Genomic DNA, 256,093 nt, shown 5'->3' with positions numbered 1-256,093 from the left:
GTTATAAATTCTAAACTAAAAACTGGCACAAAAGCGTTCGCCATTGGTCCTTTCCCATAGATTCTAATCTAGATTGTATTGTGTGTACTCTATTGTTGTTGTTTTTTATCATGGTTTTTATCTTGATCTAGCTAGAATCTACTATCGATGTAAATGTAATCTATAGATCTATGTTTAGTGTGTGAGCCTATTATAACCTTGCAGTTTCGCCATTTTTCCTTCTATTTAATAATTAGCGGGACACATCATGATCATTGGACCTAAAAGAAACAGGCTAACATTTTTCGAATAATATTGCTTTCAGCTTTATTACAATGCATCAAAATCTAACGCACAATCTAGGCCTACACACACATAATAATTTAAATAATTGCAGGCTTTCTGATACGAGAGAGAATCTTTTTGACAGTCGCTTACATCTTTGGGGAGAAATCTTGGAAATCTCCTGAAATTACTAAAATCTCTTGAAAAATCATACAAATCTCCCGAAAAGTATACTAATATGTCATTTTGGGGTGTCATTCAATCTGGTAAACCCCAATTCTACGCACGTTTAAAAAAACGGCACTGTCAGCTTTCGTTTTAATAAAAATGTAAGCCAAAGATGAATTTATTTTCTAATACAAAATCTTAATTTTCACTTATTTTCTTTATCCCTACCCTGACTGGGCCCCGCGCAATCCATTTTGCATAGGCCCCGCAATTGTTAGGGCCGTCCCTGAGTGTGAGGCAGAGAGAAAGAAAGAGAGAGAGAGAGAGAGATTAATGGATGGAGCAAGAAATTAGATATTCTAAAAGTTCTGGGCCTTAAAGATATGTGCCTAACTGTCCAAATCTAACATCCATTGCTCAGCAATAGAAATCTGTATCATATCGTATAATTTAATTGGAAATTATTTTTTTTTAAAACTTCATAGTAACATTTCACAAGCTTCATTAAGGCTTCGCCCATAGACACATATACTTCGCCTCTGTACATTAGAATTGAAAAGAAAACAACAGAGAAAATATTTCGTAGAAAGAAACCAAATACTCTACGGCTCAAATATTTGGCACTCGACTTTCGAATGTCGATAAAAATTATCTTGTGGTTTGAGAGTCTCAATCTTCACGTCTGTCACTTGTTGTAGTCTACTGAAAATATGAGCCTCTTCTCGCTGCCAAACTATGAACTCTGCAGAATCGCCTTTTACTAATGTTTTTATGCAGGTCAGGTAATACACAAGTATTATCACCATATCCAGATTTACGACGGTGCTAGACTGCGCGGTAGCCCATGCATGAAACCCCCCCCCCCCCCCCGCATCGGAATTTAGTGACTGATTTTTTGCTTTGATTTTGTTTATTTTAGTTGAGATTTTAATACTAAACCATCACTTGCCCCAGCGCAGCCAAGGGGGTTTTGAGTTTAAAACCCCTACCAGGGGGTATTGCAGTCGAAACCCCCTCTTCTATATAATAAACCCCTCCAAAAAATATAATGCAAACGACAATCCCCAAATTCCAAGAGCATAGCTAAGGAAGATTTTGATTTTAAACCCCCCTCCGAAATCTACTATAAAACTCCCTCTTCAATATAAAAAAAAGCAAATTACACACTCAAAATTCTATGAGCGTAGCCAAAGGAATTCTTTAGTTTAAACCCCTCTTCAGCGGGATTTGAAGCTAAAAAATACTTCTTCAATATATATATATATATATATATATATATATATATATATATATATATATATATATAGGCCTATATATAAAAGAAAATTACTCAAAATGCTATGATCGTAGCCAAAGGGGTTTTGAGTTTAAACCCCCTCTAGCGGGGTTTGAAGCTTAAAAAATACCTCTTCTATATAAAAAAAAAGCAAATTACACCCTCAAACTTCTATTAGCGTAGCTAAAGGGATTTTGAGTTTAACCCCCCCCCCCCCATTAGCGGGGTTTAGAATCTAAAAAAATACCTCATCAATATAAAAAAAAGCGAATTACGCACTCAAAATTATATGAACGTAACCAAGCCAAGGGTGATTTTGAGTTTAAACCCCCCTTCTCCAGAGGGCTTTTTTTTAAAGTTTAAAACCCCTCCAGATGGTTTTATTTTAAATACCCCCATACAGAGAGTTTTAGGTTGAAAACCTACTCTTCAATTTTATTCTAAAGCAAACTACAGTCAACAAATTTTATGAACGTAGCTAAGGGGGTTATGAATTTGTTAAAAAAAAAAAAACTCCAGAGATTTTTTAGTTTAAGACCCTCAACAAATGATTAAAGTCACCTAATTCCAAGAGCGTAAGCCAAGAGAGGTTACTAATTTCTACCAGTGACTGGGCTCAATTAATAAAGTGCAGTGAATAGTCATCTGCCGAAAATGAAAAAGACTAATGTGGCTCAACAAAGATGGCTAAGACGGATTTTAGGAGTCAGTTATAGGGATCGGATCTCAATCAAGGAAATTCTATGCCGAACTGGGTGTCGACCCCTTATTAAGGTTGTGACAGAACGACGCATGAGGTTTGTGGGACATGTTTTCCGACAAAATGAATTACGCATAATAAGAGTTGTGATGACATTGAGGCCATAAGGAGAAAAGCGCAAACAGGGACATCCTAGTACAACATGGCGCCACACTTCCATGGAGGTCCCCAGAGCAGGTGGAAAGAGGCTTCAGACATTGCCAGTGACAGATTTTTGTGGAAGCAGCTTACCGCCCAATGCGCCGAACGACGCGGGAGGATCTAAGTCAGTAAGCATAGCACATAAGGTTTTTGAAATAAAACTTTTAATAGCAGGATAATGCACTGTAGATACCTCAGAATATGCATTTTGTAGCTTTCAATACCGGAAATAGTGTTTGGCGGCGGGGCTCTGCCTCGCGCTTGGATAGCTCACAGCGCTCCCCCTGGCCCCCTTGCTGGCAATGGCTGGGAGTCTACAATTTTTTTATTCTAGGCTGCAATAAACGTCTACCGAAAGAATGAAGGGTCAGAATGTAATAAAGATTAATTATGTACAAACACACATATACACTCAAACACACACACCTACATACATATATATATATATATATTTGCGGCCGGGGTGGGGGGGGGGGGAGAGAAAATTCCCCCCTCCCCCGAAAAAAAATCCTGGCTACGCCCATGCATGGCATCCCCTTAAAAATAACTCATTCCGTCTGTCTAGTACAAATTTTGTACGTTATTTCTCCCACTTCCCATACTCAGACCAAATTATTCATTGTCCCTAACAAAACATGAATCATTGTCATACAACTAGCCAATTGATTAATTAATTATAGAAAAACTTTAAGAATAGAGATAGTTTTGCATGCGGCGGGGCGGCCTACCCCCGATAACAGTGTTGGACCAAATCAGACAGGACGTCTAATGCCCGATACATGCGTGGCCCTTCAATGCAAAGAAGCCAACCTTAATCGGTATATTGAGCGTAAGAACCACGAACCGATGTGGTAAATTGGCCCAACTTTTAAAAGAGTTTGACTCCTACCGGCTGGACTTCAAGTGGGAAGAGGCTTCAGACGTAGCAAGTGACAGATCTTAATGGAAACAGCTTTCCGTCCATTGCGGCAAGCAGCGTGGGGAGATCTAAGTCTAAGTATGTAGACCTAAGTAAGATATAAAAAAGGGAAATACATTTTACATTATTGAGATATAAGACTGTAAATATGCAGCTCTTTAGGGAGGGGGTATATTTTGTTAAATAATGTAATAATTAGTCACGCGATCTTTACTGAAATTTAAATAAAACCTGTTGTCACTCAGCACGAGTTTAGGTTCAAAATTTCAGACCGATAGAACAATGAAAAGTTATAAAAATAAATTATTTTGATACTTTTTTTTATTTAAACCAAGCAAGACTGGACGGCTGGAAGAACTTATAAGTTTAAGTTTAAAGATCACTTGTTAATGGACTGCCAAACTTCTGCAAGTAGAACAGATTTGAGGTGTAAAATGAACTGGCTTCTTTCATTGTCAAAGCGCACTCTGCTTTCTCTCACGCACAGTAACAGGGAGTAGGTAAGTCCATTTCTTTACAAACGTTTAACACATAAGCTCCAACCAGCAGCAGACTTCAAAATAATAGGAATGTGGGAACGAACTTTTTGTTTTGGTAATATAGCATAGTTCATAGTTCAGGTTTTAAGTAGATCAATTATAAATTACTAGGTAAATTATCACATACCAGGTACTTTTTTTTTACACACTAAATAAATTATCACATACTTGGTAAATTATTAAATGGCGCAAAGAAAATCTTAATCAACCACCGGTAGACAATGGTTATGCTTGCCCTGGATGTGGCAAAATATGTAAGTCACAGCTGGGGATGCGTAGCCACGGGAAATACTGCATTCCTCATTAATCTTCGGACTCGAAGACAAGCATTGTTAGTAGTCAGACTACATAATCACATACTATGTAGGCCTAAATAATACAATATTTGAAAAAAAAATTATAAATCACATGCGATATAAATTCCCACATAGGCCTACTAGTTAAATTATCACATACTGCGTAATTGATCCATATTAGGTTATTTATAACATACTAGATAAATTAGCTAGATTAATTATCATTTAAATTAGACATGCAAGGTAAATTATCATATACGACAATAATACGAGTTAAATTATCATATACTAGATAAATTATCTCATGATTGATTATTACATTCATGGTAAATTATAATATAAACAAAGTACCTTGCAATGTAGGCTATGTTATTGTTTTTTAGAACCGCCGTGAAAAGACATTCTCATGTAGCCGACTTAGTTGAGTGAGATGTAGAATTCTATAAATAGTTTCTATTCACGCAGTTTGGTAGAAATACAATTCTTTGTGTGAACAAAACCAAGACATTGTGTAAGTTTTTTTTTTTAAATGTGTTTTTATAATTTTATAAATAACTTTGAGGCATTACTATTTATGCATGATGACAGTCATATAAAGCATAAATGTAAAAATATTTACAGAGACGGATTATCGCTAGGTAGTAGGTACCGTTACTTCCCAGGGGTTGAAGTTTTCGAGGGGAGGTGGCGGAAGCAAGTCCATGCAATAGAATAATTTTTTAAAATCAGAAACACAATTGTCAAACAAGATTGACAATGTAAACGTAAACTCATAATTATGTCGGTGGTAGGCCTACTCTTGTATTGCTTCAGACACAAAAGCTCACACACAAATCTCATTCACTATTAATTTATATAAGATAATTTTGACTTTCATGCATTTATTGATAAACAAGAAATAGGCCTACCATTTGAAAGCTTAATATCTTTTTTAAAGTCTGTAAATTTTGTTATACAATTTAACAGAAAGCAAATTTTGGATTGCAGTAATCGGAGGCCCTAGGCGAGGTGAATTTGTTCTGACCAAATGAAATAAAAAAAAAAAAGCGGAAATATGAAATTACGCAATTTAAAACATGCCTTGTCTATATCTACACCCTTAGAGCATAGAATGGGGACTTGGCAGAGTTTAACTCTTTCTCTCCTAATTAACGATACCATCGCTGATTTGACCTTATTAAATTAAATTAATTTCTGGTTTAATAAACAATTTGTGTTATATAAAACGAACATGCATTCCCCAATAATTCTTTACCAGAAGTAACGTTTTCTGATCACAAAAAAAAAAAAAGATGTTATTGAAGTTTGATGATAACAGGGTAGAATGTAAAGATGCGAACAATGAACAATTCTGTTAGAACGTGGAAAAATAATTACGGAGATAAAGAGTTAAGTCATTAACTAGGCCTAAGGCCGGCCGCCGGCCCTGATGAGGTTTGCGAAGTCTGTTAATAACACAATGGGGTCTACGATACTATCACTGTCCGTGTCTTTGATCTCAAAGCGTAGTCTCAAAGCGTAGGTTTTCATATTTGTCTTTTGTTATTTTCATTTGTTTTTGAACGTTAGGATTATTACTACTGGAAAAGCGGAACATTTGAGGGTCAAACGGGATCATAAATAAAATGCATGCTTACTCATTTCATGAATGACTGCATTCGGAGCTTGTTATTAACAGAGTCTCAGAATTGTCGACATGACATGAACTCTATTGATGATGAGTTATACTTTTAGTGAACAGTACTGGCCTGTATGCATAGATGTATGTGTCTTCATTTTTTTTATCATAAGATACTGATTTTATTTTAGGTGGACAAAAATAGTTTTACAATACTAATATAAAGCAAAAAAACAACAACAACAAAGAAAGATGAAACTCTCGCTAGTGCTGCTACTATCACTGCCTATTTTGATTAACTGTTTTTTTCTTTCGGAACATGAACGCCAACTGACCAGGTAAACCTATTTCTCTTGTCAATTAAAAAGATATTAGTTAATTCTATTTAAATCTTTTTTTCTTTAACTCTTTTTTCCAAGTAGCCGATGTTAGATAAAAAAAAAATCATTAAAACACATGCGATGTTTCCATCTCTCTTTCCTGGCAAGGCTGTGGAGGCACTTTGCCATGAGTTCATTTTATTAAAGATAAAGCTGCAGACAATGAGTTAATTAAATTAAGTTTAATTAATGTTTTAAAAAGCCGAAACCTTTTTTTTAAGCGATATAACTTTAACATGACTTAGTTAATAATGTCGCTTAAAGGAATGAACGCAATGTCAGATATAACAACTTATTACAGATTTTCATACTCAAGATTATTCACAGCAACCCACTCTTTGTTTACAGTTTTAACATTTGATTCCATGAGCTAACAAGAAAACACAAAATCCTTTTTTAAGACAAGGTTTATATTAAGTGTATCCAGTGCTTTTTTGTGACGCACCGGTACGGCTTACCGGCACCTTTTTCAATGTGGTGAAAAATTATTACTTTCCTTGTATTTTAAGTTTAATATTAATTTATTAGTAGTTAAAAGTTAGGCAAGCCATCACTGAATACCGGCACCTATTGTTTTTTTACAAAAAAAAACAACAACAGCACTGAGTGTATCCTATCACTTGTCTGGACTAGTTGGAAATGGGTAGGGAAAAAAATGTCTGGGTATCTGGGTGATCGCTTTTTAAATGAAGGCCTATTTATATATTTTTTAAAAAGGTGGAACGACCTGAATTCGAACTCTTTTTTTTTTCTTTTTAAAGGAAACCTCAGAATTTGCGCTATTCAGTTTTAGCTTTATCATCATAGGAATCCTTGGGCCTTAGGCCTCTTTTCTTTGCCTCTTTTTTGGGGCTTTATGTGCCTCTTTTTTGGGCCAACATTTATCTATTGTTTCTATTTTATGTTTGTGTTTACTAAGCCTAAGACGACAACCTATAAAGAGGACTAAATCAGTTTATACCACCACTTAAGTCAAGAACAATTTCTTTCCCTTGTTCGAGATACCAAACAAAATAATTAATTATTATTATAATTAAATTATTAATTAATTAATTATCAATAGTTAATTATCAATAGAGTTATCCGTTAAGCAGAGGCGTAGTGATGGGGGGCATCGTGCTCCGGGCGCGGGGTTTAAGGGAGCGCCAGTAATAACATTTTATGAAACACTGTTTCAATCCTGCGCTCTGTGAAATAGTGTGCTGAAGACATTAATCTTGATGTTGACGTGAGAAGAAGAACTATTGAGCTTTTCTAACTATGACTGAAAAGTACTAAAAAAAAGTACGTTGTAGATACCAGAATGTGGAATGGACCTCATTCACCAATCGTAAACAAACAACATTTAGCCACGTGGTTCTCTATCTCTTCTATACAAAGTACGTCTGTTATTACCTGACAACACAAGAATCAATTTTAAAAAATAACCAATAAGATAAATTAATCCGTTAATCTTCTGATAATGTGAGCAGCTCTGTAGCTAGTTTTACTGCAGACTCATTTTCTCTTTTCTGTACATATTCTCATCAATCCGCCACATTTTTTTAAAACAAATAAAACAATGGCTTATAATCGGTATCAATCCATCAAACAAAGGGAAAGCACTAACGTAAGGAAATATTTTTTTTTAATGAGGGCGTGTTTTTCTACATGTTGTGTTCACTGGCGGATCCAGAACTTTGGAGTGGGGGGGGGCGATTTTTTTCCAAACCCTAACCCTAACGCCCAGTAAACCCTAACCCTATGCATAAACGTGCGTACAGCATATATATATATATATATATTTATATATATATATATATATATATATATATATATATATATATATAAATATATATATATATTCGATATATGAGAATAAAATAAGACTGTTTCTCAATCTTCGGCGAAAAAAACAGAAAAAAAGAGTCTTTCTCTTGCAAGCTTGGGGGCCTGGGAGAGCGCTGTAAGCTTCTTTAGTGGGGTTCGGGGCGAAGCCCCGACGCCAAAAGCGTTTTCTTGCATTTTTCACGGCTGAAACGCATTCTCCTGACATCTACAGCTCATTACTTACTAGTGGTGTTCGGGGCGAAGCCCCGACGCCAAAAGTGTTTTCTTGCATTTTTCACTACAGAAACGCATTCTTCTGACAACTACAGCTCATTATTTATCAGTGGGGTTCGGGGCGAAGCCCCGACGCAAAAGCGTTTTCTTGCATTTTTCACTGCAGAAACGCATTCTTATGACATCTACAGCTCATTTTTTATCAGTGGGGCCCCGACACCAAAAGCGTTTTCTTGCATTTTTCACTGCAGAAACGCATTCTTCTGACATATACAGCTCATTTTTTATCAGTGGGGCCCCGACGCCTTAAGCGTTTTCTTGCATTTTTCACTGCTGAAACGCCTTCTCCTGACATCTACAGCTCATTACTTATTAGTGGTGTTCGGGGCGAAGCCCCGACGCCAAAAGCGTTTTCTTGCATTTCTCACTGCAGAAACGCATTCTCCTGACATCTACAGCTTATTATTCATCAGTGAGGTTCGGGGCGAAGCCTCGACGCTAAAAGCGGTTTCTGGCATTCTTCACTGCAGTAACGCATTCTCGTGCCCTACAGCTCATTATTCATTCTATTATAAAGTGCCTTTTGAAAAATGAGAAAAATATTCTAATATGAATTTTATAAAACCGATTTGTTCTTTGAAAAGATTAGATACCCCACATATTTAGATTAAGTTTTGAGGATCGCCGCCGAAAAAAAATATTCGATTAATAATATTCAATGAAATTCTAGTATACATTGTGAGTTATAGTCCTAAATTTATTTAACTAGAAAAATATGAGATAGAGTAAAGGTTGGAAAAAGTCGACTAGGAAAAGATTATCTGGCTTTTGAACTCATCTCAACCGTGACTGTTATATTGAAAAATTTCGTTTGAATTATAACTTTTCCAAAGCAAAGTCTTTCTTAAAATAGTTATGATAAATTCATGTCAAATTACACAAACTCTGTCTGGAAAGGGCAAGGGCGGTAAAATGAAAACTATTAATTCTTCTCGCTCCTTTTTATAATTTCTGCTATTGATTGTATTTTGCATTAAAGAATAGGGGTTGGGCGACTCGATATAAGAATTTACTTTATAGCATATATAAATTATATTAGTGACATTTTTTTAATTTTGTAATTTCTTACTATAATACAAAAAGAAAAAGTATTGATTTGTCCGATGGGGGGGAAGGGGATTGCATGTATCGCACTTCCACCTGTTTATATTATATAGATATTCGACTAATTTTGTTCACATACTATGATTTCTCCATAAAAGTGGGACCGCCCCCCCCCCACTCAAAGGGTTTAGATGGGAAGGGCGGTGGAGGTATTCGCTCTTCCCCTTCCAATCGGCCAACAGGTGAACGAAATTATATAAAGACCGGTTAAAATACCAATAAGTTTAAATCATATAGATATTTAATTGATTCTGTTAGCAAGCTGTGATTTCTACAAATAAATAGGACCGCCCCCCCCCACTCGAAAGTTTATGGTGGGGGGGGGGGGGAGGCGGATGGATGCCATCGCCCCCTACCGACCCTACCGAATCGGCCAAAATACTAGAAGGGGGGGGCGAAATAATCTAAAAATAGGTTGAAATATAAATAATTAGTATATATTATTAACATAAGTAATAAATTCGCATACAAATTGTGTGAATTATATACTATAATTCGTCCGCCCCGGGGGGGGGGGGTATCGTCCGAGTGGGGGGGGGCGATCGCCCCTACCGCCCCCCCCCTGGATCCGCCAGTGGTTGTGTTGTTGTTTCTTGAGCGGATAGAGCCACGTCGCGGGCCTGGTTTGGCCCGCGGGCCGTATTTGGGCATCGCTGCTTTAATATAATACAAATTATTGGCATATATCTTTTAATGGGGTTTTCAAAATTGTTTTTAAAAATTACTGAAAAGGGTCAATGCGTTGTAAAACACTTATTTCTAATTATTAGCTTCGATGAAGATGAACTAGGAAACAGAGCACTTCGCCATAAGAGAGGAGCCAGCTCTAGCAGCAGTGAAAGTGATAGTGATAGTGAGAGCTCGGAGGAACGTGGCTACTATCGTCGTAGGCCTTATACTGAGCGTTTCTACTGGCCCACTTACAGGCAGCATAGATGGCAACCAACCCATCCAAGAGCACCACCCACCACAAGAGCGCCAGAAACCACCAGAGCATCACCACCACCAACCACCAGTGATGCCCAGGAGCCTAGCCAAAACCTGGAAGAGACTGAGACACATGTGCATACTTTGTCCAACGGAGGCCTTGACGGAGCAGGCCAGGACATTAATTACAATGTTCAAACTATGTAATCTCTAACAATGTACAAACTATGTAATCTCTAACAATGTACAAACTATGTAATCTCTAACACTTGATGTCGTAGAGTAAGTAGTCTTAAGAATCGACCTTTTAAAGGTTAAAGGTATATATATATATATATATATATATATATATATATATATATAGGTCTATTAGAGCTTAATGCTTTTGACTAAAATTAAGAAAATTAAGATTAGGTTTACTAGGTTTATTAAGATTGTTTAAGGGTTAGTATTCTGGGACCAAATGAAGTTGATAAGAGTTAAATGTGGGCTTAGTATAACTTTTGAGGCCAGAGCAACAATCTTTTTTTTTTTTTGTTTTGTTTTATTTTATCAGAATGATGATACGTTTCATTTTAATATTATGTCATTATCCTACACATGGGGCTTTTGTCTCAGCCTACTAGCAACTTGGAAATAATCCTCTTTCTTTTGCTTTGCTTATTTTCTAATCAGAATAGGATTTAGGAAAGAAATGGTTTGTGGTGCATAGACTCTCAAACACACAATACATATAGATTTAAATTTGTATTTTATCCACCAACCACTTCTTTTAAATGTTTATAAAACTACTATAGCTCCAGTTCACTCCGCTACCCTCCCCCTTTCCAAATGTTTCTCACAAAATCCCTTCCACGATCCATAGTCATGACGTCCTCAACCGTATCAAATTTTGGTGATAAACGAATTTACTATGTAGCTTTAAATATCTATATATCTATATTATATATATATATATATATATATATATATATATATATATATATATATATATATATGACATATGTATATTCAGTCTAAAAACCTTGTGCTAATTAAAATTGTTAGTGTAAAATAAGAGTAAACTTTAATAAACTTGATCTTGAAAAAAAAAATTTAAGAGAAAATGCAAGAAAAATGTGTAAAATCAAACGGGCAGCCTCTTAAAGCTTTTGCAACAAGATGAAACAATACTTGCTTAGTGTTGTATAATGTATTTATGGTCCCACTCTGTACATTTTTATATTACAGTTTTGTTAGTTTAGTATAATACAGTATAGAGCAACAAACTGTTTGGATTGTTTCGATTAAATGTCATATTCTACGCTGATGTTTTTGTTGTGTTTATAAGCCACGAAATCTCCTTCAAATTCTTTTCTCACATAGGCCTACCAGTACAAGTGTCCAAAATATATTTTCCAAAGTCCCCCTTAAAGGTACTTATCCCAGACATCTTCGAATGTACCTTTCCAAAGTCAGCCTCAATGGTACCTATCCCAAACATCTTCCAAGATACCTTTCTTAAGTCCCCCTCATAGGTACCTATCCCTGACATCATCCAAGGTACCTTTCCAAAGTCCCCCTCTAAGGTACCTATCCCAGACATCTTCCAAAGTACCTTTCTTAAGTCCCCCTCAACAATGGTACCTATGAAAGACACCTTCCAAGATACCATTCGCAAATCCCACTAAAAATATCTAACCAGACATCATCAAAAAAAACCTTTTCCTTATCTTTTCAAAGGTATCAATCCAGACATCTTCTAAGATACCTTTCCGAAATCCCTTTTAAAGTTACTTACTCAGATACCTTCCAAGATACCTTTCCCAGAACCCTTCAATGATACCTGTTCCAGACACCCTTCAAGATAACTTTCCCAGAACCCTTCAATGATACCTGTTCCAGACACCCTTCGAGATAACTTTCGCAAAACCCCCTCAAAGGTACTTACTCAGACACCTTCCTAGATGCTTTTCTTAATTTCCCCTCAAAGATATTCAGGCACCTTTCAAGTTACCTTTCCCAGATGCCCTTTCCTTTGCATGCTCACAAAAAGAAACGAGTAGGAAATATTTTGCGGTGTAAAGTAAAGGGCTTTGATGTAAACCTAAATATTTAAAAAAAAAAAAAAAAAAAAAAAGCAATATTGAAGAAGTTAAAAGAAATGTGTGTTTTCAGCTGGACTTCTTGGAAAGAAAATGCATGACAGAAGTTACTCAGTATACAAAATTATATTTATGGTTTTTATGAAAGCACCAATTATTTGTATGCATAAAAGGTAATTTTAAAATGAAGATATATAAAAATCTTATTGATATAAAGTCTCGAAAATAAGTCATGGAGATAAAGTGTAGAAAATAATTCATGGAGATAAAAAAAAAGGACTTGGTGTTAAGTCATAGAGATAGGCCTACTGTTAAGAAAATAAGTCATGGAGTTTAAGATAAACCAAGCGAATAAGTTCGGAATAAGCATAAGTCATGGAAATAAAATAAATCGTGGAGTTTAAAATTATATGCACACAAACGAAAGGACATCTAAAAAAATAACATGTATATTGTTGTAATTGACTTTCAAAATTTGCAATAGTTCTAGATTCTAACATGTCAATTTTATGTGTTGTTGTTTTTTTGTGTGTTTTTTTGTTGTTATTTTTTTTTTTTTTTTGGTCAAAACTAAAAAAAAAGGCGGATTCTGACAATGACAAGCATGAATAATACGCAGATAATATTTGACACGACATCGCGTTCAACTAGAGCTAGCCATGTGACCAACAAATGTAACTGGAGCGAAGTTTGTATGATAAAGCGTATAGGGTGACTGACTACGTCGTCCTTGGGACACATCACTTCGCCTCGTCCAGATTATTCACTGACTTTCACTAACAACAAACGCACACAGAGATAGAAAACAAACACACACACACACACATTTTTTACAATTTGCTTTTGTATGGCTTAGCTCTCCGACTGTAACCTGCTAAGTGCAATATGGTCCAATCTCTTTATTGGACAAATGGAGGGGGGGGGGGCGGACAGGTTGATCTATTTTGGAGAACTTTCCTCGCGCCCAACATAACCTACTCAGTTCGAATAGGGAATCAAACTCGATGTCCCCTGATAGGTAGCCAAGCGATCTATACCACTTAGCCACTCATCTCATGCACTGGTAGATAGAAAGCGCACGCATTCCATATATAATAATACATTTGTAAATTGAATGTTTTGCTAGCTTTTAGTAAGAAAATATAAAAAAAGAAAGAAGCAATATATAAAAATGCTTTTAGAAATAAAGCTTACATAAGAGAAAAAACTGCAAATTTACGGCCATATTATCACAATGCTGTAAGATTTATTTCCGTTTCAGTACCAAGCGAAATTAATTAATTACCACTAATTAATTAATTAATTGGTTGTTGTTGTTTTTTTTTTTGCCTTGATTCATGCTTTGTTGGGGGACAATGAATAATTGTGCAAAGTTTTCAACTTGATCCGAAAAAAGGAAGTGGGAGGAAACAACGTGTACACAATTTGTACCAGACAGACGGAATAAGTTTGAATTAAGTTTGTACACATGATAACAAAGACTAAAAAAAGGTCATTCTTGCCTTTTCTATAGGTCAGGAGAGATCGGAAGCTAAGAATTGTTTTGAAAGTACAAATAGTACCAGGACAACTTGGTAGGCCTACTTCCTAACTATATATATATTAACGAGCCCACCGTTTCTAAAACGATAGTAAATTTATATATATTTACAATTATATTCTGTTGTATGCTTATAACGGTATCAATATAATTAATGACTTTTTAACAAAAAAAAAAAAACATCTGTTTTTTATTATTGTAAAATTTTATAATAAAGGAGATATAGGCCTGTCTAAAATGGCGCAACTTTAAAAAAAAAATATGCACAAGGGGAGACAGATAAGAGTTTAAAAGAAAACGAAAAGGTATGATGAATTATATACCCTGGTGTAACAAGTTTTCATGAATGCCAAAATACACGTTCTTCTCAATACACCTGAATGAAATTGTAAGTGTACGAACTTTATAGTCTTTCTTAAGAAGTTTTAGTTTTAAAACAAGAAAAACATTTTAAAAAATATATTTAAAAAAATAAAGAAAATACTTCCTTTGTACGACTATAGAGCGATTTTCTTTCGTAATTAGTAATGAAAATTAGACGAGCTAGTAATACTTTTCCCAACGATATACATGAACTGTCAAATTTCTAGAATTTAATAGAGGTATTGTAATAAGTAATAGAACCGAAAGAATGACTACATTTCCTTAAAAGAAAGATTGATTCAACTTGATGCCTGACTCTACTTTCTCTATGAAAGGTTTGTATGCTGGGTTTTTCTTCTCCTCAAACGCCAAACTACATGCTGTCACGATTTACCTTTACAAAACCTATTTCGGCTGTCTTTTTAATTATTTCATTTAGCCTATATAGAGTCATAAGCTAGCATATGTTTATTAAAAGCGAAATATAAATTAGATTATTATTATTATTAAAGCAAATCAATCTAAACTACCTCTTTTAGACCTTGCGATTTAAGCGCAGATTATGTAAATGCCACCTGTTACTATGGCCAACGGGTGTCATGAAGCCAGCACAACGACCAACCGCCTTTACTTTCCCCAACTTAAGTCAGGTACCCATTAGATTTGGGTAAACCCGAAATTCAAAATCCCAGCCTTCACCAATATTCGAACCCTGTACCTCTCTGTTCAGAAACCAAACGATTTACCTCTCAGCCACCAGGACCCAAGTTATTATTAAAGAATAATATTCCTACTCTGCCAGAATTAAGATTCGTTAGAGGGAAACAAAATTCATACAAGTCCCCTTAACAGTGTCTACTTAACAATTATCTGAAACTGTGGCAGCTCTGCAGCAGTTCTGTCCTCTGACAGTAAGAGTATTCAAAGTGCCTCAAAGATGTCTGTAGTGGTTGATATCATGGTTGGTTATATTGTTGTTTAAAACACACACACAAACACACATATTGACATCATATTATTTTTTTTTGGTCATGGGCCGTTGTTTTTTTATGTTATGTGACAGTGGTACTGCAATATCCTTGATAATTGCGTATTCTTAAAAAATCCAATGTATTGTTAGTCAAAATAGGTCTTTTCCACTACAGCAGCTAGTTTATTGACTCTAGATTATTCTAGAACCTCCAGTTGTGAGAATTCGCAGGTCATGTGCCATTATTGTAGTTTTTACTATTACTATAATTATCATATTAATATTAAAACAATAAGCACAAAATGGAACAAACACAGAAAGAAAAAAAAACATTTGCGAAAATGTAGGAAACAAAACTTTTTAAATAGTTTATTGACATTTAGTTTTACAATAATTTTTAAAAAAAGGGCAACACTTTGGATCAAGACAATGTTGAGAAAAAATATACCGAAGCAAGGATAAAAAATGAACAAAAGTTTCAGTCTAAATAATAGATTACATGCCTATATGTTTGTTCACTATGGTGGAGAAGTCTCAATTAAGAACCAAGTTTCCAACTGGAAATGAAGGAGAATACAAGTGCAGAATACAGTAATAAATGTCAATAATAAATTCAGTGGTACTGAAGGCTTCTCAAGAAAATTTGGGAACAGGCGGTTCCGGAAGCTTGTACTTTGCCTGGGCACTCATGACCTCCATCATAACGTCAGTGACGAAGATCTTGGAGGAGTCACCTGGGCAGTAGGAGGTCAGCTGGAGTAACGTAATGAGCAGTCTGCAATGACAATGACATCATCAGTGATTTACAGTCAAAGGTTAAATCTATGCTGACAAGAGCCCCCAAAATCTTCATGCATTTGCATTCATTTCTACAATCAAATGACAAATATAATTTTGTTTATATATACCTAGCCTAGGTATAGGTCAGTGTGTTTAATACGTATTTGGTTGATTGTATAGTTGTAAAGATTTAACTAGATGTATAAAAACATAAGTAAACTTTTGGATTGAAGGGATAAATTACCTTCTCGCCTTTTTATCTCTCTTTTACTCTTTTTTTTAACCCTACTCCCTCCAATGCTGAGTCCTTATGATTTTCCTCGCTACCCTTAGTGTGCCCTCCCTCCATTTTCTTGATCTCTCGTTTTTTTGTATGTTTAATTCTTTTTCGTTTGTCTTTCTCACTTCTCTGTCTCTCACTCTCTTTCCGTATGTTTTTCTCTATTCTTCTTCCCTCATTTTTCATCTTTTTCTCCCTCTCTTTTTTTCTGCCACCTTCCATATCTCCTTTTCTCCGCCACGGCCTCTCGTTCTCTCACTTTTTACTGCATTCTTTAATCTCTTCGTCTTCTTCATTCCATTTTCTGCTTCTTACGTCCCCCCCCCCTCACTGAACCATAATCTTCAAAACAAAAACAAAACTTAATAAAATACTCAGAAAGACACATTGATAAGGCACATTCCTTGTTCCAAATGCTAGGACCAATTTATACAAACATTCTTTCTTCCCTAGTGTTAATAGAGCATGGATTGGGTTGCCTGAGTCAGCCAGGAAAACCATTGACTTGGCGGAGTTTAAGTCATGGAATAACATGCATGTTCTATTGTTTATGTTCTATTGTTTATGTTCTATTGTCTCATGTTTATTGTTCTATATATTATGCAATCGTCTGCAAATAATCTGACTTTGGTAAATTAAAAATAGTAGTGGACCTAAGACTGTTCCTTGAGGTACACCTGAGTTTACTGTCATTATTGTTGATTTAGAGTAATTTATTATTACAGTTTGTTCTCTCCCTATCAAAAATCTTGAATCCATTGATGAAATGTACCATGAATGCCAAAATAGTTTAATTTTTTTAAGCAAACTATGGCGGTGAACTTAGTCTAAAGCCTTAGAAAAAATCTAATAAGATAGCATCTATTTGTTCACCATAGTCTAAACCTTTTGAAAAATCATCAATTAGTCCTTTACTCCTTTCATATTCTTTCCTCTCTCTCTCTCTCTCCATCTATCTTTCTCCGCCTCTCTCGCTCTCTCTTTCTCTCTCTCCATCTATCTTTCTCCGCCTCTCTCGCTCTCTCTTTCTCTCTCTCCATCTATCTTTCTCCGCCTCTCTCGCTCTCTCTTTCTCTCTCTCCATCTATCTTTCTCCGCCTCTCTCGCTCTCTCTTTCTCTCTCTCTCTCTCTCTCTCTATGTGTAAGCGCGTATGTATGACATTTGTAGGATACCTGGCTCGGTGTTATTTCTTCTCTAGATTAACAACTTAGCTACATAAGAACTCGGGAACTCTAACCAGACGCTTTGAATTTAAAAATCTATACTGGTCCTGCACGCTACTCGTGCACACAGACGGGATGGTTTCTTTACCCTTCGCCTAGTTGAGTCAACAAAGATTTGGTCATACCGATGCAGCGTCATTCAACATCTTCCTATTTATTTAGCATTAGGCCATGGCAATCTGGCAAGTAGATACATCGGGTCAACCGGATTACGGTGCCATATTTTGAAAAATCACCATTTTTTTTAATCGCGAAAGATAAACTTGTTATGCATTCAGTATTTGGTGTTAGGGAGTGGGTCAATGGTAGTCAATACGTTAAATGCTTTTACTTAATAAGAAGAAGAGCGCTGCATTGTTGAATGGTTTTTTCTTCACCTGACTTGTGACACAGCGTCAAACCAAGCGACTTAATAATTCTTCTTCTTTTTTTTTACTGGTCAAAACTAAACTATCAATCATAGGTAGGGCCTATATATTCGCTGTATATGTTCACAAGATAATTGCTACTAATAGCTCTTCGGATCTTGATAAGAATTATGTAATTTTCAATAGCTTTACTAGTCCAGCATTTATTTATTTTTTTATATATAAACTCCTAAAAACATGTAAACATATCTGCCAATTGTTATGATAAACATATTTACATTCATGTAGGTTATACAAACTCGAATCAACTGTGAATACAGCGGCCAGTCCTGTAAAATTTCTTACATAACGTAGATCTATACAGTGTCTAGTGGCCAGTCCTGTTGCAGTCCTGTATAACTTCTTACTTAACATAGATCTACAGTGTCTAGTGGCCAGTCCTGTTGCAGTTCTGTATAACTTCTTTGTTAATTTTTTATTATTTTTTATGTAAATGTAAAAAAAAAAACAAAGAAATGATAATCGATTTTCGTAGGGACAAGAAGGAAAATGATAGGCCTATTGTTTCTGTAGCTGGATAGACTATTGAAATTGTGCAAACCTTTAAATACCTTGGTACTATCCTAGACAATAAACTAAATTTTACTGCAAATACTGATTATATCAGCAAAAAGGGGCAGCAAAGATTACGATTAAAATGTTTGTAAAATGTTTTACATGTTTCGGATGTTCCTTCAGAGTTAAAGATAATTACTTCCTAGTCCAAACCTCCCGCAGGACGACGGGGGATGGGAGCGGGCAGGGTTTGAACCCGGGACCATCGATAAATCTGAACGACAGTCCAGCGTGCAAACCGCACGACCAGGCAGCCATCCTGATTACACAGTGTCTAGTGACCAGTTCTGTATAACTTCTCTGTTAAAGTAGATCTATATAGTGTCTAGAGTCAAGTGACCAGTTCTGTATAACTTCTTTGTTAACGTAGATCTATATAGTGTCTAGTTTTGACTAGGCTAACATGTGCCTACCTCATCATAAAGTCTTGGTCAGCTGAAGGCTCCGAGAACAACAGGGCCAGATCTCGTCGCGCGAAGGGGTCGTTGATGACGTCGCACACCTCTCCGCTCAGGTACAAGCAACTGGACTGGTTACTGTAAAGGAGGGCGTCGCTCAGCACCAAGGTGACGTCGTCGCAGGAGGGCGACTCGAGGATGGCGACCAGCTCCTCCTTGATACACTCGTCTAAGTTGGCGATGTAGGATTTCAGCTAGGACAGCGAGGAAACAATTGCATGAAGCGCCGTAACATCTTGTAGTTTGACCATCATGCAGTTTGACCCGCTAAGCAACCAGCTACACCTTTGAAGACCACCAATCCGGCAGCCAGCTACATAGTCCATAGTAAGCCAAACTACAACCACCTCTACCATTTTCATGCAAAGTTAGTTAACTCTCACTATTTGACTCTCGGAAAAGTCTTCTGAAATAATTAATACTCCTAACACCTTACGCCATTTGTATGTCCTCTGTCCTCTACATAATAACGATACTATTTATTGCTAAAGTTGGCAACATTAAAGTTAAGCATAAGGCAAAAATGTTTTTCTCTTTTGCTAAGTAGGACAATTTAAAACAAAACCCGAGAGACAGACAGACATATATATATATATATATATATATATATATATATATATATATATATATATATATATATATATATATATATATATAGAGAGAGAGAGAGAGAGAGAGAGAGAGAGTGAGAGAGAGAGAGATAGATAGATAGATAGATAGATAGATAGATAGATAGATAGATAGATAGATAGATAGATAGATAGATAGACAAACAGGCAGACAGACGGCAGACAGAGAGAGAAGAGAAGAGAGCGAGATAGATAGATAGATAGATAGATAGATAGATAGATAGATAGATAGATAGATAGATAGATAGATAGATAGATAGATATTATACAATGTTTTCTATAAGAACTTTAATATATTTGAAGATTATGTTGCCATTTCTTTGTATTCGAAAGGCTTGTTGCCAACTGATATTAAACAAGAAAGCATGCTTTCTAAATGATCCAAGAATCCCTCATGAGTACCACCAGTTCTTGTACTTACTGGCTCCGACTGTGTTGACCCTACAATCTTTTGAGCGGCCTGACACAACCTGTCCGCCTCGTCACCGATGTACGAGCCCCGAACCTGACAGCTTTCGACATTCTTTGCGAAACACTGGCGGTGGTACTCGCAAGGTGCAAACTGCTCCAAGGCTAAACAGTTCAAACCTGAATTAGACAAGTCTTGCTTATTATGCATGCATTACGAACCCAGCAATTACATCAAGGCCGCCACCTGCAAATGTTCTTTTTTTTTTTTTTTTACAAAGCTCATACCTATTCCCGCCATCTGCCTGTCTCGTACAAAACCTGTACATGTTAGTTCTCCTACCTTCCAGTCTCGGATCAAGTTTAAACTTTGCAAAATTATTCATTGTCCCTAACAAAACATGAATCCATGAAAAAAATCTACCCAATTAATAATTTATCATTGGTAATTAAATGCATTGTTTATATTGCATAAGGGAAATAAATCTGCTATATGGCTGTAAATGTGCAGTTCTCTCCTAAGATAAGCCGGGGAAAGGTCTCTCTCTCTCTCTTATTTTTTAAGTATTTTTTATTTACTTTGCTTTTTGTTTATGACAAGCTAAAATCTTTTTTTAATTTTGAAAAAAAAAATTACTTTAGCTCCAAATTTTGATTATTTCATCCATAGATCTATATTTAAGACAAATTTTATAAATAAGGTCGTCTTTTTATCCCTAATGTAACAAACAATGCAGTATTTGACATGGCTACACAGGTCCAGTTTTGACCTACACATTTTTGCCAAACTAGGTACAGACAAAGCCGTTGTCTTCATGGGGTCGATGTTAAGCTACGTTTAAAGTTGGACTATCATTGCAAATGATCATTTGAAACCATGGCAAAATGTCAAAACACACACTAAAAATTAAGCAGAAGAAATTAAATAAGCTCAACATTTTGGTTTGAAATAAAATAAAATTGCTTGAATACAATTAATATCAGTGTATGACAATTCATTAAGTTTTATGTTTTTTTATGGAAAATCAATGATGTCATATGAAATCATAAAACAAAATTGCATGTTTAATTTCACAATGCATCTCCCCAATATTGAGTAGGGCCTTCTAATGGAATAATCAGAGGGAAAACGTCTTCTCCTTTTTTTTTTCTAGTTTATTTTACAAAACATAAAAATATTGAAATTAAATTGTAAAATAATGTTTATAATAGGTGTAATAATATGCATAACTATGCTGAGGTTATATTATATAATATATTACTCTTTTTTTATTTAGTTTATATTTATTTTATTGATTCCTTTGTTAAAAAAGAAAATAAATTCTCTTTCGATTATTATATTTAAAAAATACTTAGGCCTATTTATTATATTGTAATAATTTAAGAAAATTATTTCTTTGCATTTGCATAAAACCATGTGAAATGATCTGTAATGATGTGTAAACGATCTTTTAAAAGCAAAACCCTACAACTTTGTATAAAAACATTGAATTTATTCTTTAAATAAAAAAGGAATTCGTATAAAATAATATTTCTCTCTTTGGTACAAATAAAGTTTACTAGCTATGCGAAACAAATAATCCTCAACGTTTCAAACTAGGATAAACCACTTGTTACTTCGGTGTGTGATTTAGGAGTCCATGACATTTTTACCCATAATGCCTACAACACGCGCTGATGCTTTCTAATTTTACCTCCTGTCGTCTGATGCGTTTCCGGTGCCTCTGTCTTGTTCTCTCTTATGTCTGTGTCTCTTTCAGCGGACCTCTTCCTTTGTTTATGGTCGAAGAAATCTTTGGGCACCCCGGTGAAGGGCTTGTCCTGGACCTCGACCTGGATCTCCTTTGTGTTGGGCGTAGGGCTCTCTTTGTTTGGTTGTGGGGTGCTCTTGGCGCTGTTGCTGTTGAAGATAAAAACGGCGTCATTGGTCACCAGGAGGGCGCCGTTGTTCTTTTTTGTGGTGGCGGTGGAGGAGGCACTGGTGACCTCAGTGGTTTCTGCTTCGTCGTATGAACGATACCTGGGGAGTGTATGTTAAAGATTAGTTTCTCATATAGACAACCTGGGGAGTGTATGTTAAAGATTAGTTTCTCATATAGACAACATGGGGAGTGTATGTTAAAGAATAGTTTCTCATATAGACGACCTGGGGAGTGTATGTTAAAGAATAGTTTCTCATATACCTGGGGAGTGTATGTTAAAGATTAGTTTCTCATATACCTGGGGAGTGTATGTTAAAGAAAAGTCTTTCAAATACTCGTGGAAATATGCTAAAGATTAGAAACGCATTTCATATATATTAAAAAGTATGTTAAATTAGTATTCACATGCCCGGGGAAGTATTTAAAAGTAAAGTAGCAATTATACATAAAACACTGAAACATAATCTTCAAATACAAAAACATAACAAAATAAAATACTCAGAAAGGCACAAAGATAAAGGCACATTCCTCGTCCCATATGCTAGGACAAATTTGTACAAATGCTCCTTCTTCCCTTATGCTATTACTGCATGGAATGGGTTGCCTGGAGTCAGCAAGGATAACCAATGACTTGGAAGAGTTTAAGTCATTGGTTAACATGCATGACTAGATTGACCTATGGACATGCGTAGGACGTAATTATCTTTTTTTTTGTGTGTTTTATAAGATAAGATGGCTGGGAAAGGTAGCATTATAAATCAGGTGTGCCAATGAGATGGTAGGCTACAGATGATACAATTCAAGTTGAAAGAAATGGAAGGGGAGCAGGATGTAAAAAGTAATAAAGGACCAGCCCAAAAAATATCATAGTGCCTATCAAATATAAAAAAACAACAACTGAAAATCGGAAGAAAGATCATAGAGTGTAAAGAACACTGTATGTTAAGGTGGAGAGTTGGGGGGGGGGGAGGGGGAACAGAGACAAAAACAAGTGAGGGAAGTCCATGGCAAAATAAACAATGCTAGTTATTTTTTATAAGCATTTTATTTGTTAGACTTGGATATCTTCAGCCCTCAGTTCCACCTGAAAGTTGTTATATTTCAACTGTGTAGCTACTAACAATGTCGTTAGGCCGACAGATTGAACAGTTAATTTTCTTCCAGATTGTGCAACCAGAAAATGGTAAGACTGGTGACACTATTATGGTAAAAATTCTTCACTTTTTTAATTAATAAGATTTGTTCGGAAATTAATTAATTTACTTGGTATTTTAGTTCTTTAGATCTACATATTTTGCCACATCCAACACCAACCAACAATGCCAGTGGTTGATTGAATTTCAAAAACATTGCCATTGTTATTAGAAAAGTAATATTGACATTGCAGAAACAACGGAGTTCCGCCTAAGTCTAGGACTTATTATTATTATTATTATTATTATTATCATAACTAAACGATATTATAACGAAAAAAAAATTAAAAGTTACTCTTATATTATAACAAACAAAGGATTAAAAGTTACTGTTATATTATAACGAATAAAGAAATAAAAGCTACTCTTATATTATCGAAAGTTCCAACATGGCAAACATTTTTACTGACTATACTTAGAGATAGTGATGGACAAACGTTTGCTGACATGCTACACTAGCTTTTAGTTTATTTGTTTAAAATATGTACGTCCGATATTTAAGTAAAAAATAAAGTTAGATAAAAATTAAAGTTTGGTTGTATTTTGTTTAGTTACAAACTAAAAAGTTTTATAAAAAATTTGTATAACTTTTTTCAACATTTGATAGTAATTGGATGGCTGCCTGGTCGTGCGGTTTGCGCACTGGACTGTCGTTCGGACTTATCGATGGTCCCGGGTTCAAACCCTGCCCGCTCCCACCCCCCGTCATCCTGCGGGAGGTTTGGACTAAGAAATAAATTATCTTTAACTTTAAAGGAACAACCGAAACATGGAAAACATTTTTACAAACATTTTAATAGCGGTAGAATTGCACATCATTATTTTCTGATCCTATAACCCTGCCTTGCGAACCGCCATCCAAATTAGTGCAGAAGGTGCGCTCTAGCTTCTACATGGTTATAATAAACAGATCTGCATTGTCGAGACGACTTCGATAAATGTTGACATTAGAGAGAAACAAAGGTTTTAGCTCATGTCTAGCACTTATGAAGAAGCTGTGCACAAAGCAGACATTGATATTGTATGTTTGTGATGTCTTGTTACTTATAGCAACATCAACGAATTCGATTATAGAGCGAAATTTTTTTTATTCGATAGATTGAATGCATTGATTTTGTTGCTGACTATGTGTTATCAAGCTGTTTGTCCTGGTTGAAAGTGTTACCAGCTTTTGTCAAGTGAGAAAGTCAGATTCAGTTTACAGCCTGTCAGCCTATCCAACAGATTCAGTCAACAGCCTATCAGCCTATCCAACAGATTCAGTCAACAGCCTATCAGCCTATCCAACAGATTCAGTCAACAGCCTATCAGCCTATCCAACGGATTCAGTCAACAGCCTATCAGCCTATCCAACGGATTCAGTCAACAGCCTATCAGCATATCCAACAGATTCAGTCAACAGCCTATCAGCCTATCCAACGGATTCAGTCAACAGCCTGTCAGCCTACCCAACAGATTCAGTCAACAGCCTATCAGCCTATCCAACAGATTCAGTCAACAGCCTATCAGCCTATCCAACAGATTCAGTCAACAGCCTATCAGCCTATCCAACAGATTCAGTCAACAGCCTATCAGCCTATCCAACAGATTCAGTCAACTGCCTATCAGCCTATCCAACAGATTCAGTCAACAGCCTATCAGCCTATCCAACAGATTCAGTCAACAGCCTATCAGCCTATCCAACAGATTCAGTCAACAGCCTATCAGCCTATCCAACAGATTCAGTCAACAGCCTATCAGCCTATCCAACAGATTCAGTCAACAGCCTATCAGCCTATCCAACAGATTCAGTCAACAGCATATCAGCCTATCCAACAGTTTTAATTCAACAGCCTATCAGCCTATCCAACAGATTCAGTCAACAGCCTATCAGCCTATCCAACAGATTCAGTCAACAGCCTATCAGCCTATCCAACGGATTCAGTCAACAGCCTATCAGCCTATCCAACGGATTCAGTCAACAGCCTATCAGCCTATCCAACAGATTCAGTCAACAGCCTATCAGCCTATCCAACAGATTCAGTCAACAGCCTATCAGCCTATCCAACAGATTCAGTCAACAGCCTGTCAGCCTACCCAACGGATTCAGTCAACAGCCTGTCAGCTTATTCAAGAGATTCAGTCACCAGTCTGTCAGCTTATTCAAGAGATTCTGTCAACAGCCTGTCAGCTTATTCAAGAGATTCAGTCAACAGCCTGTCAGCTTATTCAAGAGATTCAGTCAACAGCCTGTCAGCTATTCAAGAGATTCAGTCAACAGCCTGTCAGTTTATTCAAGAGATTCTGTCAACAGCCTGTCAGCTTATTCAAGAGATTCAGTCAACAGTCTGTCAGCTTATTCAAGAGATTTAGCCAACAGCCTGTCATCTTATTCAAGATATTCAGTCAACAGCCTGTCATCTTATTCAAGATATTCAGTCAACAGCCTGTCATCTTATTCAAGATATTCAGTCAACAGCCTGTCAGCTTATTCAAGAGATTCAGTCAACAGCCTGTCAGCTTATTCAAGAGATTCTGTGAACAGCCTGTCATCTTATTCAAGAGATTCAGTCAACAGCCTGTCAGCTTATTCAAGAGATTCAGTCAACAGCCTGTCAGCTTATTCAAGAGATTCAGTCAACAGCCTGTCAGCTTATTCAAGAGATTCAGTCAACAGCCTGTCAGCTTATTCAAGAGATTCAGTCAACAGCCTGTCAGTTTATTCAAGAGATTCTGTCAACAGCCTGTCAGCTTATTCAAGAGATTATGTCAACAGCCTGTCAGCTTATTCAAGAGATTCAGTCAACAGTCTGTCAGCTTATTCAAGAGATTCAGTTAACAGCCTGTCAGCTTATTCAAGAGATTCAGTCAACAGCCTATCAGCTTATTCAAGAGATTCAGCGATAAATAAGAAAATTAACCACTTCGTTAATCAATGATTCGTAAATAATTAATTTAGTTTTATATTCACTAATTATACTAAATTGTTTGCTTTACAAGCAGGAGTAGAAAGTTATATATCGTAAACCTATATAAGCAAAAACTTGTTGAAAATTTAGGTCACTATTTATAGAGAATCACTTCAATGCAGTGACCAATTTAAAGTAAGACAGTTTAAACTTTAAACAACATTTTAAAAAAAATTGAAGTATGGGAACCAATTCCATAACACACTTATGACACTTTATATTTTAAATTCAGTTTCCCTTTGCCTGGGCTGACAGTGATAACGATTGAAATAATTAGGCGTAACAATGAGAGTCTATAAGGGTAAGAGTTAGAAGACTTATAAATATCCTTCAGTTATGTCGTAAAAGATTATTGATTGACTCGTTGCTGGCTATTGACAACGATCTAATGTCGCTATAAAGGTCACTCGTCTTGAACCGAAGCAAAATACATTTGATCTCACACTTACTAATAGCGTCTGTGTCAAAGATATTTAGAGATGTGCACAGATCACATGACAAGACAAAGTTTAGATGTGCACAGATCACATAAGATAAAGTTTAGATGTGCACAGATCACACAAAAATTTTTTAGATATGCACATATCACATAACAAACAATAGAAAGTTTACATATGCACATATGACATAACAATAGAAAGTCGCACAAATGGGCGCAGAATGTTGCATTGCATGGATCACATAACAATAGAAGTTGAGATGCTTTCATATCACATAACAAAAGAAAGGTTACAAGTGCCACTTCATATCGCTATGAACAATTTTAGTGTTACCTCTTTTACGTTTGTTTTCGTGAGTGTATTGGATGATGACGAGCATGTGCCACGCTTTGGGATATTGTTTGTCTTTTTTTTGAGTTGAAGATAATTGACTTCCTAGTCCAAACTTCCAACAGGACGTCGGGTGATTGCAGCGGGTAGGGCATGAGCCCAGGACCATCGACAAGTCCGAATGACAGTCTAGCGCGCACACCGCACGACCAGGCAGCCACCTAAAAGCCTGTAGGTTGTTAAAATGATTGCTTAATTCTTTTCTATTTAGTTGGCTACAGTGCTGTTCCATTGATCGTTCTTCACTTGGTTTATGGTGAAAATCTCCAACAGACGTCTTGTCCTTATAAAAAGATCAGCTTTATACATAAATAAAACTTGTCAATGTGCTTGTCTGTGTGTTTTAAAGATCACCAGAATTTTTGGATTCCAATTCCAATCGCAGGTTAAGTCACTAAAAAAAGCGAATGCATGTAGTACGCATGTCTGACAATCGAATCACTTAGCGACTTGCTCTGTGCGGAGTTGGGCATCGGATAACGTTCTCAAGGGAGACAACACAAAGAGATACAAAGATACTTCCCTTAAGGAATTCGAACTAAACACCCCACGTGGTAAATTGATCGCTTGATCTCTACTCGTTATGTGTTAACGTTGAAAAAACAACAAAGTAATTAATAATAATTAATTTATAATTTTTATAACTTTTACAATACCTCTATTCAGTGGCGTAGAAAGGGGGAGAATTTGAAAATCCCACTGGCTCCCACTGGAGAGGGGCCCCCAAATGAGGGTTCAAAATTGTTTTTTTACATTAAATATTAAATATTACGCAAAAATGCAGGGGCCCCCAAGCAGGTCAAGCCACCCCCCCCCGGGCTCCCAAATGATGGCAAATTCCAGCTAGCCACTGCCTTTATTCAAGTCGCACTTACGGAATGGGCAAAACCTGGGTGGACACTGTTCTCGAAGACGACTAAAATATTATAATTTTTAGAGCCATTTTTTGAAATACCACCCCACTCCCACACCCATAAGTAAACGCAGTGTAAAATAATAATAGGAATTATTTTTTTTAAAGAATATTTTAGCTACTTACTGCGGTTTGATCGTCTGTGTTGGGAAACGTCTAAGAAGGATGTCTAACCAGCTGGGCGTATTGCCCTGGGCTCTATCCTGTGCTGGGGATCTAGTGGTTGTAGTTAAGAAGGAGGGTAGAAGTCCAGCTCTGTCTCTGTTTACGCTGCCGTCCCCGTTAAGGTAATTGTTGAGGTTTACAGACTTTGTGGTGGACGTCGTTGTGGATGTTGTGGTGGTGGTGGGCTCTGATGACACGCCCACTTTGTCATAGAACTGACCTTTAAAGATGAGCTGAAGGATGGATGCAATGTCCAGTGGATTACTCTGCTGGCTAGGACCTTGATATGAAATGTATTGCGCGAAAGCTGACTGTCCACATGCGATCAACAGAATCACTGCTGAGACAACGCTGTACTGGTATTGATATCTTCTGATATCCATTGCAGAATTATGAAAGGTTGTTGGTAATAAAGCCACAGTATAGAAACAGAACAACAGATTTATCTAAGTTTTGCAACTTAGAAAACCACAACCCAGCTTAAAGGGCTATAACAACAGAATGTAAAGTGCTCTTTATTCCCCTTTATCCTTTGAATTAAATGTCGCAAAAATCACAATTTAATCCAAAATATAACAATGCTTAAATCTGAAAATAGAGAGAAAAAAAGGAGAATAGTATTTAGTCTTTCTTCTTTGTATTGTTGTTGACATACATTATATAAATCAGATAGATATATTTAAAAAAATAATTTTAGATTGAGACCAGATTAAAATTTCACTCAAAATACACCCAATCCCCTATGCTAGAAGTGGGATAATAAAACCATAATATACCTTTGGCCTGGGACAATGGACTGAATACAGATAGATTCTTACTACGAACTAAAGTATGCATTCAATGAGAAATTGTACAAACATGTACACAGATATGTATGGTTTAAATCATGACGAAAATCTGGCAGACGTTGCTATGAACTACGAGACGAATGCCTACCGTATCGTATCTACTTAGCTCTGGAGATCTAGATCTAAATGCGCAGGGATAGTCTCTATAGTTTGAAGGCTATCAAATATTTGATTTGCCAGTTTGGATGGCGGCTTTTCTATGCGCTCATTGTTAAAAATAATTTCTAAAAAGTATGAATATCTATTTTATTGTGTGCATTTTTCTAAAAACTTTCTAAGTTAAGAAGAATGTTCTCTTTGAAATATGGCGATTCGTTAGCTTAATGTTTCTGTTTTCGCGCTTAACCATCGAACGATGTGGCCAGCACAATGACCTACAATACAAAACAATGACAAAAAGAACTTTCATAAGAATCTGAGCTCAAAACACTCAGTTTATAGCATTAGGAACTGATCACTATTGAAATTAAAGATAAAATACAAACTTTAGTTTATAAGCAGACGACTTCTTTATAGCTTAAAAAAATGTAGACCAAAACTATTTAATTTAAAATATTTTATTTTTCTAATGTTTCAAACCGTGGATAGCACTAGTAAAAACAAATTATAATACCTCACTTTGCTGTAGCTTTGTTTTTAAATTGTCAATCGTAGTCCTTTAAAATGTCTCAATAGTGTTCACGTCTCTAGAACTTCTTAGGTTGTTAAATTATAAACTTAAAAAGCGAAAGAAAAAGCCAAAAAGTAAATTCTTGTATTTATTTTGTTACGTTTCAAAAAATTTCTACTGAAGGACATTCAGCAAGTTCTTTCTTTTATACCAAATGGGTGAACTCTTAGCATGTTTTAGTTTGGAGATTTAATGAATGCCAAAAAAACTATGGTTCATTTTGGTTTTCACTTTATTTTCTGGTTGATTTTCTAAGCCCTCAAAAAAAATGTTAACAATAAATAAACGCTTTTTAATGTGTTAACAAATCCATGTTTGTCTAAGTGTGCAGTTTTCGCATTTTGTTTCCTTTAGTCCTTTGCTTTATTTAAATATAAAAATTCGTTGTTTTATTTTCGTTTTTTTAATAAATATAACATTCTAATCGTATAAATGAAATAAAAAATTTGTATTACGTAAACGTATTTTAACAAACATAATGAATATTATTTAATAAACGTATTAACTGAATATTAAAAAAAAAACACAATTACGAATTTTTCGCATTCGCTGTTTCGTAGCTTTCGAGTTTATTACGTGGTCAGGGTGGAAGGGGGAGGGGTAGGCTGGGATGCAACGTCGTTGTCGACCTATCCTTGGGTTTGTTTGAACATTCCCTTTGGGCTGGTGCACTGATGCTGAATCTCAATGAACCACCGAGTTGAAGGTATCTCCAGGTAACATTCTTTTCAACGGAAGAAATGCCTCGTTCACCGTGATGTAATGTCTCTCCATGTGATCACGATAGAGCCGTCTGGTACAATGGGAAGGTGCTTAGAACCTTCGAGTCTGTAGTGCTAAAACTACTATCCTATACTTTTTAAACAGCTTATCAGCACTATCTTTATTTTGTACTCCGGATACACCAAAAAGCTAGCTATTTATAGTTTTCCCGCCAAGTTTGAAAATCTCCAAAAATAGTAAAAATAGATCGCGTTTATTTCACCTTCTCTTTCGCTATTGAAATGGCATTCTATTTAGTCAAGACATACACCGAACATACCAAGCTATAAGAATATAAGTCTCTAAATTCTTTTCAAAATTGAGCTCTAAAAGAATGGTTACCTATAATGGAATTTTTATTTTGACACCTTTTTACTTTCGAAATAAGTGTGTTTTTTAATGTGTATATTATCTACGTGTAATAACGAAGGCGGCGTAGCAGGTTACCCGTATCAGTTCATTATTATATTTAAAAAAAAACTTAACGATGCAGGTTCTACTTCAAAATTTCCAATTACACTTTTTTAGCAACGATTTCCAACAAGTATACATTTAAATTCGTAGAGTCAATTTAAAAAAAAAATGTATTTTGGTCATGGGCTCAGCAATGAATCCATTTGCGCCTTGGTTTCTACGCTACTGACTAGAGGTCAATGTATTTTGTTGACCACACATGCCTTTATGTATTCCCCGTACAATACAGGCAATATTAGAATGTTTTGTGTTTGGTGTAATGCACAAATTGTAAGACAAATTTCCATACGGACAATAAAGATGATTATTATTATTATCATTATCTTCACATTGTTAATTATCATTGAATACATAATAATAATAATAATAATAATAATAATGGTATTAATAATAATAATAATTTTATTTATAAAGCGCTGTTAACAAACGAAATGTAGGCTCAAGGCGCTGTAATAACATGACAAACATAAATACGAGAACTAAAATGACAAACTAATCTAAAAATGTTTTAAACAGCTAGGTCTTAATGTTCTTCTTGAAAGTGGTGTAGCATATTGTCTGTCTGAGATCATGTGGAGTGAGTTCCAAACCTTTGGTCCGTGCACAGAAAAAGCCCGCAGCCCGTAGCTTTTGAGGGAGAAACGTGGCACCACTAGATGCGTTGAGTCCATCGAGCGCAGGGCTCTCTGTGGGACATATGGAGTGATCAGTTCGCTAAGGTACAAGAGCATTTCTATATGATAGATACACTGATGACAAAGTGTAGCTACCTTGTAGTCGATTCTCGCTTTCAAAATCAAAAACAAATACAAGTATTGGGCCGTAGACTTTTAAAACATAAATAATAGTCTTATGTCGACCAACAACGACAAAGGAACATAACTCAAATAAATCGTGTGGCTTTAGATTAGTTAAGATACCTAGACATTGTTATTCATTAGTAGTAATTACTAAATGTATGCTATTCTTTCTTCTTTAAAGATAAAATATTTTAAAAATAATAATCAATAGTTCGTTTCAGATAACTCCTCAGCCTACACATGTTTTTTAACGGCTTAAAAGAAGTTTATTTCTTTCTCTAAATGTGAAAACTCTGAAACAATCCCCTCAGTTCAGGTTTGGCCGATAGAGAAAGTCAATTGAACGTCCAGCCAGCACTCATCCTCGATAGCGTAGGCTTACATCTATATCGAGTGTCTGTTTGAACAGAGGGAATATTTATAGAACAATGTCTCCAGCATTTGAACGCAATGGTTGTAACTTTTTAAAAGAAATAGACCTAGATCTATTACTTATTTTATTTCCTTTCAAATTTGTTTTTTCAAGAAACGTGAATTAGCTTCATATTCCCCCTTATTTCGTTACTATGGATGCATCAATGGCCTAGCCAGAATCGGTTGAAATTGAAATATTTTATGAACTCTATCGAGGAGATTGAAGTGAAAGCGAAACACCATTTATGCTTATTATCCCAGTAGGACAGTACAGAAAACGAACACTTTGTGAATGTCAACAACAAAATCATATTATAGTGTTTTTTTTTTTAAGTAACTAGACTTTGACTTTAATGCTAGCTACGAATTATATAAGCCCCCCCCCCACCCCCCACCCCCAATAAAAAAGCCTACTTTTTTTTAGGTGCTGTAGGAGGTATTAGGTAAAAGATATATAACTGAAGTAGCCTCTTATTTAAAAAAAAAGGTGCTAAATCGCAGCAGTTGGAGCCTCTTAATTGAAACAAGGATTGTCACTCTTAGACATAATCAGAGTTTTCTCTCAAAAAATTGTTTTGAGTCCTGTGCGAGGCCCCCACCAATCGGAGGTTCTAGGCGACTGCCTAGTTAGCCTATGCCTAAGGCCGGCCCTGGTCTACTTACATATGTAGTTTAACAAGTAGATCTAAACATTCGTGCATAAACCTTGAACCATCATAGTAGAGACTTACAGCTAGGCTAGTAGACATAAAGCTAGGCTAGTAGACATAGAGCCATAGAGTTCTGCTTTGCTTTTTTTTTCTCTAAAAAAATGTATCCTTTGCGAGGCCCCCCCCCCCTGCCTAGTTTGCTTACGCCTAAGGCCGGCCCTGCATCTGGCCGAGATACAGTGCTATTCTTTGCATGTATTCACCAGGTTGTATTTTTCTGGTGTATTAACTCTGTACTTTAAGCTATTTTGTAAAAATTAAATCGTTCAAAGCAAACTTCCATGTAAGGTTAAAGAAATCCAAATGCTTATTTCATTTAATGAAAGTATTATTTTTTTGTCTCGCACTAAATGTTAAGGGATGCTCTTATGGCAAAAGAAATAATCAAATCCAATGTAATAATGGCATTGTCTTCGATTCCGAAGAATAAGGATGAGTGCAGTGCTTCACATGACTACGCGAACCGAGTTTGCAGCCTGCATATTTTTCCGCATCTAATGCAGACAAAGCCGTTGTCCGCCGGGGGTCAATTTCAGTTTTCTTTCCGTCTTCTGTGTCTTCAATATGGACTTTCCTTTGGGTTTCAAATGTATGTCCCGGAGCACTATGTGAGAGCTCTTCAACTGTCTCTCAGAGGGCATCTGCTGCCAGCTACTTTCTATCTATGCCAGTGAGGGTGAAATGGGGCATGAGTTGATCTTTATGGCGATTACGGGGGACACCTCCGTTACGCCGTCCTCCTTTAAGATTGCCAAATCCTAAGTAACAAATCTATAAATGGCGTCATTTGGTCAGACATTAGGTACGTGCCAAATGTCATAAGGGGAGTTTGAGACTGTAATGGGTATGAAGAGTAGAGAGTGACAACACTATGTCACGTGATCGCCCTCTCTACCTCCCGTCCGGCCCTTCCCATCCTACTTTGGCAGCCTCCTACCACCTCACCTGTAACAAGAAATCAGCCGCCCTGTGACGCCCAGTCTGACATTGACTCTAGCTTGTTTATTCATTGAAATAACGTCACATCTACGTTGGCATTGAATGAATGGGTACAACTTAAAGCGAGCTTGAGATATAGGTCAGTGGATGACGGGTGTTTGCTGGGATAGGGAGACGTTAGTTTGGCACACTCATTCACACATACACACTCATTCACACATACACACTCATTCACACATACACACTCATTCACACATACACACACAATGGGATCCAAGCAACATTTTATAAATTTTCTCTGATTTTCTGTTACTCTCTCTCTCTCTCTTTCTTTCTCTCTCTTTCTCTCTCTCTCTCTCTGTCTTTCTATGTAACTGCTCATCTCTCTCTTTCTCTCTGTAACTAGTGGATTTAGTTATCAAACAAATGCAAAGAGAACTTTGTTAGAATATTGAAATAACATGAATTTTTATCGCCGATTAATCTTAGAATTTTTTTTTTACTTTCTTTTTTTTTTTTTTTTTTTGTGATAGCAAAAAATAAAAAAAAAAGATCTACTTATACAATCACATTTGTCAATAAACTGCTTAAATTAGTATAATAATACTTGCCTATGCGTTGGAATATTAGGGAGGAGGGTAGTATATCACTTAGCTACTAAGACCCAGCCATGACCTGCACATTTTGTTAAATCCAGCACAATTGTCTTCAAGTGACCGATTTTGGTTCGTCTGTCTTCTGTAGTAGTTTTAAAATCGCGGCCTCTGTAAAGGTATCCAGCTTTTAAATTAGCATATAAATATATGCAAATAATGACTAGGTTTCCCTTCGACCTTTGACCCAATCTCTTGCTATTGTCTCGAGCCATCACTAAACTAAACATTTCTTATTTGAAATGCTAACAATATAAGAATTTTGTTCATGTCATTGGAACATTACAGACGTGTATAAAGTAATAAAACAAATATAATTGAAATTAATACTTTTAAAAATAAGACCATTCCTACTTTATACGGTTGATCAACCTTTGTAAGAGCGATTATTTTGATCTTAATCATTAATGGATGATAGATTTAAAAGAGGAGTATTTTTAACTCCACCCTTGTCCTTCCTCACCGAAACAAAAACTTCTGGTTAAGCGAATGTATGAACTACTCAGAGTTTTTAATATTTTAATAATAGGCCTATGTTCTTGTGCGTCAGTTTTTTTAAAAACTCTTTAATGACTAGAGACAACATGCGAAAAAATCGAGGACGTGTCCGTTGAAAATAAAGATTTTCAAGACCAAATTTGATTTTAGAAGCTAATATTTAGTAAAAAATATAACGGTCAAACTTGAGTTTTTCCAGTTTGGCCAATTAGCTAGTAATTCTTTTCTCGAAGATATACACCAACTGTCAAACTTTCTAGGAAAATCGTTAGAGCCGTTTACCCGAACCGTGTCCACCCAGGTTATAGTTCCCATGAATTTGCAAACTGAATAATGAAGTCTTGAAGCAATAATCCAAGCGGCAATGTCGATAATTATTTCTATTTGTTTTTGTTTTTGAATATAAAATATAAATGATTGAATAAAATTCGCTAACACTGGCCTATCCCAGAAGAAGATGTGTTAGTATCCCTTACTTCTTGTGGCTAGGTTCTTTTGTTACTCTTATTTAGGAGGCGCCTAATTTATCAGGTCAAATGCGGAAGAATTATTTTCTCAACTTAGTTATGTCGATCTGGATTCGCCGATTCTGACATACCTAGATAGGCTACTCTATCACTATCTCGTCAGCCGAATCTTCTAGATTTTCTACACTTTTAACTTTTGTCCACATCATCGTGTTTAAGCATAAGCTTAATCATTTCTAGACTTCTAGCCGTCTTAACTGTTATGGATTGTATGTGCGTGTTTATGATGCAATCATGAGGATTTTTTTGGTTGTGTAGTGTAGCCTGAAGAGATTCTGATGAAACTACGCGGTGGTCTGTCTTAATTCGGGTGAACAAACGCTGGTGGGAAAGTTGAAGGAGAATACTAGCAGGAGATCTGAGACTAGCAGGAGGCATGAGATTGAAAAAGACGTGTATTTTGAGAGAGTTAGATCTTGTTTCAATTATTATTACATACATCTACTTTCCTATTGAATCTGTGTTTATTTAGACATCAAAAGTTCTATTCAGTTTTATTTTCAAAGAAGCGTGTTCATGTTTAGTTCAAGTTCGACATTTAATACTCCACATCGGTTTAGTTATTCTAAGTAATTAGAGCTATAAGCCAATGACCGAGTATTAACACTAACTGTGTCTTGTATCGTTAGGGCAAAGAATCCGTTTCGGAATAGCTCCAAGACTCGCAAAAATCTTCCTACAAGGAATTGTCGCAGTAAAAAGAAAGAGAGGCAGGCTATGAAAGAATGGGAAGACAACATTACAATTGACGGGCGGCTGTAGACAGGATAAAACGCTATGGCAACCGCACCTCCCCCCCCCCCAAAAAAAAAAAAAAAACACGAATATAATCATTAGTGATGTCACAAAGGTCAAACTTAGCTCACGACTTGCGAATGTTAATCTGCCAAATTGTAATTGCTGAATAGCTTAGATTTTTGGCCAGTTCATAAAGAAAATAATTATTTGGAAATGCAATATGTCGCCATAGTCAGGCAAAGTAATCGAGGGGATCCTCAATCTTCAAACTAAATAGATATTAATTGTTAGAAATGTATACCTTTTTTTTTGGGGGGGGGATGCTTTTAGCTTTTGAACAGAATTTAAAGGTGAAGATATTAGCCAGTCATGCTGACACTAAAATTTTTTTACAAAATTCAATAAAGGAGTTGGATCCATCCGTTATTGAAATGCCAATATTGGGCTCTTGAATTGTCTGTGTTTAGGTGATTGAGCTAAGGTCAGCAAGAGGCAGTCTGTTGACTTGGGCGCATGCCAAACGCTGTAGATCACCATGACCGCTACATTAAGTCCGCATTCAACTTGCTCTATTCATTAGTTGACCATGTTGTCTGTCTGAAGATCGCTTCAATCCTTGTTAGGGATTGGAAATGAGTGAGAAAACCCTTGAGATATGACATTCCCTTTAACCCTTGGTGAACTATACTTCCGGGCCAAAAGTTGACGATTTTTAAACAACAACTTTCTGTGAATTTATCCAACTGATTTTGATGACATTGTCTGACTCTTATCTCTTATATCAATGTATGATTCTGATGTCTGATATTAATGTCTGATTCTGATGTTTGGTATTAATGTCTGATTCTGATCCCTTATATCAAGGTATGATTCTGATGTCTGATATTTATGATCCTGATGCCTGATAGTGAACTCTAAAACTTTGTCGAATTTAGATACACTCAGCGCTTCCATCAATTTCAAACTGACTGTCTTAACTAAACTTAAAGCCCAAGACTTTCATCTAATCTTGTTCCTGCTCTACCAACACATCGCATCAACCGAGGGAGGAATATTGAAAACAAAATAGTTAGAGATCAAATGCTATTTACACGCAATTCTGAAGAAATCTGGGACTTTCATTAGCAATTTTTGTTCGACAGGAAACATACTTTGATTAGCTACTTCTCTTCCCAGTTTTAAAGCTTGGAGGCTGAATGCTAAAGCGCTTGGCTTCCAAACCGAGGGTTCTTGAGTTCGAAACCCGGTGAAAATTGGTATATTGAACTTATTTATTTTTAGGACACCCCCCTGAGTCCACCCAACTTACTGCTACCTGATATATTTTTTGGGAAGTAAAGGCGGTAGGTCGTGGTATGGTTTGGCTGGCCAAAAGACACACTCATTTACAGTCAGACATAGAAACAAATGAGCTTTCATTTTCTGCTCCCATAGCTCGCAAGGTCTAAAAAAGGGTATCCTAATTTTGAGAAGAGATCTGTTAGATAAGGGCGTTACTTTCCAACAGATTGTAGGGCGTCTTTGAAGATTGTATTAAACGCTTTGTTTCGCTACGTTTTGTCTTGTAAATCTTCAACAAACAGGAGAGTAGCCGATAGTGTGTATTGAGAGTAGACAAGGAAAGAAACCAACCCGCATGATCAATGCTACAAGTGTCGCACCGGAATGTGATGGGTAGAGTTGTGCAATGCTGAGTTGGACGATGTCGCCGTTGTAATGCTTATAGGAATGTTTTGTTGTTTTTTTTTGTGAAATTTTTACATAAGTCAAGTATTTCCCATACTAACATTTCTTCTAGCACATAAGCTGTAAAACCTTATGGTTTTGATACACGATTTCAAAAAGTATCTATCGGATTTTACCTATTGGCTGCGCTCAGTATTCTGAACCTGATGTCAAAGTTCCTACTTCCCCTCGTCCTCTCTCTTTTGTATCTGCTATCTTATCTAGGCTATCTATTTATTGTCTGTTTATATGTTGGCTAAACATTAAAAAAGAATTAATGTATATTAATGTATACCTCCCTATACAATCTATGAAGGTCATTTCTAGATCTAGATGAACATTTGTCGAACTACGATGTGGACCTCTTAGTCACTCTTAGATCAATTAATGTATACCTCCCTAAACAATTTTAAATAAAGCATGTGCCCTATCTATACACCGTTTCAGTGTCTTAAACAGTGCACCTTTTTTTTAATGAGTTCAACCTTATACCAGATCTACTAATTATTCTACATTACCAAGATTAAAACAAGTCTGACCCTTTCATGCATAGTAGATCTAGATAGTTCCATTTTGTTTTTTTGTCATCATTTGACGACCTATAGGTCTAAAAATGGATATCAAATGCGTAGGAGATAATTTCCTTCTCTTTTAAAGGAACATCTTTGATTTATGAGATAGATAAATGATCTTCAGGTTTATAGACATCGCTCGCTTGAAGAAGTATTTCGTCTGCGTAAAAAAAGGTAGAGGAAAGTTTGGTACCCCTTTCAGACATTGCGATCTACAGAACATAGATGATGTGAAGCACATCTGTTTCTATGACAGCGTTTAACGAGGCGGTCATGTGACCAGCACATAGAAACCGGGACAGAAGAAAAAAAAAGCCAGGAAAGAATAATATTTGATTTGTTTGTCTAAAACCATTAAGATCTACATCTTTCTAATTCTATGTTTACTTAAAAATAAATATTTTTCATGTGACTTTTATCAGATGATGTAGGCCTAGGTCTACAATTGTCTAAGCTATTGTATTGGGGCTCAATATTAATTACATTGACGAATCTCCTTTAAAAAAGCATTCAAGAAAGCAGACAAGATAGAAGACATATGCCTACCTAGACACTAGCCTACCTAGACTCTGGCCTACCTAGACATTGGCCTACCTAGAAACTGGCCTACCTAGAAACTGGCCTACCTAGACACTGGCCTACCTAGACACTGGCCTACCTCGTATGTTAAATCACACGTCGTTTCGTGAAGTCGTATTTGCAAAACGCCAACAAAAAGTAAGAAGGGATGAGTTGTCAAGTCACTATAGTTCCTGTGACACAAATGTGTGCCCACCGATCGATCCGACACTGTTTGTCTAGTCTAATCGATCAAACAAGGTAGACACACCTTTAAGTGATAAAATGTGTCAAAATACCGTCTCCGCCTAACAACCGTGGCTAACGCATTCATCACATCATTAAGATTCAAGCCATTCTTCTTTCTTTGTTATCAAATTCTTTAAAATATTGTGAGTAAACTCTGTCCCTTTCGCACAAACATTATTAAGTCCATAATGGGGCGTGGTGGTCTTGGAGTCTCAAGTTCGATTCCCTATTGCTCTATAATTCAGTTGTCAATAGAGTATTAGGACTCCCCCAAGTGAACCCAACTCTAGGGCTTCATCACTTCAGTTGGGGGCGTAAAGGTGGTTGTTCGTTGTGCTGGCCACATAGCACCCTCGCTGATCAACTCTAAGGCTACCTAAGTAAGGGATGTAACAGCGGTTGGTCATTCTACATAGCACCCTCGTTAACCGTGGGCTATAGAAACAGATGAGCTTTACATATCTGTCCCAATATATCACTAGGTCTGAAAGGAGTACATCCCTATTAAAGCCATAGTTTACGCAATAGGTTAATTAATTAACTTAATCATTTTCATATACCGCTATAGATAGTTGCGCAAATATATGTATGTCCAATGGGAGATTTAAAAAAAAAAACTGAATAGCTAGCTTTCTGGTGTATCAATTGTTCATAATACGAAGATATGGATTTCTAAAAACTATCCATCCATCCATCCTTCCGTCCATCCATCCATCTATCTATCTACCTATATCCATCCATCTATCTACCTATATCCATCCATCTATCTAATTATCTAATTATCTATCTATCTATCTATCTATCTATCCATCCATCCATCCCTCCATCCATCCATCCAGCCAGCCAGCTATCCAGCCAGCCATCCATTCATCCATCCATCCATTCATCCATCCATCCACCCATCTATCTATGAGCTTCATGATGTATCGACACAGTGATATGTTTCCATCTAAAATTGCTCCCGCATCCCCTGAGTATATAACTACAGAATGTCTAGATGTAAAGAATTTCACTAGCTAACGAAACGTGGAGAGGAAAAGAGGTTCACTAATGACTGAAGATGTGCAACCGCAACAAAGGAATCCATCTGTCTTTTGTCAATATTATGAACCAGGAATGTTGAAGCCGGTAGGAGAGAACTTTTTCCTTAGGTCTAATCAAAGTTTAGAGCGTCTGCTGTTTAAATAAAGGAGAAAACTTTATCTTGCATAAAGATATGTTGAGTGGAGATGGTCTTCAAGTGGTTTTGCATTATCTCTCCTCTCTCTCTCTCTCTGCTTTCTCTCTCTTTCTCGCAGTCTCTGTGTGTGTGTTTCTCTCTTTCTTGTGAATGCCTTAGTCTTGTATTAGCATATTATTATTTCAGAAAGTCGCAATTAGAAATTAAACCATTAGTTGTGGTGAAATTTTGCAATAGTGACAAACTTTGAAAATATTATTTAGGCCCCTAAAACATTATGAGACATAATATCTACTCGAGAAACCAAGCAAGCTATGTAATGTACACATGTACTCAGAATACAATAGAGTACATTAAGTGTAATGCTTATCAACATTAATTTTTATTCAGTGGCGTATCTAGGGTGGGGGAGGAGGGGGGAGAATATAAAGATGCCCCGGGCTCCCACTTGAAGGGGGCCCCCAAATGAGTGTCCGAAATTTGTTTTTAAATTAATTAAATTTTACGTCACAGTCATGTAATCTTGCATTTCACGTTGTTATATAAGTTAGCGACCCTGTTGCATGCCTTCAGCACTGATCCGTGCGGGGTTACTCTCAATTTCGAGGATTAGCGCTGACTAGTGCATATTACTCTCGGGAAGTAACTTGGTATAAATGGTAGTTTATTTTATCCTCCTTATCATTTAAGAAGAAACATGATAAGATCACTGAAAACAAAGGAGACCATGAACGTGTCGAAGAAAAGTGTCACTATTCAGATGATTCATACAAAGATACTGCAGTCGAAGAAGTGAAAATGTCTCTTGATGAGAGAAATAATGCTGAAGAGACTCCAGGGAAATCCTTTTACCACAGTCAGAGAAAACATCTGGAGTAAGTGATGATGAGTCAAATGATGGTCTTCCAAAATCACGTTCTCCAGAAGATAGATTCAACCTGGAATAGAATTTTATCTGAGGAACTGAGAGCAAAGATTCTATTAAAGGGTAGCTTATTTTTCTAAAAACAAATTTGAACGGTATTTGTTACTAGCAGGGTTTACCCAAAATAAATCACGAAGTTTGACATCATCATGGTTCACTAGAAAGCTTCCAAAAGGAGAAATCTGCAACCGATCTTGACTCCTCTTTTCTCCCCACTTGGGATGTGTATTTTGTTTTGCATGCGTTCTGTTTTCTGAGACATTAGAAAAGACATCTAGTGCATTGAGCAAACCTGGAGTTGGTTTCACCAAATGGAAGAAACCTGAGAGACTGAAAGAACATGAAGAAGGAGTCCAACACAGACAAGTTCTTTTGAAGAGGAAGTTAGAAGAAGAAAAGCTTAAGGCAGAACAAGATAAACTGTCACATATGTTTCATGCGCAAAGTTTGAAAAATCAGCAGTATTGGAGAGATATTTTGAAGCGTGTAGCAGCAGCAAAAACAAACTCAACCTTACGTGTCACGACTAAAAACTGAATTCACACAATCCTGGGAACTTCCTAGCATCTTTGAAATTTCTTGCAGAATTTGATGAAGTTACGAAACACCAATTACATAGAATCGAATATGGGAAGACACATTATTTTTCACCAGAAATTCAAAATAAGTTTATTAACTTGATGGGCAATAAAGTTAGGAAATCCATTGTTGGGAAAATCAATCAAGTTTGTTACTTTCCTCTTATGCTTGATTCACCCCAGATGTTTCTCATCAAGAACAGGTATCCCTAATAGTTCGTTACTTGGATATTGATAATTTCGAAATAAAAGCGTCATTCATTGGTTACTTTGAAATTTTGAAACCTAATGCACAACATTATGAAGAACTTAAATCTGAAAACTCTTAAAGACATTGGACTGAACTTTGATCTGTGCAGAGGTCAAACCTATGATAACGCAGCCACAATGAGTGGCCGTCTGTCTGGCCTGCAGAAACTTCTCTTTGACATAAATCCAAAGGCAACATTTCTGAACTGTAATAATCACTCTCTGAACCTGGCAGCTCTTCATTCTGCTGAGATAGATTGTCACTTTTTTTTGGGAAATGTGCATGAATTGTTCAACTTATTTTCCAATTCACCCTAGAGATGGGCCAAACTGAAAGAAGCTGGAGCCAGGAGTTTAAAAAAGGAAAGTATTACAAGGTGGTCCGCAAGAGAAGAAACTACTTCGGCAGTTTCCTTGCATCTTGACAAAATCAAGCTATTGGAGAAACTTTCTGAATCAACAACTGAAAGAATGGACACTAGAAGCAGTGCACAGAATCTTCATGCAGTTGAAAATTATGACTTTTTTTGCTTATCTGGAATTTCGGTCAAATCTCCTGTGCCAAATTAATATAGTTCAGAAGAAACTAGAAACTTCTGGACTGCACATAGGGAAGGTGATGAAGAAATTAAAACCCTTTAATGAGAAAAGGACGAAACTGATCCCCCAATCCATCGAAAAAGCAAAAGAAGATAGTGAATGCTATGGAGTTCCTGTAATCAAAATAAACAGAAGAAAAAAAAGATGGGGAGTTGAGTTCTGATGTAGGTCTGCCAATAGAACTGCAATTCAAACTTGTAGCGACAGATGTGCTGGACAGACTTCAAATGGAGATGAATGACAGATTCCAAAGGCTGGAAAACCATGTGGACACCTTTGGGTTTTTTCTTGATCCAAGATCATGACACGCTGATGAAAAACTGTGTTACTTTTTCCTGTTGAATGAAATACAGGCAAATCGCTTGTTCAATGATGTCTTTGATGCACGAACACTTTTCATCAACAAAGCAGTGTCACAATCACTAATTTACATATTGAGGAAGCTGGTTTTATATGGTAATGATATGCTGCACAGAAAGAAAGACGTGAAGCGATAAGAATTGAGATTTGTCACTTTTGCATTATTTCGCCAATAAACAACGGTATTATTCATTAAAAGATTTTTAATGATTTTTCTTGTTAATTTTACTAATATACTGTACCAATTTGAATGTAAGCTTATTTATTTATTATGTACATTATCTCAAGTCATGATGTCGAATGTCAAAATGCAAGGGGCCCCCAAAGAGGTCAGTCCCCCCGGGCCCCCAAATCCCTAGCTACGCCCCTGCTTTTAGTCTAATGTTTACAAATGTCTATATGACTACCAGTTATAGTTCAATTATATTGTTATTGTTTTCTTTTCATTTCGCTTCTTTTTATAATTAACTCTATCTCTCTATAATTATTTTCCGCGCTCAGAAGGAATTATTCGTTTTTCCCATTTCTATTTCACTAGCCTGTTAGGGTTAAACTTCAATAAGGTTTATCTTTGAATCAGACAATGTTATAATTGGTAAAGATAAATACATGCGCTTTATATACAACACAAATCAAAGTTAATGAACCCAAAAATTAAGTTAATTAATGGGATCAAATCAACGATGGTATCGTCGATTAGGAGAGAAAGAGTCTCAGCTAACATTCGCACACATCATGTGAAGTATCAAATTCATGTGACTTCACTTCAAACCACAAGGCATGTGGCGAATCTCTGTGATTCTGCGTAGGAAGTAAACTAAAGTGATATAAAAAATAAATAAACTAAAAGATCACAAGAAACAATTAGAAAACATTTAAGCCACTTTCATCAGATACTCGTGAATCTATTATTGTCGATATTTCCAATGACGTTTTCTCTCTCGACTTGCATGTTTCAACCTGAACTAAAATGGCCAAATAGTAAAAACAAAGATACTTTTTAAAAAAAAAAGCTAATGAGCAATTAGCACCTCGAGTATCAGCCCCACATTTCTCCTTCACATTTTCCTCGTTAGCAAATAAAAGGTGTTTTCAAAGTTGTCTTCAACACTTAGCTACCGGGGGAAAAAAAAGACTTCTCCCTTCTTTACTCCAACGTACACAGAATCTTTTTTAACTTCTTTTTCTCTGAGCTATTTCTTCTCTAAGTGATGGTAGGCGAAAGCCAAAGTAAAGATTGAGACACGTGTTTGTCCAGAATGTTGAAGGCAGGTTCGAAATAAATGAACCGAAAGCAATAAGGGTGCGGTGTTGACCAAGAACATCTTTAGAAACGGGCTAACGAAGGGGCGCAAGTGCTTGCTCAGTTGTTTTAAAAGGAAAGGGACATGTGGATAGCCTCCCTTCGTGCACAAAGAGTACATCTTCAATGCAGGAGTACTAGAGATAACAAGAGGTATGTACTAACGACGCAGTACAGTTTAGTTACCATCAGGAATAACGGGAAATATTTTGTATCCAAATGAAAAGAATTGACCTGAAGCTAAAAGAAAATTTAAAAAAAAGCTCCCCTTTTAGACCTTGCGATCTATAGGGAAGATGATGTTAAAGTTATCTATTTCTGTGGGTATCATGTAGCCAACGGTTAACGAGCAGGGTGTCATGTGGCCAGCACAACGACCAACCGCCTTTTCTTTCCCCAACTAAAGTCAGGTACCCATTAGAGTTGGGTGGACTCAGTGGTGCCGTAAAAACCCCCAAATTTAAAATCCCAGTCTTCACCAAGATTCGAACCCAGGATCCCAGGTTCGGAAGTCAAGCACTTAACCTCTCAGCCACCCGGGACCATTAGAACAGGTAAAAAGATCCAGACATTGCTAAGACTGAAAGGATGTGTAGTTTTAGTGAACTAGATTTTGTTTCAATTATCATTTCACTTGTATTTCTATACACTTTCAAGTTGAATCTGTGAATGTGTACCTATACTTATTTTTAAAAAGCTATATTCAGTTTTATTTTAAAAGAAGATTGTTTATGTTAATACAAAGCTTATATTAACCTGACTCTGTCTGGTAAAAAATGTGTACACGTTTCTCCCACATCCAATCTTAGATCAATTTGAAATTTTGCAAAAAAAATTTATTGTACCTGACAAAAGAAGAATCAGTAAAAAAAAAAATAAAATCAATCAGTTAATTACAAATTAGGTAATTAGTTATTTTGTTAGGTATCGAACAAAAGAAAAAAAAATAATACATTGAATAGTCCCCTTTATACTTTGTGTAGAGAGTTAGTTCGTTGCTTAAAAGTTTGAAACTAGCAATAAATAGATATGAAACTTTCTATTTTCATAAGCAGTTCAATGGCACAGTGGTTAGTGTATTGGCAAGAGGAGGCCTGAGCCCTCGAGTTCGAATTCAAGTAGTACAACTATTTTTTTTATATTTTTAAATAAAATGTATTTAAAAAGCAATCACTGTAATAACCACAGAGATAGCCTTTCTTTCTTTCCCCCGCCCCTTTCCTAACTGGTCCTGACAAGAGATAGAATCATAGCGTAGTGAGAAAACTAAAGAATTAAAATGTAAAAAAAAACAACAATTGGTAAAAATATTTCTAATCACACAGATTTATTATTGTTAGTCTAGATCTATAACAAATTTAATTACAAGAGTGATCCAAACTTAGTGATACAATTACACTTATTATAAGCTTTGTTGTTTTTAAAAGTATTTTAAAAATATTTTTTTCAGTTGTTTAACTACACGAGCTTTTCGCATTTCTTACTAACCAAATTTACTCTAAAACAACTTGAAAGACGTATTTGCTAAAACCGCTCCTAAAACATACGTCTCAAGAGTTCCTAAATGTAGCATTGGAGCAACTAATAAAACATCTTCCAAATGACTATAGTGTTATGGATGTACTGCGTATGTTTCTCATGTAACCACGAGGAAAGTAAGGTGGATACTTTGGTTGTGTAGGCTGAAGAGTTTCTGATGAAATAACGAGGTGGTCTGTCATAATTTAGGTGAATAAAAGAAAACTGCTGTGAATGGAAGACAAGCAAGAGACTTGAGACTGATAGGACGTGATCTAGATTTGGTTTCAATTAGCATTTCAATTGTATTTCTATAAACCTCTAATTTCAACTTGAATTAGTGTATAGTTATAAACAAAAGTTATATTTAGTTGTTTTTTTTTTAAGAATTTTGTTCTACAATTAGAATTTAATATGCCAACATCGGCTTAGTGGCACTCCCTGGTTGGAGCTGCAACCGAGTATTAACATCCATCCATCCATCAATGCCAGTGGCGTTAAATGGAGGACCCTTTCCATTCTGATCTATCCAGTGCTTTACGTCTCCATGCCCGGACTTTTAGCTCTTGTCGATCTGCCTCTACGTCATCAAGTCACCGCACTCGTGGTCTGCCTTTGGGGCGCCTGCCTTTTGGTTTTTGCCGGTGAACAATCTTTGCTCCTCTGTTCTCTGGCATTCTTTCGAGGTGACCTGCCCAACGTAATCTGTTCCTTTTTATTTCCGTCACTATGGAGGGGTCTTCATATAGCTGATATATTTCTTGGTGGGTGCGAATCCTCCATCCGGTCATGTATGGCACCATAAATTTTTCTGAGGATTTTCTTTCCCGAGTATTTAGCAGATTATCTGTGAATTTTGTCCGCGTCTAGGTTGCATATATTCAGTCAGGCTATTTCACGCGGAATAGTGAATGCGTTATGATCAAGATTACTTAGATTTAATAGAACATTAAAAAAATATAAAGCTGTATTAAAAACAAATGAAGCAATGAATATTTAATTTATCGCATAATTTGAGCAGCGAATTTATAATTGAGGCGGCTTAACGAATTCAAGTCAAACTTCATCCGTTCCTATCATAGTGTGGTCTTCTCGCCTATCCCGCCCACGATTAATGCACATTCGCGAATTCCAGTTAGATTTACTCTTTCTTTCATCTTTCAACTGTTCTGCATCTAGCTGCATAGCCAAGAGCCGCCGTCGCTACGCTTACAGCCCCTAGTCGACAAGGATCTCGTCTTTACTTTGTCAATAAGCTCTGGCGGTGCGAAGAGAATACGGAATGCCTCCTCTGTTGACAAAATGGCGTTTGATTGTACTATGAGTTTAAACTAGGATTTGGACATTAAAAAAAAAAAAAAAGGGGGTTGAGATGTAAATCGTTCGTGTGTTGAATGTTTGTTGAAATGTATTCAGAATGAGACAAATCTGACATCTTTCACTATTGCAGACTTACTAATGGGTATATTTTCTGAATTAGATGTAATAGATAGAGGAAGATACGTTTTTTTAAGGGGGACAAAAGCTGGGATCTCCAACATTAAGGACTATTGCCAAGTATTGGACGATTCCATCGAACACTGTCGCCAAGATGTTCTTGATAAAGAATGTCTATTTTAATAAATGTACACTTACTCTGAAATCTGTCAGTAATCAACACGTGTACGTAATGCCAGAAGAACGGTTGTTAAATTTCTAAAAATGTATTTATTTAATTGTGCCTTGGATTAATTTAAAAAAAAAATCAACACTACTGCCTCTTTATTCCCCATTTCACTTTTGTAACATGGAAACGTAGATAAGATAGGACTTAAATCCGCGCATTTATATCTAAACGTGACAGACAGAAAACACAAAACCATAGCGAAACAATAAAAGATATTGGACATGAAAAAATACGAAAAAATGGATAAAGTAACATTCAAGATTATGACTAAGTTTGACAGCAATGAAATATAACGAATCAAAGTTCGAAATAGGTGAAACATATATAGGATTATGTATTGATTTAAGCTTTCATTTAAGTGATAAATAAACTGTTCTCGGATTTATATGCTATTCTTTAAGTTATACCAAACTACCTTCAGTTATATTATATACTAACTAGTCGACCCACGGCGTAGCATACGCCGTTATTTTGCAGGGTCGGCCTTAGGCCATATGCCACTGCAACCTATGCGACCTCAGTGGGCCCCGCGCTTTCAAAGGACCTGCGCTAATTCTAGGTGTAAATTATTAAATTAATCCATTTTATAAATTATAACAGAATTCCCGCAGCGTCCTGATTTACCAGTAGCTCCTTGAAATCTCCTGAAATTGCAAAATATACGAAAAAGTCCTGGAAATATCTGAAAATTATTAAAAATCTTTTGAAATCCTCCTGAAATATATAGACAATGTTGTCATTTTGGGGTGTTATTCAATACGAAAACGCGAATCCTACGCGCGATTAGTAAAAATGGCATTATGCATTACCCGTAATTGTGTAATCTGGTGAAAGAAGCTTCTCGCGCCTCAAACTAATGAAGATTTACTTGAGGTCAACAATACTCGTAGATAGATTGAAACATTTGGTAATTCATGCTATTGAGCGTGATCTATGTAGGAAATAAAATTTTTATGATGTACTGTATGACTTCGCTACACGCAAGGCTCGTAAAGTAATTCTGTACGTAGTAAAGACGAATGTATTTTCTAATATAAACTCTTAATTTTCATTTATAATCCGTATCCCTACCCAAACTGGGCCCCGCGAATTCCGTTTCGCATAGGGCTCCACAATGATTAAGTCCGGCCCTCTCTCTTTTTTTTCGTAGGGTAACTCTAGTCCGTCCGATTTGCAGAAATAAAAGAGTGATCTTTCTTACTTCTGGCGTGTCCGAACTCTTGCGCCATGAAGAGAATTATATATACAGATTCGCCTCACCCACTCGAGCAATTTTAATCATCTAAATATCTTCAAGAATATATAAACATTGGATTGTTATTTATTAATCATTTGGTTTTCTATAGTTATAATGTTTTGCTTGGTGTAATGCACAAATTGTAAGAAAAATTTCCTAATGGATAATAAAGATTATCATTATTGTTATTATTATGAAAACACTTTTTCATTTTGTCTCTAATATGGTTAAGACGGCCTCCCAAGCGAACACAACACACTGTGTGTTCAAAATGTGTTTGTATGATTATGACAGAATTCGATAGGATAATGTCATCTGTATGTGTGTGTTATGCCGCAACTTCTGCTGTTTTTTTTAAAGAATCTATTTATAGAAATTAAGATTTTTAAAAATTGTGTTTTAATTTTCTTATCTAGATTATCAGTTGTTTTATTTATAAAAAAGACCAGTGTGTGTTACTGAACTGTTGAGAGATCGCTAACGCTCAAAATAAACCTTTATTTATCTATGACGTCAGTTCGCATTAAAACTCAACTTGGATAAGTCGGAGATATGTTAATCAATAGACAAGTATATTCAAGATGATTGCGTTGAAATCTCAGAAAGCTGGTCAAACACAAAACAGATTGAAAAGGTCGCTCAGTGGTTTAGGTCAATGTTTATTGTCTTTATAAATAAATCTCATTTTTAAATAGATCTATTTTTTAAAGAGAGTTTGTTTTTTAAAGTTCGATTGAATGAAGCGTCTTTAAATACGAAACTAATTTTTTGCTTGCTTTTTAGTTTTTCAATGGGGAGAGTTAGTGTAGGGCAGTAAAAATCTTCCCCTATTTCTGAACTAAGTGTAAAGCCCTAAAATAGTCAAGACATCGGCTTATCACTGGCTACATCCATTTATCACACGAATGGTTTGATAGATAATAAGCTAGTGAAACTGGCTTTTCTTATAAACTTCCCATCAACTGAAACGGACTCAAAAGTAGTTTGAAGTTATGCTTACGTAAAAATAGTTTTTAAGATATCAGGTTCTTTACGACAGTTTCTTAGCCTTGACATAAAAAATAACAATACATGTCTAGACATAAAAATAATGATAAAACATGTCTGTCAATACAACAATAATAACAATAGAACATGAAGCATATTTCCGGTTACGTAATATAGTTCCTATGAGAGGTTAATAACTATGTTATTGCATTAATAGTTAATCTTTATTGTTTATAATGTTATTTCCAGTAATCGACATAAGCGCTCCAATAAATATGGCTGGATGGCTGCCTGGTTGTGCGGTTTACACGCTGGGCTGTCGTTCGGACTTATCGATGGTCCCGGATTCAAACCCTGTCCGCTCCCATCCTCTGTCGTCCCGCGGAAGGTTTGGACTAAGAAGCAAATTATCTTTAACTCTGAAATAACATCCGAGCCCGTGTGGCTCAGATATTAGGTCTGTCGCAACTTTCATCACTGACAGATGAAGGGGCAAAGGCGAGCTACTGGTGCATAAACCGGTAAGCTTCAGGTGGGGGGAGGGGGGGTTCGTCAGCCTACCTACCTAGGAGGAGGAAAACTCTGAATCCGAATCTCTGCTGTCTTGCGGCTATTCCCAAACATTCGACGCCGCTGATCCCACTTGTCGCTCCTTTGGACACATCAGCTGCGTGGAGAGGGGAGAAACTGCTATGTGGGCGACCCTGTATATAAGGCCCAGTCTTTAAGTTATGCACACGTAAAAATAAATAGTTGTTAAACTTTGAAAGTTCTCTACGGCAGTTTAAACACATTTCTACGACATGTGACCATAAGTCATAGATAGATGAGATCGTTTATGGAGAATGTCAAGTAGAATTTACTCATATCATATGACAAGGCCAATACTTCGTTGTTTTTATGTTAAATGATGAAGATAATGAAAGTTGGTGAACCTAAAAGAGATGTTAACACTCTTGTGTAGAAGGTAGAACTACATTCATTAAGCTCACATCCAACATGCAGTTGTTAAGAAAAAAAAAACGAATTTTATCTACCAATAAAGAACAAATCTTAAGCATTTTCATTTTAATGAATCTATTTTTATCAAAAGCAAGCACACTTTAACCCCAACACACACACACACACACATACACACGTATAAATACACACGGTCTTGTCCAAAGATAAGGTTAGGAAGGTATTGAAGCTGAAATTACAAATGGTCCAACGATTATGTAGAGTAATTTTATATTTGTTTATCTATACTTATTTCGAACTAGAGTACGGTTATATAATTCTTTTGTGATCTTACATAAGTGAATAGGAGCAACTGGAATAATGCAAATATGCGTACTCTGTGTTAAGACCTATGTGTAAAATTATCTTGGGAAAAAAAGAGCTTTCACTATAGGTAAAGAACTGATAACTATTCTAAGTTTTCATGTCATTATTAAAAGATGTAAGTTCTAAAAAGTGTGTAGTTTTAAGTCAATGTAAATAAAGCTTCTGAGATATTTCCTTGTCAATGTAAATAAAGCCTCTGAGACATTTCCTTTTCAATGTAAATAAAGGCTCTAAGACATTTCCTTGCTCAAGGTATGGCTATCATTGGTCACTGCCAGCTAAGAAGGACGGTTTATGTTTAATGATTCAGAGAGAATGAACAGCTCGCTCGGAGTAGCAATAAACATCAGTGAGGGGGGAACTTCCGAGTCAGAACTGTTTACCTACACTAAGCCAGAGGGACGCTTCCTGGTGTATTACCATGTCGAGATCGTCCTCTGTATCCTCACCATCATTACTAACGGCATCACCATCCTTGTTATAGCCTGCAACGTTAAGCTCCGGATCCTATCCAACGTTTATTTTGCGTCTCTGGCGGTCAGCGACTTCGCCCAGGGCGTCTTCGGGATCGTCTTTAACGCCGCGCGGATACTTGGCGTCAGCTCTGGGAGCTGGCATCTCTTCGACGGAGCGTCATCTCAGGCGCTGCAGTTTCTCTGGTGGTTCGCCACTGACTTCAGCTACTGCTGCCTGATTCTGATAGCAATAGAGCGATGGGTGTTCATCGCCCACCCCATGGTTTACAAGCGTCATTGGACAGTCAGAATAACTGTTGCAGGGCTGACAGCTGCTGGAGCGATTTCGTTTACCTTTAGCTACTTGGCCGTGTGCAAAGACCTGGTCAAGGTCAACGTTAGATACGTTTTTCCCAGCGTCCACACACTTCTGAGTTGCCTCATCTTTTCCGCCTATTTCCACATCATCGCTATTGCCTATCGTCAACAGAAAGCCATCTCAAGAACGGAAGTAGGCCTGAGGCGTGGCTCAGTTGACTCCATGCATTCTCTTGTCTGTAGGGCGTGGCGGGCTCTACGCATGTCATTGATCGTCTTCACCATGTACTTTTTTACGGTCAGCCCGTGGACGTACTTCCAAGCGGTCCAGTCCTGGCTGGATCCCTCTCCGGTCAAAGATGAGATTTCACAGGTGCTAAACACCGTGACCTGTCTTCATTTCTTCTCTAACTTTTTTGTGTACGCCTGTCAGAATAAAGACTTCTCAGATGTGCTAAAACTTTACTTGTCCAAGATATTCCTAATAAAGAACAAACATAGTCAGCCTGCTGAGATCTACACCATTAATGACGTAATGATATCGTGAACGGAGTATGAAATATCTTCATTTTTACTCGTGCATTATATTTTAACATTACCTCTTTAATGCAACAATAAAAACATCAACAATTATGTGATACATTTCCACAAATGTAGTCTTACAACTGAAGAGTTCGCTTATAGTTTACTTTGACAATCCCTCTTTTTAGCTTTCAAACTCTTCCTGGGTTCTGGGTAGAAACTCGACGGATATTTCGAAAACGGCTAGTGATATTCCTACCAGTTATCAGTTTATGTATATTTTCAGGAAAAACAACCATTAATTGGCCACACTGTGAAAACTCTGGTTTGGCAGTTATAATCTTTCAAAGTATAAACATCTTTTTAAAAATTTGGCTTATGTTTTTTTCATTTTGAGCTCGAATTAAGCGGGAATTACCTCACACAACTCTAATGTATATTTCTATTCAGTAAAGAGCTGATAAAAAAATAGATGTAGAAATCATTAGCTGGAATGAAGTGAAGCCTTACAATAAATAATAATGTGTCTTCGTTTCGATACCACAATAAGAAATAATAGAGCACCATCAGCTTTCTTAAGGAGGAATAGATTTTTTAAAAAACTTTTGAAAGTTTTGTTCCATAATTGTTCATAATTTTTATAATATGCGCCATGCTTTCATTTTTTTAACATCATCAATCAATATTTGTAATTTTATTTTGTGCATTGTAAAGTTCCCCTTTCAGACCTTAAGATCTATAGGGCAGATGATGTAACGAGGGTGTCATGTGGCCAGCATAATGACCAACCGCTTTTACTTTTCCCAAACTAATGTAAGGTGTTAGGAGTGCCCTAGAGAACCCGAAAATAAAAATTCCAATCCAGCAAAGATCGAACCCGGGATTCTCCGGTTCGCATGCCAAGCTATTTATCACTCTCTATGTAAGTCCATTTATTACCTTGTTGTTAGCTCCTATGATTTTCTTCAATGATTGTATGCAAGCAAAGCTAAGACATTTGTTTCAGATGAATAGAAAGATGAACTTCATGATGAACCAATCTAAAGTAAGAACTTGATAAGTTAATGTCGATTTTGGGTCACACTTAACATAATCCGAATCCCAATGACATGACAGTGACGTGTTTGTTATAGTATTTGTCTACCTTCTAAAAGAAGAGAGCGATGTCTATTTCCGTTCTTTACACATGTTCAGTTTACTCTAAACAATTCACCCTCCAGTCATCTCCTGAGGCTTTTTTTTTTTTATTTATTTAAATAATGCCAAGGCTTACTTTTGTCATTTCCTTGCATTACTATTTGGCCTATCACCAGAAACGCGACGTCATGTTGTCGTTGCTGATTTAGACAAATTAAAATACTAATTCTACTATTACTAGAAACGTGACGTCATGTTGTCGTTTGCTGATTTAGACAAATTAAAATACTAATTCTACATTTAGAAGTTTTACTAACCAACACATTCTTTTTTAAATTCCTACTTATTTTCTACTATATATATTTGTTTGGTTATAAAGTTCTTTTTTTTTATCATTTACCAATATTTATTAAAATTATCTTCTTATGTAGTGTGACCAATAAAGAAACGATAGTTATAATTATCTGAGCCTTGTTCTTTTTTTAATGTTGAATCGAGAGTCTTCAAATATACGCCATGTAGGATACACCGTAACAATCAGATAGGACCGCAATATATTGGTCTACAATTTATTTTTTGGTACATCGACTTCGTAAAAGATTATTTTGGTGCCACTTGCATCATCAACATTAATATTCCGTTCATTCCTGAGATGCAACAACTCTATCTTATCAAATTTAAACACTTTCTTACCAAAGTAAAAAAAAAAGATATAAAATTAGTATTTTAAATGAATCAAAATGTTTTCATGTATTTTAAATGTAGCTTAAGTAGAATCTGTCCTGGCAAGTTCTAGGTTTAAATTTATTACTTAAGGTTCACACACCCAATGTCTACCTGGCAAGTCGTTCCCACCGCAGCATCACCGAGTCATTCTGTGTAGTTCATCTTGATTCTTTAGTTCAAGTTTGTTCATGTTTTTTCCCCCTCCTTCTTTCATCCTCGTGTAGGACTAATTAAAGTGAGTGAAAGCTGGGCCCTTCACTTCTCTCTTTATATAATTTGGTAGCATGAAGAGACAGTCTCAGCAAACTGTTGAAACATTTAGACTCATTCCTACTACAGGAAAAACAAAAAGATTTAAACTGAAAGAACAATGTCTTATTTCATTTTATTGTTACTATATTTTATTTTGAAAGCACAAAACGAAAATTCCGACGATTAGTTTTTCAGGAGTAGACAAAAACTGAATGTGTCACCAATTACGTATTGCGTTTACTTATTAATGTTGAAGATATGTAAATAAAGGCGTTTTATTGTAAATAAATGTCATTTCAAAATAAAATCTGTTTACTGTCCTCGTTTAAAGAAAAATGCATGCTGTGCACAAGACTGTCATAAAATACTCCTACACTCACTGTTTTACAAGAACTATATTAGTTCCTAATCTCATCTACTCAGTCTAGGCAGAAAGAATTAAAAGAATTACCCTTAAACTATATATTTGTATTCCATTCTAGAATTTTAACATTTGTATCATAGAGAAGCTTCTATAAGCGTGCAATCTAATAGAAATATATTTTGTCTTTACCTCTAGCGTAAGAAATAGGCCTAAACTTGTTTGACGCTCTACAGACATTCGACATTTTATTGACGACGACTGCCTGGTCGCTCGATGTGCGCTTTGGACTGTAGCCACGATGGTCCCGAGCTGAAATCTCGACTACTGTCATTCAATGCATTTCTGCAGGAGGTTTGCGCAGAGATCACATCAAGAGGTTGTGAGTGAGAGTCAGGGAGAGAAAGATCGAGAATTTTGTTTAGTGGCATTTTTGAATTTTTTAAAATTTGTTTCGTTATGACGGAAACAAATGATTCGGTAAGACTCTGCAGACACTCAATTTAAATGAAGTGAGAGTTTTGCTTTTTTGTCTGAAGTGTTTTGCTGCATACTAGAAGGAACATTTCGTATTGCCATTAGTTGATAAATACATATAGGTGTATTATAAATCTTTTAAAAAAAACTTCAACCTTCCTTTAATTCTTAGTTCATCTATTAGAAATCTTCATTTAGGCTATACCGGATAAAAAGCCTTCGGTCTATTAGTTGCACAGAAAATATAAAGTGTTTCAAAAGGTATAGGAGAGTTTGTTTACTTAGTTAGCACTGTAAAATCAGATTTCTAAGCTCGATAGCTTGTAACATAAGTAGTATCTATTATCTAATGATCATTCTTCGCCATTCATTCGTTTTTGCTAGTTATTTCCAGAATCTCACCCGATCTTCCAATTTTGATTTTCTTACATTACTGTACAAATCGACTAATTTCGTTCACATATTTCTCCACATTTTTTCCCCTTATTTTACTAAGTTGTTGTATTTTATTGTTTAAATAATATAAACCGGATCTTAAAAATTAACAAAGATGAGATTAGAAAACCCTCATTTAAAAAAAACAACAATTAAACAGATATAATCTGGTATCTTCATTGATATAGGAATTCACATTTCTTCACTTATTATGACTTCTTATATGACATAATTTTACATTACTTCCCTTTTGAAGCCCAACCCTGGACACGCCCTATACACCATGCATCTAATTAGCATTTCTTTAGTAGTACAGTATTGACTGAAAAAAAAAACGGATGAGCACATCCGGTTACACCAGAGTTGCATCAGTGGACTGAAAAGGTGTTGACATCATGAGATCCAATGAGAGTTTTAAATTTGAATAAATTAACTCAACTAGAGCCATGTCCCGTGTTTCAAGTAGGTGTTGTCCATGTCGTTCAAAGATTGACGCCCTTGGAGCTATAACTCTCTTCCTTGATGATAAAAGAGTTATATTGTTATGATTCCATCATGCAGCAAGAATTACGTTCGTTTGCTATATTTCTTTTCAAGTTTAAGTTGTTATTCTACTTTTTTTTCCCCTTCATTTAAAAAAAAAGTGACGCTGTTATGTATAGCCATTAATAGCCAACAACATTCTGCCCTTAGCTTATTTCCCAGACTATTATACCATCTTAGACTCAACCTTAAAATTAGAAATGACACTAAGAATGATTTAAAGCCACAAGAGTAATGTGGTGAGCTACAGTCAAGTTTTGACTAGATCGTTAATTTAACACATTTGTAATCCACTGAAGTAAAGGTAAGTTCACCACTTTCTTTAGCCACCTTTAATTATTGTGTTTTGAAGCTAATACAATCATACAAAGATCAACCGTGTACTTTTAAATTTTACATCCATATATCCTTGGTTTTACCAAAGTATTATAATGTCTTCCACGTTAATCATCTTTTTAAATTCGACTTTTTTATATTTCTTGTACCTGTCATTTTTGTACCGTGTAGTTGTACCGTGCTTATCTTTAGGCTATTTTTTTTTGTTCTATCCATCTCTACAATTCTCATTCAGCTCTTAGATGTTATCTTCTTTTCAAGCTACTATCTCTTTAAGTACTGATGATATTGACAATAGATTAGAAACGTCTAAAGATGTGTGCAAATATGGGGTACTGTTTCAACTATTTCACAATCTTTACTTCTGACATATTTGCCCCGTACAAATCAAAAGATGGTGAGGGTAAGAAATGAAACAATTTTTTTTTAGTAAAAGAAGAAAAAAAATCTGGATAGCAAAGAAAGAGAAATGTACACATTTTCACCAAATTCCTGTTCATTAAATTATGCAAAGTTGTCTTGAAATGATTTTTTTCTACCTTCAACGTTTTACAATGTTATTAGAAACTCAGGACACACGCAAAAGGTGAAAGGAGGGGAGGGCTTTCAAGGTCATAACTTTTTTTCTAGTCTTTATCTTTTACAAAAAAAATCTTTTTAAATAGCTGTTCTATTAAAACTTCATTGACAAAACGTTTATCAGAATAAAAGATTAAAACTGTGAAGTTCTTGCATGGAGTTTTAGGAAATAAAAATAAATATTATGCATAATAAGGCCTGTCTTGAGTCCGAAAATTAATGAAGGATGCAGTATATCCCGTGGTTACGCATCCCTAGCTGCGATCTATATATTTTGCCACATCCAGCGTAAACTAAACAATTTTCCACCATCGGTTGATTTAATTGTACTTTTCCTCGTCTACTTCTGTCTTTGGTAGTAGTATTTTTCTTTTGGTCTCAAATGTGTATCCCGCGACCTTTGAAAGTGATCTCCAGCTGTCTTTTTCTGAAGCCGCATGTCGCCAGGTTCTCTCTTCTGTGTTAAAGCAAGTTGACCACCTTAGAGCTCACTTAAAAGGACTGCTATTGGCATACGTTCGTCCCCATTTTATGCATAAAATAAACTTCTAGAAGAATATTAGCTCGATATACCTGAGTCAACAGTTTAAAACAAAAGATGTAAATCTTGGTTTACCAGACGTCCGGCTAAAGAAAGACATAGCTTCCTTTTTTGTAGATATATCCTCTGTCCGGCAAGCAATGGCCTAAATTGTGAAAAAGTCCGGCTTTTACTCATTTGCTGCATTGGCGTATTATCCTGCAATCTTTCATATCTTCTGGTTTAAACATAAACTCATACATAGAAGTGAATAGTATGTTGGTTTTTTTTTAACAACCTAGCTAACTGGGGAAACTTTGGTTTGGCCGTCATGGTTTTTGAAAATAAAAGCCGGTATAGAAAAAAGCAGTTGGGTTAGGAAGTCGTGTTAGCTCAAGTTTTTTTTTCAAAGCTAATACTGAAAGAGTTAGTTCTAAAAAAAATATTTTATTTCCTAAATATGCGAACGACCTTCTTCGTTGTTTAAAAAGGTGAGCTTCTCCACTGGTGACCTAAAAACAAACAAAGATAATTGGCGTTGACAGGTGTGTAAATAAATCCAATGAAGGCGATTCGTTAAAACATGTTTTCTCTGCTAAAGGACCGTAATTCAAGTGAAGAGATCATCGCATTCAAGGGCAATATTTTACCAAAACAACTAAATGGTCTTTATTTTAAAAATCAGAAGCCAGAAAATATAAATGGCGCACTAATAGACTTCCCGAGGACTGTGGTGAGTTGTTAACGAATTCATTCGCGATTTTTTTTTCGTACCTTGGAAACAAGTGTCCAAGATAAGCAAAATATTTTAAAAATCTTTTTTAATACAAAGCTTAGCTAAGGGAAAGAACAGCAAAATCACTGCTATGTATCTTAATACTGCAGGAATAAGCTATTTATTTCTATATAAATTAATTACCACTAATTGATTAAACAATTGGTTATTTTTTAAATTGATTCTTGTATTGTCATCGACTATGAATAATTATGCAAACTTTCAACTTGATTAGAGAATGGAAAGTTGGAGAAAAAAACGTGTACAAAACGTAAAAAGGGGAATAACTATAAAATACCTAACGAAATAGTTAATTGGTTCGTGTTTTGTTAGGTACAACAAATAATTGTGTTCATTCTTAACTTCATTCGAAAATGGGTGTGGGAGAGAATTGTACCAGCCAGACAAAGTAAGTTAAAATAACCTTTGTAAAAAAAAAAAATTGGGGAATTTATCAAGGAGTGCCAGTCTGTATTGATAGGAGTGCCCAATAAGAATTATTGAGGAACTGATGCCCTGCCATGTAGATGTAGAATATAATCTTAAATTACATTTGTATTTGGGTATAATCGATTTAAACGTCTAGACAGTTTGAAAAGTTTGAGACACGATAGAGAGACTAACCACGACTATCCAGCAAGCTTTATTACACATGCGCAGTGGCCAGTTCCTTCATTTACCAGTTGGCTTGGATAGCGTATTGCTAACATTGTGTTATTTCCCCTTTCTTGCATTTCTTTCCTTTGGCTCAGCCCTTCCCTGAGATGAAAGAGCTGTAGCGCACACATATACCTCTACCATTGCGTATATAAAACAAACACAATAAAAACGTGACACAAATACGGATTTTCTTTTCGGTGCAGTTGACATCAAACGTGACTGTTGTGGGAAAAAAAAGGCATAGTTGTACACACGAGAGTTCAATCGGTTCACAGATAACTGCCCTTGGACTCTACTTGGACTTTACTTACCGGTCAATAAGAAAGCTAAATTAAACCTCAATTTTGCCAACTAAATGGCTATTAAACGTAAATGTGTAGATCACATCTATGAGTAATTAGGTAATAGACCAAATTAAAAGTATATTTAATAGAAGCTATTAGTATATACAACTAAATCAACAGCTTAAGAGTGATACCAAAATTTACACATTTGCAGACTCCTTTTAAAACTCCGCAGCCTCCAAACTACTACTACGTCTGCTTAGAGTCTGCTTGGCTTGAAGTCTCTTAGAGTTTGCTTGGAGTCTGCTTGGCTTGAAATCTCTTAGAGTTTGCTTGGAGTCTGCTTAGAATCTGCTTGGCTTCAAGTCTCTTAGAGTTTGCTTGGAGTCTGCTTAGAATCTGCTTGGCTTGAAGTTTCTTAGAGTCTGCTTGGCTTGAAGTCTCTTAGAGTTTGCTTGGAATCTGCTTGGCTTCAAGTCTCTTAGAGTTTGCTTGTTGGAGTCTGCTTAGAATCTGCTTGGCTTGAAGTCTCTTAGAGTTTGCTTGGAGTCTGTGAGTGTATATGGAGTCTGCTTAGAGTCTGTATGGCATTTTGGGGTTGTATATTACAGTAAGAGACGTCAAAAAATGTTTAACTTAATTGAGCCTACCAGTTTATCCCTTTCAGACTTTCGTGATTTTATGCACAGTAAATTCGACCTTCGCCTTTTTAGACGATTTACTTTCTTTTTACTTACACAGAAAATGAAATCGGCCTTCGTCAGTCTTCTTTCACGTCACACTCACTTCCACTCTAAGAAGACGTCATACTCCAGTCACTCTAGTGCATACATTTCCTGCCCGCCCGTCAATATCTTTAACCAAATGAGTCTACAATGGCGACCTAGCTGAACCAAGCAGTATTCTACGTCTGTATGTTTGAGGGCGACATGAGTGAGAGAGAAACAAAAGGATGGGCCAGGTGGCTCTTTTACGACATTAGTTCCACATTTGACTTGGAAATCTGCTTTCGTAACAATGATTCTAACAAATAGTTCTTCAAACTGCTTCTTTATAACTTTCAGATCTTGTCTCTCGTAGAGTTATGGCATATCTGGCTATGATCAATATTTTGTATGAAGGCTAATCATTTAAATGGGCCTACGTGTTGCTTTCTCCCCCACCTTGCCTAAGATAACATGAAGGAAGGGTGTAGTGTAGGAGATGATGGAGCAAGCATACACCAAGCTTTCTATCAAACCGTAGTATTTTATTTTAGGTATTTCTCCAAAAGGACGCAGTCATTTTTAAGATATCATGAAACTAGGACTTACACACAGACCTATATTTATTACATCTAGACTGGACATGGAGATATTTTAACACTACAAAAAATATGAAAAACCAATGAAAAACGTTTTAAATAAGAAGAAACAAGGCGTTGTTTTGTAAAGTAATTATAAGGAGTTATGTTGTTTTTTTCAACCCTAACCTATGTAACATATAATTGAATGTTTAGATGTAAAAATTAAACATCGAAACTGAGAGAATACTCGTCACTTAATTATTATGTTGCAATTTTTAGATACATAAAAACAAAATCTATTTAAATGTACATAAGATGACTAAAATCAATAGAAGTGAATTATTTCGAAACATTATCTTAATGGAAACTAAACAGGCTTTATTTCATAAATTTGTTCCGGCCATAATAAACAATAAAAAGCCTTGGAACAAATCAACGGGCGTAGCCGGTGCGTACTGCTAGTTTCAAATAATTTTTAACGTCTTGTGAAGTCTATGGCACACAGCTCTCCTAGGGGATGAGGGACCGCTTTACCGTTTTAATATCCATTTATATAAGTACCCTGCCATTTAAATATCGATATGCTGAAGTATCCTACCAATACACATTCTGTGTATTTTACGAGTCGGCGTTTAGCACGAGACCTAGGTGTAAGTATCACTGTCTAGTTTCAACCAAAGTTTGGCGAAGACATGAGCAACATTTGTGAGCATATGAATATTATGAAATGTGACGAAACGAGCTATGTGGAAGTTTTGGGATGTTACCTATAGCGGTAGATTAAGAAATATTGAAAGATTGCTTTTTGTAACTTTATATTCTACAGTCGAACACTGTCAGAGCTAGTGAAACTACAGAAAAATGAAATAATCTTTTTCCTTCTTCCTAAAATGTATGCTTATTAACAGGGAACGTCCACGAACTGATGTGCATGGTGAGGTTTCATATTATCCATTGTTACCTCCCTTGTAAAAGAAAAGAGCAGACGTATAAAAAAGACAAAAAAAAAACAAAACAACGACTATCATGCTAAACAATGTTTACACTTTTTTTTTTTATTATTATTATCAAGAATTTTCTATCACTAAGTAAACTTTTGAAAATAAAGTAAAATAAGAAAGACACAGCCATTAAATAGATTTCACAAACAAAAGTAGTAAATAAATGATAAAAACACAATAAATTGCATTGATCGTAACTAAAGTTAGAAAATATATATATTTTTTAAATTTAAATTGGACAACTTTAAGTAAACAAAACTACATGAAGGACATATACTTCAACTGTCTTTATGTTTGTAGGTCGTCTGTGTATTAAGGTTTGTGAATGGTAGCTCTTATGATACTTTTAAGTAGATCAATTATAGCAATCAATCTTAAATTGCAGACAAAATAGAAACTTACAATTTAAAAAACAAATCTGAGCTAAAAGAATATATGAACAATTCAAACAATTTCTGCAAGTGTATATTTGGAGCTTTTAAAATGGGGAGGTAAAAAAAATTAATTTAAAAAAATCAATTGCACCACACAAAAATATTTTATTCCTTTGTTGTTTGTGCACTATTAACTTCTTGAAGCATGTTTATACCATTAACTTGCAAACTTAAAGTGAATGGAATCTACTTTCTTGTAACCAGCTCACAACAAAATTGATATAAATACATACCTAGGAAATAATGGGCAGAAATTAAACATCAAAGCTGCCTCCAGAATAGAAGAAAACCCACAATACATAGCCATATTAACACAGTATTTACACATGGATATCATTATGCTAGATGCCCAAGGCATAGAGGCACATTCAAGCCTATGACCACAATTGACCACTTTAGGTTTTTGTGATTAATCTTGTTTCAGTAAGAGGATCACAGGGGTTCTTGAGATAACCTCAATATACAGTTAGGTAACCACAGCAATCATTTTTAGATTAATGACAATGAATGTCAATTACTTGACCACAGCACTCGGAGTCATCATAGCTAATCACCAGTAAGCTTATTAAGTCAGAGGAAAACATTAATAAGGCAGACAGAACACTTTGTGAAAGTACCACATTAGATCATTCTCTAATTTGAGATGACCACAGCATTCAATCAAAAAGTCAAATTAGTAAATAACCACAACATTTTGTCAGATGAAAACAAAAATTTAGTCACATGACCACAACAATCAATCAGGTACTGACCATGTGTATCTCCAACAGCATTTCACTATGAGAGAAAACTGAAAATCCCTGATAAAAGTGTAACAATAATACAGCAAAAAAACATTTACTTCTACAATGAAATGAATAACGAAATTCACAAGAATACAAACAGTCCATGATATTGAAAGGCTGGCTTTGAGGTAATGACAAAGGTATTTAACAAATCCAACACACAACTGGAGATTGTACATATATTATATGTTTATACGCAACAGAATGTAGATTTGTTTAATGAGCCTAGAAAATGCTTTGTAAATTCTGATATTAGCTTAGTTTCCTTGATCGATGTGTAAGTAACGCTTCAAGTGAGACTCAAGAATAATTTTTTATGGCCAGCACAATAACTTGTCCTCTTTGCCTTCTTTGAGCAATGTCAAGTGTGTCTATTGGAGCTGGGAGGACTTCAATAAGATATCTTAACAGCTTGTCAGAATCAAAGTTTCAATCAGGATTTAAGCTATAAACCTTCTGTCATATAGACAAGTCAATTGCCCACTTGGCCATCATGTTTTACAAGCTTAACACAAAATTGTTCACTCATGGTCTAAAGTTTTGCATATATAGATTGACTTAAATGAAAATAAAACAATGTTGCAAGAGACAACTGTTTTTATATATGAATAAAAAAAAAGAAAAGAAAAATTGACTTGGATTGAAACCAAATCCAAAAAATTTCTTGAAAGAAAAGTCTTCAACTTTGATCAACTCTTTGACTTGAACTTTTCTTTCCATTTCATATTCTTTTGTTTACATTTGAGTTGAAAATGTATGGCACTTTATATTTTTGTACAAAATAGATTATGTAATTATAGATTGTATGTACAGGATTCACAGCTAAGGTTTAAAATAAAAACTAATGATTCCAGGAATAATAAAAATGTAAACATGTACTATAAGCACTCTATTAAAAGTACACAAAGGTGCAACACACTGGCAAGCAAGGTATTGAATATACACAAAAATAGTCTGTTCTATAAGAAAATTAATTTGTGGTTGTAACTGAAAAGTAATATGAATAATATGGGCCTGTCTATATAATAATGGTCATTGGCCTTGCTTTTTTTCTGTGGCGCTTTTCTTCTGCCTGCCCGTGTTTTCACAGCGCTACGCCATGATGCTCTGTCATGTGTTTCTGTCTCCCAGTTGGCACATAGGTCTCACCAGCCTCATGAGGAGGCACAAAGCCCTTAACCCCTTGGATGACAAAAGTGGTCATCATCGACTCATGATGGACAAACTATATTAATATAAATAATGGTAATAGAAGCCTGTCTATATGATGTTTTACAATAAGGTTGATCAAGTCAACAAGACAGTTGTTCTTTTTGTTCTACTCAAAAAACTCATTTATCCTCATATTTGGTGGGGAGACATTGATATGAAATCCTGACATAACTAACATTAAGTAGGCAGAAACACATTTCATTTTTGTCATGGTAGTTGTTCCTGAGAAAAAGTCTTCCTCATGGTTTAAACGATTCTACACCTTTTCTATTTTAACAATTTCATAGATGTTTAACTAAATCTTTACAATTTTAATATTGTAAAGAAAAGTATACTACCAACTACTAAGAAAAAAACCTACAAATACTTTCTAAAATTTAGTTTTTAACTGTAAAAAAAATGCAGCTATGCCGATATTTGTAGCTCTAATTGAACAAAAAATTACATCTTAACATTCTGCTGCCCAAAGTAATTAACGTCTATGATGGTTTATTAACTATTGTCAAAAAAAAAAGCTGCATTATAAACGATTATTTACAAATTAAGATTAATATTCACACAGATCATTTCACGATACCACAAAGAATAGAAATATTACCACACTAACACTGGGATTCACCAGTTCAAGAGACAATAATTTTGAAGAAAGAAACAACAGAAAAAACTTCACTAACATTTGAAGGTGTGACACTAACTTTCCAATTTTCTAATTTCTACATCATCAAGGACACTAGGTTCATATTTAGTTAAAAAAAAAAAAAAGAGAGAGAAAAAAAATGTGTCTGTTACAACAAATTTTCTATTATTTTCTTGAAACAGTCACACACAGTTATTTTTTCGTCTGATTTCTTTTCAGCACCAAAAGTGGTATAAGCATTAAGGCACTGACCAATATAAAAATTCCATGCAAAACAAATGAGATTGTGTAGCTACCCGTCCAATCAAAAATCCAACCTAAAAAAAATATACAAAAAGAAAATATTTGTTAATGCTACTAACAAGGTAGATAGTTGCCAGAGTATTTCATAATTAATTATGAGAAATATAGTGAAAAAATTCTCAACCAAAAAAATATTGAGATAAAATACAAATAAAAGGTAATCAAACTTTTAATATAAGCTTCAGAAAATAACTTGAAACTATTTGCTAACAAATCAATCCTTTTCAATAAATTTTATAAAAACTGAAAATAGAAACTGCAATAAAGTAAACTGGTAAAAAAAAACAACTATTCTCAAAGGATTTACAGTGCAAATATCAAACAATATAAATTCAAAATTATGCGCATAACTAAGCCTTTTTCTATGAAAACAACAGCAGGATGTAAAAAATATGCACACCCATAAATTATTCTTACTAGATATACTTTTGCATGCCTTAAAAAAAGACTTGTGTAAAATAAATAAAAAATTACCTGCAACAGGTGTGCCCAATGCTGTGGCAATGCCCATGAAACTTAGAAGAAGGCCAAAAGCTTCTCCAACAACTGCCAGGCCCATAAGGTCTACTGTAACTATGGAGACAAGTGTGGCATAGGCCCCTGTTAACAAAATTAAGCACTATTTTTAATCAAGTTAATATTTTTTAATGAATTTTTTCCCAACGCTAAAATAATTAAACAATTAGAGAAATGGTGAAAAAAATAGTGAAGTATCAAACCTTTCTTAATTTCTTTGCTTAATAAAAATACAATTGCCATTAGAACTGTTCCATGTTATATGGCATTACTGGTTCATGTTGTTGCTCTTAACACTTTATTTACCAGCCTATTTTTGAACACATATTTTTTATTAATCTATTTTAGAATTACTTTCATAATTAAAATATGCTGTTACATATTCTTTGAGGAAATTTTTATGCATGCCTACATTTTTTAATTGAAGGATCAATATATACAAAGATTATTCTTCAAAAAAGAAATTAAGAAAATCTTTTTAAGGTGAATTTTTTTTTTAAATTTGTTAAACTCAAGATCATGCTGTTAGCCAAACAATTTAAAAATCATACCTACCAATAAAACAACCGAAGACAAAGGCATATATACTGTGCAAGACTGGACTGGCTCCACACAATGGGCTGATACACGTGGACACCCCACATACAGTCAGAACCAGGATGTAGTAGAACAGCCTGTTGACCAGTTCCCTATCTGCTAACCAGCCAAAAAAGACTTTCCCAAAGATGTTCCCAGCACCGTATAGGGAGATCAACATGGCTGCCTCACTCTTTTCTATCCTTTACATGGAAATCATAATGACAAATATAATTATATTCTACCTTTAAGCTGTTGTATATAGTAAAAGTATGTGTTTTTTTTTAAGTTTTATGTGTTATTGCACAGAGGAAAGAGGGTCAATAAATAATTAAATTAATAGCTAAATTGTTCAAGATATATACAGATTTTATAAGATAATAGAAGGAATAATTAGCTTTGAGCACAGCTAGATTCATTACTGTATTATTGATACTTTTTTGTGTTTGCATACTGAATAAATTGTCATTACTTTTGCACAAACATAAAATTGTATAGAGGATTTTTTTTGAGACAATGTAGATAAGGAGTTGTGATAGATTTTGTATGTCTAATTGGTGTGCATAATTGTTGTTTATGAATAATGTCCTAAATTTATTTTCATATTGAGTTTCTGATAGTTCAATATCAAGATAACTTCAAAAATGCAACTTAAATTAGTAGTATTCATCCAAATGAGATACAAATCAATATTTTAGGATGAATCTCTAAATGATTGATTTTATTTTACATGTAATAAATATTGTAATTGTTATACCAGTGAATTCTATACAATTTACGCTTAGTAGAGGGTAAGTATTCTAACTGAAACTGAATCTGAGGTGTCACTGGCATCATAGTTCAGTGTTTTGCTCCATTTGCTAAGTCAAAACCTAGCATATTACTAGACCTTTTATCTATTAGGGTTAATTCCACTTACCCACTGTCCTTAGCTCTATCCACCATGTACAAGACAGGCATAAAGAAAGACAAGTTGGTCAGGAAATTGCTTATGCCAAACAAGAGAAATGTTGGACTACATATCAAATCAATGTAAGTGTCCAAGGAGGCAAACAGACTGGAACAGTAAGACTGCTTTTGTACTGCTGTTCACAGACAGGGAAATAGAAGAATGAAAAAATATACGTTGAAATAGAGGTACATTAACAACTAAAAAATGTACGCAAAAAAGGTTGAGAACCACTGCCCTAGGCATAGTATATTTGGTGGTCCCTAATGAAATAGAAAATAAAAAAAAAGCTAACACCAAAAAAATTAAATTACACAATTTATTAAAAACCTAAGCTTATTTAAAATTTAAAAAATAACTGAAATTCATATAGTGCAATTTCTGTAGCATTGCAGTGTAATAAACCTTCAATAAAAATGAACCAATGCTTTGATGGTAGATAAGTCTAGAAAGTTTTGAAATTCTTTCACTAAATTTGTTCTTAAGTCCTGTGTGAGGGAGGCCCCCATGAATCAGAGACCCTAGGCGGCTGCCAAACTAGTTTGCCTATGTCTAAGCCTGACCCTGATAAGTAAACCAGGATTCAAACATAAGACATTGGTTTAGCATCCAAGCAATCTACCTATTGACCAACAAGGCTTATTCTATAAAGCATGCAGCTAAATTACAATCCACTTTTGAACCAAAGTTAAGAATAGAAAGTGTTGTAAGAAATTTAAACTTTGTGTAAGCAAATGCATAAAAAAACACACCACATACCTTCATCAGAACATATAACTTGCTCTTCACCATTAGACAACAAACTAATAGATCCTTTGGTTGCAGGCACAATGAAACTGTGTTTACGACTATCAGTTGTCACTGATATAGCTTTGAAAGCACTGTCTAAAAATGCAAAACTACCTAGACTCCCTGAGAGCATAATCTGAAAATCAGTCAATGAAAGGGTTTGATTCTCAGGCTGGTATTTGGTAGGGGGATATTTTCTAGATCTGAGCTCCAGCTCGCTAGTGTAATGTTTACTGGGCTCTAGCCCAGTGTGGTCCACATACCTTAGAGCCTCCAAGCTTCTACCTTTCTGCTTTGTGTATGGCTTTGGCTGGTAAGCAATGTCTATGGATTTTTGGCCAAGTGTTGTAGGACATTTAGTTTTTCGCCCGAAACGATCCAAACTTCTTGTGTGTGTAGATGTATCTAGTGGGTATGGTGACTGAATCAATTTGTTTCTGTCTGATGACAAACCTGGTTGGGCAGTGAAGCTAAATGAAGTTGGTGAGAATCCTTTCTCAAGGTCAACAGCTGGAAGAATAGAGTAGAGGTGAGTATTTGGGCCTCTGCAGGTTCTGATTAGGCCATTACTCTGCCCTTCCCGACAGGCCTCTTCACATTTTTTCTCATACTTCTCCAAATTTCCCAGAGTCCTAGCACAATCTCCTCCTGCATCAAAACTTTTCCTGGACAGAGTAGGAGATTCCTTGATCATACTTATCTCTTTGTGTTTTATCAGATGGCAATCATAAAACCTCGGGGCCTTTTCCAGAGGACGCATCAAAGCGCCCAGCACACACATGTTGAGTGAAATGCCCCCCAAGATGAACATGCTGCCTCGCCAGCCATAGTAGTCGACAATCCAGTTTATAAAGGGGGCCATGAAAAAGGCGCCAGCACCAAGTCCTGAACTAGCTATCCCCATGGCTATTGAACGTTTTGTTGTGAAGTACATGGCCACCATAGAAACAGAAGGGAGGTAACAGCACCCAGCACCAAAACCTGTTGAAAAAATAAATTTCATAATGACAAGAACAGTTGGTACTGAATAAAAAATCAAGAAAGGAACAAGAATATCAAGGTTTGTATTGTTTTGAGTTAAAATTAATTTTATCAAACAGGCTTTTATTCTTAATTATAGAAATCTAATTATTATCTAAAAAAAAGCTATAGAGAATAGATAACTTCTTACCTGCAATGATGCCAATAGTAACAATTAAAACATAGACGTTCACAGCAAAGTAGCTGATGAAAAAGCCAATGCACATGACAATGCTTCCCATAATTACCACAGCCTGGTTTCCGAACCTCTTACTCAAGGCACCAGGAACTGGACCTGAAACCAAGAGATCAAATGATGGTTAATTTTAGTTTTATTTATAACATAGAAGTAAGAAAAGTGAGAAGAGATATGTGGAGGTGAAACTGGTTACAGTCAATTTGAATATTGGACATATTACTAGTGATAGAAAACAAAATCAGATAATCATTTTGAAAAATATTATGAAAAATATTATTTCTTTTTAGACTTCAAATGAGAAATGAAGAGAGGTGGGGAGAAAGAATCTAGTGTCAGGAAATGTACAAAGTCTACACTACTAAAGGTTTAGGGGCAGAGGAGAGAGATGTGAGAGCAGTGCAGAGAATAAGTCACCTTGATATTGTTACGAATCTCACTATCCAGGCTCTCTGCAAACTGCACCATACACCACCAACTTAAAGAACTTGGCAGCTGGACCAACGTCTGTTAGGTTCAGACCTTGCTGGTATCTCTCGACTTGCATATGTCTCTCAACGGCTTCGTCAGGTTTCAATGGGTCCTCATTATCACCACCAGGGCTTCCCTCACTGAGCTTAGCATCTGGACGAACGTCTGTATGGTCCAAGCCTCGCTGGTAGCTTTCATCATGTAAACGTCCCTCAGCAACAGGCTTGTAGGCAGAATCAGCGTTCTCTTGATCTGTTTTGCTGTTTGAGGTGCTCATATCAGGTAAAGCTTCAGCACAAGATTCGTTCGAACTATGGGCAGCTTCCATTGTCTCTTCATCTGTCTCTTTCGGCTCCACAGATCTGTACTCCCTGTTTTCAGATTGACAGGCAGTACCACATTCATCAGCATTGCCGTTGTCACTGCATATTTCTTCAAAGCTTTGGGTGGCTAGTAGTTCATTGTTTAACGATGGTGCAGCTCCTTTATCTTTCAAGTCTCTTTGGTCGTACAGGGTTTCTTCCACCACGTCCATCGTTTTCACCACGGGGCTCGTCACTTCCTTCACTGAGGTATACATCTTTTCAAGCTTGGTACAGGTCTCTTCGTTGGACTTCTTCCATGTCGTATTCATAGCCCGCAACTCTTCCTTCCAGTCATCTAGCTGTTGGTGCAAGAACTCTCTTAAAGTTGGTGCGACTTCAAACAGATATGTGTCTGGATCTTCCTCTTCTTCAACTATACATTCTCGGAGGCGTGCTTGTAAGGTTTCTTTATTTCCGCTCGTTTTCAGATCTCGATCACGGAGTTCTTCCTTCAGTTCTCTAAATTCAAGTTCGTACAGCAGTTTCTGACGAGCCATAGTAGATCCGATCCAATCCGATTCCGATCCGATCCCACTTCTGACACCAGTGTTACGAATCTCACTATCCAGGCTCTCTGCAAACTGCACCATACACCACCAACTTAAAGAACTTGACAAGTCAGGGCTCCAAAATAATGTAAAGGTTTAATGTCCATAAATAACAGCCAATACTGTACAATTGGCAGCACGTAGAACAGTACAAATAGCTCTGCGATAACAAATATCTCTCCGATAACACCGTTTCGCCGTATCAAGTCTTGCACTGGCCTCTCCGTCTCGTTCCGGGCTTGCACTGGGTTCAACAGTTCAGGACTGACTTCACACACTTGGGTTCGTTGTGTCGGACTCGATCACAGACCAAGATCAAGACGCCGTTAGTCTCAACTGTACTTGATAGTACTCCACACTGAACCGTCGTAATGCTCCGTACAGAACCACACCGCTGAACTGTGCTGTAGTCGACCGTGTTCTGAACTCTTGTCGTGAACCTCCTTTCTGAACCGTCTTGACTGCAACACCTCCGCTCCTTGTATAGGGTCCCTACAGGCCTTCTAGAACCGGACAGAACGCCGCTCGACGTTTCTAGGTGGTCAGATGACTACAACTCTCGTGACGCTCCTGAGCTCTGTTCACGATGACGATCCTACTCGAACCTTCATGTGGATACCCGTCTCGGCTGACCGTCGTAACTCATCACGGTTGACCGCTCGTCTAGCGCTGGCCATGGGCGATTTGCGTCGGCTGACTACACACACACCATTACCCCTCTCTGTGCCACCACCAAGTTTATAACAATATACAAGTCAATTTGATACTTGTTTAATGCTATAACATCCTAAGTCTAGAAGTATTTAAAGTAACAAAATGAATCCATTTTAAATACAGTACTTCATAAAATATAAAAAAAACTGGCTTTGAGTAAGACATAAATAGTGAGGAGGAAAGTGATGGGGAGAGCCAATAATAACTAGCTCACTAATAACAGCAAAACTCACAGACCTAGGACTTCTTTGACCATTAGAATTAAAGCCATACTAGATCTAGTCAAGAAGACAGAAATACACTCATGTTTACTCTTAATTCCTTGATGTTTTTACCCACTCAGCACTAATGTAGTCTTTTATTTAACATTTGCCAAACATGTAGGTCGCAGCTGGGGATGCATAGTCATGGGAAATACTGCATTCCTCATTAATCTTTGTACTAAAAAACAAGCATTATTATTATTATTCATATCTTTACCAAGAGGCCCATACAAGACACTGGCCCCAAAACACCCCAATACAAAGAAATCTATATTGAGAGCTCCTTGATTTGGAAACCACTGCGCAGTTCATCTCATATATTGGTTAAGTCAGCCGTTAACCTCTTTGTATGGAGAGTCAAATCTCCACTTTTTGACTCCACCAGCCCTAACTGGAACAATTAAGGTTCATGGACAAATCAATTCAAGTAGGGTGGGGCGTAATGTGACAACTGACATCGCAGAGCAAAACCCTCTAAAAAAGCCTTGCTGATAAAAAAAACAAACACTGTTGACCTGGTGAAGTAACTGATAGTGACACTTCATAACTCATGGCTAAAAGTACTGGCCTTGATGCATGTAAGAGTGCACTCTACAATAAAACACTTGCTATTAAAACATCTGCATGACAAGTACTGCTCAACTCTCAGACTGAGGCCAACAGATTGAACAAGATTTATCAAGGACAACATTATTAGCAGCCCAGGAAAGCTAACACACATCTGAAACATTCTGGTAAAGTGCAGACCTTGCAACTATGACTGTACAAACTAACACATTGACAAATGGGATACAATGGAGCAGACATGCTTTTGTATGTGAGAATAAACTAATAGGAAATTATTGCAATGTTTTAAAAAAGTTTTTTAAATTCGTTTGCTTTAAATAGTTTTGTGCTAGCAAAGAAAAAAATGATTTTTCATTTGCTTTGATAGAATGGACTTACATTGTACTATGCAATACAAACTAAAAAATTCATTTATAGAGATTTTATTAACATGGAGAGTTTGAGTTTTGAGTTTAGGCACATCAGCACAATTTAGGCCATGTCGTGCCCTTAACATGGAGAGGAAAAGTTTAGAAACTGATGATAATAATAATAATTTAACAATTGTAATAATTTAATTTATAGAGAGCATGATAACAAAATTTCTACAATGGAATTTTTGTAAGATATAGAAAATGAATATCTATATCATTCCACCCTCCCCAATATGATTTCAAAACTTTTTGTTGAATGGTATGGCTTTCGAGTGCTTTTTAAAATTTTAAGCATTTACCAAACAAAAAGTGCATTATTATTATGTGTAGATGGAGAAACAAAGGGTTAACTGACACTAGATCCAAATTTTAAAAAGCCACTTGCCTATTCCAAACATGACAGCCACAGCTAATGACACTATCCAGCTGGTCAGCCCCTTTCCAGAGTCGAAGTAGTCCAGCCAAGCCACATAGATGACACTGAGAGCGTACATGGTTCCCACCACAAACATATGGATCAAGAAAGAGCATGTGACTATCACCCAGCCCCAGCCTCCATCAGGGATATACACTTCAGCCTTTGTCATTCTGAAAACATACACCAAATAATAAATATATATATTTCAAAAGAAATCCATATACAATACCTATAATAAACAGATATAATAACTGTCTGAATAAGACGAAAAAATCTCTGACTAGTTTGATAGTGTGAAACAAAGCATTTTGTATTTTACCTCTAACTCTATGAAGACTTCACTAAAATGTTTTCTGAATAGATTCTATTGAAAGTAACCAAGAGTTTACCTCTAAGAATCTGGGCAGTAATCTTTTTGTCAGAGTGCCTAGCTCAATGATTAAGAATTAGCCTTGTCTTTATTTGCACAAAGGCCATGTACCCAATTTAAAAAGTTGCACTCACACACAAATCTCCAACAGAGTTCATACTCTACAGCTTGTCCCAGCTGTCCTCCAGTCATTAAGCTCATAACATGAAATACTACCATTACAAAGTAAGCAATGGGAGGACCACACTAAGGCAAGGGCAGGTCTATCTAGGGAAGAGATTATAATACTGGCAGAGAGAAATGTAAAGAGACAGTGAACAGATCAAGTGTGGTGCCCCAATGGGACAGGTGAAAGTGACTACTAATGATAATGACAAAACAAAAACATAAGTGCAACACATCAGTGACAGACCTAGTCACCTGCCTGATTACAGTTTAAAGCACTTCTCTGTTGGGTTTAACTCTCTCTCTCTCTCTCTATATATATATATATATATACATTCACAATTGTTGAAGAAGCTCAAATGAGTATTTCTGGTCAAACAGCTATTAATACAGCAAATCACACGGCGCCCGATAATAACAACTAGTAGCAGCCTGGAATGCACCTAACCTACCTTTTACGTTTCATAAAAATAAACACATATGTTGAGACTACAATAACCACATAGAGATATCTATCAATGTTTTGGTCATTAAGTGGGCACTAGTCTTTATACTTTTTGTTTTGTGCACAAATTCAAAACGAGGCATGCTCAAATGAAGTGTCAAAAAAAGTTCAAGTAAACTTCACACATCGAAGACTATTAAAAAAAAAAAAAAAGAAAGGAAAAAAAAACGAATGAAGAAAAAATGCTATGAAACTTTCCGCAGACGTCCAAAAACGCATAATTTCTTTAATGTTTCTTTATCTAGATCTAAATGTGATAGTGATAAATTACCCCACCTTTTTCTTCTTGGCACCCCACCCGCACAGTGTTTAGAGGCCTACTCCCTACTAAGTTACCTACTTCAGCATGCCCGCATCAGGCTAACAGAAGATAAAGGGTCGCTTTTACTAAATGAGAAGTCACAAAGTGATTACATTTTTATCTTTAATGTATTTTTGAGCTGTAGAAATGCATTCTCCCATTGTTTATATTACACACTTCTTTATAAATTAAAAAAAAAACAAGAAAATTTTTTTATTTTAAATTCTCATAAAAAAACGGCTTACCTAAGGAAAAGAACTTTAAATATATAGAAAAAAAAATTAAATACATAAAGAAATATTGTAAGATTTATTTCCCTCTTACGATATCAAAACATATTAATTACTACTATTTATTATCGAATTGGTTGATTTTTTCTTTGTTGATTCGTGTTTTGTTAAGGACTATGACTAATTATGCAAATTTTCAACATGCTCCGAGAACGGGAAGTGGGAGAAATAACGTCCTCAACATGTGTACCAGACAGACAGACGGACAGAGAGAGTTGATAGAAGCTTTGTAAAAAGTGCTGGTCAACTAAAGAGAGTGTGAGACGAATCTAAACTGAAGTGAAGCACTGGTAGCGCACGCAATGGTAGTGGCCTTGTCACACGTCAACAGAACAACGGTAAGGCGCTCGGTAGAAAGTCAACCGTTCTGACGTAAGACGGGCAGAATGGCCTAAGCTAAGACCTACTAACATGTCTTCTGCGGAAGAACATTTTGAGTAGACCTTGTTGCCTGCTTCTCCCTAATATGGCCAGTCTGTAAGACAGATGCTTTCTTTACAAGAACAAACTCGTGAATTTCACTCCAATATTTTAGTACAAACTGTAATACAAACTGTAGCACAAACTGAACAAACTGTAGTACAAACTGTAGCACGAACTGAACAAACTATAGTACAAACTGAACAAACTGTAGCACAAACTGAACAAACTGTAGAACAGACTGTAGTACAAACTGTAGCACAAACTGAACAAACTGTAGAACGAACTGAACAAACTGTAGAACGAACTGAACAAACTGTAGAACAAACTGTAGCACAAACTGTAGCATGAACTGAACAAACTGTAGAACGAACTGAACAAACTGTAGCACGAACTGAACAAACTGTAGAACGAACTGAACAAACTGTAGCACGAACAGAACAAACTATAGTACAAATTGAACAAACTGTAGCACAAACTGAACAAACTGTAGCACAAATTGAACAAACTATAGTACAAACTGAACAAACTGTAGCACAAACTGAACAAACTGTAGAACAGACTGTAGTACAAACTGTAGCACGAACTGAACAAACTGTAGAACGAACTGAACAAACTGTAGCACGAACAGAACAAACTATAGTACAAATTGAACAAACTGTAGCACAAACTGAACAAACTTTTGCACAAACTGAACAAACTTTTGCACAAACTGAACAAACTATAGTATAAACTGAGCAAACTGTAGTTCTTCAGCAGTGCTTTCGTTGAAAACATCGTAAATGTATATTGACAGTAAAACGATGGGATGTTTCTGACATGGTAGAAAACTTACTCGACCTGATATTTTAAAATAGGGCACAAAAAAGGAGTTCTAGTGTGTACACACTAACGTGTCGAAAGAAATACGTTAGACAAATTAGTTGAGAACCACTGAAATATACTATCACATACTGATATAATAAATAGCCCACAATTCTTAGTGGTCTACAAGTGCAAGGGAAAGCGTGCGCGTGCATGATCGCGAGCAGTACCACTGCGTGATGATTAGCGGGCTGTGTCTGATAGACCAAATGATCATTTCCTGGTGAAGTCACTAACACAAGTTCAATTAAATCTTGTCTATCTAGCAGTGTTTTCAAGGTCGACAAACTAGCGTGTCATAGAGGAAAACCTTAACAAAAAAAAAAAAAAAAAACGCATACCATAGTACACAAGAGTACATTGACTACACATCATTCTGACGGCAAGACCTAGAGTCTTACTATTTCATAGTCTAACATTCGTTGGTGTTAGATGGTGATAGAACAAGTTTGTTTATTTTCTCGGTTTGTAAATGCAAAGGGGAACAACGGAGATGGAATACCCGTGGACATTATTTTTCATTCACATGATTCACTATAAAAACACAAAAATCTTGACCATTGTTAGATTCCCGAATTTTTGCTGTGTCATCCTCGATTGATTTATTTTATATAAAAATAAAAGATACATCCGGTGGATGAATGCAGATAATTAATAATAACTCAAGAAGAATTCCGCTACCAATATATATTTACCAGTTTGTGTAGCTAATATAAATTTAATATTCCACGAAATAGTTCATGCATAGAGGGACAAAAAATTGTGCATTTTGCCAAACCAACAAAGTCGAATTGCAAGAAATTCTTTGGACCGAGTATGATTGTAGCTTACAAGACGAAAAGTCCACTTTTGAAAATAGATCTAACTTAGTTGAGTACCGAATGTAATCAGCTGGTCACAGTTTGTCCCCTTAAGTCGTTGTGAAACAGGCACAGAATGTATCCCCAATGATCTAGAAACAGTAATGTTCACATTATCCATTGAAATACAATAACCATTCCCAAGTCACACTTGATCGTTGGACAGTAGACGGCTATTTATGTAGAACCAAAGAAAGGTGAAGTCTGACCTCAACGAATCCATTACCCAAGCTTATTAGTAAGCAGCCCACGTACCAAACAGTGGGACACTATATATTGTCATCAGTTATGGGCAGCATTCAGGCATGGTAAGTAAAGGTCCCGACTTTTGACCCTATTAACCTACATTAAAATGTTTTGTCTTGGAGATATTATAAATTAAATGCGCAAAAAAGTTAAAGAAAAAAAAAGGGGGGGGGGGGAGAATTTATAAAAATAAATATTCAAGTTGTTGAAATGCTAGTACTGCCAATGTTCTTATTTATGCAATTGTGAGAAAACTGATCCCTTGGCTAGTAGTAAAGTATATCAGGCAAGCTGCCACTCTTTGAGATCTACAAAAACAAAAACGCCTTTGGCAAGAGATTTTCTTTTGAAGGTGCTCCACCCAGCGGCAATGGCTGCTGTTAACACTAGCTTCTTATTGGAAGTAGCCCAGCCATTGTAAACTTCGTGTAAATCGAAATTGTTCAACTAACAAGTGCAACAAAACCCATTAATAGGAGAATTGAGAATTACAGCTCAGAAGCATAAACACGGCTAGAAGAAGAATCTGCGCTAACCAGTCCGCTGAATGTAAACTTCAATGCTCCAGTTCAATGTCTTATCACAAAACACACATTTATAGTTCGTAAACAGTTTTATTGTACAAATATTGGACATTGCTTTTAAACACATATTTCTGTTATAATTGCATTTCCCTCTAAGACAAGTAGCCAGTCCGAAACAAGTGCATCTAATGGCCTTTTGGTTTGGTTCTAGCTCAGTGGAGTCAACAACGATAAATACACACATGGGATGCTCAACAAAATTGTGTAAAATGTTTATACATTTAAAATTCTGTAAGCCAACACAACTTTGATTATTGCTTCCAACACCTCCTGTGTGCCCTCATTATTCAGGGCCCCGGGTCGCAATACTACGCTACTGACGCAAACGAAGTAAAAAGTGCAGTACAATTTAAATACAGACCTTCATGTCTGCTTACCAGAACAAGTGACAATAATACATAGCACAAGTGTGTCGTTAGGGAAGGAAGCAATACTCCTCCACAAACACACACACATGAAAACAGCACATATAAGCCATACCGTTTTTTTTTTTTGTCGACCAACGTCAGATTGGTCTGTTGTCAATTGTTCTGTAGAGGTCTAGGTGTCAGCCGTGGAGACACGAGGTTCTCGTTTCATGTCACACATGTTCTCAATGCTGATCTAGCGTGCACTTTTGGCTAATCGTCTACCCTAAACAGCAACATACTGACTACGCTAAGAGACGTAAAAGCCGCGAGTCAAACCTTTCTACATGTAAATCATTTTTTGGAGAAGAGGGTTGGAAGGAGTGTTATTTACTTTATAAGAGATACAGATTAAAATGTATTCACATACCTGTCTTAAAAATATTTTAAAAAAAAGATTCAACTAAGCCACTGTCTACTCCCTCACACACACATACAACACACCACATGTTTGCAAAGATATTGACTTCTAGATCTACCCAGCCTAGGAACAAACTTGACACAATAGAAGTTTTCCTAGTCAATTGTGAACTCTTGCAATCAATACACAGAGATCTTTACTTTTGTTTTCTTTTTTTTTTTTTTTAACTATGTTAACCCGCGGAACGTGAAAATGTGGAGGGATAGGGTTACGCAAACAGTCACACCACCCCTACGACGAAAATCAAGGTACAGATGATGATGATAAATGGACATCGTCTAGTTAAAACAGCATCTTTTGATAAAACTTAACAATAAAAACCTTTCAAATATTAACAGAAAGTCTCGGGTTCGAATGTTACTACGGAACACGTGGAAACTTAAAAGTGGGTCTCACTCTGAAGTAAACGTTTTTTGTTTTTGTTTGGTTTTCTTGACACTATCAATCTATAATGTGTTCCACAGAGCAAGCCCTGTTTCTTTAGTCTCTAACAAGCAAGCAAATAAAAGATAACACGCTAGGATACAAATTTGGGTTTTTAGCACATCGGCACAATTTAGGCCATGTCGTGCAAATAATTTAGTCAAACAGCACTGTAGTACATCAGTATATCAACACCCTTAAATGAACATCAGTCTACACATAGTTTCCCCACAATACTTGATAATATTCAATCTTGAATTTTTTAACTTAGCTTAGGACAACATCTATCTACGTAAAACTAACTACTTTTTAAATTAGTGCCCCCCCCCCCCCCCCCACAATGGGAAAAGCCGCTATCAGTTTTTTCTAGTCTGTCCATCCGTCAGTCATCATCATCAAACTCCATTAGAGTGAGGGCTTGAGAGGCTCAAATCCTCTCTTGCAAAAGCCCTGGACAGAAACCCTGCTGTCTTGCGTAGTGCATAAATGTCGCCATACAGGTCGAGAATTTGGGGTTTCCCAGACCTGTCGAGACGGAGATCAGCAAGTCTGGGGCAATCAAACAGAATATGAGGCACGGTTTCCTCTTCTTCTCCGCAGCGGGGGCACCGTGAATCAAAATTTGGCCATAGCCGCGAGAAATATGAGCCAACAGGACAGTGGCACTGTGCTACAATAGCTTGCTCAGGCCTGGACAGCCTCCACCACGGGAAAGTGCGGTCAGGGCGTCTCATGCGCTCCCAGACTCCACGGGCTTTTTGCACTTGTCCCAGCACTAAAACCACCTTTTCCATTTCTGTTTTTTGTATTATAGCCAGGGCTTGATGAAAGCTTACAGCCTGATCAGTAGGTAGAATTTGCCCTCCCTGGTGGGCCAAAGAGTCTGCAATTGTGTTGCCAGTCACACCTATGTGACTCGGTACACACTGCATTATTACAGGGGTGCCATAGCGTTGTTTAATGTTATGTGAAGCCATAATGACAGTGTTGATATTGGGGGGCCATGGTCCGGGGCTTTGCAAAGCCTGTAGTACAGATTTTGAGTCAGTGACCACAACAATCTGTGTTGCCCTCAAATGTCCCTCGCCGAGTTGAGAGTCAATGACTTTTAAGGCTTCACAGACTGCCATGGTCTCCGCATCAAATACTACCACATGGTCCCTTGAGGGAGAGCTGGAAAGGTTGCCCGAGAATGCCAGTCCCGAGCGTGAACAGAGAATAGACCGTCTTGGAGGTGTTTATTTCTAGCCTCCATTTTTGTGTGTATGAGCAGAGCGTATGGAGATCTTCTTGTAACACTTTTTGTATAGAGGTTGCGCTCCTTCCGGATTTCCAAAGGACAATATCATCAGCATATAGCAGCTTTTGGCATTTTAGCTGAGCCGGTAGGTCATTTATGAAGGCCGTGAAAAGGGCGCATGACAGGACGGAGTCCTGAGGGAGGCCGTGCTCGAGGGTCATTTCCCCTGAGACTTCTCCGTACATCCTTGTTCTTATTGTACGCTCTTGTAGGAAGTCTCTAATCCAGTAATATATCCGTCCCCGCACCCCCACGGCTCTTATCTTATGAAGCAAACCAGGCCACCATACTTTATCATATGCCTGTTTTAAGTCAATGAAGACTGCGTATGTGCTTTCGGTCCTTTGGAATCCATCTGCTACGCTCTGCACAAAGATGTTGACTTGGTCTATAGCGGACATTCCAGCCATGAAACCAGCCTGTTCTGGAGCTATAAGACGGGCACTCTCAAGGTACCAAACCAGACGCTCATTTACCATTTTTTCAGCCATCTTTCCCACACAAGATGTGAGTGAGATGGGCCTGTAGCCCTCAGCAGTGGAAGCATCTTTTCCCTTTTTTTGGTATAGGAATAATGGTGGCACGTTTCCAGGCCCTGGGCAGATGACCATCTGCCCTGGGCAGATGACCATCTGCCCAGGTTCTATTTACGAATGCCAAGAGCACGGCCCTTCCTTTCCCCCCTACATGCTTAAGCATTTCGGGGGTGATACCATCCGGCCCGGGAGCTTTTTTAAGCTGGCATTTCCTTATGGCAGCATTAACATCCACACACTCTTTGTGGAGCAGGTTAGTTATTTCAAGTGTCTTTGGAATAAGTCCTCGGACGTTACATTGAAGGACTTTGAAAGTTTTAGCATCAGATTTGGAAATTAGAGGATCATGTTGCTTTATATTTCCACCTAAATTAGTGTGGGGGATACTTACTTTCTCAGTATGAGGTGTTGGTGTTGGGTTAATTTTTTCTGAGACTTTTGGTTTTTTAATTGTAGTGTTTGTTTGGGGGGAAAAGGATGTTATCAGGGTTTGTGTGTTGGGAAGAACGGTAGCTCTTTTTCACAACGTGGCCCGTTCTCCCTATGTACCAACGTTGCGAGGCGATTAGTAGCACATTTTTCGATGCCAGGCCTAATGCCCTTTACCTGGCCAGCGGAGCCTGTTAGGGTCTGCTCAGACCCGCTTTTCTTTGTAATTTTACTCGACATTGGTATGGGTTCCTCCAAGGGGAGGAGATTTGGGTTGCCCCTTAGAGCGAGCAGTGAAAAACAGTCCAGACATGAACATTGAATTATGAATCGATCGAAAGATCAGTTAATTCAACCACTCGCTCGTATGGGCAGGGTTTAATCCACGAAAGTGGAGTGAGGCAGGAGGCCTTTTTTTAAAGCCACTAGTTTATGGCCCGCAAATTTTGATGGCTTGACCCTCCACTAGTCTCCAGGGCGGCGGCTGATCAGTTCAGCATTAGCTAAAGCCCCGACAGACACAAATCCCTACACCAGACGAGCGTGCAGGGGTTAAGTCGATCAGAGCTTAGCATTACCCAGACCTCACCAACAGAACTCTGCACCAGGAGAGCATGAGAGCCTGCTAGGAAAGTTGGGGCTCCCGCAACGTTAGCCTTTTTCAGACCACCCTGAGAGCAAAGGGTGGACTTACTCCAGTTACCATCAGTCATCAGTCACGTTTAGATTTTAAAAAAAAACACATAAAAAAACTCAAAAACTATGGAAAATTTATAATATTCGCATCTAGCAAAGTTTAGATTCAACAACTATTTTTTTTATTTGTTTTTCCAACTGCTTTTGCCACTAAGCTATCATTTGAAAAATAATAACATACAAGTAAAGGAGATAACTTTATAAATACAGTTTAGTCATTCGTCAAAATAATTATATAAATGCATTATTTGTGTTTTGTTGTTTATTAGTTACTACAGAAAATGTTTTTTTTATATGAGATTTAATAGGCAGTGGTTCACATACGCTGTGCTGTGACTTTCACAGTGATTGTAAATACATGAGAAGTAATAAAGGCCCTTGTCCAAAGGTTAAAAAAAATTCTAAATGCCAGGCATGAGAGATATGCCATTTGCCTATAGGAAGGGACCCATTATTGATAATTTAATTGCACACATTTTTCCATGGCGTGGACTAAGAGAGAGTCATTAGTACTGCCAAAATGTATTGAGTCTCACAAATAACCTTTTTTCCCAATGAGAATTCTTGCTTGCACACTATTAAAAGTCACCAAATGTAGAAGCAAAATCTAATATGTCCCTTGACTTTCATTGTAGGGGTCCTTTGACCCAATCCATCAAATTTTCCTGGTCGCAGTTGTTCATAGCAGGATATCAAGAGAGAGGCCAGTCAATTCTTTTATGTTGTGCAGCCGGCTCTTCTTTGGATGGCCCTTTCTTCATGCTTCTTCCACTGTAGCCTACCTTGAAGGGTGAGTTTTGACAGTGAGTCCTGTCTTACAATAAGACTGAACCAGCTCAGCTTTCATCTCTTACCAGCATTGCCAACCAGACTGGGGACTTGTAAAAGTACAAACTCACTTCTTTTTCCTTTATCTGATACCCATCATTTTTTTGTAGCCTTTACTATCAAAAGTTTTAATTCTTTAAGACTCAGCATTCAGTGTCCAATTTCACAAAATACAGAAGAATACAGTTTAAACTAACTAAGCTAACATTCTAAATAAAAACTTTGCATCAGCATTCTCAGCCCCAAGAGACAAAGACATATTACATAAATTGAACCAAATGGAAAACATAGGAGATATATTTTTCAAAGGCATTTGACAAAGCTCACAACCATAGCTTGCTGGTCAGTGAAACTTCAAACTTCATTTAAGCTTAAGTTTAATTACTTCCACTTCTGAAGCTATCTAGATTATGTGTAAAACTTTATTTATGTACTGTTGTACTGTTTTACTGCTATTTAACCATGGTCTTTGTCTTTTTTTTTGCAGCCTTGGACTCCACAAGTGTTTGTTAACCCTGATATAATTGTTTATGAAAGCATGTATGTGTGAATGTGGGCTTGCTTTAGGCTTCTTCTATTGCATGAACCTGAACACTTGTTGCAGAATTAGAATACTCAAAATGCTATTTTTTATGTAGTACTAGTAAGAAAAAAAATTGATTTTTAGAATGTCATTGCAAATAAAATAAATTGATTAGATATAAATACAAAAATAATTGATTTTTATTGCTTGTTTAATTATTAGTGTTAGAATTTGTCAACATGTAACTGTCCTCTTTTGCTGCATTGATACACGATCCAAATGTACACATGATTGATGTAATTTAGTAAAATGTACAAAATCTTTGCTTTACTTTGGAATGGCGTTTACCAGCTAGTTTTTTTTTAATGCAATTTTGCTGGCCAGCAATCTTACATCCACAATTATAGGTTTACCAGAATTGTACTATTAATCTGGACTGTTATAAATTTTTGGTCCTTTGTACCTGGTTGCTTTAGTATTATGCCTGTGCTGATGTGACCTTAGCCTGGTGATGCATTTTGATGTGCATTATATTATCTTATAAAATGTTATTATGTTATCTCAATACTCCTGTTTAGCTTTATAAAGATTCTGACACATCACATGACCAATATTTGCATAATTTTACAGATCCTATAAAAGCCATTGAATTGAAATGACTGCTTTTTTAAGAAATAAAAGAGTGAAGCTAATTTAATGTTTGTTAGATCAAATGTCAATACAAAAGATTTGTCAATTGTGTGAACTACAAATGTAAAAACTAGAGCATGAACAATATATGAAAAAAAACATGAACAGGATTATAGGTCTACCTACCTTTTTAGAGTATTCAGTTCATCTTTTCCACTTCATTATAAAATATTCTCAACTTGTTCATTTCTGAAATGTTATATCCAGGAAAACCCCAAAATAAATGGCTCATCAACTGCAGCAAACAAAAAAAAAAAAAAAAAAGCAGTCTTAGTCTTAGTTTTAGGAAAAAAGAGTAAGTATTGTAAGATGTATTGTGCGTTGTCCATATTATTAAAAATCAAAAGCATTTTGTGTGAAAGAGAAAGTGAGTGATTTTAAAATATTTTTGTTGTTTTATTGTCAATTTGTTTGAGGAAAAGGGGTGAGGAGTAAATTTAGGTCAATTTGTCATGTTGTAACACTAATTCTGTAACAAGGCTGTTATTGCCAGAAGGCCAAATGGATGTAAGCACTCCACTGCCTATAAAATACTTTTCAATTAGCCTACTCTTACAACCTATTTAACTCCTGGCCTTCATGTGTAGCTTAGATATTGGGTCAGGCAAAACTGAGAACAGTGACAGCAGATGGGCAAAGGTGCCAAAGACCAAAACGCTGCAGACTACATCAGCATCGGCTTGCAGCCCAAGGCGCTACACAATGGCAGACCCTGCAATGCGGCAGACCCTGCAATGCATCTGACCCTGAACATTATAGATTAGCTAGTTCCATATCTTTAGACCAAACAGCTGTGTGTAGATGGAAAACTGATGTGTATATATGACAACATTCTGAAGCACTGTAATTAAGTTATTCATGCCTTCAGTGGTAGACTAAATCTAGATCTTGATAACTAGATCTATATAGATCTAGATGTAGTAGACTTAACTTAGGCTACGTCTTAGGACAGAGAGGCTGTCTGAGCCTCTGCCACACTGACTCAGTGACAGCCTGGACAAATTCATCATGATTAAATTTTAAAAAATAAAAATAATATTAAATTTGTAAAATTGTAACGCTTATATGGCCTGTAAACATCATATCAACTAGATCTATGTCGTCTGGTAAAATGTTTGTACAATAATGTTATTTTATTTCTCAGACACCCAATCTCGGAACAAGCAGAATTTAGGCATTCAAATAGCTGAAATTTTGGACAAATGCCACAACCACTATTATTTCTTTTAGATTTAGATCCTAGTAAATAAGTACTGACAACATAATAATTATATATATATATTAATAATATTATAATATTAATAATAATAATATATTATAATATTAATTTATTAGGTAGAATCTACAATTCTACATTTAACATTATAATTATTCAATTATTCATTCTAATTCTAGAATCTAAATGATAGAACAGAACAGTTTCAACAATACTTCAACAGTGGCACTGCCTGACAGTCAACAGACAGATAGATTTAGATCTAGATTATGTGGATCTAGATTTAAGACCAGGGCCAGTCCTAACAATTGCAGGGCCCTCTGCGAAACTGATTGCGCGGGGCCTAGTCTGGGTGGGAATAAGGGTAATAAGTGAAAATTTAAGATTTTGTATTAGAAAAAAAATTAGCCTTTAATTTTTTTTTATTCTTAACTAAGAACAAAATTGCGATCTAATTAACTTTAATTACGAACCGTGCTACCTATGGCATATATTTATATGCTAGTGGCTTTAAAAGTAAATAAAGATTGTGACTTCCGATTAAGGTGAAAATTCGCCTGATTATTACATTTTATTAAATGAAAGCTGACAATGCCTTTTTTTCTTTTTTTGCGCATAGAATTGGCGTTTTCTGCAATGAATGACACCCTCAAATGACTATTTTGACTATTTTTCAGGAGATTTTTAAAAATTCAGGAGATTTCCATGACTTTTTTGTATATATTCTGCAATTTAATAATTACACATAGAATTAACGCGGGGCCTGTGAAAGCGCGGGGCCCATTGCGACCGCATAGGTTGCACTTGCAGTGGCCTAAGACCGGCCCTGTTTAAGACTTATTCATTAAGATTAATTGATTAATTATTTAATAGAATCATTATTAGATAAAATTAGATTCATTCATAATTTGATCAGTATTATTTAATTTACATCTGATCTATCTATAGTCTATAGTTATCTAATCTAGTAATTTAATTTTAAATTTACGAAAATACAGTTGATGAGTTAGTTGAGTTAGTCAGTACTCAGTAACTTGACTCACACTAACAAGTTAAACAAGTAACATTATCTGTCTATGATTACACTTACACTACTTACACTTACACTCACAGTGACAGTGTCATAACACTCAGTCTCAGAATAACAGTGAGTGAGTAACACTACACTAACAGTAACAGTTAACAGTTATAACAGTATTGTACAAAAAAAAAAACTCTAAGTTTCTTAGAGTATCTTCTAAATTTATATCTTATCTTATCTTATATAATACAGACGTTACTTCAAAAAAGAAGATGATTACGTCCTACGCGTCATGCATTTAGTCATGCATATTAACCAATGACTTAAATTCTGCCAAGTCACTGGTTTTCCTGGCTAGCTCAGGCAACCCATTCCATGCTCTAATAGCACTATGAAAGAAGGAGTGTTTGTACAAATTTGTCCTAGCATATGGGACGAGGAATGTGCCTTTATCTTTGTGTCTTTCAGAGTATTTTATTAAATTTTGTTTTTGTATTTGAAGATTATGGTTCAGTGTTTTATGTATGATTGCTACTTTACTTTTGAGCCTTCTGTCCTGAAGGCTTTCTAAATTTAGTGATTTTACTAAAGGTGTTACTCTAGTCAAATGTGAATATTCGTTTGTTATGAATCTCACTGCTCTATTTTGTGTCTGTTCCAGTTTTTTAATGTTTTCTTGAGTTGAGGGGTCCCAAACGGAGGATGCATATTCTATTATTGGCCTAACCAAAGTTAAATAACATTTTAGTTTTATGTTCTTATTTGATTTATAGAAATTTCTTTTAATAAATCCTAATGCTTTGTTTGATTTTTTTGTAGTTTCATCAATATGTGGATTCCATGACAGTTTTTCATTTATTCTAACACCTAGGTATTTTGCGTTTTTAGTCTGTGTTACTGGTTTGCCATGAATAAGATAAGTGGAATTAATTTGTTTTAGTTTTTTGTTACTCTTAACAACTAACATTTTTCTGGGTGGAAAGACATGCTCCAATTTGATTCCCATTTCTGTAATTCATCTAATTCTCTTTGTAAAATATCTGTGTCCTGTGTTGTTTTTATTGTTCTATATATTATGCAATCGTCTGCAAATAATCTGACTTTTGTTCCTGAGGTAATGCGATTTGGTAAATCATTTATGTAAATTAAAAATAGTAGTGGACCCAAGACTGTTCCTTGAGGTACACCTGAGTTTACTGTTATCGGTGTTGATTTAGAGCCATTTATTATTACAGTTTGTTCTCTCCCTATCAGAAAATCTTTAATCCACTGATGCAGTGAACCATTAATGCCGAAATATTTTAATTTTTTAAGCAAACTATGGTGGTGAACTTTGTCAAAAGCCTTAGAAAAATCTAGTAAGATAGCATCTATTTGTTCACTATTATCTAAACCTTTTGAAAAATCATCAATTAGTCCTATTAGTTGTGTTTCACATGATCTATATTTCCTAAAGCCATGTTGGTATGGTGTGAGGACATTATGTTTGTCTAAGTGGTTTATGATGTTGCTACATATTATGTGTTCTAGGATTTTACATGTGATGCTGGTAAGTGATACTGGTCTGTAGTTTCCTGGGTCAGATTTTTCTCCTTTTTTAAATAGGGGGGTGACATTAGCTTCCTTCCAGTCCTTTGGTACTCTGCCCTGGTTAAGTGAAGCCTGAAAGAGTATTTTGAACACTGGGGCTAGCTCATTACTTAGTTCTTTGAGTAATCTAGCTGGAATACCATCAGGTCCAGAAGCTTTATTTGGTTTGGTGTTGGCTAATAGTTTTTGAATTCCATTTTCTTGTACTACTATATCTTCTATGTTGTTTACTTGGTTCAAATTCAGTAATATGTCTTTGTCTCCTGGGGCTGAGAATGCTGATGCAAAGTATTTGTTTAGGATGTTTGCTTTAGTTTCATTATCATTATGTATTATGTTATGTTCGTCTTTTAATGGCGCTATGCCTGTTGTTTCCATTTTCTTAGAATTAATGTATGGCCATAGGTTTTTGTTGTTATCTTTAGATATTACATTGTTTATGTATTCACTCTGCAGCTGTCTGCTTACTTTTTGGGTTAAGTGTTTAATTTTTATATACTTTTTGTAAACTCTTTCTGCATTAGTTTCTTTAAATTTTCTATATAGGTTTTCCTTCTGTTTACAAAGTTTCTTTAGTCTATTATCTAGACAGATGTATTCTATAAGATCTACTTACAGGAGAACTAAGCCTACTAGATCTAGATCTATGACTACTATGAGTGTTTAGTGTTAGCAGATGTCAAAAGATAATCACTTGTCACCCATGTTTTGTTTTGTTTTTTACTGCTTGGGCCTAGAATAGGTCATGGAGGGGGGGAATACACGGTATGTGTGGTAACTCGAACGTACGAATCAAATAATTAGAGCAATTGAACTATATCTACATATAGTCTATCATCTATGCATATTCTAATTATAAGTTACGAAAAATTATCATCATGTATGGCATAGAGCTTAGATCTAGATTCTACATTTATTGGAAGAAAAAATATTTTAAATCTCCATGTTAAAAGAAATATTTAAATGAATAAGATTAAGTCATAAAGGAAATTCTTACTTTTTAATTTGATGTGTTATTTGTCCAGATAATGCAAAACAAAAGTTTAAATATTTATTTATTTTTATAATGAGAATTAACTCTCTATAAAGTAGAAACATATTGCTAAACTATTTTTAAAAAGAAACAACATAATTTTAAAATTATGATATTTTTAGTGAAGTTGACGTTTGCATTCATACCTAAAGTTAAATAAATTAATCATAACCCGATTGCGAATTTACCTGAAAAATTATAAAATCTGGATTTATACTCAATTTTTGCTTTACCCACGGTGTTTTGTTTAAATTTGTTTTAACAACATCAAGAACTATTGCAAAATGACCACTATAGACGATGTTACAAAATCACTTGCAAAAGCTACAGTTAGTCCTAAATTTGAATTGAGTTTCAAAGGAAAAGGATTAAAATTGAACACAGCTGCTGATGGTACATTTCTTAGAATTTCTAGACTAGATCTACAGTAACGTTTATCGAACAAGTTAAGCTCATTCGCCGACATTTTTTATGTTTGAATTTGTGTATCTCCGTAAAAATTAGACCTAGAAAAAAACTGATTATATCTATGAACTCCTCATCCATTTTGCTTAAAAAGTAGACATTTTTTATTCTATTACTACTCAAAGTTAAACTTATATTTGATGTTAAAGTGAGTCAGGTCGATGATTTCAAAAGCTTAAATTATCGAACACTTTTTTTACCTATATCTTATCTTATCGAACATATTAAGAACTTATCAAACACATGAGAAGTATGGTGTTTTAAAAGTGTTATAATCTTAAAATTTTGTGAAAAGTATGGTGTTTCAAAAGTGTTATAATCTATATTTTTTTTTATTTATATCATTTTCTTTTTACGCCATGTCAAGACAGACAGATTTTAGTCATTTTCACATGGTCCACATCGACGAAGGAATCTATAATCTATCACTGATCAGCTCTGCTTAGAAACTGACGGTGCTAAGCCCAGTAACGCATTACCGTAGTACTTATTTAGGTCTAAGCTATTTTGAGACGTAAGGCAATTAATAAATTAAATCCAGATATTATCTATTTGAGGGAGAGCCTAATAAGCTTTGGTAGCCAATAGATAATCCTCCCCATAATTTTAAGTGTGATTTTTGTTACTTAACATTGTCATTAATGACATCATTATCATAGATCTTTAGATATGAAATAATATTTTAAGTGGGAAAATACGTTCATGACTTTTCCCGGCGATATCTAGATCTAATCCTAAGGCGCTAAGGTACAGGATCTAACTGATTGGGGTTATGACCATGTCGTAATGATCATAATGTCTTTAAAAATTAAGTAAATACAAAATCAGCAAAATTTTCTTTCTATGGCTAAATTTATTAATAAACATTTATAATTAAAGAAAAATTCATTAGACCCATTTGTATAATCCGCCATACTGAGATCTGGATTTCTTGATCTACAATGACTACACTTACAGTTATTAGCATTCGACTTATATTATATTGACTTATCTTATAATTATAAGTGTCATTTTTGTTACTTAACATTTGTCCAACTATTTGGAGGGGTATAAGAGGTGGTTGGAGGTGTGGGAGCATCCCTGGTAGAAGTGCATAGGCCTAAAAGAAGATAAATCTAGAGAAATAAAAAATTAATTTGAAAAAAACAATACCCTACATTTTTCAGTGTTACGTCAGAAATTTAAGAGACCTCCCTAACTCTCGAGTTAGAATCTTGGTGAAGACTGGGACTTTGAATTGCATGATTTTTAGGAAGATCCTGAGTCCAATTTAATGATAGACATTTACTACATCTGTTACACAGCTTATAAAAAAATGAATTATATTATATATATACTAGTGCACTAAGACTAGATATGTATTAATATTATGGATTTTACTTTGCAGCAAAAGAAATTGTACAAGCCATTAAAAAATGTGATCATCTAACTGCATTGCGTTTGGAAGGAAACACTGTGGGTGTGGATGCTGCTGAAGAAATTGCAAAAGCTCTTGGGCATCATCCAGAATTTGAGGTTTTCATTTTTTCCTCATTTTAACTTGAACTCATATAATATGAGTAGACATGAACCCAATAGCTACTATTTCCAGTTTTTAAAAGTTTCAACTCCCATGCAAAGACTGAAAAAAAAAATTTTTTTTATTATTAGAAATTTTTTTTAATTAAAACAATATCATAGTGTCAAACATTATGTATGATTAGAGAAAACACACATGGCATGTTGCAAATTGCAATTGAATAATCTTGACTAAATCAATTTATAAGTGTCTACTTTTCTGTTTATAATTTCATAGTTTGTTTTTTTTTTAAATTAGAACTATGTTATTGGTTTGCTACTACTTCTTTTTTCTCTTCTTGGCATAACTTTACAGTGTTAATAATAGTACCTTGATTTATTTTGTATTTCAGAGGGCACATTGGAGTGATATGTTTACAGGGCGATTGAAAACAGAAATACCAATTGCTTTAGTAAGTTAATTTTATTTTTAAATGCTGATTTTATTTATGTTTATTGTGACTCTATATTATTTATAATTTTTACATTCATTTTGCATTTTAGTTATAACTAGGTCCACCATGTTTTTCTTTTAGGCTAATATTGAATTTACTTTAAATGCATGCATTTGTAATGTACTAAAATTTGATTTTTTTTAAAGCAATTGATTGTATTATATTTTGTTTACAGAAACATTTAGGGGCAGCCATTATAGGTGCCAAGTGCAGATTGGTTGAAATTGATTTGAGTGACAATGCCTTTGGTCCAAATGGTGTAGTAGGCTTGATTGATCTTCTTAAAAGTGAAAGTTGTTATAGTCTGCAGGAACTGAGACTCAATAACAATGGTCTCGGCATTGGTGGAGGCAAGGTAAACATATACATACACAGTGGCGTGCATCTTTTTTTTTTTTACATAACATTGATAATGCTTAACCAAATTCACCTAAAAGTGTCTTTTGTTTATTTTATTGTTTTTAAAATGATCATTCTTTGAATTCTAGATTTTTCTTGTTTATCTATTTTAAATTTAATAAGAAAAAAAATTGTTTTTACAAAAAATGTGTTTACTGCAATAGTTTTAAAGGTTTCAAATGTCTATGTTACCAGTATTTTACAAAATCAAGGCATTCTATTGAATGATGAGATTTTTGCTAAGTATAAAGTTTCCATTATAGCCTGAAGTCCATTTTTTATTTCTTCAGATAATCAAATACAATATTTAAAGCAAAGAATTATATTTTAGAAAGTACTTGTACTTAGCACTAGTCTAAAAAAAGTATTTATTTATTATACTAACTAGTCTACATATAGAAAATTATAAGACACATTAACATTTTAAGTGCTTAGCTGGTCAAATTGCCTACCTGTTTCTGTGTGCTATCTATAAGAAGGCTAGTAATACTTCAGACTGTTGACTGCTAATTTTGGTAAATAGTGACTGCTTTTGAATCTTTTGTTTTAAGGAGCCCAAGAACCACAAACTTTGTAAGATTCACTGTAACAAAAATGTTTTCTAAAGCAAAATGGGACTAAAAGTCATTTAGATCCAAATTCTCTCATGCCCAGTATGCATATGAATTATGTCAAATGTTTAAAACATAAAACTGGAAAGCACAGGAATCTTGTCTAACAAGATTGATGAACTTGCACAGATTACCCTAATCATCACATTGACATTTTTTGTTTAAGATTGATTCCTTCTTTGTAGTTATTAGCCTTGGTCACAGCATTTGCTAAAGTTTCTTTGGTGGATTCTGTGAAAAACACAATTTTAATTAGAAAGTCTTGACTTAGCAAATACACAGAGATGCATTGTAATGTTTTCTATGATGTCTAGGTGTTCTTTTGAAGAAAAGTTACATTTACTTGCACTTCTCAGCCAAACATCACATAAATCTGTGTCTTGTGTCAATATCTATGATGTTGTTAGCATGAAGTCTTTGCTATGTCAAGTGCACTACTTTTGTAGTAGCATATACATTATAATTAATTTTTTAATCTATTCATTACTGCAATCTATAAATACAGAAACTGAAATTAGTAACATTTACTTTTAGACAACTGCTGAAAGGTATTACACAATGTTATTTTTATGTCAAAAACAACATGCTGTGTAGAACATTTTTATATCTATTTGATGCTTATATATTTATAATCTCCCTGTAGATGTTAGCAGACTGTCTTACAGAGTGTCACAAAAGTAGTGTTGCTGCGGGTCAGCCACTGTCATTGAAAATTTTCATATCAGGAAGAAATCGTCTTGAGAATGAGGGGGCAACAGCTTTGGCAGCAGCCTTTAAGGTACCAGAAAAAAAGTTTTCTGTTTTGTTTTAAACAAAAAAAAATTTCTTTGTTGCTTTTTTTTTTTTTTTTTTTTTGGCTCATTTCTAGCATGAAGTCTTGTGTTTATTCAGGCAATAGGTACCCTTGAGTTTCTGGCAATGCCTCAGAATGGAATTAATCATCCTGGTATCTCAGCTCTTGCTGATGCCATTGCAGCCAATCCCAAGTTGAAACATTTGAATCTCAATGACAACACATTCACTGCTAAAGGAGCAGAAGCGATAGCAAAGGTAAACACACAAAACATACATTGATTGGATTTTCCTAGAAATTTAGTCGGATTCATTATTTCTGATATTTTTCCCAAAAAAAAAATTTATCCAAAATATTTAAGATTTTTTTTCCATGCAAAAAAAAAAAAATAAGAAAAATAAAAACTTTATTATTTTCCATTAGCTGGAAAATGTGAACTAAGACTTGATTTCATTTGCACATGTGCTCATCCAATATCAGTCTGTTTATATGGTAAAAAAAAAATAAAAAAATCTAAAAGTTTGAATCTAGAACATAAGCAGTCATTAGAAAGAATCAGTCTAGATGAAATCTGGATCTAGATAGATCTATATATATATATATATATATATATACAAAAATTCTTAAATTTGAATAATCTCTGTCTGCTATAAAAGATCTAGTCTAGATCTATAATATAGATCTGGACTCTAGATTTTAGATCCAATGTAGATCTAGATATTGACAACGAATATCTAAATTAAATTCTAGATCTTAACTAGATCTTTGAGTAGTAGGGGATGGATGGATGTTTCTTGTTATGGAATACACAATAAACTTGAAAGTTAAAGTTTTTCTGGATTCCTTTTGTATCAATCCTCAGTGATTGTTCGTAAGTACTCCCAGTGAACCCCGTAAAGAATCTAACACAATTAACCCTTTCCGGTCGAATGTCCCACTGGGTGGGACTTTTTTTTTCCCGCTCTGGTAGAATGTCCCACCCAGTTGGCCATAATAATTAGAATCGAATTTAAGCTCAATATCAAACTTTTGTTCCACTTCCTGATTCCTAAATTTTTAATTACTATTTTATACAGCAGAAAGTAAATGATAATCGTGAAATTATTCTAAAAAATAAATAAAAAGTTCAACCAAGATCGTTTTTCACAGCATCTGGGGCGGGGGGAAATCCAACTAGAGACTAAACAAAAGTCATCATTTCATAGCTATCTTTCCAAACAGAAAGATTAAATACTGCAGTTTTTGCAGTAACAAAAAACATCTGGCAGTGGGCGTAAGACAATATTCTACTGTGAAACTTTCAATGTTGTTTAGTTACGTCACCCTGGATTGCACTTTCGCAAGTGCTTCAAAAAGTACCATTCACATATACATTTTCAAAAATAAACATTCAGACATAAAGTTTAGAACATTTTTCATTGTTATAAATAAAATATTACATAAAAATTAACTGGATGTCTGTTTTATTTGATTTTTCTACTTTCTTGTAAAATACTATGAATCAGCTAGAATTTAATTCAGAATCTGGCTGTCAACTCCTCAAAAAATATTAAAGACTGTTTAGGATTAAATAAGTTTCTAATATGTTGAACTATTCATGATGAGGAGGGTTTTAAATTAGCTAGTGTTTAATTTTATACTTTTCTTTCACCAGGCATTACCAAAAGTTGAAAATTTAGAGGTGATCAATTTTGGTGACTGTTTAATCAGAACAGAAGGTGCAAAGGCTATTGCTGATGTGCTAAGAAATTCTCACAAAAACCTAAAGGTTTGAAGAACAAATTTTGCTACCTTAGAATCTTGTAACCAACATTTTTTTTTTAATTTAAGGCTGTTTTTAGTATTTGTATGTGCAGTAAAGTAAAGTGTCAGAAATGTTAAACACATTTTTCCCAGGAATTGATATTGAGTGGAAATGAAATCAACAAAACTGGTGCTATTGATATTATTGAAAGTTTGGAGACAAAGGAATTTCTTGAGAAATTAGATTTAGATGGTGAGTAAAATTATCATTTATTTTACATGTAATACTTATTTACTTAACTCTCTCTCCAAATAACGATACCATCGTAGTTGATTTGACCCCATTAAATTATATTAATTTTTGGTTTTAGAAAGTATAATTTGTGTTATATAAAAAGAGCGTGCATTCTTCTATAATTCTGCACCAAAAGTAATGTTTTCTGATTACAGACGAAAATGTTATTAAAGTATAACATAACAGGGTAGAATGTACAAATGGGAAAAATGAACAATTCTGTCAGAATGTGGAAAAATAATTAAGGAGATAATTAATAAATCTTTGTCATGCTCTTAGGAGTAAATGAGGCCATCTTAGACATTAGGTTATCTGTTTTACTTCTTGCTAAGTGCTTTGGGACCTGTACTTCTAAATAGCCTTTCACTTACCGTACTTCTATGTGAAGTGCTTCCTGTACATTTATCTGAATGTATTAAGAAGAAGGCATTAAAGACATGATCAAGACATCTTCTCATTCTTGATGCAAACATGGTATAAATGTGTGCATATTTGTTAAATTAATTTTTCTAGAAGATATTAATATCTGGTAGCATACTTAAATTGTTATAAATAGGTTGGTTTAAAAAGACAGTTCATTCATATGTTTATGCTTATTTTATAAAACCCATTACAAATTATTTTCTTTATATTTGTTTGCATTGTATGTAAATGTATATTGGCTTATCTGCCTAATTGTTGTTTTATTAGCAAGTACAAGTGATATAGTAATAATGAAACTGTATTGCAGCCAATAACTTTGGAGAGGAAGGATGTGAAGATATTAAATGTATGGTTGAGTCATTGGGCTTTAAGGATGTCTTGGGCTCACTAAGGTAAACATTTTGAAACATAAGATAACATACACAAATTTGTTAAAGTTGGAACAAGAGCTTTTGCAGAAATCTTTGAGATTTATTATTAATCTTTTTCAAATTTTCAGTGGTGATGAAGGTTCTGACGATGAAGAAGATGGTGAAGATGAAAATGAAGAGGATGAAGAAGAAGTAAGTACTGAATGAGATATAACCATTATAACAGTATTTAACATTTATCACTTATCTGTATGTTTGAACTATTGTACTATTTAAAAATCTTCATCAAATTAAAATTAAATTGATTTTTAAATCTGGACCATACATTTATGAATGCATTCATTGTGAGTTTTTAAATTATATGTCCAAATTATATAGTAATTTATTAAAATCACCTTACAGTCATCTTTGAGTTCATAGGAAAAGATTTTGTACTCATCTTTGACCATAAAAGGGAAGCTTATTATTTATTATTATTATTAATGTTTAAGTATCTTTAGTGCTAAACACATTCAAAAACTGTCTAATTGTTTCAGGAACCTGAAGAAGATGAAGAAGGTGACATTAGTACAGATGTGAAACTTCAAGTGAAAGGAACAGCAATCACACCAAGTAAACCTGTAAGTCCTTTTCTATTTATTTGAAAGTTTTTTGTTTTTAATTATTTTAGTATTGGACTTGAAGAGTTATGTAAGAAAGTTAAATATTACATACATTAATTCACTTTTATTCTGAGCACATTCAAGATGCTTACACAAAATATATTTAATAAGGATAAGAGATTTAATCATTAGACTAATAATAATAAAACTTTAGTCTGAGGGCTTTTTTTTTTTTTGTTCTACAAGAAAGTATAGTTGAATCAAAGTTTTTACAAAATTACACTATTTAGAAATGGCTGAGCTTAGTCACATCTTAGTAAAAAATTATTTTTTTGTTTTCATTTTATAAGAAAAGCTAGAAAATTGATATTAGAATTTTTTATTTTCCAGGAGAGTTCTCCTGATGATTTATCTAATGACATGGACAAGCTCAGTCTTTCATGAACAATTTCTTCTTAGTTTTAAACACCAGTGCGCAAATGTGCAATTTTAAAATATTTTTCTATGTCACCCACCAAATGATTATAGTTACAAATTAGGAGTGAATTTATAATACTTTTCTTTTTAATTGTTAAGATATTAAACATTTGTCAAACTCATTGTTTTTATGTTAAAAAGCCCACAGTATTGAAGATATCTCACTTTTACAATGAAAACATTTTGTTTCCTAAAAGGAATACTTACATTCCTGCTTTTTTAAATATTTATTATTTATGTAAAATTTTATACTGCAGTATTTACGGGGTTGATTGTTGTTGTTTTTTTTTCTTTAATTTTTTGAATGAAAAATAAAGTTTTTCTAAATGCCTTTATAAATATTCTGATAATTTAGAATGATATATGAAAATCATTTATGTTGCCGTTTGTTTGTAAATCTCTACATGTTTTTAAGTGTCAACTTATATAATTTTGTAGTGTGTTCGTATTTTAATAGTGCTCTTAATAGAAGTGAAATTTTTATGGTGTATAATTAGGCGCTTTCATAATTCTTGAGTAACTTGAGTTATTGGCCAACTATTTCACTTGATTGAAGTGTTTTATTGTTACAATTTGTTGTATCACTGATGTTAACATTCATAATGTTATGACAAACTTCAAATAAATCTGATGAAATGCTTTTAAAATTGCTTTTTTTTTTTATTAATCTCTATATATATAATTCTGTTCATGGCTCAAGAGTTTGGGCACGCAAGAATTAAAGGAAAGATCACTCTTTTATTTCTGCAAGTTGGACGGACTAGAGTTACCCCATGAAAAAAAAGGGTAGTGTGTGGCTAGTTCTTGTGTACTGTTGCTCAAATTTTCAGCTTAAGCAAAATTATTCTCTCTACAGGCTATTGAAAGCAAGTCTATAATGAACACATTATCAGATTTGTCTTTTATAATCCACAATGGAACAATTAGATATTATAACATCAGTTTCAACTCAATGGATTTTAGGGCACAAAGTCATGCATAGCAGTAAGAAGCAGGGTCATTAATGGTGCTATTATTTATATTACTATGAGGATGGCTACCTGGTCATGCAGTTTGTGCGCTGGACTGTCGTTCAGACTTATTGATGGTCCTGGGTTCAAACTCTGCCCGCTCCCATCCCCCGTCATCCTGTGGGAGGTTTGGACTAGGAAGTAGTCAACTCTGAAGGAACATCTGAAACATGTAAAACATTTACAAACAAGTTTTTAGCTAAGCATCTTTAAAGGCAATGCAAACTAGCAGTTATTAATGAAAGTCAGTCATCTTAAGGGAGCATAGGCCATGCTATGTATAGAGATAAAAACATGCCTAATTAATGAAAACGTTCATCTCCCACAGAGAGAATATCAAAATGTTCCAACTAAAAAGACAAGTTGAAATTTCCATCTAAATAGATTAAACTGCAAACATTTTCCCCTCTGCAACCCACCATATTTAAACTTTTGAACATTATGTAAATGCTCCAAATCATCCCAATGGAAATGGACCTTATTACTTCAACATGAATGTATCCATGGCCCTCTGTGCAGAACAGGTGAAACGGACACTCATATTATTTTACATTGGTACAGATTTTAAAGAGCCTTCTGCCAAGAAGGTCATTGAAGATGTAGTGGCCTGCCTGCATTTTCTTATCCTGTTATATTGCAGAGTACCAATCAAATGCCTCTACAAGAACTAGACCTGCTGACCTATAGATCAGGAGCACATTCCTTTAAATTTGAACTATTGGGGTGTGCATCTGATCTTTTGCTCTTTCTTTTTAAATTTCATACTTTAGATGCTGAAAATGAAAAATATTTTTTTAAATAGTTTTTTAATATTTGAGATCAACTACAATCATGCTGGCGATGGAATAATTTGTGACTTGCTATATTGCAATAATACATTTTACTAGGTAGTGATATGTAAGGCAATCAGAATCAGATTCATTTATACTTCATTTATACTACAATAATATTAATAGCCTGAAGCAGTTACCTAAAATTGCTTTCTGAGTTTTATGTCTAAGGATAAATAAATCTTACTGCTGCATGTTTCTAAGAATTGTTAATGCTCCCCCTTCTCCTTTTTCAAAAATTATAATTGCTTCTATTACCTTTAAAATCATCTGTAGTTTTTTACTGGAGCAACCAGTATTAGCACCAGATTTTAAGATTTACATCTCATATTTGCTAATGGTCATCTCTCTAGTCCTAGCGACACTAAGTATATATTATATTCTTAATTTAAAGGATAAAGCTGTAAGAAATTTCATTAATACCAAATCAGTTACTTAAGATGAGTTCTGCATAAGATTACCCCATTTGAATAATATTGGTCATGAAAATAAGAATAACTAGCTTTATTCACACAAAAGTCTTGGTTTTTGCCTTTATTGTGTGTGTTGAATAATGGCATAGACTCTTAATGTTTGTGACCTTTATTTCCCCGGATCCTCTGTTTTCATTTTTAGATAATAACCTTAACTGCTCATGTGCATTCTTGTTTGTTTGTTTTTTTCACAGCAGATCACTGCCAAAGATTTTCTAGCCTTCCCTTCACCTACAAAACTTCTTCAACTTGGTAACAGTGGAGCAGATTCTCTTTTACAAGAACTAGGGGTAAGAGATGGACAAAAAATTTCTCATTTCAGAATGGTATCTATGTATTAAGCTAACAGTAGGTCCAAACAAGCAGTGAATTACATTTAGTGATATGTCTCTCCTCTCAGTATCATCATGCATACACTATTGTCTAACTTGTTTTGTATTTTTGCAGACCAATGCCAAAGAGGCAGAGAAAGTGGCAGAAATGTTTACAAAAGTAAGTAGAACACAAAATTGTGATTTCTGAAAATGTTTGAGCAATGCTCTTTGTACTTTGGTAACCAGTTTCTTCTTATTATCCAAACAGGTCTCAGTTGTTGTCTCTAAAGAGGATGAAGCTAAAGCCAAAGCTTGTGAATTAGCTGGTATTTAGTTAATATTTTAAATTCGCTTGTATTTAGTTCATATTTAACCTTTATTAATTGATGATTGAATTTATTTTTTTTATATGATTTCAATTTAAGCATTGTCATTTTTGTCTTACATTGACACTATTCTTGTATGATAGATAAGCTGCTTCAGAATTTGTTGAATCAAGATCCAAATGCTGGGGTGAAAGTGGCTAATGCTATTCTTGTATGTCTTGGCTTGTTAAAGGTCAGTATTACATTTTTTATTTTAAAAAAATGCTCAACAATTGTCATGTTGTATTGTCTCTGAAAATGGTTTAAACTTTTTACACCTTATTAAATTATAGTGTTATGATGTGTACCCAAGTTCAATTCTTTCAAAACTAACTAGTTCAGTCTAATGATCAGGAAATGCAGGTTTACATAAGATTATCAGTCACCATCCCAAACTAAACTATGGAAATCTTAATATAGAAGGTGACACCATTTTGAAAAAAAAAAACTACAGTTTTATTAACTTATTTATTCAGATTTCCTCAAAACATGTTGATGAATCAATAATAATTTCAATACATTCCAAAAGTCAAAATGATTTTTATATTAACGTTTTTATAGCAAATTGTTTCTATATATATTGAGGCTCACTCTTTGCATGAAATCCAGAAACATTTTAGCTTTGATGCATCTCATTTATCTTAAACCCTGTGTCTTAAAATCTGATGCAAAGTTTCTATGTGCATCTTGTGATTCATATTTATGTCATTGCAAACCAAAACAATTGATGAGTTCTGTCAACAAGCTGCTGATATTAGCTCGTAAAAAAAAACTTTGATGACTCTTGGGAAGGGGGGGGTAGCTTTAAGATAATATATATTGTATTTTATTTTATTTTTTATCATTATTAAAACAATCAAGCACATTTTCACTCCTCTGATTAAGAGATGATAAATTAAATGTAAAAATGTTTATACTATTTCTACAGGGAGAAGACAAAAAATACAAGCCCCCAGCTAAAATTGATGGAGCTTTATTGGTATTAGACCATGTGGTCAGACAATCTTACTTCCCAAAGCTTGCTAGAGACATAATTCAGATTTTTGTCAGCAAGTAGGTCTTTATTTATATATATATTGAAAATGTGTTTTTCTTTATTGTGTATGTTTCCTGTTGCTAGTAATCTGGCAGATTCTTTGTTCTTTCATTAGCTCCTAAATAAATAAAGCTCATGACATTATAAAAAAAAAAATTGTTCCTTCTTAGTAGTTGCATTTTTTTCTTTATGCAAACAAGGTTAGGTCACCCATTTATTTTATCAAAGCATATTTAATTAACATTATGCCTCTTTACTAATCAATAGGGCAAGTAAAAATTGAAATTTACTAGTCCAAAAAAAGTTTTTCTAATCAAGTTGGCATGGCATATACAGGGTATAATCACTAGATATACTTATTGAATTATAAGGAAACATACCTTAGATTAACTAATTGAATCAAAGACAAATTGGTAATAATATTTTAAAACACAATTTTGTTTGTGTACTTAAATCAAATGTCCATTTCATTTCTTTGTCGAGTAGTCCGTACTGCGCCATGTTTTTTGTTTTCTATTGTTCAATTAAAAAAAAAAATATAATCTATAGGCAGGTAAATACAGATAGAATTTACTATTTCCTGTACCCCCCAGGGGAGCATAGGGCCACAAACACACCTCTCTACTGAACACTGTTCTGAGCAGCTTTCTTCATCTGCTCCCGTGTCACTCCAGTGTCCTAAGCTTTACTGAGTGTAACCTTTTCCAGGTTTTAAGCTTGCCCACTTTCCTTTCAAATTCCAATCGAGTGCATGCCTAACAACATTGGAAGTTTTTTTCAAGGCTGCACATTTGCTTTTTAGAGTCTTGGGTTATGGGTTTTTGCTTGGTCATTTCCACAAGTTCACGATAGAAGAAAAGATCTAGTGGCATTTTAAAGACTAACCAATTCTTTCTCTGTCCTTATTATGTGTATATGTACTGTTGTGTGTGTTTGTATAAATGGTGAGGCCATGCAGTCACCATTAAATGAGGTCCGAGCAAAGTTCTTTTAGTATCAAATCTTACTTAAGAATGACACACCAACTGAAGTAATTTCAGAGGTTTTGTAATAATGGTGTCATACTGAAACTGTTGAAATAGACAAATAAGTGTAATGAAATTTTATTCTCTTTTCAGGCCACACCCTACATTGGATAAAATACCTGAAATCAGACACAAGTTGCTGCAGACATTGTATGCATTTTAAATAAGGATTAAATTGGAAAAAAAACATTTTAACATAGAAATAAATGTATGAAAAAATCTTGAATTTGCTAGAATTTTGTTTTATACATTTGTTAAATACAAGTCAAAATCTATTTGAAAGTGTTTTTTTTTACTTTGCATCAAGCTTTTCAAAAGCAGTCATCTTATATTTGTACTTGTTGCTGCTACATTTGCTGGTATTGTTGGATGTATATACTTATAGTTAAACAATTTTGGTTGTACTTTAATTTTCATTTTACTCACCTCATTCTTTGTATTATTTAGAATAAAAAATGCTAGGTATAATGCCAGTAAAATATTTTGAACAAAAACACTATGTCACAATCTTGTTTAGAGAGTTTGTTGTTCACGCTATTTTTTACTTCTTTGTCTTACATCTGAAAGTTCTGATGTTTCTCTCTATAAATACACAGAAGAAAGTGTAGAACACAGTTTTTCTTGAGTTAAATTTCAATACAAAAATTATTCCTTCCATGAATAAAATTCACAAAAAAAGCAAAAATTATTTGTACAGATCATATGAATAGTATAATTGCTTGAATGACAAATAATATTATTATTGCGTAAAGCAAAATTAATAATTGCTGAACAAGAGACTAATGACCAAAAACCATGTCTCTCAAGACTTCTAGACAGTTACATATTTGTTTTCCTCCAACCTTTTTGTGTCCCCTTCTTACTTATTAGCATATTTTTCTTTAAGGACTTACAGCAGAAGAATATGATCCTCTACATGCACACAAATCTTTGACCCACATTACCAACCCATCTCTTTCTAACTTGTGCATTAGAGTGTGACACACTTCAAGGATTTTTTATATTTTTTTTTTACAACTGATAGAATGGTGTAAACGTTTGTTTCAAGCTATATGTATATTAAAAAAACAAACTAAAGTGAAGACAATATGATCTTTTATTTAAAACAACACAGCAAATCATCAACAGTATAGTATATATAAACTAACAATTCACATAAGGAAGGCAATATAGCATATACCTGTAATTCATAAATGGCCTACAAAATGATACAAAGTGAGTTTAGCTTGTGAATTGAGTAATAAATACCAAAATACCAGTACATATACATATAAATCATTTCTAACACCAATGATCAGGTAGTCTGTTATTTTTACTAACATTTTTTAAAGGTTGTGTTTGAAACCTGTATCATCCCCTCCCTTTCCCAGATTAACATTTTAGAATCAATGTAAATCAGTATTTTCCAATTTTAAAGTTTTTGATGTGAGAAAAATTTGGCCATGTTGGTGTTTGTAGAAGGATAGAGAGAAAAAAAGCTTTGACATGTGTACATGATCATGAAGGGGATTTATGGAATAACGGATTTAAAAAAAACAAAAACATTCAATTCTGTGGATAATTTTTGCAACTATTTATTTCATTATATCATTACTTCATTTATATTGGACTCAAAAAGAACATCCTTTGATAGCAGCTGGATTCTGAGAATGGTGACCTTATAACTAATTAACACTTGACTCTTTGCTAAATGTAACAGTATGGAGTTGACTTTTCAATTAGCTCAAGCTACATGCTCTACTGCTTCCACATAGACATTCAGTCAATATTTTCAAAGTTGCATTGATCAGGTTACAATTATTTTTATTTTAAAATGACAAAATATTTTCTACAAATATGCACAATTTTAAATTTCTATGAAAATGAAGAAAAAGTACTGGACACTTTCAACTGTCAGTCCTTAATTAACTAAACTAAATTTTTACTAGCGTCTTTATAATACAGCCATGGAATAGGTAAAAAAAACAATGAATGTTCATTTACACTAAGCCAATATGTAATGCTGAAACAACTATTCTAAAAAAAAAAAACTTTTTATGAAATCTGTGTGTTGGCTAAAGTAGGAGCTACTATTACACCCTTTCCTTTTATTAATAGAGGAGCACCTTTGTAGGTGGCCACTCTGTCTGCATTGGTTCTTACATCTGGTTTTAATGTTTCCCAAATTTTCTTCTTTGGATTCAGCTGCACATCAGGTGTACCTAAAAATAAAACAAATACATTAGATTGTTTAAATAATGTTAGAAAAAAGAATTATTTTTTCAAAAAAAGGAAATAATTGGTAACAACCATTACTACCTAAAATAATGTAACTTTTATGAAAAACAAAATTATTTATGAATGAATCAATTTCTATTTTATTGAAAATGCTTAGGATAAGTGTTATGTAGGAGATGTGGTAATTTACTTTTTTTCTCTAAGTTAAACCAATATTAGTTTAATAAGCATAATCTAAACTGTTGTGTAGCTTGATGATCTATTTTAAATGTCTGATTAAACAATGCCACACCAATAATTGCATACTGGTACAGAAAAATACACATACAAAATGTGTCTGGAGGACATGAAACTAAGAAGGAAGATAAATACTAAAATAAAGTAATAAGTTGGCAAAGTGATAGCATTGCTATACTGTTAATGACGCTGCAACATGTGACGGGTCATGGGGATTGTTTGTTTTTTTAACATAAAAGGCGCTATTAAATACCTGGATATTCCTCACAAGTCACTCTGTCCCCAATGACAGAATCTGTTGGGGGAACTAAAATTTCAGTTTTCTCTGCACCAGATGCACACATGATCATCCCTTCTGAAAGAACTCCTCTCATTTTGGCTGGTTTTAAGTTACACATAAATACTGCAATACGATCCTTCATCTGTAAACAAATGTTTCATAAAGTTAAGTTTTAGATTTTACTCCTAAGATACATTTTGAAGTGTCATGTCAGAGTTTTGACACCAGTAAGTTCACGTTGATTCTAAAACATATTTCATATTGTTATACCGGTACTTACTGCATTAATTGGAACATGTTTCACTAAGCCGCTAACAACTGTACGATGATGACCTTCACCTACATCAACTTTCTCCACATACAAAGAATCAGCATCAGGGTGTTTTTCAACAGAGACAATTTTACCAATACGCAGATCCAATCGAGAGACATCTACAGTCCCATCACCGCTATCATTATCTGCGTTGGCTTTCTTTTTCAAACTGGTGTCACCTTGATATTTTTGGATTTTAAAAGAATATTGGTTACAATGAAAGCATTAAAAGATCATTGTTCATCTTGGGGTAGGGTGTGTATACTTTATAGGTATTAGCAGACTGACTGTAGTTGACACTTTCTACTGTCAGTCCTTACTTAATTAACTAAACTAAATTTTCACTAGCATCTTTTGAGAGAAGTAGGTCCGTATGAAATGAATAGTATACTAAAAGAACCAGAAATAATTATTTCAATCACTGATACAATGTTAAGTATTGATTTGTTCCACAACACTGGCTAAATATAGATGAAGGCAATTTACAGTGCAGTTTTTCTAACATCAAGAAATATTTGTACTTACCAGCATTTTTACTTTCTTCAACATTTTCTATTTTTTCTTTTTTGGCCTTCTTATTATTTACAGGTTCTCCACTATTGGATTCTTTTTGCTTTGTCTTCTTTCCAGAGTCCTCAATTTTCTTTTCAGTTGCTTGCTGTGAGCTCTGTGGGACAGACTCCTGTTTAACTTGGTTTGTCACCTTAACAGAATCAGATGTATTGAGTTTTTGTGTTGAGAATGCTGACAGTGCGGCTTTAGTTGGTAGCTGTACTTGGCGAACTACAAATTAAAAAAAAAAAAATTTGTTTCTGGGATAAAGATGATATATTACATAATGAATATTAAAGAACTCTAGCTCTTTAGAGTAATGATAAGATGCAAATGCATTGAAAATATATTTTCAGCTATTGAAACAGTTTCAGAAAAGAATCTTCAATTGACTTATGATGGGATGAGGTTGAGAACACTACTAGAGACAGATCTCAATGAAGACAGCTTGCTACCCAATTAGCCTATTGGTGCAGGAGCATTAAAGTCTATGTCAAGCAAAGAGCTTATCCCCATTGAGGGTTTAAGGTGTGATAATTTAGGAAGTTTTAAAAGTTTTATAATGATGGAACATTGTTGCAGTGGAGTTGGTATGTGGAATTTATTCTATTTAGATGGCGGCTTTTAAGCTGTCTGTTCTGTTTTTAGGTGGAAAAGTATAGTTAGATTTGCTCTGTACAGGGGTTACACAAAGTCCTTAAGAACATCACATGTATTAATTTAAAAGTTTAAAATAAAATTAAATTTGCTGTATTAATTATCAGTACATCATTTTTAAGCAAATATATTTGTATTTTCAATCAGCTTAATTTCCTGTAGCACAAAATGTCAAAGTTTAAAACATGGCAAGTAAAATTGACAACCCTAAGCAATTAACTGTTGCTATTTTCATTCATAATTAAGAGGTCTGCTGAAGCCATAAAGGTAACTGACCCTGATGATATTTTAACATTGTCAGACATTGAAGATTTAACAAGACCTCAAGGCTTTGCAAAATAAAAAAAAATTGCACCAAGGGGAAGACATCAAGAGATTCATAAGGATTAAATCAGCTTATCCTTAACAAAATTCCTGAGAATGGTAGTGATTAGAGACCAGATGGAACAAAATTGTAAAAGAGTTAACATTGTTAGTAAAAGCTTTAACAATGGTGGCCCAACTGCCAAAGCCCCAAGTTATTGAATAAGTGTGTAACTATGTGTACAGTTTGCATTGATGAGCACAATTACCTCCATTTCCTACTTCAGCCAAAAACAATGCAGTTTTTACAGATTCAATTTCTTTTCTCAACTCTTCATTTTCCTTGATAAGCTGTTTTTCTTCTTCTAGGCCAGCACTTTGAACTGTTACAAATACACAACAATGAACATGTGATGGTAAACCAATAAATGGTGTTGCCACAGAATCAAATAGATATGGAAAGGAAAGTGTATAAGTTGAAAAAAAAATATGAAGACTCTTATCTTACTTGCAGCTTTCCTAATAGCTTCAATTTGACTTTGCAGGTCTGCCAGAATTTTTTCAGCTAATGCTGCTTTACCATCTATTCTCTCAAAGTCAGCAGCAGACGCCATCCTATTAAAAACAATAAATTATATTTAAATCAGTATACAGTAGCAGAAAAAAAGCTCATATACTTAACAAAAGAGCAATTGGGAGCGAGATGAACAAATTTGTAAAAAATGAGGTCAGTGGTGCAGTTATATGTTATGTCATATTTATTCATCAAGATTTTATTAACTCAAATTTTAAAATCTCCAGCAAATTTTTTTTATATAATAATAATTGATATATAAATATTTCCTTTATTTAAGTGAAAAGAAAACATTCTGAAATTAATAATAATAAATTTTCCTTACATTAAATTTCGTTGTTTCAACTGAAAATTATTTCTTCCTGACGCTGAGGTGACTAAAAGTGCTTTTGATAAATTATGGATTTGAGGTAACACTTGTCTGGTTAATTTAATCAGCATCTGCTAAAAACAAAATAATAATAAACTTTGAATACAATATATATTTATAATATATTTATAGAGAGAGACAGAGCAGAACAGGTGCAGCATTAAGCAGTTTAAAAGCATATTATATTCAAATTTAAATACAACACATTTTGTTTTTAACACTTCCGGAAAATAGTTATAATAGTAATTAATTCTTGCTATTAGTTGAGTTATGACTAGATCATATTTAATTCACTTTGAATATTAGGGTTCCTGGTCATTTCATACCCAGTCTTTTCTTCCCCTGTCATTTCATCCCCAATTAATTATTTTTTATCTTAGTCATTGTGTAATTGTGTTGTTAAGGCTTTGCCTTTAAGCCCTCATTTCATCTAATATATATATGTTTATCTAGAATGCTTTTGATATTTTTAATATGTATTAATTATTATATATATATATTATGTATATATATATATTATATATAATTTTTAAAATATGGTACAGAGAATTTTATACATATCTGCAGAAATATAATTCTAATTGAAAGCTTACACTAAAGTTTAGGATCATATACACATGAATCAGTAAGAATCTTACAGTTTGGCAATAAAATGATGATAAGAGAAATATTTTTTATTTTTATGATTATCAACCTTTAAAATACTTAAAATGTCAAGATAGTGTCCAAAATTAAAATCTCACCAAAATTCAAACCCTAAAATGTCTAGCTAGTGTGTTAAATAAAAATAGTCTTGGCCATAGTTAGTATGCCTAGATAATACCCAAAACAAATGCTACATTTTTATTCAGTGGCCAAAGTATTAAATTTCAATTTTAGTTCAGACATACTGTCACAAATCATGTTTGTATAGAGTTAGTGCTAAAGTTTTAATCTCCTGTACATTTCACTCTTAATGTGCTTCAGATTTTGAGAATCAAGGGTTGGTTGTAATATCATGGTCAATGGGTTCTAAAGAAGTATAAAAGGTGTGCGGGTGATTTTTTATTAAGAGAGGAGAGTGTGCAAGCCTTTATTTGACAAGAGAAACGTTTTTAGTTTCTGATATGTGGCTATTTGTCCCTTTCATTGATTTTATTGGAATTTGTACTTTATGCACCTAGAGTTGTGAGTTGTGGGTCAAATTCAACATATTTACTACAAGTACCTCAAACTATAAGAAAATTTCATCAGGTCAGCATATAAATGGACTGGGTTTGTAAGTTAATTCACAAGTGATCAATCCCCTGGACGGATAAGCCTACAGAACGACCAAAAAGCAACAGATATAGAGGCTGCCTGTCATACAGATACATGAAATAAATCTGGATCTACTTCACTAGTGAAGACTGTGGCATTTTACGTCTCGAGAGACGATCTTTTCCCTTTGCAACTTCTTGTGTGACTAAATAGGCCAATCCTTGATTGAGTGAAGACATTCATTTCAAAACCGATTAAGCCAATTACAGCATTACAATTACATCTTGACATTCTCTAGCTAGATGGAATGATAAAATAACAATAATGTCTAATGTTATTTATTATTTATAAAGCGCTGTTAACAAACAAAATGTGGGCTCAAACTCAAACTCAGGGCGCTGTGAGTGATAACATTTACATTAGTCTACAAACAATAAGTTTCAATAACATTTATTAACATAAAATCATTATAAACACAGAGTGACAGAGGCAGAGCTAAAAATTAAAATATCATTAATAACTTAATATGACAAACTAAGCTTAATTAAAGTTAAAGCTAGCCTAGACCTAGACTTAAGACTAGATATAAATATAATATACGATTATATCATCATCATATTATAATATTATAATATTATAATCATCTTCTTTTTTGAAGTAACGTCTGTATGAGTATGGCAATCAAATCATTAAATAAGAACAATCTGGTATAAACTTTGTCACATGTAAATTATGAGTGAGTCTGGTGTGAATGTACACTTTGGTTTCTTATAGTTATAATGTTTTTTGTTTGGTGTAATGCACAAATTGTAAGACAAATTTCCTTACGGATAATAAAGATTATTATTATTATTATTATATTATTATGATATCATATAATCATATATACTATAGTCTAGTTCTAGTATATTTATTAATTTATATATAGACATATAAGATTAAAGATAAGAATAAAGATAAGATGAGATTTGATTATTCTAGATCAGCAATCTGTGTGTATGGTAGATTCTTATAACTGAACACCGACTTTCGGGAACTAGGTCAATTTTTTATTTTATTTTTTTATTTGGTGAAGGTTTAACTTACAAAAAAACTGAAAGCAGATTCTTATTCTGCAACTAAAGGACTATAAAAATAGCTGTGTTCCTTTGTATTACCACCCATAGTAAAGATTTTATTTTAAAATAAATTAGGTCACTTCATGCTCCTATTTTGAACGCAGTTTTTGGGCTTTCTCCTTTAGTTGAACAGTGAGCACCGGTGTTGAACACCACTATGTAATTGCTAATAAATTATATCGGTGTTACTTAAAAATTATTTAGATTGTAGTAAAAGAAGTAGATTCAATTTTGCAATATGTATTTATAGTCTATTTCCTCATATACTCTCTCTATTTCTCTCTTTATATATATATATATATATATATATATATATATATATATATATATATATATATATATATATATATATATATATATATATATATATATATATATATATATCGTGTATAGTTTATTTATTTAAATACCTATATAATCTATGTGTAGAAACAGACAGAAATAAATTTATATAGATTATAGAGCTATAAATTAATTATTTTAATTTAATAAACATGATATTTTCTACTAGGCTACTTGTATTTTCTCTCTGTCTTTCTTTTAACTCCCATCCAAGGACCCTCTTCTTGTTTTCATAATTTGGAAGTTCGTTTTGTGACACCTTAACATCCCCTCCCTCCCATAGATGCTTATAATTCTTTTCATGACTCTCTCCCCCTTCCCTCCACTGCCTGTTGGATAGTTTGTGACACTACTTGCTGAGTGTATACCTCTCCTTACCGCCAGCTTATCTTGCGTGATCACATGCAGTGGGCATGGTCTCTGGCTTCAAATTAGCAGCCCACACTTTTTCTTTCATTCATAAGTTATATATTCTAGATATCTCTATCTAGGTCATGTTTATTCATTGAAAAAATCATAGATTTATTAATCCCAATAATATTTCTTAATACGATTTTGCTGTGTTCAAAAAGGAGAATGAGCTGAATTCATTATTATTTGTTTGGACACCCCCTTTTTTAATTTTATTTAACAGCTAACGGTATAAATGTGATTGGAATGTCTTTCTAAAGATGTTTGGAAGCTTATTTTGATATGCCCATCAGCCTACGATCAAACAGGCTCATGATATAGCCTTCACCCCTTATATGGGTATGAATTGCCGGGGGAGGTTAAAATAACAGCTTAACATACAAGCTTACCGAGAATCTAAATAACTGCCATCTGCTTTGGAAAAACGGAACAAAATTACCAGAACTTATCTAAAATTGGACATGCTCAGTCCCGAATCGTCGATTTTAGCTCCAAACATAAAAACAAATGAATTACAAACAAAAAAAAGCGACCCGTTTAGAAAGGAGAATCCGATGGGGTGTTCAAACTATAAGAGCCTCCTCTAGATCTAGATAGAATTGCGTATCTAAGTTAACACTAACACTACTAACAGGCTTTATTTAAACTCTTTATCTAAGTATCTTAAACTACATTCTACTACGTCTCTACATAGTCATAAATGATAAGACTCATAACTTGACATAAGTCATAAGATCTATAAAAGTATTTTTATTTATTTACCTAGATCTAGAGTCTAAACTATGATTGGACAAGAGTGCAATGGGATGGGGTTTTATTTTCTATTCAAGAATACACGTTTCTTACCAACAAGACTCCTGTTGACATTCAGCCAATTAACAAAACCAACCAAAAGTTTTCTCTCTAGATCTAGAATGTGACCAAAAAAAAAAAAAAAGAGATACATGGAGTTAGAGTAGATTCGACTTATTAGAGTTAGATTAGATTTAGAATGTCACTTTAAAAGAAAGATTTGTTATTGATCTAGATCTATATAGATCTAGATCTAATTCTAGAATAAAGATCTATGACTTAGATCTAGATCTATGTCTTATCATGAGTTTGTACTATCAAAACTATGTCTGTCTAGTCATGAGATCTAGAATCTAGATCTAGAATCTAGACATGACGACATGATTATGGTTGCGTTAGTTATTGCTAAATATGTAGGTCGCAGCTGGGGTTTCGTAGCCACGTGAAATACTGCATTCCACATTAATCATTGGACTCGAAGACAAGTCTTAATTTATTAGATCTAATGTATAATAGATCTAGATATAGATCTATATTTTGATCTAGAATCTAGTGTCTTTCTGATTATGAGTATAGTCGAGATAATAAGGCCCCAAGGTAATTCTGAATGAGTGGTTTCACGCTTATAGCATGCTCTGACTCTGAGCGCTATGGTCCAGAAGGGGGGTACAGGGAGAAGGTTATCCGTGCTGCCTTTAGGCGCTCAGTAAACTGAGTAAACACAACTCTGCTCGAGTCGGGTGTCGAACATCGGGCCCCCTTCATATAATCATACGATTCATAGGTAGCCAAGTTCAAGCATTCAAGCCATTAAGATATGCATTATGATTAATATTGCATAATAATTACTTAGTGATTTAGAATTTAGTGTCCTACTGACTCTGAGGCTAAAATTTAGATGTAGATATAGATTTGTAATTATCTAGATATGTCATCCTTCATTAACAGTCTTTTTAATAATTTTTTTTTCATTAATTTGAATTTTTTAAAAATCGTGGTCAATGTCTTAGATCTAGATCTAGATGTAGAGCTGTTATTTTATTTTGGAGAAATTTAGTAAATTAGATAAACCATTGCGTACAGAACTAAACTCCTTTTAATAAAGAACCGCCGTAGATGTTAAAAATTCGTAAAAAGAAACGAAAATAGATGTAGATCTAGATCTAGATTCTAGACCTAGATCTCTATCCAATATCCTTAGATTATTATTGAATCTACAAAACGAATAGATGTAACAATTGGTTACTTTTAGGTATCTAACAAAAACTCAATCTACATCTCTCTATTCTAAAATTATTCTACAGTTAGATCATTCTAATTCTACTACATTCTAGTAAGTTTTTTTTTTTTATAGTACAAGGAGAACATGGGATTCCTAATTTTATTGTTTATATAATTAGTGGGCGGAGGCTTCTAAATCTCAAATTTAGTAATAGTAGATCTATATAGTAATCTATATACTTATAATATAGTAGACTAAATTTCTAAAGATTATTGTAGAACTAATCTATATTATTCTATATGAACTATATAATACTTATAGTAATAAAAGTATTATTTAATATTAAAAACTAATACTAACTAACTAATTAACTAATAGTAATACCTCAGTATATATAGATCTAGATCTAAATTCTAAATGGTTATTCTCATCAGTCATCATATGTGTACTATTATGTCCCTTGACTTTCTTCTTAGGCTTAGCCTGGCTGAGGGGTGCTTTAACTTTAACAGTTAGAGTAACCAACCCAAATCCTCCCACTTTTCCTGGTCAGCAAATGTTCTTAGTAGGATAACAAGAGAGAGGCTGAGCTTTCATCTCATCACAGAAGGAGCTCCTCCTTTTTGTCAGCCAGAGTACAAACACAAAATTTGTCTTCTTTTCCTGGTATCTGATACCCAGCATCAAAATTAAAATCAGTTTATTATAATAATAATAATCTTTATTGTCCATAAGGAACAATTTGTGCATTACATCAAACAAAACATTATAACTATAAAAAACCAATATGTACATTCACACCAGACTCATTAATAATTAACATGTGAAAAGTTTATATCAGATTGTTTCTATTTAATGATTTGATTGCCAGAGGAACAAAAGAGAGTGTTTGTGTCTGTTTGACTTTGCTATCAGTGTCTTGTATCTCTTTTGTGATGGTAAAATCACTAATTCCTGACCTAGAGGGTGATTTTTTATATCTAGAATCTTTTTTTATGGATGTTTGTGTCAAACAGCTGTCAAATGGGGTTTGTTTTTTGCCAATGATTTTACCAGCAGCATTTAGGATTCTCTGAAGTTTATTTTTAATGCACAGATTGCCATACCAGGCAGTGATACTAAAACTTAATATATTGCAGATGTGAGCATGATAAAACATAGCCAAGGCCTATTTGCTCAAATATGGTAAATGTGCATTGGACTGTCATCACAATGGTCCTGAGTATGAAAACCCTGTCCATTACCTACCCTTGCCATCCTGCAAAGACTTAATAATTTTGATTTCTTAAAAAAAAACATTAGAAACATTTATTATTCAAGATGAAAATCATTCATTATTTTTATTTACTATTCATTAAATAAAAGGTTATGTTACTTCTTTTTCATAATTAAGGATACTGCGATTGTAGCTTACTGTCCCTATAATATAGTTAACAAATTTATTTATTTTGAATGCTAATACATTGGAGTTTTACGTTACGCACATTTTTATTTTTAAAAAATCATGAGCTACTCCACAGCTAGAGGCTTTTACACATGCATTTATAAGAATATTGCAGTTTCTCCTTTTCAAGGCATTGATGCTATATTACAGTCACAGTGTGTTTTGCCTTGACCTTGTGTTAGGCTGACACTTTATAGTTGCTGAGATATATATATTTAATTTGGAGTAGTCAGCAATGACTTTCCAGCATAGAGCGTTTTCCTTCAAGCCTGGTTAGCATTAAAAGACTATAGTTAGCCACTGAACTAAAGTGTCCGTTAAATACCTCCAATTATTTCTTTTTTTATTTAAGATAATAATTTTTGTAATGACCTGACTTATTAGCTTACATTGACTGTTTGGGCAGTAGTCAAACTAGTGTCAACTATTTTTACTCTTTCTACTACTCTCTGGTTATCTTTCTTGGTGATAGTATTAATCTTTTTATTGACTTACTTTGTTTACTTTCATTTTTTTTCAAAGGAATTGTGGGCACAACATGGCCTGAAATGTGCTGATGTGTTTAAAATCCAAAACCAAACCATTTTTTTTTTTTACTTTTTGTTTAAATTAAATTATTTTTTTTTACTGTTTTTTTTTTTTTAGTTGATGCATCCAACAGATTTATAAACTATGCCTGCTCTTGGCAGTGCCGAATTCGGTGTCAGGACTTTTTATGCTGCCTCTCATCCCAATGACAAGTGCGGACCAAATGGTTTGCCGCTGACTCCTAACTCTGTCAAAATACTAGGGAGATTCCAGTATCTGACTACACTGTCTCACCCAAGACTGTGTCAGTATCTGGATATCAGTAAAACTAAACATGGTAAGCATTGATGTCACACTGTCACATTACTTAATATTGACTGTGTAGCAGTTAGGTAATTGTGACATAAAACTTACATGTTTATTTTACACACATTCACAAATGATTCATTTAGTTAAAATAAATTTAAGTCAGACCAGGTTAAACTAGTAACAAAGATGGATGGCTGCCTGGTTGTGTGGTTTTTGCTCTGGACTGTCATTCCTACTTATCGCTGGTCCTGGGTTCAAACCCTCCCTGCACCCATCATCCTGCAGGAGGTTTGGACTAGGAAGTAAATTATCTTCAACACTGAAGGAACCTCCGAAACATGTAAAACATTTTACAAACAAACAAATGGATGTTTTTGTAAATGCATTTTTTTCACTGCTAATATAAAGGGATACTTAAAGAAATATTGAAGCACACAGCCTAATAGCTACTAAAGAAAAAGGGATTATCTTGGATAATAGGCAAGAAAGGTTCTAAAAACTGACAAAGATGGAAACAGCTTTATGTAGATAGTCATATATTTTGTTATATTTATGGAGCACTGATAGAGAATGAGTAAAAATGAAAACTTAATATTTATATCTAGTATATTTTTTTTTTTTAAGTTTATATTTAAAGTTTTGCATTATATTTCAAAGTAAATAAAAGCTATATGCTCAGAAATTCTGAAACATATTTTATTAGTTACAAATATAAACATAAAAAGAGCAATTTTACTTTGTATTCAAAGTCTCAATATTTTCTTTTTATTTATAGGTAACTGTGACATTGGAGAGATCATATAACTAGTATTATTTCTTAGTTGAAGTAACTAAAAATGGTGTCCAGACAGGCAGTTTTTTTTTCTTAAGAGAATTGAAGTATTTTGGGTCCATTGTCCTTTTTTTTAAGCAGTTTTTTACTTTCTGATCTTTTTTTCTGGACTCCTTGGTCAAAAATTGAAGATTCACCAGCTTATTTGTGTGGACTCCTTCAAGACTGAAATCATGCCTGCATGACATAATGCTGAAGGCAGAACACTCATTTATCTACTAGATCTGTTATTAACCAACAAAAATAAGGGTTATGTATCAGGGTGTAATGGGCCTAGTGGTTTATTGACTCTGAAGCAGTTGTTTTAATTTCATTGTTTTCTTTCTTAGTTAACAAGCTTTATTGACCCAGGTTTAGAGATAAGATTGGCATTTGTGTGTGTGTGTGTGTGTTTTTTTAAAGTCATTACCTTGTACTTAAGAGATTTTCAAAAATTTATGTCACAAATATTTTCCATGTTTTGCTTTATAAAATAGTCTATTGAAAAACATTTTTTTTCCCCTTAAATAAGTAAACAAATGTTTTAGTTTGGTTGGCAAGTAGAGTTTCATAGCAAAAAGTTTATGATGATATGAATTAATCAAAACTTTGTTTTCTTTACCCCAAAAATATTGAGTAGCTAGTCAAGTTAGCTAGTCTCAAAATGTCCTTAAATTCAGAGACAAGGACAGGTCCTTTGACAAATCATAAAGTTGCACATCCACTCTACTCCTGCATCCCATAATTACTAGACTTTTGTTTATTTTTTTAAACATTGAACTATCAAAACTAGTAGCATAAATAAACTTCAGTTCTCAAGTAACTTAACAAAGAAATGACTTTGTTTTCTTGTAGAATGTATGATTGTCATTTCTGAACACCATAAGTCAAGTGTCAAAGAAAAATTGAACAGTGGCCAAGGATTATCGTGAGTAAATATATTTTGTATATATATTTTAAATATGATAGCATTCATCTTAGTGACATTTTTTTCCCCACTGTTTAAGAGAGTATAAAGAGTAAGTTTATTCAAAAATATTTTGACATCAACAATGTATATTTGATTTATTTATGGAAATTTTTAAATGTTCAGCTGCAGATTTTAGGTTCAGATATTGTCTGTTTGGTGGAATGTTTACTTTGGATATGGTAATGTTTTTAGATGCACCCATTACAATTAGTCAACTGAAATAGATTGAAAAATTTGAAGTCATTTGATTGTTGTACTTGACGCACATTAAATGAAAACCATTAGCCAAGTATGGATGAATTCTAATTAAGCTTCCCTAAAAATCTCCAAAATTAAATTTCCAAGTTTAAAAAAAAAATTAGGAAAATATTTTTTAAGCTTATCATTTGTTTATGGTTGTAAGATTTTATACTTACTAACTATCATGCTTTGGTTTAGATTAATCAGGCCTACTTTAAAAATAAATTTTAATTTTATAATACTGCTAATATGATATTTTATCTTGTAATTTATTAATTTCTTTATTAAAAAGTTTATTTTGCAAGATTTGTAAACTAAATGTTAGATAGTTTCTGGAATTAGAAAATTTAAATTAAATGTCAGGAATTCATTTTTACAAGCTATGTGTGTCCTGAAATAAGTAAATCTTCACTAATGAAATTAATTTTTCATAGCAATTTTTCACAAACCAAATTAGAAAAAAATAGCTGTGATCTTAATTTCAATTTTTTTTCTTATCCAGAGAAAATGCAGCTGTCTCTTTAGGATTCCAGATTCTCGAAGGCTTAACATTTCTACATGAGAAAAATGTTGTTCATAGGAATTTATCAATGGACAACATACTCATTGAAAAGCAGGTTTGACTTTTTTATTTATACAATTTTGAAACATTTATCACTAATATATATATATATATATATAATTTAATTTTTTTTTTTGGAAAACTTTCTTTTTTCAAATACTGATTTTTTTTCTTTAAATTTAAATTTTTTTTTTCTTTAGGGTAACATAAAACTTTCAGAGTATGGACTTTATTACATGACTGATTATGGGGCAGACGTGTCATTTCCTATAGGGCAAGTACAAGTTGTTGTTTTTTTCATGTAGCATTACATCTTTTCCATATTAATATTTGAATTGTAATTTTATTGATCACTTACAATTCAGTTTTGTTTACTAGTTGAGTTGTTTTGTTTGCTTTTTTTTTTTAAATCAAGTTTATATTTAACTACTTGAATGTAATTTCTATTAATATTGAATTCTATTTTGTATGCTTTAATTAGACTTCCTCATTACATGGCACCTGAAGTTTTGTGTTCTGGACCATTAAAAGTGGATGAAGATTCAGGCCAGTGCATTCAACCAATATCTGGACCTAAAGTAGATGTTTGGTCTTTTGGCATAATTCTTCTGGAACTTTTGTTGGTAATCATCCTGTTTAATTTGAATGTATTTGGGTTATCGAAATAGACTGTTAGATTTACATTTCTGACTCTTTTATGAAATTCTTGATTTTTTAAAAATTATGTTATAATTCCTTTTTAATTATTTTTTAATTTCTATTTTTAAAGATAATAAATGACAAGAAGAAAAAGCATTAATACAATACATTCATATTGTTTTTAATCATAAAAGTGTTGTGTACCGATCTATAATGCTAAGTTTAGTTATGAGATCAAGAAAACTTTCATGGAAGTTTTTATAGAATCTTCTCCTTCTTTTTCTTCTGCATTCTCATTATTTTGCTGGAGGGTCCTTTATTTGAGATGAACTGCATAGTTGTTTCCAGATCAGGTAGCTTTCCATATAGTTTTTTCTTCTTTAGGGGTGTTTTGGGGCCCATGTTTTTGGGGCTTCATAAGGGAGAATGCAGTTTTGTAGAACAATGTCTGCATTCTCTGGTGACACTCCTCCAAGGCCAATTTCACTGATGCCATTTTCAGCTATGGAACATTTGTGCATTCTATTGCATCTATTAGAATATTTGAATAATTTGATTTATTGTAGGTTTGAAAGTAAATAAACGTTCTAATTTTCAACGTTAACTTTAGAATATTTTTTTTTGTTTAAAGTGCTTGATGCAAGACTTATGATAGGATAACAAATTTTTGTAATGTTTGAGAGAGTTTTAAAATATGTAGATTTAAAGAAATGCAGTTGCTCAGTCTCTTATTAGCTTAAAAATAAGGTACATCCATTAGCTCACTCATTTTTTCTCATTATTGGAATGGCTGTAATAGTGAGAATGGAAATATTGCTTGCATGAGTAGGTATTTTGGAGGCGCGGTGGCTGAGAGGTAAAGCGCTTGGCTTCCAAACTGGAGACCGGGGGTTCGAATCCTGGTGAAGACTTGGATTTTTAATTTCTGGATCTTTGGGTGCCTCTGAGTCCACCCAGCTCTAATGGGTACCTGACATTAGTTGGGGAAAAGTAAAGGCGGTTGGTCGTTGTGCTGGCCACATAAAACGTCATTAAACGTAGGCCACAGAAACAGATGACCTTTACATCATCTGCCCTATAGACCTCAAGGTCTTTATGGTCCACAAATGAGATTGGACCAAAAGCGCTCTGAGCATGCTATAAGCATGAAAGTAGCGCTATATAAAAGCTATAATATATATATGTCATAACAATACTGTACACATAAATGCACTGGCTACATTCTAATGGATTGTTTATGTAATTACACAGGGTAGAGAAGTGTGGTCAGGCTTGAGCTTGCAAGAAACCTTTGTGAAACTAATGCTGCTGATCAAATCTGGTAACATAGTCATATTTATTTCTTAAAACCGGTCTCTTTTATAAAAAAAAAAAGCTATATAGTGAACAAATTTAAAAAAAAAAAGAGATCAATTTATTATTTGTTTTTAATTTTAAAAAATTGAATACCTGCATTACATGAAAGAATTTTCTTTTGTCTTTTCAGATATGTCACCTCTTGATTATCTTTGTCAGGATGCCAGTTTATCAGAGAAACTCAAGGTAGCCCATGTCATACTTGTGTGTTATCATTTTTACATTGAACTGTTTTGTATTTACATCAAAACATAAAATATTTTTTAGATATTACTATGACTTATTTTTACAATGCTTATATTAACTCACTCTATATCTTTAAAGATAAGGATTATCCAAGGATAAGGAGTATCCATTCCCCTTTAATGTTAAAAAAAAAATTGAAATGTTTGAAATGATGATGACAAATGACAAATTGTGTCAGTTTCTTTTTCATTTACAACTCAATGTTGCTATGTCATAGATTTTCTTTGCATATTGCAGGGCACTTCCAAAGAGTTGAAAGATTTGCTTAGACTCTGTCTGACTGTATCTTCTTCTAAGAGGTTAGTATGACATATTCAATAACATCATAGAGTTCATATTGTATGATATGATTCACTGTCAAAAGTCCTCCTTCAAGGTACAGTGGAGGGAGCACAAAGAAAGGGTTGTCCAGAGAAAATCTGGCTGGATAGCATAGAAGAATGACCTCTTTCTTGATATTCTGCTAAGAACAGCTGCTGACCAGCAAAAGTGAGGAATTTGTTTACGCAAACTGTCAGAGCATCCCTATAATGGATGTCAAGGGACAGAGGATGATGGTGATTCAATAAAATCATTAATATTTATAAGGTTTATCATGAGTATATAGTTATGACAGTGAGCGGCTCACCACCATCATCCTAAACTAATGTGTGCTATTCAGAACAGAAAAAAAACAAGTTGTTGTCAAAGAGGATATAACCTTTTCCACTCAGCAATTGTTTCATTTTGTTAAGGAATACTTTATTTGATTGGCAGTGTGTAGCATCCATTCCTGAGACTAAGCTGTGTGGTTGCAGGCAAGGTAACTGAGATACAGAATAATGATTGTAGAAGTACTTGAGAACTGTTAAAACTGTGAATAGTGTGGCAATAGGAATCCAAAACCTTACTACCGTTTAGTGTATTTATTGTCTTATCATCTCATAAACCTTCTCCATTGTAGATCATTCTGTGTCTGAGCAATTAATAACAGGGGGGAGGGGGGGGGAAGGGGGGTATACAAATTTTTACAACTTGAGAGGGGGGGTCTGAAGATTTGTTACAAAAGAAAAACTGTTCCAATGAAATAACAGGTACAGTGGTCCCTTGACTTTGGCCGGTCTGAGTTTTCAAATAATATTATAATTTAATATTGCAGAAATGCTCCGCATTTTGTTTTTAACATCCTGGGTTATCCAGCAGCCGTCCGATGTATATGTATAGTATTGGGGGAAAAAAACTGAATGTGTCATGGAAGTGCCAGGAGAAGTGTATACTTTTCCTGTCATTTTTATAGATACTACAGAAAATTTTATTTGGAAAAATAATGTTTAATAATTAAGTCTTTTGTAAAATTCTAATGTGTCTTGCTATGTAACTTTATGCGGTTAGGGGAAGGGGGAGTTTTGTGAAAAGGTAAATTTTGGGGTTACATAATATCCTAGCATTTTCTTCTCTGCTTTTAATCAAGTCCTAATTATAAACTCACAAAATCCATACAGTAAATACTCTTTCACTCAAGTTTATCAAAAGTTTAATAAATAAAATTTGAATAGGGAAATTCAGCATTTCAATGTTAAAAAACTAATCAGCTTATTAAGTTCTGTTTTTAATATTTCTTTTGTCCTTTTCTCTACCACAGGGCAACGTCAGAAGAGGTTAAGCAACATCCAATTTTTCGTTCATCTAGAGAAAATGCTGTAGGTATTTTAATCAATATGTGGATTACACATTTGATCACGTTTAATGGGTATAAACTTGAACAAAACTTTTCATAATTTTATAAGGCATATATTCAAACTCAAGAATATCAACATTGAACAAATGGTTAAAAGCTTTACCATTGAATAGAAACAAATCTAAATAGAAAAGTATCATTTGTTGTTAATTTGGCTAATTTCACAAAATGTATGCTTACTTTTCAAGACTTTATATTCCATTGAGTAATTACGTTTCTTGGGCCTATTATCTAATGGAGAGACTGTTACACTAAGTCAAATACTGTGATTGCTAAACTCTTTTGATTTACTCATCTGAATTAATGCTAGATAGTTTTGGTCTCTGAACTTGCAGTTACGAGTTTTAAAAAGTTAGGTTTTGTTGGCTTTATGAAGTAGTAGATTTTGAATTGAAATCTGTGGATTTGTAAATTTTACAAATTTATTGATATTTTTTGAAGATTTGCTTTTATCTGTAGAATTGAATTTAGATGAATACATTTTAACTAGCTAATAGTTACAAATATTATGTTTCATTCTTATTGTTGGATATTTTTTAATTAACAGGTTGCACATAAGAGAGAGTTTGACATTTTTACAGCTGAAGTAAGAAGTGCAGATCTAGAGCTTCCAACTTATGAAGAAACTATAGCTAATGGTAATAAGGTATTTTGTCAACTAGCCAACTTGTTAAGTACTTGCAGATTTGATTTATGAAATCATTAAATAAAGGAACAAAAAATGTGTACAAAATACTCGATTGTTAATTTTAGACAATATCAGTATCTAAATTAAGATATGTATTTTAAACTTCGTCTTGCTTTTTTTTTTTTTTTTTTTTTTTTTAAGATTTTAGTGATGATCATTTGTCTCAGAGGTCAATGCAAGAAGTTTATTACTTGTGGCGCCTGGCAGGTGGTGATTTAGATGGTGCCCTGCGCAAGGCTGGCATGTCAAAAACTAGACCTCCAATACACTTACTGCCTTGGTAATTTCTTGAAACTAATCTAATTTATCACATACTATGCAGCCAACTTGAAATATCATTCTTAAGACCTGCTTTAAAGAAAAAAGAAAACACATCACTATCACTAAAATACATAAACAAAAAATAATCATTGAAAAAAATCAAATGAGTTTAAACAAGTTCCATTCCAGACCAATAAATCTATTGTTTAAGAGAAACATGGGTAAGAATGTATATTTTGTGTGCTATCGTACAAATTGTTTGCTCTAATTATGTATTTATTTTTATAATGCCCATTTGTAAAACAATTTTCCTCACGGATAATAAAGATTATTATTATTATTATAAAAGCCCTACAGCCCTTAGATATTTCATCAAAATTTTTAAGTTATTGAAAACTTTTTTGCAAATTTTTGATCACATCATCTCTAGCTAGAGACACAATTGTGTGTTTGTATATATTAATAAATTCTGAGTGACAGTTTAGCAGAATTGTATAAAGGTATAATTTTTAAATAAAATTTAATTTATCTTGCTAGATAAAGTCATCCATTTTTTTATGCGGTTATTACTTTCCAAATGCTTTATTTAATAAGCTTCCTAAAAGTATTTTCATTAGAGTTGGCATTATTTTTAAAAATTCTTATTTTGTTACATCACCTGTTAGTTATGGCATCCTTGATGGAGATGTGTTTGGCCAGGACAGAGACAATGCTGAACTGCTTAATAACACAGTCATAACTCTATCCCAAGAGCAGCTGCGCTTTGTAAGTGATTTGTAAACATTTTATCGAAAATAACACAGGATTAGATAACTAGAGGTCTATAAAGTGGAAAATTATCAGTACTTTGCCTTGGCTAACATGACAGACACCATATTTAACAAGTAAAATACAAAAATACAAAAATGTCACTCCTGAGAACCCAATTATTAATGAAACATAAAATGCAGCAAAAAAGATAGATGTTAGATTATGGATTTAATCTAAATTGACTTTAAAAATGTTTATTCTGACCTTGTTTATTAAGAAGTTGTACAGCAACTGTGTAACTAGCTGTCACAGGCTAAAACAAAAAAACACCTTGTTAGTTGTCTGGCAAATATAGAACAATTTGGACATTTCAGAATTGCCCTAAAACACAAAGCAAAAGGAGGCAAGGATTACCCATGATCATTTGTAAAACAGTGTTTTAAAAAAAATAACAGTAATTTGTTCTCGACCTCAGGGATTCTTTTTTTTTTTTATTATTGCTTGTGTATAAGTAATCTTTCAAGCTTATAGCAAGCTCAGTGTACTACATAGTTCACTATCTTTTATAGACCATTGGGAGGGTGGGAGGTATCTAGGAGAATGTTCCTGTGCTGCATTTAGGTGCCCAGCAAACACAAATCAGCTTTATTTGGGTTTTAAAATTGAGACCCCTTGATAGGTAGCCAAGTGGTTTATGCCATAAATATCCCCTTTCTGAGGAAGGTTGTCAGTCAGAGAAGTGAAAGAAAGACTGGCAACTGTATATATATTTAGTCAGAGAAGTGAAAGAAAGACTGGCAACTGTATATATATTTAGTCAGAGAAGTGAAGGAAATACTGGTGTATAAATAAATTAATCTACTTCTTTTTTTAACAGTTCAAAAATATTGATAAACAAAAAAAAAAATAATATTTGCCCTTTTCAATTAAAACTTTGTTTCACTGATTAAGATGGGGCTTGTAGAGTTTTAATGGGCCACTCATACTGGTAGATTGTGGAACAAAGCATATTTTTTCTTCAAGTAAAACCAATGGGGTTTTATTGATAGCACTAGAAATTTATTTCCACTGTCATATGAGAAGCAAGTAATTATTTAAAATTTTGCAGCGACTTAGAGAGATACCAGCTACAGCATATTATCCTTTGCTTGAAGATGAGTAAGTTTTTTTTGTTTTTTTAAAGTTATACATATTTGAGGTTTACTGTATTTTCTTTTTTAACGAATGAAGTTTACAAAAACTATCATGTTTTAGTTGAAATATCTTTAAATCAATCAATTGTATTGAATTATTATTTGGTTACAGTTTATAAAAACTTTTTTTTTATTTTGCTAGGTCCAAATACTTGTCTGAAAATCAGTTACCAGCATCTCCAAGTTACGGTGATTTAGCCAATTCTGCAACTCTCCCTTTAGTGATAAGAGAAAAGGATGTAGATTACCAGGTTTGTTTCATGAAAAGAAATTCTTGTTTTATTTGAATTAAACTATAATTAAACTATAAATGATAATCGATTTTTGTAGGGAAAAGAAGGAACATGATATTGTTTCTGTAGCTGGAGAGACTATTGAAATTGTGCAAACCTTTAAATACCTTGGTACTATCCTAGACAATAAACTAAATTTTACTGCAAATACTGATTATATCAGCAAAAAAGGGCAGCAAAGATTACGATTACTAAGAAAACTGTCCTCGTTTAATGTTAGCGAAAAGGCATTGGCTATGTTTTATCACGCTCATATCTGCAATATTTTAAGTTTCAATATCACTGCCTGGTATGGCAATCTGAGCATTAAAAATAAGAATAAACTTTATAGAATCCTAAATGCTGCTGGTAAAATCATTGGCAAAAATCAAACCCCATTTGGGCAGTTGTTTGAGACAAACATCTATAAAAAATCTAATAGTATCCTCGAAATAAAGAATCACCCTTTGTGTCAGGATTTTGTGATTTTACCATCACAAAAAAGATACAAGACACCGATAGTAAAGACAAACAGACACAAACACTCTTTTTTCCACTGGCAATCAAATCATTAAATAAGAACAATCTGGTATAAACTTTGTCACATGTAAATTATGAGTGAGTCTGGTGTGAATGTACACTTTGGTTTCTTATAGTTATGATGTTTTTTGTTTGGTGTAAAGCACAAATTGTAAGACAAATTTCCATACGGACAATAAAGATTATTATTATTATTATTATTAAAATCTTAATTTATGCATCCCATACTTATTACTTGTTAAAATTAGAAATTGCACTCTGAAATTCTTTAATATCTTTGCTTAAAAAATTAAGCAAAATTAAATGTAAAATTCTATTTTTTTTTAAATTTATTTTTATTAAGTTATAATTTACAAATGTTCCTTCTTGTGGTGACATAATTGAATCGCTATTATTTTTCACATATTTTCATTCCCACTGAAAATAGCTGAATTTTTCACCACAAAAATCTCTACAGCAATGAACAGATTCCATTTTGGGAAGAAAAAAAGACAAATAATTTTGCATTAAACATCATCTCTCTTTAAATACACTGAATTATTATTTGGAATTTTAATAACTTATTTGTGATACTTTGGGATTTAATTTTACCGTTCAAAGTAGAGCTTATTGCTAACAAAGTTGAAATCTGTTACAAAATTGTAGCTTATTAGTTGCTTTGAACCAAGATTTTGTATTTCTGTATGTTATAGTGAAGTATTTCGATCTCATGGAGTGTTTCCCTTTGATCAGTTTCACAGGATAATATTATTTGAGAGACTGCTCAATGCTTATCCCTTTAAAAGGCCATACATATGGAGGGAAGCCAGGGTGGACATTCCACCTCTAGTCAGAGCACATGTTTGGGCAGCCATATTGGAAGTGGAGGTCAGTTGGCTTACAAAAATATTTTATGCTCAGGTGTACATTTTAAAAGTAAGTTTTAATTTTAGTGTTTTAGTGAAACCAATGGAATTTCTTATACTGAATTTTTTTTTTTGTTTCTTTAGGGTGATCTAGAAGGCTGGTACACTTCAATAGATAAAGAAACACCAACAGCTACAGACAGACAAGTTAGTTAGTTCTTACTATTTCCATTTCTAGAAAGAATACAAACAGCTCTTTTAAATAATCAGAAATCTACTCATTGATATAGGTGCTAGCTTGAGGAACACAAAAAAAGTGTAAATGTCTTTGCAGTAGCAGTAGTTTAGTTAGTTTTTAGAACCATGTTTGTTTTTTCTTTATTTTGAATTGTTAAGAGCAACATGAAACTAAGTATTTCTTTTGTACAAAATTTGATCAAATAATTTTTTTTGCATGTACACATTAGCCTCTTGGCATTTTTTTTTTAAATTGAATGTCTGCAAATAAGACTAGAATAACATCTACAACTAATGTGTAACCTTAATCTTTTTTTGTTGTTTCTTCACGAAATCTCTAGAAATAGTAATTTAAAAAAAAAAGATTCTTAGGAGGGGATTATTAAAATTCTAGATCCATGTTGCTTAGTTCAACTCAGTGAAAGTCTGTCTTGCAAAAATTTGTTTTAGTTTTTAATATAACTCCTCTTTAGATAGATTTGTCTGATTCAGAGCTGTTAACAACCAGATTTTGTTAAATTTTTTTTTTTACTTGATAGCATACAGGCCATATAAGCCAAGAACAGCATTTTGAAGTAACGTCTGTAATTTATAAGATAAGATAAGTAACTGTGTAAAGTGTTGTCTCAAGAAACATTTTACCCAAACCAGAAAATGAATATAATCAAAGAGTGGCTTTTTTTTTTTTTACTGAAGCCTTATTAAGAAAGCATTTTAATAGCTTGCAATTGTATGATTTACATCATTAGACCAAACTACACAGACTAGTTGGACATGTCAAGCTACTTTGAGGATAGAACCAATATTTTGGTTTCAGCCCCATTGTGGGCTTATGTTTCCACCTGTAAAACAGACATTAATATTTTCTCAGTTGCTAATGCTGTATGTATATTTTTCTGTTTTATAGATTGAAGTAGATATACCCCGATGCCATCAATATCACGAGCTTCTGTCATCGCCAACAGCACATGCCAAGTTCAAGAGAGTCCTGAAAGCTTGGGTGCTTAGCAATCCTCAGTATGTTTACTGGCAAGGTTTGGACTCTCTTTGTGCCCCTTTCCTGGCACTGTCTTTCAACAGTGAGGCCCTTGCATTTGCCTGTTTGTCGGCTTTCATTCCAAAATATTTGCACAAGTTTTTTCTCAGGGATAACTCGGCAGTAATTCAAGGTTAGATGCAATTATAATATATATAAAGATAAATATAAATATATTATAAAGATATTTTTTTTATATCTGAAGTCATTAAGATTACCTTGCTTTTAGATTGTGTTGATTAGTTAAATTTAACAGCCTAAGTTTCAGAAGTACTTTACAATAATATGATACTGAATACTATAAATGTATTCCTATAAAAGATATTTAGATTTTGAACAAAATGTCTTTTTGTTCCAAGGATCATCATTAATGTAAGTGAAAAGAAATGGGGGAGGTGGAGTTTCCCATAGGAAAGTTTTCAAAATCTAAATTTTTTTTTAAAATTTTGTTTAATTTGTTTCTTTTGTTTATTAGAAAATGGGTGAATTATTTGCTATTGTTGCTACATTTGTCATTTATTCATCATTATCAGCTTTGATTTTCTTACACTATTTAGAAGAGGAAAAAAAATGATTTTATTATATCTTGTAACAGAGTACCTGGCAGTTTTCTCACATCTTATATCATTCCATGATCCTGAACTTGGTAACCATTTAGATGGGATTGGATTTATACCAGATGTAAGAAGGAGCGATATTAACAAATTTTTATCTTATTTCAATTAATTAATTAATTTAATAACTACTTGTAGTTTTCAATATATATTTCAATATATGTGCAGTGACTTTTGTAAAATTGTATTTCTTATTACAAATGATTTTTATATTCCAGCTTTATGCTATACCCTGGTTTTTGACTATGTATGCTCGTAAGTTGTTTTTATATTATTTATAGCTCTTTTCTAATAGCTGTCTAAGAGGAATTTTTTGAATAACATTTTTAAAAGAACTGACTTTGCTTTACTGGGTTTTTTTTTTTCAGATGTCTTTCCCCTGCATAAAATTGTACATTTATGGGACACTCTGTTGCTTGGTAACTCATCTTTCCCTCTGTGTATCGGAGTAGCCATACTACAGCAGCTTCGAGATAGACTACTGTCATTTGGATTTAATGAATGTATTTTACTATTCTCTGACATGCCAGGTAATTTGGACATAAAGAAAAGAAACAAGAATCTGTATAAGAGTACATTAACATCAAGCCTGGTCAGAGTTGCTATCTTGTTAGTAATAGTTATGGAGGTTTCTTTTTCGTTCTTGCTAATGATATTGTTTTGTTTTTCTTGTGTGTTAAACACATTTTTAGAAATTGACATTGAGAGGTGTGTTCAAGACTCCATCAGAATTTTCTGCAGCACTCCAAAGAGCGCCACCTACAGACAGCATGCTCGGCCTCTGAAACCTAAAAACTCAACAGATAGGCCAAATGTGTCTTATTATAGCAGAGACTACCATGACCAGCCACAGACTGATTTAGTAAGAGCTCTTAATGCTATGTAGACTGTATGCATAAATACTTGCTTTCTGATAATTAGTGCTAAACATAAACAAGAGGGAGTTTAAAGACTAGACTTTATTTACATCACAGTAAGAGTTTAAGCTCATCAGTATCACAGTAAAAGTTAGTTTTGGTATCTTTTTATTGAAGTCGATGGAACCAATACCCTTGGAAGAGCTGAAGAGTGAGAAATATCCCAGGATATCAGCAGAAGATCTGATTGAGCTTGGTGAACTGGCAGGCTCTGCGAATTCTCGAAGCCCTACCAAGAAGAGACAGAACAGCAAACCTATGATCTTAATATTAGATGTTCGCCACCATGAAGAGTATCCTTTACAAATAGATAAATATTTTAGAAGGATAATATTGAAAAAAGAAATCTATATTCTTCCAATGTACCATTAATATAGAGTAGGCTACTTTTGCAAGTCTAGATTTTTAAAAGATCTACCCCATATAAAAGCAAACTTTAATTCTAAATGTGTTACAATTCTTACCCTCTTCATTTAAACCCTGAAGAGAGAAGAAGAGGTGGGCTTTACTACTGAATCTTTTGCAAGTCTACATTATTACTGGTATGTCTGTTGTTAATTTATTATGTACCGTATGTCCTTGACCCTGGATAGATACAAACGTGGAACCTTGCAAGGGAGCATAAATATCCCATTTCAAACAGCTTTTTCCCCTGAGGGGGAATTGAATCCTTGTCCTGCTGTGCAGATCTTGAACTCTAGAAGAAATCAAGTGATTGTTGTTGTTGGCAATAGAGGGCGCTTTGCTGCAAATGTAAGTTGTTATATAGGAAAACTAAACGCCTGTAAGCTATTGAAAAAAAGTAAAGTAACAATATATATGTTCTAATGAAGTTGATTTTTCAAAAGATATGAAGCTCTTCTATGAATTATTGTCAACAATGTTACAATTTACTTTCAGTTTGCCAATGAATTAGTGCGTCTGGGCTATTCAAGAGTCTGTGTGCTGCATAAGGGCATTGATATATTTAGGACCACCAACCTTCTTATTATACCACCAGCTGATATATAAATGTTCCTCATTTCATTTATTTTCATAATCTTTATAGTTGCTTTGAAAGGAAACCTAAAGTAGCGGAGATTGGCTGGATGTTGAAATATCAAAACTCAAGTCTTGTGTTTCTGATAAAATTCAGTTTGAAAAAAAAACAACTTCTGGAGTAATTGTACTATCCTAGACTGAAATTATAACATCATAAAAATAATTTGATCTTAAGCTATTATTTTAGTATATTAATTGAGCACAACTTTTAAATGCTTTGTACATTTTGTAAAAAGTAGCCTATATTGTTACTTTAAATTTGTTAATGTGTCAGTATTATCAGATGTGCTGTTTGGAAGCTCAGTCAATCACTTTGCTATCTTGTTGATTTTGTGTTTAAAACAATTAAAATTGACACTTCAGTACATAAGTATAAGATTTGAGATTTTATTTTTGGCACATAAGAACATTTTAAGTTATGTGTACCCTAAATTTTTGTTTTGTTTTATCTAATACATTTTACAATAGTGTTAACTTAAATGTCAGATGTGTATGTAACTACTTGTGATAAATGTATTTATTTTCAGCATGTTTTTATGTTGTTGATGATGAAGTCAATAAAATCCATATGCGAGCACCACACAGTGGCTCTTACCATTAAAAACATTTATGTTGGCTGTTTGTGTGATTTATTTCATGTTAATATAAAATCTTCGTATTTAAGTCATGCCTATAGATCTATTTAGGATAGTCATATAGTCGAGGTTTTTAATAGTAGTTGCTACTTTTCATCAACTATATTCCTGTTTAGTTTTTATCTGACAGATAAATGTGTTAGTTGATCTAGTTTAAAAATTGTAACATAATTTGCAAAGATTAAACATTTGCAATTGAAGAATGAAAACACATCAAATCCCTAATAAAAGTTTGTCCATAAAAGCTAAGCTCCATTGTAGGCAAAGTGGAGTCTATTTACAAATGATGACTTTTTCAATTACAATTTTCTTGTAAATTATTTTAATGAGAGGATTAGCAACCGTAATACAAATGAAAAACATTCTTTCAGTAAAAAATGTCTTTCAGCTCCAACGAGCATCTAATTTTCTTAGCTCCCTATCAAACATGCAAATTTTACACACATTGAAAAGTTGATATTCACATTCTAAGTTATTTTAGCTCCCTTTGTTCTGTTCATCTTGCATAAGGATCTCATTGCATAACTTCCCATAAGTTAAATATTAAGATAGTGACTATTTATCATCTTGATGGGTCCAGCCTATCTTATCTCTACCCTTTTTTACAGAAACAGTTATTATCTGTATATCTTCACTCATCTGATTTTGTATCAACTAAGTGTTTATAATGGCATGTGCATCTCTTTCATGATTATATACATTAGAGGACAATAACCTGCATTAACTATTAGGTATGGTGAGAAATGGCCTAAACTAATGCTAATGATTTTCTAGGACTGAACTGTATGTTTTTGAATGGTGGCTGAGTGGTTAAGCGCTCGGCTTCCAAACCTGGGGTCCAGAGTTTGAATCTTGATGGGATTTTGAATTTCAGGATTTTTAGGGCGCCCCTGAGTCCACCCAACTCTAATGGGTACCTGACTTTAGTTGGGGAAAGTAAAGGCGGTTGGTTGTTGTGCTGGCCACATAATACCCTGCTTGTTAACCGTTGGCCTTAGAAACAGATGACCTTAACATCATCTGCCCCATAGATCGCAAGAATCTGAAAGGGAAACTTTACTGAGGTTGTCACACTCATTGACTTTCTCTATTCACCAGTTTTTAATATCTTCTTGATGATTGGCCTTTTAAGCATGAAGACTTTAGTGCAGCCTTTAAAAAGAATAATACTGTGAAGAAACGAAAGTTGACATGACTCACTGTCAAAAGTATTTCTTGAATGTATAGTAGAGGGAGCACAAAGAACGGGTTATCCAAAGAAAAGCTGTCTGAACAATGTACAATGAACCGGCCTATCCCTTGATATCCTGCTAAGAACAGCTGCTGACCGGGAAAGTTGAGCAATATGGTTATATGAACTGTCACAGCACCCCTAAGGGGATATTTGAGATGGAGGAGGGGAGAACTACTAGCAATTTTTCAGTCTAATGACAATAGATTTCTTCTTTACGACAACCTAGTCCCAAAATCCTTATGATTGTGAACTTATAATCAGGAATGGTAAAAGAACGAGTCAGGAGTACTGCCTAGAGCTTTGTCATGAAACTTTATTTTTATGTCAAATGCTACCGATTATCTGGCTGTTCAAGTTCACAGCCGTCTCAGACATCTGTGCCACTGTGGACTGCATTTAGATTAAAGAGTGGTATTGGTCATCGTGAGCCAATTATCACTTTAAAAATACTTTGTGCAGGCTGGAGGCAATACAGTATTTTATATATAGCTCTTTAATGAATCAATACTTGAACTGCTCTGCTGATGCTGTATTGCATCCTGATCGTCATCTGTAGCAATAATGTAGTTAAGAAATGTGTTCTTTGTAAGTCATAGGATGGCTAAATTTTAAAAAAGGACTAATTAATACTAATGCCTTTATTGTTAAGTAACTGTTACTGAGCTCTACATTTTTAGAAAACTAATTGCTGTTGAAGCAAGCTTAAAAAAAAAAAAAAAAAAGAGCATGACTAATACAACATGACAAAAACTAAATTGTTTTGTCTTTCTTTGATATTCCATAGAAATATTTACCAGTACATTGTGAAACACAAAGAAATTTTTACCAGTACATTGTGAAACACAAAATATATTTAAAATAAAAGAAAAATATATTTTTAATTTCATTTTATTTACATATTATACACACTATGTACATGTATATCCCCACCATAGTGCTTGGTCCTTACAAAGTTCTATTTGTTATGTCATACCATCAACAATATTACACATCATTTTATCTAGACTATCGCAAGCATCAAGGTCACTCATATCCATTTTGATGTCAGATGACTGGCCTAAAGAATCTGACTCAGAGAGAAGATTTGACTCCAATGTAACATCCTCTGGGATGGCATTTATTGCTGACTGGATTAGATCCATTACCTGTAGATTTAACAGTGTATGATAAATATAAAGTTTAAAAAAAATAGTAAGATGTAATGTGAAACAAACTGACATTTTAAAATGACAATGATATTTTGACTAAATATATGGGACAAGGTATTTTTCATTCCCAGAATTCATTTAGCTCTGATTTGAGTATTTAAAGTAACTGGCTACACAATAGATGAATAGCTTCAACTCCTTAAAGAGATCCTTTGGTTGCATAGCCTGACATCCCAAAAAATATATAACAGTTTACTCACATTCAACACATATGTCGATATGAAACTTTATAGTCAGTTAAGTGAAAGGTGAAATTAGATGGCACAACCAATTGTTTTCTGCTGATTCAATTATTTTTCTCAATATTGTTCAAGCAGGTGTTTTTTTTTTCTTCTCTACCAATTACAAATAATTATTTAAATTGTGCATAGCTTTATAGTTTTTTTCTTAATTTTTTCAAATGCATATAAGCATTTCTTGTATTTATTTGTAAAGAGCTTATTTTCTAATGCCAAGTGGAAGCAGTTAAAATTAACAGCTAAAGCAAATATATAAATGTCTTCATCTGACTAGCAATAATCTAAATAAGGCCTACTTATACATACATGTTAAATGTTGAAGTCAAAGATCCACAATTGATACTTGGAAGCTTACAGATTTGTAAATAACATACCTTATCATAGTGTTCCTGAAACTTTTGGGCTATTTCCATCCTTTTAGCTCGTTGTAACTCCAACATCACTCTTAAAGTTTCACGAGCTTGATGTGGCCTGGATTTTTAGGTGAAAATAATTCAAGTCCATCTCTAAATATTATAAGCTAAATGATGAATCTATTACAATATATATGTTTAACTTTAATAAATATTTTAAATGAACCAACAGAGAATTTATATTAACAGACCCCTACAACTTTGAACTCAAAACGTCAAAATAAAGAATTAGCAAATCTGATGGTGTTTATGTAAAGAAGGTGAAAAAAAAAGCAAAATTTGTGCCCCCCCCACCCGCTTTAGATGAGAACAAAATGTCTTTTATAGTCCATAGACTGTAGTGCCACTGGGATTGATGGTTTTGAATCATTTTGATCTATAATATACATGAGTCTGGGGGTGATGGGAGAGGTAATATAGGATACAGCCAAATAGATATTGATTGGAGTCCTTACCAACTCTAAATTTTTCAATTACTTTTGTATAGTGCATCTCTCATGCTATAGTATGTTCAGTTTGTTATGGTACAATCTCTTTTGTGGACAATTGAGTATCTGGGAATAGACCCAGTAAACACAACTCAGCTCGAGTTCAATTTCAATTAAAATTCATTGAAATTATTGGTATACATTAAGATTTGTACTAAAGCCCTCTGTTTAGAAAGCCAAAGAGTTTAGGCCACTCAGCCACACATCCAATGAATAGCTTCCATAAATAAGTTGCATTATATTCCAAGGTTCCCAGTCACTTCATCCCCGGTCACTTCATCCCCCGGTCATTTCATCCCCAATTAAATATTTTATATATAAATATGATTATGTAGAATGCTTTCTTTTTTACATTTTATGACATATTACTAATGCGTTTATAGTGTTTCCTCTTCCACTTTGTATTCTTAATGAGAAATCTAATATTATATGGTAAATCTGGATGTGCACTTATCTATAGCGTAATGATTAAAGGCCAAGGTGTAGTGCAAGTAGTGGGAATCTTTTGAGAGATAGAAGTGCGATTAGAATAATTACGACCGTGCCGCTGATAACTTATCATCAAAGGCCAAGGTGTGGTGCAAGTAGTGGAAATCTTTTGAAAGATAGAAGTGCGATTAGAATAATTACGACCGTGCCGCTGATAACTTATCATCAAAGGCCAAGGTGTGGTGCAAGTAGTGGAAATCTTTTGAAAGATAGAAGTGCGATTAGAATAATTATGACCGTGCCGCTGATAACTAATCATCAAAGGCCAATGTGTGGTGCAAGTAGTGGAAATCTTTTGAAAGATAGAAGTGCGATTAGAATAATTATGACCGTGCCGCTGATAACTAATCATCAAAGGCCAAGGTGTGGTGCAAGTAGTGAAAATCTTTTGAAAGATAGAAGTGCTTTTTAAAATTACAATTTGTTAGATAAAATTATCAGACGATGAAAATATCAGGGGATGAAGTGACCGGGGGATGAAATGACCGGGGGATGAAGTGACCGGGGGATGAAGTGACCAGGGGATGAAATGACCGGGGATGAAGTGACAGGGGATGAAATGACCGGGGATGAAGTGACCGGGGGATGAAGTGACCAGGGGATGAAATGACCGGGGATGAAGTGACAGGGGATGAAATGACCGGGGATGAAGTGACCGGTCACCATATTCCAATCCTTTCTGAGAAATAATGAGTTATGCTATGAAAATTAGATAAAAGGCCTACAAATACAAATAATTATACCTGAACTCATTGATCAAATGATGCATATTAATAAATAGTAAGTTGATATCTTCAAGTTTCTCCGCTCTCTTTGGAGATTCTGGTGCCCTGATAAGAACATCTAGAAGATCTAAGAAATTGACCTGAAAAGTTGAAAAAACAACAAACTTCTTAAGAAAATAAACTACTAAGAGCAATGTAAAGTCAATTTTCTTTGAGACCTAGAGGTCCATGGAAATGGTGATAAGCTCTTGTAGTATATTTATTACCTTCTAATTATTTGTTTGTAGCTGACAATCATTAAGAATGTAGTTAGACTAAATTCAATTTCAAAATTCCTTTACTTTTCCCAAACGCTGGATGTATTATCACAGTAAGTAACAAAAAATAAATAAATTTAGCTCCCTTTCAGACATTGTGAACTAAGGACCAGATGAAATAAAGCTGATCTGTTTTTTTTGGCCAATTGTTAATGAGGATATCATGTAGCCAGCACAACAACCCACCACTTTTACTTTCCCCAACTAGTTTGGTACTCACTAGAATTGGTTGGACCCAAGGTGTAAATTTTAATATAAATTTAAATCAAAAACTAAAATACTAGATACTTAATATTAGATCATAGGGTTAGGGTTTATTAATGAGCTTCAAAAAAAAAAGTTTGGTGAAATTTTATACAAATAAGTATCTGAAGTACATTAAGAAAGCCACTTACTAAAATAGAATGGTTGAGCTTTTTCAACTCTCTTTTGTGATCATAATTGTGAGGATACAATCTTCTGCAACCAGACGCTTCCAGTGGACGGATAATTGCTTCATCTGCTGTAAAGTGAGCTCCAAACATGGTATAGGAATCCTGAATAATGATAATTGTGAGATATAATGTTCAACAATTTTTGCTATATATGTAAAGTAATAAGTTGGAAATTTTGTTGTATTTCACTAATACCCAGAAATAATATCATTTTCTCCCATAGACAATCTGTTCTAATATTGCATTTGTCCAAAACAATCATATTTTGTGTTAGGTAATAAAAATAAAAGTGTCTTAATGTTTTGTAAAATAAATCTGTTCAATCAAATGATGCATAATTATGATACTTTAGATGGCATGATTATGATAGTGTTGTATTTTAAGGTATTAACTAATTTAAATATTTATAATCAGATAGCTAGATCCTAGATATATGTATTCTTTATATTTCTATGTTTGATAATTAAATTAAACCACTTGTTTTGACCACCTTTTGAATAGCACAATAGAAGTCTATGTGCATATAAATGCATAATTGTTAGGTAAGTTTTAAAGGGAAACTGATGGCATTGACAAGTTTTGATATATGTTTTACTTTACAGATAATATTATTCTTGTAATTTTGTTTTCAATAATAACTAAGTAATTGATGGTTTTCTGACATAATTTTTCTGTACATCCAAAATGGTCAGAAATTCACCAGGTTTCTATGTAATACTAATGTCAGAGCAGATTGAATGTGTACCTGACTAGGTAATTAACATTAGTCAGACTCTGAGCCTATTTATATTTGGGGCAGAGAGGAATGTAGATGAAAATGCTAGTTGTTTTTTTTTTTCTCTAGTTGCTCTGAGTAGATCTCAGTAATACAGACTAGTAGTATCTATTACATGCTTCAGCATAATATAATATATGTCTTACAAATGTTCTTGCACAATAAAAAAGAATGTGTATGTGTGTGTATATAATACTATATATTATATATATGCTGACAATTGCGTAGCTTTGTTCATAAAGGTCCCAACCGTCGAATGATTGTGTGTAAACCCCCTAGACTAGGGCCTAGTCTAAGTAGTTACACAAAGACTGCACTGTCACCTGAGTTGCACTTTTGCAGTGAGTGACTCTGACAATCTGACATGTGACTGTGAGTGAGTGATGTGATGCCTTCGACCTCGTCTTGACTTCTCGATTCACTCAAATAACAAATTGGTAAAAATTCATGATCTATTCTATCTACTAATCTAGATTTCTCTAGAGATTATTCTAGATTCTGATTTAGACTCAACTCTAACACTAAGTAGTCTAGTAAGTCTTCTCTTAGTAGTCTTAGTCTAGACTTAGAGAAAGTAGTCTAGGACTGTCTTTTTATACTACTACTACTATACTCAGTACTACTACCATAGTACTACTAGTACTAGACTATAGTTACTTATACTAGGACTGATCTAGTCTAGGACTAGTTCAGTAGTCAACAGTCAGTAGTAGTGACTAGTGTGAGTGTCATGGTGACCCACCGTGTGACTAGTCTACTGTACTACTAGTCTGTAGTCTCCGTTAGACTAGCACTAGTCACTAGTGATAGTGACACTGTGATATTAGTGATTATTAGTGACTAATACTAGTAATACACTAGTACTACTATTTAACTATAGTACTAGAGTACTAGACTAGAGTAACTAGTCTACTACTAGTACTAGTAAGTTACTAGTAGTACTCTAGTAGGTAGGTCTTAGTCTTACTCTTTAGATTCTTGATGTACAAGTTGAAAATAAAAAATTACCTGTATTGGAGGTGGCGGGGGTGGTGCTTTTCCTCTTTTTATATTTTCATCGGAGTAGTTAATTACATATTGCATAGGAGGCATAGGAAATGCACTACTGGTCGCTTGTCCCTCGGACATTTTCACGAATAAACAAAGATGCTAGTTTGATACTCTTCTGTTAAGAAAGATACATTTTGTACTAGTAAAAAAATGTGTTGGATTTTTCTATTATAAATGCGAAATTTATATTAGTTGTATTTTTAACAAAAACTTTAAAGAATGTCAAGAGTACAGAGGAGCAGATTGTTCATCAGCAAAAACCACAAAATGCAGGAGCCCCGAAAGCAGACCATGAGTACGGTGGCTTAATGGTTTAGAGGCAGATCTACAAAAGCTAAAAGAGTCTGGGCATGGAGACATAAAGCACAGGATAGATCAGAATGGAGAGATGTGCGGTATGATCATGGTTGGGCTGGCGTATATTTATATGTACATTCTGTATAGTTCTAGATCTAGCTCAGTACTTTATAATGTAATGTCACGGGTCCACTTGTTTGAGGTTTTCTAAAGAAAATGTGTTTACTAGCAGTATATAAATGTAGCTCCAGATTTACGACAATGCGTCAATCCTGGACTTTACCCTCCACTGACTTAACTCGAACCGTGAGTAAAAGATTTGTAGTAGGCCCTATTAGCTAATTGGCGAATAGCAAGATAGTTTGATTTTATCGATTGTAAAAAATAAATAAAAAGGTCTGCATGTCGGATGAGCCATGTCCCACAGATTAAATCCGCGCCATGACGCTGTGCATACTCAAGAATAAATCTAGCCTATAGCTTTTCCAGGAAACGTGTATGCCTATGTAAGTCTTGATTAATTTGGATAATGTTATTTCTGGGAAACCAGGCATAGAGCTTTTATAGGAAGTTAAACTATTGCGCAAGAAGGCCGATTCAGGCCATGGACGTGGACAGAATGGTAGTTGGCTGTGGGTCTATTATACCATTATTAAATATTGAATTTTTCAGCCTCAACATACAGGAAACTTGCCTTACTGGTCAGGAGAGTAGCCGGGAAGTTGAACAGTAGTTTGAGCCCCACTCTGACCGAAAGCGCAGAATTTATTTATTTTTTAACCTATGTTTATCTATAATTAGTTTTTGTGGTATGTTCACTCCGAATTTCGAAATGTTTATTATCCAACTAGAATTAGGACTACACACAGGCTACGCCCGACAGGGCCGGCCTTAGGCCACTGCAACCTATGCGGTCGCAGTGGGCCCCGCGCTTTCATATGCCTCGCGCTAATTCTAAGTGTAAATTATTAAATTAAACCATTATAACTTTTTATATAATAACAGGGTTTCCACGACCTCCTTATTTTCCAGGGCCTCCAGGAAATCGTCTGAAAAGGCAAAATATACGAAAAAGTCCTGAGAATCTTCTGAAATTATTAAAATCTCGTGAAAAATAGACAAAATTGTCAGTTTGGGATGCTAATAAATAAAAATGGCATTGTGAGCTTTCATTTAATAAAATTTTATTGCTATGACAAAAAGTATTTTCAAAATTTAAAAATTCTTTATTTTGATATTATGCTTATCCCTACCTAGACTAGGCCCCGCGCAATCCGTTTCGCATAGGGCCCCGCAATAGCTAGGACCGGCCCTGACGCCCGATGATTTATTTTGGCCGGAAGATCCAATCCATTTTTTTTAAATTCCAATAAACCAGTGGTTCCCAAACTTTTTTGTCTCGTAGACCCCTTGCCATGTTTTCTGCTTTTTGGTAGACCCCTTGCTTAACTTATATTCATTTTTTTTTTTTGCAATTTATTTTAAAACTAATTTCTAATTTTAGTGAGTTGAAGAGTGAAAATGCAATTTAAATGCATATAAAGTATTAAATAATAACTCATTTTTATTGATAAAATTCAAATTTAACCAATTAAATATGTATTGCTGGAATCATTAAACACACTGGAAATGTTTTTTTACCCAGGCTTATCATCTGTTCCTATGGATGTCATGTTTCATACATTCTATGAAGAAGACATTCAAACAATAAATATTATTTAATTTGTTTTAAGTATCATTGTAAAAGTTTTCACAAAGAGTTTCTCGTGTATCTTTCACGTGTCCGCCGAACTGTTTTCACTAAAGGAGAAGGGGCGAAGGCGAGTAACTGGCGCCTTAGCCAGTAGGCTTCAAGCAGGAAGAGCTCATTAGCCACATAGCAGAAGGAAAACTTAATTTAAAAATCTGCTGCCTTGCAACTATTCCCAAACATGGGAAAGCTGTCGTGGGTCAACCCTGAGGAAAAATAAGGAGCTGGCGACCCCTAGGCAGTTTACAGCACACAGCGCTACACCCCATCAGAGCCTGTGATGCCACTGGTCCCAAACTGATCCCAAACTGTATATATTTCCTTTGCAAAGAATCACATAAGAAGCTTTTAATTTGATAACTCATGCCACCGATGTGCCCTTGAACTGTATTTTTGCTTAAAGAAATTCTTTTAATAATATCAGATGTAGGTGTGTGTAAAACAGTTTTCACAACTACAACGGCTGGTAAAATCAATGTTTTACCTATGTTTCCGTATTTTGCTATAAGTAAAGAGATATTGGAAGACGCTCACAAACCAACATCTTCTCTATATATATATGATGTTGAAGTGAGATTGTGTGGGTCTATTCTTAACTTTATCTTTGAGTGCTAGAAAATTTTAAAATCTTTATCTATTTTGTCAGGGTGACATTGTCTCAGATGATCCTCTAGCCATTGGTTTGGTATTTTAAAAAAGTCACTTAGGCAACCGCTTGTTTGACAAGGAAGGAATGAATCCCAGTTTTAAATAATCAACGCTGGACAGTGTACATTTCTTTTTGTTAAACATTTGTTACATGTAGACAAAATAAAATTTTTTAAATAAGTATTGAGACAATTCTTTGGTTTGATTAGCAGGATATATATTTAAATGATTTACCAAGATAAAAATCATATATTACTGTATAAAATAATTACATTAAATGAATGTAAAAATTAAAATGATCTGCTTTAAATGAAATCTATTATCGTAGACCCCCGTGGACCTCTCATAGACCCCCAATTTATTTTTTTACTTTCGTAGACCCCCTGGAAGTCTTCGTAGACCCCTGGGGGTCTATATAGACCACTTTGGGAATCACTGCAATAAACGGACCTCATTTTAACGATCCCCCTCCCAAGCAAACTTTCTAGCCAGTGAATTGTAGTATTTGCTACATCTGAACGGCCTCTCTCTCTCTCTCCGTGTTCTGTTGTCACAGAGAAATAAATAAAATACTGTAGACATTAATAGGCTAATAACAATTAATGATCAGAGACTATTTTATCTTATCTTATATAATACAGACGTTACTTCAAAAAAAGAAGATGATTACGTCCTACGCGTCATGCATTTAGTCATGCATATTAACCAATGACTTAAATTCTGCCAAGTCACTGGTTTTCCTGGCTAGCTCAGGCAACCCATTCCATGCTCTAATAGCACTAGGGAAGAAGGAGTATTTGTACAAATTTGTCCTAGCATATGGGACGATGAATGTGCCTTTATCTTTGTGTCTTTCAGAGTATTTTATTAAATTTTGTTTTTGTATTTGAAGATTATGGTTCAGTGTTTTATGTATTATTGCTACTTTACTTTTGAGCCTTCTGTCCTGAAGGCTTTCTAAATTTAGTGATTTTACTAAAGGTGTTACTCTAGTCAAATGTGAATATTCGTTTGTTATGAATCGCACTGCTCTATTTTGTGTCTGTTCTAGTTTCTTAATGTTTTCTTGAGTTGAGGGGTCCCAAACAGAGGATGCATATTCTATTATTGGCCTAACCAAGGTTAAATAACATTTTAGTTTTATGTTCTTATTTGATTTATAGAAATTTCTTTTAATAAATCCTAATGCTTTGTTTGATTTTTTTGTAGTTTCATCAATATGTGGATTCCATGACAGTTTTTCATTTATTATAACACCTAGGTATTTTGCGTTTTTAGTCTGTGTTACTGGTTTGCCATGAATAAGATAAGTGGAATTAATTTGTTTTAGTTTTTTTGTTACTCTTAACAACTGACATTTTTCTGGGTGGAAAGACATGCTCCAATTTGATTCCCATTTCTGTAATTCATCTAATTCTCTTTGTAAAATATCTGTGTCTTGTGTTGTTTTTATTGTTCTATATATTATGCAATCGTCTGCAAATAATCTGACTTTTGTTCCTGAAGTAATGCAATTTGGTAAATCATTTATGTAAATTAAAAATAGTAGTGGACCCAAGACTGTTCCTTGAGGTACACCTGAGTTTACTGTTATCGGTATTTGTGTTGATATAAGTAGACATTGAAGACAATCATTTTATTACGTCACATCTATTTAAGTACTTTCTCACAAAAACATTCACAACAAACAATGACGCAGTATTAGCATATTAGCACACTCGTATGTGTAACATCCTTTTTGTGTTGGTTTTTTTCCCTACGCATCATTGACTTTTGGAATGACCCGCTTTGTAACCCCCCCCCCCCCGTACAGGCACACGCATTATAATTTAAGCCTTAAATTCTAGTAGGCCTACTTTTACTATAATATCCCTTCCCCCTCATCTCAGCCGTTCCGCCCACAACAAAAAAAAAGGGACCATCGAGATCATCGATCGACAGTGCCATGTGAATAACACACGACCAGGCAGTAGGTAAAAGAGACGTCGGTACTTTGTAAAACGAACGAAGGCTCACTGGCGGATCTGGGGGGGGGGGGGGGGGGCGGTAGGGGCCATCGCCCCCCCCCCCCCACTCGGCCGACCCCCCCACCCCCCCCACCCCTTTGGACGGGGGCGGACGAAATTTAGTATAGAATTCACACAATTTGTATACGAATTTATTATGTTAATAATATATAATTATTTATATTTCAACCTATTTTTGGATTATTTCGCCCCCCTCTAGTATGTTGGCCGATTTGGTGTGGTCAGGAGGAGGCGATGGCATCAATCCCGCCACCCTTCATTAAACTTTAGAGTTGGGGGGCGATCCTATTTATTTGTAGAAATCACAGCTTGCTAAGAGAATCAATTAAATATCTATATGATTAAAACTTGTTATTGGTGTTTTAACCGATCCTTATATTATGTCGTTCACCTGTTGGCCGATTGGGTTGAAGGTGGGGGGGCGAATACCTCTACTGCCCTTCCCACCTAAACCCTTTGAGTGGGGGGGGGGCGGTCCTACTTTTATGGGGAAATCATAGTTTGTGAACAAAATTAGTTGAATTAAAATATACATTTTATATTATGTCGCTACCCTTCTGGTATCTTGGCCGATTTGGTTGGGTAGGGGAGGGCGATTGCACCTACTACCCTAACCCACTCTAGCCATCTGAGGGGGGCGGTCCTATTTTTATGGAAAAATAATAGTTTGTGAACAAAATTAGTTGAATATCTATATAATGTAAGCTACGTACTGATATGTGAACCCATTTGTATATTATGTCGCACCACACTCTAATCTCAAATTTTATCAGTAGTAAATATAAAATGAAAAAGGGTTGTTCCAGGGTGGAAAGGGCAATGTATACAATCGCCTTCCGCCCATCGGGCAAACCAATACTTTTTCTTTTTGTTTTATAGTTAAGAAATTACAAAATTTTAAAAAATCTGTCACTAATATAGGCCTAATTTATATATGACATAAATTAAATTCTTATATCGAGTCGCCCCACCCCTATTCTTTAATGCCAAATGCAATTATTAGCATAAATTATAAAAAGGAGCGAGGATTAATCGTTTTCACTCTACCGCCCCTCCCCTTTCCAGACGAAAACTTGATGTTATAAAACAGAATAGTCAAATATGGCGACAGTATTTATGTAATTTCACATGAATTTATCATAATTTTTTAAAGAAAGATTTTGCTTTGGAAAATTTAGAATTCATACGAAATTTTTCCGTATAAGAGTAACAATTGAGATCAGTTCTTAACCCAATTTTTCTTTTCCTAGTTGCCTTTGTCCAACCTTTATTCAATCTGCTATTTTTCTAGTTAAATAAATTTGGGACTAAAGCTCACAATTTATACTTGAATCCTAAAAATTCAAAAAAAAAAAATAATAATTTAGAGTAGAATCTAATTGGTCCACTTAATTTCTCCTCCCGCTTTCGAATTTTTTTTTTAAAGCTTTGAATTATAGTTCTGTAACAAAACAAAGTTACAAATATGCCTATTGAACAAAATGTATCACTTACAAATGAGCTTTTTTAAAATTATCATTTTTCGAATAATTTTTTTTTCGGTGGCGATCCTCAAAGCCTTAACTAAATATATGTGGGCTATCTTCAAATCGTTTTATTTGCAATGTAGTTAGGGCCTATAAATTTATATTAGAATATTTTTTAAGTAACACATTATTGAAAAAGTCATTTTTTTAATAGGATGAAAAAGGAACTGTAGATGTCAGGAGAATGCGTTTCTGCAGTGAAAAATGCAAGAAAACGCTTTTGGCGTTGGGGTTTCGCCCCGAACCCCACTAATCAATAATGAGCTGTAGATGTCTGGAGAATACGTTTCTGCAGTGAAGAATGCAAGAAAACGCTTTTAGCGTCGGGGCCCACTGAAGATACTTACAGCGCTCTCCCAGACCCCCCAAGCTATCAAGAGATAGGGCTCAACATGATTGTTTTTTTTTTTTGTTTTTTTCGTCGAAAGTTGACAATATATATGTACTCACTTTTATGCATAGGGTTAGGGAGGTTTACTGGGCGTTAGGGTTAGGGTTGGAAAAAAATCGCCCCCCTCCCGCTCCAAAGTTCTGGATCTAAGATTGTGGTACCGATAATCCAAGGAGGACATCATACAACTCACTATATAGCCAGCACAGAAGACACTCATTTCCACAATCTTTAAATTGTGATAATTAGTTAAGTTCAAGAATCTAGCATTTAACTGACCATTTGTGAATGGCTCACATCATCACCTATCATAAAGAATAACCGTATCTAATACATTTTGGCGCTAAATTTTTACAACTCTATTCAATTCATACCTGAACCTGGAACCTTCTGGTTTAGAAAAACCTGGACACAGATCTCGAAACGGCTCTAACGATTTTTATAGAAATATGACGGTTGTTGTAAATCTTTTGGAAAAGAATCCCTAGCTAGTTTTACTGTTATGATTTGTAAAGTATAAAAAGAAACAATGAAAGAATGTGAAGGGTAAAAAAAAAGTTTTTAAATCTAATTTTCGTGCCAGTTTTCATAGCAAGACGCCATGATGCTCTGTCACGTGCTTCGCGTCCTAGCTGGCTGGGTCAATGCTGAAGGTTTTCAGAGAAGCCTCGATGATGTCCCTGAAGCGTTTTCTTTGTACAACTTTTGATTGCTACCCTTTCTTTAATTGACCTTAAAGGAGTCTTTTGGGGGATGCTGGTGTCTTCCGTTCTGCAGACGTTGCCTGCCCATCGCAGCCGAGACTGCATCAATATTGTGTGGATGCTTTGCAGGTCCGCTCTCCAAAGAACTTAAATATCTAGTATTTTTAAAATTTCAGTATTTTTTTCTGAGAAAGATCATGTGATAGTGGTTCAGTTTTGTTGTGTATGTCCTCTGTATACTGTCCACTTTTCTGAGGCATACATCAATGTGTACTAAGGATGGCAGGTCGAAAGACCTGCTATTTGCTGACGACTGCGCCCTAAATGCCTGCTCCAGAACAGATCTGCAAAGCATGTCTATGACTTTTCATGAGCATCTTGAGACTCCGGCCTCACTATAAACACAAACATAAAAAACATTCAAAAAATAGCTTATATTAAGTGTAATTGTATCAATTAGTATGGATCAGTCATATTATTAAATTTTTAATAGATCTATTTATATACTAACAATAATAAATCTGTGCGATTAGAAATATTTTTACCAATTGTTTTTGTTTAGCGCAATTTCATGCTTTTAGCTTTCTCAATGCGTTATGATCCTATCACTTGACTGGACCAGTTTGAAAGGGGTGGGGGAGAAAGAAGTGGCTATCTGGGTGATCGCTTTTTAAATGTATTTATATATATATATTTTTAAAGGGAACAAGTTGCATTCGAACTCCAGGGATGGAGCCTCCTCAATCTCCTCAGGCCAATACACTGACCACTGTGCCAGGGAAGTCTGTATGAAAATGGAATGTTTTATATTTATCTATCGTTTCAAACTTTTCTCTCTATACCAACACATCTGCCAAGAACGATTTCTTTCCCTTGTTCGAGATACCAAACAAAGTTGTTGTTTTTTAATTGATTCTTGTTTTGTCAGGTGCAAGCAAGACTGGGTGTGGAAGAAATAACGCGTACAAACTTTTTACCAGACAGACAGAATATCCTTAGATGTAGGCCTAAGTGTCGCCCATCAGTAATCGGGGTACGATGTGGTAGTCTGAGTTAGGATAATTAACTAAAAATATAATCTCAATGTATGCAAAAGCTCAAAGATGGTCTGGCATTGCTGTACACTGTAGACAATCAAAATACAAAAGATAGCAGATGGCAGATAATTGAATTTGAATAGGTTTTTAATGTGTTATACGTGTAAACGGTTCTTTGTATTATTTTTCTACTTTTTAGAAGAGAGCACAGAGCTCCTAAACAAAGATCACTGATGAAATGTTAATTTTTAACAAAATTATTGCTGAAGAAAACAAAAGCCAGAAGTTTTTAATTTCCACATGCCTAGACAGCCTCTATTTTAGGCGCCCTTGCGAGTACATCTTGTCAGTAGGCTAGCTGCCTAGATCTATCATACAAACATTCACACTCTTAACTAAGCTAACTTATACTTGCATACTGTATTAAACGTATTAGACCTACTCTGGTAAGCCAGAGATGTGTTATCCACATAATGTTACTAAAGGTTCAAGCTTCTATTATGGCAGTACAAAACACTTCCTGCTCATATCGCTATGAGATACAAGTGTGTTGACCAAGCCTGTCTCACTTAACATTGTAAGTAGGCCACGGTGTGTTTTCTCTGTTTCATAAGTTCTGGGGCCTGTTTTCATTGGGACCTCAATAGTTACAAATACAAATCATTATAAGTGATCAGGGGCGTAACTAGGGATTTGGGGGCCGGGAGGGGGGGTGACCTCTTTGGGGGCCCCTTGCATTTTGACATTCGACATATGACATGAGATAATGTGCGCAAAAATATATAAGCCCAAAATCAAATTGGTTCAGTATAGAACTTGAGCTTTGAGAATGATCTCTCACATGACCTAAGGGAAGTGGCCTGAGTTAGCAGTATTCGGAGGAGGTTGCAAGGTTTGAGCACACGTAATTACCATATGAAGCCTGTTTCCTCAATATGTCTATTGGTAATTGTATTACTGGTTTGTTGATGAAAAGTGCTCGTGCATCAATGACATAATTGAAAAAGCGATTTGCCATTTATTTCATCATACAAACAGGAAAAGAAGCACAGTTTGTCATAAGCGTGTCTTCACCTAACAGGTGTCTTGGTTCAAGAAGAAACACAAAGGTATCCATTTTCTTTCCAGTCTTTGGAATCTGCCCTTCATCTCCATATGAAATCTTTCCAGCACTTCTGTCGCACGTTTGAATTGCAGTTCTATTGACAGTCCTACAACAGAACTCAACTTCCCATCAAATCTTTTCTTTCTTATTGTTGTTTTGATTACAGGGAATCCATATTATTCACTACCTTCTTTTGCTTTTTCGATGGATGGGGCTTTTGTCAGTTTCTCATCATTTTGCAGAAAGCATGAAGGGGTACTAATTTCTTCAGCAGCTCCCCGTATATGCAGTCCAGACTTTTGTAGTTTCTTCTGAACTATATTAATTGGGCGCAGGAGCTTTCACCAGAATTCCAGATAGGCAAACAATTCTTAATTTTTCACTGCATGAAGAAGATTCTGTGCTAATATTATATGATATTACGTCATTGTTGGTTAATTATGTTTTGTGCGAAAGCAAAAGTATTCAAATCATACAAAAGTGGGAAAGATCCATATCTCGTTATGCTCGAGTATAGAAATAATCCGATAAGCGGACTGCCGTATTCACCATCACAACTGCTGACGAGTAGAAGACTCAGGGAATCATTCCAACTAATCCAAAACTATTGAAACCTTCGGTAGCTGAAAATGCAGAGACATTACTCAATGAACGACAGATGAAAAGCAAAGTGAAATACAATGCAAAAGCAAGACTACCTAAAGATTATTCTGTCGGAGATTTCGTCAAACATGGCAGAAAGCAGTTGTCATAAAAAAAAACATTCAGCACCCAGATCTTACATCATAAAGACAAACGATGGAAAAACATACAGAAGAAATCAACTCTTTTTTAAATAAGAGTTTCGATGAAGACATCTCTGGGTACTATGATACCGATGAAGACAATGAACTGCAAACTGTTGGAACAAACGAAACAGACAATTATAGACCAACGACTAGAGAACTTGTCGTGCCAGTCAAGACAACCAGAAGTGGACGAATTGTTAAAGTTCCTAGTAGATATCACTCTTAAGAACTTTAAATGGAAGGATGTGATAACAAACCCCATTTGGGCAGTTGTTTGAGACAAACATCTATAAAAAAGCTAACAAGATCCTCGAAATAAAGAATCACCCTTTGTGTCAGGATTTTGTGATTTTACCATCACAAAAGAGATACAAGACACCGATAGCAAAGACAAACAGACACAAACACTCTTTTGTTCCCCTGGCAATCAAATCATTAAATAAGAACAATCTGGTATAAACTTTGTCACATGTAAATTATGAGTGCGTCTGGTGTGAATGTACACTTTGGTTTCTTATAGTTATAATGTTTTTTGTTTGGTGTAATGCACAAATTGTAAGACAAATTTCCTTACGGATAATAAAGATTATTATTATTATTATTATTATTATTATTATAACTTCAAAAGGAAGGATGTGCTAATATTGAATGATATTGCGTCATTGTTTGTTGTTTATGTTTTGTGCGAAAGCAAAAGGATTAGATGGAAATAAAAAGAGAGTTTCCATTGGATTGAGGAAAGATGAATAGAGGGGTAATAACTCGAGTGTGAAGTTTAATTCTGAAATTATAGACGCCAAATCCGAATAATGGACTATTCTAGCATTGTTAAGAATAACTTTTGGATCTGTTATACTCGATTCTGTAAATTTTGTTTCAAGGTTAATTAGTGTAGCCATAAAATACTCGCCATTTAGATCTATTATTAGTAAAAGTAACAAGATACCTGGAATTCGCTGTATATCATGCAGTTTTATTCGTGGCAACAAAGTTTAAAATGTAAAACTAACTTTTAAAAAAACTTTGATCTCTGTGGGAAAATTTTTTTTTTAAATGTCAACAACAAAGTCAACGTACTGATAAACCTAGATCTAGGTTTAGTCTTTGTTATAAATTTAATCCATAAATGTTGAACAAAAAGACACCCGTTGACACTATTTGTCAATCAAATATATTAATTTATGTACTTACAAATAAATTTCGGACACCCATTTGGGCCCCCCTTCAGGTGGGGGCCTGGGGGGATCTTAAAATTCTCCTCCCCCTTAGGTACGCCACTGTAAGTGATACTTTCACGAATGTGCTATAATACCCGAAATTTTCTAAACCAATGTTTAAGCCATGATAACATTATCAGTTAATTAAATCAAGGGTGTAGCCTATCTGTCATAAAAGTTACAAGTTAGACAATGATATATATATAATCAATGAAAAACTATCATGAAATCTTCATACTGATGAAACTATTTAAAAATCAAACAAAGCATTATGGTTTATTAAAAGAAGTTGTATTGAAATGCCAGAACCGATTTTGAAAACCAGTCCGCCCCTGACCAGGAATACCCGCAGGGCGTATAGGCCCTAATCCTCTTCTTTCTTTGGAAGTAGCGTCTGTATTTCATAAGATATATAGCCTATATAAGAAGATTAGATCCTTTTCAGAGCGCTAGGTCTAGGTAGCGTAGACAGATAGACACCCCGACGGACACTAGCGGATCCAGAACTTTGGAGTGGAGGGGGGACGATTTTTTTCCAAACCCTAACCCTAACGCCCAGTAAACCCTAACCCTATGCATAAACGTGCGTACAGCACACACACATATGTATATAAAAAATTAAGAAAATAATAAAAGAAGAAAAAAAATAAAAGAAATAAGAAAAATAAAAGAATAAAAAAAAGCAGCATTTCTCAACCTTCGGAGAAAAACAAAACAACTGGGGCAGCGCAATAAGGTTCCCTTGTGGGGTTCTGGGCGAAGCCCCGACGACAAAAGCGTTTGCTTGCTTTTTTCACTGCAGAAACGCATTCTCCTGACATTTACAGCTCATTATTCATCAATGGAGTTCGGGGCGAAGCCCCGACGACAAAAGTGTTTTCTTGCATTCTTCACTGCAGAAACGCATTCTCCTGACCTAAAGCTCATTATTCATGCTATTAAAAAAGGACATTTTGAATAATGTTGTACTTGAAAAATATTCTAATATGAATTTATAGGCCCTTAATACATTGCAAATAAAACCGATTTGTTCCTTGAGAAGATAAGATACCTCACACATTTATATTTTGGCTTTGAGGATCGCCGCCGCAAAAAAAAAAAATATTCGATAAATAATATTCAATAAAATTGAAGTATAAATTGTGAGTTATAGTCCCAAATTTATTTTACTAGAAAAATATCAGATTGAGTAAAGTTTGGGAAAAGGTGACTATAAAAACGTTATTTGAGTTTAGAACTCATCTTAATGATGACTCTTATACTTTAATAATTTCTGCTAAAGATTGCATTTGGCATTAAAGATTTGGGGTGGGTGACTCAATATAAAAATTTAATTTATAGTATATATAAATTATATTAGTGACAGATTTTTTAAATTTTGTAATTTCTTAACTACAATGCAAAAAGAAAAAGTATTGATTTGTCTGATGGGGGAAATGCGATTGCATGTATCGTCCTTCCCACCTGGTACAACCCTTTTTCATTTTAATTTGCTAATAATACAATTTGAGACTAGAGTGTGGTACGACATAATATACAATGGGTCACATATCAATACGTAGTTTATATTATATAGATATTCAACTAATTTTGTTCACAAACTATGATTTCTCCATAAAAACGGACCCCCCCCCCCCCCACTCAAAGGGTTAAGGTGGGAAGGGCAGTAGAGGTATTCGCTTCCCCCCCCCCCACACCAATCAGCAAACAGGGAACGACATAATATAAAGATTGGTTAAAATATCAATAACAAGTTTATATCATATAGATATATAATTGATTCTGTTAGCAACCTGTGATTTCTACAAATAAATTGGACCGCCCCCCCCCACTCGAAAGTCTATGAGGGGGGGGGCGGGATCGATACCATCGCCCCCTCCCGACCCCACCAAATCGGCCAACATACTAGAGGGGGGGGCGAAATAATCTAAAAAAAAAGGTTGGAATATAAATAATTAGTATATATTATTAACATAAGTAATAAATTCGTATAAAAATGTGAATTCTATACTAAAATTCGTCCGCCCCCCCCCCCCCCGAGGGGGGGGGTCGGCAGAGGGGAGGGGTGTCGATCGGCACTACCGCCCCCCCCCCTGGATCCGCCAGTGCCGACGGATCACCACCATGACTATCACTGCTGTTAGTCGTCTCTATATCTGTGTATTTAATCTAATTACGCTTATTTGAAGTCAGAGTAGCTGACAGACCTGATGGTCTGGACTTAACTATTACATAAACAAAACAATAACGTTTATACCAAAGTTTCTGAACTTTAAGACGTCCCCCTTCCCCAATGAAGAAATAGTTGTGTTCGCGCCTTCTTGGTCATATTGGTATAGACTTACTTACTTAGACTTAGGTCCTCCCGCGCCGTTCGGCGAATTGGGCAGCAAGCTGTCTCCATAAAGATCTGTCACTGGCAATGTCTGAAGCCTCCTCCCACCTGGTGTCCACTGTTCTGAGATCCTCCATGAAGGTGTGTCGCCAAGTAATACGAGGACGTCCCTGTTTGCGCTTTCCTCGTTTTGGCTTCCATGTTATCGCAACTCTTGGTATGCGTAATTCATTTTGACGTAGAACATGTCCCGCAAACCTCATGCGCCGCTCAGTCACAACCTCACTACGTGTTCGACTCCCAATTCGGCATAGGATTTCCTTGTTTGAGACCCGATCTGTGTAACTGACTCCCAAAATCCGTCTCAGCCATCTCTGTTGAGACACATTTAGTCTTTTCTCAATTTTGACAGATGACTTCCATGTCTCACATGCATATGTAGCAGTTGGAATGACGATTGTGTTGAAAAGGTGTATTTTTGTCTCGAGTCCAATGGCTTGGCTAGTCCAAATAGGCTGCAGCCTTTGGAAAATGCCCCCTGCCTTTCCTATTCGGCACGCTACATCGTGGTAAGCATCTCCATCATTTGTTATGATGCTGCCAAGGTACGTGAACTTGTCCAGCTCTTCAAGCTTTGACTCGCCAAGTCTGACGGGGACACCCTTTGCTTTATATCCCACTCGCATAATTTTAGTCTTATCCAAGTTTATGCGGAGGCCAATTTTGGGTGCCTCTCTGTCTAGGCTCTCCGTCATTTCTTGAATGCATTTATTTGTAGCCCCGAGTAGTGCAACATCATCAGCAAAGTCCAAGTCCGTCAATCGAAGTTGTTCACGCCATGGAATACCAAAGGCAGTCTGGTTCATTGCTCTCCTCATTATGTAGTCGATGGCTAGGAGGAATAGGAAGGGAGATAAGATGCACCCCTGTCTCACACCTGTCTCGATTGTAAAAAACTCTGTTGTTCCCTCTTCTGTTTTAATGCATCAACTAGACTGACTGTAAAGGTATCGTAGGATCTGGACGAATTTTTCTGGGATGCCGTATTCTCTAACTAATTTCCATAGTGATTCTCGGTGGATACTATCAAAAGCTTTTTTGAAGTCCACGAAACTGATCGATAGCCGTTGTTGGTACTCAAGACTTTGTTTTATGATATTTCGTAGAACGAAAATCTGCTCTGTACATGAGCTGCCTCTTCGGAAACCTGCTTGTTCTTCTCTGAGCCTTTCGTCTACCTTTCATCTTTCATCTATATTGGTATAGGTCTAACAACATATTTCAGACTCCCATTAAACTAATTTGGTTTTTGGGTTTGTAAACTTTAATTTGTGTTGTGTAAAAAGAGCATGTATTCTCCTATAATTCAATACCAAATAGAAAGTCAAACATAGAAGAGAGACGCAGAATGATATATTCGAGCACACACAGAGCACGTAAAGTCTGTAAACTAGGCCCTACTTGATCTATGCTGCATTAACTACGGCCCTTGATACGGTGCAATTCGACCCCTGAAAACATCCGCCCAACGTTTTCAGTGGATATTATTGCAGACGTCTTCTGCATTACCACAATGAAAGAGGCTACTTCCAAGATGAAAAAAAAAAGTCTCTTTTTAATATTGAATTTTATCTATCTTCAACAATAGATTTATAGCGACCATGCAAAAACAGATTGAGAAACGCTGGTTGTTTTTCCTTGTTTCCATTAAAAACCTTTGGTTGGCTTAGAAAAAAAACTTCAACACATCGCTTCACATTACTTCACGATTGTATTTCCCAGGCAAAACGTTCTCGGTCTCTTTTAGTCAAAACATTTCTTCAAAATAAACGTGAAGAAAAAAACAAGGGGGGAAAATGTAAGATAGAGGGGGGGGGGGGGAGAGAGATGTGGATTGCGTTCATAAGTATCAAAGACGATTGGCTGGTTAATAGCAAATGGTTGATCGAGCTTTTCTGGTTACTGTTTGCGAGTCGGCCAACTTTTTAAAAAAAATCTAGATGTGCCAACTGAGTGACGAGAAGCAGTGGCGTCACTCGGGGAGTTCGGTCCGCAGCGGGTAACACCAATATGGGGGGGGGGCATCCAATTTGAAATAAATCCCCTTTTGCTAAAGCAGACAACTTATTAAAATTTTGTGACAGCAGCTAGACAACAAAAATGCATATGCACGTTTAATATATAGCTTTAGTTCTTTTGTGTGTGTGTGCAAAAGCCGCTAGAAACAAGATTCAAACATTCATTGGAAGAAGGCATTTCGATGTGTTATCGCTAACGCGATTCTAAAATCTACTACCTTCTTATGGTATAAAGGACACGTTTCTCCTTAGCAGCGTACCATCGATCTGTTGGCATCTTTTCGTGAACAGAACAGGACCACTGCAAGACATACTGATGAATACAACGAGGAACTTACGATGATGAAGCCAATGTCCAACTTGCATACACTACGGCTTTTAAAAAAAAAAAAAACTCTTTCATTAAGTGTCGACTCGTCACATCCCTTCTTGGTTTAATGCTTTTATTTGACTAAGATCTTCTTACTACGCGAAATATTGCGTTGTATACGCATTGAGAATGAGATTCTCAAAATGCAGTATAACATTTGCGCCCGGGGCTCTGCCATGGACCCCATTGGGAAAGCATGCAGCGCTCACCCATGCTTCCATGCTAAGGGGTCAACAAACATAGATATATTAGTCTAGGGCAGCGATGTCCAAAATACCCATGACACGGTGCTATAAGGCTCTTGAAATTTCTGCGCTCAAATGGATAGTGGGGTAGCAGAGGATTTTGATATAGCTCGTGACATATGAGCCGAAAAAGGCTGTGTACAACTGTTCTAAGTGGGTATCAACAATTTAAGTTTAAAAAAAAACAAAACAGGTAGGCCTTTGCGGTAAAACCGACTAGGTAAAATATAAAAGTCTTTAAAGTCTTATAAAGACAATTTAATGTTCATTTGATGTTAATGTTCTAATTGTAATAATCTCACATGTTATTGTTTGCTAATAGTTTTTGGATCCCCTTTTCTTGTACTTCTTAGATACCAAAAGATCTATAGTAGGCCTACATTTAAATCACATGCATGTATAGGTCTGTATTAAATATGCGATCACAGCCTAGCTGGCGCATGTCACCTTCCTCAACGGCAACATTCATACATAAAACAGCGACGCAATTCACGCAACGGACCATGGCCTACAGCCACGGAAATAAGTTACCCGTACACAGCAGCACGGATGTTCTACTAGGATCTATATAGATCTAGATCTACATGTGGGTATATACGGAGAACATCTATTAAAATGGCTTATCGGTGTAGACCAAAAGCACAATCCATTTTTTTTCTGTTGAATGGATTATTGTTTGCATCTTTTCATGCCAGTGTTGTGGACGAACCCCTTCCAATTAATATGACATTGTAAGTTTCTCATAGATAGTTAGAATAGCATAGATCTACTCACTACTCTATAAAAGTTAAGATAGAATATCAAAACATCTTTAGTTATTATATTCATAGATATACAGTATTTTCGTTGATATGTTGCCATCATATCTTAGGATCTAATACATAGATCTAGATCTTTGACTTTACTGATATCGTCTCTGACTCTAGACGTAAAACAAGCCATAGACGTAAAACAAGCCACTCACTTGACTCACACAGATATAGACGTCTAGTCTTATCTTGATAGTTTCGAATATAGATCTAGATCTATAGACGATCTAGAAATGTAGTCCAACTAATTGTTATGACCGCTTGAAAATATAGATCTAACTTGAGATAGCCTACGCCTACACTGTATTACTGTATATTAAGTCTGTACCGCTATCAAAATTCTATTTAACTTAAATAACTATAAAATCAGTAGTTTGGATCCAGATTCGATTGGATCTCTGTTTTTGGTTTAATTCAATCTTCCTCACTCCCCAACCATGGAGGCCTATAAAATAATATATTTTTTTATACTTATTATAGACTAATATAGTTATATATAGGTCTGCGTGGTGTTGATCTAGATATCTATACTAATATTTACAATATTTATATATAGATTTGATATAGAATCTAGAATGACAAAAAAAAAATCATTTTTCAATTTTCTATTCAATATAGGCTCTACTAAAAAGTAGGCTGCATTGTCAAATCATTGTGTTATTACTGTTATCTAACTTCTTTTACTTCTATTCTAATATATAGACCTATATATATATATATATATTCTAATAAGGCGTAAATAACTTTTGAATTTGAACCATAGATCTTAGGGAGTCAATACGTTAAAATAATGATTCATTACAATAATTAAAATGTCTAAATAATGACACTAATGGTATATTATATGATATATGTAATAATCTATTATAATTATGTAAGGATATAGTATAGATCTAGCCAATCTAGATCTAAATTTAGATACATTTAGATACATATATATATATCTAACTCTAACATGGTAACATGGTCTTTTAATGATAAAATATCTAAAATTCTAGATCTACATGGCTAAACTAGACTCTACACGGCTAGATATACTCACTCAAATAGATCTAGATTTTTGTTCTAGATTAACTTTTTCTGCTATATATAGGCCTACTAGATCTAAACTATATTACTGAATTACTATAATATCACTATATTAAATAAACATTTCTCCTTTACTTGAAGAGTTTTTTTCTTCATTCCAACCTTAAATTATTATAGACTGTCTGACCTGCCTGATTTTAACAAAAGTCAAAAGTGTTATTTTTACACATCATTATCAATATCATAGATTTACAAATCATTCATTTGCTTTTTTTTTTTAGTGAGACATTTACACTTAAAATAGTTAGGAGTCTGCTTTCGATTTTTAAATTCATTTGCATATTACCAACTCTCAACCCCTTTGTTAAACTTTTTTTTATGGTTATTTTAATTTTAAAAAAAGGAAAGTTTTTTTTTTCTATATCTCCAGATGTGATATGTATATATATGTATATATATATATATATGTATATATATATATATATATATATATATATAGAGAGAGAGAGAGAGAGAGATATCACAACTGGAGATATAGAAAAACATAAATAAATATATATATGTATATATCATGGGCGTAGCCAGGATTTTTTTTAGGGGGGGGGGATTTTTTCTACCCCCCCCCCCCCAGAATAAAAGTATATATATATATGTATATATATATATGTTTGGATGGATGAATGTGTGTGTGTGTGTGTACATAATTAATCTCTATTACATTCTGACCCTTCATTTTTGGAAGACGTTTATTGTACCCTAGAATAGGTTCTTCCAGTGAAGTGAAAAACTTGTAGACTCTTCGCCCTTGCCTGCAAGGGGTCTGGGGGAGCGCTGAGAGCTCCCCCAGCACGGGGCGGAGCCCTGCCGCCAAGCACTATTTCTGGTTTTGAAAGCCAACAAAATGATATTCTGAGGTATCTACAGTGCATTATCCTGCTATTAAAAAGTTTTATTTCAAAAACCTTATGTGCTATTCTTACTGACTTAGATCCTCTAGCACCGTTCGGCGCATTTACTGGCAAGCTGTTTCCACAAAAATCTGTCACTGGCAATATCAGAAGCCTCTTCCCACCTGCTCTGAGGACCTCCATGAAAGTGTGGCACCAAATTGTACTAGGATGTCATCGCAACTCTTATGCTTAATTCATTTTGACGGAGAACATGTCCGCAAACCTCATGCGACGCTCTGTCACAATCTTACTAAGGGGTCGACTCCCAGTTTGGCATAGGATTTCCTTGATTTAGACCCGATCTCTATAACTGACTCCTAAAATCCGTCTTAGCCATCTTTGTAGAGCCACATTTAGTGCTTTTCAATTTCATTGCACTTTATTAATGGAGCCCATACACTGGTAGACATGTGTAACTTCTCTTGACAATGATCTTGGAATTAGGTGACTATTTTGCTTTAGATGTTATATTGAAAAGGGAAGTTTTATTGTCAAAATCATCTGTTGGGGGATTTTAAGCTAAAATATATCTGGAGTTTGTTTTTTTTTAATTCAAAACCACATTTAGCTACGGTCATAGGATTCTGTGACTGTAGTTTGCTTTAGAAATAATATTGAAGAGAGAGGCTTTCAACCTTAAAACGCTCTGTAGGAGGATTTTAAACTCAAAACTATCTTTAGGGGTTTTAAACTTTTTAAAAGCCATCTGGAGGAGAGGGGTTGAAACTCAAAACCCCCCATTGGCTTGGCTACGCTCAAAGAATTTTAGTGTGCAATTTGATTTTTTTTTTTTATATTGAAGAGGTATTTTTTAGCATCAAACCCCTCTGAAGGGAAATTTAAACTCAAAACACCCAATAGCTTTGGCTAAGCTCATAACATTTTGATTTCAATTTTTTTTTTTTATTGAAGATTTATTTTTTAGTTTCAAACCCCGCTGGTAGGGGGGTTAAACTAAAAACCCCTTTGGCTATGCTCATAGCATTTTGAGTGCGTAATTTGCTTTTTTTTTTTATATTGAAGAGTTATTTTTAGCTTCAAACCCAGCTGAAGAGGGGTTTAAACTCAAATCCCCTTTGGGTTTGCTCATACAATTTTGAGTTTGTAATTTGCTTTTTTATATTGAAGAGGGGTTTATTGTAAATTTTGGAGAGGGTTTAAAATCAAAATCTTCCTTAGATGTGCTCTTGGAATTTTGGGATTGTCGTTTGCATTTTTTTTTGTCTTATAGAAGAGGGGGATTTAAATGCAAAACCCCCTGGTAGGGGGTTTTAAACTCAAAACCCCTTGGTAGTGGGTTTCAAACTCAAAACCCCCTGGTAGGGGGTTTAAAACTCAAAACCCCCTGGTAGGGGGTTTAAAACTTAAAAACCCCTGGTAGGGGGTTTTAAACTCAAAACTGCCTGGTATGGGGTTTCAAACTCAAAACCCCCAGGTAGGGGGCTTTAAACTCAAAACCCCCTTGGCTGTGCTAAGGCAAGCTATGCCCCTGAGATATATAGATATATATCATGGGCGTAGCCGGGTGGGGGGGGGGGATTTCATTTCGGGGGAGCAATTTTTTTTTAAATTTGTTTTAATATTGAAAATTAAGCACATATATGGTATCACATTTGAAAAAAAAAGTTAAACTTTCTTTTAAAATATTTTGGGTATTTATTTTGACAATCATTAGAAATTATGTTGTTTAATTAATTTAAAAAAATATCTTTATTGTATTAGACCTACTTAATTATAAATAAATATCTTTTACAGAGTATATGGTACATTTCTTAATAACAAGTTAATATGTACATTTGGTACTGATGAACAAATTCAAAATAGGTAAATGGCTTTTGTTAGGTTTTTGTAGTTAAACATTTATAATGAAATTTAAAGGAGGCATTGAAGATATCTTATATAAATAAGCAAACTTATAATAATGTTTTAATTTTTTTTTTAACACAACAGCTTTCTTTGAATGGATGCTTTTAGGTTTTGTTTTTTATTGTAGAAGATTGAATGCTTGTTAAGACTTTAACTTCAGAGGAAAGCCTTCTTCTTTTGTATACTCTTCTTTATATTAATGCTTTCCTTTGAGTCTCTTCTGTCTTTCTTGCAGTCTTTGTTAAATCTTGACTTGAAAGTACTTTTGGAAGTCATTTGAACTTTTTTTTTCATTCCACTTACAGATGCTTACAGATAACACCTCATTAGTTCTGAACTCATTTGAATTAATTAAAAAAAGCATTCTGATTTCAATTGTTTTCTTACCTCATTCGTTCATTCATTTCTTTGACTGCAGCATCAGTGCTATACATGTCTTCCAGCACTGTCCAGGATTGTAGTATGAATGATTAAAATTTTTTTCTGCCCTAAAGACTGTGTTTTATTCTCATAACATTTGTCCATTGCAATGATTAGCATGCATATATTGAAATAGTTAGTCAGGAGGTGCAACTTGGGTAGGAATTGCAATGTCCATTGGCCATCAACCTAAAATTACAAACATTATCCTGCCTTATCCTTTTGCAGGCTTGGCGTCTCTACTGAATTATTAAGCCTTGACCTTTATTATTTCTTTTTCGAGTCTGTCATTTGTTTCCCACCTTGGACCTCATGATATATTGGGTGAATAGTTCTAGTTACTATAAATATTCCCTTGTGTCACCCAGGTCACAAAGCCATACAAAAGGATACTAAGTACCTCTGCCAAGGTTGCATTGAATTTTGGTCAAGAGGGAAATGATTTATTTATAGGGAAGAAGGTACACTTGTACAAATTTGTTCTAGCTTACAATATTACATTGTAGAGTAATAATAATTTAGTAGTGGATAAAAATCTGTAATTTCTCTTTACTTCAGATAATAAATGTGTAGCTTCTTTGGAAAGTACTCTTAGTTTGTCAGTTTGTTTTTCATCTGCTGGTAATTTTCTTGACTAATTGTTCTTCGCCACATTACTTTCTTTCATTCAACCTTTCTACTTAATGCTCCTAGAAATTGTTTTATACTGTTTTTCTGCAGTAATATTTAGGTAGAAGCCTTTTTCCATTTTTCTTCAGAATGAACTCTGAATGTCATATAAATTTATTTAAAACTTATTCTCTGTTATTTTAGATGACTATATAAGTTAATTGACATTATTACCTTTGATGTCTACATTAATAATTAATTAATTCTTGTACAGTAATATCGAGCCCTCATGTTATGAACCATACAAAAATGTGATGCATTTGTTACCTGATGGAACTAAAACACAACCATATCTACCATATAAACCCTTTGGTGACAATGGAAAAATCCTCGGTAATAAATATTGTTTAACTTTCATTTGTTAATTGAAGATATTTTTAGTTTTGAAACTTTCTATTAGAAACATAAACAGAGGTTTTCTTCATCTTTAAAATAGAACTTTATTATATTTTCAGAATGTGAAACAGAAATTCCAAATGGAAAATTTATAGATTGTGATTATAAACCTTATTATGTCAGCACTAAGTGCACTTTTAGCTGTAACAGTGGATATCATTCTAAGAGCACAAATGTGAGCTGTCTTCTAATGAAACCACTCAGCAACGTGACTGCTAAATGGTGGCCCATTGATCCATGTCAACCAAGAGAATTTGATGTAACTACAGGTAACTTTAGAGCTGATAATTTTTTTTTGGCCTTGATCTATACTTTTTTTTTCTGCATATTTACCAAGCTATATATCAATCATTAAATAGTTATGCTATCACCTTGTATAATTTAGGAAGATTTTGAAAAAGTTGTTTAAAGTACAAATTTTATTAATCTACTTGATTCTACAAAATGAGAATAAATTATACTTCTAGGGTTATAGAAATAAATTCTGTCATCCAGAAAATGCCAACCACGTCCTCCAAAACTGCTCTCTTTACCAAGAGGCCTGTATAAGACATTGGCCCCAAATCACCCCAATAGAAAGAAAACTATATGGAGAGCTCCCTGATTTGGAAACCACTGCGCAGTCCATCTCATGTATTGGTCTAGTCATATGAACACTCCAACATAACAATGAGAACGATGAGGAAGAAGAAGAAGAAATTCTGTCATTTTAAGTCTCACTAAGAGCTAAGACATCTCAAATCACTTCAATATTATCACACTCACAATGATCCATAAGATTGAATTGAACCAGAGCAGTTGAAGGTGTATTTGTCCATACAAGGTCCTGTAGAAAACTCTTTAATGTATCAAGGTTGCGGACAAAAATCAAAGTTAAGAAGGTACTTACAGGGAACTCCTCTATACTGATGATGCAGCTGTTGTGTCTGACTCTGATACTCAGCTTCAAACCCTGGTTGACAAACTATCTGCTGCTTGCCAGAAGTTAGGCTTAAAATATTAATCAAAGCAAAATAAAATACTAGTTCAGAACACAAATACTGCACCTCACGTAACCATTAATGGCCAACCATTGGAAAAAAATGCTAAATATCTTCCACCTCTGATGCCTAAGGCAGATCTTTAAAATAAGGTGACAAGATAAAATAACCAATGAGGAAGTGCTACGCCTTGGCTGGCTTGACCATGTTCATAGAATTTTAGAAGCTTGACTTCCACAAGACATTCTGTATGGTGATCTAACAGAGGCAGGAGAGCAGCTGGTCGTCCTTTTTTACGGTGTACGGATGTATGCAAACATGGTGTAAAGCTCTTCAAAATCGACACAAGCAGCTGGTAAAAAATGGCACTGGATAGATCCACATGGAGAGCTAGCTTATCTTATCTTATGTAATACAGACCTTACTTCAAAAAAGGAAGGGTACTGGATTGCAGATGCCATACACAACAGTAGTAGAAAAAGGGGGTAAATGCAACAGCGCCTTGTGATTACATATCGCCAAACCTGTGACCGCAGCTGTGTATCAAGGATTATCCTTTTTAGTCACACAAGAAGTTGCAAAGGGAAAACATAGTCTCTGAAGATGTAAAATGCCACAGATTGTGCAGCATAATGGGTACATGAGTCACTTTCTTTAATCTCGTCAAGACTAAGAAAAAGTTGGAAATTGCTTTTCTAGTTCTTCTTGTTATTTAAGGTTTTAAAGTATTATTTTAAAATCTCATATTGGAGGTGCAGTGGCTGAGTGGTAAAGTTTTTGGCTTCTGAACTGAGGGGTCTCAGTTTGAATCCTGATGAAGATTGGGATTTTTTATTTTTGGATCTTTAGGGTGTCTCTGAGTCCACCCTGCTCTAATGGGTACCTGACATTATTTGGGGAAAAGTAAAAGCAGTTGGTCTATGTGTAGGCCACATGACACCCTTGTTAACTATGTGCCACAGAAACAGATGACCTTTACATCATCTGCCCTATAGATTGCAAGGTCCGAAAAACAAGCTTTTTTTTTTCAAACATATTCAGGCAACCTATGCTTTTCTTGGTTAGCACTTGAACATTTTGTTCAAATAGTGTGTTTTTTTGCCCCAAAACACTCATAAATGTTTTATAAGATTCACACATTCCTTCAGAAAAGAAGATTTTTATGGGATAGTTCAAATCTCATGAAGGACAGCAGGGGATGGCAGTGGGCAGGGCCAAACTTGGAACCATCCAATGGCAGTCCAGAGCTTATACCACATGACCACGCAGTCATCCAACTACTTAAGTAAAACAGTGATCACCATCTTGCCAATAATAAATGAGCTTTGTAATTGGCTTCATTGAATAAGTGAATCTGTTTTATGTTGATTTAACCCTATCATTTCTTTCACATTACAATTGATCTTAATTAAGCTTTTTAAAAAAAAAAAGATTTATAATGATTCATTACATCCTAATTTAATGCTCACTTTTATTATATGTAACACATTTTTTGTTCCAATGTTGTGGTTTTATTTTGTTTTCTCTTTTTTAGTTAACACAACTCCTGATGAACCTCCTGGTTCAGCTCCTGTTGTAACTCCTAGTTCACCTCCTGATGAACTTCCTAGTTCAGCTCCTATTGTAACTCCTTTTGAAGCTTCTGGGATTAGTGTACTGTTTACCATTGTGATAGTCTTATCATCTCTATTGGGAGCAGTTGCTTTAATGCTTATTTTCTTTATATTATATAAAAGGAAAGCAGAACAAAGTAAGATTTAAAACTTACAATCTAAGCTCTGTTACATGCAAAATAAAGAATAATTTGAAAACTATGGAATCACCTTAATTTGTTAAGTAGTGTTTTCAATTGACCACTTTACTTTCTTCATATTTCATTGAACAATTGAAAGAATATACATACAATGAATTTTTGTATTTCAACTTTCTTTTAGCTCCACGTACATATAAGATGTCAGAACAAGGTATGTATTAAAATCCTTTTATAAATTTTACATTTATCATTGTAATTTAAAACATTCTCAGGCTAATGTAATAAATTGGCCTATCTTAATTTCTATCAGTCACTTGTTAGTAGAGGACCAATATTAAAAAATAAAATAAAAATGGATAAACTCTAGCTTTAGCTAAAAGAGTTGCTATAGTTAGAAGCACAATCTTCAGTTAAATATATTTTTTAAATATCTATAGACAAAAATAAATTTTACATGGTTACACTGAAGGTCTCTGTATCATTTGGTTTTAAATTACAACCACTTAGTGTAGGCTGGGTGTTTCCTGAGGCTTTTTTTTTTAAATATATAATCCCCGCATTTTAAGGAAGTTTTCGGTCTTGTTGATTTTCTCTAATACTGACATAAAAGGAACATCTGGGTCTAAAGACTGTAACCGGAATATCCATGGGACAAGGTGGGGTTGGCCAATGGTCCATTCTCCGTCATCCACAGAGCTCTCCAAATGAAAATATTCTGCAGTAGACAGCTTAAGGTGAACTGTGCCCTGGGTATGCCCTGGGGAATCATCACACCCTGGATCCAGGCCCCTTCACAATATCACATTCACCAGATCCAGAGAAAAACTTCATGATGGGTTTATATCCAGTAGAAGAGATTAGTGAGACATAGATCTCCGTCTGGAGTAGTGCAATCCAGACCTTCGTCAAAAAGCACCTAGAGGGTGGGGAAGGTCCACTATTATTCGCTTAGTGAAATGCAAGTGGAAAGGCAGTGGGGTTATTTATTACTCTTGGTCATTTCCAAGCCCCGATACCCACACGGGGGAGTCTCGCCACAAAGTGGAGGTTTGGATTCAGAGTTTTCCTTCTCCTAGATGGGTTGCTAAAAGAGTTGCTATAGTTAGAGGCATAATCTTCAGTTAAATATATTTTTTAAATATTTATAGACAAAAATAAATTAGAGAAAGATGAAGCCAGCCAAACAATTAATATTTAGCTTGAGACTGCAGCTTGAGGAAAAGAAGGCTGCCTGGTCCAGTAGTATGCATTTTGGATTGTCATCAGGATGGTTCTAAGTTCCAACCCTTCCTGCTGCTATCCCCTGCTACCTTGCAGGAGGTTTGGTCTAAAACATAAATATCTTCATTTCTAAATCATATAAAATAAACAAGGAGAGTAGCTTAAAATTTTACTAACTACACTATTTTTAATTATTTTTTTAAAACTGATTCTAAAGTATTATTTAAAAAAAAAAAAAAAGCACAAACTAAAAAAGCTTTAAAATTTTTGGTGCTGTTCTGTTTTTCAGAATTAGCATTTGGTGAGCTACCATCTTGTAATCGTAAGGATGCTAATGACAATATTGGCAATGCAGGTTGGTTATTTATTTATCATAATAGTATAATTTTTGAGGATTTTTTTATTTAATTAATTATTTTACCCTTATAAGCTCAAGTTATTTATTTATCATAATAGTATAGTTTTTGAGGATTTGTTTATTTAATTGATAATTTTACCCTTATAAGCTCAGTCCGTTTACTCATGATGAAATTTTCTTAAAATATTCTTGTTCCTTTTGAAAAATAAAAAAGAATTGCTTAAATATTGCTGCATATTTATGGCACCCATAGGAGAAAGCCACTATTCTTTTAGTTTTGTCTGTCGTCTGGAAATTCCAAAAACATGAAGTTCTATTGAGAATTTCATTGTGATAATATTTTCATTATGTAACTGTAACTTTTGGTTTTCTGAAATCAAAACCTTTTTTTTTTTTTCAAATTAAATATGCATATGTTAAAACTGGGGAAATAATTTAAAGCACAGCACATTATTATGAAAGCATATTATATAGTGTTTTATCAAAAATCCAATTTCCCTACAGATTTCATTGTGATAAAATGAGATATGAACACTTATTCTATTCTGAATGAATGCCCTTAGCATTCAAGTATTATAAAATGTACTAGTTAATTATATATCCTTTTTTATAATGATATATTTACTTAGGTGATTCTAAATACTAGTGAATTATATGTTCTTTGTTGTTATATATTGACTTAGGTGATCCTGAATACTAGTTAATTATGTGTCCTTTTTTAATGATATATTTATTTAGGTGATTCTGAATTCTTCAGAGATAAACAAGTTCAACATTTTAAAATGGAAGGTATCTAATTCAATAATGTCAAGCATGTGTCTCAAATAAGATTTTGATTTTATTATAAATTAATAAACACTGTCGAATTTTATTGCAAATAGATGCATATAGCTGAAATAGCAGCACTAGAAAACCATAATTTGAGAGAAAAATGAGGTAGATAAGGTATATATATGCTAAAACTACTTGATGAAAATAGGGATATATGTATTCAGGAACCTTCAAGAGCCTTCACAAAGCTTTGTGTTATTTATGTTGAACTAGTTATAATTATTAGAAATGACATTTTGGGGTTCACACTATGGTTGGATTAGACTACCATGTCTCTCAAATCATCTTCTATGTTTCTTTTTAATGTTTGAGGTTTATGCAACATTTTTATGAATTATTTTCTGCAATTTTTCAGAGGAAAATCCAACGGAAGCATCAACGTTTCTGTCACACCCTAGTGATAAAGGTAATCCCAGGATTTGTATATTAATTTTAAATCAAAAATCATGTAAGTAATCTAAGATTTGCAATGAAAATGCACATTAATCCTCCCCCCCCCCCCCACCCACCCTCCCAGAAATTATATAATATAGAGGGGTCATGGATTTTTTTTATTTTTTTTTAGAAACCTTTACCGAGCAACAATTTTTTTTTTAAATAAAAAGAATCTATTCCCTGTTGCTGAATACTTACAAATGCAGTGTCAGTGTTTTTAGAATTAATAAAATGTATGAACATTTCAAATTGTGAATCACTTAAGTTGTCTTCTATCAGAAGTAGAAATTCTTAAATTGAAATGGATAATACACTTGTGTGACTGTGAAGAGTAACACTCTGGTGGTTCCACATTAACTGTTCAGATATAGCTAAGTCTAGTGTAGTGTAAAGATTGACTAAATGTTTATTTCATCAAATTTCTAGTAGATTGAATCTATTTTAAATTTGCCAACTTGTACTTTTAATGTATTCCCTCAAATTGTAATGTCTGTGTCATATTTTGTTTTTGTAAATCCTGACCTTAAGATTTGATATATTCTAAATGCTTTGTTCTTTTACTTCCAGTGGACATTTATACTGATAAGGATGTTAAAAAAGGAACTTCTGCTCTTTTACATGGTTACACTGAAGGTATCTGTATCATTTGGTTTTAAATTACAACCACCAAAATATGCTATTGACAAGAAAAGTTTGTTTTGGTCCCTTTAGATATATATATATATTTACATTTATTTTATTTTATTTATTACAGATAAACTTGATCGAATTGAAAAAGAAATTAATAACCTTCAGAAAACATTAATATATGATGAGAAACAAGAATCTGCTGATAAGACTTTTTCTTGTAAGTATAAAAACATTTTAAGGAAAAAAAAATATGTCAGTAATTTTTTTAAGTAGAAAAATATTTTTCTTAGCAATTGCTGAAGTATAATGTTAAGAATGCTTTTAACCCAATTTTTTTTTTATTGCATTCCAAATGCAAACATAATCAATAAATATCTTTCTGTTTACCAAGTAAACATTTTTTAAACAATAACATTACAGGACTTTCATCAATATATTAGAAATATTAGATTTATAATTGTAAACATTTCTAAGCTGTCATGGATAATGAGAAAAAGAGAAAAAAAAATATTGTTGCTTCTGTGAAAGGAAGAATTAAGTTTGTTATGAAGAACTTTACACCTAGTGAACCTTAAAAAACATTTTCTTTATATAATTGAGAAATCTCATTCAGAGCCTAGTAAGTTTCCCCAAATCAGTGAGAATCTACCTATTTGAGAACCTGCCTGTCAGGGATGCTCAGTAATTAACCTAGTCAACTACTTTAAATGTTAAATAGAATGTCCTATTAGTTTTAATGTTCTAACATTTTCATTAATTAAGAGTTAAAATTGGCTCATGCATTACTAACAAGTAAGTTTTTCTAGGTCCAATGTAGTTTTGTGGATGCTTTTAAATATTTTAAATATTAATGTATATGTAAATTCTTATTGCAGTTTTAGATGAGATAGAGTGTCCTGTCAAGTCCCTAGACAGCTGCTGTCCTATACAAGTTCAAGGTAAGGTCATATAGAACTCAATTTTTTTGGGTGCGCCTCAGCTGTGGTCTTTATCTTAAGCATCTATGTCTCTTCATGGTAAACACTCTAAATACTCTAGGAAGGCCTATGAATATAAGGAAAATAGTCACTACATTTATACAGAATAATTTGCCTTGCTAGTTTTCACATTCAATTCATCTAAGATGCCATTAGCATTCTGGTAGAACAGTTCAATGAATAAAAATACACTAACAATCTCTCAGATGGTTACAGCACACAAAGGAGAGCATTAGAACTCACATCTAGCTACAGACACATTAAATATAGGTTAAACTGACAGATCATCTTTCTGACTTATAATACTATTATTTGAGGCTTAAAAAAATAATCAGACTCTAAAATTCTTAAATCAAATTCTTAAGACAGCAGTCACAAATCACAGCATTAAAAAATCTGTCAAAGACAGTATCTGCCTAAGAAAAGTGGAGGGCTTTGGGTACCTAAAAAATCTCAGTAACAACAAAACATGACACAAGTCAAGAGAATGATGATGAATAACCAACAATCTCCTCTTAAGTGAATCCCACTGTACATACCTCAAGAAAAATGAAACAACTGACAAACTGGCCAAACATTTGTGAATAGTCAAGAAGTCAGAAGTACAACTCTAGAATAAAAAACACTCTTATAGCAGAAGAAATTATAATACCTAACTCAAAAAATATAGAATCAACATTTTGTAAAATTAATACCACCTCAACATCCCTAATAATAGGCAGCATTTACAGACCACCAAATTCTAGTTTAGAATACATGCAGGAACTATGTAATCAGATTACTACACTTAAAGAGACAAATAAAAATGCAGTTTTTTTGGATTATGGGTGATTTCAACCTACCTGATATAAATTGGAAAACACTAACCATAGATAAACACCAAAACCTTAAGGACATAAATGAGCTTTTCATAGAAACTTTACACAACCTAGGTTTAGATCAAATCATTAGAAAGCCAACTAGATTAAACAACACATTAGATCTCTTCTTAACCAACAGACCTGGATTAGTAGTTGATTATGATATTATCCCTGGTCTATCAGACCATGAGATCATAAAAATACACAGTCAGATAAAAGCAGTAGCCAATACAAAACCCAAAAGAAAAATCTTACTCTGGAATAAATGTAACCTAACACAACTACACCAAGCTGCATTAAACTTTCAACAAACATTCTTATTAGAAAAAGACATTAACCAACCAGTCGATGACCTCTGGAATTTCATTAAAAACCATCTTAAAAGCATTATAGATAATCATATACCAACTAAATACACATCAAACAAAATAAATAAATGCTGATTTAATAATAGACTAAAGAAGCTTTGTAAACAGAAGGAAAACCTATATAGAAAATTTAAAGAAACTAATGCAGAAAGAGTTTACAAAAAGTATATAAAAATTAAACACTTAACCCAAAAAGTAAGCAGACAGCTGCAGAGTGAATACATAAACAATGTAATATCTAAAGATAACAACAAAAACCTATGGTCATACATTAAGTCTAAGAAAATGGAAACAACAGGCGTAGCGCCATTAAAAGATGAACATAACATAATAGATAATGATAATGAAACTAAAGCAAATATTCTAAACAAATACTTTGCATCAGCATTCTCAGCCCCAGGAGACAAAGACATATTACTGAATTTGAACCAAGTAGACAACATAGAAGATATAGTAGTACAAGAAAATGGAATTCAAAAACTATTAGCCAACACCAAACCAAATAAAGCTTCTGGACCTGATGGTATTCCAGCTAGATTACTCAAAGAACTAAGTAAAGAGCTAGCCCCAGTGTTCAAAATACTCTTTCAGGCTTCACTTAACCAGGGCAGAGTACCAAAGGACTGGAAAGAAGCTAATGTCACCCCCCTATTTAAAAAAGGAGAAAAATCTGACCCAGGAAACTACAGACCAGTATCACTTACCAGCATCACATGTAAAATCCTAGAACACATAATATGTAGCAACATCATAAACCACTTAGACAAACATAATGTCCTCACACCATACCAACATGGCTTTAGGAAATATAGATCATGTGAAACACAACTAATAGGACTAATTGATGATTTTTCAAAAGGTTTAGATAATAGTGAACAAATAGATGCTATCTTACTAGATTTTTCTAAGGCTTTTGACAAAGTTCACCACCATAGTTTGCTTAAAAAATTAAAATATTTCGGCATTAATGGTCCACTGCATCAGTGGATTAAAGACTTTCTGATAGGTAGAGAACAAACTGTAATAATAAATGGCTCTAAATTAACAACAATAACAGTAAACTCAGGTGTACCTCAAGGAACAGTCTTGGGTCCACTACTATTTTTAATTTACATAAATGATTTACCAAATTGCATTACTTCAGGAACAAAAGTCAGATTATTTGCAGATGATTGCATAATATATAGAACAATAAAAACAACACAAGACACAGATATTTTACAAAGAGAATTAGATGAATTACAGAAATGGGAATCAAATTGGAGCATGTCTTTCCACCCAGAAAAATGTCAGTTGTTAAGAGTAACAAAAAAACTAAAACAAATTAATTCCACTTATCTTATTCATGGCAAACCAGTAACACAGACTAAAAACGCAAAATACCTAGGTGTTATAATAAATGAAAAACTGTCATGGAATCCACATATTGATGAAACTACAAAAAAATCAAACAAAGCATTAGGATTTATTAAAAGAAATTTCTATAAATCAAATAAGAACATAAAACTAAAATGTTATTTAACCTTGGTTAGGCCAATAATAGAATATGCATCCTCTGTTTGGGACCCCTCAACTCAAGAAAACATTAAGAAACTAGAACAGACACAAAATAGAGCAGTGCGATTCATAATAAACGAATATTCACATTTGACTAGAGTAACACCTTTAGTAAAATCACTAAATTTAGAAAGCCTTCAGGACAGAAGGCTCAAAAGTAAAGTAGCAATAATACATAAAACACTGAACCATAATCTTCAAATACAAAACCAAAATTTAATAAAATACTCTGAAAGACACAAAGATAAAGGCACATTCCTCGTCCCATATGCTAGGACAAATTTGTACAAATACTCCTTCTTTCCTAGTGCTATTAGAGCATGGAATGGGTTGCCTGAGCTAGCCAGGAAAACCAGTGACTTGGCAGAATTTAAGTCATTGGTTAATATGCATGACTAAATGCATGACGCGTAGGACGTAATCATCTTCTTTTTTGAAGTAACGTCTGTATTATATAAGATAAGATAAGAATAGGTATAGAAAATTAAAGAGAATAACAGGCAAAGATGGTTGAACTCCCACCCGAGCTTAAAGAAACATGATTTAGAATTTTTGGCCTCTGGACTAGGCACATTAAAACATATATTGCAGGATGCAAATTCAAAAATTCAAACTAGTGAAACTTACCTCTGAGGAGTAATAAAAGAGAATGCTGATCATATGCTTGAAGCCTGTATACTTTGATAGCAGTTGATATAATTATTTTGTACATATGTAAATATCATTGTAATTACTTAAATACCTGTATATATATAATTTTTCTTATGTTATTTAATCAAGCTTTGTTTCTTTGGTTTGTTTTTTTCATCCTGAAGGTAAATGTGACGTGAACATAAAGTTTTTGTTGAATCAAAACATCAATTACAAAGGCAAACTTAGAGGTGAGCTAGAACTCATTGATGGTCGTCCACTCGCACACAGTTTAGCTGGCTATGCCAGATGTCACTGGAAAGACTTGGGCTATGCTTCTGTAAATCAGGTCAAGGTTATTGAGTAAGTTTCTATAGTAAAGACTTTTATTTTGCTTATGTTAATTTAAAGAGCTACTAGTAACAAGCCAGCTTGGCAAATATAGAGTCGGGGTACTTTTAATTGGTATTTTTTGTTTGGTTTAGTAAAGTTGGTATTCTGATTCAGATATTTTTCTCATTGGATTTATTTAATATAAAATAATAAATAATACTAAATTTATTCCAATTATTTTCTCAAATGTTTTAATTTTGAATGCTGTGAACAATCATATTTGACAATCAACTGCTCGTTAGTGCTTTGATAAACTAATTTATTTGAGGTAGAAGATTTCAATGCTTGGTTGTTTTTTTTTCTTTTTCACTTGTAACATTTTCTCTCTTTTTAATTGAAATCACAAATGTTTTTTTGTCCAAGCACAAAACTTTCACTTTAAATAACTTTTGATTTTGTTATAATAGTTTAAAATTATGCAAGGTCTATTTATTTATATTTATTTACCTTTATTCTTTCTAACCATCGTATAAAGAGCATATAAAATATTCACATAAATACTTTTTTTTTTGTTTGATGCTTATTCTCTGCTGAATTATTTCTCAGATAAATCATTTAATTTTTTTGTGCTAAATTTTTACTCTTTTGGTGTTTTTTTTTCCCAAGCGAATTTTGTTCAGCACTCTAAATATGTTACTCCTCATTTTAGAGACTCCAGTGATCAATAATTTGCTCAATAATTTTTTTTCTTTTTGACTCATAATCTTTAACTCTTAAAAGGCTTATCTAAAATCTATTTTATCTTTTCAACCAACTGAATTGTGAAATATTCCAAGCTTTTCATACCTTATTTCCCACTCCAATAAATAAAATAAAAATATGAGCTGCCTAACATAAAATCTAATTCGTTCTTATTATCATAAATTAGAAAAGAAAATATATATATGTAGATATGGCAATATCTTCAATCCTGAAGATTAAAGATGAGCTCAAGGTTTCACATAACAAAAACCCAGTTGCAACCTGCATATTTTGTCTCATATGCAGACAAAAGCCATTGTCTGCCAGAGTCTATTTATGTCTGTTTAATTAAATTTTCTTTCCATCTTCTGTGCCTGTTTTCTGCAAGGGCTTTTCTTTGATTCTCAATAGTGTGTCCCGCTGCCTTCTTGAGAGCTCTCCAACTTTTTCTTTCAGATGGCTATCAACTGCCAACTACTTTCCTCTATGAGAGAATACCCACACAGGCTGGATGCCTGCAAGTGTAGCACAAATCCTATGTAACTTAACAAAAAAAAAAAAAGCTTCTCATAAATGATTGTTTTAAACAAACTTGCCATAAAGCTTTTTGAATAATTGAATAATGTTGATTTCATAAGTAATTGGGGCTAGTTTACACATACTTACTATATAACCATTATTGTGACTTTGCTTTCAGAGAGTCATTCAAGCAAAGGACAGATGACAAAGCTTCAGATGAATTTCTCCAAGTCATGTCGCAGCGTGGATACACCATCGGAGAAATGTTGGAATATTTTTATCAAGAACAAGCACACAACGTGGTTGATGTTGTTTTAGAAGTGCATAAAGACTGTCATTATTGCAATCAACTTGGGAGGAAGTGATGCCTTCATGTTGTTTTTAAAAGTCCACACAGAGCTTTTACTTTGATCAATTTAAGAGTGATCCTTTGGCATTTTATTGATTCTTTTAATGTGTTAAAGCTGAACTATATCAGCTTGGGATGAGATGACCATGAATAATAAAGTCAGTAGATGCAAACAAATAAAGTGAAGAGGGAAAACCTTTGGCTTTCTGTAATGAGGATCTTGAGCTTAAAACTTTCTGACACTTTAGTGATCACAATAATCCTGTAGACCACTGAAAAAGGTGTAGGCCTACTTATCACTCTTGGATGGCTGCCTGGTTGTGCAGTATGCGCGATGGACTGTCTGTTTTGGTTATCTTGATAATCCCGGTTCATACCCTGCCCATTGCTGAACCAGTAGACGTTTGTGGCTAGGAAGTAGAATTATCTTCAACTTTGAAGGAACATCCAAAATATGTTAAACACTTTACAATTTTTCTTCTTAGACTGCTTAGTTTTGAAGGGAAAATCATAATAACACTTCCATCATTGTTCTTCTACTTATATATATCTCATTCCAGCTGATGATGCTTTTAGTGAGTTATTTTAATATTTTATTTGAAATGTGCCATTTTCATGTCTGCTTATTCAAGAAAATTGTCATAGTTTTTATGACAAAGTTCTTTTTATTTTTTTGCACATCAGCACTCATAAGGCCATGCCATGCTTTAATAAGACTGTTTAATTTATTGATTTAGTTAAGTTTTACTAAAAACAGTTTAAGTGAAATCTGAGCATTTCTTTTAACTTTATCTTTGTTACCGATGAGTTATACACATTTTAACGAAATATTCTTTTAATATAGTATTTCCTATTCTAACTAATTTAAATGTTTCTTTTACTTCAAGCTGCTGCTAGGTAAAAACTTAACAAGTAGGCTACTGGTAACATAAACAGTTGTTTTTTATAGAAAAAACAATTCCTCCTTTATATAGCTGACCAACCTCTGAAAGAGTGATTTTTTTTTTGCTCTTAATGAATGATGAGATTTTTTTTATTTTTTAAACCCCCCTTATTTTCCCCTCCCCCTGAAAAAATCCTGGTTACCCTTAAATGCATCTATAAATTTACTCCAAGAAAAAAAAATTCCAGCCATAGATCTAGACTTAGAAGGCAGAGCTCAAATGTTCTTGAAGGAATACCCACTGTGATGTATGTCAGTTTAAGATGATTGTCTATATCAAATTTAATTTTAGAATGCTTTTAAAAATAATAACAATCCAACTTGAGTTTTCCCAGTGTGACCAATTAACTAGTAATTCTTTCCCCAAAGATATCAAAATCGAAAACCTTATATCCATCTAGGTTTTTCTGACCTTCTGACCTTTTCCAATGAAGACTTTGCTAACTGAATAAAGGAATTGCAAAAAAAAATAATGTCTCAGGATGATTTTAGCCTGCCTCCTTTTGAAAACAAAATAGAGGTAAAAAAAAAAAAAAAAAATAGAAGAATGTATAGTAGTCAACTATTTATACAGGAAATCAATTCAAATGTCGTTTTGTGCTTTGTTTATGACTGTCATGAAATCCATTTTTATTCAAAGCAAGTGCAATTTAGATAATTCAGTGAATCTTGAACTATTTAAATGATAGTATCATCAGCCAATGTGTTTGAGGAGATAAAAAGTTCAAATCTTGTATTTGTGTTGTTGCCTCTTCTTCCTATCTTATATATTATTGACATTACTTGAAAAAAGAAGATAATTAAGTCTGACACATTTCATGTGTCAATTTAGTCATGCATGTTAATCAGTGGCTTAAATTCTCCTAAGTCATTGGTTTTCCAGGCTGATTCAGGCAACCCATTCCATTCTCTAATGGCACTAGGTAAGAAGGAGCACTTGTAAGAATTTATTCTAGCGTTTTCAGAGTTTCATTAGGTTTATTTTTCTATTTGTAAATGATGGTTTAGTGTTTTATGTATTATAGCTACTTTACTTTTTATTCTTCTGTCCTGAAGTGTCTCTTATGATTCTAATAATGGTTTTACTCTAATCAAATAGGAATATTCATTTGTTATAAATCTCACTGCTCTATTTTGTATTTGTTCTAGTTTCTTTATGTTTTCTTAAATTGAGGGCTCTCAGAGGATGCATATTCTAATATTGGCCTAATTAAGTTAAATAGCATTTTAGTTTTATTATGATGTTTGATTTGTACAAATTTCTTTTGATAACCCTAATGTTTTGCTGGATTTTTTAATAATTTCATCAATATTGGGATTCCATGATAACTTTTCATTTATTATTACACCTAGATATTTTGAGTTTTTAGTCTCTGAGACTGGTTTACGATGAATAAAATAAGCTTTTATTTATTTTTTTTTTGTTACTCTTAATAGCTGGCATTTTTCTGGGTTGAAAGACATGCTTCAATTTGATTCCCATTTCTGTAATTCTTCTAATTATTTTTGTAAAATTTCATTATATTGTGTTTTTATTGTTCTATATATTATCATCTGCAAATAATCTGACTTTTGTTCCTGAACTAATGCAATTTGGTAGATCATTTATGTAAATTAAAAATAGTAGTGGACCTAAGACTGTTACTTGAAGCACACCTAAATTTACTGTTATTGGTGTTGATTAGAGCCATTTATTATTACAGTTTGTTCTCTTTCTATTAGATAATCCTGAATCCATTGATGTAATGAACAATTAATGCCAAAGTATTTTAGTTCTGTAAGCAGGCTAAGGTGATGAACTTTGTTAAATGCCATAGAAAAGTCTTGTAAAATTGCATCTATTTGTTCTTACTTAGACTTAGGTCCTCCCATGGCGCATTGGGCGACAAGCTGTCTCCACAAAGATCTGTCACTGGCAATGTCTGAAGCCTCCTCCCACCTGGTGTCCACTGTTCTGAGGTCCTCCATGAATGTGTGGCGCCATGTTATATGAGGACATCCCTTTATTGGCCTTCATGTCATCACAACTCTTGGTATGCTTAGTTTATTTTGTCGGAGAACGTGTCCCGCAAACCACATGCGATGCTCTGTCACAATCTCACTAAGTGTTCAACTCCCAGTTCGGCATAGGATTTCTTTGTTTGATTATCGATTATCAATCTATGTAACTGACTCCTCACCCATTTTTGTTGAGCCGCATTCAGTCTTTTCTCAATTTTGACATGACTTCCATGTCTGACATGCTTATGTTGCTGTTGGGATGATGATGATGTTGAATAGGTGTATTTTTGTCTCGAGTCCAATGGATTGGCTTGTCCAAATAGGCTGCAGCCTTTGGAAAATGCTCCATGCCTTTCCTGTTCAGCACACTGCATTGCGGTAGACATCCCCATCATTTGTTATGATGCTACCAATGTATGTGAACTTATCCAACTCTTCAATCTTTGACTCGCCAAGTCTGAAGGGGGCACCCTTTGCCTTATATCCCATTCGCAAAAGTTAAGTCTATTTGTTCACTAATATCTAATCCCTTTAAAAAATCATCAATTAATCCTAATAGTTGAGTTTAACATGACCTATTTTTCCTAAAGCCATGTTGGTAAGGAGTGAGGACATTATGTTGATCTAAGTGATTTATGGTGTTTCTACATATAATGTGATCTAGAATTTTACATGTGATGCTGGTGAGTGATACTGTGCTGTAGTTTCCTGGATCAGATTTTTCTTTTTCAAATAAGTGACATTAGCTTCTTTCCAGTCACTCGGTACTATTTGCTGATTTAGTGATGCCTGATAAAGAATTTTGAATTAGTTCTTTGAGCAATCTAGCTCTAATACAATCAGGTCCAAAAGCTTTTTTTTTTTGCTAGCATAGTTTTTGGATTCCTTTTTCTTGTACATTTATATCTGCTATGTTTTCTACTGGTTTAAATATATTAATATGTCTTTGTCTCCTGAGAATGCTGATGCAAAATATTTTTAAAGAATGTTAGCTTTAATTTCATTATCATTATGTGTTAAGTTATCTTCACCTCTAATGGGAATTACTCCTGTTGTTTTAATTTTTTTAGATTTAATGTGACCATAAGTTTTTGTTGTTGTCTTCAGATATCACTTTATTTATGTATTCACTCTACAGCTGTCTTTTGGGTTAGTTGTTTGACTTTAAGGTACTTTTTATGGATTCTGCCTTAGTTTAATTACATTTTTAAAATAGGTTTGCTTTCTGTTTGCAAAGTTTCTTTAATTTCATTTAAATGTTATAGCATGCATTAAGCTTTTAACCATTAAGAGATTTCATGTAATATTACCCCTATACTAAATCATGACTATGTACATAGGGATGACCCTTAGTTTTCAAGTTTATAAATTATTGCTTAATTTCCATAAATGTGTACACACAATTTTCTTTAAAAATTTGCCAGTAACAGAAAACTATTAGTAAGTTGTTAAAAAAGTTGTAAGATGCCATCAAATCTTAAATTACAATGTTCTTTCAAAAAAGAAAATTAAGGGCCACCCCAATGAAGATTTTTTTTTATTATTATTTCTTAATGCATTTAGTGTGTTGAAACAAATATTTTTTTAAAGATGTTTTGTTATTGTAGACACAATGTTCTTCTGATGGCTCTGATGGCAGCAAATATTCATTTAGAAAAATTCTGATTTCAACTGAACTTGTAAATATTCATGGTTTGGATTATATGCTGGCACATAGACCAAACATGCTGGTGTAAATATGATCTTTTTATATATATCTTTCTCAATAAAATTACATATTTTAACTGAACAAGCTAAATGTTTGAGAAATGCAACTAGTTTTTTTTCTACAATAAAATGTATATGTATTATTTTTATATGAAAGTAAAACTGAATTAGATTATGCATTTTCAATTTATTTAAAATAAAAATAAAAGAATTTTGACTACCAACTTGCACTGAAGCATTCTAACAGAGAGCTACAATAGGATTAAAACATGTCAGAAAACATGACAGAAGTCTGTCATTATCAATTCTTAATGAGTTTGTACACTATTGTCCAATTGTAACTTATGTAAAACTAGAAAAAAAAAAGAATAATTTATTTATCTCTGACAAATTCAATAAAATTGTTTTTAAAAAAATGAACAAAAATCTTTAATTCTTTTGAAATGAACAAAATCAAATCTTTTTTTTTCTGAAACAATGTTACAAACGTAACAGAAAAATAATTACATCATATAGGAATAACAAAAGAATTTTAAAAATTAATTTTAATTTTTTAGGATTCTCATCACAAATAAAGATGTTTTTAAAAAAAATGAAATCTGAATGGCATGAAACTGACTAAGAATATAATTACAAGTGACATTGAGTAACAAAATTGAAATTAAATTTCTGGCTATTCCAAACACACACACACAGTCTGCAATGACAACTATAGATATAGAACCCATGTACACCAAACACTTGGCTAGTGATCAAACACAATACTTAATTATTGAGGAATACATTGAAGTGTATGTCATTTTGAACAAGAAGGTACCAAAAAATATGACAAATGATAAATAAAAATGATGGTGCAAAGCAATTTGTTTTTTGTTTTTTTGTATCACAGCATTGCTGATGAGGCTGACATTATGTGCTGTGTCAGTGGCCAGGACAAAGCAGCCATATCAAAATAGGACATCCACACATACATTTGTCTACTAACTACACAGTTATCTGCACATGGAAACTAGGTATCACAACAGAAAGAGAAAAAAAAAACATTTTTCATTCACTCTGTATAAAAATGCAATCACAGCACCAATTAAATATGCAACTAGCAATCACACAGTCAAAATGTCACAAAATAAGTAAAGCACAATGCACTTTATCTAAATTGAGCATCAAGAAAAGACGTCTGACCCAGCAACAAGTACAATATTCTACATTAGATTTCAATGATTTTTCATTGTTTGTTTTGATGCTTACATTGTGTTTCCACTACTATTATGAAGAATTCTTTTCTTGAGCTTCTAATATCAACAAAATAAAACATTGATCTGAATGATATTCTGTGACATTGCATTCATCAGAACATATGCACATACACAAAAAGTCAATGTTAAAAAAAAAAAAAAAAAAAAAGACTGAATAAGATAATGTTAAGTTCACAATTTCAAAACAGATATAGCATGGGTCTTCACATATAAATACATACACACCCGTGTACAATAGGAAAAACACAGATTATATCATTTAAATAAACATGAGATAACTTGTTTAATAAATTTAGTAATATGTTTAAAACAAAAAGCTAAAAAAAAATAATTCCTTTCTGGTTCCCAGTCAATGTTTGTTTTCCCTCGGACTGCCCATACAGCTACTACTACACCACATACTCCCATGCTATATGTTCTTATTAATGCATTGTTCTTTCTTTTCTTTTAAGTGTGTAACAAACCAAATGATGATAATGTGTGAAGTGCTTGTGTCTACTCTAGATGAATGAAGGATGGGACTGACATCTACACGCCAAATTGTCTCTCAATGGCATTCACACATTATTCTTTTCTGTTCCTTCGTTTCCTAGGACTATTCGATTTCCTGTACATAAAAAAAAATATTTATTAATTAGAATCTTCACATAATTATGGTCATTAAGTTAACGTAGGCTTCTGAACACCGCAAGTTTAAAAAGCTGTATTTTTTAATTCTCTTATAACCTAGCATTGATACAGTTACAAATCAGACTTTTATGATATTAAATATGGCTACTTATTCTAGGGATAACTAAATCTAATATCAAATACATTAAAAACTATAAAAATCATATAAATATCTCCAGTAGATTTAGTGAAATTTAAAATTCCTACTCACTTGGGAGATCCTTGAGCTTCCCCTTCAACACTGCCTTCACCAGACTGCAAGGAAGTAGTGAACACAAATATATTATTAAATGATTCAATGGTAGATTATCATACAATGATGAATAGGATATGAATAACAAACTATTGGATTAACTGTCGATAAATATAAACAACACAAGTCAAGATTATAAGAGAGGAGCAGACCAGATTCCTATCAGCCTATAAGTCTTCTTTATTGCATACACTATGTAAAATAACATAAGAACTTGGTTATCATGACACTTTTCTCTAGCTTGTGTACATAGCTTAGGCAGAAAGTTGAACACACACACACACACAAAACTTACCTCCTCCACTGGAGAGCTGCCATCTCCAGCAGCACCAGCCTCCACAGTTTCCTCACCACCTTCTGCCACTGTGCCATCCCCAGCTCCACTCTTGCTCTCCTCTTCTTCCTCCTCCTCCTCTTCCTCTTTGGCCCCACTTTCTTCAGCTTCATCAATCACATCAGGAGTGGCATCATCAAACTTCTTCCTGTGAGCATCAATGTCCTCAGGCTGATGGGAGAATATGACTTTTTCATCAAAATACATTTCTATACATATCACAGTCATTTAGAGTTTGTACTCTTAGTCAATATAAAAGATTAAAGACCTTTTTTTAAAAAAAAAAAAATCTTATACCATTGCAATAATTAAGAAAAATTAATGTAATTTTTAAAATATATCTCAAACATTTTTGTTTACATACAGTGTTAAATTATATATCTATTTCATCAATGTTATTTAGATGTGTATAAAATAGTAACATACAACTGTATGTCTTTTAAATTTATTTGTACAAAACTTAATTAGGACTACTGAAAACCTAAACATTAAACTTCAAAACAGAATGATAGAAACTAGAACTACTAACTTCTGACTAAAACAAGATTCTTTCAACAACATAAATTAATACCAAAATGAATCAAATCAAATTATCACTGTTACAACAATATTGAAACAAAAGGCATGCTCACAATACCATTAAATTATGTTAACAATTTCATCTTTAATGCACCTGATGGTAACTCCTTTCAAACCAGTAACTTTCTTTAAACATACAATGAATTTTTCATTTAATTAAATAGCAAAAAATATACTTTATTTTCTTGAAAAACTGCTTTTAATATTTATATTTTAAAAAGTTAAAGAACTTTTTTAAAATTCCTTCAATAACAAAAATATCTTTAGCTAGATAATGGGTTAACAGAATCCCCTGCCTAGTATTTAAGCTGTCTTCAGTTGTATGATATGGCCTAATACTATCAACCTAGTTAAACACCCAACCTTGTTAACATTGGTCCAACAAGTGAGATTCTAAGCTATAACACCATAAAAGTAATGTTAAGTGAAATGAAACAAAAATAAAACAAGCACCTTCACAGGACCAGATTTTGGACAAAGGCAGATGGCTAACAGTACTACTGGTAGCAGGAGTACTACAACATAGACAGCCCAGAGCCATGGACGCTCCTCAGTTGAGCTCTTTATAGCCTGCCACCAACTCTGTCATTACAACACAGAAAAAAAAGGGGAGGGGGGCAAAACAGAGGAAAGAAAAAAATGAAAGCAAAAATAAAAAAACTAAATAACCAAAAAAAAAAAAATTTTAAGTAAAGCACCAGTCTATGTCATTGATCTTCAGCTCATTGATAATCATTAAAAACTTTAACCTTATTTCAAAATGATTATTTTACATTTAATACATTATGACCATTTATAAAAAAAAATAATACAAAAGTTTTAATAACATTAATTATTTCTACTCTTTTTTTTTTTATCACAAAATTGATATTTCAGGCTAGTAGACTAGAGTAATGCTTTGCTTAAATATTTATAAATCATGAACTAATAGGTGTGTTCAGATATAAAACATGCAAAACAAAAAGTTATAAACCAAAAAAAAAACTTAAGATGAGAAAGCATGCTGATAGTTCCAAGGCAACAACAGCAACATCCATCTATCTACAGGCGAGCCACCAATGTTGGGTTTACCTTTGAGCTGCCAGCGCAGCAATAAGTTAAGATTAATATAATAGGTAGCACAACTACCAGGATGAACACAGCCCACAACCATGGCCGTTCATTAGTGGCATCTTTAATTGCCTGTATTATGCTTTGCTGAAGATGACATTAAGAAAACACTTTATTCAACATTGCCCTAGGAAACAAAAGTCAACTTGGATAGAAACTTTAATGTTGTTCCATTATTAGTCCTCTGTATGTGTAGTGGAGTTCACTGGATCTAGTATCCTTACAGAAAGGGTTACAGCAGGGGTGGGCAACCTTTTTCCATCGAGGGGAATGGGGGGCCGCATATATACATATATATATATATAATATGTAATTAAAACTTTTTAAAAATATGCTAACCTAACTGTGTATCTGTGTATAATGTCTTTAAATTTACTTTTATACTGTATCATACAAATCCTTTTTTTACACTCCCAATTGAGGAATTACAACAAGAGCAACTTCTGAAACTAAGTTTTTGAGTACTTTTTAAAATTTTGCTATTGTCTTTTTACATTACAACATTTCACCACAAACGTACAGTTGTACTTAATGGAACTCTTTAAAATCATGCATAATGTTTCGGAACTGTGGAACTAGCTTACTAGTGTTATCCTCGTGACTGCTTTCAAATTACGAAAAGATTTTACAGGCACATACATTTCATGTGGAAACAACTCAATGCAATACTTCCAATGAAAAACATGAAGTCTGTCTTCCACTCTGCATAGAACTCTAAGTAACAAAAACACAGTCAATGTTCTTCAAGGAACAACAATTTCTTCTTTAAGATTACCTATTGTTCTCAATACCTTGCCCATGCGAAGCCAGAGGATACTACTGTAGTTCCAAACATCGAAATGTTTTATTTCCAAATCTATAAGTACTTCTCAGAACTACCTGTGTTTAAATCCACTACCTCTGAAAGGTTTGATCAATGAGATAATTTGGTCAATATGTTTGATATTCAATGCAGCTTTGCACAAACTTTCTGGTTGGGATATTGTTCTTAAATTTATTTTTTTTAAATCTGTTTTTCTCAGTCAAAGCAAGGTTCCATCAGTTTTTACACTTGCCATTTTGTTTCAAGCCGACCCAACACTTTCAACACATTTCTTCATAGCATAGAATAAATACTGGTCTGAGTTTGTGTCTTTGACTGAATGTTTTGAAATGTTGCCAATAAGAATAATCTTCATTTACTTTAAACTCTTTAGAATGACATGTAGAGACAATATTTCTTTAGCATCTTCATCAGTAGTGATAGAATCAGAAGTTTCAATAATTTATATAGACATTTATTATTAATAAATTTTCATTTTTTATATAACCTGATTTCTGTAGGTGTCTGTGGGCCGTAATTTGCCCACCCATGGGTTACAGGATTGATATTATGTACGGAGCAGATTTATGCACATGTTTAATTAAGTCAAGTTGTAAAAGTCTTACAACAGGTGAAATAAAGGTCACTTGTTTCTGTTCTCTATGATATCCTAAGGCTTCATAAGGCCAGTGTAAGAACCAAAATGAAGTCAGGTGATACATATTAATTCATATTTACAGTCTCGTTGTTTTTTCTTCACAGAGAGAAAACTTAACTTATTATATCAATATGTACATATTTTCTTTTTCCAGAAAATTCAACATTCTAAATATATTCAAATATAGGATATTTTCAAAGACAAACAATTCAATGCTTTCAGAAAAAAAAAAAAATTATCCCACAAACATTCTTACCCCTGTAGATGCAGCACTTCTCTCTTGTATACTCTTAACTTCCCAAGTTATGGAGGTGAAATGATCTACTACACTCTGATTGTCAGCAATAAGGAAGTTATCAAACAGAATATCATCACTCATGGACCACAACTCTAGACCAATAGCTTCCTGAGAATCAAATATAAATGCTTGTGACAACCATGAACAGACCAATATTTGGTTGTGATTAAGGACAAACAAATACTGGAAGTCAAAAAAATAGAAATAGATGAACACAATTGTTAGATAAATATAAAGTAAAAATACTTCAGTAGTACAGACTTTATGGTGTGGTTCATTGTATTGTGCATGTATAAATAAGATCACTAAAAGCTGTTACACACTTCATAATTCATGTCATAAGTAAAAACACCATCACTTACAATTGGTGTCATTTTGTAGGGAGTCTTGTCTTCAAAGTAGTCAGGATTGGCAATTGTTCTGGGCTTCCATTCACCTTTATAGTTAGGATTCTCTATCATGGGAGGCCTCCAGGTACCTTTGTATTTAGGATTAGGAATAGTGGGTTTCTCCCACTGCCCACAGCCTGGAGCATCTTTGCATTTAGGATTGTCTATAACAAAAGACATTTATTTATAATTCCACTGTGATAAACGAATGAAAGAAAACAAATTTCATGAACAACATGTCCAACAAGAGCATATTTGTATTGAGGAGTTGATGTACAAAAAAAACTGTACATTTGCACTTACCAATTCGAGGGGCTTCCCATTCTCCATCCATTTCATCATCCCTAAAGTAATTTAAAGCAAAAAAAAAATTGTCAACAATTTTTGTAATTATTAAAAATGTTTATTTTTATTCTTAAATCTAATTTCCCCAGACTCACCAATCTTCAGGTTTGACAGCTGATGGATCAGGAATGTAGACTTCTTCCTCAAGCAACCAACCATCAGGCATTACAGCATCCTCATCCACTATTGTCGCTGGTTCAGATTCATCCCTTCACAATATTGAATTATTAAAAAAAAAAAAAAACATTAGGAATGCTGCTTAAACTAAAACAGGAAGATTTTTATTTATTCAACAGCTAAGAAAAAGGTTTTCCCACATATTGTTTGATGTACCTACCAGTCATCAGGTTTCTTAGCATCAGGATCAGGAATCCTGAAAAAACAAATAAATACAGTATTGTATAACTATTTTTTTTTAAACAAAATTAGAGAAAAAAAACAACAACATACCTTTACATTAATAGTTATTTATTTTAGCAGCATTACTTACTTTTCTCTATCATCCCATTCAGCAGGTTTCTTGTCATTAGGATCTTCTATCTCTTTAGGTGGATTAACAGGAGGGCTAACAGAAAAAAAGGACAAATTTTGAGTTATAGCAAAGTTGCCTACAAGTACGCATATTGCATATTTTGTACGCAAATGGACACGAAAATACGCGAGTACGGTTTTATCATCTGAAAATACACATTTCTACACCAACAGCACCCCCCCTCGAAAAAAAAAGTAGTTCCTGCTAATCCTATATAGATCAGTGCAACAATGCCTGGAAATGGACTATTCTTAAATAATCTACCACAAGATCCAAATCTAATTCTAATTTAGATTCTAGATCATAAGATGTGACCATGTGTTTAATATACTTAGATTTAGAACTAATCTAAATAAAAATACATCTAATAATAGATTTAGACTACTGACTAGATCTTGGTCTAGTAGCTCAAGGCTCTGGATATCTGTAACTAGATCTAGATCTACTTCAAAGCAGCAATTTTTGCCATCTTATCAAGAGATTTATTGATCTCCTTATCATTAATGGAATAAAAAAAAAAAAAGGGGGCAAAATTGGCTGTTCTAACTTTGTATAGGTCTAGTTCTAGACTAGTATTTCACAACAGAGCTATTCTAGGTCTAGATCTAGAATCGATTTTTTTTAAAACCACCAAATTCAGCATAGAGTTCTTTTGAGATGAAAGTGAGCAGGGCAGAAGTTTTAATAGAAGAAATATTGGTTGAGCTTAATATTAATCTCTCTCTCTCTTAGCATGATAAAGGGAATCAAACTGATGTTCCCTGACTTTCAGAACGTATCTTCAGTCTTAGATCAAGGGCTACTGTTATAGTCACTAGCGACTAGCTAGGTTTCATCAAAGAATGAAATCAGGGGCATTCAAGTCTGAGTGTGTTTGCAAAAGAAAAGCTTTAATTATGCTGACAAAAATTATTAAATTCTTGATTCCTTGTGCCCTCCTTCAATACATCTGTTTATTTTATAAAACAACTTCAAGCATCAGAAACCAGAATAAAGCTTTATCTTACAACAGCTAATCAGCAGACTCAATAGCTCAGCTTTTATATTAGAAACAAATTTAATGACTAATTTGGATGACCTGCCTGAAAAAAAAAACATAGTAAAACAGAAAAGAAAGCACATAGAAAGAAAAAGCAGCCTTAAGAATTTAAAATGTTTGTTGTTAGTGATTATAGAGGATGCAAAGCTTTCATTGCAAACTCTGCACAGAATTGTCTGAAAGAAGAAAATCTGAATTTTTTGTCAAAATGTGATAAAATATTTTCATTGTCTGGATAACTTTTAAAGAAATTACATATAAACAAAACTACTTTTATAGAATTTGATGTCACTGATTCAGCAAAGCAAACCATCAGATCTGGTTTTAGTCTAATTTCACTTGTAACAAAAATTCCCTTTCTTTTGGATGAATTTTCTGTTGCGCTATTATGGAATGTGGAATACATTAGAGACATTATGATCATAAAATTATTCCCAAGTGACAAGAACGGCATCATTCTAACATATTCTACAAAGATTAAAAGTGTAATTACTTTGACAAATGAACAAAATGTGTTAGGATTGCTACATTTCGTATATGTTACCTACTTCAATGAGTATTATTCTTTATATATATAGGAAAATACACATTTGCCCCTCAAAATATACATTTCCAGGTCTGGGAATACACATTTCCCTTTGACATGTAGGCATCTCTGGTTTTAGTACATACATACATATTACTTTTTTAAACCATCTATTGTTTCTACTTAAGCACAAATACAAACAGTTGTAATAAACTATATTATGCCCATACCTAAAGTTAGTGAGAAGATCTCCTGAAGACACCAGTCCATTGTCTACTTTGATTTCAAATGTGTTGTCTGGGTTTACAGCTAGACAAACAAAACAGAAATGATCACATTTTTTTGTGTCTTCTATCTACTGTGTGAACAAAATTTTAAAAATGTAATAGGAAAAAGTAATTACTTAAGGTATAAAGATGAGTCTTTTTGTCAGTGAAAAAACTTTCAAGCTTAGCTGTTGGTTTCTCTGCATGCTTCTCCTAGAAACAAAATATTTAGACAATCAACAAATATTATTATGTCCTTTATTAGAAATTAGCTTTTTAATCGAATTATATGTATAGAACTTACTAAAATTTTGAAGCAAGATCAACAAAATCAACTCTAAAATGAAGAAAGTGGATACAATACTACATAAAATACTCACTTCATATACTCCAGTCTTAGGATTCATGTGCCGAAAGATAAAATGAAGCTATTGAATATACATAAAAATAATGTGTAAGTCAAAAATCATATTAAGTGGTCAACAATTAATTCTAATGGATCAACAATTAACTCTTAATAATTTACAATTACAATTGAAAATCCTTCTAATAATAAAATTAATTAAATGCCATGATTACCTTATAGTCATTGCCACACTTGTCAGGGCCAAACATAATGGTATAAGGTGTTTTGTCAGTAAATGCTTTCTGTTAAATAATTAAAGAAAACTTTTAAAAAATGGAGAACTGAGAACTACCAACAGAATGAGTCTACTGAGCACAAGGGTCTAGGCATTTCATCATTATATACTGAAGACAGCATAGTCAATTCTCACACTTAAAAGTCAGTGTAGTTGCTAGCAAGAAAGTTGTCACAGCACTGCACTTGACTATTCAGCTCTCAGAGCAGCATGATCATTTTTTAAGTGATAACATTGAGTGAAAGTGAGTTACAATTGTTTAAAAACTAGTTCACTAATGATTATTTAGATCTTGAGTGTGTGAAACCAAGATAAGACACTGCGCCTACCCCAAATATTGTCTTATTTTCATCTTTTATGACAAGATTTTAATCATTCTATGAAGTGGGTTTTTTTTATGTTTCTTGACTGATTATAGAATTCAGCTTTGAAAAGTTAGTTGACTAATAATAAATAATTATCAGTCATCATTTCATAAATTTACTTAGGACGGCATGTCGAAACCATAGCTATCTTGCATCAATGAATAAAGATATCTCGTGTGCAGAAGACAAACTATAAAACCTAACTTTTTGAAACATGAAAATGGTAGACAATTATCTTTTTCTTTAGCCATGAAAAGTTACAATTCTTAAGAATTTTTTTAAAAGTCAATTTAATTTTAGGAATTTCAGACTTTTCAATAAATAGTGGAATAATCCAAGACTAAGACCTCAGAGGACTATACTAACCAGATTTAACTGTCCTGTTTTAGACAACAGCTTAACATAGGCACCTCCGCACTCAATGCCATTCTGGAACTTTACTTCATACCTAGAACATTCACAAACAAAACATTTGTTTTAGTACACTTGTATAGGACTCTCTCTCTCTCTCTCAATAATAAAGAAAACACTTGTATAGACTCACTCACTCTCTCTCAGTGATAAAGTTTCATTTTTTTATAGTAATTACATTTTTTAATATTTTAAAACAACTAAAAAGTCTTTTTTTTTTTAAGGATTTATCATTTATCGTTGCTGCAATGTTAAGTATAAAATGGATCAATACAATTTTAAGCAAATTTACACAATAACTTTTGATCTTGCAAGGATCATCTTGCAGTTAAGGAAGATCAATTTGTTATGCAGAATACATGTCAAGAACATTCAAAGACATTAACCTTCAATCAAAATAGTCACAACAATGCACATAAAACAATGTCCTTTTTATCTGTCAATAGCAACACCAAAAATTATATCAAGTCTATGAATGACTTTTCACCCTTCACATTGGCAAGGACGCATGACAGGTTTCAGTTTTTAGCTGGGTAATAAATCCTCTATAGATCAAATCTGTCAGTGAAATGGTAGGCTGTATCAGGTAGTTACACCAGAGTACGGAAGTTTGTTTCATAGAGAGCATCAAGGAAATGTAATAAAGGAATAGTAATAATAAAAATAAATTGCTACCAATAGCACACAAGTAATAAATTATTTGTGAAAGTCTCTGCTTCTAGCAAATATCAGTTTTTGAATAGCAGTCCCAATATATCTCATAGCCAGCAGCAGAAAAGGGGCAGTTCAATAGATTTTATGTTAAAGCTTTATGTAATTAATGGGTACACCATATCTGACAGACAGAAACCTATTTAGTAATGACAGATTATAGTACATATTTACTCACTGGACAATTAAAGGCTTTCCATCAAATTCAAATGGTTTATCTAACTTGGCTGAGATAGCATGATGCTTTGCTTTTGACTAGTTAGGAGAGAAAAAAGAAATTGTGTTACATGAAGAATGTTGTAGCCATATTTAAAATATATATATCTGCTGAAACTAATAACCAAATAAAAAAAAATATATAGCAAATAATTTACAATAAATTATTTTAAAAGTATAATGAAGTAGTTTGTTTTATTATATTATATAGTATTAAAAACTAAAAAAAACTTACCTTCAAGATTAAGCCTAAGTCTCTCAAAATTGGATTTTCTTTAGCCTCTTCTATCACCCACTTACCTAAAATATACATATTATATATAACCAGTTAGCAACAATGTGAAAATTTAATGATAATTATTCCAATGTTTTAAATTGAATTTGAAAAGGGAAAGAAAATTCTGATCCTACCATCATATTTGGCAAGATGATCATCAGCACCATCTTTCTTAGCCTGAGATTGCACCCATCTAAGAAAACAAATGGATCATGAATGACATTTGTAGAATTTTATATTGGCTAGATAGAAAAACTAGAAAAGCTTTTTTTTTCTGATACTTTAAATCTATTACAGCATTTCTCCACCTTATATTATGTACTCTAGAAACTGAAAGGTTCTGCAGCCATAAATTACAAAAGAACAAAAAATTCAAATGTATTTTTTTTTCAGTATAAGGATGAATGGAGTGCTATGATGCACTTAAGATGATACTTTGCCCAATAAATATTTTTGAGATAAAGGTGGAGAAATGCTGATCTAATACAGTCATTTTTGTGCAAAGCTCTCACTTTTTCAAAAATTCAGCTCTTGTATCAAATGGTTCGTAAAAGTAGGTGTCACCATTAGGTATTGGCCTCTCATACTCAGGCTATTGAAAAGAAAAACATTTTCATATGAATTCTATATTTAGCTGCAGATAATACACATATTGAAATATTAAAACTTTAACATTGTTTTTTTTCTCTATTCCATTTTTTTAAAATTGTATGTTATAGGCTGTGATACAAAAAGACTAATTACCCTTTCTTTAGGAAATCTCATTTCTTCTTCTTCCACCTCTACCACACCATCATCAATATCCTCCTCTTCATCCTCAAAATCAGCAGAAGCCATAAAGAAGTTGAGCGAAAACAAACATATAACCAAGAGGGAAAAACTAAAAATGATCTTCATCCTAAAAAAAAGAGCAAAACTCAGTATTAAATACTTAGTACTAGTAGTGCAGGTTAGTGTTAAAATAAAGTCTAATTTAGATCAGACTGATCTAAAGGTAAATTCTGGTTAAATATATCTAATATAATATATATATATATTTAAAAAAATGTTTCCAATTATTTATTTTGGAAATGTCATGAGCAAATGAGACTTTTAATCATGCACTAACACAGAACTACAAGTAGTAGATTATGAGAACTTTAATCCTGGCTCAACGAAAATAATATCCGAAATATCCGCATTCAAAGTACTCCATTTTTTTCTGTCCTTTTTCTTCTTCCTCTTTCAATATGCATTCACACCATTCCACATTCACACTATGTTGTGCACATAACAGGAAGTAGATATTATTGTGTTGAAGATGTGGAAGCATGATAGTGATCACATACACCAATGAGATGCCACGAAAATTATTGATTCCTGCTTGAATGTGATTAAGGTTCAAAAAAAGACAAGAACTTGCCTATCAAATGACAACTTGAAATTACAAGTAGCTTAAACACAATGTAGAATCCAAACAAAAAGGTTATTATAAATATTTCTCTAAATTGTTAGTAATGATTCAATGTATTTATTGCAAATCTCCAGTAAATTAAAATGAAAGCTAATACTAAACTAACAGCATGCCCCCCCCCCACTTTTTTCCTTTATTGTAATACCCTCACTTAGGCATAATATACAGAACAAAAAAAACAATTCAACAAGCAGAAATTTTACAAAGAGAATTAGATGAATTACAGAAATGGGAATCAAATTGAAGCATGTCTTTCCACCCAGAAAAATGTCAGTTATTAAGAGTAACAAAAAAACTCAATTCTACTGATTTTGATGAAACTATCAAAAAATCAAACAAGGCATTAGGGTTTATTAAAAGAAATTTCTATAATATGAATCAAATAAGAACATAAAACGAAAGTTTAATAAAGTAAATGTTATTTAACCCTGGTTAGGCCAATAACAGATTATGCATCCTCTGTTTGGGACCCCTCAACTCAAGAAAACATTAAGAAACTGGAACAGACATAAAATAGAGCAGTGAGATTCATAACAAACGAATATTCAAATTTGACTAGAGTAACACCTTTAGTAAAATCACTAAATTTAGTAAGCCTTCAGGATAGAAGACTCAAAACTCAAAAGTAAAGTAGCAATTATACTTTAATTATACATAAAACACTGAACCGTAATCTTCAAATACAAAATTTAATAAAATACTCAGAGACAAAGATTTATATAAAGGCACATTCCTCATTCCATATGATAGGACAAATTGGTATTTAATGCTCCAAGCTCCTTCTTCCCTATTAGAGCATGGAATGGGTTGCCTGAGCTAGCCAGGAAAACCAGTGACTTTGCAGAATTTAGGTCATTGGTTAATATGCATGTGATGTGTAGGACGTAATCATCTTTTTTGAAGTAACATCTATATTTTTTATATATTATAAGATAAGAAGGTCTAAGACTGATAATAGTAAATAGTGATAAACTATCACTAGACCTAGCCTAGAGCTCTAAAATATGGTTAGATATCATCTAAATATATTAGACTACATGATCAGATTCTTGATTCTATTATACATCTATATATATATAATATCATAACAGACTCATCTCCTCAGTCAGTATCATCAAATCATTCTCAAATTAAAAAAATAGACTGCTCTGGCTCTAGTTAAGTTGCCATACCAAACCTTTCAGACTTTTTCCCCTTTCTTAAAATTAAATAATTTATATGGTTATTTTTTATATGATTATCTTTATTATATTTTATATTATAATTTATATAAATTATATGAATCAAATTAAATGATAGATCTAATTATTGATGATACAGATAATCATAACCTAACTTACTCTAACCAGACACCTTGAACTTTGACTTTACAACACAAGCCAGGCTAAGCCTTTTATTTAATAGAGTTAAAGTGACTACAGTCTACAGTTAACTGTACAGAAAATCTACACTCTACAGACTACAAGTACAAGTCTAACAAGTACAGTAAGTAACAGTCTAACAGTGAGTTTAATGAGTTTAGCCTAACCTAATGCTATGGCCGATCAATTAACTACTAAACTAGATCTACTCGATCTAGATATTGCAAACGAAATAGATCTAATATATTATAAGATCTAATATTTTTGGATTATTTTTTCAACATGCAAATCAAGTGTTCTAGATAAATCTAGATTCTTGATCGTCAATAACCGGTCCGTTATTTGCCAAACGTGGTGAATTCTCATTTGTCAGAGGAAGCGTTATTCACCGGAACTTGTTTTCTAGACTAAAACGTCACAAGTAGATCTATATAATCTCAAACCTAGTAAGAGTTCTCAATCTGTGTATTTCTAGGCCTACTTGAGCGACTAGGAAATCTTGAGTAAAATAACAATTAACTATGGATTTTGAATAAAGTAACAATGTTCCCAATGAGATGAAGTGTAACGTGTTAACGACTGACGTCATGAACATAATAAAAGTGTGTTACTGAAGGCGATTGCAGCAGACCTAGATAAGATAATATACCACACTGTTATAAGAACTACAGCGAATTTTGTTTTTCATTTACTAAAAATCGGGATCCTATCCTAATTACGAACTGTATGTCATATATCTATCTACATATGATTTAATGGAAATGTCGCCATCAATTCTCATAATGTTAACGTTGCTTATAATGATCTACAACTTAAATTAACGCTATCTCGGCATCTCTCAATTGGTCAACACAGTTGACCATAATTTAAGCTTATGAACAGTAGGCTACTCGAGCATGCAGTTGATTGGCTTTATGAGCAGTTGTTCTTGTAGTAGAACCTAACTTGATCCGTTATGTACATGGAGTAGTTTGCTCCCCTCGAAGGATCGATTGTGTCACAACCCAAAATCAGATATTTATGGCATTGAAATCACCTGCCACAATAGTTTTGGTGCTTGAAAACAGTGGCGTACCACGCGGGGAATGCTAAATTTTAGAATCAACTACCTTCTTACTACAGAACGGATTAATTTTTCCAGAGTAATTAACGTATTAACTTTATGAGGACATCTTTAGCGTGGATTGAACGGTCCTCTACAAGGCAACTTAAATTGCTGAACACGAGGAAAAACTTTCCACGATCAATATCCCGTTTCTAACTTATATGCTCTGCTGACTCGAATGTCTCTCATACTATAGCATCAGCCCGTCTAACGCCTACTTCTAAATTAAATTCTAGGCCTATTTGATTTGCTATCCTCTAACTAGGAGAAATAGTAGGCTCCAGGAGATTGAAATTCTGAAAAACAAAAATGTGGGAAGAGCCTTGGAGCCTGGGGATCTGCTTTGGTTCCCACTGGAGGAGCTTATATAGCCTACATCGCTCCCCTAGACCACTTAGCTGACTAAGGGGACGGCGAACATAACATTTTAGGGGCTATTTCGGCGCCACTAATAAAAGTTTGAGAAACATTGGTATAATGTACTAAGAACTGTTCCTGTAAAGTTTTAACTTTTAATGAAGATGTTGAATGTTCAGATGATGTTAGTCTGTTTCTAATTGTAATAATGTTATATTTTAATATATGTAAATATATAAAATTTCAGAAACAACAACATTTAATTTTTAAAAACTCCTCATTTAAAACTATATCTCTCAATAATGTAGAACAAGTTTCCCTTTTTTTTCGATATCAAACAAAACCCCCTCCCTTGCCCGCCTCGCCCGTGTCCACTGGCGACAATTAATTTCTTCTCTGTAACCTCTTGGCTTCTTACTGCTGGTATAAATTAGTTAGACCTGTTCTCTCTATAAAAATTTGGTTCTACTCTAGATGGTGCGCATCTAGTGCACTGTCGGCATGCATCAGTGCATCCTTTTAATTTATTTTGACCCTTGGGCTCATGACAAATAGGCCTATACTATAGATTTATTTTCTATTGAATAAAAGTAAGTTTTAATATTCTTTAATCCATGTGCTTTAAAATATAAGTATCTGGCAGAGGGAGACCCCCAAATGTACTAGATCTAGTCAGTTGTATCTGTTTCAAGTCTAGTCGTATCTTCGATTGTATTTCTGGGCACACTGCAATCGTACAGGATGTGTTCTACTGTCTAGTCTTCCGTGTGACAGTGTCGACATCTGAGTTCGTGATATCTCGTATCTTAGGGAAGTAGGCTCCTATCGGACAGTGTCCAGTGTGAAATCGTGCCAAAATTGCCTGATCATTCCTGTCTAGCTGCTACCATTCGTCCTTCCTGTTTGGGCGTTTGAGAACCTTCCAGACTTCCCGTCCCCTGCTACAATGGTCCCAGCTTTCGTACCACTTGAGCTTGATCCATTCACAAATCCTCGCTTTTGCACTCTCGTATGTTTGCAGCTCTACTGGTGGGTCTAGAAGCGTTCCTAGCTTCGCCAAACTGTTGGCCTTCTCGTTTCCTCTGATTCCACACTGTGAGGGAATCAATTGCATCACCATACTTAGCCGCTATTTCCTTTCGAGGCGCTCCACGCATACCAATGTTTTTGCCAGTTGGGTAGGCCACGTCTCTGAACTCTCGACAGCTTGAAGGCAAGAAAGTGAGTCTGCAAGGAGGATTACATTGGTTGGTGCCGCAGTCCTTCCTCAATACGTTGTTTGGCCTACCATTTGAAATTGTCATGTAGAGTTGTGCATCGCACTTGGAACCCTAAGGCCTGTAAAAGCGAACGAGATCTCCCTCTTACCGGCCTGGATGAACGGCGCACACGATTTGTCCCCTAAATAAGGCCTAAAAAGCTTTACGATTGTATTACCGGTATATAGGCCCAGTGGCTTCACGCGGAGGGTGCGGATCGCACCCGGTGACATCCACCAGGGGGTGACACCTAAGTGGAGAAATTCATCCATCCATCCCAGTGGATCGCTTGCCTTTTGGTTTTTGCCTGTATACAATTTTCGCTCCTCTGTTATCTGAGATTCTTTCAAGGCGACCTGCCCAACGTAGTCTGTTCTTTTTTTTTATTTCAGTCGCTATATTCTATTATTGGCCTAACCAAGGTTAAATAACATTTTAGTTTTTTATGTTCTTATTTGATTTATATAAATTTCTTTTAATACCCCCTAATACTTTGATTTTTTAAATAGTTTCATCAATATGGGGATTCCGTGACAGTTTTTCATTTATTATAACACCTAGGTATTTTGCGTTTTTAGTCTGTGTTACTGAATAAGATACGTGGAATTAATTTGCTTTAGTTTTGTTGGGTTTTTTTTGTTACTCTTAACAACTGACATTTTTCTGGGGGGGGGGGGGGAAAGACATGCTTCAATTTGATTCCCATTTCTGTAATTCATCTAATTCTCTTTGTAAAATATATGTGTCTTATGTTGTTTTTATTGTTATATATATTATGCAATCGTCTGCAAATAATCTGACTTTTGTTCCTGAAGTAATGCTATTTGGTTAGGGTTAGTTGGAAGATTGTAGATTGCTCTTTGCGGGGGAGGAAGTTAATGCTGTCCAGTTTTTTAGGCATGTTCATTACTTTGTACATGACTCTGCCTGTGTTTCCTGTTGCCCATTGGTTAAGACACTCCTCTTTGTGGTAGTTGACAGGTCTATCTGGTTGTTCCATAGAGAAGATTTTGCCTTTGAAAGCTTAGCTGCTCTTTCATTTCCCATGATGCCAAATTAGGCTGTTTTTTTGGATAGCTTTCAGTTGTTTCGAGCATGCCTACTTTGAGCTCCAGTGAAAGGTTGTTGAATGCTAAAGTTAAAACTAACATTCACTATGCGATTAATTACTTTCAGTCAGTAAATGTTTCAACTTCTTCAATGTGCTCCTTGTTTGCATCATCCACGTTCTAAGTCTTTCGTGTTGTCTGTATGTTTGGATGTTGATGGAGTTAAGTCATTAGTAGGCCAATCCTTTTTTATGATTCGGTTGTAAAACAAACACCATTGATGCTGTCTCAGGGTATAAACCCGAGGCCACCGAGACTACCAGTACGACTTAAATTACCATTGCACATACCAGACGACAAAGGAGCCATTCACGTGAAAGTCACTATTCCACGATAAACGTAATTATCGATCTATCTTAAACATTTTTGTTATAAACCTCCTCCTAAATTCAGTCACGATAAGTAGCTAAGAAGTCTCTCTTTAACGTTTCCCAAAGTAACAAAATAGGATGTTTCTTTTACTTGTTTACTATTGTTACGATCTCTCCTAATCAGGCCTTCTGTAAACACTGCTAAACACAACACAGCACATCTAACACATTAAGAACTTGACAACAAGAGCTCTGGTTAATCTGGTACTTTAATAATGAGTGAATAAGTAGATAACAGCCAATACTAGACTATTGGCAACACATCAACAACTAAAATGTTACATTGTACATCACCGTACAAAACTCTACTGTCTCTAGCACTTCCTGGACTCGTACATAACACTTAAAATTGAGGACTCAACCAGAACTGACTTCATGGCCGAAAAACAGTCCCGATCTCCGGTCTTGAACTGCACTTTCTTACACACTGTGCCTCTGGTTCACGCAGGCTTTCGATCACATGACCATAACGCGGGTCATATCTATGTACTAGCAGTACTGTCCCTTGTCCATCGACAGCCATTGCCTTGAGTGATGTGCCTGCATGAGTTCACGTGTGTCAACTGAACCTACAGTTAACCCTCTCGCGCCGCCAATAGGGTTATAACAATATCTAATTTGAAAGTCTACATCTAGATTTCTGGTATTAGAAAAAAAAAAAAAAAAAACGATGCTTACTTTCTATCAACGGTTTAATTTAAAAAAAAAAAAAAGAATGGGAGTATTGTCACCACATTACAATAAACCTGATGAAAGCAGTTTCTTGCATAAAGTTTGATGTGACTTTCGGATATTTTAAGGAAACTTTTTTTTTTTAAACCAATTTTTACAAAACTGCATTGTAGTGTAGGCCACAATGGGTCATTATTCACAGGACCAGGCGATATGCCGCATTTAGAGTTAAAAAGTCCTTTAGCTATTTGAGATATGGAGCCCCATATAAGTCCAGATATTGTATGTAACTACTAAATATTTTTTGGTTGTTACACCATCGGGTGTGGGCCCCTAAATGGTCGTGGGCCCGGTTCATTGAAACCCTTCGCGCCATGGATGCTACATTACACCACTGGCTTTAGGGCTAGTTCGTCAGTAAGTTGGATCAGAGTTCTTTGCTTTTTTTGCTTGCTTTTATTATTTCTCTAGGGTCTTTAGAATGATTGTCATGTGAGGAATTAATAGAATGTAGCGAGGCGGCCAATAGAGTGTTCTAGAATGATTGCCATTTACATATATAATTCAATATTAGGCCTATATAAAAATGTTGTCACATCTGGGATTGCGTAGCCACGAGAAATATTGCATTCCTTATTAATTATATCTTCGGACTCGAAGACAAGCATGAGGAATGGAATGGAAAGACGGTCTATACAGATCGTTTGTGGTACCCTAACGCACTTTCCAACAGACTATATATAATTAGGGATGGTGAAGGTGATATATAGAATATAGGCCTATATAATATAATATATAGAAATATATATAGGCATATATATTATATTATATATATTATATTATAGGGACCTATATATAGGGATCTCCTTTTTGTAATTGAAATTTAACATCTCGTCACAGTTAGATTCTACATACAAGTGTGTTAAATAGGTCGCTCTAAATTTCTTTATCATTGTTTGTTACTATCTTATATATGCCTAGGCTATAATATTAGTATTAGTCAATATTAGTATTACAAAAATATAAACGATGAGTCAGACACATGAAGCCTAGCAGTCTACGTATTCGATTTCGTTATATAGTCTGTATTTGCTAGCTTATTTATAGACCTCTCCCTGTCATATCTCTGTCTCTGTTCATTTTTAAGCCCACGTATTCACATGATTAAAAACATTAAAGGCCTACTTATACCGTTAACGTAACTAGGAATACGTCATTTCTATTTTTACGCATATTTTTTTTTATGGTACGTTAACGGTATATAAATAATCGAGTTTCGGCTCTGAGCAGTTAGGCCTATTCTAGGCGCAGAATCGGTACTATAAAAGGAACTGTTCTTGATCTAGATTTCTAGATCCTTCTTAAATATTAGGTCTAGATTAGATCAAAAAAGGCAAATCCGTCAAAGGTTAGTGCTTTTTATAACTTTTACAACTAGATCTAGATTCTATCTACTAGAAGATCTAGATTCTCATTCTAGATAGTTAAGATCTGAACAATACAAGCCAAAGATAGTTATCTGATCTACAAGTAGCAAGACAACTACTCAGTGAACTACTGAACTAGCTAGAGAGTAGAGTCAGTAGAGTCTAGTTAATTTAGATCTAAGTCTACTAGTAACTAGATCTAGTCTAGTATTATGAACTAGTCTAGGGCACTCTAGGGTTACCGGGTTTCGGCTGTCGAGATCTAGATCTATTTATAATTTTATTATATAATTTATTATTATAATTATAGACTATAGAGACAGAGTAGACAGCTAGATTATAGATCTAATTAATCTAGATTCTAATTAGATCTATAGATCGGGATTTACTTGATCTAGATTATTCTTTCTAGATGAGATCTCTTTATTATAAATCTAGATCTTTTTTTTTTTTTTTCATTATAGAATCTAGAGTAATCTAGACTCTATATAGATCTAGACTGACATAGTATAGATAGTCTAGATCTAAATTTACATAGTGAATCACTGAATTGAATGATAGTGTAACATAGATGATTAGATTCTAGATGACTTCTTTTCTCTCTTTATCTTTTTATAATTGAAAATTCGAATCTAGATCTAGTACTAGTAGTAGTCTAGATTCTAATTCTTTATTTGCCCGCCAACGAACGGCTATAGACACTACTAGACACTAGGTGACTAGTGACTGACTGTCACTATTGACTATACTATAGTGTATAGTATAGTATAGTATAGACAGTCTAGATTTTAGGCTATATTTTAAGATATCTCTAGTCACTCTAGTATTATATTAAGTCTATTAGATAGATCTAGCTATTAGACTAGAGAAAAAGATGTCAATGCCTCATTGTTTTCAAAGGGTTTTTATATATCTAAATAGTTTATAAAAAAAAAATTATAATTGGAATATTTTTTAACATAGACCTATATCTATCAGCTATCTAGAGTAGATTCTAGATCTAAATAATAGAAAACCTAGACTGGTCCTAGACAGACTAGAATCTAGATCTAGAGTCAGTCTAGACTATTATGGGTATTTAGAATAGCGACATGTCTAGGAATTTTATGCAGAGAAATGAAAGCGGAAGTTCAAGTTATTTCAGAACTTATCTTTTTCTGTCATTCACACTGTCATGTGTCACTGCACACACGCATGATTAATTAACCTTTAACTCATAACTGAAAGAGAAAGTAGTTTATTCTAGACATAGTCTAAATTTAGTGATTTTTTTCCCAGCTCACCTAGTTCTAGAGTCTTATCTATTATAAAATCAAATTTTAGAAATCTACACTCACTGTCTAGATCTAGAGTATAATCTAGAGCCAGGGCAGAGGTGTCATTGATTAGCCTCACTAAGTCTGACTAAGTGAAGGCTGAAGGTGAAGTTGAAGTACTAAGTAGGACAGATCTATAATAAATAATTAATTAATTAAATATAATATTAAATATTATATCTATTTTTCTAAAATTTAGATCAGATCTTAGTCTAGAGTCAGTCACTAGTCTTCTAGCTCTACATAGTAGAGATTAAAGTATTAAAGTGTAGTAGAGCTCTTGACTTCACATTCTAGAATATTCAAGTATTTCAAGACTCAACTTGACTCAAGTTATCATGAATAAGATTAAGATATAATAAATAATTGTAATATTTATATAATGATAATAATCAATATCAGATCTATCTAGCTAGATTTAGATATCCTGCCAGTTAGTGATATATAATATAGATTTTATTCTATTCCTAAGATTTATTTAATATTTTAATTGTATGGTTTACTAGAGCTAGATCTAGTACTAGTGTACATAAAGGTTAAGAAATAAGATCTAGACCATATCTGATCTATTTTAGAATTAGATTAGATTTTATGTTTGTAGCATAACCGGCATAGGGGATAGGTAATACTAATAGGTTACCTGATGCACATAATTTGCTGCGATTTGACAGCTTGCTGCTTCAGAGCTATATCACTCCTGGTACTACCAAACTGGATAAGTCTGTTTGGAAAGGGGCCAGACAAATTATACAATACATCATAGGTGCAATTGGCATCCATAGAAAAAAAATGCTCTTACAGAAACCATTACAAAAAACAAAACCGTAAACATAGTCAGAGGCAAGAGTAGAGCTCCACTAAGGAGAATTATGAAGCTGTGCAGGGAAATGTGAACAACCACTCTACTTAAAAATATGAAAAAGAAACATTTCCTGGTCAAGTACTGTACAGAAGGCATCATTTAGTTTGGGAACATGGAATGTCTGTACATTGAAGGAACCAGTTAGATGTATGTGTTCAAGTTGACATGAATTGGCTAACTACAAACTACAGATCTTGGTAATGATAGTCACTGGGACACTTATGGTGTCTCTGGAAAAGAAAAGATTTCCATGAAAATGAAGGGCATTATTAACCAATTATATAAAGTATTTAAAAGTCTCTTGGAATGTGAATCAGTTTCAGAAAGAATAGAGCTAATTTTTGTACAAGTAAAAAATTTTTCATATGTGTGCTATGCTCCCACTAACCATACAACTGATACTAAAAAAAAAATCTATGACCAACTGCAACAGTAGACAAAATACTCATTAGAGATGTATTGATCATCATGGGGGGACTTGAATGCTAAAATAGAAAGTGACAATACAGAGAGAAAAAAAAATATATAGACAATGTATGGACTTTGCAGCATAAAATAAAATGTTTGCAGACTTTGACACATTAAATGAACAGACAAAGTGACATTGGTCTCTCCAGATAATAAGATAGAGAACCAAATCGCTACTGGAGACGTAAAATATAATTGACTACAATGGCTATAAACAATGGGATCTTAAGAGGTCCTATATTTTAAATCTCTTTAACATTAATAAGTATAATTTACTCATCAATAGTCTAGTTCTGGATAGTCATTTTTCTGTGCTAATCAAAATTTATACTAGAAGTCTAATTTATATGCATTCTCATTAGAATAATTAGTGTTGTAGATACCAGGAGATTGAATTTCTAAAACTCAGAAATAAGAAAATTTTTAAAGCCCCACTTGGGTAAGCATACATTTTTTGGTCTAGAGGATGTCACATGTGAAGTTTTAGAAGCGGTGCCTTATACTGGCATATAAGATCAATTAGATTTACCTGTGAATCATTGTGTCTTAGAAGTCTTTGTCTAAAACTTTTATATTATTATGGCATAGATAGAAATTAGGCTTACAAAACTAGTTCTTTTGCACATATAATGTTGTAATTTAGAAACCTTTCCCATGCATTGTATTTATGTAATTGAAAATTAGGCACTTAAGACATTACTTTTCTTTTTTCTTTTAGAAACTCAAAATGCAGATCTTTGTCAAGACCCTTACTGGCAAGACCATTACACTTGAGGTTGAGCCCTCAGACACCATTGACAATGTCAAAGCCAAAATCCAAGACAAAGAAGGAATTCCACCAGATCAACAGCGTCTCATCTTTGCTGGTAAACAACTTGAAGATGGCCGCACGTTGTCAGATTACAACATTCAGAAAGAATCGACACTGCATTTAGTCCTTCGTCTGAGAGGTGGTATGCAGATCTTTGTCAAGACCCTCACTGGCAAGACCATTACACTTGAGGTTGAGCCCTCAGACACCATTGACAATGTCAAAGCCAAAATCCAAGACAAAGAAGGAATTCCACCAGATCAACAGCGTCTCATCTTTGCTGGTAAACAACTTGAAGATGGCCGCACGTTGTCAGATTACAACATTCAGAAAGAATCGACACTGCATTTAGTCCTTCGTCTGAGAGGTGGTATGCAGATCTTTGTCAAGACCCTCACTGGCAAGACCATTACACTTGAGGTTGAGCCATCAGACACCATTGACAATGTCAAAGCTAAAATCCAAGACAAAGAAGGAATTCCACCAGACCAACAGCGTCTCATCTTTGCTGGTAAACAACTTGAAGATGGCCGCACCTTGTCAGATTATAACATTCAGAAAGAATCGACACTGCATTTAGTCCTTCGTCTGAGAGGTGGTATGCAGATCTTTGTCAAGACCCTCACTGGCAAGACCATTACACTTGAAGTTGAGCCATCAGACACCATTGACAATGTCAAAGCTAAAATCCAAGACAAAGAAGGAATTCCCCCAGATCAACAGCGTCTCATCTTTGCTGGTAAACAACTTGAAGATGGCCGCACCTTGTCAGATTACAACATTCAGAAAGAATCGACACTGCATTTAGTCCTTCGTCTGAGAGGTGGTATGCAGATCTTTGTCAAGACCCTCACTGGCAAGACCATTACACTTGAGGTTGAGCCCTCAGACACCATTGACAATGTCAAAGCCAAAATCCAAGACAAAGAAGGAATTCCCCCAGATCAACAGCGTCTCATCTTTGCTGGTAAACAACTTGAAGATGGCCGCACGTTGTCAGATTACAACATTCAGAAAGAATCGACACTGCATTTAGTCCTTCGTCTGAGAGGTGGTATGCAGATCTTTGTCAAGACCCTCACTGGCAAGACCATTACACTTGAGGTTGAGCCATCAGACACCATTGACAATGTCAAAGCTAAAATCCAAGACAAAGAAGGAATTCCACCAGACCAACAGCGTCTCATCTTTGCTGGTAAACAACTTGAAGATGGCCGCACCTTGTCAGATTATAACATTCAGAAAGAATCGACACTGCATTTAGTCCTTCGTCTGAGAGGTGGTATGCAGATCTTTGTCAAGACCCTCACTGGCAAGACCATTACACTTGAGGTTGAGCCATCAGACACCATTGACAATGTCAAAGCTAAAATCCAAGACAAAGAAGGAATTCCTCCAGATCAGCAGCGTCTCATCTTTGCTGGCAAACAACTTGAAGATGGCCGCACATTGTCAGATTACAACATTCAGAAAGAATCAACACTACACTTGGTCCTTCGTCTGAGAGGTGGTATGCAGATCTTTGTCAAGACCCTCACTGGCAAGACCATTACACTTGAAGTTGAGCCCTCAGACACCATTGACAATGTCAAAGCTAAAATCCAAGATAAAGAAGGAATTCCACCAGATCAACAGCGTCTTATTTTTGCTGGCAAACAACTTGAAGATGGCCGCACTTTGTCAGATTACAACATTCAGAAAGAATCGACACTGCATTTAGTCCTTCGTCTGAGAGGTGGCCAATAATTTCTTGGCAAAAGCTGGTTTTTGTTAAGTAATGCAAACAAGTTGAATCAAAGTGTATGCAGACTGCTGAATTACCTACTTAAAAAAAAACATTCCAACCATATTTAATTCAATTATAACCTTTAAAAAAATTTTTTTTTTAAATTTTGTGCCATTAATCAGCACCTTTTGAAATTTCACAATTTGTATTATAAATTATAATTGCCTTGGCAGAGTTACAAACCTTAAGGGAAAAAAACACTTATTTATACATGCAACTATGTTCACTGTTCACTTAAACCCTGATATAGTAATTTAACTGAGACCAATTGTTAATTTTTCAGATATTGAATAAACCTTTTTCATTTGACTTATTGGAAGTGAATAGTTTTGTACTTTTTTTTGCCTCGTTTATCCGAAATTTTAACTTTTCTTTATAAAGCTCTGGGGGCGCTGTGACTGAGCGGTAAGACTCTTGGCTTCTGAACTGGGGTCCAGGGTTCAAATCCTGGCCACAGGACACCCACGTTAATCGTAGGCCACAGAAACAGATGACCTTTACATCATCTGCCCTATAGACCACAAGGTCTGAAAGGGGAACTTTCAAATACGCAATAATCAACTCTCATTGCTGGCTGTTATATTAATGCAATAAACATGCTTTCTCTTAGGTCTTAGCAGATTGTTTCATGACATTAGAGACTTGGATTGTAAAAAAAACATATCCCAGTCACTTGAGTCAACATTGGGGGGGGGGGGGTAATCATGTGCTACTGCTATATATCAACAATGGGTCATGCTGAAGCTTGCTAAAGCTGTACTATAGTGCAGTTATGCCCGAAATACGGCCCGCTGAAACGTCCGTGTCTTATATTCTGTTTGACTGCCCCAGACTTGCTGATCTCCGTCTCGACAGGTCTGAGAAACCAACATTTCTCGACCTGTATGATGCCATGTATGCACTACGTAAAACAGCAGGTTTTTTTTTTTTTTGGGGGTGGGGGGGGGGGGTTGTCCAGTGCTTTTGCAAGAGAGGATTTGATGATGAAACGTATGCACGAAATCCTCCACTCTTAAATGTATCATTCTTTGAGTTGGCACCATGATCGTTAATAATTTAATGTGGAAAACATAATGAGCCAACATATTTGTTCTAAAGAAAACAAAACATACTATTAAACGGATATATCCAGTGCCGCTCAACTGTTCGTATTGTTATGACTCTGCCATGCGCATCGCTATCCAGGCTAGTGCAGAGGTGCGCACTTCTAGTAACCAGACTAGAAAAGGATGTTGACATTAGGAGACGAACGATTTCCGCCCAATTGGAGAGGCTAGATAAAGCTGTTGTGATCAAAACATGTTGTTCTACATGTATTTGTGATGTCTTATAAATAAACATCGATGTGCCTCGTTGAGGTGCCTCCCTAAAGTTATTACAGTATTTATTCGCGGTACAAGCAGCAATTTTGAAATTATAGAGGAATTTGTATTTTGGGTTTTTGGTACAATGTAGGCCATGTCGTGCCCGTAATCCCTCGTGGATTATTCTCCCTTTGTATTACAAGAGCTAAATTAATACAGTTAAGTCATTAAAAACAAGGTCTATTCACAGTTAAGATAGACCTGTTCATAGAGGTTTCAACCATCATAGAGAATGTTTTCTCTTCTTTGGGATAAATTTGTGGGAGCGACTACTGATGGTGTCAGAATGAAGCCTATGGTTGGGTGTCACAGGCGGCAAGAGTTAAGAGTTGTCGAGTCAAATGGAACCGAGAGGATATGTAGACGTTTGTTTCAGATAAACTGCAACCCATCAATGTAAGAACTAGATCCACGGATTTCTAATAAAAATGGTAGCCTATCTAGCAGGAGCGGTCAAAATCGGCCCGGGCTTTTCTGTACAATCCGGCCCACAAATTGATGGACGTCCAATCATAGCCTACCTGTCCTCAAAAGTATTGTGTAAAGTTTGATAATGGATCGAAACTAGCTAGTATTTTAATAATTTAGTAGATGATTTTGAAACTATCTAAAAAGCTCTATTACTAAATGAATAAAGTATAACACTTGGATTGGGTAGAACATTCCACCATATAGGCTACAAGGCATCTGGAGGTCCCTCATCAATGAACATATAGTTTATGATATAGTTTCACTCCTTGCCATTTTCTCAGGCGTATAGACTTCAATTTACAAATACAACTCTCCATCCTCCATTATTTAACTGCCCATCTCACAAGGTCATTGGAGCACAGTGTCTGAGTGGTTAAGCGATTCCGAAACTGGGGTCCTGGGTTCAAATCTCGGTGAAGATTTTGAATTTCGGGATTTTTTAGGGCGTCCCAACTCTTACGTGTACCTGACTTTAGTTGGGGAAAGTAAAGGCGGTTGGTCATTGTGCTGGCCACATGACACTCTGCTCGTTAACCATTGGCAAAAAAAAAAACAATAGATGACCTTAACATCAACTGACCTATAGATCGCAAGGTCTGAAAGGGGAAACATTACTCTACTCTCGCTGCTTTCTTAATAACTTAGAAACCTAGTTTGTCTGTCTGCATCTTAGAGCTGGCTACACACACAACAGAACATTAAGTCCACTTGTTGGAAGGTAATTTAATATCCTTACGTCCAGTACAACAAATCCTGTCAAGATCGTTTCATAGTTTAGCAAAACCTCTTTGTATTTCTACTTTCACCTATTTCTTTGTTGCCTTGGGCCTTGAGCCTATTCATTCATAAATGATCACCATAAGGTTGGTGAATCTCTAGTGAGAAAATATTAATAATTTAACTACATTTTTTTTTTGCACAGGATTTCAGCAATACCGGTAGTTGCTTTTTTATGTTACTTATTTTCTGCTCCTTTTTTATTCTTTTGCATTTTGATTCCAATCAACACATTTCTACACTGTCCAGGATAGCCTAATAATTGTGATTTGTGAAGGGCTTCTTAACGGGGACAACACGAGATCATGTGACAACTCCACCAAACCAATAAGAATTCGTATGAGACAGGACATGTCATCTATAGGACTTGGAACGTTATAGATTCATCTGAATATAGGCCTATATTAGGGTACCGGCCCACCAGGCATTTGCCCAAAAGCCCATATATAGCCATCCGCCCCTGGTTTCTAGTCGATCTCATTTCATTTTTTTTTTAAATTTTTCGTTCATGTGGCCCGCGTCTTGAGTGTCGGAAATTAAAATGGTCCGCAGACCGAATTAGGTTGGGCATCACTGCTGTAGTGTATATAGTCGTGAAAAGAGGTATCCCAGTCAACATTGGGGAGTTGATCATGTGCTACTGCTAGATCAACCACCATGGATCTTGTTAAAGCGTCCTCTAGTCACAGTCTAGTTCATAGCCTAATCGTGTAGGTTAAGCCTAAGGTGTGAACCTGTCACTGTCGTCAGTCATGTGATTCAACTTTTTTACATCCTTTATCCTGCTCAGATAATGGACCGTGTGCCTAGGATTGAATTAATGTGGCCTATTTCGTATTTTACTTGGCAGAGTTTCAATTTTTTTTTTAAAGAAGTGTGTTAAGCGAACGTGTATGAAAAAAAGAGGGGGGGGGGGAGGGAATAGAACAATTTATTGTCAACAATTCCAAAGGGTGCGTTTCCAGACAATGAATAACGGCATACTTTGGCTAAGTTCATATTATTAGTCCAAAACATTTTTATAGATAAATAAAATTGATTTTTTTTTTGGGGGGGGGGGGGGCGTTATACGTCCATAATGAATGAATAAATTCCTTTGGAGAAGGGGATTGCATTTCGGTATTAAACAGTAATACACTTATTCGATTTCTTTAATAGGCCTATAGTTTTTGTGAGGCCTAAGGCTTACAAACAAAACCTAGCTCCATAGGTTTAATATGAAGAAGACTGCTTAAATTTGACCTATAAACGAACCATGTAAAGTACTGCTCGTCATTGATTGGGCAATTACTATTCGAAAGAGTAACATTAGAAAGTGCTAATTAAATGCCCAATGAGAAATAGTTATCAGTAGGGCCGGCCCTAACACATGCGCTATGTGAAATGGATTGCGGGCAGCCCAGTCAGGGTAGGGATAAGGATAGGCTAATAAATGAGAATTAAGATTTTGTATAAGAAAATAAATTCATCTTTCCGATACATTTTTATTAAATGGAAGCTGACAATGCCGTATTTAGTTTTTTTTTTTTTCTGTGTTGACCATATTATATAGTGAACTGCACCCCAAAATGATTATTTGGTCTATTTTTAAAGACATTTTTATAAATTTCAGGAGTTTTCCAAGACTTTTTCGTATATTTTGGGATTTCGGGAGATTTCCAAGAGCTCTTGGAAAATCAGGAGGCCACGGCAACCTGTTATAAGTTATAATGGTTTAATTTCATAATTTACACCTAGAATTAGCACGGGGCCTATGAAAGAGCGGGGCCCACTGCGGCCGCATAGGTTGCAGTGATCTATGGCCGGCCCCGATTATCGGTAGTCCTAAGTACGCTATAACTATATAGAGCTGACAAAATAATAAATTAGTTCTCAAAAAAATATTAAAAAATAAAATAAATACTCTAGAATATAATATACAAATATCTCAATATTGTATTTTTTTTTCTTTTTTGCTTATCTAACAAAATTAATTAGGCTACTACTAATTAATTAGCTGGTTACTTTTTTGTGTGGATTGATTCATGCTTTGTTAGGAACAATTTATAATCGTGCTCAGTTTGAACCATAGATTACATAGGCCTATATGTATATATATATATAGCCTATTCTATGGTTTCATTGTTTCAAATTGATCCGAGAATGGGAAATTAGAGACTGGGAGAAATAACATGTTCATAATTCATACCAAGACAAATCGTGTAAGTTGATATGGTAAGGTGGGGCAAGAAGACCTTCGGGGTAAAAGGTCTTTCCTAAGCTTTGTAAAAACAAAAGAATGCTGGTATGTTAGATATATATGCAATGGTTCCTCGATCTATAGGCCTACGGCAGATCGAGCATGCATTACCGTATATAAATTGTCTTGTGGGGAAGCGGAGAACTAACCATAGTCTCATGTGTTCATTCAGAAATGAAGACTACCGTAGGCCTATATACGTCCTCACTCAAACCTTTTGCAGAATTGCAGAGGATTGCTGCGGGGAAAAAAAAAGTTCGAACTCAATCATCGAGAAGGCATCCATCCATCTAAACATTGAGGAGAATTAAAAAACAAACAAAAACTAAGTCTATCACCTTGTTATAATTGCCATTTTAATAGATCAATGTATTTTAGTGTCCAGTTGTGTGTGAGTAAAATTCTATAGTGTTCAAACCTGTATGGTGACAATGACATGTGCATACATGCACTACGCTAAACAGCAGGATTTCTGTCCAGGGCTTTTGCAAGAGAGGATATTTGAACCTCTGAAGTTTTTATTCAAATGGAGTTTGATGATGATGATGATGACGATAGTGTTAAAAAGATAATAACGTCACGTGTGACTCAATGATAGCGATTGATAGCATATAGATCTAATCCTTAAAAAAAGTTATAAAGTAGACCAGTGTTTCCCAAACTGTGTTCCGTGGTACCCTAGTGCTCCGCGAGGCCTGAATAGGTGTTCCACGAACTACTGGAATATTAACTAGTAGGCTACCACGTGAATTAATCTAAAATAAAATTATCAAAGTGTCCGCTAAATACCCAGAATGTGCGAAGTGTTCCGTTAATGAAAATGTTTTGGGAATCACTGAAGTAGACCATATATAGGTTCCCGTGGAAGAAAAAAAAAGATGCAAGGTAAGATGACTAAGCCAGGATAGCCCCAACAGCGCTCTATTTGCATATAGTTCTGTTCTTTCTAAAAAAATATAAATTTCTTGGTTCGATTATAATCGCAGATCAATGCAAAACAAAAAATAGTCGTGGAATTTATATTAATTTATAACAAACGAATATTCACCAAGGGTAAAATCTCTAACTTTAAAGACACTTCAGGACAGATAAGACACAAACACTAAGCTTAAACTTACTAATACAAAAACACAACTTAATAAAATACTCAGAAAGACAGATAAATGCACATTTATAGCCCATATGCTAGGACTAATTCATATAAATGCTCCTTTTCCCTAAGGCCATTAGAGCAAGGAACGGGTGGCCTGAATCAGCCAGGAAAACCATGACTTTTAATTTAGGGCCTAATTTAAGTCTCTAACATGCATGCATGACTAGAATGTAGATTAACACACGGATACGCATAGTACGCAATTACCTTCTCTTTAGATTTATAAGATAAGAAAATAAAAAAGATTGTCACCTAAGTCGAGGCCCTTCCAAGCTTGAGTGCACGGACACTCAATTAAATTAAATTTTACCTTTGATTTATATTTAATTACATGTTTAATTGTTTAAATAATAATTGTGATTTGTCAATGACTTGGTAGCTGAGAAATCCTGGGATCTTGAGACGAACCAACCAACCAACCCAATAATATAGGCCTAATGCTCATTAGGCAGCTGGGCAATTCATCCATAAGTCAAATTTGGTAACAGTGGATCTACAGACTGCTGTAGGCCTAAAATTAACTACACAATAACAACAAGAACTATTTCCCATTTTTTTTAATTCAGTGGTTCTACAGACTGTTGTAGCCTAACCATAACTACATTATAACAGCAAGAACTACGCTAATATACGGTAGGCTATTTCCCAATTTTTAAGTTCAGTGGATCTACAGACTACAAACATAACTACATCATAAGAACTATTTCTCAGTTATTAAGTTCAGGGTCCCCTTTAAGTTTCACACTATGTTCACACTAGTTCGACTTTCATATAGGACTATAAAAAAATATAGCGATTCCATTATTTCGGGAATTTGTAACTTATATAACACAGTTAAGTACGTAAAGACGAGGCCAATCACATTTACGGGACCTACTGACATTTAATGTGGCCCGTTCGCCCGCCGCACTTACCCATAAGCTATAGCCAGTCCTCCCCTGCTTGAGCGCCCATTTTAAAGTTGAATTAGGCCCTTTACTGACAAAGACAAAGTCGGCATCTACTAATCAAACGTGAAAAAGCTCACCATACCCACTCACACTCCTTGTTTATTCAAATTCCATTTGAGTAAATCCTCCCTTGCAAAAGAAAACAGAAAACCCTGCAGTTATGCGTATTGCACGTCTGTCGATCACCGTATAAGTCAAGAACTAGTGGTTTCCAATCGCAGACATGTCGAGACGGAGATCAGCAATTCTGGGACAGTTGAAAAGAACGACACGCGATTTTCTCTTTCTCAAACAATTTTTCCATTTCTATTTTTTAAAATTATTTTTTAATTTATTGTATTTTTTATTTCTATTTTTTGTATTGTTTATTTTATAGCCTACAGGGCAACAGATCCACCAATTGATTAGCTTTGCATTCCTTTCTTGACATCAACTATTACGACTTTAAACCTAGGTTAAATCACAAACTCTGTTTTATAGATTGTGTTTTTATTTATTATTATGCGTAGATATATCATGTATTCCGCCAGTCAAGTGCACGCAATATTATAGTTTAGACCTTGGCTGGGCCAGCTGTCTCTTAACGTGTTTCTAAAATTAGCATAATCACAAAGACAAATGGTTCTCAAACTCTATCGTTCCCTACGTCCCATATTTCTTAGCATATTGTCAGTATAATACCCATTTGTGATAGGCCTACGATTTAGGTATTGAAATGTGTTCAACACATCATTCACTTCAGGACAGAAGACTTTAAAAAGTAAGCAAGCGATATTTTAATACATGGAAAATACGTGGACCTACTTTAGGCCTACATGTATATTACATAAAAATAAAGACACAACCTAATGAAATAGAAAGTTACAAAGATAAAGGCAATTTTTTTTTTAAATTTCAGAAGGTAGGACGAGTTGTTCTTGTATATGGGCTATAGCACTTTCTTCCCTCGAGCAATTACATCATATTATATAGCCTACATATAAAAGGTTATGTCTGCGCTTAGTGCGGCAAAATGTAGGGCGCAGGTGGGGCTGCCTGAATTAGTCAGGAAAATCAATGACTTAGAGTCTAAGTCTCTAATTGACATGCATGACTAAATTGAAACATGAATACGCATAAGACTCAATTATAATAACTTAATTTTTCTTGAAGGGAAAGTCAATACATTATAAGACTTATATAATAGGATTATAGCATAATATATTTTTGTCTTAAAAACTGAATGTCGAATACCGAGTATTTATATGTAAACTGGGGATTGGAAAGGGGGGGGGGGGCAGGAACTTGAAGATTTAATAGGCCTATCACGTTCTAAATTTGCATAAACATGCTAGCCATAAGAGTAGAGCAGTACTAGTAGGCCTATTATAATATTAGATCTATACCGTTACAGTTTTCTTCTGATCTAGATTAGAATTTTCCAGAAAACTATTTCAAAACTTAAATTTAAAGAAACAATATAGCCTATATATTATGCAGTATTTCCCGCGGATAATCATACGGTCATACGCAGCACCAGATGTGACCTAGAGAGAGAATCTACATTCTACATATTTTGCCACTTCCAGGGCTAGGGCAAACATAGTCCATTGCCATTGTCGATTGTCTAATATACACTACAGATCTTATCTTATATAATACAGACGTTACTTTAAAAAAAAAGATGATTATTACGTCCTAAGCGTCATGCATGTTGACCAATGACTTAAATTCTGCCAAGTCTATTTATAACCATACTATCATAGAATCTAGATCTATATATATGATATCGGATTATCGGTCTTCGCTGAATATATTAGACTTATTTATTAAAAACATGCCAGATTTACAACGTCGCTATGTTAAATTTTGATTGCCAATATGTCATTACAAAAGGGTTTTTAATGTCATGCTACTATTATGCTATAGAATTCAATATATATATTCTAGATCAAAAGTCTATAAACCAGTTTAATAAACATATAGATCTAGATTTATTAAATAGTAAATTCTAAATAATCTTATAGGCCTATTGATATCTAGATATAAAAATGGGCGTCATACAATCTATTAATAATATTTTCAATTAGATATAATAATCTAGATAGATATTCTATGGCTGAATTACACAATTATTTGCCTTAAAGCGACACTGTTTCGTTATATAGATCTATATCACTATAGATCTATATTAACCAGTGAATTTGAGAAGCTTCTAGATGGAGATCATTTTCAAATTTGCTTTGTCGCGATGACGTCAGGATTTATTTTTACTCCACTGCTGCGCAGACTTGGGGTAGTATAAAAGGGAACGCTTACAAACAAGCGCAGAAAACTGGCACACAGAGAACAAAGATATTCTAGCGATTTGTCAATATTTTTTTGAAAGAGCACTAAGAAAGGTAAGATATAGTGAAAAGAAGCTTAGATCTAGCCGAAATCTATCTAAAGACTTAAGAGTACTTGCATCAAATTGTGGTTTTCTATCTCTAAATGTTGAGTTAGTTTAGAGTCAGTTCTGAGTTTAGACAGATCTAGACATCTACACTAGACTATAAGACTACAACTACAGTAATTTTACATTTGTGACGTCAAATATTCATACTAATCAATCCAGTCCATTGCAACCACTTGTCTTGTACATCAGCCATTTTGTTTCTAAAAGTCAATTAGATTTAATCTAGTCTAGTGTATTTACATAGATCTAGACCAAGATCTATACTAAATCTAATTATATTATACTATAGCCAATCTAAGCCTCTAGAATTTAAATCATTGGATTATGATTAGATTAGACTTGTCTTGATTCTTGCAATTCTTGGTGTTCTATCATCTATGTCACAGTGATCTCATAGTGAGTAATCTCAATAATGAGTAAGAGTATGTCTTTGCCAGGCTATGCCTTTTTCACTTTTTGCTAAAATCAGTTCTTGAGCTATGCAAACATGTTACATAATCAATATTTATTTGAAGCTAGTCCAATTCCAAGTTTCTAGTCAACTTGTTAAACTTTTCTAGGTTGAAGACTAATCTACTCTAGTCTTAAGAAGAGATTACCCGCCAGCTGTCCTGAGATTCAGGTTCCAGATATCTAGATTTAGTGTTCTAGTCCTATTTAGAATCTTGACAAAAATTATGTTTCTAAATCTAGTTTACCTGATTTTTTCTTTATTTTGCTGTTCATGATTAGGGAACTTTAAAAAATGTATAATTGTTCAAAGCATTAAAAAAAAACAACTTTGATTACATTACATTTATATATCTTCTAATCTACTGCACTTTTAATTTACAGATGCAGATTTTTGTCAAGACCCTCACTGGGAAAACTATTACCCTAGAGGTTGAACCATCAGATACCATTGAAAATGTCAAGGCAAAAATTCAAGACAAAGAAGGCATTCCTCCAGATCAACAGCGTCTCATTTTTGCTGGCAAACAACTTGAAGATGGCCGCACCTTGTCAGATTATAACATTCAGAAAGAATCAACACTGCACTTGGTCCTTCGTCTGAGAGGTGGTATGCAGATCTTCGTAAAAACACTCACAGGCAAGACCATTACACTTGAAGTTGAGCCCTCAGACACCATTGAAAATGTCAAAGCCAAAATCCAAGACAAAGAAGGCATTCCTCCAGATCAACAGCGTCTCATCTTTGCTGGCAAACAACTTGAAGATGGCCGAACCTTGTCAGATTATAACATTCAGAAAGAATCAACACTGCACTTGGTCCTTCGTCTAAGAGGTGGTATGCAGATCTTCGTAAAAACACTCACAGGCAAGACCATTACACTTGAAGTTGAGCCCTCAGATACCATTGAGAATGTCAAAGCCAAAATCCAAGACAAAGAAGGAATTCCACCAGATCAACAGCGTCTCATCTTTGCTGGCAAACAACTTGAAGATGGCCGCACTTTGTCAGATTACAACATTCAGAAAGAATCAACTCTGCACTTGGTCCTTCGTCTAAGAGGAGGTATGCAGATCTTCGTAAAAACACTCACAGGCAAGACCATTACACTTGAAGTTGAGCCCTCAGACACCATTGAGAATGTCAAAGCCAAAATCCAAGACAAAGAAGGAATTCCACCAGATCAACAGCGTCTCATCTTTGCTGGCAAACAACTTGAAGATGGCCGCACTTTGTCAGATTACAACATTCAGAAAGAATCGACTCTGCACTTGGTCCTTCGTCTAAGAGGAGGTATGCAGATCTTCGTAAAAACACTCACAGGCAAGACCATTACACTTGAAGTTGAGCCCTCAGACACCATTGAGAATGTCAAAGCCAAAATCCAAGACAAAGAAGGAATTCCACCAGATCAACAGCGTCTCATCTTTGCTGGCAAACAACTTGAAGATGGCCGCACTTTGTCAGATTACAACATTCAGAAAGAATCGACTCTGCACTTGGTCCTTCGTCTAAGAGGAGGTATGCAGATCTTCGTAAAAACACTCACAGGCAAGACCATTACACTTGAAGTTGAGCCCTCAGACACCATTGAGAATGTCAAAGCCAAAATCCAAGACAAAGAAGGAATTCCACCAGATCAACAGCGTCTCATCTTTGCTGGCAAACAACTTGAAGATGGCCGCACTTTGTCAGATTACAACATTCAGAAAGAATCGACTCTGCACTTGGTCCTTCGTCTAAGAGGAGGTATGCAGATCTTCGTAAAAACACTCACAGGCAAGACCATTACACTTGAAGTTGAGCCCTCAGACACCATTGAGAATGTCAAAGCCAAAATCCAAGACAAAGAAGGAATTCCACCAGATCAACAGCGTCTCATCTTTGCTGGCAAACAACTTGAAGATGGCCGCACTTTGTCAGATTACAACATTCAGAAAGAATCAACTCTGCACTTGGTCCTTCGTCTAAGAGGAGGTATGCAGATCTTCGTAAAAACACTCACAGGCAAGACCATTACACTTGAAGTTGAGCCCTCAGACACCATTGAGAATGTCAAAGCCAAAATCCAAGACAAAGAAGGAATTCCACCAGATCAACAGCGTCTCATCTTTGCTGGCAAACAACTTGAAGATGGCCGCACTTTGTCAGATTACAACATTCAGAAAGAATCAACTCTGCACTTGGTCCTTCGTCTAAGAGGAGGTATGCAGATCTTCGTAAAAACACTCACAGGCAAGACCATTACACTTGAAGTTGAGCCCTCAGACACCATTGAGAATGTCAAAGCCAAAATCCAAGACAAAGAAGGAATTCCACCAGATCAACAGCGTCTCATCTTTGCTGGCAAACAACTTGAAGATGGCCGCACTTTGTCAGATTACAACATTCAGAAAGAATCAACTCTGCACTTGGTCCTTCGTCTAAGAGGTGGTATGCAGATCTTTGTAAAAACACTCACAGGCAAGACCATTACACTTGAAGTTGAGCCCTCAGACACCATTGAGAATGTCAAAGCCAAAATCCAAGACAAAGAAGGAATTCCACCAGATCAACAGCGTCTCATCTTTGCTGGCAAACAACTTGAAGATGGCCGAACCTTGTCTGATTATAACATTCAGAAAGAATCAACCCTGCATTTAGTGCTTCGTCTCCGTGGTGGCTATTGAATGGCTAAGTTTATCTTTACGCTATTCATTGAATTTAGGACTGGCCTTTTTTTTTTCCCCCCCAATCTAGTTAAGATCAATACTAGTAATCTTTTGTTACTAGGTATCTTAGTCAAGTAAGCGATGAGTATTTATTTTTGAAAACTTTATTCCTTTATTTTGTAAGCAAAGAGAAAATAAATAAAAGCATATTTTATTTGGATTTTTATCTTGAATGTTTTTGCTTCCTTGTGCTTATCTTTAGTGGCTTAAGTTTTTTTTTTAAATTAAAATTTAAATGTGTATGAAACAGCAGCTGTCAAGGATGAAAAATTTAAATTGTTAAGTATGTAAATATATATGCCTAATAAGGGATGGATTTGTGTATACAAAATGTTCCTTTACACTAATGTAATTAAAATTCAAATTTGTAGATATTGATATACTATTAATGCTTACTTCACATAAATTTTACTGTGAAACTGATAACTTTGCCTTTCATTTCAACTCATAATAATTATTCCATATTTAGAGCATACCGTTACTTGTTACTTTTAGCTACCGGTACTACAAACTTGTTTTTCCACAGAGGGATTTCTGTACTTTTTGATAAAAATCATTAGTCATATATAATAGGGAAAATTATTTTTGGGGGCTTTGATACCAGGTTATTAGACATTTAAAAAAAAATGGGGTGATAGGACGTTGCCTACAAACTTGTAAAAGTATTTTCGAAGTAAATAATAAACAGAACAAAACATTTTAGCATTGACATTTTTAGAGACAATAAAAAGCATTAGAAATTTTTATAGCTGCTTTATGCATGGTCCAATAGTAAACAGTTAAAATTAAAACATTAAAATCAAAACATCCACAAATTCTTTTCCTGGTTTGTTTCCACTCATCTGCCAAACTCATTTCCTCACTGCTGGAATCTGAGGGCTTCTATTAAAATACAGTTTTCATTCACTAGGGCCATAGCTGATATTGAGAATATTTGGCTGTGAAGGATGTTGCTTTCTTGCACCAGTCACACTGAATAATGTACAGAATTTTATTTTCAATCTTCTCCCAATGCTAGCTGCAGTTCTGCTCATAATTTTTTGTTTTCACTCTTCCAGATCTTAAAAGTTCTACATCATAAACTTTATGCTTGTATAAGCTCGACATGACTGACTACTGTAACTAAAAAAACAAAAAAAGCAATAAATATAAGGGGGTGACTGCCTCTACCTTAATTTTTATGGAATTACAATTTACCCACATAATTATAGACCAAAAAAAAACAAAAAAAAAAAAAAAAAAGTTCAGTAGGTAAATATATATATACACACAATTTTATCTGAACTTGTGTAACTCACCTAAAACAGCTGAAATTGAAGGTCCTTATTGAAAAATGTCTGTCATGTTTTGCTACAGTACTTACAGAAAAGAAGTGTGGATTTTAAAACACTAACCTATATTCTTTATAATGAAAATTCATCTGAAGCAACCCAGGAAAAACTTTCAGCCTTTCACATTTTTACAATGTTTATATTAACTTTATATCAACTCATTCTGTCTGTTAAAAAGTACACATTATTTCTCCCACACCAGATCAAACAAGTTGAAACTTTGCACAATTATTCATCAGTATGAATCAATTAAAAAAAACCCAATAAATACTGGTAAATAATTATTGATACCAACTAGGGAAATTAATCCTTCAGCATTAACAGATATGGCTAAATATATAGGGTTTCACCCCCCCTCCCCCAGATGATTGAACACATTCTTTCTCCCACACTCTTTCTCTAATCAATTATTTATTGTACCTAAATTATATTATAGCTTTTATATAGCGCTAGCTACTTTCTGGGAGAAGATTTTCCGTGCTGCCTTTTGGCACTCAGTAAACACAATTCTGCTCGAGTCGGTTGTTGAAGCACGAACCCCCTTCATAGGTAGCCAAGCTAAGTTCGAACTTAGCGTATTGACTACGCATACCTAACAAATCACGAATAAAAAAATTAAGCAATAAGTCTAAATTATTGGTAATTAATTACCAGTATTTTGCTTGATATCATATAAGGGAAATAACATCTATACCATTGTGGGGAATTCTTTCCATTAGATAACCCCTTTTTTTAAAAAGGGATTTTAAAATTTTTTGCTTCTAAGTATCGAGTATTCAGAGTCACCCTATTTCATGGTAACTATTGCCAATTGATAGCATACCGGTACATGCATGCTGAATTTTCTCTGTACCTTTTGAGATTAGTAAAAAAAACGATATATATTAAAAATTTATTTTTTTGTTCCAGAACATGAATCTGCACTTGTATTTCCACCTTCCATCTTAATGAAAGCTTAACAAAAATTGCTTTCTGTCTTATTAACAGAAGAAATTTAAATATAAGTACTAATGCACTAACTAAATAGAGGAAGAAAACGTTATAGAGAATGATGACTTGTTTACTTTGCAAATGCAAAAAATATTTACAAAAACATTTTTTTTTCAGTGATGGTAATATAAAGAGGTAATCATACATGCATACAATTTAAAATTCATTAACTAACATTTTTTCATAGCTCTAACATAGTAGAACATATCTAGGAGAGAGAAAATTACAAAAAGAAAGAAACCCTATTCAAGTGATATATTTAAAGAACTATATTTTTTATCAGCCAGTCAATGCAATAAATTGAAAATGATCTTTGATTTTATTACATGTTCAACTTTGTAATATAAGTTTTATATTACTTATGACAAAAAATTTCATTGTAGAGCAAGGCAAAAGACAAATACTGGTAATACTAATATGATTGCAATTATGATTATACAAATTAAGTTAACTACAGTACCAGCAATAAACATTTTTAAAAGAAAACTGAGGAAATAATTGTCAGTGGGTAAATATTAAATTACCCAAGAAAGTTATCTTAAAATTCTTCAAGCTAAGGCATGAAAGACGTTGATGCATTTATTTACAGAGGAACCCACAATCCCCCATCTTTTCAACCTCAAGGTAAAAAAAAAAGTTATTTTTTTTTGAGACCCTTAAGACCTTTTAACAGGTCATGTGAAGTAAAATTAAGTTAATGTGCTTATTTTGCAGTTAACATGGACATTATGTGGCCAGCTAAATTAACAAATACCATTTTGCCAGGTACCGGTATCCATATATTGCTTGACTTAAGTAATTCCTCAAACCAATGGAATAAAATCTTTACTAGGATCATTTCAGAAGCAGCAAAGCATATTAAAAACCACTCTTGTAACATCTCCATTTGTCACATCTTTAAACTTGAAGGAAAGTTTCATGGTATAGACTAAAATAAGCACACATCCATTGCATTAAGTTCATTCAAAAGATTCACACTATGCACAAACTTGCATGCATTCAGAAATATATGTACACTGTTCAAAAAAAAATTTGATGATCAAAACTTTCATACTTCTAACAAATTTACGGTATTAACATGAACTAGAAATCATGAACCTCCAAAATTAACAACTAAGTTTTCTTTGTGTTGGATCTTGATCTCTTTGGCAGCACTGGTTAATTTCTCACTAACACTAGTTATCTGTAAATAATAGTAGTAAACATTAATTATGTGTGCTGTCATATATTTATTTGAACAGACATTGTTTTCAACAATACTAAATGTATTGAACATTAATTTTGAAGTTGAAAAGTGGAAAAAGTAACACCATTTCAAAATACTATTTAATTCTATGGCCTCCTTCAGTCGCGAATCGACTATGGATCATCTCGGTGAGATGAATGCCTGGGCATTAGCTGTGGTCGGAACGATGTTGCCCACACATCAGTTCCCCCCTCTCTGCAACTGATGTATCCAAAGGAACGGCAGTGCCGATACAGTTTGGGGTCAGCAGCGTCGCAGGTTCTGCCAGAGTGTAGCACTGAGTGCTGCACTTAATAACTCTTATGCAGATTGTTGCATGAGACATCAACAAGTAAACATTATTTCATTCTGTCATGTGGGACCCTCTGTTGGAACATTAAACTACTTTTCTAAAACTTTCTCTGCTGATTTTCTATGAATCATTTCCTCTCTCTTCTACTCTTTGGTGTTTTATCTCAAAGCAATCTAGGTCAATGTGTTTTAACATCATTCTGGGTGACATTTAACCAGACATCTCAATCTTTTAAAGCTCTTATTTGAGACACTTATGTGGTGTTGCTGATCTCCCATCGAGTGCCTCCCAAGGTGGCAGATAGTGGAATAAAATACCTGGGGTGGACCAAAATCAAACCTGCTGCCTTGTGGAAAGTGGAGGGATCCACAAAAGCTAAGGCACCTTACCCAAAAGTAAAAGCAGCTATCCAAAGAGCTAAAAGGGGACTCCACCAGATCTGGACTGATCACAATGGAAAATGATGACAAATGCATAGAAAAGGACATGATTTTTGTTTTGAGTAGGTGTACTAGCCCAACTTACTGTAGTGTTAAAGAAATATAGTATATAGCTCTTGTGGCACTATAAAAAAACAGGTGAAAAGAATCAGACTTTCTCAGAATTAAGGAGTATACTATATTTAATAGTGATAGAAAAACTAACAACTTAGGTACCTGGTTCAGGATTTTATGTTAAAAAAGGAAATGGTAGTTAATGTTATTGGATTTAAACCTGTAAATCATAGACTCTGCTCACTACATTTGAGAGGGAAATTCTTCAACATATCATTTATCAACTTTCATGACCCTACTGAAGATACAGATGATAACATGAAACCTTTTATGATGAACTGAAAAGAATTTATGATGAGACACCAATGTATGACATCAAAATAGTCCTAGGAGATTTCAATGCAAAAATTTGAAAAGAATCAGCATTCAGATCAGCATTGTCAAAGAAAGCTTACATGAAAAGACCAACATTAATGGCATTAGATAGTGAATTTTGTGTCAGGAAAAGGAATATCTATCAGCAGCACTAAATTTCAATATTCACAAGGTAACCTGGTTCTCATCTGATGGCAATACATCAAATCAAAGAGATAGGAGACATGGATCTGATATTTTAAATGTAAGAAGTTTCAGAAGAGCAGATGCTGACTCAGACCACCTACAAGTAAAAGCTACATTTAGACAAAGAATAAGTATCATACACAATTACCAAAAAAAAAAAACAACAACAAACAATGTGATTTGTCAAAATCTTACAAAAGATCCATTTCTTTAAGGAGATCTGAAATACTACTGAAAATGAAGACAATTGCCAATATTCATTGAAACATCAGAAATAATTAGGACCATGAAGAATCACAAAACACCAGGAGAGAACCAAATTACAACAGAACTAATAAAATATGGAGGAAAAGACCAGCATTCCCAGATATACAGACTAATATCAAGAACTTGGGAAGAACAAATAATACCAACAGAATGGGAAACAGCACTCATATCTCCAATACAGAAAAAAAAGATCCAAAGTAAAATGCTGTAATTAAAGAGGAAACTCTCTTAAATGCGACTTATAAAATCCTAACTAAGCCTATAAGGAAGAGACTTAGAAAATACTCCTAAGAAATCTTAGGTGACTACCTATGAGGTTTCAGACCTAATAGATCCACAACTGACCACATTTTCAAACTAAGATGTATACTAGAAAAATGCTATGAATACAATATACCAGTTCACCAACTCTAATAGTAAAGGCAATATCTTTGATTCCGAAGATTAAGAATAAGTGGAGTATTTCACATGACTTCGCAAACCCAGTTGCACGGTGCCCACCAACTATTTATAGACTAAGAAATGGCTTATGACAGTATCAAAAGGAAATATCTATATGACTCACTACAGGATTTTGGAATACCTAACAAACTGACAATATACATGATATTAAAAAGCTCAAAAAGTAAACTTATAGTACAGGAAGAACACTCACAGGAATTCAGGATTAAACGAGGATTAAGATAAGGTGACTCACTTTCAAGCATTTTTAAAGAATGTACACATAGACACAAAAGGAACAATTACTAGCAACTTCAGAAGAGAAAGCAGGCCAGCAACCAACAGGGACAATTTACAGCCAACCTCTACATTGCTTTAGTCAATGACATTGCCTTATTGGGTAAAGACACTTCTGACATTGCTAGAGCTTTCACACAACTGGAAGCATCTTCCAGAAGAAAAAAAAAAAGATGCATGTCATTTTAGAATTGTTTATTGTGATGTTTTAGAACTTTTGTTTAAAATAAAATAAAAAAAAAATGACTAGGACAAGATTGATATGATTTTATGAGTGTATGTATGCCCAGCTCAACAAACACAAATTTCAAGTCGGTTTTTTAAATTAGCGATACGTCTCACTGCGGCAATGAATGCATGTTGTACTTAATAAGAAGGCTGGAAAGCAGTCAACAACTTCTTTACAATGACCCATAATGCAAGATATAAATTTCAAACATGTTTTTGTAACCAGAATTTATGGTACCCTTGTTCAAATTTTGGTTTAAGCCCTTCGTTTGTGAATATCTTAATCACTGCTCCTGCATTAGTAGGTATTTGTCTGTGATTGCGATCTGAATTTGCCCAAGCGCAAAAGGGTTCTGAACCCAGTCAGAAATATCCAAATGAAAAATGTCTTCAAATATATGGTTTAGGTTGTCATAGAATAGTCAGTAATAGACATATTAAACAGTAGTGAAAGGGGAGTTGATTATTATTCAAAATATCTGATCAGTTAACCTGGATTTTAGCCAAGAGGTTATTTAAATTGTAAACAATTTTCATCTTTCTGTGGACCCCATTCGATTGTCTGGGGACCACAGTTTGAGAACCAATATTGTAGTGAATACTTTAATTTGCAAAAGGTGACCATGTGATCATTTTACTATCTGGTGAAGTCTATGTGAGTTTATGAAAGGCATTGTGAATACTAAAAGGTTCTGTCAAGAATAAATTCATTTTCCTCATTAAAAAACACATAAACATTCTACCCATTTGCAGAGATTATTCTGATTCTCCTTTCCTTGCAGAGATTATTCAGATTCTCCTTTCCTTGCAGAGATTATTCTGATTCTCCTTTCCTTGCAGAGATTATTCTGATTCTCCTTTCCTTGCAGAGATTATTCTGATTCTCCTTTTCCCCTTAAAAATGTTGTTTTCCCTTGATGTCATTTCCACATTTCTTTTAAACTAGTGCATTAAATCTGAACATTGTATGTAATTGTTAACATATATGAATTAAAAGAATAATAATAGTTTTGAATAATTAATTAATTTAATAAGTCATGTGTGAGAGAAATGATTTTAAAATACAACATACGAATAAATGCCAGGTGCAAAGGCATAAATATTAAGGATATTGATATTTTAAGTCATAGGCAATACTTTCAGAATTTATACACTGAAAAATTCATTGGAATTCTGGAATTTATCCCATGAAATTACATAACATTGAGGAAAAACATATGATTGGTTTTAGGTTCATATATATTAAGGCCTAATTATATCTCGCATTATGTAGCAATTATTTCAACCAGTGTACTTTTAATTTTTGGAAGACTATGCTAAAAACAATCGTAATGATCATGGGTAAACTCACCAATTGAACATCAGACATTGAGACAGGTGCTGCAGACAGAGTCATCTGTGGTGATGTAACCCCAAGAGGTAAATTAGGTCTGTAAACTCTTGACTTGCCAGAAAGTGCCATATTCAGACGGTTGCTTAAATGGTAAGTTTAAAAAAAACAAATTACATTTCTTTCAAATAAATTTGAAAATGTAATCTTGTTCAACAATAAATGCAAAGAAACTTACACATAATTTTTGTGAAAAAAACAACTTTACTACAAAGGAACTAAAAATCTATGTCAAGTACAAAAGAACAATCAAATAATAATATAATAAAAGAAAAAGCTGACTTTTATTTTACACACAAATTAATTCAATTTGTGATATTTAAAAAAATCAGGAATGTAACTTAGGGAAAAAATTAACTTTTTTTTTCTCACAAATTTTTCTTATCAGTAAGGTCAAGTTTTCATAATTCCTTCAAGTTTACTCATCATGTTGGCATTGGCACTAATGAAAAGAGAACTTTATAAAGAATTAAATTGACCTATAAAACATGAAACTTTTTATTTTTGACAAAGAAAACAAGAAAAAACATGAATGGAGAGTACATTTTAATTAACACTGTATCATGTTTTAGATTACAGTCTACAGGTTAACTATCTGAATCTCAGAGAATTGTTTTTTTTTTTTTACAAATCTGTAATAAGAAACTAGACCTAACACTTTTCCCTACATAGATCTAAATGTATGCAAATACATCATGAATGCACTAAAAGCCTTATTCTTTAGTAGGGTTGACAAGATTTAAATCAGGTTTAGTAGCATTCAAACTTAGGATTTAGCAACCGTAGCAGAGTTATGTACAAACCCACCTCACCCCCCATTTTTTATGCTTTTTTTTTTTTTTTTTTTTTTTTTGCGGTCAAATTTCAGTGCTGTCAATATGTACCTGTATTGAGTAGCCCTATCTTGCATTTCTCCTTGCTCAATGTTCTGTGATTCTGGTGAAGTCACATCTATGACATTTCTGAAACAAACAAGAATTGAAAAGAATTATGGCTTTAGAAAAATCAATGAAAAAAAGTTTAATGGATAAATAAACAAGATTAGTGATACAGACATGGTTAAAGAAAAAACCCAATGAAACAGAACATAATAAATAGTTTTAAACATACATAGCCGTTTGTCGAATTATTCGCGTGAATTCAGATTGTCCATCATCTTTCTTCCCATTAGGTGTTGTATAGTTTGGTCCTACACGCCCCCTGAAATTTATAAATAAACATTTGTATAAGGAATTAATACATATAGCATACATTTTTATATGAACAAGACATTGTTAATTATAATAAATGGATCCAAAGTCTTTACCTTATGTAAAAAAAAATTAGACTTCTGGACATTAAGTGGAATGTTATAGGAGACAGTCTTGAGCTTGTGTTTTAGCTTTTCAAATAAAATATTTTGTCTCCCTAAAATTAACATCATTGAACCTACCCATGACTAGGCTGACTGATATCACCAGGAGGAGGAATTAATGGCGTCCTTTCATTTGCACTTTGAACCTGCAAAAAATATATTTATATAAGAAAACAACATACAGACAGAATGCATGAATGTCAATTTAAATCACATTTTTATGTGTAGATTGGTTATATCAATAACTGACAGCAAACTGTTATTACAGTGTCACCAAAGGTATAGATTTAATATATTTGAATAAATTGCTGTTATTTTGAAGTTTACATAGAAACATTTTAATTTCTAAATTAAAAAAACAAAACATAAATGCATTTTTATTCAGGTGGTTTTTTTCTGCCATCATCATAATGTTATACTTATATGCTGATGAAAGCTAGTCACATTAAAAAGTTGAGCAAACATTGAAATTGTAATGTCTTGCACTTATTAGATCTATGTAATAAAAAGTTATATGAACACACTCTCTTATGTACAGTCTACAAATAGTATGATCGATTTGAAAAATACAGTTATTCATTGGATTGACACTCCTATTGTTGATGCCTTAAAACTCATTTGTTGCCTACTATAACCTAGATCTAGATATTCTCTTATAATATAGATATTCTAGATGTTGGTAGACTAGAGTCTAGATCTAGTTATATAGGCTGTTTGATATAGACTGGTGCAATTAAGCAGAAATAGTGTCATTTTCTTCCAAAAAAATATCTGTTACACATAAGTATGGATTTAAAAAATTATACATGTTGGATAATAAAATTAATGTGTCTTTGTTTTGTCTAATAATTGTCTTAAATCAATGAAAAATAAAAAAAATTGTAGACTCTATGTCTTAATCATTACAATGTTTGCTTGTTTTTACTGGATTTAAGATTAATAGGCTATGGATTTTATATTTTTATCTTTATTAATGATTAACTAAGAGCTCTGCAGCTATATATCCAAAGTTTGTTAGAATGAAAAATATTGCATCTAATATTTGATAGGTTTTATGTTTCCTATCAAATAAAAAAAAATTCTTTTATTAGACATGAGTTAAGTGATTACCAAATGGGCCACTTTGCAATGTACAATAATTACTATAAATGTCATATTAGCATTTTTTTTACTTTCTATATTAATAATGGAATCACTTAGATCTACATCCAAAACATGCTAATAGCGATTTACAATCCTCAATATAAACCAATCAATTTAACAACAAACAACATAAGGTTTATATTTTGCATAATTCTGTAGAAGTTGTGGTAGTGTGAACATAATCATTTGAATCTATAACAAGAAGCTGAGCTTATAAATTGGTACTGAATTTCCTGAAATATGGGGTAATATTGTAATATATGGATCCACTATTACCAAAATTGACTTAAAGATTGTGTGTCTAGTCAAATGTGCATTATATTATTGGTGTGCTTCACTCTTTTAATTATAACACATAGTCAAAAGTGCATTAAATTATTGATATATGTTCATTGCAAGATCCCAGGATTTCCACCGCTATGAATTTCATGCAGTTAGGGAAAGAGAAAGGTGTGTAGAAGATTATCTACTGAGAGAGAAAAAAACGCATAATTGCTCGATGCTAAGAGATGCATTAAAATTACTAATGTCTTCGCCAGTTTGATACAAATGGTTCAAGAACCTTGATGAATCTCAAAATTATAACATTCATGAAGGAACATTCACAATGCCATTTACTCTGGAGAGCAAGCCTCATTAGTTAATGTACAAACACTAGCTTATATCCACAAAGATGCAGAACCCTTTTAAATTCCTCCTGAATATAGATATACATGAGCGTCTTCAATTTCCTAAGCTTTTTGACAAGTGACTCTATTGATTATTAAAGTGTTTGAACTATAATTAAGGCACCTCCGAACCTGCATATGTCACAAGTTTATCTCATCAAGATCTTCAAGTCAAACAAATATAATAAACACATGACACATTAAATTTTTTTTTAACTCCCAATTTGAGGAATTACAAGAGTTAGCAATTCCTTAAAGTAACTGTACGAATATTGTCTTTTTACATCACAACATTTTCCAGCAAATATACAGTTGTACTTAATGCAAAGTATTTAACTGTTTACACCCGAGCATAATGTTCCATAACTGTGGAACAAGCTTACTAGTTGTTATCCTCGTGACTGCTGTCAAATTAGTCAGTTTACATCGATCTGTTCCTACAATTGTTTAAATTTGAAGAAAAAAAAATTGTTCACTGCTAAACTGGCCCAAACAATGGGAAAGTTTAGCAGCATTTTTTTTGGTGTGAAAATATAGCTTCTTGGACCCATAAAACTCCAGCGGAAGAACTGACTGAAATAGTTTTTTCAGGTTATAATTTGCTCTAAAGCCGAAGCAGCTTCTGTACTAAATGTTGAGCTAAGGGTCTGAAATATGGTTCCATGTTCTTAACGTCTAAAAATTTGCTTTCAGATTCCGCAATCATGGAACCCAAATAAGTCTTGTACTTTTCAACCATTTCTATTGTTATACTTTTCAACCATTTCACTAGAAATAGTTTCTCCTTTCAGCAAAGGAAAATGTCAAAACCTGTTTTTCACTTGCTTGCTTGGCAAGCTTAGTTTGAAAATATTTAACATGTACACACATTTCATATGCAAATAACCCATTGCAATGCTCTCAATGAAAAACATGAAGTCTGTCTTCCACTCTTCATTAGAAATATTAGTAACAAAGTCATGGTCAATGTCTTTCAAGGAACATAAAAATGTCCTCCTTGAGAATCCTTGAACTCTTGAAAAACTTGAATTCCATATTCGTCTCTATTACCTTGATCATGCTAGGCCAGCCGTTACTGTTGTGTAACCAAACATTGGAATGCCCCCCCCCCCCCCCAAATCTTCAGATTTTCTGGGAACTGCCTGTATAGAAGACCATTAGCTCTGATAATATTGAGGCTGTGATTGAAGTTAATACCTTTGATATTCTATGCAGCTTTTCAGTTAAGAGTTTATGGTTTGGATATTGTTCTTTTATTAAAATAAAAAACTGTTTTTCTCTGTCAAAACACAAGTTCCATCAGTTGTTACACTTGCCATTTTGTTACAAGCCAACTCAACACTTTCAACACAGTTCTTCATAGGATTGAATAAATACTGGCCTGAACTTGTGTCTTTGACTGAATGTTTGGGAATATTAACAATAAGAATAATCTCATTTACTTTAAACATTTTAGAATTTCAGAATGACATCATGTAGAGACAATACTTCTTTAGCTTCTTCATCGTAAGGTATAAGAATCAGAAATTTAAATAATTTATATATATATTTTAAATTATTTATTTTTAATATATTTGCATTTTTTATATGTCTAATCTGTGGCCACACCTGACTTTTTGTAGGTATCCGGGGGCCGCATGTGGCTCGCAGGTCGTAATTTGCTCACCCCTGATGTAAACTGATACCTTTAATTCTTTAATTGGGAATAGGGTTTTGACCTAATTTGACCTAAACACAGTTGACTGGGAATAGGGTGTTGACCTAATTTGATCCAGTTGACTGGGAATAGGGTTGAAGCCTATTCCTAGCTGATTGGGAATAGGGACCGCCTATAGAAATACTATAGATACTATATATATATATATGAGATATATGAAAATATTATTTATCCTCTTACTCTTAGTAGATCTATTTACTTAAATAACTTAGAGTTTAGAGTCTTAGACTTAGATATAGAATTAGAAATTTTATTAAAAAATGAGTCAAATGAGTCTTACTCTTAGTGAGTCTTAGTCTAGTTAAAGTTACTCTACTCTACTCTAGTGTCTAGGTCTTTATAGTCATAGTACTAGTAGATTATCTAAGTTAGTATAATAGTAAGTCTAGACTCTAGTGTCTCTAAAGTCGACTCTAGTGTCTCTTCTCTACCTGCCTAGAGTCTAGATCTAGATCTAGACTAGAGAATCAACTTATCAAGTCGATTCAAGACATTCAAGACATTCAAGTAAGTAAGTAAATTGAACTCTAGAAAAATAATCTGGATCTATCATCTTGACTAGTTCAGTGAAGAATCTAATCTAGATATTTCACATTAAATGAGATTAGATTAATTCTTTTTCAGTGCCAGCCAATAACTTACACCAACATCTTTATCCTCATCTGAACTAAAACAACACCCCATTTCTTAATTATTTTCTGGACTCTAATACCATCAACAACATTGCGATTTCCGTTCTCACATGATGATAATTCCGCATACAATAAGTTATATACTTGTGATTAGTAGATATTGATTTTATCCTTAATGACTTCCGGTTTCACTTTCAGTTTAATAAGTAAGTTATCACAAAATCTTTACACAAATCTAGTCTTGTAGGATCTCTAGTCTAGATTAGTAGATATAATCATATTTTATTTGCTACCCAAATCACATCTAGAATTCTATATTTGCCTAGATCTATTGACGGAGGTAGACAAACATAATAAATGATAATTTAGTAATAGTAATACTAATTAAAAATTAATACCAATCGCAGTAAAAAAATCAAAATTATGAGAAAATGTAAAGCTAAGTCTAAGCGACAGTGCTGTAGTGTAGTGTGCAGACAAGACTGACTAGTGTAGAGACTAGAGTCTGTAGAGTGAATGACTGAAACAATGAATGATGATTTACAAATTTTATACAAATTACACATACATAGACTCTAGATTGATATCTTAGATATAAAGGCAGAGAAAATAGTAAATTAAATATAACGAAATAAGATTTATATAAGATAATTTTTATTGATCCTATCAAATGGAAATTCAGTTTGACAACAATTGACAACCTCAGTGTAACTACTGTAACAATAACATTATAGATGCAAATATGAACAACATTCACACACACTCACAACCAGCGCTTTATGAATTAGACTTCTATGAACTTCTCAATGATGAGAGATGATCTTGTAACACTCTGACCGACAGTCACAGTGGGATGAAGGAGTTTTTAAATCTTTCTGTTTTAGTTCTAATTGGCTAAAGAAGGCTAATAAGGGACTGTACAGACTGAGGCACGAACCAGTGACCCCGACATGACAACTCTGCCTAGCAGTGCTGCCTTTATATGTAATATGTATGCATCATTCATTGTATTTTGGCACATAGCTTCACATTTGTATTTACATATTTACTTCCTAGTACAAACCTCACACAGGATGACGGAGGATGGAAGTGGGCAGGGTATCAGTATGAACTCAGATCATCAACAGTCCATTCAATACTGCATGACCAGGCAGCCATCCTGTGTATTTATGTTGTCCCCTTGTTATATTGAGAGATATACAGTTAAAGTGGAACTTATTTTTCTAATACCTAATAGCTGTCTGTGTCTGCTCTTAACTCTTTCTCTCCATAATTATTCACCACATTCTGGTGGAATCAACGCTGGTATCGTCAGTTAGGAGAGAAAGAGTAAAAAATTGTTGGTGAAGACAGGTGTGGCGAGGTTGCATTCGAGCTTGGTGGGGCATGTGATCATTGACTATTGGGGTGGCTATTGAATGCCTGTAAGATACCTTGGATAAGAAAGATGTTTTTTTGGACATCTCTATGTTCCAGAGGTTAGTTTGCTGGGCACTGCGTTGTAGCTAGACAGAGTTGTCATGTTGGGTCACTGGTTTGTATCAGATGTTATATTTATTTATTATTTTTAATTCACTTTTTTTTCATTTACATATATAATATGATTTTAAAAGACTTAAACTAGTCTACTTAAAGTTACATTGCTATGTTATTTTTTTATGTACAAAAAACTTATAAAAAGAAAAATGATTTCAATAGGCAACTGTGTCTGGTTGGAATCTTGTACACATTATTTCTCCCAGTTCCCATTCTAGCATTGTCAGATCAAGTTGAAACATTGCACAATTATTCATTGTCGATAACAACACATGAGTCGAATACAAAAATTAACCACCAAGTAGTTAATCAATTAGTTGTAATTAATTTTTTCTGTTTTATAGAGAAATGTACTAAGATAAGAGGAGTGCCATGTGAAGAGAATTAGGTAGTTTGCTAAAAATGTGAAACTATATGTATAGACTTTTTTTTAGACTATAAAAACTATTTTTATAAGTACTTACTTGTATAGCTCAATGTCTAACCTGCCGGCCTTCCACCAGGGAGGCTAGAATCCAAGCTTGAATTCAAACTTGAGTAAATGTTGTTTTATTTTAAAGCTGCATGGAAACCTTCTCTTAGATATCCCTCTGCTCCCCCCAATCCCCAACTGGTCCAAAAAAGAGATTAGAACATAGTGGTGCACTGAGCATTCAATAAACAAAAACAACTACCATAATAAAAATATTTATAATTGCACAAATTTATTATTGTTTGTCTAGACCTATGAACATTATTGACATGATTGATTTAAAATAATTTCACTCAATATAAGTTTTGTTTTTAATAAAAAAAAATATTTTACTTGTTTCTATATGACCTATAAAGCTTCTAACTTGAGAATCTAGATCTACCACTACTAGGCTGTAAGCACTAGCTTCTAGATGATAGATCTAGATTTTAGTAGTAGATCTAGATCTATTGCTCTCTAAATAATTAAAATAACTAGATGTAAATAAGTTTTTTTATTACTATGGGACATTCTGGATAAATAAATCTCCATAAATATTTACAGAATCTGTTTCATTTGAATATTTGTCATAAGAGCTGGCCCAGAACATTAGAGGGAAAGGACCTGTTTTTGCTTTAAAAGGGTGAGCCAGATCATGGTTGTATGTACAGGTATCTTTTAATCTGTATTAGTTCAAGTCAGATGTCCCCAATCTGTTCTCCATTACCATTTCTTCATCCAACTTAATAATTGAATGTTTCCTTATTGTTGTATGTCATCTTTGTTCATTTTCATTTGAGAGTTGGATTTTTGAATTTATCTTTTTACTAAGTACGGTAAACTACATACTACATTTGTAATTAATAATAGTAATTAATTAATTAATAATTATCTTTCACTCTCTTATCTCCTTAACTCCAATAAGCTTAACAATTCTTTCTTTTAAAATGTACCTTGAGATGAGTACCTTTTTGTGATATTAAATTTAACATGTCAATGGATGTATACTCAATTTATTTAATAGCAACAAATACAGCATCTTATCTTATAAAATACAGACCTTACTTCAAAAAAAAGAAGATGATTAAGTTCTAGGCATGTTCCTAGGTCAAATTCACTCAATTCTATTTTGACCTTTAACTAATAGGGTAAGTGTTCTGATCAACTTTTGAATTGACTGGTCATACAGCCGTAGAGTTTATAGCACAAAAACATCCAAACTCACAGAAATGTTTTGTGTTGATAATTTTACAGCTTAATGGTGATGGCTGATGATAAAATTAGCGGAGTAGAGGCATCAGCAATAGATATTTTGAAACGTGCGGTAGAATTGGATAAAAATAGAAGATTTGAAGAATCCCTAACATGTTACCAAGAAGGTGTGGGACTCTTGATGCAAGTGCACAAAGGTAAATTATTTAGTCTTCGTCTGTGCGACTTCTGCTAAAAGAAGAAATGTAATCCTCCACAAAGTTTGTTGCTTGTTATCTTTGTTTCAATTTTGTCATATAGACTTCTTATGTGTCAAACTAATTTATCCTCCTATATTTAAATTTTAGTTTAATGATTTCATAAATTAACAAGGTTACAAAGACAGTTTGTGTGGAAACACAAACTCAAAATCGGCCCCCGAAGTGGTCCACCCAGGCAGTTAAAAAGACAGGTATCAGTATTTTCAGAAAGAACATCAGAATTAAATTCGATCAAAGACAAATGACAGAGAAGAATGGAGAAAGAAGGTTGGGTTGACAGATCTTGTGTGGTGCCCCAGCTGTCCAGCAAACCAAAGGATAAGTGAAAGTGAATGTGAAGTTAAATGTGAACCTGACCTAACTGATGTCTTATAATGAGTATCTAATTGATCTAATTGGTTTGTAAATGGTCAATCTCTAATTCCTAAAAAAAAAAAAATTTCGTTAAAAAAAAAGAATTTTTTTTTTATTTAGTTAAGTGTTCTATATATTTACACTAGACATATATTACCCCCTGCCCGCGGGTCTTAACTCGCGTATAGCTGATATAGTCACTGATATTGTGCATTAGAAACAATTAAAGAAAATAATAATGTTATAAGTTAAGCGAATGCATGAATTCATTAATAAAAAAATATTATGAATGGAGCTAACAATAGCTAATTGACCTGAATTCACGCGATATTAAGAATAGAATTGCACTCATGTAAAAATGCTTTAGAAAAACAAATTTGAATGTTACTTTGATTAAAATATGAAATGAATGGACTAAAATTAGTATGTTCGTTTGTCAAAGTATAAAACTATCTTTGTGAAGAGAAGTTCTATCATCTTAGAGTTGAATGAGTGTTTTAGACCTAGGAATAGAGAGATGTGTAACTTTTCCGGTAATGTCTTATGAAAGAATACACGTCAGGACTTCTAAATTCTTAGATATAAGGAAGGAATTTATGTAAAAATGCTTGTGAAACACAAATTTTAAGCTTTATTTTATTAAATAATGAAATCAATAGACTATATTTTGTATTTTCATGTGTCAAAGTAAAAAACTTTATGCGTAAAGTGTAGTTCTTAAAATTAGATCTAGATCTAGATCCTTTTGATCTTTTCATTTAAACATTGGTAAACATAGCCTAGATCGATGAATTTATAATGCTTTCATAGAGTTGGTCAACTCTATGGAGCATGTCTATCCACCCAAAAAAAAAAAGTCAGTTATTAAGAGTAACAAAAAAACTAAAAACAAATTAATTCCACTTACCTTATTCATGGTAAATCAGTGACACAGACTAAAAATGCAAAATACCTAGGTGTTATAATAAACGAAAAACTGTCATGGAATCCTCATATTGATGAAACTATCAAAAAATCAAACAAAGTATTAGGGTTTATTAAAAGAAATTTCTATAAATCAAATAAGAACATAAAGCTAAAATGTTTTTTAACCTTGGTTTGGCCAATAATAGAATATGCATCCTCTGTTTGGGACCCCTCAACTCAAGAAAACATTAAGAAACTGGAACAGACACAAAATAGAGCAGTGATTCATAACAAATGAATATTCACATTTGACACCTTTAGTAAAATCACTAAATTTAGTAAGCCTTCAGGATAGAAGACTCAAAAGTAAAGAAGCAATTATACATAAAACACTGAACCATAATCTTCAAATACAAAAACAAAATTTAATAAAATACTTAGAAAGACACAAAGATAAAAGCACATTCCTCGTCCCATATGCTAGGACAAATTTGTACAAGTGCTCCTTCTTCCCTAGTGCTATTAGAGCATGGAATGGGTTGCCTGAGCTAGCCAGGAAAGACACAAAGATAAAAGCACATTCCTCGTCCCATATGCTAGGACAAATTTGTACAAGTGCTCCTTCTTCCCTAGTGCTATTAGAGCATGGAATGGGTTGCCTGAGCTAGCCAGGAAAACCAGTGCCTTGGCAGAATGTAAGGCAGTGGTTAATATGCATGACTGAATGCATGACGCGTAGGACGTAATCATCTTCTTTTTTGAAGTAACGTCTGTATTATATAAGATAAGAAAATAAAACTGGTTGCATAAGTGATTTAAAAATTAGATTTTTCGCTTTTTGGAAAAGAAAAAAGTAGCCTTTGAATGGACTAAAATATTATGATGTCAGATTGTTTCAATCTTTTCTAGTTAACGAGATCTAAACGGGACAGATGGACAGACATTTCACACAAAACTAATAGCGTCTTTTCTCCTTTTGGGGGGCCACTAAAAATTATTAGAAATGTTAATAGTAAAAACTAATAAAAACACATGCATGCACACATGCACCATTTTAATAATTTCATCAATATGGGGATTCCATGATAACTTTCATTTATTATTACACCTATTTCAAATTTTTAGTCTGTGTAACTGGTTTACCATGAATAAAATAAGTAGTTTTTGTTTTAGTTTTTTTGTTACTCTTAATAACTTGCATTTTTTGGGTGGAAAGACATGCTCCACTTTGTTTCTCATTTGAAATGAGTAATTTCTTATTTCATCTAATTCTCTTTGTAAAATTTCATTATCTTGTGTTGTTTTTATTGCTATTGTTATGCAATTGTCTGCAAATAATCTGACTTTGTTTCTGAACTAATGCAATTTGGTAGATCATTTATGTAAATTAGAAACAGTAGTGGGCCTAAGACTGTTCCCTAACGTACACCTGAGTTTACTGTTTTTGTTGTTAATTTAGAGCCATGTATTATTACAGTTTGTTCTCTCCTTATCAGGAAATCCTGTAATGAACTAGTAATGCCAAAATATTTTATTTTTTTCAAACAAGCTATGGTGTGTTCTAGTATTTTACATGTGATGCTGGTGAGTGATACTAGTCTGTAATTTCTAGGATCATATCCTTTTTAAATAGGGGAATGATGTTAGCTCTTCAGTCCCTCAGCTCTCTACCCTGATATTTAGGTTATAATAAGTTATTTATTTATTTAACATATATATTTATAACATCTTTTTATTAACATATATTTTGCTAGCCATAACAGATGCTGCAAAGAAACTAAGATATAGAGAAAAGCTTCAGGAATATTTAGTCAGAGCTGAAGATTTAAAAGCATTTTTGAAGGAAGAGAAAGAAGGTAAAGGGATTCTACTTTCAGTTCAAACTTGATTAAGCTGATTATAAAATGTGTGTGATAGGAACATGGATACAAGATTGCAGGCTATAGCTGGAATGTTTTTTAATTGCTGATACTATTTTTTTTTCACTTGCCATAAATACACATTTTTTGTCTATTTGACTTTGCTAGTTTTTGAACTACTAAAATTTAATAAAAAGTCAAATTTAAACAAGGAAACAAAGCAACATTTGTAAAATTTTGTCACTTGTGCTAATTCCAGAACTTTCACTTTTTGTCAAAAATGTAAACAAAACATCCTTAATCAAATTAAGTTTGATCTGTCACCGTACAATATTGTATAAGACTATGTAACTTTCTTTTTCTTAAAAAAAAATGGAAACCAGACATAGATATCTCAATCTATTTCTAGATTTTACATCTAGAACTAGATATCTAATTCTTCTGGCTTTTCTAATTTAGATCTAGACTTAGACTAGAAGTCTATCTACATTTAGGCCTACAACTTACCTTAGCCTTAGGCTACTTAGCATACTATATCTAGAATTCTACAAATCTAATAAATCCTATGATCTATATTTCAAACTTTTCAAATAAACACTTGAATTGTTATATTTTTAAAAGTCTAGTAGACAAATCTAAATTATATAAATCTAGAAGGGCAAAGTTGTGCAACCAATTATCAAGCTTGGCTCTACGACTGCAACTGTGTACATTTGTATCAGGATATTAGACATACTGAATCCATTTTGAAATTAAAAAAAAATAGTTGCTTCCTTTTTGTGTGAAATACAGAACTTACAAAGCAAAGAGGGTATAACATGGCCTAAATATTGCAGATGTGCCAAAAATCCAAATTCATAAAGCAAAGAGAAGGTTAATAAATTTATTTTTGCCATTTAAGAAAATTTTCCACAACTTTTCAATGAAAAATTTTTTTTTTAAAGTCCTGTATACACACCTTGTACAAAGGAGATAGCAATGAATCATTAAAACTTTATAATAGCAGTAAAACATTCAGACTTTATAATAGCCATGAAATATTCAAACTTTATAATAGCAGTTAAACATTTTAACTTTATAATAGTGGTGAAACATTCAAACTTTATAATAGCCATGAAATATTCAAACTTTATAATAGTAGTAAAACATTCAAACTTCATAATAGCCATGAAATATTCAAACTTTATAATTGCAGTGAAATATTCAAACTTTATAATAGCAGTAAAACATTAAAACTTTACAATAGCAGTAAAACATTCAAATTTTAGCAGAAAAACATTAAACTTTATAATAGCCGTGAAACAGTAAGACTTTATAGTAGCTGTAAAAATTAAAATCAGTGCTGAAAAAAGCTAAATACTAGTTTGTGGTGGCAATAGTACTACATGTTGCATACTGTTGAATGGCCTGACATTAGAAGAAATTGATTCATTTAACTATCTAGGGTCAAACATAGTGAGAGATGGAGAATAATAAAAGAGATAAAACCCCATTTGAGCTTGGCATCCACTCCCATCAGCAAAACGGAAAATCTGGAAGAGCATAATAAGTTTTCCAGTAAAATTAAAACTGTATTCTTCATTAGTGGTCACTGTACTCCTATATGATTGTGAAAGTTGGGCACTGAACGTTGAGGCTTAAAGAAGAAGTCAAGCATTTGGGAGTAAATGCTACAAAAAAGTGCTGGGTATTAGATGCCAGGAAGACAAATGAGTTTGTGATGTTACAAGTCAACACAAGACAAAAGCTGAGCTGGTTTGGTCATGTTGTAAAACACAGTGCTCGGAACGTTCCATGATGTTTGCTAGTTGACACCCTGGTAGTCCTATTTATGACTTGAGTGCCATTCAGCCGCAAGTAGGCTTCTAAGGCTGGGTGGTGGACAGAGACTGTTGTTTCACCAGATACTAGCTCTGTCTTACCCTCACCTGGTTTAGCCCGTCAGTCAAGACTGTTTACTGGGGTGTGGCCGTTGCCACATGCTGACAACTACTTGGAGTCATAGGTGAGAGCTGAGCTCTAAGTGGAGACCAGGTCAATGAGCTGCTCAATGATCCCCACTGCCCAGTTGACAGAGGTACTGGTTTCATAGCTAAACACAGCTAGGCACTAGCTCCATCTCTAGCCTGCACTCTATAAATGCAAAAGACAATAGAGACATTTTTTTTTCTACTCTAATGAAAGATCCTGTTGAAATGAAACCAGCAGCTTTGATACTACAAATACTAAACCTTGGCACTTACCCTCACAGGGGAAACAGAAGCTTCTCATAATGATAAACAGCTGGCTCAAAACCAAGGGTTTTCTGCTTGCAGAAACTTCTGTATGATGGGAGAGGCTGAATGGAATGTCGAAACACGACATATACTCAGTCAAAGTGTGACCAGAATTTGGGTAAAAAATAAGAACCAGCTACAAAAGACTTAATAAAAATACCCTCAACACTAAGAAGAGACATATTAGGAATCCTTACTTATGGATCTCAACAGCCCAACAGACTTTAAGATAAAATGTAGAGGCAGTATAGAAGCTTACAAAGTAATTTCAATACATTTACATAACTATCTTATTTAAATTTTTAACTTTTCCACAGCTTCTAAAAAGGTTGAGCGTATACAGATAGAGGCGGACTCCACAGGGCATTCCTATGAGACATTATTTGGCCATTATTTCAACAAATATGTGACAGAAGTGGAGGTTGATGACCCATATATACGAAAAGATCATCAGGTTTGTTGGAGCCATTGTTATGTTAAAGAAATCATTGTTGATATTTCCAACAATATTGTTTTATTTGTTGGAACTATTGTTATGTTAAAGAAATCATTGTCTTTAGTTGATATTTCCAACAATATTGTTCTATATACAGTAGCTAAAAGTTATTACACTCCCACTTTCTGCAACAATATAGCATTGAAGCAAGCTTATATCTATCAACTGTCATGGGTGAGAAAACTCTCTCTTTTTCACCAAGCTTAAAATAAATAGCTTAATATGTGCTCCTCTTAAGAGCTTTAAGACCTGATTGGACATCAACTGACTCCAAATGGCCTAAAAGAGAACGGTTGGCAGCTACTGGCTTCAGTAAGGGATATCTGTAGAACTCTATCAAAGACTGCAGCACTAAAATGAAAGCTAAAGTTGAAAAGCTCTGCTGAGGAAAAGATGATTTAAATTTACCCTTTAGCCGACAACAGCTTCATCTGCGTCAAAATGTACAGGTCACTTCTAAGTTATAGCTACATAAAATTGTGCATTCATCCTTAATATTTGGATTTTTTAATATTATTATTATTAATGAATTATTAAAATGCATATAAAACTCATAAGTTTTATTGTTATGTACAGAATACCAATCAAAATATCAAATGCAAACATTTCATCAGCACTATAAATAGTCTGATCTAGCCTAAACAGTTTTCTGGAAAAAAATTTTATATTCACCTAACAATGTTATCACAATAAAGTATTAACACATCTCATATTAAAATTTCAAGTTATAGATTGTTCTGTCTAGATGACATGTCTCTGTTATTGCATAATGCTGTAAAAGAATCTCAACTAAAAGCTACCTGATTTTGAGCATGCCTGTGCTTCCTTCTCCCATTTAAAATTCTGAATTAGCATCCATTTCTATGAATTATGTTTCAGTACAAACTAGTTTATAACTCTAAAGCAATATTGTACTAGATTCAATACAAAAATTAAATAATTTTTGAAACAAAAAAAAACAACAGTTTCAGTATTTCTTGACATAATTATGCTTCTTCTGATGAAATGCTTAATTGCATATGTCTAATTTTTTTACTTTTAGATTGACAACTTTATCAGGTTGTGTGAACTCATTGTTGGCAAAAAGATTCCAGTGAAGACTGTCACTCTCACAACAAGTAAGGTGAGGATGTCATATGAAATGATAAGGGGCACCTGATTAAATCAATAGTGTGTGCTGTCGTTGCAATAGCATTGATGGTAAACTTTAAACACTTTATTATGTTAATAAATTTTTATGTCACTGTGTAGTCAGCACTTTATTTTTTATTCCACATTTCTGTATTTTTTAAATTTCATCCTGAATCACACAGATTAGTTATCCTTTTTTCTTCGTTATTTTTTTTTTAGTTTTCTCCAGCCCTTTGAGACCCAAAGCCTTTGGCCTTCTCCAAATGCTATCATATAAATTATGGAAATTCTTTCCAAAAGAAAGATTATTGCAGCATCTTAATATGGGACAAAATTTTTCTGAGCATTCTTTTTCTTTCAAATCCATTTATTAAATTTGTAAAGGGCTTTGGTTCAGTTCTTGAAAATACAGATCAGATGAGTATGAAGACTTTCGTTTTTTTTTTATTAGTATTATTTACTTAAGTCAAGGTTTCCAGAGAGTGTAAACATGGTGGTTTGCTACATACTTGAATCTGGAGTTACTTGTCTCTACTAAGAAGTGTAAACAATGTAGGGGAGGTAATGTAAATAAAATACTGTCATTTTTAAGATCATTAGAATTCCTTGAAGTAACTTTGCAATTTTATTTTATCCTAGGACCCAAACCCTAACAATTCCCTGACACAACATGATAAGCTTCTTATTGTTGGACGTTCACTTTTCTCTCATGGCATAGAGCTAAAGATAAAGTATTCTGATACTCTACATGACAGAGAAATAAGGTTTGCAACAAACTTTCATTCAGATATTTAACACTACAGAGTTATGAGGTTTGAAATAGGCTTTTATTCTTATACTCATCATGAGAGAGTTAAAGTTTGAAACAAACAGGCTTTTTTGATACTCATCATGAGAGAGTTAAAGTTTGAAACAAACAGGCTTTTCAATATAGACTGCACTGCACTAGATCATAAATATTTTCAAATTACATTACAGCCAAAGTTTGAGTTGGTTACATTTCTGATATTTTTGGATGCATTAAACAGCTTTTTTTTCTTTAGGTAGAAGTACACTCAAGATATGTTGAACAAACACTGTTTAAACTAGGCTAATAATAGGACACAGCAGTAAAAAATATTAAAAATACTTTTGTTATAAACATGACCTTCACCTCTGAAGATCCAATTTAGTGAAGTTGAAACTGACACTTGGGTTGTTGTTTTTTTTAGGTTGAACACAGGCTGGGTCATCAAAATAGGTAGAGGTCTGGATTATTTCAAAGGCTGTGATCGTTTTAACATTGGATTCTGTGACCTGAATTTGAGAAAGTGTCATGAAACAACAGTAGATATTTTCCACCAGGGATCAGTTAGGGCCACAACAAGTACAAGCTAGCACCAGAATCTCTTGTTGAAGAATATTGTTGTTCCACATTCGTAGTTGCTGATCGGCACTATATGCGACCCGATGCAAGTATTTGTGAAAAGTTGTATGAATGCAATCTGCGTTTCATAAAAACTGGGACATCACTTACAATTTTTTCACAGGGTTGAGTCCATGTTGAAATATTTTATTATTAGAAGGGTTTTATTTTTCTCAACCTCTAACACAGTTCTCTCAATGACACATCAAATCTGGATCATGTGATTGTGTCACCACAAGTTCTGCGATTTTAAATCTTGTTCAGAGACTTTTTTTCTTACAATAATTATATTAAAAAATATGTTTATCCATGGTCATTCCAGTATAAGAAAGTATAGCATTTCAAACCCTAATACACTTCGGAGGTTGTATCTTATTGTTGAATCTCCACCTTGCAGCCATTTATATACCAGCTAAACAAAAAGTCTTTTGCTCTAACAGTTGGAAATTGTTGAATCTGTTACACTGTCATCCTGAAGGCAGTAGATAGATTAAGATATTAATTAATCGTTTTTCTTTCATTTTGGTAGGGTCAAATATCTACATAAGAGAGAATGTATGCAGTGGCATGGCCATGGCACAAAGTGGTTTATAAATTTATTGTGTCTAGGCCCATGACCAAGTGGGGCCCAAATATAATTATAAATTACTTTTAAGTTCATGTACAAGAACTGATTGTTATGACACTTTTCCTTATCATTATTTGAAATTGAGTGTAAAGACACTATTGCTTGCAAAAGGTGGTTTATTCATCAGAATACCTGTTAGTAAACGAACTGATACCTACAGGATGACTACTTGTTTTTATGACACACAACTTTTATTATGGTCACCATCGTATTCTTGAAGCCTGGGCCCATTGGTGCTATGCCACTGCATTATGTCAATTTCTCAATAATTATAAGACTCATTTCAGTGTACAGTAGTTCATTCATACTTTATAGTCTCAATTATGAGCACTCAAATGTTTCTCAAGTTTTTAAAATGTTAATTTGAATTTATTTTTTTTGCTACATATAGGACTGATTGGTAGCCTATGCTTTCATTTTGTATGATTATATTACTGTTGTTATTTTGTAAAAGTATTTCAACATTTCAAAGAATATTAAATCAAAATCAAATACTGTCTGCTGTAGAATGCATTTATTCAGCAACAGAATGAATCAAAAACTACATTTTTATGCCCCTAAGCTACTTAGTCTAAAGAATATTGTTATTAAAATTAAATTGGTTCAAGAGTTAAGAACTCTATTTTTTAGCTCAGAATATTTGATATCAGAACATAAGTCTAGGTTAATGATAAAAGAAAAAAATATTTCTTCTTTCATTTTAAATTCCACCTGATTAATATTTTAATTATGCATATTATATTATCATAGTATCACTAAAGTGTGTAATTTATTTAATATAGTAGTATTTTCAAAGACCAATGTGGATATTTATACTATGAAATATATCTACTTATTATATGACTTGTTAACACTATCCTATGCAATGCAATGTTTTATAATTTTCAAGAATATAAGGTAATTTTTGTGTGTGCAATTTATGGTTAAATTTATATTATGTTATATATTCACATCTTAGCAATCAAATTTTTTTTAAGATTAAAAAAAAAAAAAAAAAAAAAGAAACATTGTTCATAAAAAAATTAATTATGGAGTAGCTGTGATGTAGCTAATTTAAGCTTGAATTATCTCTTTCAACTCAATTTTGTTTTACTAATGTTTTAAAATGTTGATTTTATTTCTTTGGCCATCAATAATAAATTCAAACTCCATGTATATACATTTTTTAGAACTAAAGCTTAATGACACCATCAAGGAAAAAAAAATAATTGCAGAACTGAAACTTGTCAAGAATTTGTTTGAACTAAACTTTTCATTATATTTTTTTTTTAAATACAAGGTGATCAACACCAAAATAAGGAGAAAAAAAAAAAAGAGAATTTATCAGAGGTGACATACAGAATAGAAAATGGCTCATATCTCTAAACGTTGCCCTTGAAAAAGGGAGAAATAATTATTGCCTCAAACTAGAGGTCTCAATTATGTCAAAATACATTAGGTGGCTGAGTGGTAAAGTGCTTGGCTTCTGAACCAGGGGTCCTGGGTTGGAATCCTGGTGAATACTGTTTTTTTTATATTTCAGGATCTTTAGGGCTCTTCTGAGTCCACCAACTTCTAACATTAGTTGGGGAAAAGTAAAGGCAGTTGGTCATTGTGCTGGCCACATTACACCCTCGTTAACTATTGGCCACAGAAACAGATGACCTCTACATCATCTGCCCCATAGATAGCAAGGTCTAAAAGGGAGAATTTTTTTTTTTTTTTTTTTACAATAGACAATGTGGAATATTATGAACAGAATGACAGGAGCCATAAGTCAAAATTAAGATTTCAGTATTTTTAGTTTCAACATCTTTGCCTTGCTTGGCAATCTGAGCATAAAAAATAAAAATAAACTTGATAAAATCTTAAATGCTGCAAGTGAGATCATTGGTATCAAACTAATTGCACATGGACACCTATTTGAGAAAAATATTGCCCTCTGTTTAAGGATATAAAAATTTTACCATCACTAAGGAGATACAAGACACCAGTCATAAGAACTATTTTTGTCTCTTTGGCATTATATTATATTGTTAAACAAAATGTAACTTACTATTGTAAATTTCATATGTAATGTTTAAAAGAAACCGTGGAAAATATATATTGTGTGTTATATAAATTGTTTACTCTAATAATGTATTTTTATGTGTAATTAACAATTCATTAATTCATTTAACAAATTTCCTTATGGGTTAAAAAGATTATTATTACTTTAACATTAATTCTGAGTATACAAAAGGTTTCATTAATTTGTAAAGAAGCAGAACAATTGATCTATTATTTATTAATACAAAATGAGATAAATAAATATACAGATAATGTATAATAGACCTTAGTAAAGATAATGCAGATAATGTAGATTAGTACCTTAGTATCTGTATATAACTATTGTTCAAATAAGCACACCAAAGATAATGCAGATAATGTAGATTAGTACCTTTGTATCTGTATATAACTATTGTTCAAAAAAGCACACCAACTTTTTTTGTTTAAATCTTAAAAAATGAGTAAATTGTTTGCAGTTAACCTTTTAATTTCTGCACAATAAAAATGATTTATATTTATTAAGTTAATCCTTAGTGTATGACGTAATATAAACTAAATCAATAATAGTTAGACAGACTATAAATAAGAAAAGAATTGACATATTCAGAAAGAAAAATTTAATAGGCTATGAAAAAGTTCAGCAAATTATGTTACTGAAAATTAGTTGTTTTTTTCTAATTAAAAAGATTATATATCATTTTTTTAAAAATATATTTGGTATTTATAGAAAACCAGCACATTTTTTGAAAGAGTTAAATGATTATTATTGCAAAATACTTATAGTTTTAAAAAAAAAGTGTAACACAAATACAAATTATATTAAATATCACAGGAATTTCTCAAGTTTTTTCAAACAAATTAAAATTTTATAAAATTAGATTTTATTTTACTAGCCAGGTCTTCAAAATTTTAATCACAAGAGGCAGAATGAAAACCTGGCTAGGAATTGGAGATGGACTAAATGTACATGCACATTAGCCATCAATTGTTGATAAGTCTATTTAAGTAAACCAAATATACAAGTACAGTTAATATGCTCACAATGATCCAGCCAGCCTCATTCTATTATCTGTCTTCTAAAAGGCATTGGCAGTTGATTAAAGTAAACACTGTCTGAGACAATAGTTCTAGCTTTGCCAAACATGTTTCTTGGCTCTGGTGCCATTGCTCTAATGAGACAAGATGGTACTGGTCATCAGCCCTCCTGGAAATGACAGCGTCATCTTCTATGAAATCATCCACTTGAATGTTTTTCCCTTTGAATTTGAATGTTGTGAACACTCTATTTTGCTGTCTAATCATCTCTGCAATATCCTGGATAGTTTTGGAAGCAATACTTCCACAGAATACCAAACATTTTAAGTTCAAACAGGAGTTTACCAATCGCTTTAAAGCCTCATCACAGTTTTGGGACTCACAAAAGCAAATAAATGACTCCAGCGTTTTACTATAGAAGGTGATAAGAAAATCAATCAAGCCCACATCACACCTACCATACTCAAGAATGGTCAAAGATGTAAGTTTGATGTGTGGACTGAACAGGCGTTGTAATTGATCCAATGTTATCCTAAATGTAATGAGATATTCGACTTCACAGTTTGGCCAAACTTTGCTAAAAGTAGACCAGGATTCTGGAGAAATAGAATTTAATGTGTTGGAATGATGTTCCTTTGAGTATACAAGTAAAACTTTGAACATACAGAGAGGTTTTCGTGGGGAAGTAGCCAGTTGTCTAAACAATTCATCACTCAACATAGAAGACCTTAAGGCAAGGCATTCTAATTGTTTGAAATGAGAAACTATCTGAAGGATTACTTCCCTTGAAGGCAGAGGTGAAACTTGTTTTGCCCAAGGTCCATCTGATACATCCATATAAAACAGCTGAAGAGTTCTTAAATTCACAATGTGTGGGTTATTAAGAAGAGATAATAGTATTCTATCTTCATCAACTGTTTCTAATTGAAAAGGCCAAGACTTAATGCTAAGCTGCCTCAAAGATACAGCATTACGAATTAAGCTACTGATTAGATACAAATCCCTTAATGATGACTGCTCTACATGTTCTACTTTAGTACAAAACTCAATTTGTAGAGTCAAAGTCTCTAATTGATGATTCTCACTGAGAGCTAACAAAATAGAATAGTATATATCTTTGATGGGACGATACAAACCAGAAATCTCAAGATGTAAATGACGAAATACTAATTTATACCTATTTATTAGATTTTCCAAAATTTCATCCGTAACAGGTATTTTGCTCCACATAGAACATTTGACCTCTTTATTGCTTGTAATGATGGTTTTCGGAACTAGTTTGATATCAGCCACTTGCCAAAGTCTTGGGTGTGTGAAAAGTGTACAAAATACACGACATGTTTGACTAAGGTAAAAGCGTTCTTGTAGAGTTAGAAACTCCATAATTTGTACTAGAATAACTTCGGGCAGCTGATCAATACAAAGGAAATCTGGAGCTTGGTACTTCTGGATAGTAGGTGAATTCATTTTTGAATAAATAGTCTGAAAAGAAAAAAAAAGATATGTCATTTATTTAAGTTTTTATTGTTTTTGACTTGTAAGTTTTAGTTGTTTCTTTAAAAAAAAAATGATACGTCATAGCTCAAACCTGCTGCAGAGTGGCGGCTGGCAGGGTTAAACTCAGGACCATCAAAATGACATGTCCAGGCAGCCATCTTTGTCAATGATATGAAATGGTTTAGGATTGCACCAGTTTTCTAATGTACATCTATAAAAATATACATAACAAGCAACAATGTATTGTTGGCCTCTTTCAGTTGTGGAAAGACTATGATTAATTTGTGTAACACTTTTTCAAGTGACTGTGGAGCCCTATTCTTGAGAGGCATTCCCCTCCACATATAATGCAGGTTAAGGTTACATTTACTTTGGGGTAGAGGAGCCAGCCATTTTTTAGTGCCCCCGTAAAGGGAAAAGCCGCTATTAGCCGCTGTGCAAAATGTCAGTCTGTCCGCCTGTTACACTCAGATCTCGAAAACTAGAAGAAAAACATTATTTAACCATGCGATGCGGCTTGAAAAGTTTAGGTGCAAGGGTTACTTTTGGTTTTCTAAAAATTTATAAAATTAATTATGCAAGCGATTTTTTCATAAAAATACACCAATTATAAAACAATTACATAAATATAAGGGAGGTAATGTTACAATGTTTACAAAGAAAGACAATTTTTTTTAATTTTCGGTATCACTAAGTCAAATATATTTATAAAATGTACAAGAAATGTTCACAACAAATAAAAGTATTAATTAAAGGTGTTTTTTCTGGTCAACTGTCTGCTAAAATTACAAGAAAACATTTATGTTTGTTTATAAAGACTAAGATTGCACTTTGTATGTAAATTTTACACATTTTTTTTTAAAATGGACTTTTATGCAGTGACTTTTGTACATTAGTGTGACAAGACATGGTCCCAATCAGTTCCCTCAAAATTTTCAAAATAATCAGATTTTATTTATTTTCTGTTTAGTGCCCCCATCAGAATAAAAGACGCTTTTTTGTGTGCGTTCTGTCTGTTGGTCGGTCTGTCTGTCACGTTTAGATTTAAAAAAAAAACACAACACTAAAGGCTATTGAAAATCTGATTTAACTTTTAATGTTCCTTTAAAAATATTGCAATAGTTTTAAGTATCTATAATAGATTGTTCCAGATTTTTTGTGAAAAACAAATCAATGCCAACGAATGTTTGTTGGCTCTTCTAAATATTTTACAGAAAAAACAAACATTTTTTACAACGCCAAATGAATCTTTGAAACATTATTACTTTTGACAAAACAAAATCACATCTTAAATATTCCTTGGGAATAGGCGGATCCGACAGGTATCCAACTTCGACAGGGGCCGCCTCTGAGTTTGTGTGACAAACTCTCTTTGTAATCTTGTTTTTGTTTAGCATGCTTTTCTTCCAGAGTTTAGGCCAATGCATTTTCACTGTCCATAGCTTTCTTGGTCACCATTTCTCTCCACATAGTGCGGTCTTCCAAGTAGTCAACATCATGATCAATGTCCACTACTCTAAGGTCCTGTTTGATTACATCTACATATCAGAGGTAGGGATGACCAGTTTTCTTAAACCTGTCCAGAGCTGTCTATAAAGGATGACTTTCGGGATGTGATTGTCCTTTATCTGGTGGGCATGACCAAACCAGCACAGTGGTGTTGTCTGAGGATTGTAAGACCTGTTCAAGCAAGTAACAAAGTATTAATACCAGCCAAATTTAGTGAACTTGGTATTTCAAGATGCTCAAAATATTTCTGCACAATTGTTTTTTTTCTTATAGAAAAATTTTGATCTTGCTAAGATTATGTTTAGGTCGCCTTGTTAAATTCAAAGTGCAAAATACAATATAAAAATCACAATGTGTGTGATGACTTTCTAATAGTTATTGAACAACAAACATCAAATTAAAGTAACAAAATCATCTAGCTCTATTCAATAATCAATCTGCATCACTTTATTCACTACTAAGTTTCTAGATCACAACTAAACCAATAGGTCTAGCCATTCAACTGTCTTTCTGCAGTCCCAACCTCATGTTATCCCGCTAGGCTGACCCATTCAACCATTGGGCAGGTACAGGACAAACATACACACACCGAAATTCTTTCACAACATTTTGGTAAGTAAAAATCGAAGCTGCGAAAGTCGAGAGACCACTGTATCTGTTACAGTGGCGTAGCTAGGGTGTTTGATGCCTAGTGCGGCATCTCCTCATGATGCCCCCCCCCCCCTCGGATATAAAACAGCGAAAATATATTATTATACGTTAACGAAATATACTATAAATAAATATTACAAGCTTTCTTGGTCGCAAAACTATCAATAATTTTATCGAAATCTATTTTACACCAATTGCCTATATAGGGAAAAGCATCACTGATTGGTATTAATTCTTGATAAACTTAATTAAGTCTGAAAAACATCGTTCGCATATAGTCATACTTACCGCAATTGTCAGAAATATGTAAAAATCTGATAATGCTACCTGAAGAGAATCTTGGACATCATTCTTTTTCTCTCAAAGCAGAATCTGTCATTCAATATATTTTCATCACCAATATTTAGACAATATTTAGAACTGAATCATCTAGTGGAATTCTAGCTGATATCTTTTTATTTATTTTTTTAACTCAAGATTTCAAACAGGTCCTTTTTAAGTTCAAAGGCTTCTGGAGATATTGCGACAAACTGTTGATGCCTCTTTCGCTCAAGACGAAATTTGTTTTTGTCAATATCGCTATGAACACTATCAAGATTGCTTTCAATCTGATGATTCAATAGTTGGGATAGCGATAAAATTTATATTCACCTACCACATCATATGATCATATTGGGTGATTATTTCTTGAACTATTACGTCCAAGGAAAATAAATCTCAATCAGTAGCTCGTTCTTATGAGTTTATACATAATCATTTTTGCTTGGCATCTATTTATTGTGGCCAATACGTTTTAGATGTTCTGCACTAATCCTCAGATCTTTAGATGTTCTGCACTAATCCTCAGATCAGAGCACATATTTTCATTGAAGGTAATAATGGCTTTAGCGTTGCCCTTCCGACTAGGGAAGGGGCCAAGAATCCAAAATAGGTGAGAAAATTAAGACTGCATAGCAACTAACAATCCGTCTACTTCAGAGATTTTGTCTTTACAATTCTTTTTCAACTCGTTCTTGATGCCCACTGAGGGCCAAATTCTGCTTTGAGAGAAAAGGAATAATATCAAAGATTCTTTTCCTTATCAGATTTTTACCTTTAGGACCTTTTGATCCCTGCCGTCAATCATTTTAACCAGAGAAGACAATTTTTCCGTCTGAGCTAGCACTATGAGCGCCATCCAGACTTATCAATCTTAAGCAAAGCCCATAATATTAACAGCGTGGCAAAATAAATAAATTTTTTAATCAAATACAGCAGTTTTTGTTTGTTCATGTATGTACAATGTATGCAGTTTTTACTGAGAAATTTTGTGCTCAGTTTGATGCCCCTCATCACTTGATGCCCCGTGCGGCCCGCACCACCCGCACATGGCTAGCTACGCCACTGATCTGTTAATAACAATAATCTAAATTTATAAAGAACGTTAAGAAACATCTTGTAGGCTGAAGTGCTGTGAAAACTAAACAAACATAAACACTGTAATTGATATTACAAAAAAAAATTGAGTTATTGCATTTGAATATTTTTTGTTACTTAACTAATCGTCAACCCCCCCACCCCTTTTTCATAATATCCAAACTTTCCCTTGATGTAATGAACCAGCAATGCCAAAATATTTTAATTTTTTAAGCAGGCTATGCTGGTGAACTTTGTCAAATGCCTTAGAAAAGTCTAATAAAATAGCATAGATCTATTTGTTCATTATTATCTAAGCCTTTAAAAAAATAATCAATTAGTCCTATTAGCTGTGTTTCACATGATCTATATTTCCTAAAGCCATGTTGGCATGGAGTAAGGACATTATGTTTGAGTACGTGGTTTATGATATTGCTACATATTATGTGTTCTACTATTTTACATGCAATGCTGTTAGTGATACTGGTTGGTACTTACTGGGTCAGATTTTTCTCTTTTTTTTTTTAAATAGCGAAAAGATGTTAGCCTCTTTCCAGTACCTCTGTACTCCACCCTGATTAAGTGATGCGTGAAAAAATATTTTGAACACTTGTGCTAGCTTGTTGCTTATTTCTTTGAGTAATCAAGCTGGAATAACATCAGGTCGAGATGCTTTATTCGGTTTTATGATGGCTAATAGCTTTTTGATCCCCTTTTTTTGTACATCTATGTCATTGACTTGGTTCAAAGTAAGTAATATGTCTTTTGTCTCCTGGGGCTCAGAATATTGATGCAAAGTATTTATTTAGGATGTTAGCTTTAGTTTCATTATGTGTTTAAAAGTTATCTTCTCCTTTTAATGGTGCTACTCCTGCTGTTTCATTTTCTTAGATTTAATGTATGACCATAGGTTTTTATTGTTGTCTTTAGATATTACATTGTTTATTTATTCACTCTGCAGAGCAGTCTGTTTGCTTTATAGGTTAGGTATTTAATTTTAATATACTTTAAAAGTAAAAACTCTTTCTGACTTAGTTTCTTTAATTTTTGTTAAATATGCCGGTAATACTATTAAAATACTATGATCTAGTATACTAGTGTAGACTGTAATTTGTAAATGACATGTAGTGTAACACAATAATGATAGTTTATTGAAAGTCTAATGACTGTAAGAATGATTATGATATTATTATTAAAATGACAATTAGTTACTGTAAGTGTAACTGTAACAGTGTCACTGTTGACTGTTAAGTGTGAGTGTAGTGTATCATTATCATAGATTCAAGATAGATTAATTAAATAGATTGTGTATGATACATCATAGTATTCATACTGTATGAACTTATGAAGTGACCATTTAAAATGAAGTGTGTTGACTATTATAAAATTTATTAAGTATTAGATCTCTAACTCTATGTATTCTATACATGTACAATCATTATGATATCTGTACATGTAATACTAATTAATATTGTTATGACTTTGCCGTGCGCACCGCCATCCAAGATAGTGCAGAAAGAAGGTGCGCACTATCAGTGACCAGACAAGTCGGATGTTGACATAAGAGACTAACGATTTCCACCCAGTTAGAGAGCCAATATGGAGATGCTGTGCTCAAGGCAGATGTCCTTTGTGTTTGTCATGTCTCAGTGTAAATAAACATCTATGTCTCGTTGAGTTTCCTCACTTAAGTTATTACAATTGGTGTCAGAAGTGGGATTATAGGCAACTCAACGAGAGGAGGTAGGATTTACAATGGCAGCTTTGAAACGATTAGACCAACTCTCAGTTAGAGAGCTTAGGAAGGAACTTCGTAACCGATATGAGATAATTGGTGGTACCAAGGAGGTGCTTACAGATCGTCTCCGGCAAGCCTTGATAGATGAAGACGAAGATCCAGATACCTACTTATTTGAAATTGAACCGGAGATTTATGAGCTTATTGGCAAGATAAATGAAGCAATGTGTGAACAAATTAACAGTATGGGGAACAAGGTAGATAAAATGGTGTCTCGAATGAAAGAAGGGGTAGACTCGTTGTTAAAGGAGCAGTTGCCTGTAGACTCGTTGGTCAAGAAGTTGCGTGGTCAAGACTGTGGTTGCACAAACAGTGGTGACGGAGACGCTGGGGATTTGAGCGCCATCTGTGTCTGTGTTGTGGGCAAGTCTTGTGGTTGTGACTTTCAAGACGAGAAATGTGACAACGATTGCTGTGATGATCTCAACGAGATGTACCGAATCGAACGGAAAGTGACAAATGAAGAAACTGAAGACTGTTACGTGCCTGAAGCGTTTGTTCCTGTTGTACCTGTTACCAGTACCTTAACTGAAATCTGTTACGTGCCTGAAGCGTTTGTTCCTGTTGTACCTGTTACCAGTACCTTAACTGAAGTCTGTTATGTGCCTGAAGCGTTTGTTCCTGTTGTACCTGTTACCAATACCTCAATGAGCCGGACAGATCAAGACAACGTTGGGTCTGCGTTCGAGCCTGTTGCTGTGGACTTTAAAGACCTCTGCCTATCTTCCGGTGCCTACGAAGGAAATTCTAAGCTTGACAACTGCATTCAGAAGTTTACCATGAATTGTACGTGCGGCGCATCACACATAGAATTTAGATGCCAAGAAAACCACCAACAGGGCATATGTACTTCTACCATCATCATCGACATTGGCATAGATGAATGTCAATCAAACTACTCTAAATCTGAGCTGTCAAGAGGAAGACATTTTCCACTTGAACCTGAAGAGACCTATCTTCTGGACGTAAGACTGTTGTCTGAGGATGACTGCGGTGCATTGGACTTTGCTTGCAACGTGGCTGCAAGCGAACCTGAAGCTCCCTTGAGAGGCGTCTGTCGGGAAGGTCTGCTGAGACAGCGTGTCCGATCAACGGCTGTGCTGAAGAAAACAGTGCTCGACCCTATCTCTTTGTGTGGCAAACGGCCACGTCATTATCGCAACAACAGCCTGGTCAACTGGAGAAAGAGAAAGAGGCACTGGAAGAAAACAATGCGGATGGCCTCGTGGGGAACACGCTCCCTGCCGCCTGTGGCTCCCACTGATCGACCTCCACCTGAACTGTCAAACCTCAGCTAAGATGGGGGCAATGTTATGACTTTGCCATGCGCACCGCCATCCAAGATAGTGCAGAAAGAAGGTGCGCACTATCAGTGACCAGATAAGTCGGATGTTGACATAAGAGACTAACGATTTCCGCCCAAGTCTAGAGAGCCAATATGGAGATGCTGTGCTCAAGGCAGATGTCCTTTGTGTTTGTCATGTCTCAGTGTAAATAAACATCTATGTCTCGTTGAGTTTCCTCACTTAAGTTATTACAATATGATATGTATATAATTATATATATAATTATAATAATATAATATATTATATAGATCTAGATCTAAATATTATTTAATAATAATAATAATTATTATTATAAAATTAAAATTATATATTAAATTAATTTATTTTTTTAGATAGAAAGAATCTGAATCTTCTATCTACTAATCTTAAATCTAGACCAAGACTCTACTCACTACACTACTCACTACACTATTGATTCTCGACTAGAAAAATAGATATGATTCTATTTCTCGAGTTCTAGATTTAGTCTAGTCATTCTAGATCTATATCTAAATATCTATATTCTATATTATATAGATTATAGTACATCTCTTTTACTTTCACTTTTCGAAATTTCAACACAGGGATATATAGGCAAGACTAAAAGTTGAATCACTGACATATATACAATCATAGAAGTTATTATTCTGAAGTGGTGGGAAATACTAGATCTAGGTCTAGATCTTCTTATCTTATCTTATCTTATCTTATCTTATAGATCTATAATACAGACGTTACTTCAAAAAAAAAAAAAGAAGATGATTACGTCCTATGCGTCATGCATATTAACCAAAGACTTAAATTCTGCCAAGTCACTGGTTTTCCTGGCTAGCTATGGCAACCCATTCCATGCTCTAATAGCACTATCACTAGGGAAGAAGGAGTATTTGTACAAATTTGTCCTAGCATATGGGATGAGGAATGTGCCTTTATCTTTGTGTCTTTCTGAGTATTTTATTAAATTTTGTATTTGAAGATCTAGTTCTAAGCAGTATTTCTTTTTATTTACAGATATCCTTCATTTTTTTTTCAAAGTTTAAAATTACTTTGGAAGGATCGTTTTTTTTCCCAGACAAATAGATGTAGATTTGTATTACATTTTATCATTGAATTAAGTCAACCTGGAAGGTTTTTTTTTTGTAGTCCCGTAGCAGTTACGTCAATTCCAATGAAGTGCTTGGAGAAAACATCTACTGAAAGAAGTCGAAACACGTCTTGACCCGCACCAGTTCGATTACAAACCGTCAAGAAGTACAGAAGATGCAATACTATTCATGCTGAATCCTCTATACCAGAGACACTACGCCAGAGTATTATTCGTAGATTTTTTCATCCGCATTCAACACCATCCAACCACATCGCATGATACAAAAACTAGCTGAACTGAACGTTAGCAAAAACATACAAGCTTGGATTCTAAACTTTCTTATCAAACGCCCACAATATGTAAAAGTGAACGGGCATGTGTCAGGCACGAGAGAGCTTAGCACTGGAGCGCCGCAGGGGTCCGTCCCGTCACCAGTATTTTATATCATATACACAAATGACATTCAGAGCGTATCAGCTGACACTCCCATCATAAAATTTGCTGACGACACAGCAATCATTGGCCTTATTGCAGGTGACGAAAATATGTGCCGTTCAACAATTAACACTTTCTAATTTTAAATGTTCAGAAAACGAAAGAAATGATAATAGATTTTAGGAAACATATAGGCCATCTTGCAGAAATTCAGATAAATAACCAAACCGTAGAACAAGTGCATGAATATAAATATCTAGGTACAACCATCAACAACAAACTGCAATGGAGTGAACACTGTCAAAAACTTTACACAAAAATTCACTAACATCTTATCTATCTTAGAAAGCTAAGGAAGTTTAACATCGACAAAACAATAATTAAACATTTTTATACAGCAACCATCAGCAGTCTTATTAACTTTGCCATCACCCGCTGGTATGGTAATACTTCACTTGCACAAAGACTAATTAAAAAAAGCATCGTATAGGCCTATCCCTCGAACACAGCTACCATCTCTTGAAGAGCTTTTCTATGAAAGATGCCTTTCCAAAACACTCACGATTCTTAAAGATAACCTTCACCCATTAAACCACTATTACATAAGATCTGAACGAAGCGGTCGTCTCCTTTCCATTAGAACTAAAACAGAGAGATTTAAAAACTCCTTCATCCCACTGTCGGTCAGAGTGTTACGAGATCATCTGTCATCATCGAGAAATTCATATAAGTATAATTTATAAAGCGCTGTCTGTAAGTGTGTATGTGTTTCGTGTGTGAATGTTGTTCGTATTTGCAACCATAATGTTATTGTTACAGTAGTTTCGCTGATGTTGTCAATTGATGTCAAACTTAATTTCCATTTGAATGGATCAATAAAAATGATCTTATCTTATATTATCTTGGTTCACTTTGATCGCTACAAAATAATTATAGGCCAAAATAAAATAAATATGCTTTTAAAAGATCTAGCTTATATTGAGTGAAATAACATCGATTATTTTGAATCATAAGTGTACACAATTGCTAAAGTACTCTCCTGGTCTTGCGCCTTTTACGCGTCTACTATTTTGCATGTTGACAAGAGTTGAACAGTTCCATCATGGTTTCATTCTCGCATTGGTGAGAGAGCACCGATCCATCGCTGCCATATCTCTCAATATTAGTCTTAAATCTTATATGTAATTTGAGTCTGAATTGTAATGTATCTTATTTTCTTAGCTATGTGCAGGTCTTTAGTCAATTATAAAGAAATTGACAAATTTGAATTCAGCCTACTCACTATTGTCCTTTATTTTCTCTGTGCCAAATCCACCACATAGAGGATTGTCATATAATGTCTCAGGTCGGAATCGAAAAAGTGCACACAAATTATTGTATTGGGATTTTCATTATTATCCACAAATAAACAGCATTTGGTGTATC

The 256,093-nt window shown here is 34.0% G+C and overlaps 13 protein-coding genes across 50 annotated transcripts; 6 read left to right on the top strand and 7 right to left on the bottom strand.

Annotated features, from left to right (window-relative positions):
• The first annotated feature begins 4,720 nt into the window (after positions 1 to 4,720).
• Positions 4,721 to 14,240, top strand: LOC106069342 (uncharacterized). 2 transcript variants are annotated; one of them, XR_008779388.1, is made up of 4 exons: positions 4,721 to 4,874; positions 6,173 to 6,319; positions 10,339 to 10,777; positions 14,093 to 14,240. XR_008779388.1 is itself a non-coding variant. In XM_013228981.2 (3 exons), the coding sequence occupies exons 2-3, from the start codon at positions 6,234 to 6,236 to the stop codon at positions 10,700 to 10,702; spliced, it is 450 nt and encodes a 149-aa protein (XP_013084435.2). In that variant the 5' UTR covers positions 4,721 to 4,874; positions 6,173 to 6,233; the 3' UTR covers positions 10,703 to 11,799. The 2 variants fall into 2 exon arrangements, 1 of the variants encoding a protein (XP_013084435.2); XM_013228981.2 differs by lacking the exon at positions 14,093 to 14,240 and having other exon boundaries at positions 10,339 to 11,799.
• Positions 14,241 to 15,796: 1,556 nt separating this feature from the next.
• On the bottom strand, positions 15,797 to 39,195 carry LOC106069341 (uncharacterized). Of its 2 annotated transcripts, none has more exons than XM_056038525.1 (6): positions 39,175 to 39,195; positions 28,148 to 28,774; positions 21,910 to 22,235; positions 20,229 to 20,395; positions 19,134 to 19,372; positions 15,797 to 16,227 (listed from the first exon to the last, which is right to left on the bottom strand). In XM_056038525.1, exons 2-6 carry the CDS (start codon positions 28,567 to 28,569, stop codon positions 16,086 to 16,088), a joined length of 1,296 nt encoding a protein of 431 aa, XP_055894500.1. In that variant the 5' UTR covers positions 28,570 to 28,774; positions 39,175 to 39,195; the 3' UTR covers positions 15,797 to 16,085. The 2 variants fall into 2 exon arrangements, with proteins under 2 accessions (XP_055894500.1, XP_055894499.1); XM_056038524.1 differs by lacking the exon at positions 39,175 to 39,195 and adding an exon at positions 29,648 to 29,831.
• Positions 39,196 to 61,941: 22,746 nt separating this feature from the next.
• On the bottom strand, positions 61,942 to 102,614 carry LOC106069337 (uncharacterized). Of its 8 annotated transcripts, none has more exons than XM_056038201.1 (12): positions 102,483 to 102,614; positions 98,044 to 98,176; positions 95,502 to 95,536; positions 92,141 to 92,530; positions 84,079 to 84,187; positions 73,062 to 73,264; positions 69,291 to 69,434; positions 68,090 to 69,100; positions 67,301 to 67,466; positions 66,361 to 66,584; positions 65,764 to 65,889; positions 61,942 to 65,303 (listed from the first exon to the last, which is right to left on the bottom strand). In XM_056038201.1, exons 6-12 carry the CDS (start codon positions 73,261 to 73,263, stop codon positions 65,179 to 65,181), a joined length of 1,998 nt encoding a protein of 665 aa, XP_055894176.1. In that variant the 5' UTR covers position 73,264; positions 84,079 to 84,187; positions 92,141 to 92,530; positions 95,502 to 95,536; positions 98,044 to 98,176; positions 102,483 to 102,614; the 3' UTR covers positions 61,942 to 65,178. The 8 variants fall into 8 exon arrangements, with proteins under 8 accessions (XP_055894176.1, XP_055894178.1, XP_055894177.1 ...); XM_056038203.1 differs by having other exon boundaries at positions 92,141 to 92,271; XM_056038202.1 differs by lacking the exon at positions 95,502 to 95,536.
• On the top strand, positions 89,017 to 103,516 carry LOC106069338 (ran GTPase-activating protein 1-like). 2 transcript variants are annotated; one of them, XM_013228979.2, is made up of 17 exons: positions 89,017 to 89,205; positions 90,665 to 90,792; positions 91,188 to 91,247; positions 91,465 to 91,644; positions 92,943 to 93,077; positions 93,191 to 93,349; positions 94,747 to 94,860; positions 94,989 to 95,088; positions 95,861 to 95,945; positions 96,053 to 96,116; positions 96,461 to 96,544; positions 99,514 to 99,606; positions 99,764 to 99,808; positions 99,899 to 99,956; positions 100,100 to 100,188; positions 100,924 to 101,048; positions 102,150 to 103,516. In XM_013228979.2, the coding sequence occupies exons 1-17, from the start codon at positions 89,097 to 89,099 to the stop codon at positions 102,217 to 102,219; spliced, it is 1,698 nt and encodes a 565-aa protein (XP_013084433.2). In that variant the 5' UTR covers positions 89,017 to 89,096; the 3' UTR covers positions 102,220 to 103,516. The 2 variants fall into 2 exon arrangements, with proteins under 2 accessions (XP_013084433.2, XP_013084432.2); XM_013228978.2 differs by having other exon boundaries at positions 99,511 to 99,606.
• LOC106069336 (aminoacyl tRNA synthase complex-interacting multifunctional protein 1-like) lies at positions 103,139 to 111,574 on the bottom strand. 4 transcript variants are annotated; one of them, XM_013228970.2, is made up of 8 exons: positions 111,516 to 111,574; positions 107,515 to 107,633; positions 107,124 to 107,230; positions 106,885 to 106,998; positions 105,629 to 105,886; positions 105,071 to 105,282; positions 104,764 to 104,932; positions 103,139 to 104,257 (listed from the first exon to the last, which is right to left on the bottom strand). In XM_013228970.2, the coding sequence occupies exons 1-8, from the start codon at positions 111,534 to 111,536 to the stop codon at positions 104,091 to 104,093; spliced, it is 1,167 nt and encodes a 388-aa protein (XP_013084424.2). In that variant the 5' UTR covers positions 111,537 to 111,574; the 3' UTR covers positions 103,139 to 104,090. The 4 variants fall into 4 exon arrangements, with proteins under 4 accessions (XP_013084424.2, XP_013084427.2, XP_013084423.2 ...); XM_013228973.2 differs by having other exon boundaries at positions 107,515 to 107,630; positions 111,516 to 111,551; XM_013228969.2 differs by having other exon boundaries at positions 111,432 to 111,529.
• A 984-nt stretch (positions 111,575 to 112,558) lies between these two features.
• LOC106069334 (TBC domain-containing protein kinase-like protein) lies at positions 112,559 to 130,509 on the top strand. 3 transcript variants are annotated; one of them, XM_056038199.1, is made up of 25 exons: positions 112,559 to 112,713; positions 114,773 to 114,992; positions 116,631 to 116,703; positions 117,488 to 117,602; positions 117,748 to 117,821; positions 118,029 to 118,170; positions 119,438 to 119,507; positions 119,673 to 119,728; positions 120,026 to 120,087; positions 121,410 to 121,467; positions 122,053 to 122,143; positions 122,335 to 122,473; positions 123,120 to 123,219; positions 124,313 to 124,362; positions 124,540 to 124,648; positions 125,942 to 126,076; positions 126,199 to 126,261; positions 127,199 to 127,460; positions 127,923 to 128,008; positions 128,160 to 128,196; positions 128,310 to 128,471; positions 128,634 to 128,803; positions 128,976 to 129,151; positions 129,452 to 129,611; positions 129,759 to 130,509. In XM_056038199.1, exons 2-25 carry the CDS (start codon positions 114,800 to 114,802, stop codon positions 129,867 to 129,869), a joined length of 2,694 nt encoding a protein of 897 aa, XP_055894174.1. In that variant the 5' UTR covers positions 112,559 to 112,713; positions 114,773 to 114,799; the 3' UTR covers positions 129,870 to 130,509. The 3 variants fall into 3 exon arrangements, with proteins under 3 accessions (XP_055894174.1, XP_055894173.1, XP_055894175.1); XM_056038198.1 differs by having other exon boundaries at positions 112,590 to 112,794; XM_056038200.1 differs by lacking the exon at positions 112,559 to 112,713 and adding an exon at positions 112,830 to 112,890.
• Positions 130,510 to 132,627: 2,118 nt separating this feature from the next.
• LOC106069333 (mediator of RNA polymerase II transcription subunit 7-like) lies at positions 132,628 to 156,375 on the bottom strand. 3 transcript variants are annotated; one of them, XM_056038224.1, is made up of 6 exons: positions 156,276 to 156,375; positions 137,865 to 138,021; positions 136,043 to 136,183; positions 135,349 to 135,470; positions 133,590 to 133,686; positions 132,628 to 132,913 (listed from the first exon to the last, which is right to left on the bottom strand). In XM_056038224.1, the coding sequence occupies exons 2-6, from the start codon at positions 137,982 to 137,984 to the stop codon at positions 132,731 to 132,733; spliced, it is 663 nt and encodes a 220-aa protein (XP_055894199.1). In that variant the 5' UTR covers positions 137,985 to 138,021; positions 156,276 to 156,375; the 3' UTR covers positions 132,628 to 132,730. The 3 variants fall into 3 exon arrangements, with proteins under 3 accessions (XP_055894199.1, XP_013084418.2, XP_055894198.1); XM_013228964.2 differs by lacking the exon at positions 156,276 to 156,375 and adding an exon at positions 154,028 to 154,162; XM_056038223.1 differs by lacking the exon at positions 156,276 to 156,375 and adding an exon at positions 138,371 to 138,503.
• LOC106069331 (uncharacterized) lies at positions 138,398 to 177,841 on the top strand. Of its 6 annotated transcripts, none has more exons than XM_056038213.1 (14): positions 138,398 to 138,509; positions 158,968 to 159,036; positions 160,382 to 160,500; positions 160,623 to 160,832; positions 163,078 to 163,293; positions 163,478 to 163,507; positions 164,807 to 164,872; positions 165,614 to 165,664; positions 166,062 to 166,112; positions 166,709 to 166,774; positions 166,896 to 166,988; positions 167,647 to 167,709; positions 171,349 to 171,526; positions 172,935 to 177,841. In XM_056038213.1, the coding sequence occupies exons 3-14, from the start codon at positions 160,422 to 160,424 to the stop codon at positions 173,119 to 173,121; spliced, it is 1,290 nt and encodes a 429-aa protein (XP_055894188.1). In that variant the 5' UTR covers positions 138,398 to 138,509; positions 158,968 to 159,036; positions 160,382 to 160,421; the 3' UTR covers positions 173,122 to 177,841. The 6 variants fall into 6 exon arrangements, with proteins under 6 accessions (XP_055894188.1, XP_055894187.1, XP_055894185.1 ...); XM_056038212.1 differs by lacking the exon at positions 138,398 to 138,509 and adding an exon at positions 138,687 to 138,709; XM_056038210.1 differs by lacking the exon at positions 138,398 to 138,509 and adding an exon at positions 154,229 to 154,617.
• LOC106074995 (calnexin-like) lies at positions 176,199 to 192,814 on the bottom strand. 4 transcript variants are annotated; one of them, XM_056038207.1, is made up of 21 exons: positions 192,691 to 192,814; positions 190,178 to 190,331; positions 189,946 to 190,025; positions 189,568 to 189,626; positions 189,392 to 189,456; positions 189,119 to 189,195; positions 188,185 to 188,266; positions 187,392 to 187,460; positions 187,193 to 187,240; positions 186,950 to 187,025; positions 186,777 to 186,855; positions 184,940 to 185,014; positions 184,787 to 184,822; positions 184,545 to 184,658; positions 184,408 to 184,448; positions 184,078 to 184,268; positions 183,674 to 183,823; positions 181,301 to 181,429; positions 180,230 to 180,439; positions 179,893 to 179,936; positions 176,199 to 179,619 (listed from the first exon to the last, which is right to left on the bottom strand). In XM_056038207.1, the coding sequence occupies exons 2-21, from the start codon at positions 190,328 to 190,330 to the stop codon at positions 179,577 to 179,579; spliced, it is 1,821 nt and encodes a 606-aa protein (XP_055894182.1). In that variant the 5' UTR covers position 190,331; positions 192,691 to 192,814; the 3' UTR covers positions 176,199 to 179,576. The 4 variants fall into 4 exon arrangements, with proteins under 4 accessions (XP_055894182.1, XP_055894183.1, XP_055894181.1 ...); XM_056038208.1 differs by lacking the exons at positions 181,301 to 181,429; positions 192,691 to 192,814 and adding exons at positions 181,919 to 182,044; positions 192,227 to 192,643; XM_056038206.1 differs by lacking the exon at positions 192,691 to 192,814 and adding an exon at positions 192,227 to 192,641.
• Positions 192,815 to 198,377: 5,563 nt separating this feature from the next.
• On the top strand, positions 198,378 to 216,503 carry LOC106069332 (polyubiquitin-C). The gene is made up of 3 exons (XM_056038226.1): positions 198,378 to 198,528; positions 201,912 to 203,564; positions 214,064 to 216,503. The coding sequence occupies exons 2-3, from the start codon at positions 201,921 to 201,923 to the stop codon at positions 216,299 to 216,301; spliced, it is 3,882 nt and encodes a 1,293-aa protein (XP_055894201.1). The 5' UTR covers positions 198,378 to 198,528; positions 201,912 to 201,920; the 3' UTR covers positions 216,302 to 216,503.
• Positions 216,504 to 218,713: 2,210 nt separating this feature from the next.
• Positions 218,714 to 229,534, bottom strand: LOC106069330 (ragulator complex protein LAMTOR1-like). Its single transcript, XM_013228959.2, has 6 exons — positions 229,405 to 229,534; positions 225,313 to 225,380; positions 224,991 to 225,080; positions 224,765 to 224,842; positions 223,842 to 223,965; positions 218,714 to 219,847 (listed from the first exon to the last, which is right to left on the bottom strand). Exons 1-6 carry the CDS (start codon positions 229,444 to 229,446, stop codon positions 219,755 to 219,757), a joined length of 495 nt encoding a protein of 164 aa, XP_013084413.1. The 5' UTR covers positions 229,447 to 229,534; the 3' UTR covers positions 218,714 to 219,754.
• On the top strand, positions 229,531 to 243,231 carry LOC106069329 (MIT domain-containing protein 1-like). 9 transcript variants are annotated; one of them, XM_056038220.1, is made up of 9 exons: positions 229,531 to 229,600; positions 231,946 to 232,024; positions 232,440 to 232,529; positions 232,636 to 232,790; positions 235,868 to 235,969; positions 238,566 to 238,702; positions 239,787 to 239,867; positions 240,515 to 240,639; positions 241,087 to 243,231. In XM_056038220.1, exons 4-9 carry the CDS (start codon positions 232,640 to 232,642, stop codon positions 241,250 to 241,252), a joined length of 762 nt encoding a protein of 253 aa, XP_055894195.1. In that variant the 5' UTR covers positions 229,531 to 229,600; positions 231,946 to 232,024; positions 232,440 to 232,529; positions 232,636 to 232,639; the 3' UTR covers positions 241,253 to 243,231. The 9 variants fall into 9 exon arrangements, with proteins under 9 accessions (XP_055894195.1, XP_055894196.1, XP_013084409.1 ...); XM_056038221.1 differs by having other exon boundaries at positions 232,406 to 232,529; XM_013228954.2 differs by lacking the exon at positions 229,531 to 229,600 and adding an exon at positions 229,611 to 229,734.
• Positions 243,232 to 244,157: 926 nt separating this feature from the next.
• LOC106069327 (uncharacterized) lies at positions 244,158 to 253,727 on the bottom strand. 5 transcript variants are annotated; one of them, XM_056038215.1, is made up of 3 exons: positions 253,572 to 253,705; positions 246,560 to 246,679; positions 244,158 to 246,453 (listed from the first exon to the last, which is right to left on the bottom strand). In XM_056038215.1, the coding sequence occupies exons 2-3, from the start codon at positions 246,599 to 246,601 to the stop codon at positions 245,002 to 245,004; spliced, it is 1,494 nt and encodes a 497-aa protein (XP_055894190.1). In that variant the 5' UTR covers positions 246,602 to 246,679; positions 253,572 to 253,705; the 3' UTR covers positions 244,158 to 245,001. The 5 variants fall into 5 exon arrangements, with proteins under 5 accessions (XP_055894190.1, XP_013084406.2, XP_055894191.1 ...); XM_013228952.2 differs by lacking the exon at positions 246,560 to 246,679 and having other exon boundaries at positions 253,705 to 253,727; XM_056038216.1 differs by lacking the exon at positions 246,560 to 246,679 and having other exon boundaries at positions 253,572 to 253,710.
• Positions 253,728 to 256,093: the final 2,366 nt, after the last annotated feature.

This window comes from Biomphalaria glabrata, chromosome 8 (assembly GCF_947242115.1).
Source record: "Biomphalaria glabrata chromosome 8, xgBioGlab47.1, whole genome shotgun sequence".
NCBI lineage: Eukaryota > Metazoa > Mollusca > Gastropoda > Planorbidae > Biomphalaria > Biomphalaria glabrata.
This window is presented reverse-complemented; position numbering and strand designations above follow the sequence as displayed.

Excerpts from the sequence above, each read along its gene's own strand:
- LOC106069342 (XM_013228981.2), top strand. The coding sequence starts at position 6,234 with ATGAAACTCTCGCTAGTGCTGCTACTATCACTGCCTATTTTGATTAAC. Across the intron at positions 6,320-10,338 it reads CATGAACGCCAACTGACCAG|CTTCGATGAAGATGAACTAG; the intron begins GTAAACCTATTT and ends TCTAATTATTAG.
- LOC106069341 (XM_056038525.1), bottom strand. The coding sequence starts at position 28,569 with ATGGATATCAGAAGATATCAATACCAGTACAGCGTTGTCTCAGCAGTG. Across the intron at positions 20,396-21,909 it reads AACGCATCAGACGACAGGAG|GTTTGAACTGTTTAGCCTTG; the intron begins GTAAAATTAGAA and ends TGTCTAATTCAG. Across the intron at positions 19,373-20,228 it reads GGTCAACACAGTCGGAGCCA|CTGAAATCCTACATCGCCAA; the intron begins GTAAGTACAAGA and ends TCGCTGTCCTAG.
- LOC106069337 (XM_056038201.1), bottom strand. The coding sequence starts at position 73,263 with ATGACAAAGGCTGAAGTGTATATCCCTGATGGAGGCTGGGGCTGGGTG. Across the intron at positions 67,467-68,089 it reads AGTTATATGTTCTGATGAAG|CAGTACAAAAGCAGTCTTAC; the intron begins GTATGTGGTGTG and ends GTCTGTGAACAG. Across the intron at positions 65,304-65,763 it reads ATTGGGCACACCTGTTGCAG|GTTGGATTTTTGATTGGACG; the intron begins GTAATTTTTTAT and ends TATTTTTTTTAG.
- LOC106069338 (XM_013228978.2), top strand. The coding sequence starts at position 89,097 with ATGACCACTATAGACGATGTTACAAAATCACTTGCAAAAGCTACAGTT. Across the intron at positions 93,078-93,190 it reads CTTTGGCAGCAGCCTTTAAG|GCAATAGGTACCCTTGAGTT; the intron begins GTACCAGAAAAA and ends GTGTTTATTCAG. Across the intron at positions 94,861-94,988 it reads ATTCTCACAAAAACCTAAAG|GAATTGATATTGAGTGGAAA; the intron begins GTTTGAAGAACA and ends CATTTTTCCCAG.
- LOC106069336 (XM_013228970.2), bottom strand. The coding sequence starts at position 111,536 with ATGTCAACAGGAGTCTTGTTG. Across the intron at positions 107,231-107,514 it reads TTGAAACAACGAAATTTAAT|GATGGCGTCTGCTGCTGACT; the intron begins GTAAGGAAAATT and ends TGTTTTTAATAG. Across the intron at positions 104,258-104,763 it reads GACTTGTGAGGAATATCCAG|GTACACCTGATGTGCAGCTG; the intron begins GTATTTAATAGC and ends TTTTATTTTTAG.
- LOC106069334 (XM_056038199.1), top strand. The coding sequence starts at position 114,800 with ATGCCTGCTCTTGGCAGTGCCGAATTCGGTGTCAGGACTTTTTATGCT. Across the intron at positions 118,171-119,437 it reads TTCTTCTGGAACTTTTGTTG|GGTAGAGAAGTGTGGTCAGG; the intron begins GTAATCATCCTG and ends GTAATTACACAG. Across the intron at positions 128,472-128,633 it reads ACTATTCTCTGACATGCCAG|AAATTGACATTGAGAGGTGT; the intron begins GTAATTTGGACA and ends ACACATTTTTAG.
- LOC106069333 (XM_056038224.1), bottom strand. The coding sequence starts at position 137,984 with ATGTCCGAGGGACAAGCGACCAGTAGTGCATTTCCTATGCCTCCTATG. Across the intron at positions 135,471-136,042 it reads AGCTCAACCATTCTATTTTA|GTCAATTTCTTAGATCTTCT; the intron begins GTAAGTGGCTTT and ends TCAACTTTTCAG. Across the intron at positions 132,914-133,589 it reads TTCAGGAACACTATGATAAG|GTAATGGATCTAATCCAGTC; the intron begins GTATGTTATTTA and ends TTAAATCTACAG.
- LOC106069331 (XM_056038209.1), top strand. The coding sequence starts at position 155,040 with ATGGCTTATCGGTGTAGACCAAAAGCACAATCCATTTTTTTTCTGTTG. Across the intron at positions 160,501-160,622 it reads TGACAATGGAAAAATCCTCG|AATGTGAAACAGAAATTCCA; the intron begins GTAATAAATATT and ends TTATATTTTCAG. Across the intron at positions 166,989-167,646 it reads TGCTGATAAGACTTTTTCTT|TTTTAGATGAGATAGAGTGT; the intron begins GTAAGTATAAAA and ends TTCTTATTGCAG.
- LOC106074995 (XM_056038207.1), bottom strand. The coding sequence starts at position 190,330 with ATGAAGATCATTTTTAGTTTTTCCCTCTTGGTTATATGTTTGTTTTCG. Across the intron at positions 184,659-184,786 it reads GCTAAGAAACCTGATGACTG|GGATGAATCTGAACCAGCGA; the intron begins GTAGGTACATCA and ends AATATTGTGAAG. Across the intron at positions 183,824-184,077 it reads CCTACAAAATGACACCAATT|GAAGCTATTGGTCTAGAGTT; the intron begins GTAAGTGATGGT and ends TTTGATTCTCAG.
- LOC106069332 (XM_056038226.1), top strand. The coding sequence starts at position 201,921 with ATGCAGATCTTTGTCAAGACCCTTACTGGCAAGACCATTACACTTGAG. Across the intron at positions 203,565-214,063 it reads GCAAGACCATTACACTTGAA|GTTGAACCATCAGATACCAT; the intron begins GTTGAGCCCTCA and ends ATTACCCTAGAG.
- LOC106069330 (XM_013228959.2), bottom strand. The coding sequence starts at position 229,446 with ATGGGGTGTTGTTTTAGTTCAGATGAGGATAAAGATGTTGGT. Across the intron at positions 223,966-224,764 it reads GATAGGGCTACTCAATACAG|CAACCGTCTGAATATGGCAC; the intron begins GTACATATTGAC and ends TTACCATTTAAG. Across the intron at positions 219,848-223,841 it reads CAATGTCTGATGTTCAATTG|ATAACTAGTGTTAGTGAGAA; the intron begins GTGAGTTTACCC and ends TATTATTTACAG.
- LOC106069329 (XM_013228955.2), top strand. The coding sequence starts at position 232,640 with ATGGTGATGGCTGATGATAAAATTAGCGGAGTAGAGGCATCAGCAATA. Across the intron at positions 235,970-238,565 it reads TTTGAAGGAAGAGAAAGAAG|CTTCTAAAAAGGTTGAGCGT; the intron begins GTAAAGGGATTC and ends ACTTTTCCACAG. Across the intron at positions 240,640-241,086 it reads CTACATGACAGAGAAATAAG|GTTGAACACAGGCTGGGTCA; the intron begins GTTTGCAACAAA and ends TGTTTTTTTTAG.
- LOC106069327 (XM_056038215.1), bottom strand. The coding sequence starts at position 246,601 with ATGGTCCTGAGTTTAACCCTGCCAGCCGCCACTCTGCAGCAG. Across the intron at positions 246,454-246,559 it reads CAGCCGCCACTCTGCAGCAG|ACTATTTATTCAAAAATGAA; the intron begins GTTTGAGCTATG and ends TTTTCTTTTCAG.